This window comes from Trichomycterus rosablanca, chromosome 7 (genome assembly GCF_030014385.1).
Source record: "Trichomycterus rosablanca isolate fTriRos1 chromosome 7, fTriRos1.hap1, whole genome shotgun sequence".
Lineage (NCBI taxonomy): Eukaryota > Metazoa > Chordata > Actinopteri > Siluriformes > Trichomycteridae > Trichomycterus > Trichomycterus rosablanca.
The window spans coordinates 10,606,683-10,862,438 of NC_085994.1; the positions used below are offsets into that span (position 1 = coordinate 10,606,683).

The 255,756-nt window shown below is 38.1% G+C and overlaps 9 protein-coding genes and 1 non-coding gene across 11 annotated transcripts; 5 read left to right on the forward strand and 5 right to left on the reverse strand.

Annotated features, from left to right (window-relative positions):
* The first annotated feature begins 63,632 nt into the window (after positions 1–63,632).
* On the forward strand, positions 63,633–109,734 carry LOC134317994 (zinc finger protein 335-like). The gene is made up of 43 exons (XM_062998739.1): positions 63,633–63,961; positions 64,688–64,836; positions 65,339–65,467; positions 66,200–66,373; positions 66,469–66,642; positions 66,795–66,968; positions 67,749–67,904; positions 68,037–68,253; positions 68,504–68,640; positions 68,728–68,875; positions 69,499–69,602; positions 69,741–69,845; positions 77,241–77,437; positions 77,967–78,225; positions 78,778–78,855; positions 81,096–81,773; positions 82,841–82,978; positions 83,215–83,379; positions 83,750–84,008; positions 85,264–85,441; positions 86,422–86,534; positions 86,753–86,771; positions 86,917–87,033; positions 87,938–88,014; positions 88,102–88,262; positions 88,666–88,883; positions 89,963–90,062; positions 90,157–90,248; positions 92,006–92,283; positions 92,825–92,963; positions 94,333–94,539; positions 94,642–94,784; positions 95,905–96,044; positions 96,189–96,289; positions 96,535–96,621; positions 97,796–97,879; positions 97,975–98,040; positions 98,163–98,268; positions 100,044–100,164; positions 105,653–105,751; positions 106,972–107,081; positions 108,351–108,394; positions 109,405–109,734. The coding sequence occupies exons 1-43, from the start codon at positions 63,693–63,695 to the stop codon at positions 109,567–109,569; spliced, it is 6,675 nt and encodes a 2,224-aa protein (XP_062854809.1). The 5' UTR covers positions 63,633–63,692; the 3' UTR covers positions 109,570–109,734.
* Positions 109,735–110,200: 466 nt separating this feature from the next.
* On the reverse strand, positions 110,201–115,579 carry LOC134317644 (pepsin A-like). Its single transcript, XM_062998356.1, has 9 exons — positions 115,527–115,579; positions 115,133–115,277; positions 114,928–115,045; positions 113,386–113,504; positions 112,170–112,369; positions 111,975–112,088; positions 111,470–111,614; positions 111,224–111,322; positions 110,201–110,335 (listed from the first exon to the last, which is right to left on the reverse strand). The coding sequence occupies exons 1-9, from the start codon at positions 115,577–115,579 to the stop codon at positions 110,201–110,203; spliced, it is 1,128 nt and encodes a 375-aa protein (XP_062854426.1).
* Positions 115,580–120,610: 5,031 nt separating this feature from the next.
* On the forward strand, positions 120,611–127,570 carry LOC134317646 (G2/M phase-specific E3 ubiquitin-protein ligase-like). The gene is made up of 9 exons (XM_062998358.1): positions 120,611–120,800; positions 120,970–121,276; positions 121,360–121,445; positions 123,768–123,818; positions 124,656–124,965; positions 125,112–125,290; positions 126,413–126,568; positions 126,840–127,077; positions 127,151–127,570. The coding sequence occupies exons 1-9, from the start codon at positions 120,711–120,713 to the stop codon at positions 127,384–127,386; spliced, it is 1,653 nt and encodes a 550-aa protein (XP_062854428.1). The 5' UTR covers positions 120,611–120,710; the 3' UTR covers positions 127,387–127,570.
* On the reverse strand, positions 127,571–129,308 carry LOC134317645 (uncharacterized). The gene is made up of 3 exons (XM_062998357.1): positions 128,474–129,308; positions 128,039–128,257; positions 127,571–127,934 (listed from the first exon to the last, which is right to left on the reverse strand). Exons 1-3 carry the CDS (start codon positions 129,292–129,294, stop codon positions 127,727–127,729), a joined length of 1,248 nt encoding a protein of 415 aa, XP_062854427.1. The 5' UTR covers positions 129,295–129,308; the 3' UTR covers positions 127,571–127,726.
* A 1,697-nt stretch (positions 129,309–131,005) lies between these two features.
* Positions 131,006–133,981, reverse strand: prok1 (prokineticin 1). Its single transcript, XM_062998359.1, has 3 exons — positions 133,910–133,981; positions 132,503–132,628; positions 131,006–131,132 (listed from the first exon to the last, which is right to left on the reverse strand). Exons 1-3 carry the CDS (start codon positions 133,979–133,981, stop codon positions 131,013–131,015), a joined length of 318 nt encoding a protein of 105 aa, XP_062854429.1. The 3' UTR covers positions 131,006–131,012.
* An 8,540-nt stretch (positions 133,982–142,521) lies between these two features.
* On the forward strand, positions 142,522–146,579 carry lamtor5 (late endosomal/lysosomal adaptor, MAPK and MTOR activator 5). The gene is made up of 4 exons (XM_062998360.1): positions 142,522–142,657; positions 142,753–142,814; positions 145,199–145,316; positions 146,255–146,579. The coding sequence occupies exons 1-4, from the start codon at positions 142,623–142,625 to the stop codon at positions 146,313–146,315; spliced, it is 276 nt and encodes a 91-aa protein (XP_062854430.1). The 5' UTR covers positions 142,522–142,622; the 3' UTR covers positions 146,316–146,579.
* Positions 146,580–158,488: 11,909 nt separating this feature from the next.
* On the forward strand, positions 158,489–189,955 carry slc16a4 (solute carrier family 16 member 4). Of its 2 annotated transcripts, none has more exons than XM_062998970.1 (10): positions 158,489–158,681; positions 159,079–159,209; positions 167,493–167,628; positions 167,784–167,916; positions 168,241–168,384; positions 169,107–169,268; positions 170,385–170,921; positions 177,267–177,478; positions 181,140–181,233; positions 186,220–189,955. In XM_062998970.1, the coding sequence occupies exons 2-10, from the start codon at positions 159,187–159,189 to the stop codon at positions 186,423–186,425; spliced, it is 1,647 nt and encodes a 548-aa protein (XP_062855040.1). In that variant the 5' UTR covers positions 158,489–158,681; positions 159,079–159,186; the 3' UTR covers positions 186,426–189,955. The 2 variants fall into 2 exon arrangements, with proteins under 2 accessions (XP_062855040.1, XP_062855041.1); XM_062998971.1 differs by lacking the exon at positions 186,220–189,955 and adding an exon at positions 185,020–185,188.
* Positions 189,956–199,988: 10,033 nt separating this feature from the next.
* rbm15 (RNA binding motif protein 15) lies at positions 199,989–205,427 on the reverse strand. The gene has a single exon (XM_062998972.1). The coding sequence runs from the start codon at positions 205,287–205,289 to the stop codon at positions 202,737–202,739; it is 2,553 nt and encodes an 850-aa protein (XP_062855042.1). The 5' UTR covers positions 205,290–205,427; the 3' UTR covers positions 199,989–202,736.
* A 3,205-nt stretch (positions 205,428–208,632) lies between these two features.
* On the forward strand, positions 208,633–208,796 carry LOC134318633 (U1 spliceosomal RNA). The gene has a single exon (XR_010013414.1). It is a non-coding gene; the product is annotated as a U1 spliceosomal RNA (small nuclear RNA).
* Positions 208,797–209,255: 459 nt separating this feature from the next.
* Positions 209,256–223,414, reverse strand: alx3 (ALX homeobox 3). Its single transcript, XM_062998361.1, has 4 exons — positions 223,099–223,414; positions 211,438–211,715; positions 211,190–211,315; positions 209,256–209,840 (listed from the first exon to the last, which is right to left on the reverse strand). The coding sequence occupies exons 1-4, from the start codon at positions 223,412–223,414 to the stop codon at positions 209,487–209,489; spliced, it is 1,074 nt and encodes a 357-aa protein (XP_062854431.1). The 3' UTR covers positions 209,256–209,486.
* Positions 223,415–255,756: the final 32,342 nt, after the last annotated feature.

A 255,756-nucleotide genomic window follows, 5' to 3' on the forward strand; every position in this document is an offset into this window, starting at 1 on the left:
TGCTCTAGAACACAGCAGCTTTGCTAAGTTCTGTTTCCTCTTATAAAGGTGTTCACACTTCTTGATTTGATTAGTCACCCCGGTTGCTAATTACCCTCAATAATTGTATAAGGTGGAGGGCTGAACACATTTTTCCCACCTGGTTTCTGAACACTGGTTTAATGAACTAGCTGCCATCTTGCTCCCGTTGCCGTGCCCCACCCTTTTCTTTTCACCTGCCAGGTGGGGTCTTATGGATACAGTATTGTGTACAGGCAGCCATGAACTACCACCTCCGATCAAACAACACTTACAGCAGAGGTCAGAGTGATGAGAATTACTTTATCCTGCTCAGGGTCACAGCAGACCCGGTTGCACCCAGAAACACTGGGCAAAAGGCAGGAACACCCTGGACAGGGTGCAAGTCAATCACAGGGCTTCAGCCACTCTTACATAGCCTATCATCAGCCCCGGTTCTGGACTGCGTTGCTTAGGGAGCCAGTGAGCCCGAAGCTGCTGAATAGATGCTGATGCTCCGCTCTTGAAGCATAAGCCCCTCCTCTTTTCCAGGAGCTGCCGACACTCAGCATTTGATTTGCTGTCCTCCGTGGAATCTCCTGACGGAACAGCAATCCATTGGGCGTTTTCCTGGACATAGATGAAGTTACCAAAACAACGCACGGGTGCATTAGTGAGTATTTATTAATTCACTGCTGATACCAGCCAGCGTAACAGATTTAATTTAATTTATAATTTTAAAAAATAGCCTTTGCTTGCGTTACGCTTGAGGGGGCAGTGAGAAAACCTGGGGGGGACTGCATGTAAGACTGCAGATTTGGTGCAAAATGTGCATCAGATTAGCACTCTTCTAGTGACTAGGTGGTGCAGCGGGATATTCCACTAGCACATAAGCGCCGAGATTCTGAACACCCCGGTTTGAATCTCAGCCCTGCTACCAGTTGGCTGGGTGCCCTCTAGCAGGCATAATTGGCAGTGCCTGCAGCAGACACTAATTGGCAGACACTAATTGGCCACCTACTAGGGTGGGATGACTATGTGGGTGGGGTCTTCAAAAGCTGTGCAAGGACCCTCATTAGCAGATAGAGGCCCATGCATTCTGCACAGGCGAAAAGAAGGCATTCGCTAATAGCCCTCCGACACATGAGCAGCAATGTACCCTCCTCAAACGCAATCATGGATCCCCAGCAGCGAAAGACAAATTGACTACGCTAGAAATGGGAGAAAAATGCATAAATAAATAGAAAAAAAAGATTAGCACTCTTGTGTCAGCATGTGATGATTTTCAGGATTGGTAAACAACACTGCAGGGCTGGAATTCCTTTCACTAAGCTTACCTTGTATTTTGCAACCGTAATTAAAAATGTCCCAAATCACAAATTCATTAAGGCAAAACACTCAACAAAACTTGCTGATTCACTCTTTAAAAGCTATCAGTAAATTAGCCAGTACTCTTTTTTTGCTGGTACCCTTGGTAATTAAGCAAGCACTGAATTCCGACTAGTGTCAGCAGTGATGTTTCTACTTAGAACCTCATTTGATTCATGGATCGATTGTGCATTTGCGTAATAGAACAGTTGGTAGTCGTCTTACTGTCTGAGCAGAAGAAGTTCTGATATTTGGTCAAACTTTTCCAGCATGCTTATTGAGATAGACTGTAGAGTTATAAAGCGCGGTTAAATCATGCTGCCAAACTCTCCATTATAAGAATTGCTCTTGTCTGAAAGGTTTGGTGGTAAGATTTCATGAAAAGGATCTGAAAGTGCAATGTAGTGATCAGTAGTGAAAAACACTTACGAGTATAAACTTGCTTTTCTCCAAATAAAAATCTTAATTAAGATTCAATAGCATAAATGTAATAAATCATTCCAAATAATCAGTGAAGACAAATATGTAAATAAAAGGTACATTTCATGCTTTAAGGTTGTTATTTTAACTTAGAATTTGTTTATCTAAAATTAATAATATTAAAATATGGACAGTGGTAGCTCAGCACTACGTTGTAACGAATGGGCTAACTTGACAAGAGTGGGCGGATACACACGCAGAGATGTTTTAACAAGATTTAATAATAACCACAAAAGGCAAGACGGGGTACACAAGACAAGACACAAACACATAACCTATGCTACATGCTCAACTAAAACATAAAACCTGACTAAACTATACTAGACCCTAAGCTAAACCGTACACGCTAACACAAAAGTGAACAAAACAAGAACTAGACAATATTCACTAAACAAAACTTTAGACTACAAACATAAACCAGAGCACCATCAAGACATGAACATCATAAACATTAAATCAAGAACAAGATAGGTCCTGAATAAGATACTCAAAATACCAATGCCCGTGAACCAGACAATGTTGTAACCAACCAAACAAGCCAAAATAGCCTCAACTGAATGATCCACAGCTGCTTCATTAAATGATCTGAGCATTACACCTACAACAAGGTGCAGCTGTGGATAATTAGCAATAGACCAATCATTATGAGGGGGCGTTGACTTGACACTGAATACAACCCACCTTCAACATTTGCTCCCAAAGACATGGGTGTGGCACCTACACACTAAACATGCTCTGGGAGCACAGAGGGGCTGAATTTGTGACATACTGTAAGTTCAAGTCCCACCAAAGCCAAATTGACACAGTTGGGACCCTATGCAGCCTTTAGCCCTCAATTGGTTAAACTGTATTCAATCATAATTGTAAGTCGATTACAAGGCATCTTCTAAATGCAGCAAATGTAAATGAATTTCTAGGACAAAAAATAAGTTTAGTTCAGGATTTTCAGTTCAGGAATTTTTTTTCAAGTGACCCACATTTTGTCCACGATTTTTTATGCTACCCAGGCAACACAATGCATCTTACTCTCTCTATACAAGATGTAACATAAAGTCTCCACAAAAGGGCGTTCGCATACACCCACTCTCTTAACCGCTTATCCAATAGGGTCGTGAGGGAGCCTATCCCAGCTTTTCAATGGGCACAAGGCACACAGTAACACCCTGGACAGGGTGCCAGTCCATTGCAGGACACACACACACACATTCACCTATTCAGTGTCTCCAATTAACCTGACTGCATGTTTTTGGATTATGAGAGGAAACCGGAGCCCCGGAGGAAACCCACACAGACATGGGGAGAACATGCAAACTCCACACAGAAAGGACCCAGACCGCCCGGCCTAGGGATCAAACCCAGGACCTTCTTGCTGTGAGGCAACAGTGCTATCCACTGAGCCACTGTGCCGCCCCATTCGCATACAAGTTTATCTAATTTTTATTATTTTCTCTGCATCCCATTTGTTTTCGGTTTGTGACCCACCTAAGAGTCATGACCCAGGGTTTGAAAAACGCTGTCAAAGTATTCAATGGTTTTCATCTGAGCACTAACAAAAATGCGAGTTAGGGATGCAAATTTTGGGTTATTGACCCAAACTGGCCCTTGGTGCTGAATAAGTAAATGTGATCTGTGGTTTGTGATGATTTTATTTCTGTCTTGCTGCCATTTTTAAACATCTGCAAATATCTACTGTGATCCCAGCATGACCATGATCCCACAGCAGTCACTCAGACTAAATGAATGAATGAATTAAACATAACCACAGATTTTTTACATTAGATATGCAGAGTCTTGATGGCTTAATATGTGAAAGATGTTTCTGTAAATTAATTGTATTTTATAATCTCATGCATCCATCACTGTGATGTAAAGGTGATTTATGGCTCTAAATCTCTGTGATGCAGAAACACATAAAGCCGCTCTGCATTTGATGTGCATTTTTATGAAATAATTCATCAGATCAGATTATTTCTTGTGTTGTATTTATATCTGTTCGTTCTCTCTGTAGCAAACGTAATAACCTGCTGCAGGCACTGCAGCAGTTTGTCATTTTCTAGTTACCATTTATTATAGGTGTCACATTGTGACTTGGCAGAGCTGTAATAGAGCTCAGGTTTTATTTTTATTACAAATGTGATTGCATGAGCTACAGACAGATAGCTTCTTCCTCACTGTGATAGTTTAACAAAGGACACTTCATCCACACTTAGAACCAAAAAATATTTGTGGGCTTGGCAGAATAGTCTTCTGAGGAAAGAGCTGCAGTGAGCACATACTGCAAATCACCAAACTGACGCTTGTATAATTGAATCCTAAATCCTAATTCAGTTTATTCTAATTTCTTACGTACAACCCCAAATCAGAAAAAGTTGGGACAGCATGGAAAATGTAAATAATAAAAAACACAGAGTTTCTTACATTTACTTTGACTTTTATTTGATTGCAGACAGGATGAACCTGAGATATTTCATGTTTTATCTGCTCAACTTCTTTTTTTGCTCATTTATTTATAAACATCCATTCCTGCATTTCAGGCCTGCAACACATTCCAAAAATGTTGGGACAGTAAAGCATTTAGCAATTTGTAATGTTGCCATTCCTTTTCACCACACTTAAAAGATGTTTTGGCACAGAGGATACCAAGTGATTTAGTGTTTCAGCTTTTATTTTGTCCCATTCTTCCTGCAAACACATCTTAAGATGTGCAACAGTACAGGGTCGTCGTTGCATTTCTCTATTGGGAACAGGTCAGGACTGCAGGCAGGTCAGTCCAGTACCTGTACCCTCTTCTTCTGCAGCCATGCCTTTGTAATGTGTGCAGCATGTGGTTTTGCATTGTCTTATTGAAAAATGCATGAACGTTCCTGGAAAAGTTGACGTCTTGAAGGCAGCATAAGTTTTCAATGTACTTTTCTGCATTAATGCTGCCATCACAGAAGTGTTAATGACCTTTGCCAAGGGCACTGACACAGCCCCATACCATAACAGATCCTGGCTTTTGGACTTGTTGCTGATAACAGTCTGGATGGTCCTTTTCATATTTCATCCAGAGCACACGGCGTCCATTTTTTCCAAAAAAGACCTGGATTGCTGGTTTATCTGACCACAGTACATGTAAAGAAGTCGACACCGCTTCTGGACATGGTTAGCATAAGGCTTCTTTTTTGCACAGTAAATTTTTAAGTGGCATTTGTGCATGTAACTCTGTATTGTAATGTTTGACAAAGGTTTGCCAAAGTAATCCCTCATCCATGTGGTTATATCAGCTATTGTTGAGTGGCGGTTCTTGATGCAGTGCCGTCTGAGGGATGTAAGATGACGAGCGTTTAGCTTAAGTTTGTGTCTTTGGCCTTTACGCACTGAAATTCCTCCTGATTTCTTGAATGGTTTAATGATATTATGCACTGTAGAGGGAGAAATATGCAAATCCCTTCCAATCTTTCTTTAAGGTACATTGTTTTTAAACATTTCAATAATTTTCTCACACATTTGTTGACAAACTGGAGATCCTCTGATCATCTTTGCTCATCAAATCCTGGATGCTGCTTTTGTACCAAACCATGATTACAATCACCTGTTGACATCACATCATTATTTAGTTATTTTACCTCATTACTAGCACTAAATTGCCTCCATCCGAACTTTTTTGGAATGTGTTGCAGACCTGAAATACAGGAATGGATGTTTATTAATAAATGAAATGAAGTTGACCAGATTAAACGTGAAATATCTCAGGTTCATCCTGTTTGCAATCAAATAAAAGTCAAAGTAAATGTAAGAAACTCTGTGTTTTTATTTTCTTTGCATTTTCCATACTGTCCCAACTTTTTCTGATTTGGGGTTGTAGTATATAAAGAATTGTCTGAATGAACCGGGCAAATGTGAAGTCTGCCCGCTTGGCAAAAATGATGTAAAATTGTAGAAAATAATGTAACATGGCAAAACAGTGAAAAATAGGGAAATACATTAGTCAATGGTTAACCGAAAAGCTAATAGCATCCATCCATTTAATATGCTGAGTTAGATACTCTATTTATTAGGAATTTTAAAAACAAATTGAATCACTTTTCTACATAGTCACTTTCCCATGCATTTTTCCCAGCGTCGTACCAGCTTTTCAATGCCATCAGCAAAAAATTTTTTTGGTTGAGTACGTAGCCACTGATGCACCACTGCTTTCTCATCATCATTACATAAAAATCTTCTTCCCCTTAAAGCTTCTTTGAGCGTCCAAAAAGGTGGAAATCAGATGGGGCTAAATCTGGACTATAAGCTCTCTCTCAGTCTCTCAGACATGAGCAATTACTACTACTCCTGCCCTCAGTGTTTCTAACCAGATCCCTATACTGTATATTAAATACAGTAGACCCTCGAGTTACGAACGGTTTACCATACAAACATTTTGGGTTACAAACGATCTTTTTCAACCTAACAAATGAACAAATTTCAGACTACGAACAGAAATTCGCGAAACACGTGTATATGTATACATACAGTGTATCACAAAAGTGAGTACACCCCTCACATTTCTGCAGATATTTAAGTATATCTTTTCATGGGACAACACTGACAAAATGACACTTTGACACAATGAAAAGTAGTCTGTGTGCAGCTTATATAACAGTGTAAATTTATTCTTCCCTCAAAATAACTCAATATACAGCCATTAATGTCTAAACCACCGGCAACAAAAGTGAGTACACCCCTTAGTGAAAGTTCCTGAAGTGTCAATATTTTGTGTGGCCACCATTATTTCCCAGAACTGCCTTAACTCTCCTGGGCATGGAGTTTACCAGAGCTTCACAGGTTGCCACTGGAATGCTTTTCCACTCCTCCATGACGACATCACGGAGCTGGCGGATATTCGAGACTTTGCGCTCCTTCACCTTCCGCTTGAGGATGCCCCAAAGATGTTCTATTGGGTTTAGGTCTGGAGACATGCTTGGCCAGTCCATCACCTTTACCCTCAGCCTCTTCAATAAAGCAGTGGTCGTCTTAGAGGTGTGTTTGGGGTCATTATCATGCTGGAACACTGCCCTGCGACCCAGTTTCCGGAGGGAGGGGATCATGCTCTGCTTCAGTATTTCACAGTACATATTGGAGTTCATGTGTCCCTCAATGAAATGTAACTCCCCAACACCTGCTGCACTCATGCAGCCCCAGACCATGGCATTCCCACCACCATGCTTGACTGTAGGCATGACACACTTATCTTTGTACTCCTCACCTGATTGCCGCCACACATGCTTGAGACCATCTGAACCAAACAAATTAATCTTGGTCTCATCAGACCATAGGACATGGTTCCAGTAATCCATGTCCTTTGTTGACATGTCTTCAGCAAACTGTTTGCGGGCTTTCTTGTGTAGAGACTTCAGAAGAGGCTTCCTTCTGGGGTGACAGCCATGCAGACCAATTTGATGTAGTGTGCGGCGTATGGTCTGAGCACTGACAGGCTGACCCCCTACCTTTTCAATCTCTGCAGCAATGCTGACAGCACTCCTGCGCCTATCTTTAAAAGACAGCAGTTGGATGTGACGCTGAGCACGTGCACTCAGCTTCTTTGGACGACCAACGCGAGGTCTGTTCTGAGTGGACCCTGCTCTTTTAAAACGCTGGATGATCTTGGCCACTGTGCTGCAGCTCAGTTTCAGGGTGTTGGCAATCTTCTTGTAGCCTTGGCCATCTTCATGTAGCGCAACAATTCGTCTTTTAAGATCCTCAGAGAGTTCTTTGCCATGAGGTGCCATGTTGGAACTTTCAGTGACCAGTATGAGAGAGTGTGAGAGCTGTACTACTAAATTGAACACAACTGCTCCCTATGCACACCTGAGACCTAGTAACACTAACAAATCACATGACATTTTGGATGGAAAATGACAAGCAGTGCTCAATTTGGACATTTAGGGGTGTAGTCTCTTAGGTGTGTACTCACTTTTGTTGCCGGTGGTTTAGACATTAATGGCTGTATTTTGAGTTATTTTGAGGGAAGAATAAATTTACACTGTTATATAAGCTGCACACAGACTACTTTTCATTGTGTCAAAGTGTCATTTTGTCAGTGTTGTCCCATGAAAAGATATACTTAAATATCTGCAGAAATGTGAGGGGTGTACTCACTTTTGTGATACACTGTATATACAGTGAGCGAACATTCGGACAGCGGATGGTGTTTTTCCGGTGTTTTCTTTCTATTTTGTAAAATTCAATATTAAAATGTCCCCAGAGAAGGTGCACATGTACTGTACTGAAATGTGATATGTGTTTATGTACAGTACAGTACAGTACTACTGTATATTGTTGTTTATTATTGTTTATTACAGGAATGTCTATTCTATAATTTAAAATTTAAGGGAAATATACCTGTATTTATAACAAAAAGACCATTTAAGACATTAGAAAGGTTAGGTAAGGGGGTGATTTGGGAGTGCACTATGCTTCTCACAGTGGCCTTCATCATGCCCCCTCATGGCCCTAGTGGCCTGACAGGTGGGCCGTTACAATGGGTTTACACTTAATGGGAATATGTGCACTGGAAGTATACTAAATAAATGAAACTACATACTGTTTCTATACTGAATGCCCTTGTATATAATACAACACTCTGGGCAATGCGTAGACATAAAAAAATAACTTGGTAGTAGAGTATCCAGAGTTACGCATGTCTAAGAATATTTCCTATTAAAATATCAGTTTAGGCACAGAAAATTTAAGTATAGTTAATACAACTCTATGCTTTGTCAAAACTTGTAAAGCTTGATGTGATTGTAGAGACTTAGTGATCCATGTGGAGGACAGCACGTAATAGTACTGCCTGTAAATCTTAGCCTATTTTTGCACAACGACCCTACCACACCGCTACCAGCCTGTCTTTCCAGTTATATCCCATCCTGTCTGTCAGACAGAGAAATTGGCACAGCACCAGACCTCTATGACCTCTGCATCCTTAAATACATGTGGACCCAGAAACAGCTGAGAGCAAAATGACACTGAAACTCAGGTTCAAGATCTGTGATTAATCTGTTTAGGGGGAAAATAATTCATAGCTGTGCAATATCAGACCAGGATGGAGGAAACAAACCTGCTTTCATGAATACAAATATTCTCCATGACCTGCCGTGAACAAGGTTAAGATTATGCATTTTCCCTCCGATCACAGACCGCAATCCTTAGTTACCTAATCAATATTCAGTGATGCATTCTGTCCAGGTATTCCTGGTCACAACATAAATTTATGTCACTGGTACTCAACAAGTACCTTATAAATATAAATATCCTTTAAATAGGTGCCCAGATGGTGCAGTGCGATATTCCGCTAGCACACCAGCGCCAAGATTCTGAAATCCTCAGTTTGAAACTCGTCGGCTGGGCGCCATCTAGCGGGCATAATTGGCAGTGCCTGCAGGGAGGAATGACCGGAATTTGTGGACGGGATCTTCAAACGCTGTGTAAGGACCCTGATTGGCGGATAGAGGCGCCTGTGCAGAGTGCATGGGTGGAAAAGGGTTCCGTTAAGGGCTGTGCGCGAGTCGGCGGAGGCATGAGCAGCAATATACCTTCCTCGACTGCAAAATATCGGGGATCCCCCAGCAGCAGAAGTCAAATTGACAACACTAAATTGGGAGAAAATGGGAGAAAAACGCATAATATATATATTTTGCAAGTTTACCCCCTTACAAAGACTTGAACAGTCTATAATTTTTATGGAAGGTTTATTTTAACAGAGAGAGACAGAATAGCAACAAAAAATCCAGAAAAAAAACATTAAATAAAAGTTATAAATTAATTTGTATTTAATTAAGGGAAATAAGTATTTGATCCCCTACCAACCAGCAAGAATTCTGACCCCCACAGACCGGTTATGTGCCCATGAGGCACACAAATTAGTCCTGTCCCTGTATAAAAGACTCCTGTCACAGAATCAGTTTCTTCCATTCAAATCTCTCGACCACCATGGGCAAGACCAAAGAGCTATCAAAGGACGTCAGGGACAAGATTGTAGACCTGCACAAGGCTGGAATGGGCTACAAGACCATCAGCAAGAAGCTTGGTGAGAAAGAGATCACTGTTGGTGCGATAATATAATATATATATAAATCCTTTAAATATAAATGTAAAAACAATTCAAACTCACAAAATATGGCCAAAAGTACATAGACAACCCCTTTTATTTTTTTATTTTAGACGTTTTATATAAAATCAATAATACGCCTTCAACTTTGAGGAAGGCTTCTTGCTGTTTCAGCAGGACTGGTTACCTGTGCATTAGCTTTGTGGAGATTCATATTCTTTTTTGTCTTGTTTGGAAAATATCTAAATATAACATTTAAATATTTTTATCTGGGTAAAACTAACATAAAAAAAAAAATCATGTTGTGAAAGTCACTTCTAAAGGGTTTGAGGTTAAATGGTTTTTCAAGGCTCTGTATCATCCATCAGTGTATTGTGTTGGAGATGGTTCAGGGGCAGTAGCGAGGACAAATGTCAAATAAACTAGACAGAGCTAACCGGCTTTCCCTAGTGAGCCTTTCCTGCCTGCTCAATCATTTGCTATTTGAAACAGCTCTCATGAATGCCTGACAAACCATGTGGTACTTAACGAGCTCAAACATCGTCTATTTGCTCTGTGTGTGTGTGTGTGTGTGTTAAAGCTGTGTCCTCTGACAAGTCCTCTTGAGGGCAGAAGTTGCTTAACATAGAACCTGTACCCATCGCTGTCACATGGCATTACAGATGTTCACACATCCACTGGAACTCATGCTGTTCTTTTTTCTCATAGTAGCTCTACTAATATTGATCTGAAAGACGCATATAACACAATTGCAACCTTTATTTAATCGATTTGGGCAGCATGGTGGCTCAGTGGGTATAATGATTTAAACAGCAATAGTGTAGTAGTATAATCAATACATGCATACAGGGTTTGGGTTATGGCGTCCATTGTGGGTTGCTTTTTAAGATGGATTTCTACATCAGGCAACACAGCCCTGTATGTCTGTCCATTCCAACTGTCCATTACCAAGGTGTTATGCCTAGTAGTAACATAGGACCATGTTGTCTTGCCATATTTACATTGTATAATCCAGGTGACATGGTCTGATCACTTCAACAAGACCTTGTGTTAGCTTTTTTTAGAATATATTTACTTTTCCAAACCAACTAGAGTCGAAACAGTGTGTCATCAGTCCTGAATGGAAAAGCCACTTCACTTTGTCACGTTCAATGTCCCGCGTAATCGGTTGACTAAGACAATGGACAAAACCAAACAAAAGTAAATAGAGCATGTACACACTGGAACAAAAACATTCTATAAATTGCTATTTCTGGTGAGTAAGCATTACAGTGGGGGTGATGGGAGCTGTCAGGATAATCATGGTCACATGATTCCTGTTGTCATGGACTCTCACACTTTTATCCTGCCGCTGCTTTTTTTCTGAGTAAATGATAATGTACAGCTTTATTTCATTTGTGCAATTGTGGTAATTGCCGAAATCGATGTTTTAGCCATTTCTGCTAGCATCTGCATTGTCTAATTTATAAATGAGACAATTATATAATCTGCATTACAGTAATACAGTAATTATTTAAAAATAAACTCTATGAACCCATAGATGAATGTAAATGTAATTATATTTGTGAAATTACAGCCCATCTGGAGAATTGGAGTCACATGTACACTCACATATATACAGTAGAGGCCATGTACCATTTCTACTCACTTTTCCACAAAAGCAAGAATAATTGGATCATTTGTGTCTTTATATGTATAAAGGATTAAAATCTTCCATGTTTCATATGTTTTTTAATTGACCCATAGTAGTGCACTGATAATGAGTTTGGAATTCTACATGGCAACAGAAATACATGGTGTAAACCTGGTAAAATTGCTCAAGGCAAATACCTAAACAAACTTCAAAAATATGACGTGTATTAATCGAGTTAAAATCAATTCAAAAACAATGAGAAATTTCCTTCCTTCTTTCCTGCCATCCTCCCTCCTTCCTTTCTTCCTACAACCTACCTGCCTTCCTTCTTTCCTGCCATCCTCCTTCCTTCCTTTCTTCCTTCATTTTCCTCCCTCCTTCCTTTCTTCCTACAACCTACCTGCCTTCCTTCTTTCCTGCCATCCTCCTTCCTTCCTTTCTTCCTTCATTTTCCTCCCTCCTTCCTTTCTTCCTACAACCTACCTGCCTTCCTTCTTTCCTGTCATCCTCCTTCCTTCCTTTCTTCCTTCATTTTCCTCCCTCCTTCCTTTCTTCCTACAACCTACCTGCCTTCCTTCTTTCCTGCCATCCTCCTTCCTTCCTTTCTTCCTTCATTTTCCTCCCTCCTTCCTTTCTTCCTACAACCTACCTGCCTTCCTTCTTTCCTGCCATCCTCCTTCCTTCCTTTCTTCCTTCATTTTCCTCCCTCCTTCCTTTCTTCCTTCCTTCCTTCCTTCCTACAACCTACCTGCCTTCCTTCTTTCCTGCCTTCCTCCCTCCCTCCTTCCTTTCTTCCTTCCTTCCTTCCTACAACCTACCTGCCTTCCTTCTTTCCTGCCTTCCTCCCTCCTTCCTTTCTTCCTTCATTTTCCTCCCTCCTTCCTTTCTTCCTTCCTTTCTTCCTACAACCTACCTGCCTTCCTTCTTTCCTGCCTTCCTCCCTCCTTCCTTTCTTCCTTCCTTCCTTCCTACAACCTACCTGCCTTCCTTCTTTCCTGCCTTCCTCCCTCCTTCCTTTCTTCCTTCATTTTCCTCCCTCCTTCCTTTCTTCCTTTCTTTCTTCCTACAACCTACCTGCCTTTCTTCTTTCCTGCCTTCCTCCCTCCTTCCTTTCTTCCTTCCTTTCTTCCTACAACCTACCTGCCTTCCTTCTTTCCTGCCATCCTCCCTCCCTCCTTCCTTCCTTCTTTCCTTCCTACAACCTACCTGCCTTCCTCCCTCCTTCCTTTCTTCCTTCATTTTCCTCCCTCCTTCCTTTCTTCCTTTATTTTCCTCCCTCCTTCCTTTCTTCCTACAACCTACCTGCCTTCCTTCTTTCCTGCCTTCATCCCTCCTTCCTTTCTTCCTACAACATACCTGCCTTCATTCTTTCCTGCCATCCTCCCTTCCTTCCTACAACCTACCTGCCTTCCTTCTTTCCTGCCATCCTCCCTCCTTCCTTTCTTCCTTCCTTTCTTCCTACAACCTACCTGCCTTCCTTCTTTCCTGCCATCCTCCCTCCTTCCTTCCTTCCTTCCTTCCTACAACCTACCTGCCTTCCTTCTTTCCTGCCTTCCTCCCTCTTTCCTTTCTTCTTTCATTTTCCTCCCTCCTTCCTTTCTTCCTTCCTTTCTTCCTACAACCTACCTGCCTTCCTTCTTTCCTGCCTTCCTCCCTCCTTCCTTTCTTCCTTTCTTTCTTCCTACAACCTACCTGCCTTCCTTCTTTCCTGCCATCCTCCCTCCCTCCTTCCTTCCTTCCTTTCTTCCTACAACCTACCTGCCTTCCTTCTTTCCTGCCTTCCTCCCTCCTTCCTTTCTTCCTTCATTTTCCTCCCTCCTTCCTTTCTTCCTTAATTTTCCTTCCTTTCTTTTTTCTTCCTTCTTTTCTTACTTTCTTCTTTCTTCCTTCCTTTCTTCTTTCTTCCTTCTTTTCTTACTTTTTCTTTCTTCCTTCTTTTCTTACTTTGCTCTTTCTTCCTTCTTTTGTTCTTCCTTCCTTGCTTCATTCCTCCTTCCTTTCCTTTAACTTTCTTCATTTCATCTTTCCTTCCTTCGTCCCTTCCTTTCTTTATTCCTTCTTTCCTACTTACCTACCTTCCCTCCTTTATTCCTTCTTTTTCCTTCCTTCCTTCTTTGCTTACCTAGCTTCCTTTATTTCTTCCTTCCCTCCTATTTACATACCTTCCTTTATTTCTTCCTTGCTTTCTTTTACCTACCTTCCTTTATACTTACATACCTTCCTTTATTTCTTCCTTCCCTCCTATTTACATACCTTCCTTTATTTATTCCTTCCATTCTACTTACCTACCTTCCTTCCTTTATTTCTTTCTTCCTTTCTACTTACCTACTTTCCTTCCTTCCTTCTTACTTACCTACCTTCCTTTCTTCATTCCTTCTTCCTTCCTTCTTTCATTCATGCATACTTTCTTCCCTTCCTCTTTTTTTTCTTTTCTTCCTTCTTTCTTACTTACCTACTTCCTTTTCTTCTTTTCCTTCCTTTTATTTGACTGACAAACAATAAAATTGCAGTACATTAACTGGCCGTTTTTTCCAAGGTGTTAAAATGTTTTGTGGTTTAACATTTCAGCTTGATTTATAAAACCAAAAAATAAATAAAAATTGAATAATTTACACATTTGAAAACAAAAAAACAAACAATTACCATTATAGCCCTTATAACCTTTTTTTTTAACAATTAAAAATTTACAATAAAAAAAATCAGTAATTTTGATAATGATGTGAAATCCTAATGCTGTTGCTGTCATTAATCAAACACTGCTCTGCAAATCTAATTTATGAGAGACCTATCTCTGGCTCCATTTACAGGCACTCTTACATTTAATTCTGCCACATTATTATGCAATGATGTTCCTGTTCTGTGGTTCAATTACCGCTCTCTACTATTAACCAGGGCATGTGAGCAGAGTGGAGTGGAAAGCGAAGGGAGCCGAATGTTACAGGAGTGTAGATTCTGAATGACTAAAGTGCACTCCAGAGCCTAGTCTGTGCTCCCATCATGAGTCATCTAAATGCACTGTCTGATCCAACATACATTAGTCATTGTGCTATTTGTTAAGTGAAGTTTACTAAATATTTCACAAAGTAGCTATTAAATTATTTGTAATATTAGAAACTCATAATGCTAACTGGACCCAACAGGAAACTCATCTTTAATAAATCTCACCTGCATTTCAAAATGTTAAATATAAATAATGGCTAATGAAGGGAGATGAGTATGAAAAAAAAAAAAACAGCACATTTTCCTCATAGAACATACTTTTAATGAGGTTCGTGCACTCCAGGTTTATTACGATTCCATCTGCTCAGCTCAGCTTGCGTCGTAAAATACGAACAAGAAACATCCTCCCTGCAAAATTTCTCCCTTCACAGTTTCAGCACCCCAACAACTTACCTGACAGCAGACTAGACTCGTCACTGCTACAGCAACAAAAGCAGGTGCGCCATTATCTGCAATACCTGATGGTCCAAGGTCAATTTCTAGAACATTACTGTGATGATTCCTGGCCTATGTACCGTACCATATACATGGCCCAAGAAAATAAAGACCCATTTTAACACAGTGCCACTCAAATGTTATTGCAACGAACTATGAAAAGGAGAAAAAAACAGAGGCAATACTTCTCTTATGGGTGGTGTTTATACAGACACCTATGAGACATTTACATTTTCAGCATTTAGCAGACGCTACTACACAATAGTTGACTTACACAATGAGCTGAACACGATGAGCAATTGAGGGTTAAGGGCCTTGCTCAGGGACCCAACAGTGACAACTTGGTGGTGCCGGGGCTTGAACCGGCAACCTTTTGTTTACTAGTCCAGTACCTTAACCACTGAGCTATTACTGCCCCATCCTCCTGAGTAATGGAAAGCACTGAGTAATGGACAGCTAAAGAAAAATTTGTTTCATTTTCCAAAGATGCCATAGCCATATATATCCAGAAGACCAAGAAAACCAATTTGTCTCAGTTCTCTGGGTGGCTTCTCTGGCACCCCTCTATTGTTTATGCGTATGGAGGAGGACATGCTCTAAGTGCAATCATCTGCCCTGTAATACCGCATCAGCACCAGTTTACAAGAGAACTGATATCTCTTATTCACAAAATTATCTGGACCCTTGGTAAAAGTCTTCCTTACAAGCTTTGGACATCTGGATTTGGGCAGTTTATCCCATTCTTCCTGGCAGATCCTCTCAGGATTGATACAATTGGATAGTGAGCATCTGTGAACTGCCATTTTCAAGTCTCACCACAAATGTTTGATGGGGTTAAATCCGGGTTTTGGCTGGGCAGTTAAGTGTATTCAAAGACTTGCACCTCAGCCAGTATAGTGTTGTTTTGGCTGTATGCTGCAGGTCATTGTTGTGTTGGTCTATTTTAAGATTGTGTACACTCAGGAGGAGGTTTTGCTCAAGGATGTTTATGTATTTTATTAATTTCATCTGTCTCGGCCCCTTAGGTGGTGCAGCGGTAAAACATGCTAGCACACCAGAGCTGACATTTCGAACTCATTGGTTCTAAACTCAGCTCTGCCATCCGGCTGGGCTGGGCGGCTACATGAAAAACTATTGGCTTGTTGTTCATACAAGGAGGGAAAAGCCGGATAGGGACCTCATAACTGATGCAATTCGACCTCTGCTGGCTGATTAATTGCGTCTGCACAGGGTTGACAGACAATGCGATCAGGCTGTGGCTCTCCATACACAAAGCTGATCAGCATATGAACTCGTCTCCTGCAGGTGAAAAGATGCAGTCGTCTACTGCACATGTGTCAATTCGCTCTCCTCAATCGGGGCAGGGGTCAGCACCAGTAGAGAGGAAGCATAACGCAATTGGGTAAAACTTGGACGCGCTAAAAATGGGGAGAAAAGGGGAGAAAATGCATTAAAAAATTCATCTGTCTCTCAATTCTTACAAGTCATCCTTTCTCTGAGAACCACTGACATAGCATGATGCTGCCACCATCATATATCAACATAGGGATGGAATTAGCATCTGTTTTCCACAGACATAGTGCTTGCTGTTCTTCCTGAAGAGTTTAATAGATCATAGAAAAACTTCAAGTAGACTCTCAGAAGCTTTTCACTTTTGCCACACTTATATAAAGACCTGATTTATGGAGTGCTGCAAAAATAGATACCCGTCCAACAGTTTTTTCTATCTCTGCACAGGACATATAGAGCTCTTTTAGTGTAGCCATTGGTTTCTTTTTTACTCTCACTACCAAGGCTTTTCTTGTCTGGATGTCAAATTTGGCCTTTAAAATTATAAAAGCCAGTTTAAAGTATTAGTTATTGTTTCATATCCTTGCCCTGTCTATGCCTGGCCACAATTTGATGACAAAGATGCACAGACAGTCCCTTAGACCTCATGGTTTGACAATGCAGGACAATGTTTGCCTTTATTGAACCAAATGTGTGTTTTTCTAAACATCCAAATGTCCAATCATTTCAAATTGCAGCAGGTAGACTCTTATAGAGTCGTAAATGCATCTCAAGGACAATAACAGCAAACAAAGTGCACCTGACCACAATTTGAGATGCCACAACAAAAGGGTCTGACTACTTACTTCTTAGCTAATTTATCAATTATATTTAATTAAATTCAAATCCACAACAAAATAAACTGTGCAAAGTGACGATGGATCAGAATACTAAATACTCCACTGTTTAAAGTTTGATTTAAAGCATTCTACATGCATTCTTCATACATTCTACAAAAAACAGGCATCTCCATAATCAATACTCAGTAAACATGCAAAGGTCAAAACCAGAAAATCAAAAAAACAACAAATTTAGAACAGGAAGAGAGAACATTGTGCAAAACTGCTACAGTGATGTGCAAACAGACAATAGGACATAATGGGTATACATTTACACACTAATTAAGGACAATAAACAAGGTGGCCTGTAAACAGCCAGTAAACAGGGTTTAGGAGCACATAGATACACAGTAAATACACCAATCAGCCATAACATTAAAACCACCTCCTTGTTTTTACACTCACTGTCCATTTTATTAGCTCCACTTACCATATAGAAGCTCTTTGTAGTTCTACTGTACAATTACTGACTGTAGTCCATCTGTTTCTCTGCATGCTTTGTTAGCACCCTTTCATGCTGTTCTGCAATGGTCAGGACCCCCACAGGACCACTACAGAGCATTTATTATTTGGGTGGTGGAGCACTGCAATGACACTGACATGGTGGTGGTGTGTTAGTGTGTGTTGTGCTGGTATGAGTGGATCAGAAACAGCAGCACTGATAGAGTTTTTAAACACCTCACTGTCACTGCTGGACTGAGAATAATTCACCAACCAAAATTATCCAGCCAACAGTGCCCCATGGGCAGCGTCCTGTGGGCAGCGTCCTGTGACCACTGATGAAGGTCTAGAAGATGACCAACTAAAACAGCAGCAATAGATGAGCGATCGTCTCTGACTTTCTACAAGGTGGACCAACTAGATAGGAGTGTCTAATAGAGTGGGCAGTGAGTGGACACGGTATTTAAAAACTCCAGCAGCGCTGCTGTGTCTGATCCACTCATACCAGCACAACACACACTAACACACCACCACTATGTCAGTGTCACTGCATTGCTGAGAATGATCCACCACCTAAATAATACCTACTCTGTGGTGGTCCTCTGGGGGTCCTGACCATTGAAGAACAGGGTGAAAGCAGGCCAAAAAGGTATGTAGAGAAACAGATGGACTACAGCCAGTAATTGTAGAACTACAAAGTGCTTCTATATGGTAAGTGGAGCTGATAAAATGGACAGTGAGTGTAGAAACAAGGAGGCGATTTTAATGTTATGGCTGATCAGTGTACAAGCCCCTGTATTGCCACCAAGATAATGGGAGATCTGGGATGATGCTGATGGAGGCAAAAGTCAGTGTGACACCAGATTATATTTGCAGAAATCATGCTGTGTAGTGTTGCATTAAAACACTGCAATGCCAGATCATTTGTGAATTAAGTGGTAAACATAAATAAAGCACTGTTAAAGGTTAAAGACTTAATTAATTGCTTGTCAGTTCTCATAAGCATTTTCTGAAGTAGATATATGTAGGCTTATTCGACCACATACCTCAATTAATTTGACTAAGCTAGGTACGGTGTACAGGATTGACCCCTGCAGCTCGGCTGCCTCAGAAAGGCTTTGTTACGCTTGAATGATGCCAGAGTACACACTACTCTCAGAGGAGCTGAGCAGTATTAAATTTAGCAAAACCCAGACGCTGATGTCACCTGAATGCCATGTGACTTGCACCATTGATTGTTTCACATTACCAAGGATGTTTTGTATGCTACTGTAAATGATATGCTGATATGCTGTTCAGGTTCATTCATGTGAATGGTCCATTAATTAATAATAATAATAATAATAATAATAATAATAATAATAACAGAGGAGAACACTATACAGAACACTCTGGGAACAGTAATGTTAATTAATTTGCAGTGATTCCCTTATAGAATTTGAAATTGGCTCCTTTTTTCTGATTCTATTAGCTTTTTATTATTTCCACTTTCTTGTTCATGCGTGAAACTATGTCTGAGCTTGCTACCTGCTAAATTGAAGCTCCTAGAATAGCCGTAAAGTGCTAATCCCTACTGGCTGGGTGCCGACCCACTCAAAACAACGTGCTGAGCTTCATAAAATGGTAATGAGTGTGCAGCTTTGTCTGTTGATGAGGAAAATGTATGAGTCGAGTACGTATGGATGTGTCTGAGAGGGTGGATGAGTAGTACACTGCAGGCATTCTAACAATGCAGCAGAACAAACATTTCTGCACTTGATTAAAGCTGCATAAAAACACTGAAGTCCCAAAACTTTAACATCATGAAAAGCATCAACATCAAAACCTCTACCTTCCACCCCATGACATACACCCAAACTGCAAGAGCTTTTACTATTGACAAGCAGTCAAGCCCTTACCCCAAAAAACCTGGGAAACAAACCTTAAGGACCTTGTTTTGTGCATAGTGATATTATACAGACCTGACCACAATGCTGGAACTAGGAGGCCCATCCACAACCATCAAAAACAGCCTTACACCTTCTACCAATCAACTTTCTCGCTGGCACTATGGTAGACAACTTTAGCATTTTGCTGCATCTTCAAACTCAAATTAATCTATAAACCTAGTACACTTTCGGCATTTAGCATACACTTTTATCCAAAGCGACTTACAGTACTGTGACAGTATACAGTCTGAGCAATCAAGGGTTAAGGGCCTTGCTCAAGGGTCCAACAGTGGCAACAGTGGAACCAGCGACCTGTTGATTACTAGTCCATGACCTTAACCGTTAAGTAGATCATGACAGATGATTTAGTACTCCAGAGGACACATAGTCAATGCTCCAGAGTCTTAATAATAAATGTTTGGCATTGTGCATGGTAGTCTTAGACAGAATCAGACTCAGGAGTAGGTTCTGCAACCATGGACAGATCATTTTTAAGCTCTTTACACCTCAGCACTTCACTATTACACCATAATTCTCACATTAATCTATAAACCTACTAGATCACGACACATGATTAGGTATTCCAGAGGACACATTGTCAATGCTCCGGAGTCTTAATAATAAATGCTTGGCATTGTGCATGGTAGTCTTAGGCTTGTGTCCAAGTGCTTAGCTATAGAAACCCAATTCAAGACACTCACTACAAACTTGTGCTGATGTTGCTTTCAGAGACAGAATCAGACTCAGGAGTAGGTTCTGCAACCACGGACAGATTCTTCTGTAATCCACACACATCAACACTTCACCAATACAGTATAATTCACTATATGCTAATAGAAATGATCACATTAATGTGTTGTTTGAATAAGTGCTTTGTTTCTAGTGGTTACAGTATGAGAATGCCAAGGGAAATATCTTCAGCTGTGGCTCTCTGGGAGGAGGGTGGGATAATAATATCCCAGGGACACTCAGTTGTGACAGAGACAGATCAGTCTCTGTCTAGGAAGCCACTGTTCCCTTCTGTAGGACTTTAAGGACAACCAAAGTCTTCCTAAAGAATTTTAATTATTGTGTAAATTTCTGGCATGCCATCTCTCACAAATAACAGTTGCAGAGAGTTGCTAATTAGCCATGATTGAGTTTGCATTGATTTAAAGAACAAGGTTATAGATTTTTGCCTCACACTCTGCTATTTTTAGGAATAGGAATATGTGTTGGACCACAGGGCGATGCTGCCTAAAAGCCTTTCAGTGCTACTTGAGCTGTTTAGATGTACTGCCTCTTATCTAACCCATTGATGGAGGCAAAAGTCAGTGTGACATCAGACCGGATCATATTCACATAATTCATGCTGGTATTGTAGACCTGTGTCACAAGAGTGAAGCTCAATAAGTCTTATTAGTGAACCTAAAAGCTTTTACCAGCCTTTCACCAGTCTTGTAAAATGCTTTATTAAAAATGAAATGCATTAGAAAACTGAAGGGGATTAACTGTTAAGTTACATGCACAGAAGCTACAAACCATTAAACTAAAACAGCTTTCGGGTGAATTTGTTTAAAATCAGGGTCAACGTTAATATCTGTGGCGCTAACTAATTCTATATGATTTCATTGTCTCGTTTCAATATTTCATAAAGATGCAATGCATACTTTTAAAAGTTCAACAAACAAACAAATGAACACATATCCTATAGGCACATTGTCTTTGTCACTATGTCACAGCCTGCTACTCCGGATGTCAACACTCCACTTCGGCCCGCTGACTCTAGGGAGCCTAGGGACTTCAACTCCCAGGAGTCAGCGGATGACCCTGTGGCACCTCCGTCCTATCATCTGCCTATTAGAGTCTTTACTTCACCAGCATATTGATCTTCCACACCTGTATTTAATTACTGTTTGTCTTTTGATACCATGTTTCTGTGTGATTACTCTATGTGAGGTATTGCCAGTGTTTTCCTGCATACTGAACTTTCATGCGTGATTCTGACTTGTGTATGACCAAGGTTAAACTCTCTCGACGATAATGATTCTCAGTTTTGCCCTTTAATTTTGTAAATTTAGTTGTCTTAGCGTCTTTAACTCTGCTTGGTTTGGATTACCTCGTGTATATGTATTTGCTGTGACCATTAAATTGTTTTGTTATTATCTGTGAGCATCTGATTCTTCAGGCATCTTTTGGTGACAGTCTATTACCATTACGCTGGGTAACCACCAACCCTCTTCAACACATATTTTCACAGTGGTTACTAGACAAAATGTTTTAGCCATGTTTTAGCCTTATAAAATACATATATTATTTAGTTGTATTATTATTCTTATAGATTCTCATTCTATAGCATGTTATGTACAGTAACAAACTACAGCCATGCATATAAAACCAACCTAAATCACCTAATAAGCAGTTTTCGACCAGCAACCTCCAACAACCATGCAAACCCAGCTTTGCAGAGAAGCAACGTTATTTACATCACTTCCTGTGCGATACTTGTTTTACCTGTCTCAATAAAAAAAAAAAAATTATAAAGAGGTTCCCTTTTTAAACACTAATGGAAATTGAGAAATAAGGAAAAAAAAACTAAGTGGTGTCTCACAGTGACCACCACGTCCCAAAGGGTTAAAATCAATGAGTGAATGTTTAGCTTGAAAATGATATTGTTAAATACACTATGTGCTGAGGTAAGGGATTTAAAAAAAACACCTATAAACTTTGTAGTTGTAATACAAACTTTAATCTCAAACAACACATCTTGCTAACTCAAATTATGGTCAACACCTTTTGGCCACATGCTTTATTTTCCAGTCGCTCCTTTTGATTATGGTGTTTTAGCCACACTATTGTTCTATCTTCGATAAGCATCGTGCGTATTGGGTTTATTTTTATTTCTCGCAGGTCCAGGTCACCTCAGTGGCTGGGCGTGACCTGCCCCCTTACAAATTCTAAATAGTGGTGTACTAAATCTAACAAGGCATATAAACTAGCAATGTCCACAATGAAAAATGTAGACTAATATATAGAATCATGTTATAAGGGTTGGTGCACAGAGCCAAGAAATCCTAAATGAATATCTGCTCCTCTTTTTGGTTGAAAGCTGGAAAGGACTTTTTTTTTTAGGAAAAATAATTTAAAGCATACAGCTACAGTGATATATTGAAGTATAACACTGAACATCTGCACAACTTCCCCAGCACAAACTAAAACAAATATGAAGAAAAATTTACCAACATGCTTTGCATTGTGCTTCATTAATTACAATATGCAAAATGACTGCTGGCTTTCAGACATGGAACTGAAAACTAAAGAAGGATAAACGTCTGTCACAAATCAAGCCTCTTTGTGCTCCTGGAGCCATGTTTACGTGCCACACCCCTCTCTTCAGGAGCACATGTTAGAGGTGGTTTGTTTTCACTGCCAAGTCAACGCCCCCTTATCATGATTGGTCCACTGCCAATTATCCATAGCTGCACCTTATTTTAGGGATAATGCTCAGAGAATTTAAGAAAGCAGTTGTGGATCAGTTATTGTGGGCTATTTTAACTTGGACTTTTCATGCTCGTTAGTCCATGCTCTTGTTAATGCTTAGTGTTAGTCTTGTTCTAGTCTTGTTCTAGTCTTGTTCAAGTCTTGTGTTAATCTAAGATCATGTTTAGCCTTAGCTTAGGGTCTAGTATAGTTTAGTCAGGTTTCTTGGGTGTTTAGATTAGTGTTAGCTGTTAGTGTAGCATACTGTATTTAGCTTTAACATTGTTCATGTGTTTAGATTAGTGTTAGCATTAGCATTTAGCTTAGGCAGTGTGTTTGTGTCTGGTCTTGTCTTGTATACCCTTGTCCTGTCTTTTGTGATTATTAAATATCTTAATCATTTCTGCGTGTGTGTCTGCCACTCTTGTCACGTCTCGGTCCATTCGTTACAATGACATTGTTGACATTTAGTGTTTGCTTTTTTTTAAATATACTTTTTTTTTCTGGTACAAAGATCATATATATATTTTTTTTTTATTATAAATTAAATAATTGACGAAATAATTACAAAAATCATATTTTTTATTTTAAATTATAAATTAAATAATTGACAAAATAATTAAAATTATTACAAAATAATTACAATAATTACAAAAATCATATTTTTTTATTTTTAACTATAAATTACATAATTGAATTTATACATTTCCCAGATTTTCATTATATTAAGACTGTAAATAGTCATTTCTATTATTATTGTTATTATTATAGAGTAAATATATTCCTATTTTAGCAGTATGGATTTCTGAGTGGAACTGTAGAGCATTGTAGGTTGACTATAGTATTAAAGATGCAGACGTCACCTTCACTCTTTTTGCCTAGTGGGCCATGAATTTCTGCTGAGTGCGACTCTGGTATGGCTTTCATCAGGATATAAATCTAACCCGGCTTTCTGCTGCAGCAAAGCAGAAGTGAACCCACTGCAGAAAAGATTAACTGCAAATGTGCATACACATTCCCAAGTAACCCCCCTCTCCCCTGAGTTTGGTTTCTTAATTAACATTTAATGCATGTTTGAGACCTGATGTAGATTGTAAAATGTAAGTAATACCCTCGGCATGAGACCCTTTCAAAACAATGTTTCTCATTCAGTAACCTGGACTTCATGATCACTAATTGTAAAAGCAATATTCAGCTATTTAGCTTAGTCAGGAGAAAAAGGAAGAGAAATGCTCTGGTGCTCCCCAAGATTGAGATTGAGAACCATCGCCTTCAGCATGTATTTTAATTAAATATAATATTAAAATGCTTTATATACACTGATCAGCCATACCATTAAAACCACCTCCTTGTTTCTACACTCACTGTCCATTTTATCAGCTCCACTTACCATATAGAAGCACTTTGTAGTTCTACAATTACTGACTGTAGTCCATCTGTTTCTCTACATACTTTTTTAGCCTGCTTTCACCCTGTTCTTCAATGGTCAAGACCCCCACAGTGAATTAATAATTTGAATAAATTCCACATAGTTTGAAAAGGCACAAATCTGGTTTTAGAAGAGCCCACATTTACACTGAATTATTAACACAAAAAACAAGCAATAACGTCTGAGACACTGTCTGTGATCAAACTGTGACAAGACAGACCAGAGCAAAGATCATTAGATCATTAAAACAATATTTAAGGTTTGAGCGTTATCAGGACCACAGTGGCCTTAATACTTATGAATACTTGGCACAAACTTTAGGATGCCTAAAGGAGGACTGGGTAAGGAGGACTTTGACAATTCTGAAAGTCATGTACAGAGATGAGGGAAAAATTGATTGAAACTAAACAAACGAAGGCTTTAAACGCAGATAAGCCAGCACTTGTAGTTAAGAGCTTTTATCTAGCAGTTGTGCTATTGGTAGCCTAATGGGTAGGGCTTTGAGCTATCAGCTGAAAGGTTGAAAGTTTGAATCCTAGCTCTGCCATGCAGCCGCTGTTGGGCCCTTGAGCAAGGCCCTTAACCCTCTCTGCTTCAGGTGTACTGTACAATGGCTGACCCTGCGCTCTAGCCCCAGCTTTCAAACAAGCTGAGATATGCAAAGAAAGAATTTCATTGTACTGTACACGTGTATATGTATATATGACAAATAAAGGAATTCTATTCTATCACACTGTCATGTAGTTGAAAAAACTCATGCAAAATCAGTGGAAATCAAATGTAATACCATGCAGCCCAACAGCCCATCAGCACAAGCTCCTGAGCTACTGTGTAAATCTCTCCTGTTTTTGCAGTGACAGCTCAAGCATGGTGGTATTGACTCTTCAGGCTCTGATTGGGCTCAATGTCTGCTTTTATATAGACATAAATCTCCACAGTCCTAACTAGAGTCTTTATTGCTGGAGTGCCTCTTTGTTGCTTACTAATGACTTGCTAGTGACCCGTAGCCACTTCTTCATATCATCTAACCAGCCTTGTTATAGTAGAATGAGGTAAGGTAATGTGGTATTGCTCCTCCCTACATTTGTATTGAAGTATTGCCCATATTCTGTGCAGAGCATCATATGGCCTAGCAATATTGTGGGTACTAAGTATTAAATCCCCAGTTTATACTAATGAGAAACTGCATAAACCTTATAGACCAATGATAATGGTTAGCATCAAGAAGTGTAGAGAAGAATAAAGCAGTCTTAGTACAAACAATAGTGACAACAGCAGATGCATCTCCAAATATCTGACACACCAGATGGCTCTGACGGTGGTAAGGAAGGCAAACACAATTACCAAAGCATGGGGATTTGAGGAGAAAATAAACATCATAACAATAATCAGCAATGCAAAACACTGTGATGTATAAAGGCTAAAAGAAGACTTTATTTTTGTGTATATGTAGAAATTATTTGCTTTGTTTATTGCTGGTGTATTTTAACTTACTTAGTGCTTGAATTATCACGTTTAGGAGCCACAAAGCCAGGCCTGTTCTACTAATGATAAAAGTCTTTTCATATAATCTGCTTTACCTAATTACTAATCCCATTTCATTAACAGAATATTTTATCCAGAATTAACAATTCAGTTTGTAACTGGCCCATCTGCTGTGGAGACTGGCGAATAAGCACGGATACAGAATTATGTCCCCCTGCCTTGCAATTTATGGCCAACAGAGGGGGCATGGAGGCACAGTTTATTGATGTGCTAGTTTCTCTTAACTGACACCTGCAACTCTCTGAGCATTAATCTGCTCCGGGTGGAAGTGCTTCTACAACTGTTTGCTGGCCCACAACCTGCTACTCTGTTAAAGGGGGTACATTTTAGATATTAGCTTAATAACAACTCCCCGAACAGTTGTTTTTACCTCCTATTAGGAAGAATCCAAGTATTGATTAGAAGGGTTTGATGCCCTATAATTCGAACTAAATTTTTCTGCCTGCTCAGATGCCAGCATTCTTTATTTTTTCTTGGGAACCCAGTCGGCATTGTGATACTTTTCAAGAGCCGTGACAGAACTGCCCTGAATGAGCACTTTTCACAGCAGGCCCTATATGTATGAACCCACACTGAGTACAGGTTGTGCCAGTAGGTGGGGTGAGGTGCTGCTCAGTTTTTAAAAAATATTTTTGTTTTTATTTTTTTGTTTATCCAATCACCCAATTGCATTATGCTTCCTCTTTACTGATGTTAATCTCCACCCTGGTTGAGGAGAGCCGAGACTGACAAACACCCCCTCCGACACGTGCAGAGGTCTTTTCGTCTTTTCACCTGCATGAGGCGAGTTCATATGCAGATCAGCTTTGTGTACAGAGAGCCACGCAATGATCAACGCATTATTCCTCGTCTCTGTGCAGACGCCATCAATCAGCCAGCAGAGGTCGCAATTGCATCAGTTATGAGGTCCTGTCCGTCTCCCACCCTGTATGAACAACAGCCAATCGTTGTTCATGTAGGCGCCCAGCCTGCCGGATAGCAGAGGGGTGCTGCTCGTTTATTGCCATTCCCAGCTTTCTCTGGGGTTTTCTTTTCTTTTTCTTCTTTTTCAGAGAACTGGGTTTTTGCCAGCGGTCTGTACAGCTTGCTACATTGTGATAGCCATTTTTTCTGGTTCTATCCTTTTATTTGTTACCTCATTTGCATAGTTTTGGCCACCATGTTTATTTTGTACTTTTATCTTTATTTGTGGTATTTTAGAAACAGTATTGTTCTACCTTGGTTAAGCAGCCGGCAAATTGGGCTCATTTTCAGTTCTTGCTGACGCGGAGCTACATCTGGTGCATCAGCGGCGAGGCGAAACCCGGCCCATTACACAGCTGTGGCTTTTAAATGTGAATCAGACAATTTACATATCCATTAAAGCACACCATAAGCCAGAAGTGCATTTGCTGTAAGCATAGAGACCCATCTTTACTTTTTTTTCTGGTCAATTCAGTGGAGTTTTTACCACCCTACTACCTCTTTATGAAAGTCCTGCTCATAAACTGTTTGTCCAAATTATTGATGTCCAATTTTGAAATCCAATCATATATCAGTGAAAAATGTCAGTGTGCTGAGACTTGGGGATTGGGGATCACAGGATCAGGTTGGGGATCACAGGATCTGATAGGACTGGATATCGTAGCACTAAACCTCTTTATAATGTATTTAATCTAACCCAATCTTTTTACCAAATGTTCTGTCTGGTGCTGGTTACTGTCTGCATCATGGCTCATGAAGATAGCAGGAATGTACAGTATATGTCTTGTTTCTTGATCACAAAATATGGGCTGATCCAGTTCTTAACCATGATACCATGTTCTTGGTGAGCTGTGTTTTAAGAAGACAAAACACCCTTTTTTTTAATGGCGCTTGATTATATAAAATGTGTCTTTGTTTGGAAGAGGAGGTGGTGCTTTCTGATAATGAATTCCTTTATTCATTTATTGTATGTTTTACTACAGATTTATTCCATTCAGGGTCACAGTGGGACCGAGTCATTGGGCAAGAAGTAGGAAACACACCGGACAGGTCGCCAGTCCATCACAGGGCAAACACACAAACACATAGGGCAGTTTTGTATCTACAATTAACCTGACTGCAGAGCTTTGGACTGTGGGAGGAAACCCACACAGACGTGGGGAGAACATACTAACTCCACACAGAAAGGACCCAGACTGCTTCACCTGGAAATCAAATCCAGGACCTTCTTGCTGTGAGGTGACAGTGCTATCCACTAAATCACAAAGCCACCATGCTACCCTCTGATAATCCTGCCAGAACGTCTAAAATGTTTTGGTATTTTCATCACTTTATGATCCAACACAGTCTTTAGTGCTTTATTTATTTACCTTTGCATGCACTCATTTATATATTATATATTTATATACATTTACAATTGTGGGGATTCATTTGATATACTAGCTAACTAACGACCCTCAAACTGTTGTTTTTACCTCCTTTTGGTATTAATTAGGAAGTATTAATTAGGAGGGTTAGACCCCCAACCCCCCTGTAATTTGAACTACAATTTTCTGCCTGCTCAGATGCCAGCATTCTTTATCTTTTCCTGGTAACCCAGCCGGCATTGCGGCGCTTTTCAAGAGCCATGACAGAACTGCCCTGAATGAGCACTTTTCATGACAGGCCCTATGTTTGGACCCACTCTGAGCACAGGTTGCACCAGTTGGTGGGGTGGGGTGCTGCTTGTGCTATTTTAGAAACAGTATTGTTCTACCACACCGAGTAGGCTGCCAGTCCATCACAGAGCAAACACACCTAGGGCAAATTTGTTTCTACAATTAACCTGACTGCAAAGCTTAGGACTATGGAAGGAAACCCACACAGATGTAGAGAGAACATACTACCTCCACACAGAAAGTACCCAGACCGCTTCACCTGGAAATGAAATCCATGACCCTCTTGCTGTGAGGTGACAGTGCTACCCACAAAATCACAAAGCCACCATGCTACCCTCTGATAATCCAGCCAGAACTGCTAAAATATTTTGGTATTTTTTATCACTTTATGCTCTCAACACTCTCTTTAGTGCTCTCTTTAGTGCTTTATTCATGAAGAAACCTTTGCATGCACTCCACATATTTCTACTTATTATTCCATGTGGTTGAAATGCGCTGGTGCTGTCTAATTACTAGGGAATAAATGTGACAGCAGTGCTACTAGCTGTGAAAGCTTTAATAACACCTATGTTCTAAATCCTGCTTCAATTATTCATTTCCATCTGTCTCCTTCAAAAGCTGTAAGTAAAGCACTGCTGCACGAGGACCTGTGATATTTCAGGATTACCAAAACACAGCAATCTACTCATTAATATTTAACATTAATTAATTCTGTCCACTCATGAACAAAGCCCATGTCAATCTACTGAATTCAAATAGAGGAGATGGTTTAGTGTTCTATCAAACCCGGATTGTAGTGGTACAGTCAGCATACCAAGAGTCTACACAGACATGATTGGCTATGTCTGGGGATGGGAAAGGGGAGGCTAAAGTCCTGCGACGGACTGGCGCCCTGTCCAGAGTATTCTCTCCTTAAGCTCAGTGGTTACTGGTGAAACTGGACCTACCACAACCATGACCAGGATAAATCAGATGATGAAAAACGCTTCACAGAAAGTTCCTCAAACCTGAATCACAAATATAATCACAGATTTAAATAAGAACTCATAATCAGCACAAATTAGCACACAAATGAAACCCATGAGTATTAAACTAATATGTGACCTATGGTTAATCTGGTATTTTAGTAATCATTAATTAAAAAAACTATGAATACATAACGTTATCTATTATTCACATTATTCTTCATTATGCTCCTTAATACTTATTCCTATGTTACAATCTGCTCATCATATTTAACATTTACATTTTACATTTTCAGCATTTAGCAGATGCCTTTATCCAAAGCGACTTACATTACAGTTACAGTATACAGTCTGAGCAATTGAGGGTTAAGGGCCTTGCTCAAGGCCCCAACAGCAGCAACCTGGCAGTGGTGGGGCTTGAACCAGCGACCCTCTGATCACTGGTCCAGTATTTTAACCACTAGGCTACAGCTGGCCTTAACAGGACGCAAGTTAAGAGAACTATGTACAACCTTATTAAACACAAGGATACAAAAAACAAGGCAGGCAAAGAACAAAGTGAACACTCAATAGTACACACTGTCAACACAAGAGGGAGCTACACCATCAACATGGATAACCAGGCTGAAGGCTAATGCTAGGCTAGGCTCAAACATGGAAACATTCAGAATCAAACCCTAAACTAGACTAAACAAGAAATATTAAATCCTGAGCTGAAGCTAAGCGCTAACATGAACATGAGGGCAAGGACCACCACAGAACAGGTATTATTTGGGTGGTGGGTCATTGTTGCTGATTGAGTTTTTAAACACCTAATTGTCACTGCTTGACTGAGAATAGTCCACCAACCAAAAATATCCAGCCAGCAGCGCCCCATGGGCAGCGTCCTGTGACCACTGATGAAGGTCTAGAAGATGACCAACTCAAACAGCAGCAATAGATGAGCGGCCGTCTCTGACTTTACATCTACAAGGTGGACCAACTAGGTAAGAGTGTCTAATAGAGTGGACAGTGAGTGGACTTGGTATTTAAAAACTCCAGCAGCGCTGCTGTGTCTGAGCCACTCATACCAGCACAACACACACTAACACACCACCGCCATGTCAGTGTCACTGCAGTGCTGAGAATGATCCACCACCTAAATAATACCTGCTCTGTGGTGGTCCTGGGAGAGTCCTGACCATTGAAGAACAGGTTGAAAGGGGGCTAACAAAGCATGCAGAGAAACAGATGGACTACAGTCAGTAATTGTAGAACTACAAAGTGCTTCTATATGGTAAGTGGAGCCGATAAAATGAACAGTGAGTGTAGAAACAAGGAGGTGGTTTTAATGTTATGGCTGATCGGTGTAGATCTCAAGGTCAGGCTAGAAGAAGGAACATGGATTCATACCAACTCCAAAACCCAAACTACACCTTACTTCAACCAAACAGCCCTCAAATTAAACAGGGGGAAACATTGGTAATTTTTACACATGATAATAACATAACAAGGAACAGGTGACCATCATGAAGGGTGTGGTAGGGGCGGTTTAATGGAGGCAGGGAGCATGTGCTCTAGAAGCCAGGCGAGGACTACAATGTATATGCAACACATAGCAAGCAGACCTGCTAATAACAACATGTGCCCATCTTTCTCTAAAATACATGTGACATCACAGCAATAAAATTACTACAAATAAATATTGTATGAAGAGTGTTACCTCTGCGCACCAAGGACCAAATTTTACCAGATTTCTAAGATCTGGATGTATTTATAATGTTTGATGCGGGTTGTTGAGTACAGAGGAGGATTTATAATGTTTTTGTGCAGTTTCTGGTAAACAGTCAAACAAAGCATTTGTCGGAAAGAGGTCTAACACCTTCGGGATGAAGCAGAACTTCAAGATCTGACAACGTAAAAGATTAATTTCTGTGGAACCAAACACAAATTGAACGTTCAATAGCTGATGAAATCAGAAGAACATTTCAATATGGAGGTTTAAAATGTTTCCCAGTGCTGCATACTGTGAGGCTCGTCCACTCACTGGACATCACACTGTTAAAATGTTGCCCCTTCATATTGACAATTTAATCCTTCCATCTCCAAGCTTCTCCCCACAGCGTTCTAGTTTGCCGTGATTTCATAATGTAATTCTGATCCTGCTTTTCCTTCCTGAAAATGGTGATTCAGGTAATTTCAGATGAATACATTATGGGTGAGAAGGCAGCAGATGAAACATGTACACTGAAATGCTTCTCCTGCTGATTATGTGCATAAGTGTATGGTCTGGAATGGGTGAAGATGGTTGTTGGAGTAATGTTTATTATTAAATTATTGCCAGAATTGAAGCAAATGTGTATTTTGTGTTGGAATTGCATGTCTAGTCTACAGTCTTTATATAAGAGAAGCAATATCACAAGCTTAGCACAACAGATGGGACAGGTCAGTGTATTTAAAATAACAATATTACAGCTAATTATTTATTTAAAAACAATGATGCATCATAAAATCCCAAAGAGGCCAAGGTGTAGGTGGCAAAATTGAAGGTGCATTAGTAATAAAATATACAGTATATATAAAAAAAATGCTTCTTGGAGGCACTTGGGTGATGGACTAACCCAGGGGTGTCAAACTCATTTTCACAGAGGGCCACCATAATACAGAAGTGGCCCTCTGTAAAAATGAGTTTTATAGGGCCATTGAAAGGGCTGATTGTAATGTATCCTGCTGTGATTGCAGTCTGCCTGTTAAATCTTGGACAATTTGTTGTTTTTCTTGGAGGCTAAATTCTGTGTTTGGTGTCAAAATGCCAAATTTATACTTCTTGAAGCACAAACTTGTATTCACTTTCCCATCTTTCATTAAATTACTTCCCTTCTGCTTCAATTTTCTCTTCTTGTACCTTTTTTTAGATTATTTGTAAATATTTCCCAACATCATCTAGTGGTGGGATGCGATCACTTTGCAGGTCACAAAAATCGGCATGCATTGTGAGAGATGCTGTTTATGTAGGATTTTACAGTGTATTTTAAGATAATTGTTCTGCCCTCACCAAGTTTTCCCCCTTTTTCAGCTAGACAGACAGACAGACAGCTCCCTCCAAAATACAGTTACGTTGGTTTTATTTGCTTCCCAACTGTACACTGTGTGCATCAGAATGGAGTAAAACTACAAAATACAAACAAAAAACAATTTTAATACAACTTAATACAGTACACACACATAGCTGTAGTTAAGTGTTACATCTAGTACAATATGAAATTTAACCAAACGTACAATAGCGCTAACAAGTTAGCATTTTCTGTAAAAATACTAATTTCTATAGTAACGGTAATAACTATATTTAATAACAGAACTACGGTAAATTCGTAACTGAAACGCTCTAACACACTCGCTAAACATTTACAAACAACTGAGAATATAAATGTCTACTACTTACAGATGATGATTCTGTATTGGATTGCAAGAGAATTAACTTCTATTTACTATTGTTTACACTACTAACTACGCTACCCCGCGTTCTTTTGCTGCTAAAACGTAAAAGTGACATGGCTTCTTAGCTAAGTCAAAGTTAGTTGCCATTACTACGATGTCAATGGTTGATGCTTAAAGGCGCAGGTGTCCCATTAAATTATAAGTACGTCTCTGTAACTACTTGAACCACCACAACAATCATACATCTTTTAAGCTCTCGCGGGCATTGTGGGCTGGATCTGGCCCGCGGGCCTTGAGTTTGACACCCCTGGACTAACCCACCACACACAATGAAGTGCCAGAAAAACGTGGAGGAAAAACAGGGGACTGTAGCGGTTGGTGGTGGCTCCTTAATGGAGATCTACAAACGTCGCTGACAGGTAAACACTATGTATATCTCCTTTCTGACGAGTTACATCCGTTCATGTCCTGCATTCATTTTGATGAGTTTTGCCTCTTGCTACGACACAATGTGTCTCCAAATACATCTAGAGATGCCAAATTATTAGATGAACACTCATCTGAGTTTGGGGTTTTGCCATTTCCACCAAAGTCATTAGATCTCAACGTTACACATCTGGGATGCCATGCAACACGCTGTGTAACACAGAAATCCTGCACCTCGGAATACAACAGAATTGTGGATCGTTCTGCAGGGAGTATGGTGTTCATTGCCTACAAAGTATTTCTGCAAGCCGGCATGCCCCATATTTCTGCAGTCCTACGCTCCCGTGGGGGAACTACCAAGTATTAGACTGGTATACCAGTTTTCTGAATGTACCCAAGGAGCAGTAAGTAATTTATACACTCATTGATTAGTGAAGGTGGCAATAACTGCCTTCTTTTACTTCATTATTTTGCAGTATGGACTGTCCTGGTCATTTGGGTAAAGCAGCTAATAACAAACGAACACTCTAGGGAATAGCCTTTCTGCAGCTGACCACCTTTGACTGTTTACATTTTTCAGGTTTAGTAATTCTAGAATTTGTAAATCATTACCTTTGTTTTATTATATTTTATTCTTTTTTTTTTTTTTTTACAGTTTTTTAAAGGCATGCGATTTGTTAATCAAGTCAAACATCTTTTCCACTTGTGGCTTTAGTACATATACAGACATACAGGGTGTGTTCGAAAACCTAGTGAGCTCTCTACATAGACAACATTTTACGTCATCCTATGCGTGCTCCCGAGAAATAGGCTGTTCGAAATCTTAGATGCCTTAATATTAGATTAGATTCAACTTTATTGTCATTATACATGTACAAGTACAAGGCAACAAAATGCAGTTTAGCATCTAACCAGAAGTGCAATAAGCACTACTAAGGTATCTTAAAATTTAACGGTATTTTGACCCAAGAACAAGTGAGCATCCGATGCTTCCTTAGCGATGGAGGCAATCCCAGCATTCAGTGCGGCACAGAAAAATACAAAATATGGTGGACGGTGTGGAGAAACAAACAGAGTCATTTTCAAATGCAAATAAATTATTATTGATTAATTTGTATAAAGATGCACAAGTGTTTTTATTTGCAAATTCGGGCTTGCTAGCGAATGTAACCGTTTTCGGTACACAGAGGGAGATGTTAGTTGACATGCTAGCGCATTGTGCCACCCCATCCCATTGGTTTGAATGGCATGAGGCTAACTGTGTTAGCTTAGTTAGCGAAAACTGATGGAATCGCTGTTTAAGTAGTGCATTCGAATAACTTGCCTTATAAGTCAATGACTTAATAGAATCCTCTCTACTCAGCTGCCTATGTAGGCAGTAAGACAGCAAGGCAGCTCACTAGGTTTTTGAACACACCCATACTGTACATTATATTGTGTTTAACTCAATATTTGTATATAGCTGAGCTCTTGTATATCTGTTCCTTTGTGATGTGTAGACGTCTTTGTTCCATATCCTATGTTCAATGTGCTGTAACAAAACAATTTTTCTTAGAGTTAATAGTTCTATCTATCTATCTATCTATCTATCTATCTATCCATCCATCCATCCATCCATCCATCCATCCATCCATCCATCCATCCATCCATCCAACCATCCATCCATCCATCCATCCATCTGATGAATGTTATCTTTAAATCCATAACTGCAACTCTATACATCAGACGAAAGCAAGAAAGATTAACAACTCTATTATCTGCATCTTTATTCACGCCAATAAATCATGAAGATAACTTCAGCCTGTATGTATTCATGATGAAGTAGGAACTTCAGCCTGTATGTATTCATGATGAAGTAGGGGAGGATGGTCGGAGTGACTCCCCGGGGAGCAATTTTAACACTGTTTGCTCGGTGGAGGTGGCTTTAACTACCTTTTTCCTATTTCATAATATTTAAAGTATTGACTGTCCTGGTCACTTGAGTGAAAAAGCTCTGCTAATTACAAACAACACACTTAGGAATAACCGTTCTGCTTTAAATCACTTAATTACTAACTGATGAGCTTCGTTCTGTTTAGAAACAGAAGCATCTTTTTTTAAATGCTAGTTCCCACTAATTTTAAATCAGATTTTACTATACACGTTTTCTAAAATATAGCATTTAATTAATAGCATAGCATAGACCTAGCATGTGATTAATGAAGTTTCTTGCTAATTCACGCCAAAAAAAAAAGCTCAAAGTGATCCCAGAAGATTTAAGGTTCTTTACCGCCACACTGTGGTGAATGAAGGAAATGCGGCACTGCTGATATAAAGCACCAACACCAAATACATTTTCCCTCACTCACTTTCTAAGCCGCTTATCCTAATCAGGATTGTGGGGGTGCTGGAGCCTGTCCCAGCTCTCAATGGGTGCAAGGCACACAGAAACACCCTGGACAGAGCGCCAGTCCATCTTAGGGCAGACACACAAACACATTCACACCTTAACACACACACACACACACACACATACATCCTCCCACACACACACCTATGGTAAGTGGAGCTGATAAAATGGACAGTGAGTGTAGAAACAAGGGGGTGGTTTTAATGTTATGGCTGATCGGTGTACACAGTAAGCCCAGTGCACAGAAATGGAGTGTGAAAATGTACCAACAATGCCCTGCAACTCTAAGCTTTCTTTTTTCATTAATAATAGAGAAGCAGCTATTCGAAACATGTTTGGGGTCACTGGACATAAATAAGGCAAGAGTGCACAGCTTCACATCAGGGAAATGTGAAACATGCCTCATGACCAGTGTTTAAAAAATGATCTATTAATAATAATAATAATAATAATAGTCTTTTTATCCTTTTTAATGTCTGTAGAACATTAAAGAAGAGCTGTGAATATTCTAATACTTCTACATCCTTCTGTCATTGTAGCGTGTGGCTGCATTTAGTGATGTAACAGGATATAGCAGGGGGAAGGGGTGGGGAGGGTTTATCTTTACTGGTAGGATAGGATTTATTTTATTTTTAGATTAACAATAAAATTGATTAAGACAAACCAGAGCTGGGATCTCGAATACATCGTATCGAATCTCAGCTCTGCCTGCCGGCTAAGGATGAGCGGCCACATGAACAACGATTGGCCTGTTGTTCAGACATGTGCGGGAATAAGCCAGATGGGGTCTCTCTCTCATGACTGGTGCAATTATGACCTCTGCTGGCTGATTGATGGCGCCTGCACAGAGATGAGAAAAGAGTGCTCATTGCCAGTTGTGCAACTCAGATTGAGATATCTGACATGGTAGAAATCTCGATCCGGTTGTCGAGCGCTCGCCGAGCCAGTCGGATCGAGTTGTTGAGTAGTTCACACATAGCGATTGAGAGCTGAGTTTCAATCGCTGAGCAAACAGCGAGTTGCTCCCGAGCCGGCAAATCTAGTGCCGACCAGTCGCCGAGCGAAAATCTGGGCAAAAGTCGTGTAGTGTGAACTAGGCATTAGGTCTCCTTAATCAGAGCAGGGATCGGCATTGGTGGAGAGGATGCATGATGCAATCGGGCAATTGGACGCGCTAAATAGGGGGAGAAAAAAGGGAGAAAATGCATAAAGGAAAAAAAAATTGATCAAGACAAAGCTGGGACATATTCTGTATTTTAACAATCTAGGAGGTGATAATGTTATTTATCAAAAGTATGTGGACACCTTTTCAAAAATCACTTATTTGCTTTTAACTTTGTGGCATTAGTTTAAGAAAGGCTATTTCCGGTTCCAGCATGATCATCTGGTTTCTTTGGGATGAGCTGAATACTGATCGTGAGCCTGATCTTGAGCCTGAAATTAATGAAAAATGGAGAACCGTACCGGTCGGCTGGGCACTACCGGTTGGCTGGGCGCCATCTAGCGGGCATCATTGGCAGTGCCTGCAGCAGACAAAATTGGCCACCAAGTCTGCTGGGTGGGAAAAGGCAGGACTAAGTGGGTGGGGTCTTCATACACTGTGCAAAGACCGTGGTTAGCAGACCGAGCCGTTTGTGCAGTAGTGGAGGATCCTCATGTGCGAATCCACCAAAGCATAAGAAGGGGTTGAAGGACTGTGTACGCGATAGAAGGGGCGTGGAGCAGGCAATAATACCCTCCTCAAATGCAGTCGGGATCCCCAGCAGCAGAAGATTAATTGACTATGCTAAATCAAGAGAAAAAGGGAGAAAATGCATAAATAAAAAAAATTAAAAACTGAGTCATGAAACCCCAAAAAATGATCTGCAGATCTGTGATCAAATTGTATACACCAATACATTGTTAGCTATTCATTTACAAACCCAATAAAAACAAGAATCTGTTCTTTTGAACCATTATTTAACTGACAGAAATATTAAAACACATTTCCAAAGTTTTTACTGACTAATTTGTCAGTTTAATAATAATAATAATAATAATAAATTTTATTTATAGGCGCCTTTCAGGACTCTCAAGGTCACCGTACATAAAAGAATAAACATACAAACAGCATAAAACAGCAATAAAACAGGGAAAGAATTTTAAAAATATATATAGTCAAGAGAACAAGCTAAAGACTGTATGCTGTCCTAAACAAGTAAGTTTTGAGGCGTGATTTAAAAATGTCTAGAGAGTCAATATTACGAATGTCTGGTGGGAGGGAGTTCCAGAGACGGGGAGCCGAACGGCTAAAAGCTCTAGACCCCATGGTAGTCAGACGGGCTGGAGGGACAATAAGACTAATGGATAAGGAAGATCTAAGGGTCCGGCTGGGTCTATTTATATGAAGGAGCTTGGTGAGATATGGAGGAGCAAGATGATGGATAGCCTTAAAAGTGAGCAGTATAAGTTTATAGTCAATGCGAAATTTAACAGGGAGCCAGTGGAGCTGTTGAAGAACGGGGGTGATGTGATGAATGGATGGGGTTCTAGAAATGACACGGGCAGCAGCATTCTGAACTAGTTGTAGCTTATGGAGGGACTTGAGGGGGAGACCAAACAGAAGAGAATTGCAATAGTCCAAACGGGATGTGACCAGGGAGTGGACCAGAATGGCAGTATTGTCAGGAGTGAGGGAAGGACGGAGACGGTTAATATGACGAATATAAAAGTATGCAGACCGAGTGATGTTATTTATGTGAGTTTGGAAAGACAAAGTGCTATCAAGGACGACACCCAGACTCTTTACCTGAAGGGAGGGGGAAACAAGAGTGTTGTCAATGGAAATTGAGAAACTGTCTACTTTAGCAAGGACAGATTTAGAACCAATGAGAAGAACCTCTGTTTTATCACTATTGAGTTTGAGAAAATTAGAGGAAAACCAAGACTTGACTTCCTGTAAGCAATTGCAGAGGGAGGAGGGAGGGAGGGTAGAAGTAGGTTTGCTAGAAAGGTAGAGCTGGGTGTCGTCTGCATAACAATGAAACTGGATATTATACTTATGGAAAATATGACCTAAAGGAAGAAGGTAAATGATGAAAAGAATAGGACCTAGAACCGAACCTTGAGGAACACCAGTAGTGAGGGGAGATGGTTGGGATGTAAATGTCTTTAATTGAATAAACTGAGTGCGATCAGAGAGATATGAGGTGAACCAGTCCAGAGGTATGTTGGAAAAACCAATGGCTGATAGTCTATGGAGGAGAATAGAATGGGAGATGGTATCAAATGCTGCACTCAGATCAAGGAGAATGAGTATGGATAAAAAACCTGAGTCTGCTGCAGTCAAAAGGTCATTTGTTATTTTGAGGAGAGCTGTTTCTGTACTATGATAGGGACGAAAACCAGATTGAAACTGCTCATAAAGGTGATTATTGGAGAGGTGAGAATGTACCTGAGAAGCAACTGTCTTTTCAAGGATTTTTGAAAGAAAAGGCAGATTAGAGATGGGACGAAGGTTATTGAAGTTGTTAGGATCTAGACCGGGTTTCTTTAAAATAGGGGTGACTGAGGCAGACTTTAATGACAAAGGGACAGATCCAGAGGTGAGGGAGGAGTGAATAATGGCAGTTATCAGAGGCAATATAGCAGGTAAACTTGCTTTGACCAGGGGTGTTGGGAAAGGATCAAGTTGAGAAGTGGAAGATTTTGATTTCTGGATGAGATTAGATATATCAGAGATAGTGGGAAGGTGAAAAGTAGTAAATGGATGAATAAGAGGGACCGACACTGGGGAAAATACGGTACAAGAAGTAACAGGAAGCAATTGCTGGTGTATCAGATCTATTTTAGTATTGAAAAATGACATTAACAAATTGCAATGATCGACAGAATAGAAGTGTGAAGGTAAAGAGTCAGGTGGGCGAAGAGTGGAAGTGACCAGAGAAAACAGGGCCCGTGTGTTTCCATCACCAGCTCTAATTAATTGGGAATAGTACTGGGATTTTGCTGTGTGAAGATTATCTTTATATAGAAGAAGATGGTTATGATATAGCTCCTTGTGTATTATAAGGCCAGTTTTCCTAAAGAGACGTTCCAGCTGGCGTCCTGTAGTTTTAAGCTGACGTAGATGGGGTAAAAACCAAGGAGCTGAATGGGTGAAAGAAACAGTCCGGGTTTTTAATGGAGCAAGTGAGTCCAGTAGAGAATGAAGTCCAGTGTTATAGTGACAAACCAAATCATCAGTAGTGGCTGAAAGACTAAGGTTAGGAAAACTGTCAATACCTGATAAAAGAGAAGTTAGATTAATATTTTTAATATTACGATATGTAATGTCACGTAGTGGTCTACTTTTAGATAGAATCATATTGATATTGAATGAAATTAACAAGTGATCAGAGACAGGGAGATCAGTGGCAGTACAGTTGCGGGGAGTTACACCAGAACAGCAGACTAAATCCAAGGTATGTCCTTTAGAGTGTGTTGGAAAGTTGATATGTTGTTGAAATCCAAAACTGTCCAAGCAAGATATAAAATCCTTAGTAGTAATGTGATTAACACTGTCCATATGTATGTTAAAATCACCAAGCACAATGATGTTAGGAAAATGTAAACAGAGCAATGTGAGAAATGCTGAAAAGTCATTTATAAAATCCTTATTGGGCTTGGGAGAACGATAAATAGTAGCCAGAACAGTAGGTTTTGGTCCATACAACTGTATGGCTGCTACTTCAAATGTATGGTAGACAGGTAGAGTGAGAGTGGAGGCTTTCAACTGCTCACGGTAAAGTATCGCGAGACCTCCTCCACGACCAGTGACACGCGGCTGACAGATGTAAACAAACCCAGTCGGCGTTAGCTCGTTCAGCTGGGCGAAGTCACCGGATTGTTGCCACGTCTCTGTAAGACAAAGAAAGTCAAACTTACGGTCGAGGAGGATGTCCCGGAGAAGAAGGCTTTTACCCGTGAGAGACCGAGTGTTGAAAAGCCCGACATTAACTACACAACGGTCCGAGGATGCAATGATGTTAGCCGACCTGGCTACTCTGACTAAGACAGCACAGTCCACTTTCCTGCCAGAATTTCTCCGAGAGCGACGAGTTTTAGACCAGATGGTGTTTATGGTAGTCGAGTCATCAATGTGGAAATTCCGTCGGGACCCACGATGGATGTATCTGCGCTGAAAAGGCCGAGCAATGTCCGGGTGAATGTGGAGTACCGGTGGCATATAGGGCAGGTGGAACCGCAGCTTAAGAAGTTCAGCAGCCGAGTACTGGTGTAAGGTTGCCGATGGTTGAAAAACTATGGACAATACAGCCCAAACAAGGACAAACCTTACAACTGAGTCATTATTCCACATGGTGACAAAATAGAGTTAGGAAGCAGCAGGTAGCGTCTGAGAGCAGAGTGATTCACATACAGGTAAGCCAGTTAAAACACACTGAATACACAGAGTTAATTCGTTCTGGTAGAGGACTGGGTTGGAGTCCAAGATCTCAGAAATCACAAGCTCATAACGAACAAAAATCATAAATAATAATAAAAAATAAAATAAATAAATAACCGGGGAGCAGCGGCAGCTACACGCGCCAGCGTACACTCGAACCGGAAGTGTGTGGGGTGTGTGCGGAAGTTTGCGGAAGTGTGCGGAAGTTTGATGCCTGCAACACCTTATTTGGGAACTAAGAATCCAAAATGTTGCAGTTTTGCTTGATACGAGACTGCTTAGGTCATGGATGCCACTGTCTGATTCTCCTCTTCATGATACACCATACATTTTCAAAATGAGATCAGCAAGTCAAGACCACACTGTGGGTGTGTTCGAAAAGCTAGTGTGCTGTCTACATAGGCAGCATTTTACGTCATCCTGTGTGCGCTCCCGAGAAGGAGGCTGTTCGAAATCCTAGATGCCTTAAAATACACACTTCTGAGGCATCTTATTATTTCAATGTTATTTTGGCTCAAGAACGAGTGAGCATCGAACGCTGCCTTAGTGATCAAGACAATCCCAGCATTCATGGCTGACGGGGCGGAGAAACGAATGTTATTTTCAAACGTAAATAAAATATTACTGATTTTTAACTTGTATAAACTTGTACTGAGTGTTTTTATTTGCAAGTTCGGGCTTGTCAGGAAATTTAACCGTTATCGGTACATGAAGGGAGATGTTATTGACGTTAGCGTGCTATGCTACCTCAGTTTATTGGTTTTAATGGCGAGATGCTAAATGCTTAACGCGAAATGCTAAACCCGATGGAATCGCTATCTAAGTAGTGCGTTCGAATAACCTGCCTTTTAAGTCACTAACTTATTAGAATCCTCTCTACTAAGTCAGCTGCCTATGTAGACAGTAAGACAGCAAGGCAGCTCCCTAGGTTTTCGAACACACCCACTGTCTGTGAAGCTGCAATGTTAAAGCATGTGCAGAATGAGGTCTGGCATTGTTTTGCTGATGGCAGCATGTGTTTTTCTAAAATCCCAGTATATGCCTTTTGCATCAGTAGTACCTTTACTCAAATGCAAGTCACCAATTTCATGGGCACTGATGCACCCCAAACCATGACAGATATTGGCTTTTGTACCTTTCACTGATAACAGTCTTGATGGTTCTTTTCATCTTTGGCACAGAGAACTTGAATGCTGTTTTTCCTTAAAATAAGCTGAAATATGGACTGACAACAACACAGTTCCTTGGGTCACACACTGTTGTTTGGTTAATTTGAGATGAGATTCTGGTCCCACGTTGCTATGTAGCCGTCAAATTACAAGCTGAACCTTTGTGCTGTCCACCAAAAAAGCCGAAATTCAAACAGTTGGGGCTCGCCACTCCATTTCTTACACGAGTTGGTGAGGACCCTAATCTAGATAGTGGATTCGTCTGTATAGTTAGCTTGCAAGAAATGTTTAGGCAAAAGCCTACTATTAAGCAATCAGTTCATCTGCATGCAAGACTTTTCACAGACAGCTCATTGGTCCAATACCCATGTATTTGATTTAATTTTTTATTTGCTAATTAATATTACTTTATAGATCTGTGTACTGCTATAACCTAGACAGAACCAAAACAGATAACACATTTATATTTTTGATTCAATTTACTTCATTCTAACCTTAACTTTAATTCAAGTGAAGGAAACAACTGACTGTATGCATAAAAACAATTATGCACGCTAACCACTAAATAAGTGGTTGTTACTCTCCTCCAGCAGTGTGCCCTGTAAAAGATAAACTTCAGAAAATAAACAATTAAACACTACATCTGTTCCTCATTTTCCAGTATCCAGAAATAGCAGAACTACATGGAGCTTCACATTTATTAGACTGCTGTTGTCTTCCTAGTGTTGCTCACATATACAGGTTGGCTGTCATTTCTTTATTTTATATTTCATTGTCTCATACCATTGTTCATGGTTTGTATCATGTACATTATATTACTTTAAGTTACACATGTATAACATGGCTGCTGTCATGATATATTAGTTTATGTTTTGGGACTTGAACTGGCAATAGTTGTACAACCCCAAATCAGGAAAAGTTGGGACAGCATGGAAAATGCAAAAAATAAAACATTTACGTCGACTTTTATTTATTTCAGGCCTGCAACACATTCCAAAAAAAGTTGGGACAGTGAAGCATTTACCACTTTGTAATGTTGACGTTTCTTTTCACCACACTTAAAAGACGTTTTGGCACAGGGGATACCAAGTGATTTAGTGTTTCAGCTTTTATTTTGTCTCATTCTTCCTGCAAACACGTCTTAAGATGTGCAACAGTACAGGGGCGTCGTTGTCACATTTTTCCTTTCAAAATTCTCCACACATTCTCTATTGAGGACAGGTCAGGACTGCAGGCAGGTCAGTCCAGTACCCGTACCCTCTTCTCAAATCAAATCAAATCAAATCAATTCAAATCACTTTATTGTCACGTCACATTAACACAGGTGTAAAAGGTGAGTGAAAATCTTAGGTGCATAGTCCCTCACAGTTGCAATACACATTAAATACAAAAGATATACACATTAACTTACATAAAACTTATATAAAACGTACATAAATCTAGCACCATTTGTTCAATATACTGTATACAGGTATTGATTAAAGACTCTTTATGTACAGATGTACAAAAGTGATGAAATGTGAATGAATATAAATATATAAAGTTCGAGTGAGTAAAGTGCAGAGTGCACTAGTGAATATAGTTCGAGCGAGTAAAGTGCAAAGTGCAAAATGGGTTGTATGGGGTGTGTATGGTGGGGGGTTCCTGTGGAGATCACTGCATTGATTATGAGGGGTATGCCTGTCCATTGCTGTTCAGCAGTCTGATGGCTCGGGGGAAGAAGCTGTCTCGAAACCGGCTTCTTCCGCAGCCATGCCTTTGTAATGTGTGCAGCACGTGGTTTTGCATTGTCTTGTTGAAAAATGCATGGATGTCCTTGAAAAAGATGACATCTTGAAGGCAGCACATGTTGCTCTAAGATCTCAATGTACTTTTCTGCATTAATGCTGCCATCACAGAAGTGTAAATGACCTTTGTCAAGTGCACTGACACAACCCCATACCATGACAGACCCAGGCTTTTGGACTTGTTGCTGATAACAGTCTGGATGGTCCTTTTCGTCTTTTGTACAGAGCACACAGCGTCCATTTCTTCCAAAAAAAGACCTGAAATGCTGATTCATCTGACCACAATACACGTTTTCACTGTGTGATGGTCCATCCTAGATGCCTCTGAGCTCTTAAATGCACAATTACTTTTATAGCACATTAATATTATGTTCTATTATTAACAGAAATTGTTTAGTTCTCATTCATTTATTGTCTGTTTTATCACTTTTTTATCCTACTCAGGGTTGCGGTGGGTACAAATGACCAGGCGAAAGGTAGGAAACACTCCATTAATGGATGGCTCCAATTAACCTGACTGTATGTCTTTGGACTATGGGAGGAAACCCAGACAGACACAGGAAGAACATACAAACTCCACACAGAAAAACATGGACTGCTCCACCTGGGAATTAAACAAAGGACCTTCTTTCTGTAAGGCGACAGTGCTACCCACCAAGCAACTATATTCATTTTCTACAATTAACAAAACAAAAATCTCTGCATAAGACTGTATACCATCTCTGAGTTAAGGTAAGATGGCACTTAGGTGGCACTAAACCTGCCTGCTGATTCGAGTTTTGCTTTACTGTAATTGCTTACATCAGTAATGTCATTGTTTAAAATGACAAACTATTTTTTTAAAATAGATGACGATGACGGTGACGATGCCTTTCCCCATTAGCACAAACCAGCTGCACTCACTGTGCCCTGTGGTTATGTGTGTAGGTTTGGGTTTACGTTTATTGCGAAATAGCTGTTCAGTGTATAAACAGTAAATTAGCACATTATTATTATTATTATTATTATATTATATATTATTATATTATTTATTATTAACAGAAATTGTTCAGTCCTCATTCATTTATTGTCTGTTTTATCACCTCTTTTTCCTACTTTGGGTCGTGATGGGTACAAATGACCAGGCGAAAGGTAGGAAACACTCCATTAATGGATGGCTCCAATTAACCTGACTGTATGTCTTTGGACTATGGGAGGAAACCCAGACAGACACAGGAAGAACATACAAACTCCACACAGAAAAACATGGACTGCTCCACCTGGGAATTAAACAAAGGACCTTCTTTCTGTAAGGCGACAGTGCTACCCACCAAGCAACTATATTCATTTTCTACAATTAACAAAACAAAAATCTCTGCATAAGACTGTATACCATCTCTGAGTTAAGGTAAGATGGCACTTAGGTGGCACTAAACCTGCCTGCTGATTCGAGTTTTGCTTTACTGTAATTGCTTACATCAGTAATGTCATTGTTTAAAATGACAAACTATTTTTTTAAAATAGATGACGATGACGGTGACGATGCCTTTCCCCATTAGCACAAACCAGCTGCACTCACTGTGCCCTGTGGTTATGTGTGTAGGTTTGGGTTTACGTTTATTGCGAAATAGCTGTTCAGTGTATAAACAGTAAATTAGCACATTATTATTATTATTATTATTATATTATATATTATTATATTATTTATTATTAACAGAAATTGTTCAGTCCTCATTCATTTATTGTCTGTTTTATCACCTCTTTTTCCTACTTTGGGTCGTGATGGGTACAAATGACCGAGCGAAAAGCAGAAAACACCACGGACAGGTCACCAGTCCATCACAGGATGGCTTCAATTAACCTGACTGCATGTCTTTGGACTGTTGGAGAAAACCGGAGCTCCTGGAGGAAACCCACGTGGACATGGGGAGAACATGCAAACTCCACACTAAAGGACCCAGACCGCTCCACCTGGGAATCAAACCCAGGACCTTCTTGCTCTGAGGCGACAGTGCTACATTTCTGCATAAGACTGTATACCGTCCCTGGGTAAGGGAACTAGGTGACACTAAACCTGCCTGCTGACTCGAGTTTTTTTTTAAATCCTGAACCACGGTGACGATGCCTTTCCCCGTTAGCACAAACCAGCTTCCGCGGGCCGTCCTGTTTAGTTCCTGGCATACAGTACACAAGCTGCACTCACTGTGCCCTGTGGTTATGTGTGTAGGTTTGGGTTTACGTTTATTGCGAAATAGCTGTTCAGTGTATAAACAGTAAATTAGCACATTATTATTATTATTATTATTATTATATTATATATTATTATATTATTTATTATTAACAGAAATTGTTCAGTCCTCATTCATTTATTGTCTGTTTTATCACCTCTTTTTCCTACTTTGGGTCGTGATGGGTACAAATGACCGAGCGAAAAGCAGAAAACACCACAGACAGGTCACCAGTCCATCACAGGATGGCTTCAATTAACCTGACTGCATGTCTTTGGACTGTGGGAGGAAAACCAGAGTGCCTGGAAGAAAACCCACGCGGACATGGGGAGAACATGCAAACTCCACACTAAAGGACCCAGACCACTCCACCTGGGAATCAAACCCAGGACCTTCTTGCTCTGAGGCAACAGTGCTACATTTCTGCATAAGACTGTATACCGTCCCTGGGTAAAGGATCTAGGTGACACTAAACCTGCCTGCTGACTTGAGTTTTGCTTTACTGTAATTGCTTACATCAGTAATGTCATTGTTTAAAATGACAAACTACTTAAAAAAAAATCCTGAACCATTGTGACGATGCCTTTCCCCGCAGCTTCCGCGGGCCGTCCTGTTTGGTTCCTGGCATACAGTACACAAGCTGCACTCACACTGTGCCCTGTGGTTATGTGTGTAGGTTTGGGTTTACGTTTATTGGCGAAATAGAAGTTCAGTGTAAAAATAGTAAAAAGAACAAAAAATAGTAAGAGGTAGAGGACGTCTGTATAAGGACTACATCTGTTTGCAATTTTTGGGTTGCTGCATTTCAGTTAAACGTCTTGTTTACATGGAAGTGACAGCGAATCTGGGTGCTACTACCATATGCCAAGAAGTGGTTTACACCAGTGCCCTCTTACACACACACACACACACACACACACCACCACCACCACCACCAAAAAAAAGCAAAAACAACACACGCATACACACACTGTGCTTATTGCTCACCTCATCATGTCTTGACTTGTCTATGTGGCTGACTGAGCTGAATTCCTGTCCTGACTCACATATGTCTGGATCCAACAGGAATTTCCCCATTTCCCCATTTCCCCATTTCCTATTGTTCCAGATTGGCTTCCCAAAAGGGGTTTGTGCATTTGAATTTTTGAGGCTATCCGATGTAAACAGTGGCCAGTGGCATGGGGTCAGTGAGATTGTTAGTGTGTGAGTACTAGTCTTTATTCGATCTGCATTAAAATTCTATTTCAAAAATAAGCAGTGCATCCGTTGGCACAATCCAATTTAAAAAAAGAAATCATTTTTAAGACATACTACATCAAGGATGGGAATTTATGGTCCTGGGGGGCCATGAAAAAAGAGTGTGATTAAACTACTCTTACCGGAAACAGTAATGAGATCCTCTGAGTCTGGAATTACCAGAAGAAACTGGACTGGATGATTTTGCTGTCATCTCTTTGAAAGGTGTAATAAGTGAGGTATGGAAAATGCCTCCGGTGAGTCTAGGGGTATTAACGATTTACTGACGTAGGTATGGTGTGTCAAATGTCATAGACCGTAAATTTCAAAACAACCTGGATTGCAACATATGCTGGTCTGGGTGGGAAAATCATGCCTAGAAGTTGTTACGTTTACAAGGAAAGCAGTAATAACCCAATAAATGTGGTCTGATCATAATACTAGATAATACAATCTGTATTATAAGAAACATATTTTGCATGTTCTTACATTAAATACAAATCATATACACTGATCACATGATAACATTAAAACCACCTCCTTGTTTCTACACTAACTGTCCATTTTATCAGCTCCACTTACCATATAGAAGCACTTTGTAGTTATACAATTACTGACAGTAGTCCATCTGTTTCTGTTTCTGTTCTTCAGGACTCTCCCAGGACCACCACAGAGCAGGTATTATTTAGGTGGTGGATGATTCTCAGCACTGCAGTGACACTGACATGGTGGTGGTGTGTTAGTGTGTGTCGTGCTGGTATGAGTGGATCAGACACAGCAGCGCTGCTGGAGTTTTTAAATACCGTGTCCACTCACTGTCCACTCTATTAGCCACTCCTACCTAGTTGGTCCACCTTGTAGACATAAAGTCAGTGACGATCACTCATCTATTGCCGCTGTTTGAGTTGGTCATCTTCTAGACCTTCATCAGTCTGTTGGCTGGAGACGCTGTTGGCTGGATATTTTTGGTTGGTGTACTATTCTCAGTCCAGCAGTGACAGTAAGGTATTTAAAAACTCCATCAGCGCTGGACAACACACCACCACCATGTCAGTGTCACTGCAGTGCTGAGAATGATCCACCACCTAAATAATACCTGCTCTGTGGTGGTCCTGGGAGAGTCCTGACCATTAAAGAACAGCATGAAAGGAGGCTAACAAAGCATGCAGACAAACAGATGGACTACAGTCAGTAATTGTAGAACTACAAAGTGCTTCTATATTGTAAGTGAGGCCGATAAAATGGACAGTGAGTGTAGAAACAAGAAGGTGGTTTTAACGTTATGGATGATCAGTGTATATAATCACCATAACAATTTGAGTTAAAAAAAGACATTTAAATTACATTGTCTAATTTACCCCCACTTTATTCCATTACGGGTCACGGTGGGCACACTGGGCAAAAGGTTGGAAAGTTCACTGGGTGAAAAGTAGAAAACAAGCTGGACAGGACACCAGTTCATTACAGGGCAAACAAACATTTACACACACACTCATACCTAGGGCAATTTTGTATCTCCAGTAAACCTGACTTGCATGTCTTTGGACTGTGGGAGGAAACCTAAGCACCCAGTGGAAATCCACACAGTGTTCGTAAATGTAAAAAAAACAAATCAAAGCATTGGACATGTGCCAACGTAAAGCACTGTGCCCAATCTGATTAATCTGATGGACTAGTATATAACCCATAGAATCATTTTACTTAGTTTGACAAGCTTATGTCGCTAAAGATTAAACTTTGAACAACATTCTGGATCATGTTTAGGCACCTTAGTGCCATGTTAAGGTACAAGGTTCCTTTTGCTTTTTTCAGCTAATATGATCAACTTTGTTCAATGGACCCACCTGCTGTAAAGCTTGGCAGGGAAGCATGGAATACAGTATCATGCCCACCTGCTATGCCATTAATGCCTAGCAGGGGGGAATGTAGGAGCGGATAATTCATTCTCTGCATCTCAGTTGGAGGATCCCACCTGCTGTATAGCTTAGCAGGGAAGCACGGATTACAGTATCATGCCCACCTGCCATGCCATTAATGCCTAGCAGGGGGGAATGTAGTAGCAGATAAATCAGAATATAAATCAGATTTAATTACGATTTAATCACTGTTTCCTCCCTTCTGTGTTGCTGGCTTCTCTGTTGGCTTCTTCTTCTCATGCCAACATGCCAACATGCTTTTCTTCTCTGAAACCGTGATGCCAGGTTCTGTGAGGTCAAGTCTGATTTTCTGCCAGCACTGATGTTGGCATGCTTTATTTTCTTTTCAGGCAACTCAGCCAGTGTTGTGGAGACTTATCAGGCCCTACGAACACTGGTCAAGGGCTGATTCAGATGATATAGTGGCTGCCACAATTCTTTAATACTCCTGCCACACTCCTTGGTTGTCACAGGCTGGTGGACCTACTACCTGGTCCAGTTCTGACAACCAGTTTTGTTCTGATTCCTATTCTATTACTATTTTGTCCACTTTCTCCTCTATTGGATGACGTTTTTTCTTTTGTTTATTTTTTTTACTTGTATTAGTTTCCATTATTTTGGCCATATTATACTTTTGTTCTCTTTTTGTTTGTGGCTCTAGTCACAGAATTGTTGTCTTGGTTATGCAACCTGCGAAAACTCACTTAAAATTACATAAAGAAACCTTGAGAGAAACCAGAATTGGCAGGGATGCATCCTCCTCAGTTGTCACAAGCTGATGGACCTACTACCTGGTCCAGTTCTGACAACTGTTTTTTTTCTGATTTCTATTCTATCCCTGTTTTATCCACTTTCTCCTTTTTCGGCTGAAGATGTGTTTTGTTTATTATTTATACTAGTATTAGTTTCTGTTATTTTGACCATACTATACTTCTCTATTCGGTTGTGGCTCTAGTCAGAATTGTTTTATCTTGGTTATACAACCTGCATACTGGGTTAATTTTTAAATTCTTGAATGTATGGGGCTTCACCTGACACTTCCGTGGCGAGGCGTGGCGAGGCGTGGCTCGATGTCTTACACTTTGTGCAACTAAATAAGGTTTTACCATTGGTACATCACTATATACAGCTAAAGAGCTTTATATAGCTTTTTATATATAGCCAAATTCCTCATACACCACCCACACATTATTCATGAGCTCAACAAGCTTAGTGAAAGTACCTCTGTGCCCTGAGCTATGTCCGTTTCTTTTTAAAGAAGCTTTAAGGTTGGGTTTTTAAACAAATTGTTAGTTTCTGCTGTTAAAAAGCAGCACCATTTCTAAAATGATGCTTCCACCACCATATTTTACACTGTGGATGGTGTTACCTGGCTGATGGTTAATTGGTACTTATTAGATTTACACCACATCCACTGCTTAGAGCACAGTTTTTCAAATAGAGAAAAATAGAGAAAAATAATAATAATGAAATAAACAAATTCTAACAGGAGTAGCACTGTCACCTCACAGCAAGCAGGTCCTGGGTTCAATTCCCAGGCAGGGCGGTCCGGGTCCTTTCTGTGTGGAGTTTGCTTGTTCTCCCCATGTCTGCTTGGGTTTCCTCGGGGAGCTCCGGTTTCCTCCCACAGTCCAAAAACATGCAGTCAGGTTAACTGGAGATACTGAATTGCCCTATAGGTGAATGTGTGTGTGTTTGTGTGCCCTGCAATGGACTGGTATGCGTCCAGGGTGTTACTGTGTGCCTTGCGCCCATTGAAAAGCTGGGATAGGCTCCACCACCCCCTGCGACCCTGATTGGATAAGCAGTTAAGAAAGTGAGTGAGTAAGTGAGTGAATTTTAACAGGCACAAACACGAAATGAACTTGTACACACACGCCCCCTTGTGGAGACTTTACATTACATTGTGTAAATCACAGTTGGACCAGATTGCCACTATTTTTATTAATGAAGTATATTTCATTTTGTGTTTTGTTTTGATGCATTGTTTGTGTGGCCTGGGTTGCGGTAAAAATCATGGACAAAATGTTGGCAGTTGTAGCCTAGCGGTTAAGGTATTGGAATACTGCCAGGTTACTGCTGTTGGGTCCTTTAGCAAGCTTAACCCTTAATTGCTCAGACTGTATACTGTCACACTACTGTAGGTCGCTTTGGATAAAGGCGTCTGCTAAATGCCGAAAATGTAAATGTGGGGCACTTGAAAAATCCATGGCTTAGAGTGAAGTTGGTGTCGGTGAAGTTGGTGTCCATGTAACCATTCTAATGTGCAGGTTTAGAGGGGTGACCTGACTTTGACAGTGCAGCTGTATTTTTGTATTTTCTTCATATTTTCTTTCCTCCCAGTGCCATAAATTGTTTCTGAGATGATGTTGTACTTTTGCTGCACCAATATATGAAGCTCAAAAAGTCTCATACATAAACCACATCCAAAAAAGTTCATCAAGAGCTGCCAGACATGAGCACTTCATGCTGTGCTATGTTTATATTATATTTAAAAAACTGCTTTGAGGAAACTGATTTGAGACACACACACACACACACACACACACACAGCGATATACAGATATACATATATTTAAAAAACTGCTTTGAAGAAACTGATTTGAGACACACACACACACAGTGATATACAGACTTGTACAGACAGTGACACTAAGAAAAGATTTAGCAGAACTGCATTCAGGCCTGACTATCACTCATCACACCACCATCAACACAAGTGCTTTGACTAATGTTTTCCAGATCAGATAAAGTGAATTATTTTGGTTTGTTATTTGGGTCAGTATCAGCTCCCTTCTGTTTCAGAACTGTTTACAGAAATATTTTTTACTTTAGTACAGCTAGAAGTATTCATCCCCCGAACATACATGCTTCTTACAGCTCTGGATTTGTATCAGTTTGACTTAGAATTATTCTTATATTTTTGCATACAACATAACAAAAACTATAAATATCATCAATTAAATTAATACAACATATTGATCCTGCTTGTTTAGAACTGGATTAAACCACATTTGCCAGCTACAGTACTACTACTACTATTACAGTACAACTTTTTAATTTGTTTTAATTTGATCCAGTCCTTGTTACACTACATTGGTTGATGAGCAGTGCTGTACAGCTGTTATGACTAAGGCCCTACCGAATTCACGGCAGTGAAAATCGCCTCACGGACCATGAAATTAGCCATTTCCCATGTAATATGCAATTTGCGGTAAAATAAAAGATGCTACTGTGATAAATATAGCCACATGGGCTTTAGAATCTTTTAGAAAAATCATTGTCACATAACACAGTCCACTGCTGCATCAGGAAATACAGCCTGAAACTGATACGCAAAGAGAAAGCTGTACATTAATTCAATGCAAAAAATCTGTTTTCTGAGCCAAAGCTCAAATGGACCAAAAGACATTGGAAATGTGAGCTGAAGACATAGATTTTTCTGTGCCAAACACAAAAAGGACCATTCATAGCAAATGGGGAAAAAGCCAAAATCAAACCAAACAATACATTATAACGGCAAAGTAATAGTTTTTTAACATTTTTTTTTTTAAATATTGCATTGTATCTAGTGTATTTTACAAAAAAAATACTCTACATGTAATGGTTTTAAATTATGTTAAGCATATAATTAAACTTTATGTCTTTAGGTAATTATGTCATCATTAGTCAGTGTCCATGATTGGAGGGCTTTTCTTTGAGATTTGAGGGAAATATACTTCACCGGAACTTTTTCTTATTATGTTTCTTCCTAATTAAAGGTAGCAGGTAAATATTTGTGGCATTTAGCAGACACTTTTTTATCCAAAGTGACTTACAATTATGACTGAACATAGTTGAGCAATTGAGGGTTCAGGGCCTTGCTCAGGGGTCCAATAGTGGCAACTTGGCAATGGCAGGGCTTGAACCGGCAACCTTCTGATTACTGGACTAGTACCCAACCACTGCCCAAATACCATTTTATGCAGCTTGCTGGCTCATAGTAAGTCATTGACGCTGAGTTATTATTATTATTATGTTTTACACTTGACGGTGGTTACATTCATCACAGGACAGGTAATTACTGGTTACACAAGATTCATCAGTTTAATATCAAAAACAGTCATGGACAAATTTGTATCTCCAATTCCAATTTCATATTCATTTACATCCATAGAGTATGGCACAGTGATACAGCTGGTAAAGTGGGTGCTGCAGAGCAACACAAGTCCTGGGCATCTGGGTTCTTTTCTCAACTTGTGTGTCCCTGTGTTCAGTAACACACTGTCTAGGGTGTATTTCTGCCCTTTACTTAGTGATTCTGGATGGTGCTGGACCCATTGTAATTCAAGAGACAAATGGTATGTAAAAAAAGGGTTAATTGTTAGGGATAAATGTTTCTTAACTATTTTTATTATTATTTTTCTAGCACGATTCAACTACTTGCCATGTTTGGTAGAGACAGGTTGTCTTCTAAAGTAAACATACACCGCCGGAAACTTGGTCATTGATGCTATTTTCTCAGGGAGAGAAAAATGCAGTAAGCTTCCAGTAAGTGTGTGTTAAATGGGTTTCTTGCTAAATCTTTGCACTTCATTGGAACCGAGCTGTACAATATTCAGCAGATTTTTACACCATGGTTACATACATGCATACTCATGCTGACTGTAGACATGATATAGCTGCTAAAATAAAGCTGTCACTGTGTCGTGTTTACTGTCAGTCAGAGCTAAGCATGGGGCAGGAAAAAAGCCTCCTTATTTATGTATTATTTATTTATTATTTATTATCTACGTGTGTAGAGCAAGTCTGCATTTACGTCATGCAAACACAGAAAATTACTCTTGTTCGATGGCTATGTTTAGTAGCAGTTTCAAAACCCACATGCCAGTGTAGATTATTCAAAAAAGGAAAGAAACAGACGGAAGGTGATCTAATAGTTATCCATTTCATATTTATAGATAAGCATGTGCCACCTAAAATAACAACACGCAAGCATTTGTGTTTTTATTAGGGCTGTCAAACGATTACAAATTGTAATCGCATTTTTAAAAAAAAATCTGTGTAAATGTTATAGAAAACAAGGATTTTTAAGTGAAATGTTACAATTAAAATGGTGAACACATTTTATGCTAAATGTACTTATGTTAAAAATTGCTGGGACAAGAGAAAACTGTAAGGGAGTTTTATTCACTCACATACTAGGCAGTAATACTATCCAGCAGAGACCCTTGACTTCGTATATATATGTCAGATTGTAGGTTAAAATTTCTCCATCAGCAAACATTGTAGATCAGCGGTGCTTTAGGTGGGATAAGGCGTAGTTATTGTAACAGACTTTTCTGTGGTTGTATCATGACAATGGTTTGATGGACGTTTCTACACGAAGTGAGTGTGTTTTGACCCTTTGGGGCTTCCATAGTTCATGGAATAGCATGCTTGGCTAACGCGATGACTCTAGCTGTCCGCTATTCGGTACCGTAACAGAAGAAGTTAATAAAGTGTTCAGCTCCCGACAATTTGTGAATATACCGTGTATTTATTTCTTTATTAAGCGAGTGCATCACTACGACGCTCAGTTACATTATGTTAACAAACCACAAATGAAACAAGACCTGTGTGTTTATAAATCCACAACATGATAAAATTTTCTACACATTGAAAAAATGCACTACTGTTGGAAAGAATGCAAAATGCAAATAAAAAAAGATTATTACCATTGTGTTACATTAAGTTTTTTTATTTCTCTCTTTTTCTCCGATTTTCCCCCCAATTTTCTCCCCAATCTAGTCATATCCAATTACCCTGACTGTGTTACGCTTCACCTCTACCGATACAACCCTCCACTGCTGACTGAGGAGCTTTGTAACTGACACATGCCCCCTCTGACACGTGTGCAGTACCGACTGCATCTTATCACCTGCACGAGGCAAGTTCATATGCGGATCAGCCTTGTGCACGGAGAGCCACACCCTGATCTTTTAATGATTGATTACCATCATGTTACATTAAGTTTTTTTTTTAACATCACTTTTTTGTTAAACTGTCTCTTGCCATTCCTCCACTGTGCTACAGTACATTCTTCAGTCTTTAATGAGATATTTGGCACTTTATATTGCAGCATTTTTTTTAGTAGGACAAAGGTCTGGGCCACAGACAAGTAACAATCTGGATGGTCCTATTTTTCTTTGGCCTGGAGACCACAGTGTTTTTAATTGCTATAAACAATCAAAAATGTGAAAGGTTTATTCATTAGACCACAGTATATGGAGCCTCTCTTTATACCCAAAATGTAAAAAAAAGTTTTGTACGTTTTTTTGCCAGTTTGATTTTTTGGCATTTTTGGCAAATAAAATAAATAATAATAATAAAAATATTATGTGGTCTGACACCATGCTATCTCTCTGCATCTCTGTAGCTATGCTCTCAGTTGGAAAAGCATTAGCCTTTGCAAAGCATTGGAAATGAATTTAACCACATTTAACAGCATTAATCAAACAATGATTTATCATTGGGTTATCAATTAACCAATTAATCATTGACATTTCTAATATACAGTTGGCACACACAACAATGAAATATTACAAAGACAGATCTTAAAATAGATTTTAATTTCTATATCAGTTTCACAATGTATTATTGGGGCACATTTGGTACAGTGAGTGGCAAATGATGATATGGGGTTCTGGAGATATTGTTTTTTTTCTTACCCATAGTTCCAGTCTGTGAGTTAATGAATGCATGAGCGAGTTATGCTGCACAATCCTGACCATTAAAGCAGTCAGTAAAATTATTGAGAAATATTATTATTTAAAAAATCTGGTAGACTCTAGATACCATAGATTCTTATATGTTATACTTTAATACACAATAATATGGGCTCTTGTTTTTCTATAAAAGCTTGTCTAGCCCTCTGAGAGTGATGATGATTGAGAATCTGGGTGGAACTTGGGTTGAGAGAGCAGGGCAGGGCAGACTTCTGCTTCTGCTGTGGTTGTTTTATTGCCAGTCTTTTCTCCCTGCACAGTTTAAAGCATAATATTTTTAATGTATGAACGTGAGGCTTTTAAAGAAGGCGAGTTACAGGATGCATGTGCGGTTTTCACCACCCTTCCTCTACAGGCTAAAAGTGTAAAGTAAACTGAAGTTAACATGGTCAAATCATGTGAATAAACCATATGACATCACAACTAGTGTCATCAGTGAACCAGCGCTGTACCATGTAATCAGATGGTTAGGCAACAACATACATGCACTTTGTTTCATTTAAAATGTGGTCAACCAGTAACCAAGTCTAGTCTAGTTTCCTCTGCATCCGTATGAGTTGTGTAACATTGCTGCTGCCAAGTGAGGGGGTGAATGTGTTTCAAAACAAGCTGCAGTACGTATACAGTGTTGTGGAAAGAGTATTCATCTCTCACACTCAAACTTCTCTTTTTGCAAATTCGTCACATTTAAATGTTTCAGATCTTCCAACAAATTTTAATATAAAAGTGAGTAAACACAAAATGCTCAAAAATCTTTTAAATGAAAATTCATCTAAAAAGTAATTGCCCCATAATCCTAATAAGTGGTTGTGCCACCCTTGGCAGTAACAACTGCAATTAAACATTTGTGATAAGTTGCGTTAAGTCTTTTTCAGTCAGGATTTAGACTTGGACACTCCAAAAACCTTAATTTTCCTTCTTTTCTCATCTATTTAAAGGGGAACTTGCTTGTGGATCATCGTCCCACTGCATAACCCAACTACACCTGAGCGTTAGGCCATGAACGTACAGATGAATATTCTACTTCAGGTTTTTCTGATGGAGAGCAGATTCCATCAATTATGACAAGACCATCACCATGTTGGACTGTTGGTATGATGCCAGGTGTTGGCTTTACACCAAATGTACCAGAATCCATGTATTTCAAGAAGTTGCACCTTTGACTTGTTAAGTCTACTAGATCATCATCATAGACCATCTAGATGCCTCTCACTTGATATCTTCTACTTTTGCTAATGTATCACATTTAAATGTTTCAGATCTTTTTTTCTCTTTCAATCAATTTAAATATAAAATAAGGACATGAGTAAACACAAAAGTTTATTTGGCAAATGTGAGGGTCTCCTGAGAGGCTTCACCATTATTCCAGCCAATAACCAAGTCTAGTCTAGATTTCTCTGCAACCATATGAGTTGTGAAATGTTGCTGCCAAATGAGGGGGTGAATGTGTTTCAAAACAAGCTGCAGTACGTATACAGTGCTGTGTAAAAAATATTAAGTGCCTCTCACCTCATATCTTCTCTTTTTTTGCTAATTTGTTACATTAAAAGGTTTAAATGTTTCTCCATTTGTTGCTAATAGCTCGGATTGTGGTTTGCTGGAGTCTCAGAGTCTTAGCACTGGCTTTGTAACACTTTAGAATATGGCACCATGTGCTGATTTTGGTGACCTTCTAGTCTGCTTCACATTGGCAGACAGGATCTATATAAGTGAGATTTTAAGATAACAGGTCTGTCAGTTATTATCCCTGGATGTGGCTGGTGAAATTAAACATAAAAGTCAATTGAATTTAGTTAACTGGTTGATTTTATAGCCATATAACCATAGCCATATAACTTTTTCACATTGATTATCTGAAATGTGTAACATATGAAAAATAGGAAAATATTTATCCACAGCACTGTATTTGATTTGTATTTGATTCAGATGATACTGGCTTGCCAAAGTGCCAAGTTTTTGGAGCACAGAAACAAAACCATAGTGGCATCCGGTTCAGCCTGTGAGCCATTTTCATTAAGCATTGACGCCAAGCTTAAGCAGAGGCAGATGTTGATGTTTTCTTTGAGATTTAGAAATGCCAGAATCAAAAATAGAACCAGACATATGGTTGTGTCTGCATGGTTATGAAGCTGTTTTCTTAATATAAGATGAAATAAGCTAAAATAAATCATTCATACATATTTATTTATTAATATATACATTATGGCACAGGACCTCACCTTTGGGGTTACAACTCATGGTTGCCCATGATGCAAACTGGGCCAAAGAATATGTTACAAATAACTGGTATGGAGTACTAGGCACATACATCTTTAAAATCTGAATATGAAGATATTTAGAGATGCGGTAGGTATAATGTAAAAATGTTTAAAGTCTAACCGCAAAACAATTATAAAAGTACAATAAAGCTACAGTTTTTAAATAGATAGTATGCAGCCTTTGTTTAAGCACATTTGTTTTCTGGCCAAGAAAAATGTAAACCAAAGTAAATGGTGCTTTAAAAATGACAAACAACTAGACACAAATAATATTATTAAATGTGTATTTTTATGTTTTTTGAATGTAGTTCTTGCTGTACAATAAAATTTTGTAAAATATACACCTCCTTACAGTCATGCACTAGAAAGCCACCTTAAAGTTCCTATAAGAAGCGTCCAGGTAGTGCAGCGGTATATTCCGCTAGCACACCAGCGCTGAGATTCTGAACTCCTCGGTTCGAAACTCGGCTCTGCCACCGGTCAGCTGGGTGCTATCTAGTGGGCATAATTTGCAGTGCCTGCAGCAGACACTGATAGGCTACTGTTTCTGCTTTGGCGGGATGACATGACTATGTGGGTGGGGTTTTCAAACGCTGTGTAAGGACCCTGATTAGCAGATAGAGAGGCGTCATGGGTGATAACGGGTTCCACTAAGGGCTGCACGCGGGTCAGAGGAGGCGTGAGCAGCAATATACCCACCTTGACTCAGGGATCCCCCAGCAGTGGAAGACAAACTGACTACGCTAAATTGGGAGAAAATGCATAAATAAAATAGAAATAAATAAATAAATAAAGTTCCTATAGGAACACTAAAGGACAATCGATTCCAAAATTCCAACGCTGAGAAAACAAAAGACTTTGGTACTTTACAGGTCTGTTAAATTTTTCTCGATGGCTGAGTGTTAGCTCAAAATCATAAAAATCCCACAGAAACATCCAAAGAACTGCAGCTGTATAGCTTTAACTAATTTCCCCAATACAAAAGAGACCAAACAAAATATCATGTGACTGAATTAATATGGGTCCTGTATAACTAATATTTTTAATAAAGCAATTAGTTATTTCTTAATATTGCTGTCCCAAAACATTATTTGGTTTGGATAGTTAGAACGGCTTCTCTTTTTTTATGCTTGAATCCAGATTGGTCTGGTACAGACTGGGTTAGTGATGAATGACTGAATAGCTGCTATGTTCATGAAACTGCAGTAATTAGCACCTAAAGATCCGGTTGATGCGATTAGATATGTACACACAAAGAAAATACCTCACTTGAGCAATTTATGTCATGTTAATGTTTGGATGTGGTTTGAAGAGCTTAGTCAACATCCTGTTTCGCAGCGCTGCTACAGCAGAAGTGCTATGTCACTTCATTCTTTTTGTACACATACTTTATGTGTACACCTACCACACTACGTCTTTCTCTGAATACAGTCGGCTTTCTTCCTCCACATAAACCACCAACCATATTTGGATGTTGATGGACAGCTAAAGTGTCGTACACACAGTACGACTGATAAAGCTGTAATACAGATAGATCTAATAACATGGTTTGATTTAAAGCTCTCAGTATTTTGTATAAGCTTTTACATAGCCAAGGGCCAAGAAACCTATGACTCAGTGCAGTAGGCTTTAAGCATTGTGGTTCAAATACATGCAAACAGCAGCTGTGGTAGATTTGTGGTAGATTTGTTCACCAAACACCGGCGGTAGATTTGTTTACCATTCAGGTCAAGGTCAGATAAATTTTGGCCAAACAATGAGCATTCCTGTATAAGCAAAACACTGTTTTCTATTTGCTGATTTGTCTATTTTTCTGTTGTGGTCCAGTAAAATGCTGAGGTTGTTTTTTTAGCCCTTTGGTTCAGGAAACAGATCTAAGGACAGAGTAGTAAACACAGAATCATTAATTACATGGAATTATGTGCATTATTCTTAGGAATAAACCAGAATTAGGCAGCATTAGGTCAAACTTTTCCACCCCTTAAGCCTCAAATGGCCACTGTGTCATCATACATCATATACAGTATATTTAATTGTACACTCAGGGATTCCTAAACCTCTTAAATGTGAAGGTCCACTCATTCATCATTAATATGCATAAAGCATGGACAGCACAGTAGTTAACGCACAGTTTAATTCTCCCCTCTGGCCACTGCCTGTGACAGGGCGGATCACACCTTACCACTGAAGAGCCAGGTGTAGCTCCACACCTGCAGGAATTGAAAATGAAGCCAATTTGCTGCAGGAACAACCAAGCTAGAACAATGCTATGGCTACAAAGCCACAATCTAAAAGGGTGAAGGAAAAATAGGAGCAGTGAAGCAGTCAGTGGGCAAAAAACTGAAACAAAGTAACACATAAAAGACACAAAAACATCCACAGCCCACAATGGAGAAAGTGGATAGAAAGGGCATAGTGCAGAAAATTGATTGTCACAATATGACAAGCTGATTAGAGCACTGGGACGACCCAGTTCTCTTAAAAGAAAAGAAACAAAACCCAGAACAAACCAGGGATGGCAATACACAAACTGTAACCAAGCCCACCAACTGCTGAAGTCTATGTGGGGTCCAGTCCAGAAAAGAGCTGTCATGCCACACCTGGGCCAGCTCACTCGTCCAGAGGACCAGACCGAACCCAGAGTGGACCAAACTAATCATCCCGATTTCAAGAGAGAGGCAGGTGGCAATCTGTGGGAAGAAACTGTGATAAATAGAAACACGTCCACCTGGAGCAAATTACCGCTCAACGAGACGCATGTGACTGTCAGTTAAGAGGAACTGACCCATCAATCATCTGTGCCTCCATGCCCCATGCTGCATGTCTTTGAACTGTGGAGGATTCTGAAGCACCCGGAGGAAACCCACACAGACACTGTGTGCTGTAAGCGCTACCCACTGCGCCACCGTGCCATCCCTACTTATGTCTATATTTAGTGTATATGGATAAAATGTTGTACTTGGATTAAATATTACAGCATATAAAATATATGTTCTAGATATACCATAAAATGGAATATTGCTGCTCAGGTGGCACAGCGGTAAAACACTCTAGCACACCAGAGCTGACATTTCAAACTCATACTGCACACGTGTCGGAGGGTGCGTGTGACAGTCTCGCTCATCTCAATCAGAAGTGGGGATCGCCATCAGTAGAGAGGAAGCTTAATGCAATTGGGTAATTGGATATGACTATATTGGGAGGAAAATTGCAAAAAAAAAGCAAAAAAATGAAATATTAAAGATCTTATTTCATTATATTAAAAATATATCAATTAATACATTTTCATGTATCACAAATATAAGTAGTAATTAATGATGTGGTATCTTTGAGTTAATTAAAAGTAAAACAAGCTATAAATGATTTTTCAGCAGCGGTGCTGGAAACATAACAAGGATGTGATAAATGATAAGTTCAGTAGTCCAGGGATGATGCACAGTACTGGATTTAACACCTTGTGTATGGCTGTTATTCCTAAGTATAAGGAAGTGGTTTTTAACTCAAGTTAAATATATGCATAATTCAGTACAACAGAGAAGAATTATGTGTGTCTGTGTGGGAGAGCATATACAATATGTTCGTCTAGTTAATGATGTCTTTATGTAATGAGCAGCCAATGATACAGAAGCTGCCTAAAAATGCATTATTGTTAAACTGGTTAAATCTTTGTCGTTACTATTTATTGAATTTATATGTTTCCCCACCCACTATCCTGGGTCTATCTACTGATGGTAACCGGAGACAAATACAGAACCAAGAACGTCATAACCATGTTGCTGTGCAACACCCACTCTATTAGCTAAGTTTTGTTTGTTTGTTTATTAGGATTTTAACATCATGTTTTACACTTGGTTACATTAATGAGATGAATGGTAGTTACTCATTACACAAGGTTCATCAGTTCATACAAGGTTATACTGAACAGAGTCATGGTCAATTTAGCATCTCCAATTCACCTCACTTGCATGTCTTTGGACAGTGGGAGGAAACCGGAGATTCCCGGAGAAAACCCACACAGACACGCGGAGAACATGCAAACTCCACACAAAAAGAACTGGGACCGCCTCACCTGGGGATCGAACCCAGGACCTTCTTGATGTGAGGCGACAGTGCTACCCACCGAGCCACTGTTAAACCCCTATTAGCTAAGTCACCCTGCCAACCTTGTTAAACGGTCAGATTCAATATATGTTCCCCATTTTTTACCATACAGTATATTGCCAAAAGTATGTGGACAACACTGGGACTCGCTGGCTTTGCTATTTCAGATACAATAATATCCAATAGGTGCATAAAATCAAAACATACAGCCATGCAATCATTTGCAATGTAGCAGTGTTAAAGTATGCCACTTTTCCACCAAGACAGGTCATTTTAGTTCCGCCCTGATAAAGCTGTCTGTGTAAGTGCCAGGTCCAAGATTTTAAATATTTGTTGCATTTATTTATGTATTTACAATGTATTGTAACTTCTCAGTGATACTCAATGAAGTAACTACTCAGTGATCAGATAAACTTTAGTTATAATGATTTCTTAATGCTTTATTTTTTCACCATGTACAAACTAAGCATCTTTTGTGGAATTCCCCTTGTAAGAGTAAAAACATAGTCCTGGTAGCATCAATGTGGGATGTGGGAGGGTTGAAGTCAGTGACATAAAGGGAATGAGGGTAAGTGAGTCATTGTCAGGGCTATAAATGCTGGGTGCAGAACTTCCACCCTAGACAAAGAGCAAGAACAGCCTGAAGAAGCAGACTGAAGACAAGAGTGCTGAAACTCCTCTGCTGAACTTTACCACAGACTTCAACAGACCATCGTCAGAAAGCTTTATTTACTTTATATTTTACAGATTAGGAGCTGATTGAAAAGCTTTTAGCATGAGACTTAGTGTCTTGGCGTTTATGGTTCTTGGGACCTGCACTTTAGGTGCATGGTGCTCTCCAATTAAATCCTTAAACACAAGACATAAAGTCTTTGTGACCTTCCCGGGGGATGTGATCAAAAACATGACAAATACAGAGCTGGCTGAGGTAAGTAGTGATTGCATTATTTCTTAATTTATTTATACAGATAGATGTTGAACACTGCATAGTTTGCCCTAACAAAATCAATGTTAAAACAGGATTATCGGTGTTGGCATATTGGCATGCTGTTCTCTATATGTCCAATTAACATGTATGTTTTCTCTCTTTTCTGTTTGGATTCAGAACTACCTTAAGCGCTTCGGTTACATGGAGATTCAGGACAAGAGTGGACGTCAGGCATCTATGTCAAGTTCCAAAACTCTGAAAAGACTGCAGAGCCAGCTGGGTCTGGAGGAGACTGGTATGCTGGATGAAGCCACCATCAGTGCCATGAAGCAGCCGCGCTGTGGTGTGCCAGACGTCCGTAACTACCAGACCTTTGCAGGAGACCTGAAGTGGGATCACCATGACATCACATACAGGTATATTGTTTTTATTTTCATGAGAGATTCTAGTTATGGTACTTCAGTACCTAAACACAGGAACTTTACAACAATACAAATAGGAAATTTAGATATATAGAATATGCCATATATACAACAACTATATGTGAAATGAGTTTCAGCACTGGTTTGTTCAATATTGGCTTTGTTGGATTGACAAATTTCGTGTTCACCAGACTCTGTTGGGTCACAGCTGCAGTCGGTTTTGTGTTTACTGGAATGGTCATTTTACTATCTACATTTACATTTTTTTTATTATTTACATTAAATTGGATCTGTAATAAACTTAATGTATAGAAAATGCAAGGATTTTCTTCAAAACATCCATCTTCACACTTTATCAAGATGCTGAAGATCAGCTAATATGCATTTACAAATTATTACTGATTAACCTGATTCTATTGAAGGTGTAAATATAGACATACTAAACACAACTGTACTCTTGAGATCAATAAATATGACATTAAAAAAAGCATAATTTACTTTTCTAAACAGCTATCATGAGTATACCACACTGACCGCAAAAAAAATGCATTTTTAATGGACCTGTCTCTACAGGGTGGGCGTGCCAATATGAAATGTCAAAGTGGTATAGAATAGATTTACCTGAAATGGGTTTACAATAAATAAATCCTACAATGTCAATCATTCTTTTAGTAGCCCAGTACTATTTTACACTCATACACATTATATTTTTCTCTGTAGGATCTTGAACTACTCACCAGACATGGAAGCCTCCCTCATCGATGACGCCTTTGCCAGAGCCTTCAAGGTGTGGAGTGACGTCACGCCTCTTACCTTCACCCGTCTCTACGATGGCACCGCTGACATCATGATCTCATTTGGCAAAAAAGGTGAATTAGGATTATTGTAAAATTCAAAGTTCTACCACCATTCAAAGAATCCATTTCTAGTGAGAGCATATTACACATTCAAGCATTATATGTGTACCATACAACAATCAGGATCAAAGATTTGAAAAAATTTAAACAAACAAGCTGCTAGCTTAGTTACAGGAATTGAATTTTTTTTTCCATTTTTTTTTTCATCAACTGCTGGTCTGGGTGGCCAGTGGCACCACTGAGATTCAAACCCAGATCTCAGTGGGGGTGGTAATGTGGTAATAGACTACTGCACCACCTGAGCAGCAAGGTGTTATATTAAAGCATGCAAGTTTTCCTGTTTGGATTAAAATCAGTGTTCCTAATCTGTACAGACAATCTGTAGCCGTGCTCTCAGTTGGAAATTTATTTTAAAATTATAATGTAAATATTTATTTTTTTCATTTGTACCTGTTTAAGAAAAAAATGGCATTAGAAATGAAATGTATGGTTAAATAGGGTGTGTTTGTTGCAGATCATGGAGATCCCTACCCATTTGATGGGAAAGATGGCCTGCTGGCTCATGCCTATCCTCCAGGTGAGGGGATGCAGGGGGATGCCCACTTTGACGATGATGAACACTGGACCCTTGGTGCTGGACCAGGTAAGAAAATATTAATGACAAAAAAACCAACATCGATATATTTGCAATCAGTGTTTGTGTTATAGTAGTTATGCTGGAGCTCCAGGGGCTAGTAGGTGGATTGGCTTTTCTATATTGTTTGTAGGCTTAAATGCGTGTGTCAGTGTGTGATGCCCTGAAATAGAGTGGCACACTGTACTTTTCCTATAATATTGGGACAGGCTTCAGACCAAGCACAGTCACGATCAGGATACTGTACTAAGATTAATACATTCGTTTATCAAAAATAGTGCAATGGCTCCCTCTAGTGTTTTGTTTATACAAATCCCAATTGCAGAAAAGTTGGGACGTTTAAAACAAGAATCTGTGATTTATTAGGTCTTTCACCATCTACTGTACACAATACTGTGAACAGTTTCTGGGAATTTTTAAATCTTAGTTCCATGTAGGGCAACGAGATCACTGAATAACGTACTTGATCTCCAAACTGGCAGTTTACTCCCACCTTACAAATAATTGCATTTAATTTAATGGTTTGATCTTAATTACTCCAAAATCTAAGTAAGTGATTGGCACCCTCTTCAGTGTATTGCTGCTTTGAACCCATGCTGTCTTGAATTATGGGTCCTCAATAGACTCTCTATGACTCTAATCAAGATAATGTGGTTGCTGAAAATGAATGAATGAATAAATATTTAAGTTGATAGTTTGTTCCCTGGTTTCAAGTAAACATGTCATCTCATTTTCTCTCAGTGGTCAAGACCCGTTATGGCAATGCAGATGGAGCCATGTGTCAATTTCCCTTCAGGTTTGAAGGGAAGTCGTATTCCACCTGCACCACTGAGGGACGTTCTGATGGCCTTCCATGGTGTTCCACCACTGCCAATTTTGACAAAGACAAGAAATATGGGTTCTGTCCAAGCGAGCGTAAGTCCTTTATCCTTCACCATCATGATAAACATTCTTTTATTTAAGTGTTCATGAAGTGGCAAGTAACTGAGCTTGTGTTTTTCTCTCCACAGTTCTGTACACATATGGAGGAAATGGTGACGATGCAGAATGTGTCTTCCCGTTCAAGTTTCAAGGAGAAACATACAACAGCTGCACCACTGAAGGACGTGATGATGGGTACCGCTGGTGTGCTACCACATCCGACTTTGACAAAGACAAAAAGTTTGGGTTCTGTCCTAACCGAGGTGAGTCAATAATGCTCCACTTCTTTTTATCACATAAGAGAACCTAGACATGATTCACTGTAGAGCTTAAATGACATTTATACATAGATGTATATCCTGCACCTTGATAAATGCATGATGTTAATATATACATGTATTCCTTATGTTTATAGATACTGCTGTGATTGGTGGAAATGCTGAGGGTGAGCCATGTCAGTTTCCTTTCACCTTCCTGGGAAAGACCTACACTTCTTGCACGAGCGAAGGCCGTGGCGATGGAAAACTGTGGTGTGCGACAACCAGCAGCTATGAAAAGGACAAAAAATGGGGATTTTGCCCAGATAAAGGTACTTTATTGATTGAACTTCATGATTTTATAAGCAAAGACATGTCCTGTTCTAATGAGAAACACTAGGCACAAGGTAGAAATACCCTGGACAGGGCATCAATTTATTGCAGAGCATCAGCCATCAACTCTTTCTGAGCAGTGGTGGGCTGGCATAATAGACAGATGCGCCACCCAAGAGCCAGGATGAATTATTTTAGGATAAATATATTGTAGAGCACTTAGTTTTTCTAAGGATTCTATTTTTTTTATTAATTGAATGGTTTATTAAATAGACCCCCCCCCTATTCACTGACTGTTTTACTACCACTTTTTACTATAATTTTTACTACTGTTACAGTGGGTTCGATTCAACCAACTGAGCCTCTGTGCTGCTCAATTTATTTTTAATTATTCTATAATCTAATTTTATATATGAATGCCAAGGTTCAACTGAATATTGCTGGCCAAAAATCTATATTTTATATACTGAACACAAGTTACTTACATTCATTTGCATGCTTAAATTGGTGTAAATTGCTTAAGGAAACTACCTTCACCATTCATTGTTTTTCATTTTTCTTCATATTTTATTATGATTTATCTATGTATATAAAATCACATTCAAATTCTGTGTTTAACATTCATTTTTTTGCTTTTCAAAGTATTTTAAACCAATAAATGTGTAATCTGCACTACATGGAATCAGTAAAACAGCATCATAGTATGTATCAGTAAAGTTACCACATGTATGCAATGCAATCTCTGGCTCTGTCTGACTCCATGTTTTTACTTGTTACAGGATACAGTCTGTTTCTGGTGGCAGCTCATGAGTTCGGACATGCTCTTGGTCTGGATCATTCCAACATTCAGGATGCCTTGATGTTCCCCATGTACAAATACGTAGCAGACTTCTCTCTGCATCAGGATGACATCGAGGGCATCCAGTATCTCTATGGTATGTAAACAGCCAGATGGAAGTATTACATATTAATGAAAATTGATTTTATGTTTGCTTATTCAGTAATAATATTAGCATATTATATATACAAAATAATATTAACATCATTACTATAATATGTATTTACAGGACCCAAAACAGGCCCAGACCCCACTCCCCCTAAGCCAAAAACCACTACATCATCTCCAGTTTCCAGTCCCACACCTAGTGAAGAAACTCCAGAGCCCACAACACCCACAACTTCAACCACAACTACACCTGTTGATCCCTCAGTAGATGCTTGCAAGGAGGAAAAATTTGACACGATCACTGAAATCCAGGGAGAGCTCCATTTTTTCAAAGATGGGTAAGAAAAAGTAGCCTACATGTTCTGCTCCAAGGGCTCCAAGTTTTTTTAACTAGTTGTTCTTAGTAAATCCAACAAGTATACCTAGACTGTCCACACTGTAATCATTTTATAGTAATTTTTCAGTAAGCAACGGAAAACGTTGCAATATTATAATAATAACCAGTTTGTCAATAGCTTGAGTAAACTTAAGGGTCACACAATTAAATTCTAAATGATTTCTAAGAATGTTTTCTTCATTTCTGTTTAGGTACTACTGGAAGGTATCCAGTGGTAAAGCAGGACGCACAGGCCCTTTTCTGATCTCCGAGAGATGGCCTGGCCTGCCAGCTAAGTTCAACACAGCTTTTGAGGACCCTCTCACAAACGCAGTGTACTTCTTCTCAGGTATGATTACATTTACATAATTTAGATTCACAAATTAATCCTCTACATTGATTTTTAGCTAATGCTCTTTATGTTTCTCTGCCTCAGACACCAAATTTTGGATTTTCACTGGAAAGCACGTACTGGGACCACGCAGCACTGAGAAACTCGGCTTGCCAGCCAATTTGAAGGTTGAGGGAGCGGTGCAGAGAGGAAAAGCCAAGGTGCTCCTGTTCAGTGGCGAGAACTACTGGAGGTGAGCACAGCTCCATCTGAGGGCTTTGTTATCAGGGTGTTATTTAAATCAATAACTACACATAAGTTTTGTTAGGCGGCCAGATACATTTAAAATTGCATTGAAATTTTAGTACTTTAAAGGTTTATTCTGTGAAATTCCACCAACAGAGCCACCATGCTGCCTAGTTTTTTTTTTATCATTCTATACTATAATCTAATATTATATATACGAATGCCAACTTTTAGCTGAATATTGCTGGGCAAAAGTCTATATTTTGTAAGCAGGAAATAATTACTTTAGTAATTTACCTGCTTAAATCATTGTAAATAGCTCAACAGAATGAGGAAATTACTGTACACTGTTTACTGTTGAGTCTGTTGTAAGCCAGGCCAAACATCACAAATGCTCTTTTAACTGAATGGGCACAATCCAAAATCTTATGGGAAGCCATACAAGGAAAAATATAGCTGCAAAGGTAGGCAGGGAGCAACTTCTAATCGAGGCAGTTTTGGAGCGGGATGGCCATATAGTGAAGATGAAATACCATATAGATATAGTATTCTATTAGTAAAATGTATTTAATGTAATTTATAATAGGTGAGTCTAATTTCTTCCACCTTTGGTTCTTAACCATTTTCCAGACTGGACCTGAAGACTCAGCAGATAGATAAAGGATACCCTCGCTACACTGATGTGTACTTCGGTGGGGTCCCAGCTGACGCCCATGATGTGTTCCTCTACAAGGGTAGGTCTCATTTTTGCCAATCAAGTCCAAATGTTCATATGCTTATTTTTTTTAATAGTAAAATTAAGCACAACACTTTAAAACAAACAGAATAACACGGTGCCTCTTTTCACACTTATTCCTTTTCTTTTATTTCAGGACACTACTACTTTTGCCGAGAAAGGTACTACTGGAGAATGAACAGCAAACGACAGGTTAACAGAGTTGGATATGTGCATGAACTTCTGAAGTGTCCCAACTACTGAATTCTATATTCTTTATAAATTATAATGAGAAAAGCACATATGGTTGTGCTGTAAATCCCACATATGTGTTTAAAAAAGAAAGCACAGTATCATTTTAAGTACAGAAACTAAGTATTATTACAGTATTATGGACAGACATATGTATTTATGTTTATGTATTAACAGGTCTTTGCCTGGAGCAAATGACAAACTTACTAATTTTAATGTTATTGGTTAATATATACTGTACAATATCTATTCTTTTATTTGTAATTTTTTGCTCTATAGACAGAATAGAGCAAGTGAATGTTGCCAAATTGATTAATTTATTTATAAAATCAGTAGTATTTTGTACTAAGAACAAATAAATTTTTATTTAAAGCTGAATTGCTCTGGTCCTTTATTTATGATTTACACTTGAGTAAAGATTGCATTTTATAGTTAAACTAGAAATGTTTACCATATAATGTATAACATAAGGCAAAAGACGGGAGTTGGAAAGAACAGATGTTTAAACAGTCAAAACAATTTAAAATGCAAAGGGTGGCATGAAAGCAATTTCTAAATATCTAATCAGTAAATGTAGCAAGTAACAACCACTAGCTGGTAGAATGGGTCCCACACAATAGTCTGAGTCCTGGGCTTAATCTTTACATGTGTTCACAATTTGCAAAACACTATTGACATGTATTCTTCATGTCTGTGTGGCTTTTCTGTAAATAATCCAAAAACATGCAGGTGGACTGGCTGCTTTAAATTGTGTCTAGGTATAAGTGTGTGTTCCAGGCAGTGGATCTGCTGTTCAGGTTCATTCCTGCACTTGATATTTACTATTAAAATTTATTTTAATGTCATGTTTTACACTCTGGTTACATTCATGAAAGGACAGGTAGTTACAGGTTTTACATAATTTATAAGTTTAATTTCAAACAACATGCCACCCCTTGCATTTGATACAATTAAATACAGAAACATTTTAGTTGTAATAATGCAGAAAATCAGTTAAATCTAACAAACTAAACTTAAGGGTGTACAAACTTGCACATTTGTAGTTTACACAAAAGTAAAAATATGCTACTCAAATCCCCACACTAAAGTCTAATTCCTAAACTTATTAACCCAAATAAAACACAAAGTGATACAACAATTGCGCTATGCATCCTATTTGAAAAAAAAAATTCCACAGCAAACACAGACATCCAGATCAAAGATCCAGATACACATGATCAAATGTCATCACTACTGAGAACAAAATATTCTCTGACAACTAGGAAGATAACTGAAGATATCAAAATTCCAAGAGAAACTGTGTTACATGTATCAAAATTACTTCAGTCATATGCAGAACCATTAATGGACCACTATACTATTAACTTTATCCAAATATTAGTTTGGAGCTCCGGTTTCCGGAGACACTGAATTGCCCTATAGGTAAATGGGTGTGTGACTATGTGTGTGTGTCTGCCCTGTGATGGACTTGTGCCCCATCCAGGGTGTTACTGTGTGCCTTGCGCCCATTGAAAAGTTGGGATAGGCTCCAGCCCCCCCCTAATTGGATAAGCGGTCAAGAAAGTGAGTGAGTGAGAGTGTTTCAATAGCTAACATAGCATAAAATAAAAGACACAATAAAATAAAACCCTCTATCTATAGTACTTTCTTAACCGCTTATCCAATTAGGGGGGTGCTGGAGCCTATCAAGCAATTCAGTGTCTCCGGAAACCGGAGCTCCCAGAGGAAACCCACGCAGACATGGGGAGAACACGCAAACTCCGTACAGAAAGAACCCGGACCGCCCCGCCTGGGAATCGAACCCAGGACCTTCTTGCTGTGAGGCGACAGTGCTACTATTGAAACCAGATTCCTTAAATGACTTGTAATTCATCTGGCTTTGTTTTTTTCCCCATTTCTATTTTTTATTGATGTTGAGCAAATACTGATTATTGTTGTATTAATGTTAAAGCATATTTTTGGTAATATGTTCATCAATCAAATGGTATAAAAACTACAGTAGAACTCATGGATATGTTTAATAGTGAAAGTAAGAGCATTTCCACACGCACAATGCGAAGGGAACTCAAGGGATTGGGACTAAACAGCTGTGTAGCCTTAAGAAAACCACTTGTCAGTGAGGCTAACCGGCACAAATGGCAGCAATGGAAGCAGGTCATGTGGTCTGATGAGTCCAGATTTACCCTGTTCCAGAGTGATGGGCGCATCAGGGTAAGAAGAGAGGCGGCTGAATTGATGCACACATCATGGCTAGTGCCTACCGTACAAGCCTGTGGGGGCATTGCTATGATCTGGGGTTGCTGCAGTCGGTCAGGTCTAGGTTCAGCAACATTATGTGCCCAAAGAATGAGGTCAGCTGACTACCTGAATATACTGAATGATCAGGTTATTCCATCAATGGATTTTTTCTTCCCTGATGGACAATGCCAGGACTAATCAGGCTCAAATTATGAAAGAGTGGTTCAGGGAGCATGAGACATCATTTTCACACATGGATTGGCCACCACAGAGTCCAGACCTGAACCCCATTGAGAATCTTTGGGATGTGCTAGAGAAGACTTTGTGCAGTGGTCCAAATCTCCCATCATCAATACAAGATCTTGGGGAAAAATTAATGCAACTCTGGACAGAAATAAATGTTGTGACATTCCAGAAGCTTGTGGAAACGATGTCACAGAGAATGCGTGCCGTAATCAAAGCTAAAGGCGGTCCAACCAAATATTAGAGTGTGTGACCTCTTTTTTGGCCAGGCAGTGTATATTAACCCTTGTATTGTGTTAGAAAGCTGCCCACATCTTTAGTGTTAGTGGGTCAAATTTGACCCGATTTAAATCAGCCTGAAAATACTCAACAACAATAGTTATCATCCAGTTTTGTTTCTCACCTCATAGCTAACTTAGTTTGTATTTAAATCCATGTAAACACTGTTTTCAATTTTATTTTTTTGGCTCCATAAACTTTTCATCTCACAATATACCACTCATTTTCAATAAAAAAAATAGTGAATTTCCTATAGTGAAGAAACAATGTAAGGATATTATCTGAGTCTAATAGACTAATATCAGAGCACACTGAGCAAAAATTGCTTTTTTTTCTTTTTATCTAAACATTATTATCTATAGTGACATCAGTGCTGCTACGGGTCAATTTTGACCCGTATAGATTTTTTCACTTTTTCATAAAACCAACTTTATTTTACTCAGAACAGCAGGTGTAAATTGAAAATTAAACTACAAATTGAACATTGAAAAACAATATTGTGTGTGAGTGTGTTGTTTACATGCTTGAATCACAGTATGTGATTGTTTTAGTGTGCTCCTTGCAGATGTGTTTCTTACATGTGTGGCAAGTGGTGCTAGTTTTTCTGTCCTTGTTGAAGGGGCAGGACTGGCACCTCTTTCTCTTGTTCCCCCTGGCATCGCTTGTCTGGTTCCTTGTGCAGGATGCTGGTGTGGGTGTAGCCTGAAGCTCTCTCACCAAATTGACAGAGGCTTGGGTTCGGGGCAGCCGCTGGCGCCTTTCAATGTGGGGATATACCAGAGTCCTCCCCAACTCCTCGAGAAAAAGCCTCCTTTTGAAGGTTTTTCTGATGTTCCATCCAGGATTTATTTCCGTCCACACCACAAATGCGTTGTATGCAGAAACATACGATATATTATAAAAGACTGCCATTGGCCACCTTTTTGTCTTTTGCTTGCATGTGTATGTGCCAGTGACCTAATCCAGGATCATATCTGGCTTTCTGTCCTCCCTACTGCTCACAGCAGCATCCTTGTGGAGAGTGGACATCACAATGACATTTCTGGGGGTTTTTTGGACAGTTTGACACAATTGTGGTTCTCTCTAAGAATGCAAACTTCGAGGAGAGAGGTGCCCTGTCCTTTGTTCCAAGAAGTGCAAGAGGAAGCTCAGGTTTGTTTTTCCTGACCATTCCCACCATGGTCAGCTTCTTCTTCAGCAGTTCTTGGTCATAGAAAGTGAAGAAATTATCGCATGTTATATTGTGCCCCTGAAGACCATTTGTCATGTCTAGGACCACTTGCTTGTGTGTCTGTGTGTGTGTGTGTGTATGTATGTGTGTGGTGGGGCAAATTGAGCCATATTTGATCCACAGAGCAACCCACACCTTTTATGTGATAGACGCAACAGCCAGTATTCTATGCCGGGTCATATTTGACCCATAACACCACAAATGTCACTTTTTTTATTAGAGACATTCAGAATGGACTAAAATTATGACAATTTATTTTGTTGTGTTAAAATAGCTGTTTCTGAGGATATCATGAAATCTTGTTCCAATACAAAAAAGCAAAGAGTACTTTTTACATACCTGAACTTAAAAACGGGTCAAATTTGACCCAAACACAACATAAGGGTTAAGTGTACTGTTATGTTTTCTGCATATTGTTTCTTTTAAAACAAAAAAATATTATAATAAAAAATAATAATATGGGATTTTTTGTGTTAACTTCTTTTCAGAACTTCTGTTCTGCTCAATGCTACAATTAATCTTAAAGAAATATAAATTATAAAAGGACTCATTTTGTTTCATTATATTGTATGTATTGTTAGCTATCAGCAAAGTTTGTAGCTACAATTTCTAAATGTATTAAGTCTGCTAATGGGCTGAAATCAAACGCATCATTTCTCGATGAGTCGAACCAACATTTAATTCATAGTTATAAGGAGTTAATTTGAAATAAAATGAAGTTGAAGCATGTACGCTGAGCACACTCTTGTGTGTGATAAACAGAATCCGGTCTGGATACTGGAACAGGAAGCGAGGAGAGACTGATGGCGCCCGACTAGAAAGCACTAGCACGGATCTCTTACTAATCTCTGTTTATTTCAGCCCACCGAGAACAAGGATCACACATCAGAAAGGCGATCCTGGTAGGCGACATGTTTCTGCTTTGTTTGGTCGCTTCGGTGTTGTTTTTTATTCAGGGGCGAGATCGGGACGGTCTTGGCTTGTAGGCCCTCGAGGTCCCTGAGCAGGTTTGCTTAGTGCCTGAGTGGAAAATAAAGCAGCGGAGCCGACATGGCGCAGCTACAGGCACAACACAGGACAGCTTACAGTGTTAAAATGAGCGTTCCTGTGGTCGTGCGAGGCTGTGACTGCACTAATTCTGTTTATGGTTTCGTGTAAACAAGTCATTTCCATCAAATTACTCAGAGGAGAGGCACACAATAAAGAAATACATGTGTTTGTGTGTGTTGACGTTAAAGCAAATATGGCTGTTTTGTCCTTTGTGTTGTGCTAGGCGAAATGTCTCTCCCACAAGCTAACGTTAGCGCTCATGTGAGATCATCTAAAACACCAAATACATCCCAAATACCATAATTTAAAACACCGAACTACATTTATATAGTGTAATATCAGTTCGGCATTTGATTTAGTTAACTAATAATGGCTACAAAAGTTCCCGGGTGTGTGTAACAATGTTAGTATAAATGAGCTGCTAACAGTACAGAGCTGTGTTCAAAATACATACTTGTGTACTACATAATTCCCCAGTATATACTTTATATTACACACTATTCCATGATTCAGTGGAACAGTATGCATTATTATAAAAAGTATTCATTTGCTCTACCACACAGTTCACTACAGCAAAATGTATAAATGTATAAATCAAAGACCGACCTGGAGTTGTACTGTGGATACTGTATTAACCCCTTGCACATAATTTTATTCAAGTATTTATTTGCTGTACTATACACTGCACAATAGTAAAATGTATACATTTATAAATAAAACACAGACCTGAAATTGTACTTGGATAGTGTAAAAAAATTTAAATGTTAATATATTGAAATATATAAAATAAAATATATTTCTTCCACCCAAATTACATTAAAATAGCATTTTTAACAATGAGGAAACTGAAAGCAAAACTGTTAAAACCATGCACCAAGGGGGTTCTTTAAAATTCTATTTAAAATGTTTATAGTAAGTATAAATAAGTAAGTAAATTACTTTGGAACTATTTTATTTTCTTTAAAAAAAAATTTTGTAATGCATTTTCTCCCCCTTTAGCACGTCCAGTTGCCCAATTGCATCACGCTTCCTCTCCGCCTATGCCGATCCCTGCTCTGACCGAGGAGATCGAAGCTAACCCTCCGACACGTGGGCAGCAAGCTGTATGCATCTTATCACCCACACATTGACGAGTGTTGAGCCACCTAGCGTTGTGTACAGAGAGACACACCCTAAGAGCACTCTTTCCTCATCTCTGTGTAGGCGCCTCTAATCAGCCAGTAGAGGTCGTAATTGCACCAGTCTGACAGAGAGAGACCCATATCCACCCATCTGAACAACAGGCCAATCGTTGTTCATGTGGCCTCTCAGCCTCAGCCGGCAAGGCAGAGCTGAGATTCGATACGATGTATTCGAGATCCCAGCTCTGGTTGCAGCATGTGTTTTTACCGCTGCTCCACCTGAGCGGAGGTTGAACTTTTTTATTTTAGAAATCTTTGTTACCAGAGGTCTCCTTCCACCCAGCAGTAATTGCAGTGGATTTCTCATACCTGTCTACAGCGATAAGCTAAAACATTTTTACCACTCACCAAATATGCTGCCAAAACATTGCAGGACATTATTACATCTTTCAAAGTTACTAGGTAAATATGTCTGTGCATACTGGTGCCAGCTCTTCCATGGGTAAACGATGCACTTGTGTCCGGCCATCCACAGCACCTTGGAGAAAACAGGATGTCAGACTAAATTTGGATTTATTGCTGTGATGTCCAGTTCCAATGCCTGTGTGAACACTGTGCTTTTAACATTGGCATCATTGAGTCTTGGCTGCCCAACAACCTTTCAGTAGTTTTTAGATATCCATTCCAGTCAGTTCCATTGGCTATTACAATCTGGCCTTTATCAAAGTCATGCAGGTCTTTATTGATATGTGCATAAAAGCTTTGCACATGTTTGGGCACTTTATCCCATTCTTCAAGGCTGTTGCTTTAAAGTTCTGTCAGTTTGTATGGTGTAGGACTATGAACTTTAGGTTTAAATCTGGACTTTAGCTGGGTCACTAGAGGTCATTCAAAGACTTGCCACAAATTATCTCTAGTTGTTTTGGCATTTGAAAGATAAACAGTCACTCTGTAGAAGGTTTTATTTAAAATGCTCCTTAATTGGGCTGCATTCATCTATTCCTGTCAACTATTTCTAACTAGTCTTCCTGTCCCATAAAGATTTCAATTTAATTATCTGATGATTTTTGTGATTTTGCTTTCTTACAAAAGTGTAATGTATGTAATTATTGAATTGTGTATTTTCACTTTGAAGTGGTGTACCTAATAAATGGCCATTAATTGTATATCCACATGCCTATATAAAATATATTTTTCTGTTGAATCTACACTTCTACAGAGTACAGTTTCTTACTGAGCTGAGCTGAGATGGATTCTGGAGAAATGGAGGTGGAGAGCAGCAGTGATGTGGGACAATCAGGGATGGAGGAGCCATCTGAGAGCGGCATGGCCATGGAGTCTTCAGAAGCCATGTCTGCAGACAGCAGTGATGCGGCCACTCTGCCAGGCCTTGCACCAGAGTCTGACTGCCATGTTGGACAGAGCTCTGAGGGCTTTGTGGTAAGAATTTTGCAAGCCCAATCACAAAAAAATGAAAGGACAAACACTATAAGCACTTAAACTACTCTACACTTTACATACACAATTACTAGACAGCAAAACCTAATGTGATAAAGTATTAATTTGATAACATGGTTTGCTATAATGGTAACTGTAGTCAATTCTTATTCATCTTATATATGTATATCTTTTTATATCTAGTCCTGTCCTCTTTAAAACATTTTTGTATACTACATTGAAACACTTTCATCTAGTAGTATGCAGTTTGGAACACAGCCTTTTCCAGTAACTGCTGTCTCTCTGCCTTTTTGGCTTAGTAATTGCAAACTGAGTTTGTATTAGCATCTTTTACCTATTTTTAGCCAAAATCCCTTCTATGTCCAGAACAATGCCTGGACATGCAAAATGAATTGTTTAGTAACCTTCGGCAGGTAACCAACTAATATACAAGCTTTTTAAAATTAGTTCAGTGACACATCCCAGTTAATAACACATGTTTCTCATGACCATGGACCTGTTATTTTTGTAGGTCTTCATTCCGGAAACAAGCTCCAGTACAGACGTGCGCCGTGTCCATCTGCCAGACTCCTCTTCTGTTGCCCAGTCCACTAGCGTATCCAGCGTGTCTACGGTCACCCAGTCAGTGCTGGTGTCGGAGTCAGCGCACTCCAGCGCTGTATCTGAGGGAGGAATGATGGTGTCTGACTCGACAGCCTCCACCTCTTCAGACCTGGGCTCAGCCATCGACAAGATAATCGAGTCCACCATTGGGCCTGATATAATGAATGGTACAGAACTTATCTTTTAAATTTTTAGGCTGTCTGAAATTGAAAAATAGTAATAATACTAAAATGGTTCAGATTGCACAACCATTGTTGTCTTCTACTGTTTAAATGACTCATCTACAATAGGACAGAGGAAAGAACTTTGATTTATTATTTGGCTACATTTTAAAGTTTGCTCTCAGTAGAAAGAAGGACAATTCCACTTTCAGGAATGTAGTTAATGAAAAGTAGTTATGAAAATATAATGGAAGGGAGGGGGACCCCCCCCTCCTTTTTCTTAATTATTTATAAAAACAAAAATATAAAGGGCAGTAAAGGAAGTCGGAAGGAGGTGGATGTGAGGATAGAAGGAGGAAAGAAGGTAATAATAAGAAAATATATAGGCAGTCAGTTACGAGTTGGGAGTTTTAGCCATGTCCTTTCTTCCAAACCTAAGTAATTCCATGACTATTTTACACAACAGTCTTTAACTGTAGTGAATAAAGAGTGATAATGAGGCTGTAAGGGAGGGGAGAGAAAATTTTTTCAATGATTTAATATTCACTCGTTCTTCAGGTTGTATTGCAGTTACAAGTGCTGAAGATAACAATGCAGAGGCGACACAGTATCTGATTCTGCAAGGGCCAGATGATGGTAAGCATGTCAGCATTGGATTTTTATATACATCTTGTCTCAACATAAACAGCGTTATATGCTAGAGGATCCTTCTTTTTGACCGAATACAATGCACGTAATTAAGGGTTAAGGGTCTTTTCAGGGCCCAACAGCAGCAACTTGCTGGTGATGGGGTTTGAACCAGCAACCTTCTGAGCAGTAGTCCAGCACCCTAACCATGGAGCTTCCACTTGCCCATGAACACAAATGTTAAATGAAAAAGTAAATATTAGCCAAACAGTCACATCACCCGTCATAATTGTGTGATCCAAGTGTTGAAATATTTAACAAAGGTAGTATCTTAAATGTATGTATGTAAATGTAAATGTATCTTAACCTTAGGCTGCATTTTCATGGATATTTTGGCATCCATGTAAAACACAATACATGATTCAGCTTGTAGCATTTATGTTTAAAATCCATAGTAATTAAAGTTTTTGTTGATAAATCCAACAAGAAGCCAATTTTTACTCTTAGGTTTATTGATAGAAGAATAATGTCAGCAGCATTTTCAGTCATCCACTAATCCTGAATAAAATACTGATAGCTTGGACATACAGTGAGGAAAATAAGTATTTGATCCCCCGCTGATTTTGTAAGTTTACCCCCTTACAAAGACTTGAACAGTCTATAATTTTTATGGAAGGTTTATTTTAACAGAGAGAGACAGAATATCAACAAAAAATCCAGAAAAAAACATTAAATAAAAGTTATAAATTAATTTGTATTTAATTAAGGGAAATAAGTATTTGATCCCCTACCAACCAGCAAGAATTCTGACCCCCACAGACCGGTTATGTGCTAATGAGGCACACAAATTAGTCCTGTCCCTGTATAAAAGACTCCTGTCACAGAATCAGTTTCTTCCGTTCAAATCTCTCGACCACCATGGGCAAGACCAAAGAGCTATCAAAGGACATCAGGGACAAGATCGTAGACCTGCACAAGGCTGAAATGGGCTACAAGACCATCAGCAAGAAGCTTGGTGAGAAAGAGACCACTGTTGGCGCGATAATTCGAAAATGGAAGAAATACAAGATCACAGTCAATCACCCTCACTCTGGAGCTACATGCAAGATCTCACCTTGTGGGGTAAGAATGATTCTGAGAAAGGTGAGGTCAGTCCAGAATTACACGGGAGGAGCTTGTCAATGATCTCAAGGGAGCTGGGAGCAGAGAAATGCTGGATATGACCCCAAGAACACCATCCCCACTGGGCATTTCTCTGCCTCCAAACACGGCGAGTGGAGTTGATGCCAAAGAGCTCAATTTTGGTCTCATCTGACCATATCACATTCTCCCAAGCTTTCTCGGAATCATTCAGGTGTTCATTGGCAAACTGCAGACGGGCCTGTACATGAGCCTTCTTGAGCAGAGGGACTTTGCGGGCACTGCAGGATCTCAATCCATTACGGCGAAGTGTGTTACTAATGTTTTTCTTGGTGACTGTGCTCCCAGCTCCCTTAAGATCATTGACGAGCTCCTCCCGTGTAATTCTGGACTGACCTCACCTTTCTCAGAATCATTCTTACCCCACAAGGTGAGATCTTGCATGGAGCTCCAGAGTGAGGGTGATTGACTATGATTCTTCCATTTTCGAATTATCGCACCAACAGTGATCTCTTTCTCACCAAGCTTCTTGCTGATGGTCTTGTAGCCCATTCCAGCCTTGTGCAGGTCTACAATCTTGTCCCTGACGTCCTTTGATAGCTCTTTGGTCTTGCCCATGGTGGTCGAGAGATTTGAATGGAAGAAACTGATTCTGTGACAGGAGTCTTTTATACAGGGACAGGACTAATTTGTGTGCCTCATGGGCACATAACCGGTCTGTGGGGGTCAGAATTCTTGCTGGTTGGTAGGGGATCAAATACTTATTTCCCTTAATTAAATACAAATTAATTTATAACCTTTATTTAAAGTATTTTTTCTGGATTTTTTGTTGATATTCTGTCTCTCTCTGTTAAAATAAACCTTCCATAAAAATTATAGACTGTTCAAGTCTTTGTAAGGGGGTAAACGTACAAAATCAGCAGGGGATCAAATACTTATTTTCCCCACTGTATAATCTAGTTGTCTGGAATACCCAGACTGCTAAAATGTTCATGCTTGGTTCCACTTCAGAAAAATGCATGTATTTTTCATCCAAACAGAGTGACACTAGATCTATTGTGTGGATCCACCCCTAGATCAACATCTATCATATTCCTATCTGTTCACAGGAGCTCCTATGGTGGCTCAGATGTCTTCCTCCGCCCTGTGCAGCCGCCTAGGCATTGACACCATTGCTGATGGGCCGACTTCTACCTGCTTGGACCAAGCTGACCTGTCAGACCAACCTGGACACTCGGGCTATGGCGAGCATGAGGAAGGCAGCAGCAGCAGTAGTAGCAGCAGCAGCAGCCATAGCCAGCCCATTCCTGATCAGACAGGTGATCTGGGTCAATCCCAGTTTGAGGACTATGGAATGGATGAATCAGACGAGTCTTTGAGAGGCTATGTGGCTGAGTGCAGTGGTGCAGTGGAATGCAGTGACGGCAGCGTGGACGATGGCATGGTGCGCCATTCTTTGGCAGACACAGCTGGCTCGCAGCTCCCAGATCAGATGGAGTGCAACGAAAGCCAAGCCGGACCATACATCAGCAGCAGTGGTACTTACTCCTCCCACACTGAACCTGAATCAGCGGGCAACGAGGATAATGGAGGAAAGGACGACGGAGCCGTGGCTGAGTCTGGAGTGGCTGCAGGGCCTGGGGACCGAGTACCAGACCTGACTGAATTTGAAGAGTTGATGGAGGTGGTCATAGTGCAACAGTTCAAGTGTAAGATGTGCCCGTATAAGAGTGTGTCCAAGGACACACTTATTAATCACATGAGAGAGCGGCATTTCAGACCTCTAGGTAAGGATAATTTTATTTATAAAATGTTAATTGCTAAGAATACTTATTTCTTATTAATATCCATGGATTATCATTTAATCCAATGAGATTAAAGACACAGAGTCCTTTGTATCCTAATACAGCAATTACAAGCAATTGAGACCTAGTAAAACTTCTTGGTAATTACTTGACCCCTAACTATAGACCAACACTATGGCCAAAGTTTCCAAAACAAATGGTATCAAAATTAAGTGACCTTTGGTGGCTCAGGTGGCGCAGTGTTAAAACACACTGGTACACCAGTGCAGACATTTCAAACTCATCGGTTCGAAACTCAGCTCTGCCACCCATCTGGGCTGGGCGGCTACATGAACAACGATTGGCTTGTTGTTCATACAGGGTGGGAAGCCGGATAGGGACCTTATAACTTATGCAATTCCGACCTCTGCTGGCTGATTGATGGCGCCTGCACAGAGTCGAGGAATAACGCGTTAGTCAGGGTGTGTCTCTACGTACACATAGCTGATCCACATATGAACTCGCCTTGTGCAGGTGAAAAGATGCAGTCGGCTACTGCACACGTGTCGGAGGGGGCGTGTGTCAGTCTCGCTCTCCTCAATCAGCAGTGGAGATCAGCATGAGTAGAGAGGAAGTGTAATGCAATTGGATACGACTAGATTGGGAGAAAAATTGAGGGACCTCTATGTGATCTTTTCAGCTATAACAGCAGCCACTCTTCTGAAGGCTTCTCTCAAGACTTTGAAGTATGTCTATGGACATATGTGGCTATTCAATCAAAAGAGAATTTGTATGGCTGGGCACTGGTGTTGGTCAAGAAAGTCATAATTGATGTTCTAGTTCATTCCAAAGCTGTTCAGTGGGGCTGAGGTCAGGAATCCAACCAAGCTGTTCTTCATGTCTTTATAGACTTTGCTTTGTGCACAGGGGCACAGTTTTTCTGGAACAGGAAAGTGCCTTCTATAAACTGTTGCTACAATGTTAGAATCATCGTGGAGGCATCGTGACAGCCACATACATGCATCTGCAGAATCTGAGTGTCTTTGCTGTCTGTGATGTTTGGTTTCTAGGTGACCCTACTAAAAAGCGCAGAGGAAGACCAAGAAAATCTGAAATGCAGGCTCGCCAGGCAGCGGAGCAAGAGAAAGAAGAGCAGCCAGAGGAGGAGGATGACATAATTGATGCAGGTGCCATCGATGATCCTAAAGGTAGGAGTTTTTGATCTTGTCATCTAACTTAAGCTTGTTTTTGACATTTGATGTGAATAATAATGTCTCATCTGCTGACGTTATGCATCTGTCTGATTGGTTAATTACATAAATGAGCAGGTTTTCTGGTCTAATTTAATAGAATTATTAGGCAAATATGCAATAACAGAGACAAGCATTAGGGAAATGGTTGCCTTTTTGTATTCCAACAATATGTTGTGTTTTTTTTTTTTTAGTGGACAGTGACTATAACCCAGCAGACGAACACCTGAGGGTCACATCACCTTCACATCAGCTAGCTCCTCGTTCCTGCCCATCCTCTTCTACCTCTGGTTTACGGAAACGACCTCGGAGGGTTATCCGGCCACCTCGCAAGTTTATTTTTACTCAAAGTTCCCCAGGTCAGTTACTCTTACAAAATGAGAAGTCAGAACATCCCACATTTAATGTTTATAAGCTGCAATACATTAAAAGCTGTTTGCACCACTCAAGACCTTTAAAAATAATAATAAATACATGCAATGTTTATAGCCCATTTTTTATAGCCCCATAGTAAACACTGACTGACAGGGCAGTGTGACTGGGTTAGATTAACTGCTGTAGGCTGAATGAGCAGCTTCAACATGTAATATATTAAAAACAAATAATTTTCTTATTGACTGCCCAAGATGGAGTGTGATAACACGTCAATCATCATAACGTGAAGGGTCTTTAAAAAGCTTTTTGTGTTTTGGTAAAAATTAAACCATACTTATGTCCTCTTTGGAGCAGAAACTGCAAAAGTGACTGAAGCAGGCAGTGAAACAGACTCACAGGCTCCTGAAGAGGCCACTTCCTCTGGGCTAGATAATGAAACCACTCCATTATCTAATGGCTGTGATGTGGAACAAGGTGTCAGCCAGTCAGATTCAGAGAACAAGGACCCCTCATCAAACATGGATCCAGATGATGAGGAATTTATTCCAAGAAAAAGAGGGCGACCATCCAAGCGCTTAATACGCAAAAAATATAAAAAGTACATCAACCGAAAGTAAGTTTTTTACTGATAATGTATTTGTTTGTTTGTTTATTAGGATTTTAACGTCATGTTTTACACTTTGGTTACATTCATGACAGAAATGGTAGTTACTCATTACACAAGGTTCATCAGGTCACAAGGTTATATAGAACACAGTCATGGACAATTTAGTGTCTCCAATTCACCTCACTTGCATGTCTTTGGACTGTGGGAGGAAACCAGAGCACCCAAAGGAAACCCACATGGACACAGGGAGAACATGCAAACTCCACACAGAAAGGACCCGGACCGCCCCACCTGGGGATCGAACCCAGGACCTCCTTTGATAATGTATTTAGCCTTATGCTTGATTTTTCAGTAATTCCATGTGCACCTTAAGATGAGCAAGATATATTTAGAGAGGAAAGTGTGTAATTAAATGACCTGCTCAGTCCCCCAACTTTAAATTAATTAAACGTTTTGGAGGAGTTAGATTTAAAGGTTCTAGAGAGAAATCCAACAGATATTTAAACCTCTGCAGAGATACAAACCCAAGCTAAAAAACATGAAAACAGTAGAAAATCCTATATGATCTGTGTTTAATCAAAAAAGTCAAAATATTAACTCTGTTTAATATGTTTTAACTAATCAGCTGTATTGTTTTTGGATATACATGCTCGTTCTAAATTGATGGCTGCAACGGAGGAAAATAACTGTTGTAATTGTAAACGTGAATTTTGTTTACTGTTCATGCTTGGTGTGATACTTTAGCTGTTCAACAATCTGGGTTCTCCATTGTCATATACAGTATATAGGAATGTAACAATGCACCACAAGACAGTTAAAAATTGGTGCACATGTGCCACGATTTGAATTGGTTATTCATTTAAGATGAATCGATATTCACTTTTAACAGCAGAGGGCACTGGCACTATATATACAGTATATACTGTATATTTTTTTAACACAAAAAGTGAAACCAACATTGTTTCACATAGTTTGCACCTACCTCAGAAATAAAAGGGCATTAATTATTTAGATAAATAAAAGATAAGCACAAATACAGTATTTGTATTTAGTAGAGTGTATCATTACATCCCTAGTCATATATATTGCACTTTATAATGCTCCACATATTTACAACTGGAGACAGGACTGGACCGCAGGCCGGCCAGTCTAGCACTTGCGGTTTCTTACTACAATGCCAAAGAATCTCTGATGCTCACTTGCAAAAAAGAGACAAATAAATATTTAATAATGTGTCATTCATAAACATTTTGTTTTAAAGCAAATACCTCAAATCCTTCAAGCCTCTGCTAAGACCTCATAATTGCTGGATTTGTGGATCACGCTTTCTATCACAAGAAGATCTCCAGTTCCATGTGGATTCACATGAGGGCAACGATCCAGAACATTTCAAGTGCCTGCAATGCAGTTATCGCTGCAAACGCTGGTCTTCCCTCAAGGTAAAGCAGTTAAAATGTTTTATCTCTTTTTTCATTGGATAAGATCTTGTATTTTCCATATTAGCTGCCGTCTTGAGTGAAAACCATTGTCAGTAAAAAATGTGAACACACATTACTGGTATATGTTAAATCAATCTCAGCTCTAGTGGGCTAGCACATTTTACTATTGTGCCAAAAATACATGTAATGTTTATAGACCCTTTTTATTTAAATGTAATGCTGTATGACACAAACACACAAAACAAGAGATTTGATCCAGCAACCTTGTGTTCACTTGTCCACAACTAGGCCTTAACCAAAAAAGCCACTACTGCCATAGTGTTGTACCTATACCATCTATTTAGTTTTAGTTTAGGGTTTAGGCAAACCAATTGTTGCCAAGTGTAGGAAACTTAAGTATTTAATAAATTATACGTTTCCAAATTTCGGGCTGTATGACTGTGCCTTTGTGCCAATAGGGGTCTATAAAGACATGGTTTGAAGAGTATAGTATAGATGAACTCCTTCGACCTGCAAGGAGCTCTGACCTCACCTGCATTAAAAACCTTTATTGGAACATCTTCAATCCCTTATTTGGGATTCATTGGAACATTTAGTAGGCCCTTTCTTTGAGCTAGGCCTTTTCAGGGAACATCAGTGTCTGACCTTACACATGCTCTTTTGCCTTAATGGGCATAAATTCCCACAGTGACATAAGTAGTAGTTGTACTAGTAGTAGTAGCTCTAGCTCAAAGTCAAATATATACATACCTTTGGACATATTTCCAGCCCAAGCCTGATGGTTATGGCTGATCATTTTACTGAAGTTACTCTGGACTTGTTTGTAAATCTATTTGAAAAACAAGGAGACAGTATGTAACTGATTTGAAACTTTCTGTAATGGTGCCAATCGCACATTGTGAAAAAATACAATCTAAAATGTATCCTAAAGGTTGTTGTCCTTTACTAAGCCTAATTTCTGCTCATTTTATGTGTTACAGGAGCATATGTTTAACCACCAGGGTAACAAACCATTTAAGTGTGAAGTCTGTGACTATTCAAGTGTCTACAAGAAGGATGTGATCCGACATTCTGCTGTTCACAACAAAGAGAGGTACAATAAAAAAGTAATTTAGTCCAATTCCATAATATACAATTATAAAAGTTAGAAGTTTACATGCACTTGTAAGGATCATGTATGTCATTCTATTTTTATTTCACTATTATTTGACCCCAACTATTGATGCTGCTTAAAAGCAGGGCAGTGATGTATGAAGTACAACTGTCATCTGAGTTTTCCTGCTATTAAAGTGTTTTTTTTTCTGATTTTAGGAGGAGGAAGACGGAAGTGGTAAGATTCACTCATTTCTGTAATAAATTTAAAATAAGACATCCTGTGCTAGTTTCCTTTAGTTAAACAGTAGTACTGGTGCATCAGTTTTATTTGTCAGAAGTCTCCATTAACTATCCTATAACAGCAGTCTTGTGCTTTACAGACCCCAAAGGTTTCTGAGTTCCCATGTCCGATCTGCCACCGAGTTTACCCCATGCAGAAACGCCTCACCCAGCACATGAAGACACACAGCTCAGAGAAACCACACATGTGTGATAAGGTATGAACATGAGTAGTTTTTGTAGTCCGTTTAAAGAATTCCCAGTCCTTCAGTCTGGCTAAATGTGAGCACATGTATCAGGGAAATAAAATAACCCTAGAAGCAGTGGTGCCACGCCATGTGCTGAAGATTAGTTTTAGCTTTGTCATGGAGTACATGAGCTTTTAATTTACACATGGGCTTTGCCAGGCAGGTAATTTAAAGGTAATTTTTGAATATCAGAAAGCTTTTTACTCTTGATATACTCGTATCCAATTACCCAGTGTCAATATGCTTTGCTGATGCTGACCTCTATTCCTGGCCAAAGAGGTCCATGACATATTAAATGCTCCCTTGGACACATGTGCCATAGCCGACCTCTTCTGTCCTCCTCGGCCAACCCCCAAAGAGACATGGCCAATCTTATTTGTATGTAGACAGCCAACTGGTCTATAGAACCATTTGGGATTCTAACCCTGAATCCCAGCAGTAGGGATCACATGGTCACCCATGTATAAACATAATTGAGAATCTGAATCAAGGGTACACTAATGTGAAACTGCAGTCAAAAAAGAACAGGAGGGCAATATAGATCTGTCTGTTTGCCCTGTCTGTCTTCCAACTAACCAACCAACCACCCACCCCAAAAGCAAACTGCATTCTTGTCATATGAACACCACTGCAACAGTGCAGTTTTAATGAAGAAGCAAACTACATGTGGAACTGTGTTCCCAGATCTCTATAAATTGTTCAGAGACTGCAAGTACAAATGATAAAGCCATAATATTTTCATGTCTTGTGTTTTCAGTGTAAAAAATGGGCTTAATAGAAACCAGAGTTTTAGCCTTTATCACATTTAACCGTATAATATTAGGTATTCTAAACTTGTGTGTCTGTGTAAAACCTACATTTTCTGACCTGGCAGTGTGGGAAGTCCTTCAAGAAGCGCTACACTTTCAAAATGCATCTCCTTACTCACATCCAAAACTGTGGAAACAGCCTGTAAGTTGCTATTTTCAAGTAAAATTCTCTTTCCATGCCGTTTAAACTAAAGCAGCTTGAAGTGCAACACTCTGTGTTTTTGTTTAGGTTTAAGTGCGAGTTCTGTGACCTCACATGCAGCGATAAGAAGCAACTACTAAACCACCAACTCACCCACACTAATGACAAACCTTTCAGATGTGATTACTGCAAGTATTCCACCAGCAAAGAGGATTTTCTACTGTCCCACATTGCTATCAAACACACGGGTGAGTAAAAATCTGTGCAATTTTCAGGTCATGTGCCTTGGAATGATGCAGGACATCTTTCTCTCATCCTTTCTATAATAAGTAAATGTGAAGTACAATATTTATAGCAATAAAAACACACCAGCTGAAAACTCCTACAGTAGGTACCCTACTGTTGCTCCTTTTACTCTGAATGAACTCACGTGATGCTCATCATCATGGTAACGTTGACTCTAAGTGGTACTCTACACATGTGCATCATTTTGGACATTCAGATTAATTGTAGCGTGCAAGAGATCTTCATCAGATTCTTGAGTAGAGTGTCTTAATCTATAATGAATTCAATTGGACTGCTTGTAAACATATTCAGTGTAAATTTGTGATTCCGAAAATCTTTACAGTGATGTTTTTGGGTGTTCTGCAGGTGAAAAACCTTTTTCTTGTGAAATGTGCCACTTCATGACCAGGCACAGGAAGAACATTCGGCAGCACATGCAGTGCCGTCACCCGGAAGCCTTCGAGCTGTGGTGTGACACTCACCCAGAGGAGCCGATAAAGAAGCGCAGAAAGCCTTTCTTCACCCTGCAGCAGATCGAGGAACTCAAACAACATCATGAGAACCAGATACTGCAGGGCACCATTGTAAGTCCTAAAAACAAACTTTAACCAAGTAGTTACAATAGGGTTTAAAAGTATGAATCTGCCATTCTTTATGTTAAGCTTTATGCAAATGAAGCAAATTGTACAAATTCAGTCATTTATTTTATTACTCGAGTCATCTTGGTCAGGGTCATAAAGACTGGGCACCACCTGGAAACAGAAACCAAACAAAGTGCCAGTTTATCACAGGGCGATAAACACTCAAACATTTACTCACTCACTTACTCACGCCTAGTTTTTGGGAGGTAGGTAGAACCTTGACTGAAGGAGCAGTTTTGAAAAAGCTCATATTTGCCTAATGTCGCTAAAATATAATTATGATTTTCATAAAATAAATCTGTGGGGGTCTGTGTGTGCAAAAAGGGGTTAGGGTTAGGACCACTGGCCTTTAAAACGTTTGGGAACCAATGGTGTATATAACTGTAAGTAACTGAGTGTGTGAATAAGTAAGTGAGTTGTAGAGTGACTGGATGAGTAAGAGACCGTCTGACTGGGTGAGTGACTGAGTAAGCATCTGACTAGGTGAGGAATTGAGTGTCTGACTGGGTGAGTGACTGAGTGAGTGGCTAACTGAATGGGTGAGGGACTGAGTGGCTGACTGACTAGGTGATTGAGTGAGTGTCTGACTAACTGAGTGAGTGTCTGACTAACTGAGTGAGTGTCTGACTGGGTGATTGAGTGAATGTCTGAGTGAGTGTCTGACTGGGTGAGTGAGTGGCTGACTGACTAGGTGAGTGACTGGGTGAGTGACTAACTGAGTGAGTGTCTGACTGACTGGGTGTGTGACTGAGTGAGTGAGTGATTGGGTGAGTGACTGAATGGGTGAGTGACTGAATGGGTGAGTGACTGACTGGGTGAGTGACTGGGTGTGTGACTGAGTGAGTGAGTGACTGGGTGAGTGACTGAGTGAGTGACTGAGTGGGTGAGTGATTGGGTGAGTGACTGACTGGGTGAGTGAGTGTCTGGGTGACTGACTGAGTGAGTGTGTAAATGAGTGAGTGAATAATATATCTGCTAAAGTATAATTTATAACAGTATTACTCCTTGATTTCATCTCTCAGGTTTCGGTGGATCCTTTAACCCTTCAAAACTTGGAACCCATTGTCAATGCTTCTGTGTCCCATGATGCACTGGAAAACTCCACCATCATTTATAAGCAAGGTTTGCAGAGTACTTGGACTAATGTTATAAACATGCATAGACATCACACTAATATTGTTCTATAACAAGTGTATATTTTTTCCTCATTGTCTAGTAGGCCAGTCAGCTGACCTGTCTGCCCATAATGCACTTGATCTGCTCCTGAACATGAGCAATGCTCGAGAGTTGGTGGAAAATTCACTCCAGGTATTGCAGACTACACGTCTCCTAGTTATCGTATCACATAATACTATTAGTTTGTTTTTAAATAAAAGTTGTAATTGATACATGGGTACAATTACAATTTATTTTAGGGGTGTAACGATACATCGTTTTGACGATGCATCGCGATGCAAAAATGTAGCGATGTGCATCGTGGACATCTTCGCGATTGTACGATTGCACGTGCGTTCTGTAATTTATTAGTGATGGGTCGGTCGCGAACAATCCGGCTCTAAGAGTCGGCTCTTAAAGTGAACGACAGGATCCGGCTCCTCATTGGGAGCCGATTCGTGTTTTTTCAGTTTTTTTTTTTTCTGTTAAAGCCGCACGTGATTGGTCAAGATGCGTGGTGGCGTTTGTGTGTTTACACTGAGCAGGAGGGGAGGGGTTACACACACACACACAGTGAGCACACAAACAGGAGGGAGAGAGAGAGAGAGCACTTGATGAAGTTTTACATAGCGCTTTACGTAGCCAGACATTACACGCTGGAAAGGTGAGGAAAATGAGTGACAGGAAACAGTAAAGTTCAGACCCACTTAGCTGGTGGGAGACCAAGTGTTCAGTCTACCCACATCTTATACATGTCACTGTGTATTGTAGCAACATCTGTCCCCTCAGAGAGAATCTTTTCTAAAACAGGGCAGATCATAACAGAAAGGAGAAACAGGATCAACCCCTCAAAGATGAGCTTCTTGGTTTTTCTGAATGCCAATCTTCACTAAATACTTACAAATACTGTCACCTGGATGCTGCTTTTTGTTTTGCACATTTTCATTTATAATTTGTTGAGTGATGCTTTGTTGATGTTGTTCTGTTCCACTGTAGATGCAAATTTACAAATAATATACACAATCAGACCTTTTTGTCTAATTGAGATGGGTCTTTTTTGTATTTTATAATTTATTGTTGTGGCACTCTGTTCCATGTTGAGTATATAAATAAAGCCATTTAAATAATTAACATTTAATACAATGTTAAATTAAATTTGGTAATAAATTAGTTTAAGCAACAAAAAAAATCTGTTTAAAGACTCAGCTCAGCTCAATGAGCTTGTTTGATTACTTTGATTTCAATTTAAGATGGCGATAAGTAACTTAAATTTGGTAAACCTGTTAGTAGGTTACAGTAAAGTACTCTGTTCTTGGTAATTACCTTTAATTGCAGGGGACTGAAGTTTTTTTTGCTTAAAAATGTACAAAAAAATGTGCATTGTTTTGCACTGTTTACACTTCAGAAAAAATCGTGAGAAAATCGAATCGTGAACTCAGAATCGTGAATCGAATCGAATCGTGAGCAGAGTGTATCGTTACACCCCTAACTGATTTCACTAACTGCGTAATCTTGGTCAGGTCACACACCCTTGCCGCAGGGCAGGAACAGTCTTGTATGGGGCAACAATACATTGCAGGGTGAAACATAGTACTTAAATATGTAGCCAAATCCCTTTCTGCATATTTGGGAGGTAGAAAGCAAAACCCACAGACATGGGATGAAAACCCATAGACATGAGAAGAACTGTCACACATACAGCAAATTAACTCTGGAACTTTAAATCTGATTGGTCCAAATTGAGGAAAAAATTACTTTTAGTGCAGCAGATATGTCACCACATGTGCAAAATTAGTAAAACAAAAAGTACAGAATACTTGTGACCTGGCTTGGCATTATAAGAACACTTCAACCAGTCTGCAGTAGGGCTTTTAAATACATTTGGTGTATCATGTCTGACATGTGCTCAGGTAACTGTTCTGAAATCAGACGAGAAAACGCTAGACGGCTCATGGGCTGCAGTAGAAACGGAGGGTCAGGACTTGTCCTCACAACCACAGAAGATTGTGACCTTTCACGTGTCAGAGAACGGGGAGACTCTCGTGCAGGAGGCGTTGGCCCAGGTGGAGGCAGCAGAGGGAGACCAGGAGTTCACACAGATTGCTATCAGCACTTATGATGCTGCTGAAGAGTTTAGTGTGGTGGAACAGACTGCAGAGGAGATTCACAGTACTGCCACTGCTTATAGGTACAAATGCACTTTATACACTCATACCAATACAACACACACTACCATGACATTGCCATGTTAGTGTCATTGCAGTGCTGAATGGTCCATCACCCAGACTTCCGTCTGTCAATGGTGGTCCTAAGAAGATCTATTTTGATTGGTGGGTAGCACTGTCGCCTCACAGCAAGAAGGTCCTGGGTTTGATTCCCACCAAGTTTGTGACACAGCCTTCTACATTTTCGGTAGTTATTATGACACCCATTTTGATTGGTGAACATGATAAAGGGTGGCATCGTGGCTTGGTGGGTAGCACTGCCAGCAAGAAGGTCCTGGGTTCGATTCCCAGGTGGAGCAGACTGGGTCCTTTCTGTGTGGAATTTGCATGTTCTCCCGTGTCTGTGTGGGTTTCCTCCGGGGGCTCTGGTTTCCTCTCAGTCCTAAGACATGCAAGTGAGGTGAATTGGAGATACAAAATTGTCCAACACTGTGTTTAAGATTAAGTTAATGATAAGTAATGAATCATACATAAATCTTGGTTTGTGTGTGTGTTTGTTTGCAGTGTAGAGGAAAGCTCATCTGATCCTCAAGCTGTGGAGGTCAATGGTGAACCTATGTCTGTGTCCACCCCACTAAAAGAAAACAAAGACAAGTTCTACCTCAGCTCCAGTTTGGCTGATGGGATGATACAGCAGGTGGAGGTAACAGCCACTCATTGGGCTAGGCTGGGATTAAATTAAAGCATATAAAGTTTATGATATTGTAGCATAAGCTTTGCAGCAGGGTTGCATCACACCATCTCATGGCTGATTATTATTATTATCTTTTGTAACCACATGCCCGTGTGCTTTTTTATATCATTAGGACCTTGCAGTCTTTTTTGATAAGAGTTTTGATAAATTCGTACTTAATGTTTTCTGTGATCACATGATTACCTGTGATGAACTTGCGTCTCTGTTCCAAATGGCACCTATACAAACTTTCACAAGTTTCCCTCAGAAGCTTATGTTTTTTTCTGAAATGACATACACACAGCAACTAAAATGACATTATAGAACTTTCTACATCACCAAATAAATACTTTAAGTTTGTGACACAGCCTACATTTTTGGTAGTTATAATGACAGACTACAGCTACAGTAATTTCTCTGCGCTTTGGTAAATAAGGGCTAGTTTGATTGCTCACATTAGCGCAAATGGAAAATTTAGGAAGCTCTGTACAGATTTCAGAAAATGGATTTGTGTAGATTTTTAAACTTGGATTGATTTCGCCGCTCAGGTGGCGCAGCGGTGAAATATGCTAGCACACCAGAGCTGGTATTTCGAATACATCGTTTCGAATCTCGGCTCTGCCATCCGTCTGGGCTGGGAGGCCACATGAACAACGATTGGCTGTTAGAACTTTATTTTTTTCTCCCAGCCTTGGCCAATAGACCACCGTTCCATGCACTTTGTATTCACAGGCAGTCATTTGTACAGATTATGTCAGGAGCTAAACGTGCTTAGAAATGGCTTTATGTGACATTCATGATCTATTAAATAATCTAGGATCTGCTTTCTAAGAGCTCGAGTCTAGATCTCCTTAGATTTTACTACTGTAATGCTTTTGGCTTACCACTATTTATATGGACACAGAGAAGTCACCAGCTGTAGTTAAGCATTTTTACTAACAAGAAGTTAGATCATGCCACAAAGATTAATAATGTTATCTGACTTTTATCACCATCAAATTAATAGTCGAAGTTTGGCACTCTGGATTTAAATCTTGGCAGTGTGATCAATCAATCGGGGATCTGCAAGGGCATGTGTCTGGTAGAGGGTGGCCGAAACAGCCTAGCCATTAATTGGTGCCACTTGTCAGTTTTTGACCCAGCAAATGTTGTAATTTTTATTTATTTTTTATTTATTATGTTACGTCCCAATAATTCAGTAAGAGGAAAAATACAGAACTGACTAAAATGACGTCTCTTGTTAGTGTATGTATATTTTTGACCGTATATGTAGTAAGCTGACATTACAGTTTAATTTATAAAGGTACAACATTTTTTTTTTTTTTAAATGTTTGTATAGCTGAGCAGTGAGATCCCAGGCTCTCCCTCTCAGAGTTCATCCACCCAGCAACAGCACCTCAACCTTAAACGCTTCTGCTGCCGCATCTGCATGGCGACGTTCAGCGGGCGCTCTGATATGGAGAACCACAAGAGGGCACATCTGGACCCCAACATGTTTAAATGCCCGGACTGTGACTTCACGTCTAACTCCTGGCCAGATGTAAAGGTAGAAGTTGAAGCTTGGTGTTTCTTGATGTAAAGTAGATTCAGTCCTGTATGTACGTTTATATACCATACATAATGCTGTTATGTTGTTTATTCATTCTAGGCTCACATGACCAAGCACGCTGACCTGCGGCCGCACAAATGCTCCCACTGCAGCTTTGCTTCCAAAAACAAGAAAGACCTGCGACGGCATTTGATGACGCACACCAACGAGAAGCCTTTCTCGTGTGAAGTGTGTGGACAGAGGTGAGAATCGGAGCTCTAGGTGGATGCAGGCTGTACTAAAATCAAAGTTCATCAACATGCATATTCTGTATGCTTGATGAATCCATATCAGGGCATTGGAGTGTGAACCTATCAGATAGGTGTTTGTGAGGTCAGGCACTGATCTTAGACAGAAAGACCTGGCTTGCAATAAATGGCTCTGTTTGAAAACCTAGTGAGCTGCCTTGCTGCCTACTGCCTACCTAGGCAGCTGTCTAAGTAGAAAGGATTGTAATAAGACATTGAACAGGTTTTTCATACACACTACTTAGACAGCGATTACAGAGCTTACGTCACTGCAGTTTCGCTTACTAAGGTAACACAGTTAGCCTCAGGCCATTTAAACCAATGGGCTAAGGTGGCACAACCCACTAACATGCCTCCTGCTGTGTACTGAAGACTGGTACTGTCAAGCCCAAATTTGCAAACAAATAAGACTTGTGCACCTTTACACAAATTAAAAATCAACCAGAATTTATTTACATTTGAAAAGAACTTTATACATGCTTTGCATTCTTCCGCCATATTTGTCTTTCTATTAGAAAAGTTGTGCTGCACTGAATGCTGGGATTGCCTTCATTGCTAGGAAGCATCTGATGTAACCTCAATATAAAGTCAGATTATTGCTTAGAATTAAGGCACCTTAGTAGGCAGCATTTTAAGGCATCTAAGAATTCGGACAGCCCTTATGTTTCAATTAACTCCACTCATGTGTAGTAGGGTTTGGGTCCGGGCTCTTTGTAGACCTTTGGTTCCTCCAGACATATGGACCTCTCATTCTGCACAGGGGCACAGTCATTTTTGAAACAGGATAAGGATATTCTCATACTGTGGCTACAAATGTGAACACATATAATTGATTTTATACACTTGTTAGCAACAGGTAAGGCTGAACTCAACACCTGAACTCAATAATTAGATGGCTGTCCACATACTTTTGGCTATATAGTTTTTGCATGTTAATACTTATAGTTGACACATAATACACCTACTGATATCTGTGCCCATGTTACATTGCACCTACTGACCAGGATGAAAGTGGTAATAAAACATAAAAATGAAATGAAAATGAGTAGACATCATGTGTGTTTATTTTGCTCAGGTTTAACCGGAATGGCCATCTGAAGTTCCATATGGAGAGGCTGCACACACAGGACCCTCCTCCTCGCAAGCCTCGCTCTAGCAGCTCCCATCAGACCATCATCGTGAACAGTGATGAAGAGGCATTGGCTACAATGCAGAGTAAGTACTGCAACTCCTCCTCCTCTGATTTGTCCTGTTTATAACAGTATTGATGCATGATGATGGTTGATCGAATTTGAGAAAAATGTCCCACCTTTTTTGGACTCTTTTTTTGGACTCACCATCTTTGTCTGTGTGTGGCAGCCATGCAGGAAGGTCAGACTGTAATTAGTCCAGAGCATCTGCAGCAGGCTTTGGGTCAGGAGCACATCATAGTGACCCAGGAGCCATCTCTCTCTGACCAGGTACATTCATATTAACATTTTCAGCATTTAACAGACACTTTTATCAAAAAAACAATTTACTTTTTAATTATGAGGGTCAAATGCTTTGCTCAGTGGCCTCACAGTGGTGGCTTTGGGACTTGAACAATCAGAACAACCTTCTGATTACTTGTTCAGTACCTTAACCTCGACCTAGCTCTGCCGTACATTCATACAGTCAGAAAGGGTAAAATGAGTCTAATAGTCTTTACCAATTTGATTGTCAGGAGGAGGCCACGTACATACAGCAAATCACTACAGTTGATGGAGAGACAGTGCAGCATTTGATGACAGCGGATAACCAGGTGACAGAGGTACGGCTCTATCATTGTAAAAATCTTATAGCATGTTATACGTTTTTAAAATAGCATTTTTTATTTGGATGGATGGATGGATAGACGATATTGGTGAAGGGGTAGGTTGGTGGGATTAGTGGAGGTATGGGTGGGTGGGATTGGTAAAGGGATGGGTGAGTGGGTCAGTGGGAGGGAGTTATGGATGGATGGATGGATGGATGGGTCACTGGGAGGGTTTGAGTGGATGGGAGGGTTGGAGTAGGTGAGTGGGTGAATGGATGGGTGGGTCATTGGAAGGGTTTGAGTGGATGGATGGATGGATGGACTCACTGGGTGGATTGGTGGAAGGATGTGTGAGTGGGTTGGTGGGAGGGTTTCAGTGGGTCAGTCAGTGGGTGAGTTGATGGATGGATGGATGAATAGATGGATGGATTGTTCATTAAGAGGATTTGGTTGGGTGGGTGGATGGATGGGTGGGTCATTGGAAGGGTTTGAGTGGATGGATGGATGGATGGACTCACTGGGTGCATGGGTGGATGGATGTGTGAGTGGGTCAGTGGGTGGGTGTCAGTGGGTTGATGGATGGATGAATGGATGGATGGATTGTTCATTAAGTGTGTTTAAGTGGGTGGATGGATGGATAGTATAGGTGAAGGGATGGGTGAGTGGTTAGGTAGAATGAATGGATGCATTGATGGATGGTATTGGTGAATGGATGGGTGAGTGGGTAGGTAGGATGGATGGGTGAATGGATGGATGGACTCACTGGTTGCATTGGTGGATGGATGTGTGAGTGGGTCAGTGGGTGGGTGTCAGTGGGTTGATGGATGGATGAAAAGATAATTGGATGGATTGTTCATTAAGTGGGTTTAAGTGGGTTTAAGTGGGTGGGTGGATGGATGGATGGTATTGGTGAAAGGGTGGGTGAGTGGGTAGGTGGGATGGATGGATGGATGGTATTGGTGAAAGGGTGGGTGAGTGGGTAGGTGGGATGGATGGATGGATGGATGGATGGATGGATGGTATTGGTGAAAGGGTGGGTGAGTGGGTAGGTGGGATGGATGGATGGATGGATGGATGGATGGATGGATGGATGGATAGGTGGATGGATGGATAGATAGGTGGATGGATGTGGCGTCTTTGCCTGTTGTTTGTATATCAGACCCCTTATTTTCTTGCTTCTGTCTTGTAGGTCCAATACATTATTTCACAAGATGGCGTCCCGCACTTGATCCCACAGGAATACGTACTGGTATCCGATGGCAACCACATACAGGTCAGTATGCCAGTATGACTTATTTGGTGTTTGAGTGAAAGAGAACGAAGTGTTTATAGAACAAACCTTTTTAAAAAGTCTCTTCTGTTTCACAGATGGAGGAGGGTCAGATTGCTCAGATCCAGTATGAACATGATGGAACGTTTTTACAGGAACAGCAGGTAGGAAAACGGTTACTCACTAGCACAGTGGAACTTTTGTTCTATACTGTGCAGCAAACAAGTTCACTTTTAACGTGCTGTAATTAACGTGATGTTCTGTCTATGTGTGTGTGTGTCTACAGATTGCTCTGACTCACGATGGACAAATCCAGTACTTCCCCATCGGCACCGAGCAGCAGATAGTGAGCCATGAGGATCTTGATGCTGCCGCCCACTCTGGTGTCACTGGTATGACATTGCTCACTTGTGTTCACTGTTCATGTTAAGATCTTTGTTTGTAGTCATGAGGGGTAAATTATTAAGGGCAATAAAGCTTGGGTCGAGGAAGTGGGTGGAGCAGAAAAATTGTAGTGTTCATCCATCCACCCACTCAAACCCACTTAATGAACAATCCATCCATCTATCCATTCATCCATCCATCAACCCACTGACACATTGATATATACTGTAAAATTATACTCACAAAATCTTATTGGCATAAAATTGTATTAATAACCAAATATTAACAGTAGAAAGATAAAAGGAATTGTGATAGGATAACAATATATTTTATATATAGTGTGTGTCCCTATACTTTGGGCAGTTTTTTCAAAATAAGTAAAGTAAAAATAAAATGAAGCATTAGAGAGGTCAGGCTCTGATTTTGCAGGCCTGGTCAGCAATCGACATTTCAAATTTATCCCAAAGGTCTTCAGTGGCGTGTGGTCAGCGCCGTATTACACTGGGCTTACTTCCCACTAAACTAATCAAGTTATGTCTTTATGGACCTTGCTTTGTATCCAGGGGCACAATAATGCCCAACATTTCTTAATCATATAGGTAAACACTATATTTTCTATATTTTCTATATAGTATGTGTCCCTATACTTTTGGCAGTTTTTAATGGCAGGAATTTGTGGCAATTTTTCAAAACAAATAAATAAAGTAAAAATAAAATGAAGCATTAGTGAGGTCAGGCCCTGATTTTGCAGGCCTGGTCAGCAATCGACATTTCAAATTTATCCCAAAGGCCTTCAGTGGTGTGTGGTCAGCACCGTATCAATCACACTGGGTTTCCTCCCCACTAATCAAGTTATGTCTTTATAGACCTTGCTTTGTGTCCAGGGGAACAATAATGCCCGAAATTTCTTAATCAAATATTTTATTAAACTGATTTTATACATCTGTTAGCAACGGGTGCGGCTGACACCTTAATTCTATAACTAAAAGAGGGGTGTCCAATTCAGAAGTCATGTAGTAGTCATGTAAAGACTGATACAAATATATAAGTATTCTACCACTTTTTAAAATGTACATCACATATATATATATACAGTATATATATACTTTTAAATTATACACGAGTTTATATAGAGAATTATATATAAATTATATATTTTATTAGCATAAAAATGTATTTAAAAACAAATATTACAGTAGAAAGAAAAATTTAATGTGATTAACACACTCACTTTCTTAACCGCTTTTTCAATTAGGGTCACGGGGGGGGGGGGGTGCTGGAGCCTATCCCAGACTTTCAATGGGCGCAAGGCACACAGTAACACCCTGGACGGGGCGCCAGTTAATCCCAGGGCAGACACACATACACACACACAAGCACACACACTCATTCACCTATAGGGCAATTCAGTGTGTCCAATTAACCTGACTACATATTTTTTGGACTGTGGGAGGAAACCAGAGTACCCGGAGGAAACCCACACAGACACGGGTTTATAATGGCAGGAATTTGTGCACAATAATACCCAAAATGTCTTAATCGGATATTTTATTTAACAGATTTTTATACATCTGTTAGTAAAAGGTGCGGATGACATACTTTAATTCTGTATGTCAAAAGGGGTGTCCACATTTTTTTGCCACATATTCTAGGTCTTTACCGACATAAAAAAGCAGCCAGGTCTTGAATGAGCAGAATTACATATTATCTCTAATAGCCAAAAGCAACAGATATGACTATGTATGAAAGCTATGTATATAAATGTTGGGTTGTTTATATCCAGCTGTTGCTGATGCTGCCATGGTACAAGCCCAGACGGTCTACACCACTGAGGCCACACCCGAACAGCTGGAGCAGATGCGGCAGCAAGGCATCGAGTACGATGTCATCACTTTTACTGAGGAGTAGAGAGCACGTCCTCGCATGTTGTCACCCAGAAACAGAGAGGTGAAGTGACCGCTGCAACAGCTTCATCTTGTCTGTCCTGTAGAGATTGTTAAAAACATGGAAACATCCCCTCACTGGAACTGCTCATTATGGAAGAAGCCACGTGCAGTGGAGATTTCTTTATGTAAATAGTGTACAGTACAGTTTTAGAATCATGCTAAGTAATTATTTAATATAAGTGGACTTGCTCTGCCTCTGCTGCAGGTCGAGCTCATTTAAAATCCCACATTTAATTCCATTCAAACAGGGAATGATCGTGCATAATAACTGGAGGTACTGGGCACTGTTTCTTTTTGGGAGACTGGAATTGCAGTTAACAGAACAAAAGTGATGGTCTTGTTTTGTTATATGGTCTTTAAAATCATATTACGTTCTCTGGATTATTAGAAACTTCCTTTCTTATTATGTATGTTGCTTTTTGTGTATATAACAGAAGGTTTTTGCTTTGATGTTAATAAAGCTAATACCAGCTAGATCTCAGCTGCTTTCTGAAGAACTGTAAACTTGTTCATTCATTTATTTACTGTCTGTTTTACTACCACTGTATCCGATTCATGGTCGCAGTGGGTCCAATTCACTCAGGAAAAGGTTGGAAACACACAGGACAGGTTGCCAGTCCATCACAGGGCAAACACACTCATACACACACTCTTACACACACACACACCTTTTTTTTGCATTTGTCCCAATTTTCCTCCCAATCTAGTCATATCTAATTACCTGAATGCATTATGCTTCCTCTCTACTGATGCTGATCTCCGCCCTGGTTGAGGAGATTGAGAATGACACACGCCCCCTCTGACCCGTGTGCAGTAGCCGACTTCATCTTTTCACCTGCACGAGGCGAGTTCACATGCAGATCAGCTTTGTGTACGGACAGCCACACCCTGATCAATGCATTATCCCTCGACTCTGTGCAGGCTCCATCAATCAGCCAGCAGAGGTCATAATTACATTAGTTATGAGATTCCCTCCAGCACAGGAGAACAGCCATTGTTCGTGTAGGCGCCCAGCCTGTCGGATGGCAGAGCTGAGTTTTGAACTGACTAGTTCGATGGTTGTGTTTGAGAGACTTAGAGAGAGCTTATAGTCCGGATTTAGCGCCATCTGATTTCCACCTTTTTGGACGTTCAAAGAAGCTTTAAGGGGAAGAAGATTTTCATGTGATGACTTTCATGTGATTATGTGAAAGCAGCGGTGTATCAGTGGCTATGTGCTCAAACAAAAACATTTTTTGCTGGCTTTAAAAAGTTGGTATGATGCTGGGAAAAATGCATCGGAAGGTGACTGTAGAAAGGTAACGTAATTTGGTTTTGAAATTCTTGATAATTAGTTACAAAAAAAGTGCAGAAACTTTTTGAAGAACCCTCGTAATTTACAGTTAGAATTGGCTCAAAGAGCTGTTAAACTCCTTGAAATTCAATTATTTTAGCAAAATAATCAACAGGGTGTTTGGGTGTTGTTCTTCTTCTTGTCTAATATTTTACATGAGTATCTAAAGCTGTTTAATGAGACAAAGTTGCATTGTAATTCATGATGTTTTTTCAATCATAATATCAACTGTATTGATTATGTGAATTTATAACAGAAATGAATTAGAGCACCATCACAAGTGTCTGATCTGCTGCCTTACTCAGCACTTGTGTCTGTTGTGTCCCTACATCAGTGCTTGATTTCAAAATGCTATTTTGACTGAATAGACACAAATACATAGCCTTTCCAGATGGCTTCTTATAATTAGCTCTTATATTTACATCAAGCTCTTGATCAGATGTCCACATACTTTTGGCCATACTTTTAAATTTGGACAGTGTGATGGCACAGCAGGTATTATGGGTGCCGCACAACTTCAGGGTCCTGGAAACAGAGCTTTGGTTTTTACTCTCAGTTTGTATGTTTGTGGTGCCCTGCACTGGTTATATTCCCTGCATTTTTGCCTATAGCTGTTTGCTTTTATTGTGTAAGTGTTACTTTAACTCTCAGTTTTCAAATCTACTGAGAGTCCCATGGCATCCTCGGATGTCCCACATACATCGTTTTACCTCGGTGGGCTCAGATCATCTGCGATAAGTCCCTGGGTTTACACTGAAAGAGCTGAACCCTGTTGTTCCACCAATGACTTTCTGTTCTGTAATAAAAGATCTCAGCTCTGGCCTTTTAATGCAGATTTGAGCGAATCTGCATTAAAGAGAGGAAATAATAAGCAGAGCGGATTCTATAAAGAAGAGGAAGAAGAGACGTGATTTGTTTTTTTTAGTGTAGTTTTAGACTCACCAGTCAGCTGTTAAGGGTTTGTTCCTCATATTAATACCATAGGGGAAAAAATTGTCTGTTTGTTAACCTGTGGTAAAAAGGCAACACAATGAAGCTTTTCTTCTTTTTAATTTTTATTTTCAAGACTGGTGAGTTTCATTTCAGGTTTTTTAAAACCTTTCTTTTATTATTTTATAGCCATATCTCATACTTTTATATTATTTGTTTTAGGTATTAATGCAACTAACGGACAGCTAGTTACTGAGGAAGTGTTTCTGCGATTTACGTTTGATCCATACTACAACAGTTTTGAGAAGTCCTGTTGTAAAGTCACTCCGTCCGGCTGCATTATGTTTGTGAACAGTAATGGATATGTTCATAGTGCTTACAGTAGAAGAATAGAAACCTGGACATACTCTGGAGTGTTTGATGTAAAAATATGGAATGCTGATGAATCAGATTCTGGGAAGTACAGATGTGCAGTCCACACAAGACAAAGATTGATTTTTAAGGACATTTATGTTCCAGTTGGTAAGATTCATTTTATATTGAAAAGTGAATTGTGTGAGTAGTAACTGCCTTCTGTCTGATTGTTTCTGTCATATATATTTTGAACTGAATGTTTAAATTAAGAGATGAAGTTATCCAACACCTATATCACTTTTGTAAAATGGAACTGCCTCCTTGGTTACTCATTCAATATTCATTCAGCTAACTGAACCCAGCAAGGCTTGATTTTAGAATAGATTAGAGTTCAGCTCAATACGTCTAGTGAGATTCTAACTGTAGAATTAAAATCTCACTCATTTACACACAATATGTTTTCTTATATGGGTGGCTCGGTGGGTAGCACTGTTGCCTTACAGCACGAATGTCCTAGGTTTGAATTCCACGTGGAGTGGTCCGGGTCCTTTCTGTGCAGTTTACATGTTCTCCCTGTGTCTGTGTGGATTTGCTCCGGGAGTGCCGGTTTTCCCCCACAGTCCAAAAACATTAAATCAGGTTTATTGGAGATACAAAATTGTGTGTGTGTGTGTGTGTGCCCTGTGTTGGACTTGCAACCTGTCCAGGGTGTTTTGTACCCACCGGTGGGAAAACAGACAATGAAAGAATGAATGAATGTTTTCTTGTATGAAGAAAACATGGCTTATGTACTGACTATATGGCCAAAAGTAAATCGACAGCCTGTCCTAATTACCGAGTTCAGGTGTTCCGGCCACACCCATTGCTAACAGGTTTTAGAAAAATGATTATATTAAATACATTATGTACTTTCAACTTTGGGAAAGGCACTTTCTTGTTTAAGCCTGACACTGCCCTTGTGTACAAAGCAAGATTCATACAAAAATGGTTTGAGCAGTTTGGTGTAAAGAAATTCCAGAGAGTCCTGACCTCAACCAAAATCCTTCTTCTAACATTTAAAGCTCTTCATGGTCTTGCTCCTTCTTATCTCAGTGAGCTGCTTTGTTTGTACAGTCCCTCCCTGTCATCTGTGTGTGGCAGATCATTCAGTGCTGCTGCCCCTCAATTCTGGAATTCTCTTCCACTATCACTTTGTGACTGTTCCTCTCTTTCTTCTTTCAAAACCCAACTAAAAACTTTTCTGTTCACCTCACATTACTCTCCTTAGAGGTTTTTTTTTTTCCCCTCCAAGTATGTAAAGCGTCCTTGGGATTGTGAAAGGCACTATATAAATGTAACATAATTATTATTATTATTATTATTATTATTATTATTATAACCACTCTGAACCCTTTCAGATTAGTTGGAATGCTATTGGCGAGATAGGCCAAGTTGTTAAACATCAGTGCCTGACCTCACAAATGCTCTTTTGATTGGATGAGCACAAATTTAAAATTTAAAATCCTGTGGAAAGTCTTTCCAGGGTAGTGGAGACAACTTCATACACCATGGGTTAGTCCACAGGAGACTTTTGTTAATGTTCATGATAGAATTATTCTAAAAAGACCTAAAAGAGGTGTTTTTGATCATTCCGCAAACTTTGCCCTGTCTCAAGTGTTTTTGAATTTTTAACAAGTGTATATTTACACAAATCCATAGTAAAATTTGAAATATCTCTACTCTCTTGTCTCTTGTCCTGTAAAACAGTTCTGCTAGCACACCAGCACCGAGTTTCTGAACTCCTCGGTTCGAAACTCGGTGTTGTCACCAGTTGACTGGGTGACATCTAGGCTGGGCATAATTGGCAGTGCCTGCAGCAGATACTAATTGGCCACCGTATCTGCAGCGTGGGGGCCGGACTATGGGTGTGTTCGAAAAGCTAGTGCGCTCTCTACATAGGCAGCATTTTACGTCATCCTGTGCGCGCTCCCGAGAAGGAGGCTGTTCGAAATCCTAGATACCTTGAAATCCTCACTTCTGAGGTATCTTCATATTTCAATGTTATTTTGGCTCAAGAACGAGTGAGCATCGGAAGCGTCCTTAGTGATCAAGGCTCTCACAGAACAAACATGGCTGACGGGGTGGAGAAACGAATAGAGTTTTTTTTAAACGTAAATAAAATATTACTGATTTTTAACTTGTATAAACTTGTACCGAGTGTTTTTATTTGCAAGTTTGAGCTTGTCAGGAAATTTAACAGTTATCGGGACATGAAGGGAAATTCTATATTGACGTTAGCGTTAGTGCTGTGCCACCTCAGTTCATTGTTTTTAATGGCAAGATGCTAAATGCTAGACGCAAAACCCAAAACGCGATGGAAGCGCTATCTAAGTAGTGCGTTCGAATAACCTGACTTATTAGTCATTGACTAATTAGAATCCTCTCTACTGAGGCAGCTGCCTATGTAGACAGCAAGGCAGCTCCCTAGGTTTTCGAACACACCCTATGTGTGGGTGGGTGGGTCTTCATACGCTGTGTAAGGACCCTGATTGGCAGAAGAGACGCCTGTGCATAATGCAGGGGCGAGAAGAGAAGCGCTGTGCATGTGTTGGAAGAGGCATGTACAGCGACGTGCTCTCCTCGGGTGCAATCTGGTATCTCTCAGTAGCGGAAGACATTGAGTGCGCTAAATCGGGAGGAATATGGGGAGAAAATGCATAAAAAGAAAGAAATAGGGGTTATATTTATTAGACATCTCACAATATAGTGCATTTAAGTTAGTAATTAATACTAAATGTTTGCTTTGCCATATAAAAATTTATGTGATGTTTTGGACATAGTTGGCGACAGATGGACTAGACTAAACTCAGTAGTGGTGCTTCCAAAATCCACAGTTTCATCCATTACTGCAGAGCACCATGTCTTTAAAAACCACCAAGAGGAAACCAGGTGAGCTCACACCGATATAACCAATCTACAGATAATGACAAAATATTAGAAATGCCAAGATCAAACCATTTAGTGATACTGGAGTCCTGTAGATTGTGTCATGATCACCTTTAAAAAGACCACTCCTGTTAAAGCTTTCATTATATTAATCAGAAGTGTGCAATGACTTGCAGTGATATTTTTAAGTGGATTAGAGGGTCATGCCCAGTGATGGCATAGTTACCTTTAAAAAGTAACTTAGTTACTTTATTGATTACTTGATTTTAAAAGTAACTAAGTTAGATTACAAGTTACTTTATTAGTTACATTCAGCAGCTGCCGTAATGCAACTGGAGCTGCGTAGGCGATTGAAGCGGAATAAGGAACAAGAAAGACGCGGAAAACTAAGTCCTCTGTTCACAAGTGTAAGTAAGATAAATAAAATAAAAATTTTAGAGACAAATAAATAACAAAAAGACGATAAATATCTAAAATTTTGGCGAGTGGGGTTTGTAATGAGTCTGTAACTACAGGTATAGTGATCACGTCCCCACGTGTAGTACGTGGCGGTGTTGTGTGCATACTGCACACTTCTGTACTGAAAGTATGTACTTCTTTACCGGCCGAGTAGTGGATACTTCCTCCAATCTAGTGCATACTCTGCGATTCCGGACGCAGCTCGTGACTTAATTGTCACATAGGCCAGACGTCACTCTCCGAGACGCAAAAATAGTAACGCACAGTAACTTGGATAAGTAACTTTAATCTGATTACTGGATTGGAAATAGTAACGCGTTAGATAACTTGTTACTGAAAAATGTGATCAGATTAGACATCAGTGGTCATGCCAGCAAAATCAACTTCCCAGCATAACAAAGCCATTAACACCCTAGCTAAAATGGTCAATTATTAAGGCTTGTACTGTTCTCTTGGTGTATGGCCACCATTTATTTTAGTCACTGATCCAACTAAAACACTAGGCAGTTTTTGTGACTTAATCTTTGGCTGTCTTTGACCCAATAACAAACTTCTTCTTAAAATCACTTAGACTTTTTCTCAATTTCACCTAAAATCCCGGTGCAACTGAGCATGCTGTGCATTTATTCACATTTATTACTTACTTTGTTAAATGTCTGTATACAACATATTAGCTAAAAAAGAATCAATTTGTTTTCTATTTCAATAGCCTTAATCACTGTATAATATAATATATAATTCCCCCCTGTTTTCTGAATAATCAGTAATAGTTGGAACCTGAGTGTCATACTGGGTGCCGTGTTTGGTGCTGTTGTGATCATTCTTACAGTCTTAATAACACTGGCCGTGGTCTACCACAAAAAGAAAGCAAAAGGTAAAATGTCAAAATTTCTAAATAAAATGCATAATTTATTATTTTAAATGAAATCTATGCCATTAATGAGACATTAATCATGATATTATGACATGATGTGTACTTTTTCATTTTAAAGTAACTTGATACAAAGAATATATATTTCAGTAGTCATATACTTACAGTAGTCATATTGATTCTAAACTCAGGAGTTTGCAAAATAACTGCAAAACTTTATACATTCTGATTTTAACATATAATTAAAAGTACAAATTGATTTTTGTTATTTATTCATTTACATTATATGTTTAAAATAAAAGTACATGTAGTATTTAAAAGTGCATTTAACACACCAGAGCTGGGATTTCGAATACATCGTATCCAATCTCAGCTCTCCCATCCGGCTGGGCTGGATGCCTACATGAACAACGATTGGCTGTTGTTCACAGGGTGGGATGAGCCGGACCAGGATTTCTCATAACTGTTGCAATTGCTGCCTTTGCTGGCTGATTGATGGCGCCTGCACAGAGTTGGGGAATAATGCTGATCAGGGTGTGGCTTTGCGTGCACAAGGCTGATCCAATATGAACTCGCCTCGTGCAGGTGAAAAGAGGCAGTCAGCTACTGCACATGTGTCGGAGGGGGCGTGTGACAGTTGCAAATCTCCTTAGTCAGCAGTGGAGGGTTGTATCGGCAGAGATGAAGCATAACGCAGTCAGGGTAATTGGATACGACTAGATTAGGGGAGAAAATTGGAGGAGAAAATTGGGGGAAAAAGAAAAAAGTGCATTTCAATAAAAACTAAATGATATCTGTTGTGCTGTGACAATAGCTGTTCATCATCCAAGGATGTTTAATTGACCACAGAATTATAGAATTAAAAATATGCAACAAATATATTGAATATATTATTTCATACATGTTATAATCAGTAGTAAATACACTATATGTTCAAAAGTATGTGGACACCAGACCATTATATCCCTGCACCTAATTACCAATTTGCGACTATAACAGCTGCCACATCTCTGATAAGGTGTTGGAGTCATTATAGTTAAATGACCATTTTACATATCTATATATCTTGCAATAATATAGCTAAAACATCTAAACTGAATAGTTTGTGGTGTCCACATACATTTGGTCACAGAGTGAATATTATTTCAAACAAAAAAAATACATACTACATTAATTGTATTACCATTTTTATTTACTAGTTACCCATTCTTTATATTCTTTTCTATTTTTTATTGATCCATATCATTTAAAATCTCTATGAAATGATTTCAGATCAAAGTGGAAGAAGCATCAGCAGCTCACCCAGTGTCACACAAGTAAGATATTCTGACTCATGCTCAGATCAAAAGTCACAGTCCTATTTTTAACTTGCCTTGCTCTATGATTTGTCACCATTTGATCATGGTGACACAGACAGTGCCCTGGATTCCATGACTAGTTTTTTCCTGACTGTGCATTGTAAATTACAGGCCTTTAAAGACCCTGGTGTAAGCTGTTTTAAAATATGGCCAATCAATACAAAGTGCAACAAGTGGACTTTCATTCACTCTTATACACTTTCTACAAATTTATTAGGTGTTCAGGTGGTGCAGCAGTCTATCACGATAGCCCACCACCACTAAGATACAGGTCAGAATCTTAGGGGTGCTATCTGCCAGCCGGGCGTCTACACAGACATGATTGGCCTAAGCCCTGTGTAATAAGTCCACCTGCCATTGTGATTGGCAGAGTGGCTCAGAAATGAAATATGGCCGGCAGAGGGGGCATGGAGGTGCATGTGACTGACGTGTCACTACCTCTTAACTCACACTCACCCCTGCCTTGAGTCTTTCATTTTTTATTTTGTTTCTGTTATTTTGGTCACTGTTTTTATTTTTCTATTACCTTTTTTGTTTGTGTTGTTCTATCTTGGTTAAGCATGCTGCTTAAATTGAGTTGATTTTTCATTCCTGTTGGTGCGTGGCTTCACCTGGCTCCACATTGGTGAGGCATGATCCTCCCTGTCCAGGGTATTCCTGCCTTGTGCCCAGTGTTTCTGGTGGAACCTGACCCCCTCACCAGGATAATACTTTTAATGAAAATGAAACAAATCATTCAGTAATTTACTTTTTTTGTGGAATTTAGCCATCGAGGGCTTGGCAGGGACTTACCTTGGGCCACTCATGTGGCGCAGCGGTAAAACACGCTAGCACACCAGAGCTGGGATTTCAAATGGATCATATCGAATGTCAGCTCTGCCATCTGCCAAAACATGTTTAATTATTCTTATTCTTTGTACTATTATTATTATTATTATATTCTGACCTCAGTCTTTTTGCATTTGCAGCAGCCCCCGCAAGAGCTCATCTACACCACAGTCCATTTCAAGCCCAATGAAAAAGAATCACAGTTATACGCCAACCTGAAGATCTGCAGCCCAAAACCCAATTCAGCTAGTACAATGAAGACAAACGAGGGTGTGGAGTACTCTACTATAGGTGCAAATTTATGATCATCAATTTTTCTTTCTCCTAATATCATGCAGAATGTGGAAAGGCTGTAAAATCCCCTGTGATGGACTGAAGATTTGTCCAGTATGTATTCTGTCTTAAACCCAGTGTTTTGCGTGGTGACCCCAGTCAGGGTGAATCTGTTACTTGGGATGAATAAAGGAATGAATTGGCTTCACTCTGTAATGCTGCTACATACCTACAGAATACCAACAGCTTTTTAGGAGCCAGGTATAATGTGTATCACTCACTCACTTACTTTCTTAACCTCTTAATAGGCTGTGCTAGAGCCTATCCCAGAATTGGACGAGGCACCAGTCCATCGCAGGGCAGACACACACACACACCCATTCAACTATTGGGCAATTTAGTGTCTCCAATTAACCTGACTGCATGTTTTTGGACTGTGGGAGAAAACTGCAGCTCCCAGAGGAAGCCCACAGACAGTAAAATGACGTAAAAATACAACACACACACACACAAATACTTGCTTCTTTGTTTATTCATTGTTACATATCTTAAATTTTGGTGAAATACATGAAAAAATTAAATCGTATCTGAAGAAGTATATCATATGAATTATGAAATGCAGTTAATAAGGACAATAGGTAAATCATAGTTTGCAATCTGCTCTTAAGCGACCTGAGCCAGACCAACGCTGTTGTTCTCCCTGTTAAAAATGGTGTAGTAGTTTCTGATGAAAACATCACCCAGAATCCAGAGTGAGTCACTGCTCCCACTGAAACCAGTCTGACAGCTGGAGGATTCCTGCAACAAGAAAAGTGGATTCAGTATTTGTTAACATCTTTATTTTCTCATGCAAAATATGTTATTTATAACAAATAAAACATTGTTTTTTTATTGTTTATTGTTAAAGTAATACTCTAGGATGTGCCAACTATCTCACTGTGGAAATGTTGAACACTTGTGTAACCTGACAGATCTTATAAATCACATGTATACAACTCAAGGCCTACCAGGTCATTTTATGTGGCCCATGAGAGCCTAAAAGGTGTATGATTGTCCTAAAATATATTGTAAAATCATACTTAAACTGCATCTCCCACAATGAATGTCGACTTTGTGACACGTGAAGTGACCGCATCCCACCACGAGATAGTGGTGTATCTACAGTGTCTAACTAAGGTGGGTTTCAATCAACTGATGTTCAGGAATATCTACAAATAATCCCAAAATATCCAAGAAGAGAAAATTGAAGCAGAAGGACGAGAATTTAATGAACGATTGTAAAGCGAATACAAGACAGTGGTACATCTTTTGTGTTATGAGGCCGTGTCTGTGGTAAAGGAGTACAATATAGATATAGAAATACAATATAAACACAGAACTAAGAAAAACAGCAAATTGTTCAAGAATTAAAAGGCAGACTCCAATTGCAGCAGGGGATATTACAAACGGCCCTTTGAGGGTCACCATAAGGCTGATGTGGCCCTCTGTGAAAATTAGTTTAACACCCCTGTTGTAAATAAATAATGTTAATAAATTAAACATTCCAGACTAGAACACAATTGCACAAAGGCACCATTTTTATTTATTGTTTATTACAATTACTTTAGTTAGCTTTAACAAACCAAATTTTCTATTCAGCTTTAAATACATTTATATTAAAGCTTATGAAAAACAAGTTTAACTGACCTGACTGATGTAGGATGAAGCAGGGATGGTGAAGCTGTAGCCATTAAGGGTGAAGGTAATTGCGGGAAGACTTTGGACAGAGCTACAGCTCACAGTAGACTGCAAGGTAAGAATGAACAAGTTTCATTTTATAGGTCAGTTATCACTATTACTCTTTTTTTTTTACTATAACTTATACTTAAATTTGTCATCCATGAATGCAGTAGGACTTATAAAGCATCAGTAAACATGTACGTTTAAACTCACATCTCCATACTGGTCAGTGGTGGCGCCCAACCAGGAGTTAATGTTGCTGATGTCTGAGGTTGGACCAACAATAAGGGAAGTGCCGGTATCAACGATAGCCTGACACCCTCCAGAGCAGGCAACAGTCTGCCCATTTATGGTAACACTGCAAAATAAAAAGGACACATTATAATGGATAAAATTAACATCTGCGTGCGTCTAAAAAAGGTAGGACCTGGGTTCCTACAGCAAACATCTGCTAACATGTGGACTGAATAATTGATGTGGACATTTGTGTGCGTTAAAACACATGCAAACTTAATAAGAGTAGCAATAAATGTGCAAGTGTTTTTTCTAACTAAATAACATGTCCTGCACATTTGGTGTTAACTGTAATAAATAGCCATTTGGGGGAAGGAGGGTTCTAATTAATGGTTAATTAAAGCTGATAACAACAACCATAATAATTGAGATATACTGTTAAATCTGTTAAATCTTTAGTCTAGCATCTAGTTTTATAGCATACCTGTCCATGGTGACTTGGTAGTAGGTCTCAGATGAAAGAGGGATCCAGTAGATGTTGCCAGTGTAGTAGGAGCTGTCGAGCTCACCAAACATCACCACGCTACCCTGCTGACCACTAAAGAATACAAAATATGTTTGGAAAAAGTGGATCGAATGATATACTCTAGTGTCTCTCTATAGTAGAGAGAAGTCATACTTAGGGCTCAGGTAGACTGAGAAGATGTCCTGGGAGACCAGGTTCTGGCTCATCATGTTGTCAAAGACAGGGGTGGCCCCATCAGAAGAAATGGATGAGTAAGCCAGACCCAGGATGCCATCTGATTGCATGTAGGCCATGAAGGGAGCTTCAGTCTCACTCAGTCCAAAGACCTGATTTTGCACTGTGATTCCACCAACCTACAGGACAAAAGCTTAAAATGAACTCACTGTTCACTGCTGATATGATTTACAATATATAAGTTTATATTCACTAGTACCAAATTTCCATTTTGCATTAATGTTTTACAATTTCTATTTCATGTGTTATGGCAGGATACAGAAAGTGAATACTTTATTTAAATTTACATTTGATATTTGCAAATACAATCACAATTGGAAATTCAAGCTTTAAGCAAAACAAGGGTTTATAACTTTTTGGTAGCGCTAGATTCCGCTTTGTATTCAGTAATTGAACAAAGAAAAGGAATTATTTGGTTAAAGTAGCAGGATAATTTGTGCCATTTCCTAATTATTCAACCCCTATATAATATTGCTAATCTTAAAACCTACTGCTAGTTTGTAGGACCTAAAGTTTGGTTACAACATGATTAAACCATTCAGAACTTAATAACTACCCTTAGTTTGCTTCAGCTGTGTTAAAGTAACAGGATATTTTGTTTATACTGCTATGTCTTCATTATTCAACCCCTATATAATTGCTAATCCTAAAACCTTAAAACACACACACATCTAAGAGCAATTTTAGTATCTCCAATTATCCTGACTGCATATTTTGGACTGTGTAAGGAGCTCCCTGAAGAAACCCAAGCAGACACAGGGAGAACATGCAAACTCCACACAGAAAAGACCCAGACCGCTCCACCTATAAATCGAACCCAGAACCTTTTTGCTGTAAGGCAACAGTGCTACCCACTGAGCCACCGTGCCACTTTTAAGTGTAAATTGATGCATGAAAATTAATTTTAAACCAAATCCACAAAGTATGCAGAAAGTCAAGGGGTTTAAATACTTTCTGAATTCATTACATTTATAGTTCACCCAATTGTTAAAATTCCTACAAAAAAGCTAATGCAAATGGTAAATATTTAAATATAGCTTTCCCTTTTGTTGGGAAACTGATACAAAGTTACAAAACTAAGAAAACCTTCTTTACCTATGAACAATTTAAAAATGAACTTTTGTATATTTTATACCTGCACTGTGTCATAACCCAGGATTCCAGTCATGCTGCCAGTACCATAGCTAATAGAGAGAGCCTGGTTGTTGGTCTGGAAGGTGCTGGACTGTGATGGGTTGAATTGATTGTGGTTCTCTGAAGGAAAGAAATATCTGTTAGTGCAGAAAGTGCTGAATGTGCTGGATGTCCAGACATTGAAATGAACTGAACCCCTCTGGCTGAGAGATGAAACATCTCCCTCATCTTAATAATGCTGCTCAGCAGGAACAGATATTTAGGAGGGCGGATAATTAAGTAAAAGAAAAAGACAGCCATCTCATAATTATTTATAATAATACATACAGAAATGAACTTTTTCTTCACAAACTTGCTTTTAATTCTTTAACCAATTAGTTCTTTTACTTTTACACTTTTAGTTTTAAAAAATAATTGCATATTTTTTTTGCACTTAATCATATGTTTAATAAAAGCTTTACAGATAGTCTAAGTATGTTAGGAAAGAGTATTTACACTTTTTCAAAGGTATAAAGACACTTCAGGAAGAACATTAACTAATTGTACTAGGTCTTGATCCAGTAAATTGCTGTTTATAGGATGCCTTCACACACCCACTTTGGTACCATTAATGACAGGACAGGTAATTACTGGTCAAACAATTTTGTGTTCCCAATTCACCTCACATGTCTTTGGACTCTTAAAGGAAATCGGAGCTCCCGGAGGAAACCCATGCAGACACAGGGGGAGCATGCAAACTCCCCACAGAAAGGTCCTGGGCTGCTCCACTGGGAATCAAACCCAGCACCTTCTTGCTGTGAGGTGACAGTGCTACCCACCAAACCCCCGTGCCACCCATAAAGATCCAGGTTTGTTTGTTTTACACTTTGGTTACATTTATGACAGAAATGGTAGTTACTCGTTAAACAAGATTCATAAGTTCACAAGTTTTAACGTCAAACACAGTCATGGACAATTCAGTGTCTCCAATTCACCTCACTTGCATGTCTTTGGACTGTGGGAGGAAATCTGAGCTCCCAGAGGAAACCCACGCAGACACGGGGAGAACATGCAAACTCCACACAAAAAGGACCCGGACCGCTCTACCTGGGCATCGAACCCAGGACTAAAGATCCAGGTAAAAGTGCATTTGTAAATGTGGATTATTATGGTTTAACAGTCAAACTACAAAAAGTGTATTTTAGTAAACTATAAAGAAGGAATTAAATTAAATGAAAAACTAAAATTTACAAATAAAAAAAACAAAAACCCTTGAACAAAGTGAAATAATATCAAAATTAGAGCTGAATTTATTAATGAGTTTTAATTTTTTTGCAACATACACGTGTCACAATGTGTAGTGGGTATTCGTACATTTTCCTATAAAACTCAACTACATTAAAATACCACATTAAAATACTGTATATTGTGTGTTTGTGCTAAAAAATCTAACATAAAAAATATTATAAATTATAATATTTAATATCTATTATTATACATCCACTATATATATTAATACATCTGCTTTAATATTTAATTTAAATATTTGATTTTAAATACTTACGACAAGCCTGGCTTGAGCAGGAGGTGGAAGGTACCCACAGGTTGGAGGAGCCAGAATCAAAAACGACTTGGAAGGATTGAGGTGGAGTGCCAATGCTGATCACACCATAGTAGGACAACTGAGAGTGACAAAACAAGACTTGTTGCACAGACTGATTTTATAGAAATACACAATAATTAATTCTTATATAGAATGTTTAACATACATCAGCATCATTGGTCATGGACTCAACACCGTTCTGTGCAGCAAACTTGCCAGTGGGGTTGTAGGGGAATTTCAGCCTGTATTCCTCCCACAGTCCTTTCTCTCGCAGAGCCTGTCGGGCACTCTTACCCTTGATCAAAGGCACCCTGCCAAGTTTTATAAGTTTTAAACATCAGTACAAATGATTTCATTATAAACATAAACAAGAGAAAAGCAACTTTAAGGGTGATGACACAAGAAATAAGTGTGCCAGCCAGATTGTCTAATCATCTCTAGTATGTTTATGGCATATATAAAGCACTGCATTTTTATTTTTGGCATTGTATAAAGCTGTAAATAAGAATAAATAAGGATTGTATTTGCTATAGTGTAATAATATAAAATAAAGCACTTACTTGATGCACTCTGCAAGTGCCACTAAGGCACACAAGGCCAGAATCAGCTTCATGGTTCTTTCTGAGACGTTTGCACTTTGCTCAGTCACTGAATACCCAGAGACTCCAGGCCTTATATACAGCTGAACCACAATCTCAAAATGTATTTTTCTTATCTGCCTGATGTTAACACAGATTAAGTCAAGGAAACTCAAATATCACTAACCTTTTATCTTCATGACCTACAACATTCAATACTTACCTACTTGAAACATCAAAACATGATGTGTTTATCAAGGTTGTGGTCTCAATTTTTTAAGAATTATGTTGATGTTTGATAAGTCTGAATGGAATCTAACGTCAACAGGGCACTTAAAGTTTAATCAAATACAGGTAGGTACAAGTGTTCCCAAACATAATATATTACTTTAATAAGATGCATGTAAATACAACTTTAGCTTTCATATATACATGTCAGCTTTGCCTTAAACCTAAAATGTAAACTTAGTATTCTCTGCAGCTTTTAAAGAATGTATACATTAATGCACAATAAATAAATTAGCAAAAATATAGTTCTTCTATATATAGAGTTCTTCTAAAATCTATACCCAAGTCAAAGTAATAATAGAAACTAATTATGTCTTAATAACAGAACTAATTCTGTCTTAACACAAAATTATACTTTTCTTGATGAACTAAAGTCAGATTTGTAGAGATCCATGGTGTTGGACAGGGTAACAAAGTCATTTTTTAAAAACCTGGGTGATCATAAATCCTGTCTACAAATAGAGGAAATTTAGAACTAGTGCTAATTAGATGAGTTAGAACTAATTTAAATGAGTTATATCTGCAGAATGAAGAATAAAAACATATACAGTGTATTTAATAAGTATTTAGACTTCTTGAATTTTGCACACTTTATTTGAGTAGGTGTTCTGTAGATATCACACAGTATTTCTTTAGCGACTTCTTTGTGCAGCCTTGATAATGCACTATATGCCGCTGATTTTGCTCTCAAGCATTTCTCATCTGTGTTTTTGCTCTATTTTGGCAGTTGCATATAGAGTATTTATTTCTGACAGACAGCTGGGATTTATAGACACTTTTTGTGTAGTGTGCATACCTTATGAGTGTAGTGAATATTGGGCTGTAATCTGTGTATGACATAAGCTTAAACTTAATTGGCAAGATTGTGGAGCCAAATACAGAGCAGTAAGTGTTGATGTGATGTGCTTTGTTCCAATATCCTTTTTTTTTTTTTTTTTTTTTTTACAATTTGTTGTTGTTACCATGCTTTAATTATACAAAAATGGCTACATTTATTTATTTATTAGGATTTTAACATCATGTTTTACACACTTTGGTCATTCATGACAGGAACGGTAGTTATTGGTTACACAAGGTTCATCAGTTCACAAGTTCAATGTCAAACAGTCTTGGACAATTTTGTATCTCTAATTCACCTCACTTGCATGTTTTTGGACTGTGGGTAGAAACCGGAGCTCCCGGAGGAAACCCACGCAGACACAGAGAGAACATGCAAACTCCACACAGAAAGGACCCCAACCGCCTCACCTGAGGATTGAACCCAGGACCAGAACCGCCCCAAAAATGGCTACAAAAGAAAATATGACTAAATCCTTGTCTTAACTGTAAACAAAAAGCAAGAAATTTTTTTAAAATATCAGAGTAGCAATTTATCAACTAATAAATAATAAAATGATAGCTGTTATCTGACCCATCAGATGACAGTGCACAAGAAACCATAATTCTACTGTGTTAAATATAACCATATGGTTTTGGGAGTAGTTCAGAAAACAACTGTTACTTAATACAGCTCACCACTGCACCAAGAAATGCATTCTGAAATTGTATTACGCAAAGAGAAAGCTACATCAATTTTATGCAAAAAAGGTCTGAGCTCATCTGAGATGGACCAAAAAAAGTGGAAATGTGAGCTGTGAGTGAGATGAGTCCACATTTCAGCTTGTTTCCAGGAAAAATAGACATTAAGTTCTCTGTGCCAACTGTTATCAGCAAAAGTAACGCTGCGCCACAAAAGCCAAAATATGTCATGATGTAGGGGTGTATCAGTACCCATGGCATGGGTGACTTACATATGTATGAAGGTACCACTGACACAGAGGCATATGTTTGAACTTTAGAGAGACACATCAAGGTGACATTTATTTAACAAAACAATGCCAGGCCTTATTCTGCACATTACACCAGCCTGGCTTTATAGACTTTTAGAAGTGCATGTGTTAGACTAGCCTGCCTGCAGTCCAGATCTGTATTCTACTGAAAATGCACAGCACATCATAATCAAGCAACAGTGACCACAGTGACCATTTGTTTAGCATTTTATCTGTGCCAGTTTATTGTAATATTTATTCTTTTTGAAAATTCTGAAAGAATTTGTAAGAAAAAGTATGTTTTGGAGATTTAGAACAGTTGTAGAAATGCTTACAATCCTAACCTACAGTCTCAACCCTGATGCATGACTGTGTTAGTAAGTGTAACTGTAAACATGTACTGTACATTAAACATGATGTTCAGTTCAGTTCTGCTTCTGTTTTGTTTAAGTACTGTTTTATATTTTTATAGTTTTATATTTATATTTGTATACAGTACTTTTATTGTTTGCTGTTTTTTAAAGGGGGGGTTGTATTCCAATTTCGTTGTGCAAGTGTACAAGTACAATGTGCAATGACAATAAAGGATTCGTATTCGTATTCGTATGTTGAAGGACATTCGGCACTTTGCCTTTAAGTGTGGGAGTAAATGTTTGTTAATTAGGTGTGTTCACAGTATTATTAAAAGAGGCGATTAATTCCACCTCACAAATATTTGTATTAATATATCGTTATTTTTTTTATTGTATATAACTGTTAATATTGCAGGTAAGCCAACTCAAGCTATGTCAGTTGATAAGGGTCTGTATATAAATAAATTATATGCTTTCAATTTTGTGGCAACAGTTTGAGAAAGGCTATTCCTCCTCTAGCATGATAGTGTTTCTATGCATAAATCAAGATCCATAATGACATAGTTTGACTTTCATGGCCTGTATTCACTGTAATCTCTGTACTAACTTCAACTTACCTGACCCCACTAACCACATTTGGGATGAAGTGTAATATTAATTGTGAGCCAGGTTGAATCCTCTAACTTTAGTGTCTGACTTTACAAAACTGAATGCCTATAAATTCTCACAGACTTAAATCTTGTAAAAAGCCTTCTATTAAAAGGCTGTTGTATCTGCATGGGTATAGTAACCCTGGAGAGGAAACCAATCTACCTCAGGACAGAATTCCCTAAGACATCCCCTACTCACACCTATGGCTAATTTTGACAGCAAAACTTCATACTGTGGAAAATAAAAAAATATATATGATACACTTAGTCAGTTTAGGGATGTACCATATATAACAAATATAGCATAATATTTATTAGCACATGCATGTAGAATAACAGTTAAAATGGTAAAAAAAAAAATACCTTGTAAGTGGTTCAAATTAAATTTAAATAAATGTATATACAAAGTACATTGATTGATTTGCCACATGCAGAATGCTTTCAATCTTAACTTGCCTATTTAAGCAGTTATATTTGGTTCAAGATAAACCATTCTTTATCCATTTAAGTCATGGAGGCCCTAAAGCATCAAAACATCCCCACACCACCAAACCATTATGGTACAACTGACTATTGATATGATTTTCATTTTATGGAATAATACTATATGTTTATGCCAAAATTAATGAGACCCCTGTCCTCAAGAAAGTTAACATTTTCATGAGTTTACAGAACAAGGTATTTGTGGCAAATTTGATGTGAGCATTTATACAGTATGTACAACATTTGTACATCTGTTGATTAGTAGTGTGTTTGTTTTTACCATGCAACAGTTGTATTAATAACAATTTTGTATTCTATACCTATAGTCACTAGATGTTCACTTAGATTCTATTGTGACTTTCTGGATGAAGCGTCAGCATGCTTTTGGAGGAACTTTAATAGCCTGGCCACTTCTAACAACATTTGCCAAATTTGTTAATATTGTGATATTTGACAGATATTGTGATATTGGCTTTTACTGTGATTCACTGGAGTTACAGGGCCTAAAACATGGCTGTGTAACCCTTTACAGACTTTACTGCTACTCTTCGAAGGCTTCTCACAAAACTTTAAAAAAATGTCAGTGAGAATTTGTGCCCATTCAGTCAAAAGAGCAGTTGTATGGCTGGGCACTGATTGGTCAAGAAAACCTCAACTGATGTTACAGTTCATTCCAAAGCTCTTCAATGTTGTTGAGGTCAGGACTCTGTGCAGGACACTGGAGCTTCTTTAAAGTGAGTTTTTCTGAGTATGTCTTTATAGAGTTTGGTTTGTGCACCGGGCAAAGTGCCTTCCCTAAACTACGGTGGCCGAGAAGTGCAAAACAAATTAACATTTTAGAAAACAAAATTACAACAGTAAAAACAAAATTACAAAGGTAAAAAAAAAATACATTTTAGAAAACACAATTACAAAGGTAAAAACAAAATTACCAGTGCCGAAACAAATTTACAAAAGTTGAAACACTTTTACCAATGCCGAAACAAATTTACAAGAGCTGAAAAACTTTTACCAATGCCGAAACAAATTTACAAACGGCAGCTCTGACGGAAAAGGTAGGAACAATATACAGGAAGTGCTTGTTGTTTACCTGCTGTCAATCAAACTGTTTGGCGGGGATAAAGTGAACAGAGTTGTGTCGGCAGTTGTGACGGTGAATGATCAGCGATGTTTTGTCCATTTTGTGGCAATCATTTTAGCCAATTAGTCCGCTTTTGTTTTTCTTGCGGTAAATCGTTAGAATTTTTAGAAGAGCAGTCAAAAGAAGAACGGGCTACTTCTAAAACATCTGGAAATGTTAAAGAAAGTAAGTGTAATGTAAACGCTAGCTAGCGTTAGGTATCTTTGGCAGAGATTTTTTTTATTATTAAAGTATAATGCACCCAGTTAATTATTTGATTACCACCGGGAAAGGGCTGCTAACTCTCTTCTGATGTGTGGGGTGTTGGGGTGTTTAACTTTTGCGAGAGAGTTGGCAACCCTGCCACAACGTATGCTGGGACTGCTAACTTTAATGTCATATTGTGTGGATGATCAGTTTTATCTATTCCAGCTAAACAACCTTGCCAGTCGTACAAACAGTTTATGGATTACAAAAACAACAAATCAAAAGAAAGACAGTCCTTTAGCTGTGGGCCAAAGAGACGACTTAAACATGAAAGACGACAAGTTCAGGTAAGGTTCCACAATATATGTTTTGTTATATATAAACGACTATTGTCAGCAAGAAAATAGGTTTACAGTTAGTTCATGTTTTAATCAGTAGACCAGTTTGGTGTGCTATGCAACAATCATATAAATTAGGATTTACAGTAATCGTATTCTTTGTCTTAAATTTTTCTAGATAAACATAGGATTGATGGTGCCACATGGGTGTGATTTGAAACCTGCAAGAGGCAAAACACTTCCATTATTTACAGACCCAGAAATAACAGCCCCTGATTTACTGAAACTTGCTGTCCATAAAATGAGAGTCTTTAACAAGGACATGGATGAAGGACCATACGTCCTTTTGTTTCCAGATTGCTCTGAAGTGGTCCATGTGCCTGGAACAGAAAGGCCATTCATGTTGGCTGACTATAGAAAAGAAATAGGAAAGACATATTGCAGAATCAGTTTTTTCCTATGCCAAGACAAACATTTTAGAGGAGGTTTGTGAATCTGAAGATTTTAAAATATATATTTAAAACTGTTGTGACACATAATGTAGTGCTTTTGTTTCTTTTAACTGCAGTGGATGCTAGATCAGAATCAGACTCTGATTCTGAAATTGTCATCACAACTAGGAGCAGAACTGAATTCAATCAGGCTGACACCGTGGTGAGTTAACATGAAACATAATTTAGGGAAGATGTACATGGGAGAATTGAGTATATGCATAATGCTGGCCAGTATTTTGGTTCAACAGTGTGCGTGTACGTGCATGTGCGTGAGTGTGCATGTGTGTGAAAAACGCACCACCAGTTCACTTCCTTGTATCTACACCCTTTGTTCATTTTATCAGCTCCACTGAGCATATAGAAGCACTTTGTAGTTCTAAAATCACAGTTTGTAGTCCATCTTTTTCTCTGCATACTTTGTTACCCTGCTTTTCAAAATTGAGGACCACCACAGAGCAGGTATTATTTAGGTGTTGGATCATTCTCAGCACTGCAATGACACTGACGTGGTGGTGTGATAGTGTGTGTTGTGCTGGTATGAGTGGATCTTGCTGCTGGACTGAGAATAGTGCACCAACCAAGAAATACCTGCTCTGTGGGAGTCCTGACCATTAAAGGTCAGCATGAAAGGGGACTAACAAAGCAAGCAGAGAAACAGATGGACTACACACTGTAATTATAGAACTACAAAGTGCTCCTATATGGTAAACAGAGCTGATAAAATGGACAGTGAGTGTAGAAACAAGGAGGTGGTTTTAATTGTATATACAGTGTATCACAAAAGTGAGTACACCCCTCACATTTCTGCAGATATTTAAGTATATCTTTTCATGGGACAACACTGACAAAATGACACTTTGACACAATGAAAAGTAGTCTGTGTGCAGCTTATATAACAGTGTAAATTTATTCTTCCCTCAAAATAACTCAATATACAGCCATTAATGTCTAAACCACCGGCAACAAAAGTGAGTACACCCCTAAGAGACTACACCCCTAAATGTCCAAATTGAGCACTGCTTGTCATTTTCCCTCCAAAATGTCATGTGATTTGTTAGTGTTACTAGGTCTCAGGTGTGCATAGGGAGCAGGTGTGTTCAATTTAGTAGTACAGCTCTCACACTCTCTCATACTGGTCACTGAAAGTTCCAACATGGCACCTCATGGCAAAGAACTCTCTGAGGATCTTAAAAGACGAATTGTTGCACTACATGAAGATGGCCAAGGCTACAAGAAGATTGCCAACACCCTGAAACTGAGCTGCAGCACAGTGGCTAAGATCATCCAGCATTTTAAAAGAGCAGGGTCCACTCAGAACAGACCTCGCGTTGGTCGTCCAAAGAAGCTGAGTGCACGTGCTCAGCGTCACATCCAACTGCTGTTTTTGAAAGATAGGCGCAGGAGTGCTGTCAGCATTGCTGCAGAGATTGAAAAGGTGAGGGGTCAGCCTGTCAGTGCTCAGACCATACGCCGCACACTACATCAAATTGGTCTGCATGGCTGTCACCCCAGAAGGAAGCCTCTTCTGAAGTCTCTACACAAGAAAGCCCGCAAACAGTTTGCTGAAGACATGTCAACAAAGGACATGGATTACTGGAACCATGTCCTATGGTCTGATGAGACCAAGATTAATTTGTTTGGTTCAGATGGTCTCAAGCATGTGTGGCGGCAATCAGGTGAGGAGTACAAAGATAAGTGTGTCATGCCTACAGTCAAGCATGGTGGTGGGAATGCCATGGTCTGGGGCTGCATGAGTGCGGCAGGTGTTGGGGAGTTACATTTCATTGAGGGACACATGAACTCCATTATGTACTGTGAAATACTAAGCAGAGCATGATCCCCTCCCTCCGGAAACTGGGTCGCAGGGCAGTGTTCCAGCATGATAATGACCCCAAACACACCTCTAAGACGACCACTGCTTTATTGAAGAGGCTGAGGGTAAAGGTGATGGACTGGCCAAGCATGTCTCCAGACCTAAACCCAATAGAACATCTTTGGGGCATCCTCAAGTGGAAGGTGGAGGAGCGCAAAGTCTCGAATATCCGCCAGCTCCGTGATGTCGTCATGGAGGAGTGGAAAAGCATTCCAGTGGCAACCTGTGAAGCTCTGGTAAACTCCATGCCCAGGAGAGTTAAGGCACTTCTGTGAAATAATGGTGGCCACACAAAATATTGACACTTCAGGAACTTTCACTAAGGGGTGTACTCACTTTTGTTGCCGGTGGTTTAGACATTAATGGCTGTATATTGAGTTATTTTGAGGGAAGAATAAATTTACACTGTTATATAAGCTGCACACAGACTACTTTTCATTGTGTCAAAGTGTCATTTTGTCAGTGTTGTCCCATGAAAAGTTATACTTAAATATCTGCAGAAATGTGAGGGGTGTACTCACTTTTGTGATACACTGTATGTATATCTCATAAGGGAAGAATAATACAGGCTATATAAGTTTGTTGAAAATTGTATGTTTTTACCCTCAGGTTTTTAAACCCCAGAACCAAAGTACTCCCAAAAACAAACCCGAAGATGAAGTGTAAGTACTAACGTAATTTTTTTTTTTTGACTAAATTAAGTATGAAATAGTACAAGAATAATGTGAAACATAACAAAACTATCCAGATTATTATGGCTTTCCCTGTTGCACTAAGTAAGCAATTTTAACATGTTTTTAGAGATGCAATGGGACATTCTTCCTCTACAATATCTGCTGGACAGGTATTGAAGCAGATGTTACCTCCATTTTTTTGCTTTCAGTTTTGTTGTGTTAGACATTTAGGTTCTTTAATGTCCTTCCCTATTTTTTAGATTCTAATATCAGATTCTGAGGATAATCTGGATCCACCTGGATCCAATCAGGCCAAGTCTCTTTGCTACAGGTAAGCAAAAAAAAGACTCGCTTAATAGAAACTTTGATTATATAAATTTAGACTAGATAGAAAAGAAACTGATAAATTGTTTCTAAAAACATCTGTAGAATGGTTATCCTACAGAAAGCCCTTCAGGGATCTACATAAGTTGTAAATCACTTAAAAAGCATGTTTTAGTGTAAAATGGATATAGTACCTTTTTAACACAGGAATGATAATTTCCCTACAGTAAATACACAGACCTTTATGCACCATGTGTTGAGGATGAGGAGGATGAAGAGCCTGTTCCTGTTAATGTTCAGAATATACCAGACTTGACCATGTAAGCTGGCAGTTATTGATGGTGGCAATTTAGTTTTTCTCTTTACATTTACTGATAAAAGATTAAATTACTTATATAATAATATGTGAAATCAGCCTTTTACTGCACATCAGCTTTGTCAAACAGTGTGTACTGTCTGGAATTTCCTATGTAAGTCACTCTTGTGTAATTATAGGGAGGAGGTAAACATTACACTACCTGAAATCATCACAAATCTGTCACATCCTATTGATCATGGAAGAGTCAGCCGGTTCAACATCTCAAGGTCAAATGTTTGGGATGGAGCAATCCGAGGTTTCAAGCGTGCAACCTATTCAGAAACCTGTGACATGCTGGTCAGATTTACTGATGATGCTGGTGTTTTTGAAGATGGAATTGATGCAGGTGGTCCTAGACGAGAGTTTCTAACTCTATTAATGAAACATCTAAAAGATCGGCCAATTTTTGATGGACCAGCAGGACAACGTTTCTTGGTCTACAATGCAAACGGTATTTATAGTGTTAGACTTGTGACTTCCACTTATGTTACATCATTTATATGATTTGTTAATTGAACTGTTCCATAGATATCAAGCAACAATTTGCTGAGTTTCAGCTTATCTGAATATAGAAATAAGAATAATTTTCATTCACAGCTGTCAGGGAGGATGAGTACTACTTGGCAGGGAAGATGATTGCAGTGTCAGTTGTGCATGGAGGTCCAGGTCCCCATTTCCTGTCAGAAGATCTTGTACATTACCTAGCAGGCCAGCCTTCATTCAAAGCAACAGTTGATTTAATAATTGAAGAAGAAATAGGGAAAGCTTTGCGAGAGGTAAGAAAAGTGTAAGGCTATTGTAGGGCAGGGTTTATCGATTTGTTTCTTAAAAGTTTACTTCCATGCTCACATACACAGAGGAATGGCTACATTTATTATTCTGTGATAGTACAGGAAGTAGGATTAAGCTATGTATGTAATGTAATGAGAAGGTGAGCATATACAGTATATACATTTATTGACTGAGCTTATACACCGATCAGCCATAACATTAAAACCACCTCCTTGTTTATATACTCTTTGATTATTTGTCAGCTCCACTTACCATATAGGATCATTTTGTAGTTGTTTAAAAACTGACTATAGTCCATCTGTTGTCCAATCTGCATACTTTGTTAGCCCCCTTTTACTGTGTTTTTCAATGGTCAGGACTCTACAGAGCAGGTATTATTTAGGTGTTGGATGATTCTCAGCACTGCAGTGACACTGAAATGGTGGTGGTGTGTTAGTGTGTGTTGTGCTGGTATGAGTGGATCAGACACAGCAGCGCTGCTGGAGTTTTTGAATACTGTGTCCACTCACTGTCCACTCTATTAGACGTTCCTACCTAGTTGGTCCACCTTGTAGATCTAAAGTCAGAGATAGCTCATCTGCTGCCTATTGTGTTGGTCATCTTCTAGACCTTCATCAGTGGTCACAGGATGCTGCCCATGGAGTGCTGTTGGCTGGATATTTTTTGTTTGTGGACTATTCTCAGTCCAGCAGTGACACTAAAGCGTTTAAAATCTCCAGCAGCGCTGCTAACTGCATAACACCAGTTACAAAGGTGTTAAGGTATGCCAAGAAACATATTGCCTACACACATTTTAAAAAAATGTTCCTCAAGGGTTTTTAATGAATGCAGTGGTTATGTTTATAATGCTGCATGTGCATGTAGTAAGTAGTTTTTCATATTATTGAAGTGTTGTATATGCATGCAAATAATTCAGTATTGAACTCATGCCTTTATGTAGAGCCATTGTCTTTACCAAAAAACCTTTTGTGATATACAGCCTGAAACCAAAGAACTCCTAAGTGCACCTACATGGTTTGTTGAGCTGATGAAATAAGACAATGATACAAGAATATTGTTTTAATGAAATGGTTGATTACTTGTTGTGCCCCATTTTTGTTTTTTAGATTGAGAATGCTGCTTCTGTGGAGGCTCTGCAAGACTGTACTCTGAGGCATAGCACAATGTTACAGACAGCTGGCTGTCTGAGACATGTGGCAGCTCTTGAAGAAAAGAAAACAGTTGTGTCAGACTATCTCCGATGGTATATTATTGACCGCAACGTGTGTAATCGACAGGTAACAGCATATCTTAGTCTTACAATTTTTGGTTGGTTACCTTCCATTTAAAAAAACAAATATAGTGCCAGTCTGCAATTCAGCTGTTAAATGGCACTGTAAGTACTGATGTCAGTTAAGTATAGCATCAATAATGTACTAGATATAACACTTTTTAAAAAATGTTTCTGGTGATTGTTTTAATGGATATTCATTTTAAATAATGTTTATCATATTGTTTATACACATACTGTATGTAATTGGCACTATACAGCAGTGTAACTGTGTTGTACTCTTTAGATTTAAGGAAGGTCTTTCAGCCCTTCAGTTTTTAACTGCACTGCAGCAGTACCCTACATTGCTGGCCCCTGTCCTGTGCTACTCAGAAAAGAAACTTACTGCTCTTGAACTTGAGAGACTTTTCAAACATGACCTCAGTCCATCAGGAAGCAACAGAAGGCTCAGAGAAGGACAAACCCTGGGTTACTGGGCAGACTATCTCCTTGATTGTGAAGGTGTGCAAAAGATTGCATAATAAATTTTAATTTTTACTACTTGGATGTGCATGATAATTATATTCCTTTACAGAAGGCCAGGCTGCTCTGTGTGTGGAAGATGTTTTAATGTTTGCAACTGGACTAACTTCACTTCCCCCCTCTGGATTGGAACCACTGCCAAAAATCGAGTTTCTGGATGATTCACCATTCCCAATGGCAAATACATGTTCAAACACATTAAAATTACCACTCCTAGATTCTTACAATGTGTTTAAATCACGTATGGATTTTGGAATTCAGAATTCCCCAGGATTTGGCTGTTTTTAAAATGTGTGATCAGTTTGTAGATATGAGCTGGGGAAAAGCATGTTTTGGTTAGGTCTATATGCACGTGTGAACATGTTCTTGTTCATGTTAGGTTACATTTGGACAGATTTATTAAAGTCCTGATATCTCAAAGAGGTAATAGGAAAAGAAATACAGATAAAGAGTTAATGTTTATTTTCCATTTTGAGAGTTTAATAAATATTTTGTACTATGCATTGCTGTTACTCAATTTATTTCAAACTTTTTCAACATTTTCTTACTGTGATAATTGAGGTCAGATGTCATGGACAGCAAAAGTTAATTTAAAAATTAACTCAGTTAATTTATGTAATTAAAACAATCATAGCTGAGCAATTTCTTTTAGCCATAAGTATAGTTCTGATGCGGACTCCCAGTTAATTGGCTTCTGTAGTTGACTGCACTCCACAACAAGATCCAAGTACTCCTGGATGTTTTGGTCACCACATGAATTGACTGACTGTCTTGATTCAGGGAAAACATCCAGTTCTGTTTCTTCAATTCTAAATCCACAGTCTCTGGAGCCAAACCTAGAATGAGGAATGGATCTTATTAGTAGAGTTTATTTACATATGAGCTACAAATAAAACAATAACAGATACAGGGAAATAGCAGTCCATCACCAATCAATTACCTGTGTGGTAAATAGTACAGTTCATTGGGCACTCCTCCAGGACATGATGCGGTTCTAGAAGTGCGAATCCTGTGACTGTTCCACAGTGTCACACATTCATCCAGGTCCTTCTGTATGACATCACTGAAGCAAAATCTCAGCAAGCATTGGTGTTCATGACTTCCATTGAAGTATCCTGCATCTCGGAGGTCTGCAAATAACTCCATCCAGAACTGAGACCTATAGAAATTAACATTAACGGTCTACAGTGAGGTTAAATATACTGTACAACAAATGTATTAACCGGTGTGTTTTCACGCACTTAACTATTGAATTTAGGTTCTTTATAGTGAGGTTCATGTCAGTTAATCTAGAAGATTATAACTGATACAACAAAGCGGCAAAAACCTATAGTCTTAACAGTAGTTATGAAAACGGAAACTCATAGGTACATACCTTCCCTTTCTGAATATGGACCACCATGACTCGATGCGTTGATTATTGGTGGATGAACCATACATATGGCTAGACGCTCCCGAGTAGTAATCAGTGTGCTGGTGCCGTAGGGTACACTGAACTGCAGCCATAATGCCGTTCTCCGTACCGCAATCGGTCCTCAATCTCATGGGGACAGCACCAAGGTTTCGCACACAAGTGATGAAATTGTGAGCAATAACTGAGGGGTTGTTATTTGTTGGTCCACATACAAGCCACAGTACTTTCCGCGAAAATCCGTCTATACATCCCGAAAGGGCCAAACCGAATGGCTTGAGTTTGTCGTAACCGTCAGCGTGCCACATGTAATTCGGCCCCATTGAGTGGTAGGTTCTTCTAATAAACCTTCTGCGTGCTCTCATCTCACATCCTCGAGGATTAAGCTCCTGTAGTAACACCATAACATCATCCCTCTTTACTCGTAGATTGTACTTTTGCGTGAGTACTTGCCACATTGTTCGATAGCCAAAGAGCTGTCCAGGTCCACGAAGCTCCAACCCTATAGCATTCCTGACAGCGTGTGTAGAAGAATAGCCCTTTCTACGGTACAGTCCAGCCTGTTTAAGTTTAGTTTTAAGAGATCGCAAACTAATGTTAACACCATGTAAGGAGGACATCATGTCAACGATAACATCGTAGGAGTGGCCTTTATTGAAATACCCTATACACAAATTTATTACGTCTTCTTTTGACTGCTCTTCTAAAAATTCTAACGATTTACCGCAAGAAAAACAAAAGCGGACTAATTGGCTAAAATGATTGCCACAAAATGGACAAAACATCGCTGATCATTCACCGTCATAACTGCCGACACAACTCTGTTCACTTTATCCCCGCCAAACAGTTTGATTGACAGCAGGTAAACAACAAGCACTTCCTGTATATTGTTCCTACCTTTTCCGTCAGAGCTGCCGTTTGTAAATTTGTTTCGGCATTGGTAAAAGTTTTTCAGCTCTTGTAAATTTGTTTCGGCATTGGTAAAAGTTTTTCAGCTCTTGTAAATTTGTTTCGGCATTGGTAAAAGTGTTTCAACTTTTGTAAATTTGTTTCGGCACTGGTAATTTTGTTTTTACCTTTGTAATTGTGTTTTCTAAAATGTATTTTTTTTTTACCTTTGTAATTTTGTTTTTACTGTTGTAATTTTGTTTTCTAAAATGTTAATTTGTTTTGCACTTCTCGGCCACCGTACTAAACTGTTGCTGAAAAATTTAAATAAGTAAGTTTTTAATTGTATTTATATAGGATACTGTAAATAAAACAAAGCTAAAATAAAGTTAAAACTAAAATAGTAAAAAAAAAAAACAATAAGAGTGCAGAATGTGTTTAGTTTTTTATGTACGTGTACAAGGATAATATTAGCATTTGTAAGCAGTTCTTTTTTAATGCATTTTTTCCACCTTTTTTCCTCCCGATTTAGCGCACTCAATTTCGTCTTCCGCTGCTGAGATACCAGATTGCATCCGAGGAGAGCACGTAGCTGTACACGCCTCTTCTGACACATGCACAGCCCTCCTCTTCCTGCCCATGCATTCTGCACAGGCCCCAATCAGGGTCCTTACACAGCGTATGAAGAACCACCCACCCACACATAGTCCGGCCCCCACCCTGCAGATACTGTGGCCAGTTAGTATCTGCTGCAGGAACTGCCAATTATGCCCGCTAGATGGCACCCAGCCGACTGGTGGCAACACAGAGTTTCGTAAACTCTGTAATGTTCATTAGTGCTTTGTGGAAAAACTATTTGTTGGTACAACACACTTAAAAAGAGCAAACGATCCACACAGTTGTTTGACATAAGGAGTGTATTTCTAATAGCAACACAGTTCAAAGCATTTCAAAACCAAAAACAACATCCTATAAGGATATAAAGCAAAACATTTATTTAAAAAAATAATATGTTACAAATGGGGGCAGCACATTGGCACTGTGGGTAGCGCTGTCGCCTCACAGCAGGAAGGGCCTGTGTGGCCAGGGTACTTTCTGTGTGGAGTTTGCATGTTCGCCATGTGTCCATGGGGGTTTCCTCTTGGTGCTTCTGTTTCCTCCCACAGTCCAAAGTCATGCAGTGAGGTTAATTGGAGATACTTAAATTGCCCTGTGAGTGTGTATGATGGACTGGCAAGCTGTCTGGGTATTTCCTGCCTTTTGCCCAATTAATCAGACCCATTGCTACTCTGTCCAGGATAAAGCAGTTGTAAAACAGAAAATAAATACATAAATATTGTAAATGTATTTTAAGTTTTATCTGCAAATTTGATCTGCCTTGTACTAAATCAGAGTGTGTTTCAGTGTGTGTCCTTTGCAGCAGTTCTTTGTGTGCCAGTGTAAACTAAGCATGACTTTGTATGTCTGTACCAGATAGTGAGGTGCCAAAGTTTTCACTAGTATTTTTCCATCTTAGTAAAGAAACAATAATTTAGTTAAATGTAAAGTGCATACATGTGAAAACACTAGTCTCTTTTAAGCACACAGGCTTTTATTTGTGATGTCATTTATGCATTTAAAAGTCTATGTTTTTGTAATCTTTGGTACAGCGGTATCTAGTGTCAGTAAACCTGGTGCAGACGAGGTCAAGAGCACAGGGGCAGGTGTGATGTTGTCTCTTTCCAGGAAATGGTACCTGTACAGACACGTACAAAAAAAAAATCATGTTATCTTCATGTTATCTCATGTAGTCTAGACTACTGGTTAATTCAAAATAAAAATTAATATAATTTTATTATTTATTATTATTATTATTATTATTAGAAATAGTAATAGAACTTAAATAACAAATAAATATGAAATCTGTGTGGCATGGTGGTGCAGCAGGTAGAGTCCTGGTAATCTGGGTTTAAAACACTGTGCACAATGCAGAAATACAACCTGGGCAGTACTTCCCAGCATTTGTTTTTAATATGTTGTTCTTGTACTTTTTTTTTTACTTTTTTACCATGTGTTTATTAGACTTAAGTGATAATAGGCATATTTTTCCTTTGGGCTGCTTCCGTATTTAGGGGTCACCAAAATGAATCTCGTCCACACAGTTTTTATGTCGGATGCCCTTCAGGGTGCTTGGAAATGGCATTAAGAGAAACTGACAAGTGCGCCTTTCAATAGCTAGGCAATTTCGGCCACCCCTTCCATGTCCATGTAGCCGTCCGACTGTACAATATCAATGATCTTAGCAGTGGTGGACGCCCAAGCACCTGGTTAAAAGGCAGAATGAAAGTCAATTATTCCAGAAAGTGTCTTAAAAGTGACTTTTTAAAATAAGCTTTAATAAATGATTATGTAGGGTGCCATACAGCAACATGGGTCTCTAGGAACTGGGTTTAATTCTTTTATCCTGCCAGTCTATGAACAGCTTGCCATTTACATTCTGTGTGCACATGGGTGTTTTAAAGGTATGATGGTTTTCTATCACCCCCTGAAATTATGCAGAAGGTGGAATGGCTGCTTTAAATTGTCCAATGTTTCCGTGTGGAGCTGAAAACAAATGACCCTAAATTACCTATTAAAATTATAAATAAAAAGTTTTTACTGTCAGTTGTTATGAAGGAATGAATTTTATTATGTTATGTAGCTCTATTAAGATTACTCTCGACTAAAGGGTTTCCATTAATTTTTTCATTGTTATAAAATTCAGGAATGTCTAGGACCCCTAGTACTTAGTACTTAGTACTAAAATCATGTTTAAAAATCTTTTATATTATAATCATGAATATTATAAAATATTTTATATTATAATCAATTCTTTAAATGTATCACACAGTTTTTAAACAGCATACAGTATATCATCATATCCACCTTAACATGGGCCATGAGTCTCCAGATTTACAAAGCTTTCTTGAATTTTCACCCTGACCCCAACACATTCGCACCCCTCCCCCCACACACACCACCACCACCACTAGATGGAGAAATGTCAGGTCATTTATTGATTCCCCTTGTCCTCCAGTGTCTAAATAGTTAAAGAATGTGTTGCAGTAGATGTGGACGTGAATGTACCTTGTGGCTGAATGGATGACACTCGTCTCCCTCCAATCCCTGTGGTGTGCACATCCTTAGGCCTCTCAGCCATAAACTGACCGCACAGCACATCCCCACCCCACACTGGATGTCCCTGTCACAAGCCTGCAACACACACACACACGAAATATATAAAGCATGTGTTCTGATTCACACGTACACCACGTACACATATGCTTTACCATAGCGCTTATGCTTCGTAGTGTTTATAATAATGTACATGCATAGCTGTCATTAAAAATGTTTAGTATTGTCATGGAATTCTTAACTACAAATGAATGCAGGTTCATATTAGAAAAATATACCTATAAACATTATGGAATCAAAAGAAAATTGAGATAATACTGAAATAATGGATTTTTCCACCCACACTGCCTTAAATTTCAAGAAGTAGCATGAAATAGAACCCATACTTATAAAATAATGAACAGGCCGGGTATCTTGTCAAACAATTTAAGTGAAAATTTGATTTGATTAATTGATTGTTCAATTGATACTTTATAGAACCCAAAGGAATATTGCGTAGTCACAGCAGACAGTAAAATAACATTAAATAATCAGACCATTTGCAAAGACTGAGTATTAAAAATACAACAAAGTGGATGTTTGACATCTAAACGTATTTTAGTGCTGTGATTTTCAGCCTTTTTATCAGAATCCTTGAACACAGCAAATTCTAAACAGCACATTAACAAAAGTTCCTTGTCTTCTGTTTTAATTCAAGGTGCTCCAATTTATTTTTGATCTGACCCTGATTTCAGAGCTCTGTTTATCAGCTAATACCAATACTGACTGAATACAATCATATTACAATCATATTAACCTAGCTGCCTCTCATCACTCAATTCATTTCATGTTATGTTCACATACCCAAACAGTTTTGTGTCAGTTAACATTATTGTCACACATAATTTCATCCTGTAACAGGATTTTACACCAGAAATGGCCCAGAAACAATACATGGTATGTTATATTTTGTTATTCTGAAATATTCCATGTGAATCAGTTCAGTTGCTCTTTATAAAACTACAGTTCATAAAACTTATTGCGCAGAAAAGGTGTCAGGTTGCTCTTGAACTGTATATACTGTTTCTTCTAAACAGTAAAATCAAACTTGTTCTGTTGTTTTTAGATTTTACAGCTGTTTAGTTGCTCTTTAACAGTGCATTAACACATTTTTATTTCTGTATAACTGTATACATTCTGTATTTATTCTGTTTGTTTGAAATTATTTTGCTTTTTTTTAACATTACCAAAATTACTTGTACATTTTAAAAATTTCAGTTGCTCTTGAAAAGTACATCAATAACCTGTTTTGTCGAACAGTAAAGAAAACCCTGTTGTTTTAAAACTGTAGATGCAAAAAAGTTGTTTAGTTGGTCTTACCCCAGTAATGACAGCACATCTGCACCCACACAGAGATACCAGGAGCACAGAGAAAAAGATGACCCAGCTCATCGCAGCAGTTCTCAATTCTATTTTCAATCTAATTCTAATTCACTTTGCTTTTAAACAAGGTTTTACTTCTTAGTCTTATTTGTCGATGAGGGTCCTGCTCTTTGTACTTTACTTGTCTTTGTCTGGCCCCTTCTTCTCCCTGGTACCCTAGATCATAAGGGCAACATATAGGCTTACTTCTAAAATGAGAATAAATGCTTTCTCTCTCTTTATCATCTCCCCTCACCATGTACACCCCCTTCCCTGCCTTCGTAGGATCCTCGTCATCCTGCTGTATGTGACGTTGGACAGGTTGATGAAGCGATGCCATTCTGCTTACAAGTGAGCTTTCTATAAATGATACTTGTTACAATGCTTGTGAGTTTCTTTGGGGGGGAAGGGGGTTCTTTTTAGCAAAATCCACTCTTTCATACTCAAAAAATAATGTATTTGAAGAATATTATATTGCCCATGAACTAAAATGATATTAAACAGTATTTATTTAATTATCTTAGATGTAATTCACTTTTTAACATTTATTTTCTTTACTTTGTAATTCACTGTAAATTCATACTACTTTGTTTAGCCAGTTTCAGCAGCACACTGATAGGTAATGGAACATGGTAATAAAACCAAGGTAGCTAATTTTACCATGAAGCCTGGTAGTTGTTTTGAAAACTTTGTGGCAGTATTTGTGTAAAATTAGCTACCTTGGTTTAGGCAGACTTAATGTCCAACATTGGCACTTCTGTTTTATTAGAATGTAGGAGTATAAAATTCTCGTCTCATCTGTGTCTCATTTATGTTTTTATTACCTAGCGGTTAAGCTACTGGACTAGTAAGTAGAAGGTCGCTGGTTCAAATCACACCACTGCCAGGTTGGCACTGTTGGGTCCTTGAGCAAGGCCCTTTACCCTGAATTGCTTAGACTGTATACTCTAAGTTGCTTTGGATAAAAGCGTCTGCTAAATGACAAAAATGTAAATGAAAAACCAAAAAACTAGAGTAAAGTAACTTGGAGTAGCAAGTAATGCTGGTTACATAACATTTTAGTTGTAAAATTAACAAAACCTAAGGCATAAATAATCATTTATTTATTTATTAGGATTTTAACATCATGTTTACACTTGGTTACATTCGTGACAGAAACGGTAGTTACTTGTTTCACAAGGTTCATCAGTTCACAAGTTTAATGTTAAACACAGTCATGGACAATTTAGTATCTCTAAGTCACCTCACTTGCATGTCTCGCAGACCAGGGAGAACATGCAAACTCCACACAGAAAGAACCCGAACTGCCCCACGTGGTGATCAAACCCAGGACCTTCTTGCTGTGAGGCGACAGTGCTACCCACTCAGCCACTGTGCGTGTGTGTATGTTCTGCATCGACTAACTGATTAAGTCCTGATTAAGAGCTACACAATTTAACTCTTAACTTTAGCATTGTATGATCTTCTAACAGCCCATTTTAAACATTTTGCCAGCCTGTTAAAAAACAAGAATTGTTTGTTGGTAAGTGTTTTCTAGATTTAGATTCTAATAAAATGTCCCAGAAGTTAAAACATACTCATTTAGCCTGACATATTAAGTATGTAAGTATTACGTATTTCTTACTGTACTTATTATTTATGATTATAGTGACTTTCATAGATGTTTAATAATTGTTTATTGTTCTGAAGCCTATCACTGCTTTTCAATGGGCACAAGGGACACCGTAACCCCCTTTACGGGGTGCCAGTCCATCGCAGGGCAGACACACATACACACACACACTCATACACAAATCCATTCACCTATAGTGCAATTCAGTGTCTCCAATTAACCTAACTGCATGTTTTTGGACTGTGGGAGGAAACCGGAGCTCCCGGAGGAAACCCACGCAGAGACGGGGAGAACATGCAAACTCCGCACAGAAAGGACCCGGACCGCCCCACCTGGGGATCGAATCCAGGACCTTCTTGCTGTGAGGTGACAGTGCTACTCACCAAGCTACCATGCCACCCTATTACTATTATGGCTTAAAAATAAGAAAAAAACAGAATCCTTGTAATGTTTGGCTTTTAATAGATTAAGACAGATGTTAATAGGAAATAGGAAAACCAGAAATAGCAATTACGTTTTACTCCCAGGTGCAGCAACCAAAAAGGCAAATTTACCATCTTGTGCTTGTAGAAAAAGAACTCTGTATGTTATTACAAACTATTCTTAGATTCAGGTTTAAGTTTAAAAATATCTACAATAATCATATATGTTTTTTGAAGATGAGTCATCAAGCAGAGCTGGCAAGTAACTTTAATTTCGATTGCTTGTGACCTGATGATCCTGCAAGTATTCAGCTCGCAGGTAAATCACAACAAATTACTCACTTGTCACTGCTGATAAGAAATATCAGCCTGCAGTCACACAGTGAAGTGATTAATACTGTCATTCAGTGACATTCTCAATTCACACATCTGAGAATGCCAGTCAGGTTATGATGGTTAAATGTATCTGACATTGCAACCACTTACATCTGGACTCTTCCTTAACCACTTTTTCACTGACTCATATGCTTGCTGTACAGGATGTAGTGCCAAATATGCTTCATGCTCAAAAGTATGTGGACACTGTTTAGCTATTTCAGGCACATCTAGCACAGGACAATTCATCCTCTATTGGGACGTCAGCAGTGTAATGGGTCTTAATGCAGCGTTCATAGACTTGGACAAAGGTCCCATCTTATGTCAGTTCATTCCAGTTATTCTTTGCTTAAGTGGCCCTAATATTTGGGTTGAACACAAACTGCGTCTGGTAGCAACATCAGCACAGAAATATTAACTAGCAGCTGAAAGGATTTGGTTTTTATAGCCAAGCAGCAACACACAAGCAAGATCACCATGCTCAATGGTAAAGTGGCTGGAGTGGTGTACACCACACTACATTTGGAACTGCATTTTATGGAGCAGTGAATCATGGTTCACTGTTTGGCAGCTTGAGTTTTTTTTTAAATTATATTTTATGCATTTTTCTCTTATTTTTTCCCAAATTTTAGCGTAGTCAATTTGTCTTCCGCTGCTGGGGATCCCCAATTTTTTGCAGTTGAGGAAGGTATATTGCTGCTTACGCCTCCTCTGACCCGTGCGCAGCCCTTAACGGAACCGTTTTCCACCCATGCATTCTGCACAGGCGCCTTCATCCGCCAGTCAGGGTCCTTACACAGTGTTTGAAGACCCCACCCACATAGTCCGGACATCCCTCCCTGCAGGCACTGCCAATTATGCCCGCTGGATGGTGCCCAGCCGACCGGTGGCAACGCTGAGTTTCGAACAGAGGAGTTCAGAATCTTGGCACTGGTGTGCTAGCGAAATATCCCGCTGCGCCACCTGTGCGCCCCATGTTTGACTAATACACAAATACTTAAACTCTAAAGTTTGTGAAAAGACACTTTATGGTCTGGATTGGCTGGTTGGTGCACCAGTTGTCTTCTATCTGTTGCAAATTTAATATCTGCTCTTTTTTACCCTTGTACCTGTTTTCTTGCCTCTACTGTATATTAGAGGCATTACAGTGAACACAGAAACCAGTAGCAGCTAAAACAAGCTGCACAGCTTTGTTTGTAGTGTTCTTTTGAAGTTACTGTTTAGTTAATTACCAATCCCTTGGCAAACTCTTTAGGAAAAGAAAGAGCGTACTTGATCTAAATGGTTTATACTGTTTGTTTTTGTGTTTTGTTACAAATACCTCAATGTTTAAGCAAACAATGGCATTTATAAAGCATGTGTGCTTCTAACTTTGTTAAAACAGTGTGGGCTTGCACTTGGTTTGGAGGAATTCATTTGTTCTACTACTTAGGCTAGAGTATAGTAGTTAAATAGAAGTAAATCCATCGAGTTATATTCCAAGGTCTAGAGAAATTTTAAAGAAAATAGAGTTTGAAAACCAGAGGCCATTATACACACAGTGGGTGCCTCCTGTTCGGCACAGTGAAGAGCATTTAATGTGATAGCTTTATACATACAAAGATACAATCATGACCTTTGATTTTTTAAACTACAGAACCATCACAGTTAAATGCATTATAATGCCTGCATGAGTCATCTCAACTACTGCCCCAACAGTTAGTTCCATTTTAAAAGTTTCAGAAAAGGATATGCGATGAAGAATGTTACTATTCATAGTGGCAGCCTTTCATATATCTACCTGGCATTTTGAATTGCGTCTGAATCAATTAGGCCTTTCCAATGCGTAGACGATAGGTGATCTGCTTGACTTAAAAATGCCTGGTGTGTTATTTAGATACTGGTTTAAAGGCAGCAGGAGCGTAAAAAGTGCCATAGGTTAGTCAGTGTGACATCTCTGAGATGCAGTGGGGAAAATTTATGGCTCTGATCCATTGGACACATAATTACTTGGCACCATTTTGCCCTGTCAGCAGAGCGGTCTGGCTACTGTCCTGCAGAATATAGCAGAAATCATCATGCGGGGAGGTTCCGTCCCGACTCAAGAGGCCTTTAGCTGTAAAATAAAACTAATGAAGGGCTTCAATGTGACAACAGATTTAATGGGCACTTGCAAACATTTAAAAGTGACAGTGACTATCTTTAAGCCATTGTATTAATTACAATCAAGTGTAAGTATATGTAAGTACAGTTTAAGTACATAATATGGAAAATGTAAAAAAACACAGACAGGAAAATATGCTTATTCATTTTAACATGTATTTAATTTAAACAGTACAAAAACTACATATTTAATGTTCCAACTATTGAACTTTATTGTAATTTAATTTTTGTAAGTTGCAAAAGAGTAGAATACATCAAAACTATTTGCCCCTCCTACAGTTACTGGGAAATAAGGACACCAACTGTTGTAACTGCAACATTTTTATCATTCTTGCTTGATATTACACTTCAGCTGCTAAAAAATAGGAACATTCCTGAAAAATATGCTGTCTAGATGGAAACACGTTGCTCCAAATTGCATTTTTACCCTTAAGCATTAACATTACTTTCACAGAAGTTCATACCATGACTTTTTGATTGATTTCTGTTACATGTGCAATTGGAAGAATCTACCCCCCAAGAAATAAGGATTTATAACTGTAATCCTTTCTGCAGAGCTAGATTCAGAAGCTTCAACAGTTGTACAATACAACAAATGAACAAACTTATCAACCCATGCCACTTACTATTAAAATTCATTTATTTATTGTCAGTTTTACCACCGCTTTATTCTACTCAGGGTCACGGTGGATGCAATTCACAGGGCAAAAGGTAGAAAACACCCCAGATGGGTCACTAGTCCATCACAGGGCAAACACACAGCGCAAACACACACATAATGGGCTGCACTGTGGCAGTAAAACTGGCATCCTTTTTAATGGCTTGAATTCAACATTACTTGAACAGATGTGCAAGTTCATACCATGACCCCCAAGTTCATACCATGACTGTTTGACTGATTTCTGTTACATGAAAATGCAATCAGAAGAATCCCCCCCCCAGGAAAATAAAGATTTATAACTGTAATCCTTTCTGCAGAGCTAGATTTAGCTATGAATTAAGTCTTTGTCAGTTTAATGATACACTTACCATTAAAATTAATTTATTTATTGTCTGTTTTACCACCGCTTATTTCTACTCAGGGTCACGGTGGATGCAATTCACAGGGTAAAAGGTAGGAAACACACCAGATGGGTCACTAGTCCATCACAGGGCAAATACACACACATTCACAGGAAAATGTTAGTAGTTCCAATAAACCTAGTGCATGTTTTTGGACTGTGGGAGGTAAACGGAACTCCCAGAGAAAACCCCCACAGACACAGGGAGAACATGCAAACTCCAAACAGAAAGGACCCAGATTGCTCCACCTGGAAATCAGACCCAGGACCTTCTTTCTATGAGGAAACACCCACTAAGCCACAGTGCTACTATCATTAATATTTGGTTCATTCAAGTCATACAAGTGTAATGTAACAAATAATACTGTGTCCATTTACTAGTCACAAGCAACATAATCAGATAAATAATCCACTACTTTTGCTGTCAAGCAGTGATCTGCATGCATAAACTGGGTTAGAATGATGTACAGACCAAAAATAAGATTAGTTCACAGCTGTCATCTTTTCAACACAGGGAATACAGGGAACTGTTTGATAAGGAGCTCCTGCAGGATGCCCAAAAGGAAAGCCATTCTTGTCTCTTTCATTGAGTGGTGCCATGTCCTTGTCAGAATCGATTCATAAAAAGCAAACACAAAAGAGTTTAACAGTGGCCTTGTCACTGTGAGAGGAAAAAGTAGATTTCAGATTAGAGCATGTACCCTTTAAAAAGTGTTAAGAAGGACTGTTACCTTCAGAATGCGATGGTCGGTGTCATCTGATATCCACGTCAACACTCACCACTCCAGTTCCCCGGAGATCCTGCTAACAATAGATTCTAAATGTGAGCCCAGCTTTCATAAGCTGTCATGCCAAGTGGTTTTTATGTGCTTTTGTTCAGGCAAGAAGAAAGATTAACATTGTGTTGAAAAGTTATTCAATAAAAAAGTGATTAATCTTCAGTAGTTGTTTATCCTGATTAGGGCAGAGGTGAATTCAAATCCTGTTTAGAAAGGCTGGGCACAAGGCCGAAATACATTAATTCACTCCCTAACACCTTTGCTTTACTTCTCCTAGAGTAGTCAACCCCCACTGGCATGTTTTAGGAAACATGCATGCAATTTAAGGGTTGGTGAGGATGAGACGAAACAGTATTGTCAGTGAACTCTCAGTGTTGCCCCAAGCCCAGGTAAAAATAGAATGGTTGCATCAGGAAGGGCATCTGGTGTAAAACTGTTACAAGTCTGGTATAAAGACCAAATCAGCTGTGGCCATCCCTAAATATGGAAACAGCTGAAAGAAAGGAACAAATAAAAAAGGGATTGCATTGAAGTGTTGTATTACCAAACTACATGTATATGTCAACCAGCCTCTCACCCTGCCCATTTACACAGCCAGTGGGTAAGGGCCTGGCAGGTTGGGACATAACCATTTTTATGGTATGTGTGCATCACATGACAAAAAAGGAGTTCAAGAAACTGAATTCAACATCTGCAATGAGCAGTTGTACATATTTAACATTTAACTTTAGGGATTAAAGTACAACTGATCAACATGTAACAGTGTCAGACGTAAAAAGAGAAAAGTGAGTTATCAATTAATATTTTACTGAAAATCCTGTCATATTAATAAAGTCATGCACTATAATCATAATGATATTTTGTATTCAGAAAGATAATGGGCTGCATTGTGGCAGTAAAATTGGCATCTCTTTGCAATGTCTTTTGCAATGACCGGTGACTATTGTAACTATTGTACAACAATTAAATAGTATAAACAGGCATGGAGAGACGGATTGGGGTTTCTTACAATGCTGATGTGTAAAAGTGCCCAGTTGGGGCATTAAACCTTGCTGCATGTACAGTATTGAACAGTATTGAACTAGGTGGCGTTACTCTATTAATACTTTATTCTTATTATCTGTCTGTCTATCCATCTATTGGTCTGGCTGGGTGGCTGTCTACCTATCTATCTACCTACCTACCTACCTATCTATCTGTCTGTCTGTCTGTCTGTCTGTCTGTCTATCCATCTATTGGTCTGTCTGTCTGTCTATCTGTCTGTCTGTCTGTCTATCCATCTATTGGTCTGGCTGGCTGTCTGTCTATCTATCTATCTATCTATCTATCTATCTATCTATCTATCTATCTGTCGTCTGTCTGCATGTCTATCTATCTGCCTGTCTGTCTATCTGTCTGTCTATCTATCGATCTATTGATCTATTGATCGATAGCATATATAGGTCTAGCATGTTTAATGCACTTTACTGCCCTCTGAGTTTCTGAACTGGATTGTGTCAACTGCATATTGATGAATGCTAACAATGCTAACATTTTTATTTTATTTATTTATTCATTGATTTATTTATTGGGGGGGGGGGGGGGGGGGGGGGTTAGTAGGGTCAGCCAGCACAAATCTCTAAAATTCGAACCATGATTTTACTGTACAAACAGAGCATTTTATTCTTTACAGTTTTTCTCAGTCGATTTGGTTCATTTCTCAGATCAGAATTAAAATTCTCAAAACTGTTCATTCAATCTCCACATCTCCTTGTCACTTGTGCACATCATAATAGCATTTCTCATTGTGTTTCAAACAGTTGTCTGTCTTACAGTGTACACTGTTGCACTGACAACATGACTAAGTATTTTGACTGCCTTGTTCATAGGCAATGACACACAGACTAGACATTCTGATGGCACTGACAAGTTGATTGACATAAATATTTGCTTTTGAGGCAAAAACAAAGAATTCTGAGCAAGCTACGTGCTCTTGCAGGTATTTCATTGAGTTTTGCTGTTTGCACTAAATGTTTTGAGAAATGCACTTGTTGTGATGCCAATGTAAATGATGATGTGAGAAATGTACCAAATCGAAAAACTGTAAATCTGGAGTAGACTCGTCAGTATAGACAGGCGGTACTCACACTCCAGTCCAGCAGGTGGCGTAAACCGCCTCATGTAGAAAAAAAAAAAAAATCATGTGATTTTAGCGCAAACTTCCCATAAGCTAATCGTGGTTAGCTTGTTTATGCTACATTTACTGTTTTTATATTTATTTCACCTGGTTTATCAGTAATTATGGAAGCCACCCTGGAGCAGCACCTCGACGACACGTAAGATCGTTTTGGTCAGATGTATGTAATCAGTTAGTAGTGTTGTGGTTTGTTTTGAGGATAACTGATGTGTTTATTTATTATTGTTTCTTTAGGATGAAAAATCCAGCTATAGTTGGTGTTTTGTGTACAGATGCACAAGGACATAATCTCGGCTGTAAGTATTTCAGTGGTCACGACATTAAAGACTTTTGGTGATTGTAACAACGTTGTTTTGTAACGTTGTAAAAAAAAAACTTATTTTTTAATTATTAATTTGACATGCAATGTTCTACTAGTTCGCAGTCAAGTTAAGTTCAAAAGTTACCCTAACAAGTATATTTTCATACATTTAACCTAATATGTGGGACTACTACCACCTTTAATCATCATACCTATTTTTTTTAAATGTATTTTTTTTTATTTAGCCTTATTAAAAGGCTGTAAAGCATACACAGTGTGATAGTTATTTTGTCAGACCCATTTATCCATTAATCAAAAGTGACCTTCACTTTATTATTTGTGATGATGGTTCATTTTCAGCACTGCAGTGACATGGTAGTGTTCATTGTACTGAAATGAATGTATGAGGTGTAGCAGTGTTGTTGGGATTTACTGGACTTACTGGATTCTTTAATAAGAACACATACTCTGTACATTTAGAGGTTAAAGTTGTCTTTTTTTGTTTTGGTTGGAGCAATATTCTCCTTCAGTAACTGAATCTGAGGTGCACCTGTTACACCGGTACAACACGTCATTATCTTTTTAGTATCATTGTCATGCTGAGAACGGTTCACCATCCAAACATAATAAATGGGCTACTGTCAGTAATTATGTACTCTTACAGTATATGTATGAGGTAGGTGTAGCTAATAAAATGGCCAGTAAATATACAGTGGGGTCAAGAAGTATTTAGTCAGCCACTGATTGTGCAAGTTGTCCTACTTAGAAAGATGAGAGAGGTCTGTAATTTTCATCATAGGTACACTTCAACTATGAGAGACAAAATGAGGAAAAAAATCCAGGAAATCACACTGTAGGATTTTTTAAAAAATTTATTTGTAAATTATGGTGGAAAATAAGTATTTGGTCAATAACAAAAGTTCAACTCAATACTTTGTAACATAACCTTTGTTGGCAATGACAGAGGTCAAACGTTTCCTGTAAGTCTTCACCAGGTTTGCACACACTGTAGCTGGTATTTTGGCCCATTCCTCCATGCAGATCTCCTCTAGAGCAGTGATGTTTTGGGGCTGTCGCTGGGCAACACGGACTCCACAAATTTTCTATGGGGTTGAGGTCTGGAGACTGGCTAGGCCACTCCAGGACCTTGAAATGCTTTTTACGGAGCCACTCCTTCCTTGCCCGAGCGGTGTGTTTGGGATCGTTGTCATGCTGGAAGACCCAGCCACGTTCCATCTTCAATGCTCTCACTGATGGAAGGAGGTTTTGGCTTAAAATCTCACGATACATGGCCCCGTTCATTCTTCCTTTAACACGGATCAGTCGTCCTGTCCCCTTTGCAGAAAAACAGCCCCAAAGCATGATGTTTCCACCCCCATGCTTCACAGTAGGTATGGTGTTCTTGGGATGCAACTCAGCATTCTTCTTCCTCCAAAAACGACGAGTTGAGTTTTTACCAAAAAGTTCCATTTTGGTTTCATCTGACCACATGATATTCTCCCAATCCTCTTCTGGATCATCCATATGCTCTCTGGCAAACTTCAGACGGGCCTGGACATGTTCTGGCTTAAGCAGGGGGACACGCCTGGCACTGCAGGATTTGAGTCCCTCTCGGCGTAGTGTGTTACTGATGGTAGCCTTTGTACTTTGGTCCCAGCTCTCTGCAGGTCATTCATCAGGTCCCTCCGTGTAGTTCTGGGATTTTTGCTCACCGTTCTCATAATCATTTTGACCCCAAGGGATGAGATCTTTACCCCAAGGAAGATTATCAATGGTCTTGTATGTCTTCCATTTTCTTACAATTGCTCCCACAGTTGATTTATTCACACCAACCTGCTCTTCCCAGCCTGGTGCAGGTCTACAATTTTCTTCCTGGTGTCCTTTGACAGCTCTTTGGTCTTGGCCATGGTTGAGTTTGGAGTCTGACTGTTTGAAGCTGTGGACAGGTGTCTTTTATACAGATAACGAGGTCAAACAGGTGGAGGACAGAAGAGCTTCTTAAAGAAGAAGTTACAGGTCTGTGAGAGCCAGAAATCTTGCTTGTTTGTTATTGACCAAATACTTATTTTCCACCATAATTTACAAATAAATTCTTTAAAAATCCTACAATGTGATTTCCTAGATTTTTTTTTCACATTTGTCTCATGTGTCATAGTTGAAGTGTAGCTATGATGAAAATTACAGACCTCTCTCATCTTTCTAAGTAGGAGAACTTGCAGTGGCTGACTAAATACTTTTTGGCCCCACTGTATGCTCAAGACAATGCTAGGTAAGTTTATGTACAGATTGTAAAGTATTGTAGATGTCTACTTAATGTAGTTTAGACAGTAGATTTGGATAATTACTGGTGTTAAAAACCTGTGTGCTTTATTGCTGTAGGTCGTGGATCTTTGTCTGATGAGCATGGTGGAGTCGTGTCTGTTCTGGCCAAACAAGCTGCTTCTCTAACTAAAGACCCTACAGACTTGCCAACTGTATGCCTTGAATGTGACTCCGGGTAAGATGCTTCATATACAAATGCAATCAAAATTAGTCAATCCTCAGTGCAAATTAGGTTTATTAGCCAAATGTATTTTTAGATGTTAATAAACCAATCAAACAAGAACAGTTAAAATAGCTCAACACAACTAATTTAACAAGTGGTTACTTCAACTTCCAAATCCATTATTTAACAGATGGGACTAATTGTTTTAGTTTTACAAATGGCATCACTTCAATACAAGACTTCAGGGTCCAGAGTCAATGATGTCTGATTTTCCTCTTCACAATTTTCCATACGAGACCAGTCTGGACTGCAGACAGTGCCTATGAAGCCACACAGTTGTGGCTTGTTCACAATGAGGCCTGACATGGAAAAAAAGATGGAATTCCTGGGGAAATACGGTGCCTTAATGGCAGCAAATGTCTAAAATCCCAATACTTTGTGTCAGTGGTACCATACTAAATTATAGTAGAAGGACCTAACTTACTTACTTTACTTATATTTAACCATATGGTAGTTTTTTTTTGCTAAGGGAGATGGGGCATTCAGTGGGCATTTAAATTCATCACAGGCTTGAGGTCAGTCCATGTTTTCACCGAAGAGCTCCTGTTGCAGACTATTATGAATTTATGGGCTAAATGTGAAAAATTCAAACATAGATGGCTTTTTTTAGAAGACAGATACTGTTCATGTATAAAAAAAATGTATGCTTAATGTTATGTATCCATTAGCAGTTGGTGGGGCTGAATGTGCTGAATCCACAAATTAGAATGCAATGTTCACATAGTTCGATCTGTATAACCTGTGTACCGAATGAAAGCTGCTTATTTAACCTACAAAAATATTCAGTCCAGATGTATAATTATTGGCTCAGACTGATACGAGCTCATAATATTGCTTGCTGAACTGACCCTACAAACGTAACACACAATCCTGTTTGTCTGGTCTTGCAGAAATGTGCTGGTGAAAACACATGGAACCATCACAGTAGCTGTGCACAAGATGGTGTCATGAACCTGGGTTTGGATCTGTGTTTCGTACTTGCCAGGTCTTAAAGCTGTTAATGGTGAACTGTAACTTTGTACATCACAACCCATTACATTTGGTTTGCAGGAGGTCCATATGCTTCAATATTGACTAAATGTTATATTTTCATTTGCTTTTAATATTATTTGAAGAAGGTCACTGAATTGCACATGTGAATACTAACATTTGTTATTATTGTAAAATTAAACATCTAATGTTTGTTTAAATCAATAAATTTGGTTAATTAGTGAATACATTTGTTAGTTACTGAAGTATTAGAGGTGGTTTGAAATTTTCAGTGTTTGTGTATGTTATCTTGCAACTATTGAGTATTTTTATGATGATATAGCCTACTGAGGGTGGCATGTTGGCACAGCAGCAGGATGGCTGTCTAACAGCTCCAGTTTGTGGAGCTCCAGTTCGTGTCACAAGTTTGGCATGAGCGTCACAAGTTTGGCCTGAGCTCCAGTTCGTGTCACAATTTTGGCATGTTCTCAGCAATTCTAATTTCATCCCACCTTCCAACCCAAAGAAGATGCCAGTAGTTGGTCTGTCTACTCTAAAATGTGTTTCTCCTGGTGTCAGAGTTACAAAATACAAACAGGTTGGTCAGCCAAAAATTCATTTCTCAGCTCATCAGAAAATGGTGTTTATACTAAATACCAACACCAATAAACTTTCAGCATGTATATTTAGCCTGGTGTTATTTATAATGTTTGGTTCAGTGCTTTTATCAGTATCCTCAGACCATGGCAGAAATGGTCAGACGCTAAAATATTTTCTGGGTGCAATGACACTGTTTGGTCACATGGTGGCAGCAGTTGTACGTAACTGAAGCTGTCTAGGGTCACTCTTTACCTTACGCTCGGACACAGAGGAGTTTTGCATGATCTCCCCTTGACCGTATTGGTTTGTGGCTGCATAGAATTTAGTGTTTCTGAGTGGCCCTGGACCCACGTGATCAGGATAAAGCCGTTAGTACGTTAGAACAAATTAATGATAAATTATTGTCCTGAATACAGACAGTAAAAGAAAAATAAAGTAAATTAGTTCTGAAATAGCATGTATATCAGTTTCATTGATGTGGTAAATTTGTGCTACCATAATAGATTTAGTTTAGTAATGCGTTTGGCCTTTCTTACAGAAAAAAAAATATATGCTTTGCTCTACTTTCAGGTCAAAAACAACATGAGGTTCATTCAAAAAGTGTTTAATAATGTTACTTCAATAAACTGGAACCAATAAATATTTGAAGGGTGGCATGGTGGCACATTTAGTAAAGTGGGTGCTATATAGGACCTAGTTTTCATAGGACCTAAAGTTTTCATTCACCTGTCGAGAATTTTTCATTAGGTGGACTGGCTGCTCTAAATTGCCCCTAGGTGTTTGTTTGTTTATTTATTTTTGTTTGTTTATTATTTTAACGTCATGTTTTACACTTTGGTTACATTCATGACAGGAACGGTAGTTATTCATTACACAAGATTCATCAGTTCACAAGGTTATATGTCTTTGGACTGTGGGAGGAAACCGGAGCTCCCGGAGTAAACCCACGCAGACACGGGGAGAACATGCAAACTCCACACAGAAAGGACCCGGACCGCCCCACCTGTAACGTTATGCAATTAACTGGCGCCCTGTTATAGTGTTGGTCCTGGGATGAAGCAGATAGTAAAAAAGATTAAATATCCAAACTAAATTATCATTTTCACACCTGTTTAGTGAAATTAGACTGATTAACAAAGTTTGAAAATTTGTGTTATTGCTTGGAATGGGCCAGCAGCAATGACTTAAGGGCAAATGTGTAGGGAGATCCCCCCCATGGGCCAGGCGTGCTGGCTGAAAGATTGCAACAACATTTCAGTCCGGGCCAGTAGGCCGTAAGATAGGAAAAGGTTTACAGCCCTTATCATAACAGGCAAGCTCACACACCACTAAGACTGGTTGGATAAAGAACAAAGAACACGAGTGCTATGATCAGTTACTGGCATCTGGCTATGGATGGCTTACAGCAGTAGTACTCAAACTGATGATGTTCAGACAACAATGTAAACACTGCCACAAAATTAGAAATGAGAAAAATCAAGCATTAGTTTGTCAAATTGCAAAAGAATGTGGTAAGATCTAGGTGGTCAAACTTTGTGTATGGTGCTGTGTGGTGCAGTCACCTAAGCCCAACAAATAAAGTGTGGTTTGTTGTAAGAGATTTAGTGTAGAGATTTTACCCTGTTCTGTGCCCCCCTTAAGAACACGAGATCCTTCCTTAAGGGAACTTGCTGACCCTCATATGGTGAGATCATGTAGGGTGCACTTACTCAGGCGCTGACCTGCTGCAGGGGGCTTCAGGTCTGTTATGCGTTGGGATTCCAGTCACGTGACTTCGATCACATGTTTCAGCGCGATGAAGATCGTGCTCGAGACTCACCGCCGTCTCATGAGTCAAAACTTTAAAAGTGACACAACAAACCCAAGAAAAAACACTATAAAGTCTGTATAAACAGTCATGGTCGGCTCTGATATTGGTGGGGTTTATGATTTTGGGACCGAACCTGTGCGGGAGGAGTTTTGCGCACCGCAAAGTGTGTCTGTAGATTTGTTTAAAGGAGAAGTGGCAGCAGCTGCACCTGCATCCCTCAGCAGCGAGTGTTCAACACTGTCTGCCGTTCCCACTGCTGTATCCTCTCAGGTAATGACATGCTTCACTGCTTTTCCTTCGTGTTTTGTGTTACTGACGAACGTTTTATTTATTCACCGCACTAAAGTAGCTTGTTGTTGTTAAATTAAAAGAGGGTGAAGTGTAAAAGTTTTGGAAGAAAATTTTGGAACATTCAGTCGCCTGTCCTGTTAGTGCCGGTATGAGGTGGGAAATAAAATTCCTGACTGAAAAGTTTTCACTCAGTCTTTGTGGACTGTGTTTAATTATTGTAGCTGTTCTTTATCTGACAAAACTTTCATTCAACATGCTTTATAGGTAAAACTAAATTGTTTTTGTCAAACCATAAATTTGAGTTCATTTACAGGTTAATTAGACAAGAGACCGTTGTTGCTTGTTTTTTTTAATGACTAAAGACAAACTGGCCCTTCGTGGTCAATCAAAGTCATTACTGAGAAGCTGGGAGGCCATACAACAAAGTTAATGACATTTTAAGACTTTCTACATCAAATTAATAATCTAAGTCTAAGTATGTATATTTTTTATTTCATCAGTTGCAAAAATAATAAAAATCTAAAGACTGCTATAAGATACAACTCCCTTAAATGTGTATGTAAAATTTGACTTCAACTATAAGTAATAAAATGAAGAATTTAGTGAAAAACCAAAAACAGTAATAAATTATGTTATGATTATCACAAATTATTATAATTTCATCATGTAAAATTTGTCGTTAACTGTAAATAATAAAAGGAAACATTTAGTGAGAAAACAGTTATAAATTATGCAGTCTTTTTTTATTAGTTTTGCAACTGATGAAATAAAAAATATACATAATTTATTACTGTTTCAGGTTTCTCACTTTCATTTTCATGTGTGTATATACAGGGGTTGGACAAAATAACTGAAACTGGTTTTAGACCACAATAATTTATTAGTATGGTGTAGGGCCTCCTTTTGCGGCCAATACAGCGTCAATTCGTCTTGGAAATGACATATACAAGTCCTGCACAGTGGTCAGAGGGATTTTAAGCCATTCTTCTTGCAGGATAGTGGCCAGGTCACTACGTGATGCTGGTGGAGGAAAACGTTTCCTGACTCGCTTCTCCAAAACACCCCAAAGTGGCTCAATAATATTTAGATCTGGTGACTGTGCAGGCCATGGGAGATGTTCAACTTCACTTTCATGTTCATCAAACCAATCTTTCACCAGTCTTGCTGTGTGTATTGGTGCATTGTCATCCTGATACACGGCACCGCCATTGGATGCACATGGTCCTCCAGAATGGTTCGGTATTCCTTGGCAGTGACGCGCCCATCTAGCACAAGTATTGGGCCAAGGGAATGCCATGATATGGCAGCCCAAACTATCACTGATCCACCCCCATGCTTCACTCTGGGCATGCAACAGTCTGGGTGGTACGCTTCTTTGGGGCTTCTCCACACCGTAACTCTCCCGGATGTGGGGAAAACAGTAAAGGTGGACTCATCAGAGAACAATACATGTTTCACATTGTCCACAGCCCAAGATTTGCGCTCCTTGCACCATTGAAACCGACGTTTGGCATTGGCACGAGTGACCAAAGGTTTGGCTATAGCAGCCCGGCCGTGTATATTGACCCTGTGGAAACAGGAGAGTTGAGGTGCATATATATACATATATATATATATATACAGTGTATCACAAAAGTGAGTACACCCCTCACATTTCTGCAAATATTTTATTATATCTTTTCATGGGACAACACTATAGAAATAAAACTTGGATATAAGTTAGAGTAGTCAGTGTACAACTTGTATAGCAGTGTAGATTTACTGTCTTCTGAAAATGACTCAACACACAGCCATTAATGTCTAAATGGCTGGCAACATAAGTGAGTACACCCCACAGTGAACATGTCCAAATTGTGCCCAAAGTGTCAATATTTTGTGTGACCACCATTATTATCCAGCACTGCCTTAACCCTCCTGGGCATGGAATTCACCAGTGCTGCACAGGTTGCTACTGGAATCCTCTTCCACTCCTCCATGATGACATCACGGAGCTGGTGGATGTTAGACACCTTGAACTCCTCCACCTTCCACTTGAGGATGTGCCACAGGTGCTCAATTGGGTTTAGTCCATCACCTTTACCTTCAGCTTCCTCAGCAAGGCAGTTGTCATCTTGGAGGTTGTGTTTGGGGTCGTTATCCTGTTGGAAAACTGCCATGAGTTTTCGAAGGGAGGGGATCATGCTCTGTTTCAGAATGTCACAGTACATGTTGGAATTCATGTTTCCCTCAATGAACTGCAGCTCCCCAGTGCCAGCAACACTCATGCAGCCCAATACCATGATGCTACCACCACCATGCTTGACTGTAGGCAAGATACAGTTGTCTTGGTACTTCTCACCAGGGCACCGCCACACATGCTGGACACCATCTGAGCCAAACAAGTTTATCTTGGTCTCGTCAGACCACAGGGCATTCCAGTAATCCATGTTCTTGGACTGCTTGTCTTCAGCAAACTGTTTGCGGGCTTTCTTGTGCGTCAGCTTCCTTCTGGGATGACGACCATGCAGACCGAGTTGATGCAGTGTGCGGCGTATGGTCTGAGCACTGACAGGCTGACCTCCCACGTCTTCAACCTCTGCAGCAATGCTGGCAGCACTCATGTGTCTATTTTTTAAAGCCAACCTCTGGATATGACGCCGAACACATGGACTCAATTTCTTTGGTCGATCCTGGCGAAGCCTGTTCCGAGTGGAACCTGTCCTGGAAAACCGTTGTATGACCTTGGCCACCATGCTGTAGCTCAGTTTCAGGGTGTTAGCAATCTTCTTATAGCCCAGGCCATCTTTGTGGAGAGCAACAATTCTATTTCTCACATCTTCAGAGAGTTCTTTGCCATGAGGTGCCATGTTGAATATCCAGTGGCCAGTATGAGAGAATTGTACCCAAAACACCAAATTTAACAGCCCTGCTCCCCATTTACACCTGGGACCTTGACACATGACACCAGGGAGGGACAACGACACATTTGGGCACAATTTGGACATGTTCACTGTGGGGTGTACTCACTTATGTTGCCAGCTATTTAGACATTAATGGCTGTGTGTTGAGTTCTTTTCAGAAGACAGTAAATCTACACTGCTATACAAGCTGTACACTGACTACTCTAAGTTATATCCAAGTTTCATGTCTATAGTGTTGTCCCATGAAAAGATATAATGAAATATTTGCAGAAATGTGAGGGGTGTACTCACTTTTGTGATACACTGTATATATATACACACACACACACATACAGTGTATCACAAAAGTGAGTACACCCCTCACATTTCTGCAGATATTTAAGTATATCTTTTCATGGGACAACACTGACAAAATGACACTTTGACACAATGAAAAGTAGTCTGTGTGCAGCTTATATAACAGTGTAAATTTATTCTTCCCTCAAAATAACTCAATATACAGCCATTAATGTCTAAACCACCGGCAACAAAAGTGAGTACACCCCTAAGTGAAAGTTCCTGAAGTGTCAATATTTTGTGTGGCCACCATTATTTCCCAGAACTGCCTTAACTCTCCTGGGCATGGAGTTTACCAGAGCTTCACAGGTTGCCACTGGAATGCTTTTCCACTCCTCCATGACGACATCACGGAGCTTGCGGATATTCAAGACTTTGCGCTCCTCCACCTTCCGCTTGAGGATGCCCCAAAGATGTTCTATTGGGTTTAGGTCTGGAGACATGCTTGGCCAGTCCATCACCTTTACCCTCAGCCTCTTCAATAAAGCAGTGGTCGTCTTAGAGGTGTGTTTGGGGTCATTATCATGCTGGAACACTGCCCTGCGACCCAGTTTCCGGAGGGAGGGGATCATGCTCTGCTTCAGTATTTCACAGTACATATTGGAGTTCATGTGGACTCATGCAGCCCCAGACCATGGCATTCCCACCACCATGCTTGACTGTAGGCATGACACACTTATCTTTGTACTCCTCACCTGATTGCCGCCACACATGCTTGAGACCATCTGAACCAAACAAATTAATCTTGGTCTCATCAGACCATAGGACATGGTTCCAGTAATCCATGTCCTTTGTTGACATGTCTTCAGCAAACTGTTTGCGGGCTTTCTTGTGTAGAGACTTCAGAAGAGGCTTCCTTCTGGGGTGACAGCCATGCAGACCAATTTGATGTAGTGTGCGGCGTATGGTCTGAGCACTGACAGGCTGACCCCCCACCTTTTCAATCTCTGCAGCAATGCTGACAGCACTCCTGCGCCTATCTTTCAAAGACAGCAGTTGGATGTGACGCTGAGCACGTGCACTCAGCTTCTTTGGACGACCAACGCGAGGTCTGTTCTGAGTGGACCCTGCTCTTTTAAAACGCTGGATGATCTTGGCCACTGTGCTGCAGCTCAGTTTCAGGGTGTTGGCAATCTTCTTGTAGCCTTGGCCATCTTCATGTAGCACAACAATTCGTCTTTTAAGATCCTCAGAGAGTTCTTTGCCATGAGGTGCCATGTTGGAACTTTCAGTGACCAGTATGAGAGAGTGTGAGAGCTGTACTACTAAATTGAACACACCTGCTCCCTATGCACACCTGAGACCTAGTAACACTAACGAGTCACATGACATTTTGGAGGGAAAATGACAAGCAGTGCTCAATTTGGACATTTAGGGGTGTAGTCTCTTAGGGGTGTACTCACTTTTGTTGCCGGTGGTTTAGACATTAATGGCTGTATATTGAGTTATTTTGAGGGAAGAATAAATTTACACTGTTATATAATCTGCACACAGACTACTTTTCATTGCGTCAAAGTGTCATTTTGTCAGTGTTGTCCCATGAAAAGATATACTTAATTATCTGCAGAAATGTGAGGGGTGTACTCACTTTTGTGATACACTGTATATACACATGAAAATGAAAGTGAGAAACCTGAAACAGTAATAAATTATGTATATTTTTTATGTCATCAGTTGCAAAACTAATAAAAAAGACTGCTATAAGATACAACTCCCCTACATGTGTATGTCAAATTTGACTCTATAAGTAATAAAATAAAGATTTAGTGAGAAATCATAAATAAATGTAATAAATGATTAATTCTTTTAAGAGTTCAATTTGTTGTTTTGATTGATTCCAATGTTTGTTTGTTTGTGTACACACTTTGGTTACATTCATGACAGAAATTGTAGTTACTGGTTGCACAATGTTCATCAGGTCACAAGGTTATATTGAACACAGTCATGGACAATTTAGTATCTCCAATTCACCTCACCTGCATGTCTTTGGACTTGGGGAAGGAAACCCACACAGACACGGGGAGAACATGCAAACTCCACACAGAAAGGACCTGGACCACCCCACCTGGGGATCGAACCCAGGACCTTATTGCTGTGAGGTGACAGTGCTACCTACTGAGCCACCGTGCCACCCGATCAATTCCAATGAACCTATATAACCATGGACAAAGAGCGTGTTTGAAGATGTTACACTTCCATGCCTTTTTAAACACTGATTTTTTAGGATGTATCGGAGTAATATAAACCACTTTTACTTTTGTACTTTTACTATTTTACAACCCAAGATGAATTTATTGGTCGGAAAACTAAAAAACACATTTTGTTTTTGTAATGGAAGCATTTAAATATATTACAAATAATGTATTATATTCAATGTTTTTTGTAAAAATACAGTGAATTGGCAATGCTCAAGAAGGATCACAGTATAACATCGTCAGGTAAAATTCAGGGATATCAATCTGTCCTGTTAGGAAGCATACGTGACTGTGATTAAATTTTACCTGCTTATGTGGGAAAAAAACTGACAGGTGCAGTGAAGGGGCAACAGCAAGAGATACACAGGGCGATACATGAGAAGAGCTGGACAAGGCCGTAGAAGGGCATCAACTCAGCAGCAGGACCAGCATCTACACCTTTGACCAGGGAGGAACAGGAGGCGCACTGCTAGAGCCTTACAAAATAACCTCCAGTGGCTACTGGTTTGCAAGCTTCTAACCAAACTGTCGGGGGGTAGGATGGCATAAGGGCTTGATGTCATCTAGTGGGACCTGTGCTTACAGCCCACCACCATGCAGCTCAATTGACCTTTACCAGAGAACACCAGAATTGGCAGGTCTGCCAGTGGCACCCTGTTCTTTTCACAGATGAGAGCATGTTCAAACTGAGCACGAGTGACAGAGTAATAGAGTCTGGTTTGATATCTGATGTCTGACCATGACCATGATGTCTGATGGTCGAGGGAAAGTGGAGCATATCTATGAGGGGTTGCACAAACCTCCATGTGATAGCCGATGATACACTGACTGCTGCCAGAGCTGTTGTGCGACCTTAAGCTCGTGCAGTGGTTCCTGGGTTCCTCTTGGCGTAGTCAATGTCTGGCCTTATGTGGACAGTGTGTGTAGGCAGTGTCTACTGACTGACGTTCACGTTCCTCAGACCTGAATCTAACTATTCACACTGTATGGACTAAAGTATTTGGACATCCTTTCTAATTGTTGAATTCATGTGTTTCAGCTACAACAATTACCAACAGGTGTAATAAATCAATTATATAAAGAAAATTATATACCTTCAACTAGAGATGCATGAGTACCGATACTGGTATCGGGTATTGGCCCGATACCGCGCTCATTAACTTGTACTCGTACTCGCAAACGAGGCTCCGATACTAAACATCCGATACCGTGTGCCTAGTGCATGTTGCTGCGTTATGCCTGGTTCACACTACAGGATTCTTGCCCTGATTTTCGCTCGGCGACTGGTCGGCGCTAGATTTGCCGGCTCAGGAGCAACTCGGCGATCAAAACTCGGCTCTCGATCGCTAAGTGTGAACTATCCAACAACTCGATCCGACCGGCTCGCCGAGCGCTCGTCTAGCATGTCAGATATCTGATCTCAGATGTGCGACTGGCAGTGAGTGACATGTCGAACAGCCAATGAGAACGCAGGATACGGTGTGAGGGGAAACGCTGGACAGGAGTGTAAACCGGTGGGACGGGGATAATATAGTTTATATCAGAATACACCGGCACACACACGTTTTACAGTATTTCTGACCTGATCGTTCTCTACAAAACATAACAACAAAACACCAACATTGCAAAAATATTTATTAACCTCCAGCTCACTACAGAACAATCCATGCTATTCGTGTTGCCAAATCCACTCAGATTCATTTATTTTTTCTCCTTGATTTCATCACGTCAGCGCACAAACACTTTCATCTCTCGCTACTTGCTCCCTACCTTCAACAAGATTCATTAAATTGCACCTAGTTTCCTTATAAAAATTTTACATTGGTTTAAAAATCATCGTCAAACTAAAGGAGCTTTTCAGGTTTGAGGAGAAAAAGTAACAAAGCCATTATAAACATTTAAAAAATCTCAGTCAATCAGTCAATATTTCAACAGCTCACTTTTACAGTTTATAGTAGGTGTTGCAGAGCAACATGGGTCCTGGAAACCTGTTTTTTTTCTATTCTCATTAAAGGCCTGTGAAAGATTCTGCATGTTCTAGCTGTGTACACTCATTTTATATGACCTTAAGCTGATTACCACATCCATAAGCCAAGAATGGCAATAATTTTGGAATACTGATGGTACATGTACCTTGTACAGTCGACATGAAGTCTATGTACATGATTAAATGAAGGCATCGTGGTGTGGTACCTTTTTTGGCAAGCCCACAAGAGGATATCATCTGGTTTTCTGTCAACCAGTTTATTTGGTTAATGCCCAAGCCACAGGCACCCAATGACAGAATGTGAATAGAAAATCATCCACTTCCATGTGTACTTTTAAAATGGTTCAAGAACAAGATGGTGGAATCTAAGATTTCTGAAAGACAAAAGGATATTTTATATTATATTATTATAATATATTATATTTTATATATTTAGTTAGAAGTAGAGTGTCTCACTATTTACACTATTTAAATATTTGAAAGATTTCAACAAATGTTTCGGCCAACCTACAGTATATTTATCTTGACCTTTTATTTTGATCATTTAAATGGTAGAAATATTATGACTTTTATTAAATATTTCATTTAACATTATAACTTTTACCCTTACGTTTTAAATAAAGTTAAATAAATAAAGAGTTGTTATTCTATTTGCAGACAGTTTATATGTTTATGTTATGGCTATTGCATTTATTTGGTTATCATCAATGGCAACTCGTAATTCTCAAATGGCAATTTGGTTATTCTTTATTTGAACATGTTATTTATATTTGCACTTCTGTTTCTTTGAGCTCTAAAACATTAATAATAATACCAATTATTATTCTACTCTTAGGCATCTGATAATTACTCTGATCTTTATCATCTAAAATGTCTGAACTGTAAATTAAGCTACAGATTCAAGATCTACGTACAATAAATAAACAAATAGCTTACTAAGTACAGAATAAGCTACTATTATTTGTAGTAAAACAGCATGCTTTTAGGTGAGCTTTTGTGTATCATTAAAGAGAATAAATGTTTTGGGTGCTGCTGAATGAATGCTGGTATGGTATCAAACAGAGTATGGCTTTATTGACTGCCTGTCATTAAATTCTCTCTGTCAGGTTGCCTAAATGTGGGATGCAGGGCAATAACAGGTCCTGAATTGAAACTGAATTGTCACAGTTATTTCACTAATCTCATTTTTTCTATAATTGTGTCACTTACATAATTACCTACTTATTCCACATATTTATAAGTATAGTGGATTTGTAAAGTATTCTGACTTTTAGACATTTTACACATTTTGTGTAAAGAATTTGATCAAAGAGTTTCGATCAACTTTTCATCAATTTTGGAGTGATGTTTAACTCTTGGCAACGTCATTGTTGTGCCTTATTTTATTTACTTGTTGATGATCTTGTCACTGTGTTCCATGGTGTATATGTAAGGGCTTTGAAATTTTTTGGACCCTTTGTGGACCATGGCTTTTGCTCTAAAATGCAACTAAGTAAATATCAGAAAAATCGTATAGGAGAACTGAACTTATGTATGAGGTTTATCAGTCACTAAAACTGATGGCAGGTTTCACTGACTATAATTTAACATTTAACGTGATTGGTTAATTCTAAATGTAGCCACATTTCTAATTATAAGAGGGTGTACTTTTTTTTTTTTTTTTTTTTCTCTTGAGATATCAAACTGCACAAGTCACATTAAGTATAAATATAATTCTGAAATTATTCTAATTTTTTAAAATCTCAAAACCTGCTATTTGTACAGGGGTGTGTAGATTATTCACTGTACTTTAAAATGGCCCAAACACAAGTCAGAGTTCTTGTACACTGCTCTTCACCTCCACACACAGGCCAGCAGTGCAGTGAGCTGATAAGACAAATCACTTCTTCTGATACTGTAATACAGCCTCCTGCTCCACCTCCCTCCCTCCCCTTGTCCCTCAGGGAAAGCCATGGTTCACTGCAGTATGGCCATACAGTCTGCATTTCACTGCAGCACAGAGATGAGAGCTCCATTACCTGCACCTTCTGGAGAGTTGCAAGCTACAGCAATCTGGTTTTAACTTGCAGCGCACTAGCTATTATCTTTTAAAAATGTACATAGTAGATTTATAAAATTAATAGAAATTGGGTTACTAATTTAAAAATCCAATACTATAAAATAATTGACAAAAGGCAAATGTTTGGTAATTCTAGCAGAGTCTGCTCCAACTGGATGGCATAGAACTAGGTAAGCCAAGCTTTTGTTTTTCTTCTTCGGGTTCTCTCCCAAGGACAAGACACAAGTTTCACTGTGTTTATCACAGACTTCTGAACCAGCCATTGTTGTACATTCTTGTCTGGAAATAGTTTCTCTTCTAGAAAAGATTACAACAGCTTTAAAAGTGCTAAAAAACAAGACAGAAAGTGCACCTGCAATAATCTGTTCAAAATTTGTGCTTGTTTGTGGACATTTTTGGAGTTGTTATTAAAATGCACACAGTCTGAAAGTTTATTTTACACTGAAATTGTTTGGCATAGAACTGACTGAAAAATAGCCAAAGGTGGTGTCAATCCTACACATGTAAAACTAACATTTCCATTTGTATTTTTAATAAAGGTGTCAATTTTGTGTCACTTGTTTTTAGGTTTAACAGGTACACAAGACTAAGGCCTTCCAGGTAGATCAGCAGGATGTCTTTAAGAAACTAGGATCTACAAAGTGTCCTTATTACCCTCCTGTCAAATCATCAAATATGTTACCCAAAGAGCATAATAGGTAAGGTTGTAAATATTACTGTACCAGCACATATGGGTGGGGTTTGCATTTCATAATAAAAAATTTTTTATTTCTTTCATGTGTGCATTTTATAGTAAATTATGCAACCTTAGACTAAAGGCATTGATGTAATGAATGACCTGTACTTGTTGGATAGCTGGGTTTGGAAATATTGATTGTGTCTGATGTAATGTGTTCAAAGTGTTGACCTGAGAGCACACTGTGATAGATCAGAGTCTCTTTGTAGTTTGTTAGCAGGATTGTTCTGATACTGAAATAAGGGCAAATTAGGAAATATTTGCCTCAGGATTTTACATTGGCAACTTTTTAAGTCTGTGGAGGGAAGTGAGTGAGTTGCATGTAGCTAAATGGATTAACTTTATTTTACTAAAATAGTTTTTAATAGTTCTATAAATCACTTCTATAATGATTCAAATTGCATAGGCCATAGTTTAGGGCAGGGGTGTCAAACTCATTTTCACCGAGGGCCACATCAGCATTATGGTGGCCCTCAAAGGGCCGATTGTAACGTATCCTGCTGTGATTGCAGTCACATTGCTGTTTTTCTTGGAGGCTGAATTCTGCATTTATATTGTCCTCCTTTACCACAGACACGGCCTCATAACACAAGAGACGCACCGGTTTCTCTTCCTGAAGCACTTGTTTTCACTTTCATTAAATTTCCTCCTCATGCTTAATTTTCTTACTTATCTTTTTGTACATTTTAGGATCATGTGTAAATACTGTATGTGTAACATCATCTACTGGCGGGATGTGTCACTTTGTAGGTCACAAAATCAGCATGTATTTTGAAAGATGCAGTTTATTTAGGATTTTACAGTGTATTTTTAAGACAATCATTCTGCCCTCACTAACAGTTTATCCCCCTTTCTCAGCTAGACAGACAGACAGACAGACAGCTCCCTTCAGAATACAGTCGGTTTATTTGCTCCCCAGCTGTGTGCATCAAAATTAAGTAAAAATACAAACAATAAAAACAATAAAGAACTTAATACAGTAAAAGCACACAGCTGTAGTCAAGTGTTACATCTGGTACAATATGAGATTTAACCAAATGTAAAATAACGAGTTAAAATTGTGTGTAAAGATACTAATTGCTATAGTAACGTAACAACAGTATTTAATTACGGTAAATTTGTAACTAAAACGCTGTGATATACTCACTAAACATTTACTAACAACTGAGAATATAAACGCCACTACTTACAGACAATGCTTGGGTATTATATTGCAATATAATTCTTTGTATTTATTTATTATTGTTTACATTACTGACTACGCTACCCCGCGTTCTTTTGCCGTAACAGTCACATGGCTTCTTAGCGAAGGTTAAAGTTAGTTGCCATGACTACGATGTCGCGTTGTCTCTTAAAGGCGCAGGAGCGCATTAAATTATAAGCGCGTCTCTGTAATATGGCATGCATTTGGGGCCAAAACGACTCGAACCATCACAAAGTCGTTTAAGCTCTCGCGGGCCGGATCAAATGACGCGGCGGGCCAGATCTGGCCCGCGGGCCGTGAGTTTGACGCCCCTGGTTTAGGGTCACATGAATCAGTACTGCTTGATATACCAAATACCTTACAACAACTGTATGTTGTTTTAGCTTGTGACTGACATCACTCTTTGAGCTCCACTACTTTATAGCAAGCACACTGAATATTAAAATTATTAAAAGTTGTTGGGATCCCTGCAAAGTTTATAATTATGTTTATAATGGTATATTTTAATATACTTGGTGCTGTTTAATAAATTAATTGTTCATCCCCTTAGACCAGTGCAATCTCAATTAAATGCAATTGGATTGATTCAATAAATGCAGTTAAATTTATTTAATAAATGTGTGATAAATGACAGGGATTCAATTTAAGACTCTGGTATTAAAACTCAATGTAAAATTATGATTGGTCGTATCCTTTCAATAAAGAAAAACAATTTCTGCACCACCTAAGCTAAGCTTGGTCAAACAGGTTTTTGTTAAAGAAATACAGATTGCATAACAGGGGTTTGGCAAAATGACATTATCTTAATGGAGCATAAATAAAATATGCAAGCAAAACCAGAGAAAATTGTTTGTTAAATACAAATTAGTCAAACTTTTCTCCACAAATTTGCATTGCTGTTTAATTGCTGAAGTTCAGAAGAGGTGGTGCTTTAACTATAACTTTAAACTGTACCGGGTAGCGTCAGTCTAGAGACAGGATTTGATGATGGAATTGCATTAATTATTTGTGTATTTACTAAATGATAATTGTGTGCACAGGGCTTGGGTGGCACAGCAGTCTATTACGCTGGCCCACCACTGCTGACACCTGGGTTTGAATCCCAGCGGTGTTATCAGCTGAGTGACCATCTACACACTGACGTAATTGGATACATCTGAGGATTGGGTTTGGGCGACGCCCTGCAATAAATTGCTATTTGTGTACGTTTACATTTACAGCAGCAACTTACAATTGTGTTTCAAACATTCTAAGCAATTAAAGATTAAGGGCCTTGCTTAAGGGCCCAACAGTGGTAAAATGTGGGGCTGAGCAGATGTGGGGCTTAAGTCAGTGACCTTCTGATTATTACTTCAGTACCATAAAGCTGCCACTGCCCACATGGCAGGGTATTCCTGCATTTCTAAGTGGAGCCAGAACGCAACCATGACCAGGGTTGATAAAAGTGGTTGATAAAAATTAAATAAAAAGAAATTAATAATTGAAAATGAAGGAATGTACTATTTGGGTGTCAGGAAAGCTTAATAACAACATATTAGAACATGATGGCCAGCAATCGCATTTATAAAGCAGACATAATGCTATATTGTTATAAATATACCTTTTTCAGCTTAAATCTACCCATGTACTCTTTGCAATTTAAGGTGATGGGTAAAGTTTCTGACTTGACCATGTTTTTATTGTATTTACACATCACTTTGTTATTTGGGACACACCCTTTTGTTTTACATTGGCAGTTATTGCTATTTGCTAACTATTACACTGCTACTAACTAATAAACTTGTAGTGTTTACAGAATGAATGGAATTTGTATATGAGTATCTGTTTATGTTATTATATCTTTACCCCTGTCATTAAGCCAAATGTTCAGAAAATATCTTGATAACTGCAGTTAAATGTAGGTCATGTTAACCAAACTGTCACACCAGCAGAGACGTGACAAAAGTCCTAGCAGGGGGCTAGTTTTAATTAAATTCTACTAGCTTATTTATTTATGGAAAGCGTGTTATTCTGTAATAATTTAAAGCTCAGAGGTGACTGGCTAAAGCTCCGGAGAGCACGCATTGCTATTTAAGCTGGAGCTTCATGCATCACTAAACCTGCTTTTAAGTGTTAAAATTTGACTTTTGTTCTATGTTAATAAATTTGACCCAAGTGGCAATCCAAATAGAATGTCTTTAAAGAACTAAATGTCTGTAAAGTCAGGTGTACTTTTAACTGTAAATTACATGTGGGTGTTGCAATGTAGTTTAAGGAGAGCTGTAGCTCACAGCAGTGACTTTCCTATTCTTTACACATACAAACACACACACACACACACTTCAGGGCATGCAGCTAAAAGCACATGTGCAAAAAATTGCTTAAAACACAGGAGCAGTTCATTGTTCTCTAATCCATTAAGCAGATTTGTTGTTGGCCTCTTAGCATGTCAGATACTGCATAACAGCAGCTTTCCAATTGAGGTTACTGGATCAATCAGTATTGGCAGTGGTCAAATCCAGTGTCTGGGGGCCAGTGATAGCTCAGTGGTTAAGGTACTGGACTAGTAAACAGAAGGTTGCCGGTTCAAGCCCCGCCACCACCAAGTTGCCACTGTTGGGTCCCTGAGCAAGGTTCTTAACCCTCAATTGCTCATTGTGTTCCACTCAGTGTGTAAGTCGCTTTGGATGAAAGCGTCTGCTAAATGCTGAAAATGTAAATGGCTGTGGCTGTATCCAGCTATTACTATGATCATATGAATATGAATCACACAGTCATGCTAAAATACTTGTGTGATCAACTTTCCACTCACTAAATAAATAATTAGCTAACTTGACAGTTTGTGATAGTGTTTTAGGACAGGCACTACAACATATTACTGATTTTCCAGCCTCCTTTCAACTGTTTTGCATGTCCCTTACAATGTTGTCATTATAATTTAGAAATACATCAGAGGACAATATTAATATTCCCAACAGTTATGATTTCCTTTAACTAAACTGATGTGGATTTAGTTTGTGTTTTTGCCACTTTGTAAATGCCAAAAATAAGGTACTAAATCAGCAAACACCAAAGGTAAATCTACCCTATTTTAGGTAAACTAAAAAAAAAAACTGAAAACGAAAATAGAAATGTTTTCCTTCAAAAAGTTACAAAATGACAAGAGAAATGTTATATTGTCTATGAGAGCCATTATCTTGTGAAATGTAAACAAAGCAGCACAAGAGAGTCTGGGAAATGTAGTCAGTGAAACATGATGATGGCGGTAATACAACAGTGAAGTATGTGACCTCCAGTGTTATTAAACTAAACATTCATTTAGAGATGGTAATCACAATTTCTTTAGTGTTGTTTCATTAAAGAAAACCTTTTTAATAGCAAAACTAAATAATAACTATAAAATAATAAAATGTAATATTTTGTCATCAAAATGTATAATGAAGTGTAATTTTACTTTAAAGAAAAAAGACAAAAGCTATTTGGACAGACATGTACATGTATTTGTTCTATCTTGGTTATTATAAAGCTATGCTGTTTTACGAGTGCAGGTCACACCTTCAGCTGTAGTGATTGAAGAGAGATTAAGAGACGGTAATAGGAGGGAGGGGCATTCTTGACAACACTGGGCTGGAATTCAGGATGGGTCCCTATTTGTGCTATTCAGCCAAATTTTCCGCCCTTATTTATTTATTTATTTATTTATTTATTAAGAGCTGTGGAGAGAATGGGGAGGACGTGGGTGTGACGATTAATGGTACCATTTTCAGATGTAGTTGCATGAATGGCATTGAATAAAAAAACTACTCTGTATATGGATTAAAAGTCTCAGGTTTAAATCAGTTTAACCCCTACAATTAGCTCACTATATAATGAAACATCATCAAATTTGGCCATCGTGTAGTTAAATCCCTATTGCTATGCTAATTGTGCAGCATACAAGTCTAACCTGCAAGATTAGCTATTTACTTTCAGTTTATGGTATGTTACATTTTTAACATGATGTATCCTCCACAAAATGTCATTATTTGCAGTGCTTTGTAAGCCTAACATACTGGGTAAACCTTGCTGTTTAATTTAGGTATGTTTACCCTGGATTTACATTTTAAACATGTTCTGCAGGTCACAAAAACAAGAGTAAACAATTAGGAACAATAATGTTTGGCTATTTGTAATAACTCAAATGTAATGTAATTGTAGGGCATTAAAACAACAACTCTGAGAAAGTGTAGAGAAAATTGGATCAATGACGTCATTGTGTTTTTATCAAGTAGGAATATAATTTATCTAATTTTTTTACACAGCCATCACATTTATTAATCATGCACTTTTATATTTAAAGTCAACACACTGATTCTTTAAAGTTAAGCTTTTATTGTAGCTATAATGTTTTGTAGTATTTTGTGTTCTTTTTAGTGTATTACCAAACCCTAGTAGTTTATTTAGTAGTTTTACTGTTAGCTTCTACATTGACCTTGTCTGCCACACATCACACTACAAAAAGTCATAAAAGTGGAAAAAGATTGCTTAACTTTTTCCACTTGCAGTTACTGAGTAAGTTTCTGTACCTATGATCAGGTTTTATAATTACTAGGGATGTCCCGATCACGTTTTTTTGTTCCCGATCCCGATCTTTAATTTTGATCCCGATCCGATACCGATTCTCAAACCGATACTTGTATTTCTAGATATTGTCTAGATAAGAACTAGATAACACTGTTTACACAGTGCACACTTCAAGTACATTACAGTTATTCAAATTAATCCAATGTATATGTTCAACAACTGAATAGCTCTGCAGTGCTGTAGGAAAAAAATTGCCTGCATCCAAGCTATTGCTTAATGTTATTTTACAAAATAAAAGTAAACAAACCTAGTGCAGCATTGTAGTAAAAATGAAGTGAGATAATTACAGTTTCACTTTGAACTTTATATTCAAAGAACATAAATCTGTTTAATGCAGTGATACACCAAAAATTAACAAAAATCTCCACTCACAAGTGGTGTAGCAGCTTAACTTGAATATAAAAAAACAAATAAGTTACTTAACAGCATTACAGTAAAACCTGAATACCAAAATAAAATGGAAAGTCACTCTTTTGTTATGAAGGAAAGTCAGTTCTTAAAGTGCTTGTATTGTGACAATGGTTTGATGGACGGGTCTACGCAAAGTGAGTGTGTTTTGACCCTTTGGGGCTTCCATAGTGCATGGAATAGCGTGCTCGGCTCTGGCTGTCCGCTATTCGGAACAGAAGAAGTTAATAAAGTGTTTTGCTCCCGACAATTTGTGAATATACCATGTATTTATTTCTTTATTAAGCGAGTGCATCACTACGACGCTCGGTTACATAACTAAGCCAATCAGAGAGCTTGATACTGAGATGTCGTTCAGTCTTGTAACACGTAAACTCGTAAAAGCTGTATGTTATGGTCCTGAAGTTTTCATACTCGGATTAAAAGTTATTGTTTTGTAAACCGGAGTGATCCTCGACTCACACACCATATAAACAGTAAAATTCTACAGTAATGAACGCAGCTCTGCTCCTACCGCCTCGTGAAACGCTCGCATTGCAGACATTACACGTCGCTGTTGGACTCGTTTCACTTTCCAATTTAAAGTATTTCCACACAGCGGACATGCTGACGTAAAACAAAAGATCGGGTTATGATCGGCATTAGTAAAGCCGATTTCCGATCAGTTAAAAATGACTTGATTGGCCCCGATCCCGATATGTGAGATCGGATCGGGACAGCCCTAATAATTACCTAAATCAACTTCCAAATAAATGCATTTTACTAAGAAAAGTGTCATGTCAGTCTAACTAAGATAGGTAAATACACTGCATGTGACCTGGTAGTATAGTAACCACAGTACACATTGCTTCCATTACAGACATCACCACAAAATGCTACACAAAAACTTATCATAAGTCATAATAGTATTTTAATAGAATAGAGTAAATATGGTGAAATATGACTAAAACAATACTAAAACTACATAAAAAGTCAAAAACTAAATAAACTGCTGAAACTAAATCTGTTTCCCAAAACTACCAAAAACATTTCTGTTTCTACACTATTCAAAATTAAGTCAATAATTAAAGCACACACATGTGTGGAGATTACACAGCATCAAGGGAAACATAAATGTTAAGAGAAGACTTTACTCTCAATAGCCAGGTAACTAAATTTTGAGAGTAGACAAAATCCTCAAACATACGTCTCAAATAACATAGGACTGTTTTTTATTTTAAAAAGTAGGTTAAAGTTAATGCCTTTCCTGTCTAATCTTTTTAAATGTACCCTAATAAAATTTTGAAAGATTTCAAAATTGTGAGTTAATCAGAGGAATTGTAGATGAGTTTTTTCAGGACAGTGGGCCCAAGTTTAACCACAACATTACAAAAAGTAAATTCTTTTATGCTATAGATTACAACAAATCATATTTGTGGTGTCTAAAAATTTTCATCATGCTTGTAAATGTTTTAAACACATGCTATTTATCAATATATTTGTCTGAAATTAAAATATTCAGATATTTAATAGTATATTTAATACAAACAAGTGGTTAAATACTTTTCTCAGCGCTGTGTAGCTGCTCGATGTCTTGTATTACAGGCTTCTGGTATGTAAGCAGTGAGTAAAATACCTCCAGTAGGTATTTAAATCCCACCATGAGGTCTAGTACTAAACTCATGCTTAATATTGGGACAATCCTCTTGGCAAAATATTGTAACCCAGCTTTTGACAATTGTATTCATATTGCAGATCTCCAGGTCCGGAGCTAATTAATGAGCTGTTAATTTCAAGTAGCTGACCACTCTTTATTTTTTATGATAATAATGACATTCATTAATTCATTGTCTGTTTTACTACTGCCTTATCCTGGTCTGGGTCATGGTCAGTTTGATTTAATGGGCGAAAGGCACTTTGGTCCATATAATGTGACTGTGCATTACCATTGGCAGAAAAAAAGAAACATTTGATATATGATTATCTGAGTTTGTACTGATCTCTCATGCTCGTTACTGGTTCGATACTAAATGAGTATTACTGTGTTTTCAGTGAGGGCAAAGCAGTCAAATCCACCAAGAATGAGCCGAAGGTCGAAGCTGCCAAAATAGAAGAGAAGCCTATGGGTAGTTATGTTGACCCACCAGATGGAGGATGGGGCTGGATGGTAGTTCTGCACTGCTTTCTGGTACTTACAGCAAGATATTACTCATTGTGTGGTGTCCACGTACATATGGCCCTACTGCATGCCTTCAGCAGACTCATGTGCTAAGTAAACTTTCAGGATTTTAAATATTAAGAATCGTTGTTCTGTAGCTTTGTTCTTTTTTTCCTGGTGACCAGGTCAACATGCTGGTGATGGGGACTTTGAAGACTTTTGGCATCTTCTTTGTGGTGCTGCAGGATGACTTCGGTGGCTCATCCGAGAGCATCAGCTGGATCGGCTCCATCATGTCCAGCATCAGGCTCTCAGGAGGTAGACCTGCTGTCCTCTATCACAACCACCCCTTATTCGAGGCCAAACAGTTCCGCCTATTTCTGTAGCACTCGATGCATCCAGGAACTCAGACGAATATGAGTGTGACATAGCCTTACACGAAGTACAAGGTACAGTTCCTTGTCTAGATGTTGGAACTGTAAAGTCGCACACCTAAAATGGCTTAGCAACTATAAATAAGATGCTAGCAACCTGGATCTGTAGCTTGCATGTGTTCTTCAGTTCTTTGCACTGGTTCTTGGTTTTAATATTACGCAGGATTGTAACAAACCTTACAAGAGTCCCATTGTTCCTGACCCTCAGGTCCTCTGGCCTCTGTAGCCTGTGCTAAGCTGGGGAACAGAGTGACCTCCATTGGGGGAGCAATTCTGGTTACTGCAGGCTTTCTCATCAGCATCTTTGCTACCAGCATCATGTACCTGTACATCAGCATGGGGCTGGTGGTGGGTAAGTGTTACATCTTTACATGATGTGCCATGGACAATGTCTCTTACAATATAGGTTCTGGATGATGCTAAGAGGATGACGAAGAACACCTTTACTTGTTATATATACATACATTGTATGGAAGCTGGGGTCAGAACACAGGGTCAGTCATTGTTTGGCACCCGTGGAGCAGTGTTAAGAGCCTTGCCAGTGTTAAGGGCACAACAGTGGCTGCTTAGCAGATATATTATGTATACAGGTCTATACATATTATATGTACATCATGTATTTAATGTAAAGAGGCAGCCTTATTTAACAGTGATAAAAAGGTGGACAATGTCTCTAAATACCTCTAAGGTGCCCCTAAAATGATAGTGGTACTGCAGCCTATTTAAGTATCTTGTCTGCAGCTTGTCTTTTAAGTATGAATTTAGGAATAGGCTAGGTTTTCACTGAAGGTGTTTTAGCTTCACTCACTTCTAACAGGTGTGTAAAATTAATAATATAAAATCAAACATTTGCTTCAAACCTTGTGGCAACAGTTTAACTATATTTAGTTTTAGAATAGAATGGCCAGCAAGCTGATGGTTCAACATCCACATACTTTGTTATAAAGTGTATTTATTATAACTTGTAGATTTTATAAATGTGAAATAAATACATTAAATAAGAATGTGTCAGATATTACAGCCTTATAATTTATCATAAGATAAAATATATTTATGTTCTCTTTTTTTGATCAGGTCTTGGCTTTGCACTCCTGTACCAAGCCTCCTCTGTTGTAACTGCCACCTATTTCCGAAAGAGGTTAGCAACGGCATACTCCATTGGCCGCTCTGGCATGGGTTTGACCTTCGCTCTAGCCCCCTTTACCCAGCTGCTCCTGGATCTGTATGCATGGCAAGGTAAATATCCGATGACTCCATTCATTGGCAGACTTTTTTTTGGTTTTACATTTCTATTACATAAAAATTTTGCAAAGATCTATAGATATCTAGCAGAAATCTGTACATATCATTGATTCATTTATTGATTTATTTAAAACTTGAAATTACGTGTTGATGCCTGATTAGAAAAATCAATAACTTCCTGTGGGGAAGTTACAGTCTTCAGATTTATCACCATTCTTGTTTAAATGGTTATTTCTCTGGGGTAAATTAACCTAAATAAAACTATACTAAAAGTATAGGAAATAATATAACCACCAGTTAAAGTTATTTATTCTATAAAAATTAAAGAAAAGAAGAAATTAACTTTTGCCAACATAATACACCGTCTTCTTATGTAATAAAAGAAATTAGAAGATTCAAGCAAGGATTCTGAGAGAAATTTTGAATATATTCTTTAGGCTCCTAGGTCCTCATTTGTGGACACTCCTCTTTAACTTACTCACAGGTTTAAATGAGGCTCATGGCCAAACCTAAATTCTTTGGTCATGTAGCCCATTTTGAACAATTCTGGGTAAATCCCTGCTTAAAGCATATGCCATAACATATAGATTTAGTTCTGTTGGTTCTTGATGTCTTGGATCCTACCAGGGCTACTGGAGAAGAAAATCCCCATCGTCACACATTGTTCTGTACCTACTTATCAGTACAGATTAGGTTATTTTGTGTAACTGCTGTGCATGGAAGAAAAATTACAAGCAGGTTCATTACATGTGTGTAGATATTTTATAGCCATTGCCTGATTAATAAACATCAATACTTTTTTGCCACATTTGATTTGTACGTTCTTTAATATTATTCATGTTGATGAATGACATAATTATATGTACTTTTTGATTCTTTTGCTAGGACAATTTAACTTCACGTAAAGGTTTATTTGTAATTTTTTTGTATAGTATTTAGCATTTTTCTTGACTTTTCTAGCCATCGTATCATTTTGAATTTGACTATGTAAAATGTGAAAGGCATAATGTTGATGAGCTTTAAGATAAGCTTTAATTCCGATTCTATGTTTACATTTCAGAATCAGCACAAAAAGCATACTATTGAACTGATGTGCTTGTCCTTGTACAGGAGCTCTGTTGATTTTGGGTGGTCTGATGTTGAACTTGGTGGCCTCTGGAATGCTGCTACGACCCATCTATGTATGGCCTCCTGCCTGCCCTAAGCCTTCCTCACCCAGCAAAGATCTGCCTCTTCAGACAGAAAAGGAACCTTTTGAAAACAGTCGAAATGTCGCTGCATCCATGTCTAATGGCATTTCTAAGGATACACTCATCATCGAGAACTCATCCACTGAGCAGAAAAGCCTTAAGGATGTGGAACTAACAAACTTGGTTAAAAATGGTGTGAATGATTTGGACAATTGCCAAGTACAGGTTTATCTGGAAAGAAGTAACAAATCAGCTATGGATTTGAAATTGCTAGAAAAGACCAGCATATGTAAAGTTTTGGACTACTCTCTTTTAAAGAATCCTTTCTTTTGCATCTATACCTGGTCCCTCGTCTTTAGTCAGCTTGCCTACTTTATCCCCTACTTTCACCTGTCAGCGCGAGCCAGGACTTTGGACATTGATGCCATGGATGCATCATTCATTATATCTGTGGCAGGTAAGTGTTTTGTAGAGATAAATATTCCTTAAAGTATCTTAAGGCAGTCTGTAATCAAACTTTATAGATTTAATGGCAAGATTTACAAAGAATTCAAAGAATCAGCAATTCTGAAAAAGAGTCAGATGTGTAATTATAAGCTGTGTCCCAAACCACTGTTCTTCCAAATAGTATGGCAAATTCACAATTAACCATATTTGATGTATTATTTAATACATAATAAGGTGCAGTTTGGGATGCAGTTATACAATCACATAAATGCACTACACAGCATGCAAACATCGGATCTGATTTAATAAAGCCTGCAAAACCAGTACGACTAAGTTAGAGTCATGCCTGAAAAAGGCATGGCTAAATCACTTAATCACAGTGGTGAATTCTACAGTGGGGCCAAAAAGTATTTAGTCAGCCACTGATTGTGCAAGTTCTCCTACTTAGAAAGATGAGAGAGGTCTGTAATTTTCATCATAGGTACACTTCAACTATGAGAGACAAAATGAGAAAAAAAAATCCAGGAAATCACATTATAGGATTTTTTAAAGAATTTATTTGTAAATTATGGTGGAAAATAAGTATTTGGTCAATAACAAAAATTTAATTCAATACTTTGTAACATAACCTTTGTTGGCAATGACAGAGGTCAAACGTTTCCTGTAAGTCTTCACCAGGTTTGCACACACTGTAGCTGGTATTTTGGCCCATTCCTCCATGCAGATCTCCTCTAGAGCAGTGATGTTTTGGGGCTGTCGCTGGGCAACACGGACTTTCAACTCCCTCCACATGGCTAGGCCACTCCAGGACCTTTTTACGGAGCCACTCCTTCGTTGCCCGAGCGGTGTGTTTGCGATCATTGTCATGCTGGAAGACCCAGCCATGTTCCATCTTCAATGCTCTCACTGATGGAAGGAGGTTTTGGCTTAAAATCTCACGATACAAGACCCCGTTCATTCTTCCCTTAACACGGATCAGTCGTCCTGTCCCCTTTGCAGAAAAACAGCCCCAAAGCATGATGTTTCCACCCCCATGCTTCACAGTAGGTATGGTGTTCTTGGGATGCAACACAGCATTCTTCTTCCTCCAAACACGACGAGTTGGGTTTTTACCAAAAAATTCCATTTTGGTTTCATCTGACCACATGATATTCTTCCAATCCTCTTCTGGATCATCCATATGCTCTCTGGCAAACTTCAGACGGGCCTGGACATGTATTGGCTTAAGCAGGGGGACACGCCTGGCACTGCAGGATTTGAGTCCCTCTCGGCGTAGTGTGTTACTGATGGTAGCCTTTGTTACTTTGGTCCCAGCTCTCTGCAGGTCATTCATCAGGTCCCTCCGTGTAGTTCTGGGATTTTTGCTCACCGTTCTCATTATCATTTTGACCCCACAGGATGAGATCTTGCGTGGGGCCCCAGATCGAGGGAGATTATCAATGGTCTTGTATGTTTTCCATTTTCTTACAATTGCTCCCACAGTTGATTTATTCACACCAACCTGCTTGCCTATTGTAGATTCACTCTTCCCAGCCTGGTGCAGGTCTACAATTTTCTTCCTGGTGTCCTTCGACAGCTCTTTGGTCTTGGCCATGGTTGAGTTTGGAGTCTGACTGTTTGAGGCTGTGGACAGGTGTCTTTTATACAGATAACGTTGTCAAACAGGTGCCATTAATACACGTAACGTGTGGAGGACAGAAGAGCTTCTTAAAGAAGAAGTTACAGGTCTGTTAGAGCCAGAAATCTTGCTTGTTTGTTATTGACCAAATACTTATTTTCCACCATAATTTACAAATAAATTCTTTAAAAAATCCTACAATGTGATTTCCTGGATTTTTTCTAATTTTGTCTCTCATAGTTGAAGTGTACCTATGATGAAAATTACAGACCTCTCTCATCTTTCTAAGTAGGAGAACCTGCACAATCAGTGGCTGACTAAATACTTTTTGGCCCCACTGTAACTAGCTAAAATCTTCCTAGCTGTGGCTGACCATGCCCATTTTACAAAGCAACGCAAATAGCATTTCTAGTGTGACCAAGTAGAATTTGAACAATTACGAATAGAATTTGAGTTTTAGACACAGCATTTTGACATAAATTATGCTCATTTTACAAGTATTTATTACAAACTTTGAAAGATGTTTTACACAGCTGTTTATTCCCTGTAATATCAGACTTCACATGTCTTGGAGAAACCAGAGGTTAGCACTCACCCTTTCAAATTTGATAGCTATGTGTTATATAGGTGACATAACTATAGTGGGTAAGAATTGGCAGCAACTACATATAGAAGTAAAGAAGATGTGCAATTTCTATACTGAAAATGTAATATCAGGAAAAGAAAACAAGAACCCTAAAATATGTTTGCACTCTTTTATGAACTCAGCAACAGTAAACAAACCAGCAAGTAATTGGAGGGGCCAAGTTTGATTTTTGGACCTGCATTTGCTTTTGAGATCCAGTAATTGACAGAGCACTGCAGAAGGATCAAAGATCTACTCAAACTACTCTGCTTTGCAAAATGTAAATGAAGCTTTAATAGCAGATGCAAAAAGCCCTGTTCACTTCTACACATCAATTATTTGTAGGCTACTAAGTAGCTGCAGGATTAAGTTATGTATGATCTTACATAAAAGATGAACGCAGAGCTGTTGAGTTTCGAAATACCCCAGTAATGACAATTCGGTGGGAAGTTTAGCAAAAATCTTTCTCATGTAAAATACAGGGTTAATTAGGGTTGACTCCAAGCCAGGTGATGTGTCTTACATTAACACATGCTGGTTTACATCAGTTATCTTGTGTGGGACAGAGAACACTGATTTCAGTACTTGTGCTAACAGATTAAAACCCTTACACTACACTTACACTACACTAGTAAGCAGCAATATGGCATTTTATTTGAGGAGCATCTCCAAGGCTGAGTGCTGAGGCTGGCATCACTCATACTGTTCCTGAATGGCATTAATAACACATCTGTGTTACTACTGCAGTTTGCATGCATCAGTCACTCACACATGCTGCAGAATAATGCAACAAATTATGTATTTTTCCTACTTTTGTTTTCACTGTATTTTATGTAAAATCATGTGCAGTGTAAAGGCTTTAACTTGTCGAATACGGAGGCTGAAACGAAAAGCAAGAAATTTCACTCGTGCCATTTAAAGATAACAAATGTGAAGCGGGCAAATTGTAATTTCTATTACTTTAATTTTTTTTAAAACATTAAAATAAAAAAGAAGCTGAGCAATTGTCAGCTGAAGCACTATACTATGGGCATCACAGAAAGTAAAATATTTTGCTTGCTTAAGCAGAGTAAAATCCAGTAAGGAGGTGAGTAGCAATTAAAGCTGTTTGGCCATCATGCAACAATCCTGTCTCACCCATCAATGTCAGCCAGTTGTGTGAGCAGGAAGCACCCTCCACAAGCCTGCTGATCTACCCAGTGACCATGCATGGGCTGAATTTTTTTTATTATAATTTTATTTTTGAAGATGTGATTGGCTGTATGTGTCTCAGAGGAGACCTTGTTGGATTAGTAGGATTGTGTAATATGGGAGCGTAAGATTGTTGGATAAAAATATGTCCATATACAATTTATTTCAGAACACAGTTAAGTAAATTTAGCATTCTATTACATTTAACCACACTTTTTGAAAAAAAAGTCTTTACCTTTTACAATATTCTGCTGTTCGATTATGTTGTCTACCAAGACATATGTATATGGCAAGGTTTAAATCTGACAGGATTAGTGCAGAGAGTACAAGCTTCATGGCTTGTTTACTTCATAAATGCAAGTCGAAAATGCAAGGTCATGAAAAATTCTGATTGCACTGCACAGCACTGGTAAAGTTTAACCAAATACTACTGGATTAAGAAAACATTGACTTTGTAGTATGTTTAAAAGTAACAGCATTTGTGTGTCATTCTTATTAAAAGTAATTAGTGGCCACCTCATATTCAAGGTCAGCTATTGGACGTTTAGTTAAAAACTGTCCGCAAACTTGATTCAGAATTCATTTTAAATGGGACGACCAGGGGAGTGAGTGTGTCTCGGGCCACTAATAGCATCTCCTCGTGGTGGGCCACTCAGTGTCACAGAGCTGGGGGAGTCGCTAAGCAACTGCAGGGCTTCCCAATTCCATTGTGCCTTTAAAGTGGCTGACATTGTGCTGGGGAGCACTGAGGCATAATAGCAGGAGATGAGAAGAGCCAAAAACGCTTGTACTGTTAATGAGTGGACTGGGAAATTGGACATGCATTTGGATCCAACACACCCCAGCATGAGTTCTTTGTTTCTTTTTGATGTGGTTGGGACACTGCATTCCCTTTTTTGTGGTTGTCCAGGGAACTTGACAAAAGAACAAACACCTGTGCAGTTAAAGCTGTATTACTGAACTTAGTCACACATGTACACTGAAAGTCTGTGCTCAATAGAAAGATAGTAAAACTCTTAAACTTTGGTGCTTCACTTTTGAAGTGTAATAGTTTATCGCATGGTAAAGACAGATGTGAGTCTGACTAGACCTGCTGCGCCTTAAACAAACAAGCATGTCACAAAATGTCTCAGTGCTCAAGTAGAGTCACACCAGGATAGGACAGACAAACATTGTCCAGCTGTCTCACTTTATGTCTGATCAGTGAAAAGAACCTGAACATGTTCAACCCCAAATAAGAAAAAGTTGGGACAGCGGGGAAAATGAACATTTAACGTTTTGTCTGGTCAGCTTTATTTCATTGTTAATATACATCCATTCCTGCATTTCAAGCCTGCATCACATTCCAAAAAAGTTGGGACAGTAAGGCATTTACCATTTTGTAATGTTGCCATTCCTTTTCACAACACTTGAAAGACGTTTTGGCACCGAGGATACCAAGCAATTAAGTGTTTCAGGTGTTATTTTGTCTCATTCTTCCCGCAAACATCTCTTAAGGTGTGCAACAGTATGAGTTGTCGCATTTTTTTTTTTATTTCTAGGGTACAGGTCAGGACTACAAGCAGGCCAGTCCAGTACTCGTACCCTCTTCTTCAGCAGCCATGCCTGAAGGTTTTGCATTGTCTTGTTGAAAAATGCATGGACGTCTTTGGAAAGAATTCACACCATATGACTAGCCCTAAATTGCCCCGTCCCAACTTTTTTCGAATGTGTTGCAGGCCAGAAGGACAGGAATAGATGTATATTAACAAATGAAATGAAGTTTACATGACAATATTTATTATATTAATATATAATATTAACCCAACAAACAGCTAAATACCATGTACCTGTGTGCAGTTAATCTTGTAGCTGGAATATTAAAGTGTGTTTATGATTGATACAATTGATCCATATATGTTTTAAATAATTGTGGCTGAAAGGCCTTTTATGAAAAAAAAATCAATAGTCCACTGCAGCAAAGTCTGCTGAACTGCAAAGCATTCTAGTTACACTGTACATGCAACGACCCTTGGCACAAAGTCCAAAAAGCAAGGAGTATGAAAAAATCCTTTTATCTTATTTACTTATTTATCCTTTTTACAGATGAGCCCTGTACAGCCACCAATAAACAAATCAAGACTAATGCAGACTAAAGCATTCATATAGTGGCAAAATAAATAAATTAATACATCAATGTGATTTCTTTAGAATTACCTGGATTTCTACATTTTATATAAAATGTGGTCAGAAAATGTACTTATTAAATGACAATAGATTTGCTTCTTATATATTTATTAAACACAATAATAGTAAAAGTAATTTAAACTCTGTTCCTATTGCTGCTGGTCAAACAATAAAAAGGAATTTAGATCTGATATTTCTTGCTATAATATGGGCAAAATATAGTTCACATACTTTTGACACACTATCATTAACTTCTGTTGTGACAGTGGTAGCTTAGTGGGTAGAGTTTTGGGCTATCAATCAAAAGGTTGAGAGTTTGAATCCCAGCTCTGCAATGCAGCCACTGTTGAGCCCTTGAGCAAGGCTTTTAACCCTTCCAGCTTCAGGGATGCCATACAATAACTGACCCTGCGCTCTGACCCCAGCTTCAAAATGAGCTGGGATACGTGGAAAAATTGTGTTGTACTGTACACCTGTATATGTATATATGACAAATAAAGGCATTGTATTCTGTTAATATATTATATATATTTGGGTTTTTTTTAACTCTTGTGTGTAATTAGCACTGATTTACAAACAGGAAGGTCACTGATCACTGACATAATTGATTGATGCCTCTAGCTACATGGCTAGCTCAGTATGGTTGACGTGAGGAACAGCAGCACAGCACTCTTCATGCTGCTGCTTTTTAATGGCCCTCTGTACAGATAGACTGACAGTGAGAGTTGAACTATGGCTTCTTCTTCTTCTTACAGGTATCACAGAAACCATGGCTCAGCTTGCCTCTGGCTGGGTGACAGACAGAAACCTGGTGCATAAATATCACTACCACAAGACCTATCTGATCCTGTGTGGTATTGTCAACCTGCTTTCTCCTCTCGCCACCACCTACATCCAACTCATGATCTATGCTGTGTTCTTTGCAGTCTTCTGTGGAGGGTACATGGCACTGCTGCTGCCTGTCCTGGTGAGCACCGAACTAACATTGTACTTACTTACATGTTTTTTCGTAACAAAACTGCTAGCATATACCAGCAGTTGGGTTGAATCCAGTAATTAAAAGCAAGATCTAGGAGAAACATTGCAGTTCCACCCAGGCCTTCAAACAGTGAACCAGATTTTCCTCCTGCATTGTTATACGAGTATTTCAAGCCCATTGACGAGTGTTTTCTGAACAAGTAAACACAAGTTGTGTGTGTGTGCTCGACAATGTTGTGTTTATTTTTTTTAAAGCACAGGTCATTTTATAGACACACATAGTCAGAACAGACCTGTTCATACTCATAATCCAGCAAACATCCAAAGGTCGAAACAGAAAATGCTACAAACAAAAAATTACAATAACACAAGTAGAAACAATGATCAGGAAATTAACAAACGTGTATTATTGCTTCTGGGGGAATCACAATGGTACGATGGATAGATTACAACAGTGTCAGTAAACGAATGATTTGGGGGGTTCTGTAGAATTGTGATGTACATGGGTCACTGTTTTTGGTGATTTAGTCACTATTTAAGTGCAGTGAAAGTTGTCTTCCTATTTTTGGAGTTTAGTCATTTGTCGTATATCAGACTCAGAGGTGTGTCTTGTGTCTGCTCCTGTTTGTGATTTTGACAAGCTATCAAGGTACAATGAAGACTTAAGGCTTACAATAGTAACACCTTATTTGGAGGTGATGTTGGCCTTTTGACCCCATCTCAAAAGGACCTTTAGTGTGTATTTGACCTTTTCACAACTGTGTGTGGTGGCTGGGCCGGAAATCAGTACTTCTAAGTCCATGGCCAGGATTCTATCCTGAAACAGTGTAGAACACATCCAGATGAGGGAAGAGAACCTGCCCCAATAATGGTGTTTAAGTAGTTTTAATCTTTGTTTTCATTTGATGATTGTTTTTTTTTTTTTTATCTTTGTATTTGATTTTAAATGTTTTATTTCTTATAACAATTTCTAAGGATATAACGATACACTCTACCCACAATGTGATACAATTCACGATACTGGGTTCACAAAATGATTTTTTTCCCAATTTTTTATATTTAAATTTAAATTTTACATTTTAAACAAAATGAAATTGAAGACAAATTGAGACAGTTTCATTTTATTATTTCTCTTAAAAAAAATAAAATACTGTATTTGTGCTTATCTTTTATATATCTAAATAATGAATGCCATTTTATTTCTGAGGTAGGTGCAAACTATGCCAAATAATGCTTATTGTGTAAAAAAAAAATTTTAATTAAATTTTAAATCAAATCCAACATTATATAAATAAATGAATAATACAATTAAAGAAAGTATCCTTACATAAATACATTTGACTGTAAAATCCCCTACCTGGCAACTAGGTGACATGCTGTCAACCAGGCAAGGTAACTAGCGCCATTGCCCTCTGCTGTTTAAAGTGAATATCAATTCATCTTAATAGAATAACCGAATCGAATCATGGCACATGTGCACAGATTTTTAACTGTCTTCTGGTGCATCGTTACATCCGTAACAATTTCCCATGAAGAAATGTATTGTTATGTCTCCAGCTTTTATCCTAATTAATTCACTGTATCAGAATAAATAGCACACGGGGGGAGTGGTCTAGGTCCTAAAAGTGCATTTTTTTACATTTTTGCCATGCTTATAATTTATATATTAACTAAAGATTTTTTTGTTTAGACCACCAAAAGCTCAGTGTTTTGGCAATTTGGTCCTGTCCCATTTTTCTTATACAGGAGTGTTTATCCTCTGACTGCTGAAAGTCATATGGTTAAAGCAAACGTTGGGCACTTTTGATTGCACACCTTTAATAGCAACTAAATACCCACTTTTTTAATGAAAGCAGTAAAAGCAAAATAATGTAGAAGAAAAAACTATTTTATCTTGTGATCATTCAGAGGTATTTTAGGATAGTTTATACTGTAAAGTGCATCAACAAAATAAATACAATTGTTTAAAAGGATTAGCCATTACAGAAGATTAGCAGGAGCTTTATAATGAATGACTTTAAGTAACGGTTTATAGTTTAGAATGTCACTGGTAGTGTTTTTGTGAACTGGTAAAAATGGTAATTTGAGAGAGCAATCAACTTTGCTCCAGAACTCAGATGCAGCCAAGTATTTTTACAACCAGTTTAAACTGGGTGACATGTTGTAAGACAACCTGGGCTGTCCAAGAAGGGTGTGCACATTTTATCTGTCTAAATGAACAGTATGTTTACCAATAGCAGGGAACATTATGAACTTGAAATTGTTGCAATTTTCCATGTTTAAAACTCAGGCACTTTTGCACTTAAGCATCAAAAAACAAAGAGTCTGGGTTATTAAAAAAAGTAAAAGTACTTTAAAAAGTAATTATAAATTCAGATTTTCTTGTGTATTATGTGAGCATGGCACTGATGTAGTTATTTAGTTAACTTTTTTACTGTGGTCGAGTGTTCTTCTCTTTTGGACACTGGTAGAATGTCTAATTTGTTGGACACATTGCAGACAAACACTTCAAATCGACCTACAACATTCAAAGCTCTGTCCTTAAACAACACTAAATCCTTAAGCAGCTGTCACACCACAAACATTTCATATGACTTTTCTGTGGTTTTTTTAGGGACTGGCAGGGAACCATTTTGGTTTAGTTAGCAGTTTGGTCATGATTTTGGCTGCTTTCCTGCTTAATAAACGCAGGACCAAAACAAGACTATATACATATAAATAAAGTTTTATACTGTGGCTTAAAAACTATTAGCCTTTAAACTTTTTAATAAATGATTTTTGTTATACTGCACATATACAGTTTTTTTAGCTTTTAATTTATAAAAGTGTTGGAGTCAAATCAGATGAAAAAGGCCAAAGCATTTTAACATGCTATAACATGCTCTTTAGAGTTCAACTATAATGAGCTTTATGTTTATTTATGATTACATTATATGTATATTTACACCAAAGGTTTGCTTTTTAAAAGGTAGCATTTTACTCTCTAAAGAGAAACCGGTCTGGAAAGTTTGTTCTGAAATTGAGCCTGTTTGCAATTTTTGTGAAAAAGATGATGTGCAACTAATGCCCCAAACTTCACTAAACAGATCTTTAAAAATGTAAAGACTTAGAAATACTGTAGGCTTACTGTTTGATTGAATTATCTTAGAAGTGTTGGAATGTACTGGTGTATTTTTGTGTTTACACATAAAGAACCTTGTGTAATGAGTAACTACCGTTCCTGTCATGAATGTAACCAAAGTGTAAAACATGACGTTAAAATCCTAATAAACAAACAAACACATAAAGAGACAGGACACTGCCTATCTCCAGTGCAAATCCTTATGTTTATATTTTTTTAAAACAAGGCTACAAATTGTTTTAGCAAATATTTTCTCTGACCAAATAAGTTGCTGTATTTTCTTTTAACACCTGTTTGGAAATGCATTTTAAAGCTACAGTGCATAATGCTTAAACAGTTACAAAGTTAATGCAAAAGATACTATTTATCTTTTACCACATGTAACATGTTCTTCATAGTTCTCACAGATATTTGGCTATACTGTATTTATACACCATGACTGCTTTCACAAAATGTGAATGAGCCGAAAGTATCATGACTATTTTACGTTTATATAACTAATCAGTGATTTCCTGGTGTATTCTTTCAGGTTGACTTGGTTGGGGCTGAAAATGTGAACAACTCCATGGGGTTTTCTATGTTCTTTGTGGGGCTTGGATGTCTAACAGGTCCTCCTTTGGCAGGTAGGCTGTTTTTCTTGCTGTATCTAATAATAATAATAATAATAATAATAAAACAACAATAATAATCATCATCATTATACAAATCATAATGATCTATTCTATGAACATGTTCGGTTCCACGTGCCATCAGATCATTGTAAGAGTTTAAAAGCAGAATTTATTAGATTTGGTGCTCTAATGTGACAGCATGTGGATGTTTTTATCTTTAAGGTGGAAAAGATTCCAGGAACACATATCTGCCTTAGACACTGTTGGGAATATCATATCGCTCCATATCTTTATTTAGCAGCATGTTAGCCTGCATGGTTGAAGGATATACACTTTTACCATTGATACACAATTTTAATAACCCCAGTGTAAGTAAGTATAGTGTAGAGTGTATCAGCATAGCATATTTTTAAACTTAAATAAACGAATGTACTTTTTATTAGCATCATACACAATTAAATAGAAAGATTCAGAACTGTTGCTGCTTTTTTAAGAGTGGGTATTATGCAAATATCACAGCAAGAGCACAACATGAAACACTAAATGAGGTAGAAATGAAAACAACAAAAAAGCAGAATCAACAAAAGATATCTCTCAAACTCACGTCTTCTGTTAATTTGTCTACTAGAAAATAAAAACACTGAACAAAAATTTTGTCAAAACAGCCCTTAAAAACACGACTGCACGTTAAGTTAGTAAAACCACTTAATGCTTCACTACGCTTCCACTATGTTCTATGGTGAGATAAAAGTAGAACATTTTCTAGACATACATAAAGCTGTGTGCATACATTTATAAGGGTAATGTATGTCATGCCAGTTTTTGTTAGAAAAGGTTGAAGGACTGTGCTGCAGTGGTGAACCACCAGGGCCTGAAAATACTCTAAAAATCTGACAGTCAACATTTAAATAAATACAAATCTAAGCAAATAGTTTTTACCTGTTCATACCTGCTTATTTAACTTGTGCTGGAAGGTGAAGGTTTGGATTAATGTAGTTTATTTGTCGCTCTCTGGTGTGGGTAAAAAAGTCAGGCCAACAATACTATCTCAGCAGGTTTGGCAGTAGTTTTTCTAATAGAGATCATTTTTAAATGTCAGTGAAATTGACCAATCACATCTTTCATATAATTGTGTGGGCGTTGTTATCTCTAATTTTATGATAAATTCCACTTTCCTGTGCGGACACGGATGTAATATAGAATTTTTTGATATTGATGGTTCTACTTGTGTAACAAGTTGGGGGGCGTAAAAGGGCCGAGGTTTTTGGGACAGTGGTGGCCTAGTGGGTAGAGCTTTGGGCTATCAACTAAAAGGTTGATAGTTCGAATCCCAGCTTTGCCATGCTGCCATTATTGGGCCCTTGAGCAAGGCTCTTAACCCTGTTTGCTCCAGGGGTGCTGTACAATGGCTGACCCTGTGCTCCGACCCCAGCTTCCAAACAAGCTGGGATATGCAAAGAAAGAATTTTGTTATACTGTACATCTGTATATGTAGATATGACAAATAAAGGTGTTCTATTCTATTCTATTCTTTAAGAGTATGGCTCACGACTGCTGTGCTGTATGTAGGCCTTTTGTTGTATGTCACTGACTTGACAATATTTTTAAAAATCCCACAATAAACCTATAAAAAAAATCATTCCATTGCAGTAAAAGAACTATTCCAGGAAATATTCATTTCCAAGACCGTCGTGATGTACATGATCTTTCCAAACATTTCCCACTTTTGACTTTTACTGGATCTCATATCCAAGTGTTTTAATTGTACTTTCATGTCCACATGAAAAATGAGGGCGCTAGAATAGAAGCACAGTGTTAGAAGTATGGACAAGCTGTCTGCTGACATTCTTGGAAATGGTATAGCCACCCTCACCCTTACACAGGGGCCCTCTATTAGGAAGGGGGCTGTGCAGCCCCATCTATTTGTAAGGGTATGTTTCATGACTGATTGAAGGCTGTGTTTGCTTTTAATGGAAGTAAGCTAGGCTGTGTGAATATTTTTACCAGCACAAACGATATAGCACAGGGCAAATAGCTTATGTTTACATGTTTGAAGCACACTATTTTACTGTATACAACATGAAGCAATTTTTTTGTTGAAAGAACGCTATTAGAAGCAACCTTTCTGTTACTTAGCATGCATTATTTAAAAGAAGGCTGTGATTTTTTCTTCTTCTTCTGGTTAAAGGCTAAACAGACTGTAGGTCAACATATCTGACCACATTCTTCTTTCTGCAGGTTGTATGTTCTTGAACTTAGCTCCACATAGCCACGCTAACCCAAACCATCTTGTCAGGAACTACCGTAACTTGAGCCCCAGCTGGAGAAGCAAAATGTGATTAGTTAACCCCTGTATGATCCTTTCCATATACAACTCTCTGTCTGCTGTTTTTACTAACCCCGCTGGTCACAGCTACAGACCACTACAGTGCATACTGACCTCTGTTTTACTTTGCCCTGAAAAGTATTCAGCCCCAAACCCTTTTAAATAAGGAAATTACCTGAAGTCAGTAACAGTATGACGATGTTTACAAAATGGAAATACCTGCAGTTTTTATTTGTATTCATTAGACATTTTTTCATTTATGATCAATGTAAAACAGTGGATCAGTGGCTTTGATTATAATTGTGACATCCAGCTGCTTCATTTAATATACGGTATATATACAGTGGGGCCAAAAAGTATTTAGTCACCCACTGATTGTGCAAGTTCTCCTACTTAGAAAGATGAGAGAGGTCTGTAATTTTCATCATAGGTACACTTCAACTATGAGAGACAAAATGAGGAAAAAAAATCCAGGAAATCACATTGTAGGATTTTTTAAGAATTTATTTGTAAATTATGGTGGAAAATAAGTATTTGGTCAATAACAAAAGTTCAACTCAATACTTTGTAACATAACCTTTGTTGGCAATGACAGAGGTCAAACGTTTCCTGTAAGTCTTCACCAGGTTTGCACACACTGTAGCTGGTATTTTGGCCCATTCCTCCATGCAGATCTCCTCTAGAGCAGTGATGTTTTGGGGCTGTCGCTGGGCAACACGGACTCCACAAATTTTCTATGGGATTGAGGTCTGGAGACTGGCTAGGCCACTCCAGGACCTTGAAATGTTTTTTACGGAGCCACTCCTTCCTTGCCCGAGCGGTGTGTTTGGGATCATTGTCATGCTGGAAGACCCAGCCACGTTCCATCTTCAATGCTCTCACTGATGGAAGGAGGTTTTGGCTTAAAATCTCACGATACATGGCCCCGTTCATTCTTCCCTTAACACGGATCAGTCGTCCTGTCCCCTTTGCAGAAAAACAGCCCCAAAGCATGATGTTTCCACCCCCATGCTTCACAGTAGGTATGGTGTTCTTGGGTTTTTCTTCTTCCTCCAAACACGACGAGTTGAGTTTTTACCAAAAAGTTCCATTTTGGTTTCATCTGACCACATGATATTCTCCCAATCCTCTTCTGGATCATCCACATGCTCTCTGGCAAACATCAGACGGGCCTGGACATGTACTGGCTTAAGCAGGGGGACACGCCTGGCACTGCAGGATTTGAGTCCCTCTCGGCGTAGTGTGTTACTGATGGTGGCTTTTGTTACTTTGGTCCCAGCTCTCTGCAGGTCATTCATCAGGTCCCTCCGTGTAGTTCTGGGATTTTTGCTCACCGTTCTCATGATCATTTTGACCCCACGGGATGAGATCTTGACCCCAAGGGAGATTATCAATGGTCTTGTATGTCTTCCATTTTCTTACAATTGTTCCCACAGTTGATTTATTCACACCAACCTGCTTGCCTATTGTAGATTCACTCTTCCCAGCCTGGTGCAGGTCTACAATTTTCTTCCTGGTGTCCTTCGACAGCTCTTTGGTCTTGGCCATGGTTGAGTTTGGAGTCTGACTGTTTGAGGCTGTGGACAGGTGTCTTTTATACAGATAACGAGGTCTAACAGGTGCCATTAATACAGGTAACGAGTGGAGGACAGAAGAGCTTCTTAAAGAAGAAGTTACAGGTCTGTGAGAACCAAAAATCTTGCTTGTTTGTTATTGACCAAATACTTATTTTCCACCATAATTTACGAATAAATTCTTTAAAAATCCTACAATGTGATTTCCTGGATTTTTTTTCTCATTTTGTCTCTCATAGTTGAAGTGTACCTATGATGAAAATTACAGACCTCTCTCATCTTTCTAAGTAGGAGAACCTGCACAATCAGTGGCTGACTAAATACTTTTTGACCCCACTGTATATATGTCCACACTGACCAAAATATGGTCTAACATAGGGTGACCATACTTTTGTCTTCTGTTTCCCAGACATGTCCTTTTTCTCGGACCTAAAAATGCATCTGGCTAGTATTTTTAAATCACCAAAAATGTCCGGGATTTGGCTTTTGCAATCTGCGTGCGCTGTTCTTTGTGTGTTTTTGCACTGATTTCACCTTTCTCGCACTTCTCTTAAAATGCCCAAGTGCGAATAAAAATTCACAGATGAATGACATAAAAAAAAATCTACGTTTTTGTTTCTGTTAGGATCCTTGGGAAGTAGAATGTATGACTTGCAAAGCTGACACGTGTCAGTGTTAAATAAAGGTGCCTGTTCAGTAAAACACAAAACTGCAGCTGAAGGAGAAAGAGTTCGTTAGGTAAAGATCAGATGACACAGAAGATGTTATAACTGCTGCAGGGCCACCCCCCGAATGAAACTTTCAACCCAGTGCAGGTGTCCGTCTGGCCCATGCTGCCATCCTGCCAAGTGTCCTCTTTTTTGAAAAACAAAATATGGTCACCCTATCTAACAAAAATCTAAATATTTACACAAATATATTTCTGTTGATGATAATGTGACCATTTGTGCATAATTTATGTTAGTTATTGTAATGTAAAAGCTACAGTTTAAACCTGTCAGGGGAGTCTATGGAGTTTAATGTGAATAAATATTCTATGATCTAAAGTGCCTCTGTGTATCAGGAATAATAAAAGTTTAACTTGTCCCGTGTCCTCAGGTTTTTTGTACGACTACACTCAAACCTACGACTGCTCTTTTTACCTGGCTGGTGTGTGTTACCTGCTCTCATCAGTCTCTCTCTTCCTGGAACCTCTGGCTCAGCGCTGGCAGACCAGAAAGGAGCAGCAGGAGCTGCATAATAAAGAGCTGGTGAAGAGCAATGGCTGCTTCTACTCGGCACCTCAGAGAAATGGTGTGGTGTAAATTAAGGAACGATTAAACATGTTTCATTTTTCCGGAGTGGATTAGTGGACCTGACCCTAGCATTGGGGTGGACCAGAGTAGCGTGGACTTCTGAGGGGAGAACAATCATTAAAATGGTACAGAGAGTATGACCAACATGCTTAATGCTTGACAAAACCATGCTGGATGCTGGAGTTCTTTCCAGAAAACATGAATATAGATTTATTTTGTAATTTCCAGTAACAAAAATGAACTTTAAGCTACTGAAAGTTGTAAAGTTTCCATGCAGGATATTCGTCTCATCAGGCAGATTGTCACTTTTTAGATGACCATTATTTCTCCACTTCATGTTTTCAGAAAAGTTGGGACATTTCATAAAGTGCAATAAAAACACAAATCTGTGATTTGTTCATTCTCTTATACCTTTGTTTAACTGACAAATGTATAAAGAAATTAATTGTAATGTTTGGCTGACCAACTTGATTGTATTTTATAAATACAAACACATTTTAAATTTGATGGGAGAGGTTTTTAGAATAACTACTTTGTGCCAAACTTTGGGAGAAAATTGACAAGCAGTTAAAAAAATTACCATGCATGATATTGTATAAATGTAATCTGGAGAAATGTAAGTTTGTGTAGGGCAAAACCGGAAACCACTGTTAAATATGCATGACCGTCTAACATTGCAGACAGCATTGCATTGAAAAGCATCATGCAACTGTAATCAATGTAATCACATAAGCTCAAGAGATCTTCGGTAAACCACCTTCACTTAACAGTTTGATACTGTATCAAGAAATGCAACCTGAAACTCATATTACACAAATACATCGTCTATGCAAAAAAAAAAAAACATTGTATTCTCCATGCCATAGGCAAAAGGGACCATTTAGACTGTTATCAGCAAAAGGTGAAAAATCCATTATTATCTGTCATGTTATCATCCAAATTATCTGTCATGGTATGTAGTGCATCAATGTAGGCATCAAATTCTAAATTTGTTTATATTTACAAAATTTGATTAAGCTGGTTAGTGAAAACCTTGGAAATCACAGATTCCAGTTTTTATTGCATTTAACAAAAAATATGAATGGGGTTTATACTGCATGTGTCGTATAGCAGGTTATTAGGTACATCTACTTTGTACTTACACTTATAGGTCATGTAGCATCAGGTGCACTTACCATATGGGTGCACTTTGTACTTGCTTTAGTTCAAGCAAGTAGTACAAGCCTCACAGCTCCAGGATCCTGGGACCAGTCTTGGACTCTTGACTCTGATTACTGCCCGAGTGCTGTTTAGCATATTCTTTCTGTAAGTACATCCACCAAGCACTTTATTGAGATTTTTTAAAGCTATACCAACCATACGAATACATTTTTGGGTATACAGTTGCTTACTGTAGCTTATCTGTTGCTCTGTGTACTTTATCACTCCACTGTGCTTCTTTTAACAATCAAAAGGGACCCCAGTAGAAAGCCTACTGACCAGATATTATTTGGGTGGTGGACCATTTTCAGCCCTGCAGTGACACAAACATCACATGTAGCTGGTCAGTTTACTGGCATGTTTTGTGGTATCTCAATATTATTCTTACATCTGGCCACAAATGGTACTTCAGAAGGACTTCAGAAGCATATTTCATGAAAAGGCATTAGGATCTTTTGAAAGGAAAAAAGTAAAGTGTCAATAATTGTTGGTGAAGCCCTGCGATGGATTGTGCCCAGTGTTTACAGTGAAACCAGACGTGCTGTGACCCTGACGAGAATAAAGCGGTTGATGAAAATGGCCCAAAATGGCCAAACACTGCTGTATGAACCCACAACCTTCTAGTTGGTAACCCACAGCTCCACCCATTAGGCTAACACTGTCCTTTGAAAGGTGAAAAGCTGTTAGGACTAGGGAGGAGGAGAAAAGCCATGCGATGGATTGGCACCCTGTCCAGGGTATCCCTGCCTTATGACCCGGACAAGAATAAAGTGACTGATGAAAATGAAAATGATCCATGGTGTAGCTGCACACTTAATAACTAAAAAGCCTTTTGGTTCATTTACTTGTTTAATATAGTGATTGATTTTAAATAGTGTGAATTTTTCAGTTCAAAGTCCTTGAGGGGGCTGGTAATAATAATTTGTGTTCACATATTAAAATGACTAGGTTCAAGTCAATATGGGCTTTTCAACAAATCTATAAAGTGCTTCCTTTAATATCTCATTTGTATGTATCATCAGTCAGAGCATCTCTTCTTACATCTCATCTTACAAAGACATGCACTGCACCAGACGGTGAAGCTCTATGCAATGTGTCTTCTGCTTAGAGTAAAAGGCTTTGCTCAAAAATACAGTTTCTCTCAGTCAAATGTCTACACAGACTTGTAACAGGCACAAAAAATGTGCTCAAAAGTATGTGAAAACGCCTTTTAATGTTTGGGTTTGGGAGTTTTAAAACACACATTGCCAACAATATACAATCACATGAATATAGGCTTTTAACTTTGTCAGTTTCCTGTTTCACCATTACTGCACCCCTGTGCAAAGAATGAAGTCCATAAAGACAAACCCATTTAAATCAGCCTTGGTCTGACAAGTTTTGTGTTTATGAGCTTTGTGTTTATCAGGGCCAGTGATAGCTCAGTGGTTAAGGTACTAGACTAGTAAACAGAAGGTTGCCGGTTCAAGCCCCGCCACCACCAAGTTGCCACTGTTGGGTCCCTGAGCAAGGCCCTTAACCCTCAGTTGCTCATTGTGTAAGTCGCTTTGGATAAAAGCGTCTGCTAAATGCTGAAAATGTAAATGTAAATGAGCTCCAGTAGCCTGCAAAGAGCCTACGGTGACATTTTGTGTCTGTGTGTTAACTTTTGCCTTTGAAAAAAAACATTGTTCAATGCATTTTGTAATAGGTACAGTCAAACCCACCCTATTTATATATGGTTAAAGAGATGTTACCAGGTTCAGTCAGTCATAATTATCTACAAGTACTTGATACTTTTGAAATCCATAATGGATTCATGAAAGTTTTTATAAACAAACCCCCCACCACCACCACCATTCAATTCATGTTTTTTTTGTGTTTACTTATAGAAAAAAATGCGAAACTCATTGACCTCTTGAGACTGCCACATGTTTGTACAAGTGTATGTAAACTTTTGACTTGAACTGAACATGCTCGACTGACCTAAATTCCAAGACTAATGCTAATTGTCATAATCTCTTTTTTAAATGTTTTTAAATATTCTGTTGGTAAATGTACTTGGGTCACTGTTTCTCTGGTTCTTATATGTAGATTAATTTTCAGCAGTTGCTGCCAAACACTGACGTAGCTGCTTTATAGCTGCTAGGAGTGAAAATCCTTTAAGGGGTCTAGAAGATTAAGAGCATTGTACTTGCTGATTGTTGAAACTACAGTGTCTAGCCTATATTTGAGTCTTATTGCAAACTGAAATTTGTATGGAACTTGTACTGTTTATCACCAATATTGCCTTGTATGTGTGCTGTACTGTTCTGTGATATAAGCCAAAGATGCAAAACTAAATATTTTTTTGCATTTTACCATCAGGCTTGTACTGATTTTTTTCTTTCTCATTCTCATTCTTGCAACTAAGAACTTGCACTAAATGGAAATTATAAAACGGATAGTTCTGGTCCTAAAATCTGATTGGCTGAGCCGCGTTCGAAGCCGTTGTAAAATCCCCGATAAACGCACACCTAGGACCACCTCACATCATTCCATATTAATACGCCACTGAATCGAAAAAGTTAATGTTATTTTCGCCCTCATGTTGCCTAGCAACACTGTGAATCGAACTATTTTGCGTCGCGGAAGAATGCTTTATTGTAAGTTTATACACGATAAATACATTTATGAATTAAACATTGTTGTATTTATTATATTTTTTGTTGACCGCCGTTTTATAAAAGCAATAAGCCACTCGAGACCGTGCAGTACTGTTATGATTTTAGCACGGGGAAAGAAGTTTTACAAAATATACAAAAACGTCATCCCCGTGCTAAAATCACAGTAATGCACGGCCTCTCGTGGCTTATTGCTTTAGCACGCGTCGTTGGAATGGAACGTTGGGAGAGAGAGACCTCTAGTGGTAAAGATACAGAACTGACACTGAAAGAACATCAGAACATCACTGCAGCCTTACTTACAGACCAGTGACCATATTCATAAAGATTCCCACTGCGTTTCTCAAGAAATCCTCTTAAAATTAAGAGTAAGATCCTAGTAGACAAAACTTCATTCATAAAGCATCTTAACCCTTAAAAAGGGCGGGATGGAACGCATTTATTTAGAATATATGCATATAAACGTGTACAGTACTATGTACTGTACTTCTTTACTTGCATATCATAACCTCTTTGGAAAGTAGAAAGGAGGACTTGTAAGAGGTGCTTTTGGGGTCATAACGGGGTCAGCCATTGTACAGCGCCCCTGAAAGTTTCAAGTTTCAAAGTTTTTTGTCACATTCAGGTGATACATGGTATAACTTGCAGTGAAATGCTTTTATACAACTGCCCGGTCACATTAATACCGAATACAAAGGGGAAAAGAACACGTAAAGTACAAAATAGAAAAAACTTTGCAAAAATATAGAAAAATGTATGAGATAAAAAGTAGATATAATTATTTTAAAAGGTGCAATGTAAGCCTTTAGTGAATACAGTGTGCGTAAAGCTGAAAGGGTTATTGCCATCACAGCTTTTAGATATTTAGCAAATGGGAAAATGCAACACTGCAGCAGGGATGACCTGGGTCTGTTCGTTCCATCAGCAGAGTGATCACGCAAACAATTACAGCACAGAATCTTAATTCGTGTCGCAGTTCATTTTATTTCCACTGGACATTCACACCTTGCAGCAATCACAGTAATTGAAAAGAGCCAAACCATTTTTCTCCAGGTAATATCAAATAGATTAAGTACAAAATGATCAGCATGGTGAATAAACTGTAAATAAAGTGACGCAAATAAATGTGTGTATGATTTGGGTAAATAGGCTTATTTATAACACGTACATCGTTAGAGCACGTTTGTTCTTTTTTTCCTTTATTGGACAATAATGGGCAGCTGTAGCCTATAGCGGTTAAGGTACTGGACTAGTAATCAAAAAAATCGCTGGTTCAAGCCCCACCACTGTTAGATTGTCACTGTTGGGCCCTTGAGCAAGGCCCTTAACCTTCAGTTGTTTAGACAGTACACTGTCACAGTACTGTAAGTCGTTTGGATAAAAGCATCTGCTAAATGCTGTAAATGTAAATATAATGGCAGTGTTCAAAAGAATGCGTCAAACCATACAGCCGCGCCTGTTTTAGCTTTTATCTTAAGTTTTAAGTTTTTAAGCCATGTTAGGAGCTATTTAAAATCATTCTTAGAAGCTTTATGAACACAACTCCACAATTTCTGTATTTTAGGCCCAATTCACTATACATCAATGCATGTGTGCTTCCAGCAAAAGCAGCCTTTGTCAACCAATGTAACAACAAAGAGTTTAAGAACCACTGCTATACACAGGGTGTCCCATACCTCCTCATTCTCAATAAAAAGGAGGGATTATTCCAAAAATACTACATTTGATTTTTGAAGTTATCTAATGAATTTACTTTAAATTAATTTAAGAAAACTCTAATGAATTTATAGCCTTAATGCTAGACAAACTCTTCTAATGCAGCTATGGTTAGCAAGCTATCAGGGTGTTAGCTGAATGGTATTGTGGTAAATCTAAATTATGACTAAAAATCTAAATAGACTAGCATGCTAAAAGGGCTGTAATAAAATAAATTGTGAATGTCACTAATTTAATTTTGATGAATTATAAAAGTGCAAGTTGTTTAAAGACAATATTTTAACCTTTAAGGATAAAATGAAATTGGTTGGTTATGTTTAGCACAGACACTGTTTGTTTGTTTATTAGGATTTTAATGTCATGTTTACACTTTTAGTTACATTCATGACAGGAACAGTAGTCACTAATTAAACAAGATTCATCACTTCTCAAGGTTATATCAAACACAGTCATGGACAATTCACCTCACTTGCATGTCTTTGGACTGTGGGAGGAAACCAGAGCTCCCGGGGGAAACCCACGCAGACACGGGGAGAACATGCAAACTCCACACAGAAAGGCCCCACCTGGGGATTGAACCCAGGTCCTTCTTGCTGTGAGGCGACAGTGCTACACAGACACATGAGGGCTGTATTTTATGCCAAAAACTTAAAATAAGGAATTTTATAGCTAAGATAAAAGTTATTATCAAAAAGGTCAACAAAAAAACAGATTTTGTGAAAGTTATATTTATACCATACACTGATAAATAAATGACACAAACGAGTATTATAAACATTTTATTAAGATTTCAGATATTTGCAGACAGTAAGTTTTGAACAGTAACAGTCTGAACATTTACAAGCATGTTTAATTAAAAAATAAATCAGTAATATTAACATCAATACATTCTATTTATAAATTCTAACATGAATTAGTATAAAATAAATGTAAAACTACTTACAGTTTTGTAGTAACGGAAGCAGATGGTTCTTCTTTTGACACAGGTGGCTTTAAATGAATTAATGTCCACAATCCACTATCACAACTCACAATCCAGTGAAGTGTAAAACAATGAAATTTGCTTTCGACTCGTTGGGTGTGCAGACCATTATCACCCAGTATTTTACATGGTGAATCCTCTCAGTAATAGCTGCACCAACTTATTTAATAATCTTTACTGTGTCCAGGGGAGGTATTTTCATTCAATACAAATCTAATATCTGATTATTTTAAGTCGTAAGATAGCCAAGTGGCACCTTTACTGCTTTGGTCAAATAAAAAAAATTACTAAAAGACTCTGACATTCTAACATTAACCTAAACCACTATTCTATTGTGGAAAGATGTTGGAGTAAAGGATCTTACCTACAGTACCTCAGGGTCACCTGAAGATAAACTGTTCACAACTTCATATCTGCAACTTCAAAAACTGAAAAACAATGTGAAGTAAAAACACCAGTGAGTAAAACATCCAAAAAATTGGCATGATAGAAATGAAAAATATTATTTCCACTTACCTCAAATGTAATCAGTCATGACATGTTCGGTATTTAACACTTGCTTTCTCTATAAGCATAAAGGGTGATGTAGCCAACACAGAATACTAATAATACATACACACACCAGCCACTTTTTTTAATGGTCCGTCTACTACACGTTGATTGGTTATTTTATAATCTGCATGTACCATATAAATTCACTTTGTGTGTATGAAATCACTCAGAAATCACACAGCTCTGTTAACCATATCAACCACTTCAACCTATTAATCAAAAGAAAGTAACCCCCTCTGACCAGATATTATTTAGAAAGGGGACCATTTTTAATGCTGAAATAACACAAACATGGTAATAACATTGTTATGTTAAACTGGTTTAAGTGTTTTGGGTGCAGGCTTTTTTACACACTGTCATTGTCAATGCTGGGAGTGAAAATAGTGGTTAAACCAAAACCATAAAGCCAAAAGAGTTCTGTGATCAAAAAATGTCCAATAATAAAAAGCTACTATAGAATGAACTGTACACCAATAAAGCATAATAGACACCTAAACAGTTTACAGTATTTACAGTATTTAAAAGCCCCAGTTTTACCACAGTACTTGATACACTAATATTAAATCACTGCACTGCCATGAATGGTCCACCAGCCAAATAATATTTGGTCAGTGCAGGCCATAAGGAGGCCCCTTGTTTATGTATAGACAGGGTGACAAGTGTGCAGAGCAATAAATAGACCACAGTCAGTAACTATATACCCACAAAGTGCATCTATATGGTATATGTATGGCTATATGTAGCTCATAAAATGGCCAATAAATGTCAGTACAAGATAGGTTTACCTAATAAAATGGCTAATAAGTGTAGATGTCCAGTCTTGCCTCAGACCAGACCACAGTTGAATGGTAATGTGAGCTAAACTGGAATTCTTAAATGCTGATTTAAATGAGCATTTACAGTACATTATACAGGCAAGCTGTAGCCTAGTGGTTAAGGCACAGGACTAGTAATCCGAAGGTTGCTGGTTCAAGCCCTACCACTGCTAGGTTGCTGCTGTTGGGCCCTTGAGCAAGGCCCTTAAACTTCAGTTGCTCAGACTGTATACTGTAACTGTAATGTAATTCGCTTTGGATAAAGGCATCTGCTAATGCCGAAAATGTAAAATTTAGAAAACTGTTTCTTAATATTTGTCAGATCAACAAAATTTAAGACTTAGCAGATTATGGTAAAGATCACAATTAAGTTTCTCAACTATCGGATGTGCTCTGCAATGAACTAGGGTCCTGTTAGGGTTGTTACTACTTTGCACTTAGTGATTCATGGAAAAGTGATTCTGACAGGATAAAGCAATGGTAAAACATGAAAATTATCAAGTGAAAACCTTTTTAAACATGGAAAACACAATAACACAACTATTTAAACATAAAATTATAAACATGCGATGCAGATTTCTTACACAATAAATTTCTGGATTTCTTAGCAGTAATCAAAACTAATCAGGAAGGAGGTATTCTACTTGACGGCGCAATTTCGATTATCAGGAATACATAGAGCAGGTTTTTAATAAGAACTGCCTATGACTTGTGAGTCTTGTAACCTGCAACCCCAGTTTAAAACAAAAGAATAATAATCAACGGAATTAAATAAGATGATCATTTGTGAATTAGCTGTTTTTAACTGTCTCTAGGTGTATATAAGTTGGGGTGGGTGAGTGAGGGGTGACTGGCGATGCCTCGCACCTAGTGTTTTAGGGAAGGCCCTAAATTCAACATATTTCTGATTAGTGCTTAGCAGTTACTGTAATTAAATGAACCTAATCAGCAGACAAATCTTACTTTCATAGTGTTAATACATTTAGATAAATGTATTTTTCGACATTACTCTGACATTACAATACCTTTTGGTAAAATCTGGCACTCTCTGGGCATATATTGTTTAATATATATTTGGTCAGGGTCACATCGAATCTGGTTTCACTAGGAACACTGGGTGCAGGGCAGGAATAACCTACACTTAACAAATCACTGTGTTTTACAAACCAGCACCAACTTTTTCAGAAATTAGCTTTGAGTTTAGAGATTGTATTATTATTTCACTTATTACACAATTTGGATCCCAACAGTGGCAAATGACAAGTGGCAATTGGTGGGGCTTGAACCAGCAACCTTCAGTAGTCCTGTACCTTATCCGCTGAGCTACCACTGTCCTAACTTTTTATTTTTAATAAGTAGTTTTACTAGTTTTTCAGCTTTTTGCAAAGAGAGATAGAACATGACTGCTATAAATATTTAGAGTTAACACTGATGTTTGTAGTTCTCAGTAACCTGTTCACTGCACAGTTTAGACGATTTTTTTCTAAATATTAATTTCTTACTCGGCATTTGGTTTCCTAAAAATGCTCCAGCAGTGCCACAATATACTTTCTATACACACCATGTCAGGACTGGTGTTATATGAGCAGAGGTATCTTTGGGTGTGTCCAGTAAAGTAGATTCCAGGAACAGGTTTTAAGAAATACTGGTTAATCATGAGATCATGATTCAAGTGTGAGCAGATCTAATTTTGGTGAATAATACTACATACATACTACACTAAAATACTATTAAAACCAATTATATTTATGAATGTGACACCAACATTACAGGAGCTGCAATCATAACTGTGTAACTGATCACTAAATGCACGTTTTTTTACACCTGTAGTACAAAAATAAGTTTATATTTACCTAAACCACTAGATTAAAATGAGCTGATTCTTAAACAGTTTATGTGCATTTTAATAATTTAAGTACATTATAAACTAAATATAGTATTCTAACATGTTTTTATTAAAGGACAAGCTAATAATAGTCTGTTGGCAGATCAAAGAAATGCATGTCAACTAGCTTTTGTTGCCAACATCCTTTAAAAGATAAATTTGCCAAATGTAAAAAAATTTGATTGTTTTACTGATCAGCCAAAACTAAAATTCTGCACTAATATTTGCAAATTGATTACCTTTGATAAAGATTTTGTGATTGTCATGTGATTTTTATGTAATGAGTCTATGAGGGTTTTAATCTTTATAAATAATTTATTAAGGAGTTTGTAATTTTTATATATTTAACTATTTTAAATAAACAGTCAGTTGGTCCTCATAAATTTATAACTGCTAACAACACAGGCTGATATCCAACACAAATACCAACCTTACCAACGTAATAGGAAATTAAAACTCTGTGCTACACTGTGCTACGTGTAATGACTTACCTTTTAAAAGTGTTTTTTCCCACAATCTTCCAAGTTTAACCACTGCTGAAACATGATTTTGTAAGTACACAAGTGTCCAGTGTTTAAAGTAAAAGAGTTAGTTTAATCTACCAGTTTAGTCACATATTGTTAAATCCTAGGGATGTCCTGACCCAATCCAGCAGACTACTGTTAGGGTAAATTAAGGTACATTAATGACTCCTAGCATTTACACTAAACTCTTCCTGATCCTATTGCACTTTTCATTCTGGTGATGTAGTACACATTTACAGCAGTGAAAAATGTCATACATGATGGCTATGGCAAAGGTTTTGTGTTGGGCAGTAACATTGATTAAAAAAAAAAACTAAAAAGACTTTATATAAATTTCTTTTATATTTATATATTTATATTTTTGGCATTCAGCAGACGCCTTTATCCAAAGTGACTTACAGTAGTGTAACACCATACAGTCTAAGCAACTGAGGGTTAAGGGCCTTGCTCAAGGGCTGCACAGCAGTAACCTGGCAGAGGTGGGGCTTGAACCATTGACCTTCTGATTACTGGTCCAGTACCTTAACCACTAGGCTACAACTGCCCTACTAGGTTTTTACTACTTTAGCTGAATAGTAAAAAACATTTTACATAGTACTGGAATTAAAGTTAAATATTTGCTATTGTCTATGTAAACAGTATTAATATATATTTTGTATTAAGTCACTATTCTGGCATAAGTTCATGTTTACCAGATCAAAGGGCTAAAAGTATTAAGCACTGTGCATTAACGCAAGAGTTGGGAGTCAAATCCTTTTCATCGAAGACAGCATATAGCTTAGTTAATTTAGGTGTTATCTTCATAAACTGACAATTGTATTATGCAGATATTAAACAAACCAAATAAATTAATATAGTAAAATAGAAACAGTTATCAGTTTATGGACAACAGACAGTTTTGCAATATAACACTGCACTAAAATTATGTTGCTAATTAAATAACTTAAATTTCTATAATAAAAAAAACAGATAAATATCACTGTTGTACTTATAAAGCCTTATTTAAGGTCTGTGGTATAATTTGTCTATTTAAACTCCTTTCAACTGCCCTGTTTTGCCCTTTGCTGCATCCATAAATCTCCTCTTTGGCTTTACTCTCCTCTTTCTCCCTATGTACCGTAAGCCCCACCTGTACATGCCCAAACCAAACTTAATCTCTCCTCCCTAACTGTCCCTCTAAAAAAACTCATCCCTAATCTTGTCCATCCTCATCACTACCAGTGAGCAGCATCTTTATCTCAGCCACCTCCAGCTCCCTCTCCTGTCTTTAAGTCAGTACCACTACTTTCAAGCCATGACGTATATAGCGATATTTGAAGTATATATTTTTTAATATAACAAGTTATTTATGTAGCAGTTTACTGCTACTAATTTGTCTGGATGTACTAATTCATTCACTGCTAATGCTAATCAAATTATTATATTATTCATATACTAGCATCTTTCATTATTATCTTTCAACTTCTCTTAGATAGGTTGTAGTTTTAATAAAAAATCTAGCTTTGGAGCAGCTAAGTTATAATTTAATGTTAGTTTAGTTTATGTATAATTTAGCTAGCTAGAAGTACAATAAATCTTCTAACGGCCATCTGCATTATTTAATTAAATTTTGTATTTATTTTTTTTTCCAAAATAACCAAAACCCAGATGCTTACAACATACTAATTGGATAATGCATCTAATGCCAACATTGTTATTGGTAAAAATTACACTAAAGCAGCAAGTGCTGGACAATTCAAATTAATCCTTAAAAATGGTTTGATGCTGGATGTATTTGCAATACTTTTATCAGTCCAGATCAAATTAAAAGTTTACTTTCAACTATACAGACATTTTTCTTTGCCCATGTTGTTTATTAATTTCACTGTGCTTTTAGAATGACTATATATTATTACTATCTAAATAATGAAATAATGTATGTGCAGGTGAATGTATAATTTAAAAAAATGTATCTATTAGTTCCTAACTGCAAACATTTAATGTTAAATAAGAAGCAAAAAGTGGTCTCAAGACATCCCTAGTTAAAGTCCTTATCTTGAACAAGCATAATGTGAATAATTTTAGTCATAAATAAATAAATAAGCTATGTCCAGTAGTTACCCAATCTTCGACAGTTCAGTGATGCAGGCCTAATTTGCAAAACAGTCACTGCAAGGAAAAAACTAAAACAACAGTCAAATCCTACCAAGTCACCGTTATTCTATCTTTATACTTACCTGCTTTGAAAACAGGCCCTGATATAAAGTACACTACCCCCACTCACCGCCACCTGGCTGGTACTCACTTCCGGATGACCTGAGGAAGAGCTGATGGAGGTGAGTGCATGTTACTATGGAGGGAAACAAGAGGTCTGTTCTTTCTCTCCAGCTGAAGCTCCATGCAAGCAAACTCATCCATCTGTTACTTGTGCAGGTGAAGAAAACTGGCAGTCTAGTTGGCAAAACTTGTATTTCTGGGTCGCTCCATTAAAGGATGGTCAATTCAACACTGAACAGGAGTGTGTTTAAAACTTCTGTGACAAAAGTAAACGCAGGAAGACGAAACTCCGGCTTTCCCTTCGAGGTCTGTGCCGGCCTTATAACTTTTAAGGGAGCTTATAACTTGTTATAATCACGCTCCTTTTTCTGATCACGAAATTCCTCTTCCTGATATTTCAATGCAGTGATCAAACAAATTCAAATGTGCAAAACCAAATGATGGAATAAACAAATGCCTGCTCCACCGAAATAGAAAGCATTCAAATTTGACATTAACACACAGGGACTTGTGCTGGCAATGCAAAGCAGTTGAGTTACTGCAGACCTGACTGCATCCAGCCGAATCATGTAGGGAAGAACCTCTGAGCTTCCGGAAACCAGTGGCAGTGCTGGAACAAAGATTTCATAATTGAAGCTCTCCTGTTACTCTGTTCAGCAGTGCAGCAGAAGCCTGTTATTTTCAGGCTAGACCGATTCAAAAGCCTTTTCCTTTTTTCTTTTACTTCCCTTGGTATAAAGGGCAAACTCGAACAGCAGTACGCATAAACAGCCGTTAATTTGTAAAGCCGGGCAACTCCGGACTGAAAAAAAAAAAACTGATCAACAAACATGGCACCATGGGCGCACACGCTCCTGACTCTTGTCATCACTGATCCTGGGGTGGCACACACAGTTGGGAATTTCTCTTTCCTCAGCAGACAAATCAGCAACAATTCCATTGAAAACACAACCGCAAAGCAGCAGCAAATGGTCTTCGATTCATTTCCAACGAATGAACATTTCTCCTTCAAATGAAACAATTTATTGACAGCAAGACAAAATTTCTGTGTATATGTAGACAGCCACTTTTGAGCTTTGCAAGGAGTGTATGACCGATTCCTTTTTTTTCCTCTCCTTTAAGAAATCAGGTAAACACATCACAAAGCAAGGTGGTCATATTTCCGTTTAAATATGGGAAGTGTAAGCACAAAAACAATTACACAAATGTGAAGCTGCTCTCAGCGAGAATACACAATCACTAAACGGAAAGCTCTTGCTCTTTTGCATCCAAAGGGCTCTGTGGGAAGTCCTCTGCTGCAAAGGTCCTTATTTCATCCTGCGACATTGATACTGAAAGTACAGCATCTCCAATTATCCATACATAGAGAACAGTTTTTTGTTTCATTTACAAACCAGTCAGCCTTAAAATGCAATCTAGATTGATGATAAAACTGATAAAGTAATAACACAGAAGACATTCGGTAATACAGAACTCAGACAATGCAAAAACGTAACATTATAGAAAGCCAAACACATTCTGATCTAGGGGCTTAAATTTATGCAATCAGCTAGCATTCTGAAACTGTATGAACACACTGATGATCACTGAGAAAACCTCAACATAACTCATCATTTAACATGAAACATGTTTAATTGCAGGGCTGCACATGTAAGAATAAACTATTACTGTAGAGAATTTGTATACAGTTACCACATGGTCTTAAATGTCATCAATGCAGTCCCTGACAACTTAGTTATTGCAAAGAACCACAGCTGTTTATTTAATACACCTCTAAATGCGCTGTAGAAATGGACAAATCAAATTTTACTAGTCCACCCATTAGGCAAAGCGATTCTCTAATCTGCTTGCTCAGTTTTTAGCTTTTGGTTGGTCAGAAAAATAAACAAGACTTTTTTTTTTTTAATCAGCATAATTTTATTTAAATGCTAGTCAGCCAATTACGTAAATTAATATTATTTTAAAACGGTTATTAAGAGATATGATGGGCAAGTGACTTCTCCCTCACCTGGGGCAAAGTTACAGTTACTGAAGGCAACAATACAACCCACACAGATTCCCAGTGCCAATGTACCACCAAGTCAGCTGTGCTACTCTGCCACCCTGAGTCACTTGCTTACTGGACTAATAGAATATGCCAGGTTGGAGAGGAAATCTGCTTGCCCTGGGCAGCCAGGCTAGTGATTTGTCCATCTCTGTTTTAAAAGGTAATGAATATGAATCTGTTACCAAGTATCGGTACCTCGGATAATACAGGCTCAAACCTATTGATTGGTATCAGATTAGCTTTAACATATTTTCCAAACCAAAAAACTCCTAGTATTCATTTTCTGTAAACTTAATATGTAGACTATAATTATACATTTTCATTACAGACATAACATTCTACAGTATTTTACTCTTATTATTTTTATGTTTAGCATCAGTTATGAGAATTTCTGTATCAGATCAGTATTTCTATTGACCAATACCCGGAGCACCAATATCAAAATTGACTGGGAATTTGAAAACAATAATAACAATAATAAAATATAATTAATAATTGACTGATTGTGCAACCCTACTTAACATAAACCATAGGTCAATAAAGTTGACACAGAACAATTATATGATCATGAATGCATTTCTACATTTATCAAATCAGAATTAACTGTTTTACTCGTATTTTTGTACCTGCTCGACAACTGAACAATTCGTTTAATGTGGCATGTAACAAAATTCTGACAACTGAAAAAGCCACATGCATGACATACTGCCATCATACTGAAAAAAAAAAAAAAAAAAAACATACTGTTTTTTATTTTTATATTTTGTCCTCTGGGGTAAGATTACTTAAAAAATAGAACCATAATAAAATCACTGAAATCAGTAGAAACTAGTGGCTTCTTTAACACAAATTATCAGGTAGAAAAGAAAAAAGCAACCTGGAAAATGTCTCCATGTAACCACACTTGGCTCGACCTTGTCAAACAAAATGTCAAAGGACCTCTAATTATACGTTGTGTAATGATCAAATGGCTTCTGTTAGACATAAAAGACCAAAATAATCAGATTAATGTTGATTTTGTGTATAATTAAATATTAAAGGAATTTTGAGGCCACATTAACTGCTTGCCCAGTAGCACACAGATCAACACAATACTACAGCTGTTTATACAACGTTAATTTATAATTCCTCCAGTTTCAAAACAGGACAATAGTCAACATGCAGTTCTAAATTAGTTCTGGATTGTATTAGGTGAACTACTGAACACCACACCTAGTTTACACGTCTATGTTATTTCTGATAACTGATTGTTTCAAGCCTTAAACCACAATGACTTAACTTTCTTTAAATAAAAAAATATATCCTACACAAATCAACATAATCTGTGTTATACATATCTATATATGGGCAACTGCTTAAATCAAATGGCTAAGCAAAATAATTAGGATCCCAAACAGTACAATGTATCATGTGAATATTTAGTTTTTTTTACTGTATTATCTGTCTTCCACAGTTTTATACAGTTGTACAATGATAATTTGGTTTGAACACACAGTTTGCAATGGTAAGTAAATTTTTGTAATATGAATACCAATTCTGCTATATGTAATGTATTATTCATGCATTGTATTTGGCAGAACAGATGACATTCTCTATTTATAACCAATTAAACTAGAACTGCTGCACCAGGTTTAACAGAGCATGCAAATGAGACATTTCTTTTTAAAAAATGCTTTTTTTTGTGTGGGGGATTTCTGATTTTTAGGATGCTCCACGAACAATGATCATAACCAGGAAGTCCTCTTCTGTTTTGGCAAGAGCTTTCGCAGAGGAATCTAAGAACTGCTGAGAGAACTCGCAGGGTGGAAACGCATGCAGCACCCCCGCGTTGTCTTTATCGCGAGTGCCGCCGACAGGTAAGCTGATAACCCCGGCTGCCTGCTTTTGCTTCAGGTATGACACCAGGTTGCGGAGAGGACGCTGAGTCGAAGCTGCAGGATCCGATGATGAAGCGTCGTCCGAGCTGCCAGGAACTGCGAGGAGAATGGCGTACCCGCCTGGGCCTGCGACTTTGATGCGCCGTGACACCTCGTCCATCTTGGGCTGGTCGAGCCGAAGCCGCTGTGTGATGCGGAGCTGCGTCACCTTTCCCCCAGTGCTGCCATCAATCAGGAGGCTGCTGGCCACGCCGAGGTCTCCATCTAGGATGTGCATGATTGCAGGGAAGTTGCTGTTTTTCAGAAGTAGCATTCCATTCCAGGCCATGCTTAACTTTCCACCAGCATCTTGTTTGGACGAATGGCTGTTTTTGGAGCTCCCTTCAGGTCGCTCTCTCTTTGTGGGCCCTTTGCCTGCTTCTGCCGCTTTGCGTTTTCTCTCTGATGGGCTGGTGCCTATGCTGGACTCGGACAGACTGCTGTTGCTCTTTAGGCGTTTATCTCCAGGAGCCCTGTCCAGACTGCTGCGCCGCTCTCTAGCTGGTGAAGGTCGATCTGCTCTTGTAGGTCGCTCTGAGTCACTGTAGCGGCCTTCACGGCTGCTGCCTCCAGGACTGCCCTCAGTGGACAGGGCTCTCCGGCGTCGGGCTGCCCATTCACTGCTGCTGTCGGGTGAGCATTCTAGATGGCGGCCATCCTCCATAAGTCGCCGTTTACGTGCTGCATCTCTGCTTGGCAACTCCCGCTCTAGGGACCAGGGCTCTCTGGGTCGCCGATCGCGTTCCAAGTGCTCCAAAGGTTCGAACGCAGGGGTCCTTACACGTTCACGTAAAGCAGGGGCCGGCCAGTCCGCACTAGCATAGAGCTCCCTTTCTCTAAAATGGAGTGGCGGAGGAGTCCTTTCTCTGACACGAATTGTTTCAGGGGTGGCACGATGAACAAAGGGCTCGGCCACAACTTCGTAATGTGGCATGGGAAGCGGCTGCAGGAACTGCTGTTGGTAACGGTGCTCAGTGTCTGCAAAATCCACTCTGAGTCGTCTGTCCGGTCCTCCAAGAGGAAACCCACGCATGTGCGTGCAAGCTGCCTGAGCTGCGTCCAAGCTCTCGTACTGAATATAAGCCCAGGTGTCGCCTTTTCTGTAGTCTATAGTCCTAATAGTGCCAAAGCGGTCGAATTCTCTTGCTAATGCAGCCATGGGAACCCAAGGTCCAAGACCTCCCACCCACAGTCGTGTTGTTGGGGTGGCTTTCCCGTAACCGATTTTAATAGCATTTCGGCCAACCACTTTTCCAGACATGCTGATCTTTGCTCTGTGAGCCATATCCAAGTTCTCGAACTTAAGAAAGCCATATGTACTGTTTTGGCCCCGCGTGGGTCTTTTAATATCCACTTCGGTGATAGCCCCAAAGCGGTCAAATGCCCTCCTCAGGTCATTTTCTGTTACTGTAATGTCCAAGTTACCCAAAAACAATGTTCTGTTTGCTCTTTGGTCATCCTCTGGGGAAATAAAATCCTCCTCTCGAAAAGCAGCTCGTTGCAGTTCATAAGCAGGCCTTGCACGGGCTTCATAAAAGGCAAACTCCCGTTCTCTTTCCAGTTCTCTGGGTAATGGAGGTGGTGGGGGTGGAGGAAGTCGACCAAGAGCTAGCTGCTGGAGCCTGTAGTCTCTATAACCCAGTCCGGTAGGGGACAGCGGCCTCTGGGTGTGCAAATGTCTATGGCCAGCCACAGCAGGAAAATGGTCCTTGTCTATAGGGGATCGACTTCTCCTCCTGTTCATATACACCGCCTCGATTTTTAAAGGGCGATCATAGAGTACCAGGCGACCTCGGGCGTGTTTCGCAGCCCTGGCATCGTCAGGCCTCCTAAAGTTCACGAAAGCAATCCGTTCGTCATTGACGCGACTAATTTTCACACTCACGTCGCCGAATTTCTTGAACTCGTGGAACAAACCGTCCTCGATCTCCTCATCGCTGAGCTGGGAACCCAGTTCGCTGATTTTCAGGGTTTTGTACTCACTCTCGGGCGCGCTGAGCTGCTGGTTGCGCTGCTCCGAGCGTGAGTTGCCCCTGGCCGCTTCCAGAGACAGACTCGAGTTGTGGTTCTTGCCGCTAGCACTAGCTACAGGGCTAGTATAATTGTGACTGTTCGTGCGATTGGAAGCGTGTCCGTCAAAGTCCCGGCCGTCCCGTTTGTCTCCTAATAAACTCCTTCTAGCCGAGCCATCGCTTTTGGACGAACTGGTGCCATTGTTGCTTCCGCCTGAAATCGCCACAACCCCCATTTTCTTGCTGCTCGGGTGGTTTCCTCGGTCTCTCACATCGTCCACAGCTCTAGAACGCTTTTTCAGCGGCGAACGCTCTTTTCCTTTCATCTCGTATGCTCACCGCGACGTCTAACTTACACTTACAAAACAACTATGCAACTAAAACTAGCACTTTACACGGAAAATAAACTGTATTTTTTTGCTCAGTATCAGAGCAGCAAAACAACCGCATACGCCATTTTGTCTCGACGCTGGTGTTCATCCTCCTAGGAAGTTGATTGGTCGAAAAAATCTGACAGCGCTTAATACTATTGGCTGTCGCGCACGTCAATCAAGAGCTATCGACCGACGCCCAGCCGACTCGTCCCCACCAGAGCCGTAGATAGAGAGAGTTGCGACACTCCTTGATCTCGCCGCTACGCGGTCACGTGGTTCATGTAACCCTCCAATAGTTCCAAACAAACCCCCCGCTGTCATGTTCTCATATGGGACAGGCAGCAGTAAATGAAATATTAAACAGTAAATAATAAACATTTGTACAATTTCTGGGTATCTTCACCTGCCTTTACATTTACTGCATCTGCTTTAATGTCAATTTGGTATATGAAGTGGAAGATTGATGTTTATAATGACTTAATAGGTCGTTCTTGTTAACACACAGTACATTATATTAGCATACATTACATCATGCGATATCATTAAGTAGTAGAGACAATATACAGTACAGAGATTAAAGTTTTTTATGTTTTGTTTTTTACATAAACTAATCTCCCTTCACTTTCCTGAGGATTCCTGAGGAAAGTAAAAGTAGCATGATTTATTATGGCTCTGATGTTTTATTATCATTTCTGTAACAAGACTCTTGATTAATCAACTTTTAATTAATCAATTTTAGGTGAAAAGACTCTAGTGTCAGTAATTAAGCTTAACTGACTAAGCTAAATTCAGTTATACCTATTAATTAAGATAAACATGTAACATTTAGTGCTGAGCAAATGCTAAACAATAACAGTATTAAGTATATTAATGACATTAAATTCATTATTTTTTTAAAACAAAGCAACAAACAGCTAAAAATGTTTGATAAGTAGTAAAAATGAATGGGGCTCTATGGGATGTTTGGAACTATACAGAGCTCCACAACCCGGAAGCTGCACAGAAAATATGTCCCGCCCCCTTTCCAACGGTTCCCTATGGGAGTGTCGCCACTCTGTTCTCTCTACCGCTCTGGTCCCCACATTTAGCACACGCGCCCTCGTGACTCAACTTTAAAAGAAAAATGTTTTAATTACATTATTTATTTATATATAAAACTTAATAATTAAGTTGCAAAATAAGTTGACTTGTAATTATAAGGTTTTACTTCAGCTGAAAAAAGGGCGTAGTGTTTTTATCCAGTAAGGATGACCTTCGCAAAAGCAATGCAATACTGTTATGACCAACAGATGTCGCTACATAAAAATAATTTGAAATAACATTAAAAGTTAATTTTATTATAAAAATCAGAGGAAAAAATAGTAAATTGGCTAGAAATATTATTTTGGTTGAATTTTTGGTAACATTCCATAAATTTATTAGCTTAATTATTATTATTATTATTATACAGGGGCAGGTGTAATCTAGCGGTTAAGGTACTGGATTAGTAATCGAAAGGTCGCTGGTTCAAGCCCAACCACTGCCAGGTTGTCACTGTTGGGCAAGACCCTCTTGAGCAAGACCCTTTACCCTCAATTGCTTATACAATATACTGTCACAGTTCTGTAAGTCGCTTTGGATAAAAGTGTCTGTCAAAAGCCGTAAATATATTGTACCTCTTAATAATAAAATCTAAATATTATCTGAAAATTTATTTAATCATTTCTGTAGTAATTTTACAATGAGTTCTGAAGAAGCACTCGAAGATGACTGTCATGAAAGTATGCTATAAAGCTGCCATAAAGTATGCTTTTTGCAAGCATCTGGTTACCCAGAGCAGTTTTATTTCTACCCTGCTCATTTGTATACTGAGTACACTTGCAATGTATTTTCTTAACAGTTAAACAGTTTACCCCAATAGTTACAGAAGGCACTGCTGTCTTATAAGGCCAGGCTGGAATGTGACGCTTTGGGTGTGGATTGTGTTTTTGACAGCCTTGCTTTCTCTCCTCTATGGAAAACACATGTCTGGTCCCTCAAAAGCATGACCTGGTATGCTAGACTGGCACTTAATGTAATCCAGTGCTGCTATCATGACTAACATATGATGGAAAAGAGCAGTAACAACATTGCCCCAGAGCAGTCTTTTTTTAATGCTAACTTAAAATTTCATCACCATGAAACATTATGTCCTAGGCATTGTCAGCGATTCCACAGAAGAGAAAGGGGAGGTGGGGTTTCAAGGACCCTAAATAAGGGACAAATATTGTTTATAGGCAGAGAGACCAAAGAACACTGACTGTGTAAAACAATGTATTATGGTATTGTCCTGCATTTACCAAATCCAGATGAAGTTGTGCTATGCAGCACCAATAATCAAATTGAAATTTGCTTAGTTACCCTTAGTCTAGCTTGGATGATGCTTAAATGTACAGTACTAGCCGAAAGTGTGCACACACCCAGTCATACTTATGCTGGTTTATCTTTTTAAACAGCATTTTTGCTTTTAAAATAACAGTAAAGAAATACCAATAATAAAAAAAATTATTCAAAAACACCACCCAAAACCCAGAATGCTTTAGAAAGTGAATTACAAATCCAGTTCATTTATTGTATGTAGGTCAAAATATATTTTACTTGCATTGTATGTACATTAAATGGAGATTTAGCGATGTACACAAAAATAGGTGGACACTTTAGTAGGAGGTTGTTAAACATTCCATTCCAAAACCCTGGCATTAATGTGGGTTTTTCTCCCCAACTTTACAGAATCCAGGACCGTCAGACCAAACACCCCTGTTGAGCAAGCCAAGGGCGGCAGTGCCAAGAAAAAAACTCTCTTGAAATTACAGGAAGAAACCTAGAGAGGAACCAGACAGGTCACCAGACTGATATTGGATGAAAAGGTTTGGTTTGCAGTTCTCAAAAGTGAGATTGAGGGTTCTGTGCAGGCCACTGAAGTTTCTGCACTGTCGTGCTGGAACAGGAACGGGCATTGCAATACTTGGAAACATTTATTAATTATTAAATATCTTTCAAGCACATTAGCTACAGCATGGCTAAAATACCTGAACCTAAAATGCAGCATAATACTGTTCCCGCATTTTTGGAGGTTGCAAAGAGCCTTTGGTAGATCCTCCTTTTAAACACAATCATGATACCCTCACCTTTGCCATTGTCATTGTTACATTTATTTATTGTAAAAAGAAGACTTATCTAGTAATTCCGAAGGTGATAAAAATGTAGTCTGGGTGGAGTGGAGATGACTAACTCTTTATCTGAGCATCTCTTTATAGTCGACAAGTTTTATTATATCATACTTACCTGGCAGGGGCGAGACCTTAATGAAGTAGGTGGTTCACACAAGGCGAGGCTTAGCCATTGCACTACAGTTGTGCTGACCCCTGCGAATTCCCCAAATGTGAGAATCTCGACTGCATAATTTCTGATAGTGGGGGACTGTGTACGCGCTCTCCCCTGATTGCTGTGGTCTCAACTTTCCCCATGGGGATAAATAAAGGAATGTTATCTAATCACAAATGATATTTACATTATAAGAGGATGAGGTTACCAAAAACATTTGACATAGATGTGTGCTAACTTTTGGAAAAGTCTTAAAAGCTTATTAGTGTGAGCAAAATGACTTTATCCATTATTGTAATTAGGATCTGATAACATTTTACGAGTAAATAATACAAATATATATATATTTCTATTATTGGAAGCAGAAAAATAACCTTTGTTTAACAAAAAAAAAAACAAGATTATAAAACACAAAAGTTATTTATTGACTGTCATTCTACTGTAAAAAATCAGAATACATTGAAAACACAAGATTAACTGTTTAAATAAAATGGAATTCTGGTTTTAGACATTACAATGTTTATAAAAACAATTATACCTCAAATCAAGGTTATCTGAAAGAAACAACTGGTTCACATTTTAGAAGGAAGAACAGTAACCATTGACGTACTGAAACATATTGTAAAACAGCATATACAAGAACATTGCATTCATTACTTCAATTATTATTAAAAAACCTTCAAATCTACAAAAATTAGTAGGCTAAAAATATTTCTCCTTCCTGACAAATGAAGGTTCTGTTGAAAAAGTCTACATATTCTTTACAAATATTCTGATATGTGTTGGCTCAGCTCTAGTTCATGCCGGTCACGTTGGCCAGGACAAGAGGCTGCTAGGATCTTTGGTTTTCATACGCAGTGCCACCAGGCCTGAAGGCTTGTAGTCAGACTCAGGGCCAGGCTCAAAGGAATGTGGCCCCAGACCTCCCTGGAAGCTGTGCAAAGAGTAGAGGCCATTGATACTTGGGTGGTGAGAGTGATGGTGATGAGGTGGGTGATTAGAGGATGTGGACATTCCCATAAGCCCATGGGCATGATGGTGTGAATGAGGGTGCGGGTAAGCAGTCATGCAGGATGAGGGCATACTGTCTGTGCCCAGGACGCAAGCCCCACCGGCACCCCCTCCACCACCTGATCCCGCGGACCACAGGTTACCCTGCATCTGTGAGGTAAGAGAAACATCGAATGTCAAAAATACGTAAATAGTATTAAGCTGATTGGAAATAAAGCTGTTTGTCAAAGAGCTGGAGTTCTTAGGAAGATTTGTATGTGACTTACAGTTATGAATACAAAATGATTATATGCATAGTTGTATAAATAATATTGTAAGGGACTGTATATATACCGTAATGCACTGTGAGGGCCAAAAGTCAGAGACCACTAGTGAACATCCTTCTATTTTGCATTTTTACAAACTATAAATTATATAATTAGCATAACAAAGTACATTTTACAAAACGTCAGATTCATGTAGACCTATCCTTTCCCCTCACAGCAAGAAGGTCCTGGGTTTGATTCCCAGGTGGAGCAGTCTAGGAGTTTGCAAGTTTTTCCCATGTCTGTGTGGGTGTTCGACTGTGACAGTATTTGATACTGTTTGATACTAAACAGACAATTATACAAAATTTTTTACATTTTTCAAATTTTTTAATTTAACTTTTTACCCAAATAGTTTCAAATATTATATGATTTGTAATAAAACAACATTGTATAGTCTTTTTTTTTACTTTTGGCCACCACTTTATGGTATGGAAATCTTAAGATTTTAATTATTTGCTGTAACTTAAAGTTTGAAACACATGTTTTCTTTTATTGTGTGGATTCTAAAAAAATAAAAATGTAGTACAATAATTTAACTCTGTGGCATGGCCTCCTAATTTCTTAATAGTGAACATAACTGACAGTTACTAGTGGGTTATTTTGTCCATAGAGCTATTTTGAGTGTATCCATTAAAACCCTGTAATCTCACTGTTCAAATAGCCTGGTGCAATCAAAAAATCCTGAAAAGTGGTCTGCAATAAATTTGAACTTGCTTTAATGTGCAAGCTTTAATGTGCAAAGCTGGAAACATACATCAAGGATGTGTGTCAACACAAACAAAGATGCAATGCCAATGAAGTCCAAGCTTTAATGCAGTTATTCATGCCAATCATGTGATCTGATATACTGTAAAAGACGACATAAAGCTACTTAAGTGTCCCATGCAGCTACATTTAAAATGCAGTTCGTGTTTGTGTTGCATGTTGACATACCCTGAAAATGAGTGCATTTTAAATTCTAAATGACTGACTAAAAACCAAGCCTGGCTGAGTGCAAGTAATATACATATTGAATAGCTTAAATAAATAAAATTATCTCTTACAAAATTTGTTATTACTCAAGGCCCATTTTTGTCTAATTCCTAAAAATCATGTGGACATATTGGAATATATTAGAAGAGGGACAATTACTTTTTCCACACCACTGTTAATAATGCGTATAGAAAATAGATGGACCATTGAAGTGGATACCTGGTAGGTATTGGACCGTGGAAGCAATGAGATGTCATATGTAGCAGCAAAATGGTTTCGAACATCCTGCATTTTTCCGTAGCGTTCCCGCTTCCTCCATTTAGCCCTTCTGTTTTGGAACCACACCTGTCAGAATTGTATTATATAAGATTACATAGACCAAACTGGACATTTTTCATGTTAACAGTAAAAAAAAAAGTAAATCAGAAAGATTAATAAACATAATAAACATAAGGCTAATGAAATACCTGCACTCGTGCTTCAGTGAGCTCAGTTCTGAGAGCCAGCTGCTCACGTGCATAGACATCTGGATAATGTGTTTTCTGGAAAACCTTCTCTAGTTCCTCCAGCTGAAAGGTGCTGAACGTGGTGCGGTTCCTGCGTTTTTTATTCTTGCCTGATAGGTTGATTGAGTCTGCAATGGACTCTCCTTCTGTTAGTCCATTTGAAGGCTCTTTCAGTTTGCCACAGCATTCAGAGTCAAGGACAGGATAAACCAAAGGTTTAGGCAAAGGTTTCTCTCCAACTGAAAACCAAATAAAAAACCAGTTTATTAAATTAGACTGGGGAAGACTTGGTTCTTGACAAGGGTTTAATAAATTAGGATAGGGATGTAAAAAGCTTATATCAAGCCATTGAAGCATTAGTTTAGGACATTTCATAAATCATAGCACATATGATTTACTGAGGAAGAACATATTTACTAATGCAGGAAAAAAAGTTGTTAAAACATGATTAGTTAGCTAGTGATTTATTGCATTGCAGCCACAAGCCTAAACTTATTGTCTAGTTTATTTGGAACACCTGTACAACATGCTTATTCATTTAATTATCCAGTCAGTCCGTTGTGTGGCACCAGAACAATGGAAAAATAATACAGACATGAGTCAAGAATCTAACAAAATGTGATCTGAGTGACTTTGACACTGGCGTGGTTGTTGTTGCCAGACAGACTGGTTTGAGAAGTCAGTAATTGTTGATATCCTGGGATTGTTTTACTTACAGAAGTCTCTTGTGAAAAATACAGTGAGTAGTAGTTTTACTGCCTTGTTGATAAAATAGCTCAGAAGAGAATGGCCAAACTGTGGTGAGCTGAAAAGCATGCTTAGAATGCATAATACCTCAGACTTTAAGGCAGGCATACTTCAACAGGTTCTACTTCTGTTACCCAAGTTTTGAGACTGAAGTGGGAACAGGTTCACTCTAACTGATGAGTTAAAGATTGAAAACACAGCCTTGGCCAATAAATCTTGATTTCTGTAGCAACATGCTGAGACCCTCAGAGACTGCAGCATTTCTGTTGATTGCAGTGGTGTGCTAGTGTATTAGGCTGCTGCAGAAGAGAATGTTTTATTGGCAGAAATTGGGCACTCGGGTAACCGTTTGGGACAATTTAAATTTCACAGCACAGTATTTTTGCTGACCATGTGCCTTTATGGCCATAAATATATGTATAGATAGATAGATAACGGTCTATTATGCTAGCCCACCACCGCTGAGGTCCAGGTTCAAATCTCAGCTGCGCTATCAGTCAACCTTGGCTGAGGGGTTTGAAGGCCACAACCAATGCAAGAATATGTGCTTTGTTGTTGATATTGTAAAGTGTTTAAGGATTTTGTTTAATGATGAAACAAAGATACCAGAAAATCACTAACAAAAGTAAAAAAAAATTAACACCACTCAAAGCAGTTCTGAACTTTAGAGGATAAAAAGCCACTTTAATAACTGGCTTAATGTCATCAACATTACAAACAAAAGTAGCTTTGACTCTACATGCTAGCATCACAATAATTTAAAAAAAATTATATTATTATTATATTATTATATTATTTAAGTACAAAAATGATGGGACATTTTGTAAAATGTAATAAAACAAGAACATGTGATTTGTTAACTCTCTTGAATCTTTATTTAACTGACAGAAGAACAAAGAAATTAATTTTTTGGCTGACCAACCTGATTGTATTTTAAAAATATTAACACATTTTAATTTGCTCAGTGTTTGCAAGCACTTTGTACAAAATGTTAATTGGTTTAGAAAGAACAATTTGTAATTCAAGATTGCAAATAACTTAGGTCTCTATTCCCACACCTTCCTTACATTCTATTGTAAAAAGTCTCCACAAATCACTGTTAAATGTGTGTGATCTTTGGAGCCCTCTGACGACATTGCATGAGAAACTGTCATGCTAGTGTGGTAAAAATAGCCACATGGGCTGAAGAGTATGGGAAAACTATTGTCACTTAACGAAGTTTGCTGAAACTGTATTACACAAAGAGAAAGTATTGCATTGGTTTCATGCCGAAACGTTGCCAGTTTTTCTGGATTTAAGACAATCTCAGATGGACTGAAAAAAGTAAAAACATGTTACACCATGATTCCATGCCAAAGACTAAAAGATCATCCAACCTGTATTAGCAAAAAGTCAACATTTATCATGGTATGGGTTGCATCAGTGCCCACAATGTGCGTGGCTTGCATATGTGTGAACAACATCTTTACCTAAAGGATCATGGATGGTTATTTAAGCAAGACGACACCAGGCCTCATTCTGCACACGCTACAACAGTGTGGCTTCATAGACACAGAGTGTGTGTGCTGGACTGGCCTGCCTGCAGTCCAGATCCGTCTCCAATGACAATGTGTTGATCATTAATAAAAGGAGAATCACACAATACCAACCACAGACTGTTGAGTAACTGAAGTCTTGTACTAAGCAAAAATGGGTGAAAATTCCAATTGCAAAGCTGCAACAATTAGTGTCTTCAGTTTCCAAACCAGTTAAAAAGTGTAGTTTATTGGAAATGTGATGTGACACAGTGGTAAACATGCCTGTCAGTTACATAAAATGTTTAAAAGAATTAATAAATCACAGATTCTTGTTTTACTTGCATTTTACAAAATGTCCCAACTTTTTTGGAAATGGGATTTGTAATAGTTTTGTTATGTTTCTGTTGTTAACAAGGACACACATTATGTATTTGAAGCACCAATTAATTTGACCAATCCTTTTTTTCATTTCAAAAGTTTAAAACGTCCCTCTTTTTGGACACTGGTGGACACTTCTTGAAATATTATAAACTACCAGCTTATAAGCACCAAATTTATGTTAGTTTATATAAACTATTTGCCGCTTTCATTTATATGCAGCAACACATTTGGTGTTAGACTTGGCTTACATTCCTACATTCTTCCATAAAAGCTAACTTAGCTAAATTACCTAGCTAGTTAATGCTAGTCTAGATAAAAATAGTGGAAAATAGAAAGGCAGTGGCCCATACCTCAGCAAGTCTTATATTCTTCTACTATAGTAGACCCTGGGCTGAATAAGGCAAATGTACTTATGTAAGGCAAAAATAAAAAAAAAACCATGCCAGGCCGTATCTGGCATCTTATTTGCCATTTTCTTGTTTGGGTTTTCCAGTTCCACCTTAAATGGTCCAGTAGTTACAATAGTTACCATATGAGGTGGAACAAGAAAATTAGAACCATAAGCTGTCCAATAGTGAGTCAGCTTCAGTCTCGACAGAACTATTGCATTGTTTGTTGTAACTCACCGATATAACACAAATTCACATCCTAATTAGCCTAGGTTAAACAGCTGGTAAACCAACAACTACTATCAACTAAAATATTGTCATATCTGTGAGTGCTATAAGTAGTCTGTTGGAATAATTGTGGCACCCAGTGTCATGTTGTTATGTGAGTCAGTGTTAAATGTATGTGAGTAAGTACAGTAAGTGGCTGAATGAGTAAGTAAATAAGAGAATGAGGAAGTGGCAGCCAGTATTAGGGTACAATGGATTATTTTAATCTGATTGTGACTCCTGGCAGCTAAATACTGTTAACAGATAACAGTTACAGTTTTGTCATCAAATTGCACTTGCTGACTTCATATTAGTTTAGTAACTAAAGGATTTCTTTTATTCTAGGTAAACCACCTACTAATTATGAGCAATGCGTTCACAATGTACCTTGAGCTTTGTGTCTATAAACCAGGTTCCCTATATTTTTTTAGTTTCCACCTGTGCTGCCATGATGATGTGGACATAAATTGACATAGGTTTTAAGAGTATTTACTCTTAGCAAGAAAATGTTAAAAATCCCATTATATTTTTGGAAAAGTAATTATTAGTTCGTAATGGGTTCATACCCCATCTCTGGTGGCAGGGTTGGATAGAATAAAAAATATTAATGATTAAATATTTAATCTATATTTAGTATATGTTTGGAAAACACATTTCTTTGTCTCATTGTTATCGGTGGTTCTAAGGCGATCCAAAAACTTGATCAGGAACCAGTAAAAGTAAATAATCTAAAATATACAAAAACATGTAACCTCCAGTCTGTGAAAGAAAAGTATCAACCCACAAAATTAGCACTTTAAAAGCAGCTCAGTCTTGTGGGGAAAAAACATCTGGCCACCCTAATTTTTAAACCATTGTGTTTATTTATCTATTTATTGTATCTATTTATTTCAGAAGGCTAGACTAATCAAATGTTCTGTTGTTTTCCCACAGATTAACTTAGGCTCTGTTATTAGACTCTAGCCACTTCCTTTTCAGAGAGTATTACTAATTGTAATTTAAAACCAACAGATAACGTGCAATAATTGTTTATACTGGAATTATGCTAAATCCAGTATCCAGTTCGACAGTGTAAGGCCTGAAGAGAATTTTAAAAATGATTTTTTGGTAAACATGACAGGCTATTACTTACATACTATTTTTTTTATTTATAAAGTGTTTCTGGCCTTGCCTCTGCACCTCAACCTTTTAATAACATATAAAAATGGGGCATTTCATAAAAGAAATTTGTGAATCTGAAATTTTGTTAACTCTCTTGAAACCACTTCATTTCTTGACGCAGTGGCAAACTGTAAAGTGACAATAGTTTCAGAAGCGCTCCTAAACACAGGCTATATTTATTACAGAGGCATAATGATTTCTTATGTAATGATGCCCAGGGCTCCAAGGTCAGGCATTTTATAGTGGTTCCCAGTCTTGCCCAATATGGACTGGGTTGACTGAGAATTCTTTTTAAAATCTAATAATCTTTTCAAAATATAGTCCATCATAAACAGTGAAAGACTCCAATACACTATTTAAGTATCTGGACACCTGACAATGAGTTTGTTGGACATACCATTTGAAAAACAAGTGGTATTAAAATAGAGTGACCTCTGTGTAATGTTTTTAGCTATAAAACTGCCATTTTTCTGAGAAGACTTTGAAGTATTTCTGTGGGAATTTGTGCCCATTCAGTCAAAAGACCATTTATATGGCTGGGCACTGATGTTGGGCAAAGGGTCATAATTTCTTTTATATAATTGTATTATTGCATCTTTTAGCATTGGTTGTGGCTGAATCACATGAATTTGAAACTTAGGGGTGTCCCAATACTTTGGTCAATGTGGCGTAATTTGCTACTACCATCACCTCACAACCACCCCTACTACTATACTACAACTCATTTCGCTGCTGCTGGGTCTGCTTCTATTACTACTGCTTTGACTAAAAATACTTCTACTTCTTCTTCTTCTACTACTACTACCACTACCGCTACTACTAAACCTACTACTACTACCACCACCACCACTACTATTAAACCTAACAAGTACTACTACTTAAACTACCACTACTACTACCACCAACTAATACCTTACAACTTTCACTACTTAAACTACTACCACTACCACCACTTCTACTAAAACTACTACTGCTACTACTACTACTACTATACTACTACTGCTATACGAATAATATTATCACTTTGAACTACTAATAATACTACCACTACCACCACAGCTACTACCTTGACTACTCCCACACTTCTGTTGCTACTACCTGCCACTAACACTACTACTACTACTACCATTACTACTACTACAACGAATACTACTGAAATAATACAATAAAAAATAAAAATAATAATAAAATAAACGCAAATCATGTTAAAGTTATAAAGTAATAATAAAAACTAAAAATAAATTTAAAAATACGTTTTTAACAGCTGGTTAAACCTGATAATTTATTAAAGGCTATTATCTAAAATTACTCAGGTAAAAAATTCTGAAACGCTGTAACTTCACCGAGGCTGAAATACAGTTTACAATACACCAAGTGCTTCGAATCTTTCTAAAAATACACATTTAGCTGTTGTAATTATCAAAAACTAGCAAATTTTTACAATCAGCAAATCGTTCTGCATTATTTACTTAGTACAATCTCTGACTAGTAAAATTAAATCCCATGTTGATTCATGATATTTTAAATTAAAGTCGAATTATTAAGTGTCAACACACATTAGACTGCCTAGACTGAACTATTTATCATGTCTCACAGGCATACCAAACTTTATGTGGCACTAAAAACTAATGAGAGTTTACCATCTTAAAACGTTTAACTCTTATCATTAAAATATTACTTAGAGAGTTGTTAATTCATCACTAAGAATGGGATGTAAATGTGCCAAATCAGACCAGAATGATCCGGAAAAAAAAAAAAAAGGAAAACATAAAAATAATAGTGTGTATTTGATTTAACAATGCTTGTCGCAACGGTAAAAAGGATACAGATTCCATCAATAAAGAATCATATGCCAAAACATTAGGACCACCAGCCTAATGTGCTGTCAAAACAGCTCTGACCCGCCGAGGAATCCTGGTATCTACCAGCAGGACCTTTAACTTCTGTAGGTTGCGAGGTGGATCATCCTACATGGTGCCATCTCTTCCTCTTACGATGCACAACATACTGAGAAAACAGTCGACTTTATTCCATTGCTTATGTTCCAATGTGTAGTTCGGCTGATTGGTAATATTTGGTGCTTTTGACAGTGGACAGGAGTTTTCATAGGCCTACCCAAAAAAAGGGTTCGATATCCACCTCATCACAGGTATTAAAATAATCTGCAACAGTAGCTCTGTCCGTACCGGACTTCAGCGTTTGTCCTTTGTCATTAAAAACTTAATTTCCTAACTACTAAACCTTACTTTTAAAACGTTTTAACACTATGGATTTGTTTCTAACTTGTTTTAAATAGCAGCTAAAAAAGCTAAACGTTTATCCACAATAAAATGTTTTCATGAAATTCATAAAACAAAGTCAAAAGAACAAGTATTTAAATGTTATTGTTTGTTTGTTAAGTTCCTCTGTATGACCCATCAAACAACCCCCCTCTTTCCTTATTTTCTAAAAGTCAGCATGCCACAGCTTATTTTAAAAACAAATGTCTCCACTGTGTATTTTTACAACGAATTTTAAATAAGTATAATGATTTCTTATGTAATGATGCCCAGGGCTCCAAGGTCAGGCATTTTATAGTGGTTCCCAGTCTTGCCCAATATGGACTGGGTTGACTGAGAATTCTTTTTAAAATCTAATAATCTTTTCAAAATATAGTCCATCATAAACAGTGAAAGACTCCAATACACTATTTAAGTATCTGGACACCTGACAATGAGTTTGTTGGACATACCATTTGAAAAACAAGTGGTATTAAAATAGAGTGACCTCTGTGTAATGTTTTTAGCTATAAAACTGCCATTTTTCTGAGAAGACTTTGAAGTATTTCTGTGGGAATTTGTGCCCATTCAGTCAAAAGACCATTTATATGGCTGGGCACTGATGTTGGGCAAAGGGTCATAATTTCTTTTATATAATTGTATTATTGCATCTTTTAGCATTGGTTGTGGCTGAATCACATGAATTTGAAACTTAGGGGTGTCCCAATACTTTGGTCAATGTGGCGTAATTTGCTACTACCATCACCTCACAACCACCCCTACTACTATACTACAACTCATTTCGCTGCTGCTGGGTCTGCTTCTATTACTACTGCTTTGACTAAAAATACTTCTACTTCTTCTTCTTCTACTACTACTACCACTACCGCTACTACTAAACCTACTACTACTACCACCACCACCACTACTATTAAACCTAACAAGTACTACTACTTAAACTACCACTACTACTACCACCAACTAATACCTTACAACTTTCACTACTTAAACTACTACCACTACCACCACTTCTACTAAAACTACTACTGCTACTACTACTACTACTATACTACTACTGCTATACGAATAATATTATCACTTTGAACTACTAATAATACTACCACTACCACCACAGCTACTACCTTGACTACTCCCACACTTCTGTTGCTACTACCTGCCACTAACACTACTACTACTACTACCATTACTACTACTACAACGAATACTACTGAAATAATACAATAAAAAATAAAAATAATAATAAAATAAACGCAAATCATGTTAAAGTTATAAAGTAATAATAAAAACTAAAAATAAATTTAAAAATACGTTTTTAACAGCTGGTTAAACCTGATAATTTATTAAAGGCTATTATCTAAAATTACTCAGGTAAAAAATTCTGAAACGCTGTAACTTCACCGAGGCTGAAATACAGTTTACAATACACCAAGTGCTTCGAATCTTTCTAAAAATACACATTTAGCTGTTGTAATTATCAAAAACTAGCAAATTTTTACAATCAGCAAATCGTTCTGCATTATTTACTTAGTACAATCTCTGACTAGTAAAATTAAATCCCATGTTGATTCATGATATTTTAAATTAAAGTCGAATTATTAAGTGTCAACACACATTAGACTGCCTAGACTGAACTATTTATCATGTCTCACAGGCATACCAAACTTTATGTGGCACTAAAAACTAATGAGAGTTTACCATCTTAAAACGTTTAACTCTTATCATTAAAATATTACTTAGAGAGTTGTTAATTCATCACTAAGAATGGGATGTAAATGTGCCAAATCAGACCAGAATGATCCGGAAAAAAAAAAAAAAGGAAAACATAAAAATAATAGTGTGTATTTGATTTAACAATGCTTGTCGCAACGGTAAAAAGGATACAGATTCCATCAATAAAGAATCATATGCCAAAACATTAGGACCACCAGCCTAATGTGCTGTCAAAACAGCTCTGACCCGCCGAGGAATCCTGGTATCTACCAGCAGGACCTTTAACTTCTGTAGGTTGCGAGGTGGATCATCCTACATGGTGCCATCTCTTCCTCTTACGATGCACAACATACTGAGAAAACAGTCGACTTTATTCCATTGCTTATGTTCCAATGTGTAGTTCGGCTGATTGGTAATATTTGGTGCTTTTGACAGTGGACAGGAGTTTTCATAGGCCTACCCAAAAAAAGGGTTCGATATCCACCTCATCACAGGTATTAAAATAATCTGCAACAGTAGCTCTGTCCGTACCGGACTTCAGCGTTTGTCCTTTGTCATTAAAAACTTAATTTCCTAACTACTAAACCTTACTTTTAAAACGTTTTAACACTATGGATTTGTTTCTAACTTGTTTTAAATAGCAGCTAAAAAAGCTAAACGTTTATCCACAATAAAATGTTTTCATGAAATTCATAAAACAAAGTCAAAAGAACAAGTATTTAAATGTTATTGTTTGTTTGTTAAGTTCCTCTGTATGACCCATCAAACAACCCCCCTCTTTCCTTATTTTCTAAAAGTCAGCATGCCACAGCTTATTTTAAAAACAAATGTCTCCACTGTGTATTTTTACAACGAATTTTAAATAAGTATAATAAGCTTATATTATTAATAGGTCTTCTGAACATTTTCTTGTTTTTATAAACCACAGTGACAGAAAATAACATCTGTTTTTAATATTCCCCTTTATTTAAATGTTTTTGTCTTTTAGAGCAAGTAAAAATTATCATAAAGCCGTCACAGGTTTCCTAAACTTCTAATGTGTCAAGTGCAATGTAACTTCTAAATCATCTTAATTAAGTTTTAGTATCCAAGTTTCCCCAAATTACCCAAGCAAGCCTGTGTAATTTATGGTTACTTACGCATTTCACCTTAAAACTTAAGACTTTGCACAGGTAAAAGATTTTTAAGATTATTTTATTTTGGAATTTTCGAAACGAATTCAGTTTTAACAACATACAATTACATTTAGCCTTATCTTTGCGATTCTGTTTTCGCAAATATTACGAATGACCACATTCGTAAATGTCTAAATACCTGGAATTGTATATCATAGGTAAATTATAATCGTTTCCCAACACGGATACACAAAAAAACCTAAATATACGTATTTCAGTAAAATTTATTATTGAATTAACTTCATTTTAAATTAATAATTTACTATCAGATGTTTGCTTGCTAGTGTGAGGTGTTTGACAGCTCAACACAGAAGGTTCGATATGCACCTCATTACAAGTAATACAATTATCTGCAGTTTCGACCCAGTAGCTCTTCAGCCCTTCATGCCCTTTATCAAGAAGTCTTGGCCATCCAACAGATGGAGCAGATTACTAGTTATTTCCTGGCGAATAATAATAATAATCTTACTTTCCTTACTACTAAAACTTCACACAAAAAAATTTCAAAACTTTTAAAACTTCACAAGACCGATACTCAGAATAACTCCATCAAAATTATTTAAATTATTTAAATGTACAATAAAAGTTTTTGTTGGGTGTCGCGTTTACGCTTGACACATTTTGTTTAATATTTGTAAAGGTTAATCTTTTAAAGAAATTTACATTAGTTTAAAAAATATAAATTACACACTTTACAGGCAATGTAATGATATTTATTTTATAACATTTAAAGTGACTTGAGTTTGTAATGTAATACATTTTCCCTAACACTTTTGGAAAAGCTGGATTTATTTACTAAATTTAAGACTGCACCACAAATTACACTTTCAGTATTAATAAAGCAATACTGTCTTTGTTTTTTTTTTAAGTACACAAAAATAAGTATTTTTTCTGTCCTGCTGACGTAGGAATGTGGGTTTTGTTTTTATTTTATTACTGGATTAGTCATAATGTTCTCCCATTATTAAATACATCATGATTTTATTATATAAAATAATATAAGCCATTTTATTAATTTACCATTCCTTAGTTTGCCTGTTTATATGTTTTAATAATTTTACCACTTAGCATTTTTTGTCTTTTTTTTGCCCAAACATAAATGTAATTTTGGTGCACTGATAATGTGCTCGTTGTAGAATGATGTGATACATATATTTGTTTAAAAAGATTTTAAGTAAAACAAACAATTTCAATATCAGACTAATGTCCGGAAAATGTGACTAAAATACCAAGAATAATAATGTATCATGCCACAATATCCCTTATTTTACACAATATAATGTACAAACTGTGCATTAATTCGCTGGTTTTCAGAGGATATAACCCCTATTTTTTTATTTAAAATAAGAGAATAGAGTTCTTAATTGTGAATAGAAAACTGTAAAACCTCTGAATCCATACTTGAAATGAATTCCAGGTATTTATTATTTAAGGGGTTTAGTAAAATCAAACAATTAAAGTAAAGATAACAGCTCCTAGGTTCAGATAAAAGCCTGGTGAATTCGGACCAAGAAGTTTTTCAGAAAGTGAAAAATATGGGTCAGGTTCTTTGGTTTGTTTTTTTTTGTATTTTGGCATAGCCTATTGAAAAACTATTTTCTTTACTTTTATTATTATTATTATTAAAAAGAAAAAGAAAAACAAGAACAAGGCTATATACGGCAGCCTGCGGGGCCCGTAAAGATAAAAAGTGCCGCACAGCATCAGGGTCCTGGGTACACTGGTTCAAACCTAACTCCGGCCAATGTCTGTGGAGTTTTGCATGTGGATTCCATACCAGGTGCTCCAGTTACCTCATACCTACCAAAAACACTCGTGACTCTGGATCAAGGTTTTTTTGACGATCAGTAAATGCATTTATTATTATTATTAACAAAAACAAATGTGTTTCGTTGCTGTAAATAATGATGATAATGAGGACGCTGACCGAGGATGAAGTCTAACTGCGCTGTAACCCTAGAGATTTTTTACATCTAAGTGCTTTATGTTGACTTACCGTTGGAGCTGCTGTCGTAAAACGAGCCTTTCCCTCTGCTGGATAAAGTCTTGTGGTCGGGTGTGGTTGTTTCCAGGTACTTGCTGTGTTTTCCGGGGGAGGAAGCTGTGTTCAGAACGTGGGGAAAGTCCGTGTAACGCGCGGTGTAGAAATCAGTGCGCACCGAGTGCCGCTGCGCAGCCTGAGCATGCGGGGATTTCTGCAGCTCATCACAGTGGAAGTAAGAACCGGAACCATGATCCAAACCCGGAGACTGATCCGGACTCGTCCTGCTGCTCGGGGCAGAGCCAAACGACATACAACCCTCCGTCTCCATCCCGTCGTACTGAGCGCACACCACCGCTGCTTCTCACCAGGAAAATGGCTGTGAGATTTTGAGAGAAAGTAAATTCCTCTCCCCCTTCCAACATCCCCATATTCAAGTGGGTGGGATTTCAGAGATCAGAAACGAAGAGCCGTGAAACGAGAATTGGCGGAGAGAGAAAGGAGCGGTCTGATTCAATCCAGCAGGAATTTGATCGCTTTAAGGTTCCTGTCTGTTCAATGAACTTTCTGTCGACTAAGAGAAGAACATTTTTAACAAGACGTTTGAAAAGTTGACCCATCACGAGCGTGGATCAGTAATGGATGAGTGAAAATAAGAACTTACCAGAGAGATCCATGTCCTTTTGTTTGAAATATGTTGCCTAGTGTGCATGATACATCTCTGGATTGTCATAAGCATATCAAAATGCCACGAACAGTAGAACAAAATGAATTATATGGTCTGCAAACTTTAAACACACAATAAGTCTACCCTAAACAAGTCTGGCTTAAAGTATTTCATAATTATAATATAATATTATATTTTATATATAATAATAATATGTATATTATATTGCATACGTGGGACAAAATACAATTAAAATGTCTTAGAAAAAATAAATAAAATAAACTAGAATTAAGCCAGGATAAAGCGGTGTTAAAACGATGAATGAATTTAAGAATGAATCATATCAATAATGTACTCTTCTTTTTTTAATTTCATACATACAATGTATTGTTATACTTTATCTTGATGCATTAATACATGCTAATTGCTTTTTACTTAACATGTCTCAAAATGTAACGATTAACAGAATTTTTATTTTTAGTTCTCGCATGTTTAATCAAAACGTTTTTGTTGTTTTTAGAGTATTATATATTTTAGTGCACATAACATATTTAAAAACACAAAATATCAAATATATATTTTTTGCACATGGCACAATAAATTGTTTATTTTAGCAAGATTTTTTCCTAAAACAATAATGCACATTACATTTACGTTTAACGGACATATTTTCTATCCTTTGAAATAAAAAGTGACAGTTGGCATTATGTCACACTTCTGTGGTGAGTTGTTTAGTGCCAAGTGCCCATAACATTATATGGAACAAATTGTAAACCTTAACCTTGGTGAAATAAATCTTAACACCATGTGTTAAATAAACGATTACTCTTTTAGCCTAAAAGGTCATGTAAATCAGTTGTGTGTAGGGTAAGACTGTTTTCCATTCCTCATGCATGCAGTTTGATTTGTAGAATTTTGGCCTAAAAGACTTTTCTTTAAGAAGTTTTATTCATTGATACATTATTACATTTAGCAATTTACACAATCTGTCTCAATAAACACATTTAACAAATTTAAACAAATGTAAACAAATTAAAACCAAACTAATTCAAAGCGTGTACATTTATAGTTACAGTATTTAGCAGACGCTTTTATTTAAAGCGACTTTGTGAGGAATTAGGAGTTAAGGGTTTTGCTCAAGGGCGTAACAGTGGGAACCTGGCGGTGGTGCTTGTGCTTGCGCTATCACTGCCCGAACAAATTCTAACATTTTACGCAGAAAAAAAAGCTACATGCAAAAGAATATTATTTATTTATTTATTTATTTATTTATTTATTTATGCTGTAAGATAAAGCCTGTATAGGGCACCCACCATTTGCAAGAATATGCAGAACTGGTTAATTCTAAGACCTTTCCTTAATTTAAAACTGCTTATACTGATGTGTCGGCTGATGTTGTCAGAGGATGGTATATACCTGTGCCCGACTCGTGAACAAAAGCGTAAACGACCAGTCTATTTACAGCAGTGAGAACCTGCCTGAATGTTATATGTCCTTATGTTTCGCGTGTGCGTGTGTGTGTCGACAAAAAAAAAAGTTTTAGCTGAAGTCGATGTAGGAACCTCTGTAAACAGCTCAGGGGAATTTTCAACCTTTATAAGATAAGATTCCTTTATTGACCCCCATGGGGGAAATTCGAGTGTTACAGCAGCTCCAGTACAGTGTACAGTAAATAGAGTAAATAAAATAGAGTAGAATAAAATAAAAAATAAGGAAATTATAGAAAAAATGAGCTACAGTATGCTATGCAATTACTATTATACAACAGTATGGTAATTACAACAATATAATAAGAACACTATATATTCTATATGTAAATATATACATATGTGTGTATAATGAAATGTAGAGTCCAGTGCTGGGGGAAAAAAGGCATTTAAGGCATTTTATAAAAATACTCTTTCTAAACAACATTGCAATCAATAAAGAATGTTTACAGCAATAACGCAAATAACTAACCTATTTAGAAAATGTTTTCAGGCTGTTAAATAGTTCACATTACTCGTGTCACAATGATAACATATTTTTGTAAATATATTATGCACTATTTATTCCCAGATGAGTTGATAACCTTTTTAAAAGGGCTACAGATTTTAGGGTTGCGCCCCAGCGCCCGTAATGGAGTAAATGCCCTTAGATTGTACACCATGGTGCACTAATTTGACCTACTATTAAATCATGTTGTATGTGGTTTGGGACAGAGCCAAAATAAAACACGTTGTCATCCACGCGCTCTTGCCGGACCATTTGGAATAGCCAGTCTACCATTCTGTCGGGTGAATCCTAACACATGTCAAAAAATAATCTAACATTGAATACAAATATCGTCATTCATTTAAAAAAATTATAAAGCATATAAATAAATTATATATAAATACATGTATGGTTATTCTTACACAAACTCCTTCTTCCAACATTCACATATACAGTACTTAAAATGCCCCTCCCCCCAAATAATAAATAAACATATTTCACATACTAGCTTACTAGACTGATGTTAGAATCCGTCATGTTCCCATTATTGATATCTGGCAGGATTTTTTTAGGATGACAGAGAAATGCCCCCCCCCCCCCCCCCCCCCCCCCCCATGTGTATTTCACATGTGAATAATTACAGTTTAGAAGTGAACTCTATGTGAACAGTCACAAGTAAAATTTCATGAGACTTTTCAGCGTGTTGTTACTTTTATCAGCATGCATACAAAAGAGAAGATATTTGGACCTAAAATCAATCAAAAGTGACGAAACAAACAGTTCAAATTAGGTCTATAAAGCCATTAATTGTACACTGACCCAGAAAAAACGTCGGTAAGATAGCTGTAATGAGCTCCGTGCTGAGCAGTAATGAAAACGATGTGACTGCTGTTAACCCGCCGCCGCTCCACAGACCCAACACCAGCAGTGGCTCTACCGATACTATAAAACACACTACAGCCTGTACCATTAAATCTCCCTAAAGACCATTTTTAAAGTAAAAAATTAGACTAAGCTAATTAAAAAAAAAAAAAAAAAATCTTAATTTTTATTTTAAAATTTTTATTTGATTAAAATTGACTTTTATTTGATTAACCAATTCCCTACTTAAAAAAAAAACATTGTGATTAATTGTGATGTAATAAATAAGGAAAAAATAAGAAGTTGATTAGTGGTAAAACAGTTAAAGTAAAAAGATTTTGAACTATTTATTGTTTTAAAATATACTATTCCCTAATAACACAAAAGTAAGCAATGACAGATAATCGATGGTGAATTTGGTGATTAACGGACAATGTATTATTCACAATTAAAGCTGTAATGTAGCTACACACTTAGGGTGTGGTGGGAAATATAATAATCACTTTGTTTTAAATGCAACAGTGAAAGCATTTTGAAAAATTATCATCATTTGCCAGTTATGGAGAAAGATACAGAGGTCCATTTTTTTATTCTACTCAAGTGTATTATTATGTAAACCAATTTTTTTACTCGAAAGCATCAGAATACATATTAATATCAATTTTTAATAATTATATTTACAATACTTTAATTATTTTTTAATAAAACTAGCGTATTTTAGAGTTTATTAGTACTTATTTAGAGTATATAAAAGTAGAATTATTTACATACAGTTCTATGCATGTTATTCCAATTAGACTTTTAGACTTTTTAGACTGTCTAATTAGTTTATATTAATTAATTTATTTATCTTTAATCAGAGTCTGTTGGATCTCAGACAGTTATTAATGCGAGATTCAATTACCGTGAATAAACGAAAAGAAAATAATAGTAAAACAATATAATAATAGAAACATAATACAACAATAACTTGGTAAATGTATGAATGAAAACTCTCACAATGTGTGTGTGTGTGTGTGTGTGTTTTCACCCACTGTACACTGTGCTGTAATTTTGTCTCTAATGTAAACTGCATTGGTTTGAGTTCGCTTTGGAACGCTACTGAATCCAGTCGGTATGAAGTTGGTCTATTTTTCATTAAAATCTGGTTTAAACGAAGCCAATTGGTTTTTCTCTTTGATCTAGACGTTATTAGGAAACAGAAGCATCAGTACGAATTGTCAGCCGCCCTGACAAGTTAATACACTGCGCCCTCTTCCTCACCGATAGTGTTTGTCCCCAAGGGCTCACTTTTTTTCCCAGGCTCTCACTGCGATCATTTTCTGACAACCAAGCTAACAATATTTGCATCACTGTCTGTAAACATAATCATATTTCATTTATTTTTCCATGTTTTGTCATGTCCATTGGTAATATCCACCTGTCTCTGTATTTGTGTTGTATTTTAAATCTCAAAGCCCCTGGACTAGCATCAGTTCATCAGTATCAGCATTTCTTATGAAGCCAAATTTAACAAGGTGGACATACAATATAAAAAACAAACCTGTTGACTAAGTACTTCAGTGTGATATGATTATTAAGAATTATGACTACAGCAGACATTACAACATTAGCCTGCATAATATAATAAATAATAAACGTTTTGTTATTTATGATGGATGATAAATGATTTATTTATTTAAAAACTCTTTTCGGTAACATACTTTTAGTACATATTTTCACTTTAATTGTTCACACAATGTCTTATAAAGGTTTTTTTTTTAATCTTCAGTGTATTTTAAGTAAGACTCAAGTAAGTAGACTGGCTAGGCCATGCAAGCACCTTTACCATCTTAAGTTGCTAAAATGTCCAGGTTTAGTTTCTTATTTTTGATTTTGGGATCATACGAGATTATTCTTATTCTTATATTTTTGTCATCTGTGTAGAACTGATTTGTTTTTAGTTTGCCCTGAAACTATTTTTGAGTTACTGCTGCTTTCTTAGTCTTAAGAGGCATTGTAAGACCTGGCATATTTTGCCTGCTCAGGAACAGTTTGTGCTTCTATGAACCTCAAAAGTAAAAAAAAAGTCAAAGTTGCTTTATTGTCAAAACTGCAATATGTACAGAACATACAGAGGATTGAAATTGCGTTACTCCCTGACCCATGGTGCAACATTAAACATTAATTAAACAATAAACCTAGAATAAAAGAAGAATATAAAAATAGAATAAGAATAAACACACTAAAGCGCAAATAAACCTTCCACTTTATTTAAGTTTGCGATGGTTTAGTAGACTTTTTTTATTTTGTTGTTTATTAATTTTGAGCAAAACTCTTAATTGCTTCACTATATGGAAAAAAAGTACTGGGACACCCCTTTTAATTATTATTATGCTTCCAACTTTGTAGCAACAGTTTAGGGAAGGCCCTTTCCTACTCCAGCATGACTGAGCCCCTTGTGAACAAAGCAAAGTCCATAAAAACATATAGAAAAGGTTGGTTTAAAGAAGCTTCAATGGCCTGCTCCTGACCTGTCCTCAGCCCCACTGATCTTAGCTTTGGAATAAAATGCAACGTCAGTTGAAACTTTTTTAACCAACATCAGTGTCCAGCTGACAAATGTTATTTTGACTGAATGAACACAAATTCCCACAGACATACTTTAAAGCCTTGTGTGAAGCCTCCTCGGAAGATTGGCTGTTGTTATAGCAAAAAAGATTACATAGAGGTCACTCTATTTTAATACCATTTGATTTTGCAATAGGATTTGATTTTGCAATTGCAATCACTTGAAGGTTAATGGCCTTGCTCAGGGGCCCAACAGTGGCCCAACAGTGGCAACCTGGTGGTGGTGAGGCTTAAACCAGCAACCTTCGAATCACTAGCCCAGTGCCTTAACCACTGGCCACCACTGCCCCGCTCTCCCCTACTGTCTTTAAATATATACAAAGAACAATGTACGTACTTGTATGTACAAAGTCAAAAGGCACTGTGTGTAAATTTGAAAGGGATGTATTTACTAAAAGTATATTAAATAACAAAAAGTGGTTAAATACTTTATCCCTTAACTGTAAAATAAAACACAGTTTTACAGTAGCCAAAAGAAACACTGCACAGCAATTTGTGAATTAAAAGTGGTGTGTAAATACAAGCAAATCTTACAGCTAAAAGGAGTGAACTGACTTGATTATATGTGCATGCAGTAAACATCTAAGGTGGGGGATACCTGTCTTTGAACTTCAATTATTTCTTATTATTCTTTAATACTTCATTTTTACAGAATAAAACATAATAAACAAAGCATAATTGTTTACAGTGATGCTGCAATATGGCAAAAGATTTGATAGGCCATCTGGAAGTTTCTTAATTGTGTTAAAAAGCTCAAGTTATTCATAACAGAGCAAAAATGGAAAATTTGAAGAAAACAATAATACACTCTGTATTTGCTCAGCAGCATCCAATATTTTAACTCAGTGTAAATAAGTGACTCATATTACATACAAGTGCATTTCCCTTATAGCCTGAGGTGATGGGGTGTGCGTGAAATCAACCCCAGTGAAGAAAATTCACTCCAGAGGACAGGACATGTAGACATGGTACTGAAAACCTTTGGTCTGGCCTTAGGAACAGTCCTTCTCGCTGACAGGTTTGGCTCGGAAACAGTTGTGTGCAAAGTCATGTCCCTGGCACTGGGGTCAGGAGGACTGATTCACCACCATTCATCTTCAGTCTTCATTAGTGTACTGAGATTAGAATACAAGCGTAGTACCTATGCGCAAACTTTTTCCAGTAAAGCAACAAGAATGAGCCAAAAAAGTAGTCAGAAACATCTCTGTACAATTGCAACAGTGCCACAAAAAATCATTCTAACATTCGAATATTGCTTAAGACACCTTTACATGATTCACGTCAAACACTTTAATTTTAGCTTTGACTCAGGCAAAAGCTTGTGAGTAATTCAGCTTTGAATTTTCAATAAGTGATCAGACGGCTGACCCTCTCCCTCCTGCTCAACCTGGTTTCATGGCTGCTCTTGTTTCCTGAACCTGAGGCTGCTGAACCTGTCCCTGGCATGACCCTATGCAGGAAATCAGTCCAGTCTGTGGTCCATAGTCCCAATCCCTCCCAATGTTTCCCTCTCTGTTGACCAGCCAGACCAAAACTATGATTCCTGCTTGGGTCTGTGTCGAAAAAGGTAAGCCCTTTAAGCTCAACTCTCAAGTTGCTATCCCCAGGATAACCCTTCTTACATCCTCTCACTCTTCTTTCCTTTTTCTGTATCCTGTGGTCTGTTAGTCCTTATATCCATTAAAGACCAATTTAAGCCAAAACACACCTGAGGCTTGATATTGCAGCGTGATATATAAGATTTATGACTACAGCGCCGGTCAGTTAAAAAATCATTGAGACATTTATGATGTAATTGATCATCATTTATCACCAGGTTGTGCAGAAATAAAAAATGTATTTATAGATAAGCACTAAATTCAGTATATTAATATATTTAGTAATTTATTTACCCCTTCATTTATTTTCAACCTTAAAATGCATAAACATATCTAAATCCTTCACAAAAGGACAACAAATGAAGTAAAGCATAATCGAATGTTATGGAAATCCCCCAGCTCCAAAAAAATGGAAAAAAAATCATTCTGAAATCTTGAACGTAATATACTAGTAATGTTTAATACAAAACCCAAAACATTAATGAACATGAACATGTTCTATGTCATGAACTATGTCACTTTTTACATAAGAATCATTATAATGTATACCTAACTATTCTTTATTATTATTACTGTTATTATTATAATACATACCCATTTTTATTCGTATGCTTATTGTTATTATTGCTATTATGTATATAGTACTATGTATATAGATATAATTCCATATATGTAAATAGCTATAGTTATAACTTTATATTCATATTAATCATAGATATATGTTACTGATATTCTCTGTTTTCTTTGCACAATGCTACTATTTGCACTTCTGGTAGATGCTAACTACATTTCGTTGCCTTGTACCTACCTACCTACCTACCTACCTACCTACGTCTATTTTCATAGGCAAAATTCAGTTATGGTAGATTATAATACCCACTTGAACAGTCAGAATAATTTCTTGTATGATATGTACTGCAAACCAACATTATATAATATTGCAGATTACTTCATTATTGCTTTACTATATGTTTATATAAACAGTCTTTTAAATTGGTACTGTTAACTGCTTAACAATTTTTTTGTTTAACTTCTCCCCCCTCCCACACACACACACACACACACACACACACACACACACTTTGTAATGGGGAGTTTCCTCTGTGATAAGTGTAGATAATAATTTTACATATCATTCAAAAGCTTTTATTCTCAGTGTATCGTTAATTTGGTTCTATCTGCAAATCATTTCATTTGTTCTAATTTTATTTTTTTAATTACAAGATAACAAAACATGCATGTTTAAAATATGAATAAACTTTAATATGCATTTAAGAGTCTGCACAAGGTGACACTTCTAATCTAATATAATAAACTCAAGTATATTTAAATTGAGTTGCTACCACCCCCTATATGGCTTTTCCAGAAAGAAATTGTCCACATTTAATTATGAGTGAATTTAATTTAATTGGTGAAAAAAGGCCTGCCTGACAATTAAATATCCAATTCATTCCATAGGTGTTCTAAGAAGTTCAGGCTGGTCTCTGTAGACCACTGAATTTTGCCTGTTGCCACATTAAAACCATATTAATTATAACAATTATAATAATAGTATAAAGCGTATTAAATTTTATACACCTGTTAGCAGTGGGTGTGAATAAAACATCTAATCTAAATAATGATAAAGGGTGTCTATAAACATTTGACCACAGAGCTCACATGCTAATGGCCATATCTACATGTATGCATATTGTGGGCAGGGGGCTCTGTAAATAAGGTAGTCAGCTACTGATTAAGTCAAGTTTTAGTTTTTAAAGTTGCTTTTCATAAAAAGTGTAAGTCAAATTGCTAAATGAAAAAGTATGTGAAACTAAAACTGTGACTAACCTAGCAAGCAGTAGAATGTATAGAGCAACAGTTTTTAATACTGTTTTTTTAAAAAGTGGCTTGGTCTGAACACAACAGCTTTCTTATTTTAAGTACAAATAGTAATGTGTATACTTGTATGTCATCACTATTCACTCCTGTGCATCACAGTGATTCCCTGTATGTAGACGTTTATTAAATTATAGTGCTAATAAGACTATGGAAAACAAATGATGTCTGTAATTTATAAAGATGTTTAATAGACTATGGACTTATTGCTCAAACGATTTTAACCAGTCATTCGGCATTGTTTGGTTAAACAATGAAAGCACTGTGAGATTTTGGCCGACTGATTCTCACTCACTCTGAACATATGTGAAGGTCTTTGTTCTATCAATACTTCCAAAAACAGATCTAACCTGAGGTTTGCATTAAAATGTGTAGGAGGAAAGGGAAGGGCAGTAATTTAATTACATGCCCTGAATGTAGAGAGTTGATCCCATGTGAAAAGGGGATGGTTCTTCCTCTAAAGGCTTTTCTCCATTTCTCTCTGGCTGTCCAGCTTACTGACCAGCTGAGGGTTTGACTGACATTCAGACACCCCTGGGTCAAAACAGGACAGAAGCAGTCTGGGAAGTGGTTTTATTCTGAGTTTGTGTCTGAGAATCTTGGGAGGAGGAGAGGAATTTCTATGATTTCATGTCCAGGCACAAAAAGTCTCAATAATGCTAACACAATATAGTACAATGTGTAAGTAATCTTCAAAGATTAAAAATGATACATAGATTTTAGGTCTAAAAAAATCACTGTCTAATTACTTTGGTGTATCATCCATCTATCCATCCAGTCAGTCAGGTGACTTACTGACCATTCATCCATCCATCAAACCATCCATTAATTTAGCCAATCAGCTATTCAGTTACCTTGATGGCCAACTGTTCATCCATCCATTTTTACATTCACTTTTCCACATTTAAATGTGCTGGCCACCATACCTCCCTTTATGTATGCTTTCATCCATCCATTCATCCGTCCATCCATTCATCCATCCATTAATTTAGCCAACCATCTGCATGTATCATCCATCTATCCATCCAGTCAGTCAGGTGACTTACTAACCATTTATCCATCCATCAATCCATCCATTATTTTAGCAAACCACCCATTCAGCCAGCTACATGGCCAACAGTTCATCCATTCATCCATTCATCCATCCAATTTATCTAACCATCCAACCATTTATCCAGTCAGCCCCTTTTCTATTTCTTACTTACCTATCTATATTCCTTAGTTATCCAGCAATCCATCACACCCCTCTATGCATCCAACAGCCATTCATGCCCATCATTCGTTATTTTGTATCTTTATCATTCATCTTATATGCATCTTTTTTTTTACTTTAATCAGTGACAGACTCTTACCTTCTCTAAATCTGCAGGAATCCATAAACAGGCGCCTTAGCCAAACTATCCGGGTATCAGTTAACCTGCTGTGGATGCACGCCATTGCTAAAAATAAATAATCCCTTAACGTGTTTATAGTGGATAGAGAATGAGTGGCAAAGCATCCCCGTGACCTCTGGCCCTAATTGAATTAAAAGTGGTCGCACTATGACCATGAAGAAGTTTCTGAAGCTTGAATGCTAAGACCATGGGATTTTCATTAGCTGCAGCCTCAGGCCGGGAACCTCTCCTCAGATACAGCTAACCACCAGAGTTGGCTCAGGTTCCCAGTTTACATCTTTGCCCATTTTGACTTTCCACTTTAAGAAGCCAGCCAGTTTCCAAACACTAATACCAAGAGCAGTCTAGTGCTTGATGAACTGCAGACATCACAGTTCTGCAGCTCGTACCAAGATATAGTCATGTAGTCATAAATGCTACAATAAAACAGGGGAAGAAATGAGTAGATTCAGTTGCTAAAAAGATGTTTTTTAAATAATACCTTTTACATTCTCGGAATTGTAAGTATACAGGGATACAGAGATTTGTGCATGTATTTATTGTGGTATGGGCAAAATTGTTCTCCTACACTAGGAAAATCAGCCTTTATTTCTTAAAATGTACTTAAATAGCACATGAATTCATGTCTTGAAATATATTTTATATATTGTTTTTTATTTATTAAGTTTAATTAAGTTTTATTTTTTAAATGTATTATTTAATATGTATTAACTTTTTAAGTAAAATTTGAATTAAGTTTGTCTAGTTTGAATTAAGGACCCATTTTCACATTAAGGGATGTTGTATGATTTCAGAGTATTTCAAGTATTTTTTTAATATACCATAACACACACAGTGCAATGCCACATCACTTGGTACCTGCAGATATGATTGCAATACAGTTCATTGCTTATTTATAACTGTGTAACTGTTGTTCTTGCTGTTTTTAGGTTGTCCAGCAACCGTTTTTGACTGACTTGGATGGTGGCTTTACTCCCAAAACCCAAGTGCCTATTTAAAGTAAAAAATAAATAGATAACCAAATTGTTTTGACATATACAAGCCCTATAAATTGGAAAAGATCAGCACACATGCGGTGGCATTGAATAATTGGTGTTGGGACAGGGATTTGTGCTATAAATGTCTGATTTTATGTTATATTTTACACATGCTTTCAAATATTATTTTCTATTAGATGCACAAATATCTCTGCACATCCACGAAAGTTCAAAATGCAAACTACCAAAGCGACACAGCACAACAGTTTGAGTAAAAAGTTAAATACGTAATTTTTAACATTTCTTATTTGAAACTACTGAAAGCAAGTACACCCATTTGTGAAATTTGCTGTGTCAGTTCCTTTGTAGAAAAGGTCAGATTTTCTTAAACCTTAAACCTACACGTTTTAATAAGTAGGAACATGTACCTTTAATCTATTTATCAGAAGCGTGTCCAAGTTGTTTAAATAAATTAGCTGTTTTCGAAGTTAGAAGTATTCAGAGCATGTGCAGATGATGACACAGTGGCAAATTAGGTGGCCTCACAGCTCCAGGATTTGTGTGCTGCCTTGTGTGCTTTTTTTGAGTTCTTCCAAAAACATGCCAGTAGGCCTATCTGGACTGTACAGTGAGGAAAATAAGTATTTGATTCCCTGCTGATTTTGTAAGTTTACCCCCTTACAAAGACGTGAACAGTCTATAATTTTTATGGAAGGTTTATTTTAACAGAGAGAGACAGAATATCAACAAAAAATCCAGAAAAAAAACACTAAATAAAAGTTATAAATTAATTTGTATTTAATTAAGGGAAATAAGTATTTGATCCCCTACCAACCAGCAAGAATTCTGACCCCCACAGACCGGTTATGTGCCCATGAGGCACACAAATTAGTCCTGTCCCTGTATAAAAGACTCCTGTCACAGAATCAGTTTCTTCCGTTCAAATCTCTCGACCACCATGGGCAAGACCAAAGAGCTATCAAAGGACGTCAGGGACAAGATTGTAGACCTGCACAAGGCTGGAATGGGCTACAAGACCATCAGCAAGAAGCTTGGTGAGAACTAGACCACTGTTGGCACGATCATTCGAAAATGGAAGAAATACAAGATCACAGTCAATCACCCTCACTCTGGAGCTCCATGCAAGATCTTACCTCGTGGCGTAAGAATGATTCTGATAAAGGTGAGGTCAGTCCAGAATTACACGGGAGGAGCTTGTCAATGATCTCAAGGGAGCTGGGAGCAGAGAAATGCTGGATATGACCCCAAGAATACCATCCCCACTGGGCATTTCTCTGCCTCCAAACACGGCGAGTGGAGTTGATGCCAAAGAGCTCAATTTTGGTCTCATCTGACCATATCACATTCTCCCAAGCTTTCTCTGAATCATTCAGGTGTTCATTGGCAAACTTCAGACGGGCCTGTACATGAGCCTTCTTGAGCAAAGGGACTTCGCGGGCACTGCAGGATCTCAATGAAGTGTGTTACTAATGGTTTTCTTGGTGACTGTGCTCCCAGCTCCCTTGAGATCATTGACAAGCTCCTCCCGTGTAATTCTGGGCTGACCTCACCTTTCTCAGAATCATTCTTACCCCACCAGGTGAGATCTTGCATGGAGCTCCAGAGTGAGGGCGATTGACTGTGATCTTGTATTTCTTCCATTTTCGAATGATCGCACCAACAGTGGTCTCTTTCTCACCAAGCTTCTTGCTGATGGTCTTGTAGCCCATTCCAGCCTTGTGCAGGTCTACAATCTTGTCCCTGATGTCCTTTGATAGCTCTTTGGTCTTGCCCATGGTGGTCGAGAGATTTGAATGGAAGAAACTGATTCTGTGACAGGAGTCTTTTATACAGGGACAGGACTAATTTGTGTGCCTTTTGTGCACATAACCGGTCTGTGGGGGTCAGAATTCTTGCTGGTTGGTAGGGGATCAAATACTTATTTCCCTTAACTAAATACAAATTAATTTATAACTTTTATTTAATGTTTTTTTCTGGATTTTTTGTTGATATTCTGTCTCTCTCTGTTAAAATAAACCTTCCATAAAAATTATAGACTGTTCAAGTCTTTGTAAGGGGGTAAACTTACGAAATCAGCAGGGGATCAAATACTTATTTTCCCCACTGTATATGCTTAAGTGACTGTGTGTGAGTGTGAAAAAGCTTTTAAATAGCTGTGCTTACTCACCGTCTTGGCAAATAATTAAGCTCCTTAAAGATCTTGTTGTTGTGTGTAACACTCTCATGCCTAGAGTACAGGAATGTGCCACTAAGTGGCTGCATAACGAAACAACAAGCAGCTATGAACAGGGTTGAAAAAAATGCAATCAGAACTATAACACAGTTTTATGTGATTTCTCTACATCTAGCAGATTTGGCAGAAGCAAGCTAATGTAAAATGACATGCATCAGCCCAATCATTTTAGCATGGCCTCCTTTCACTAAATAGGACAGGTCATCTCTTACAGAAAAAAATTCTCAGCTGTCACTTGTGCATGCAGAAACTAATAGAAACTCCACTATTCCATGTGGCATTATTTAAATATTTTAATGTTTTATAGTATATATTGTATGTTCTGCAAAATCAATCATTGGATTTCAGGTCATAATGTACTAGAGCTTTAAAGTATGATAGTCTACAAGCATCTGAGAGCTTTCCTAATAAACACTGTGTGTCAGCTACATCATCTGCAGAAATTAAATGTAGCTTATTGTTTTGTTCTTTCAATTTTTCCTACTATATGTGTACTGTTCTATTCAAGTGTGTGACTACATGTTCTATCAGCAATTTTCTCACTGTATGGCACTTATTATGCTACAGTGGTTTTGGAAAACTAGGTACAGACCAGTATTTGGTACTGCAGAAATAACAACAACAGCCATGCATACCGCAACAAATAGACCATTTAAATCCAAATGCAACAGTGGGAAAAAGCTACAAACTCTTTTAAACTGAAATTTGTTTTTCTTTTTTTTTCTGAATATATAGTAGGGACTGTTTGTCTTAGTCTTAGCACATCAAGACTATTTTGAAATTAGAATTTTGTAATAAGCTATAGCAAGCAGCTAGTATTGGTGTAAATAAGTATGCTGTAATTTTTTTATTTCTGAAATTTCATAGACATATACTAAGTGGCACATTGCAGTTTTTATCTAAACGTTTTAAAACTGCTATGTAGCTTCACCCCACAACTAAATAAAAAGTTAACTGGAGTAATGGTATAGGAGTGCAACAGTGCCCACAGCATGAGTGACTTGCATATGTGTAAAGGTAACAGTTACATAGAGGCATATATTGGAATTTTAGAGAGACATATGCTGCCATCAATGCAACATCTTTGTAGATACAGAGTGCATGTGCTTGACCAGTTTGCCTGCAGTCCAGATCTATCTCCTATTAAAATGTATGGCACATCATGAAGAGGAGAACAATGTTTACTGAGGCCTATGTTCTGTGCATGACCTAAGCATAATAGTGTACTAGCAGTTGGCTAAAAATACAAGACTGGACAAGACTTTTTTTCCACATTTTTAACAATTATTTTCATTTTTTTTACCCACTACATGGTTTATACAAAGCTTGTATCAGAAGAAGGTGGTTTCTCCACAGATAGAACCTTGGGATTTAGGGTGGATTTAACAACAAAATTCAATAGACATCCACCTAAGACCTGATCTGCACTGGCATCAAATGGAGTTACTGCAAGGCCCTTTTAATGCCAGGCTGTGGAATCAGATTCCAACAGGATGCAAGGCAGCTGTATAAGCCAAACTGCACAGGAGCAGTGCAGGTCATCCTTAGTGGCCCTGCAGCCCATCCTCATCCTGAAAGCCTAAGGGTAGAGCTGCTTAATCTGACCCTTCACACAGCCACCCAGACATTGGCCATAATACAACCTTTCATAAGTGTGTAGTGTGAAAAGACCAAATGCAGTCTATGGACTGCAGTCCATCTTATTTTACAAAAGCCCAGACCTCAGTGTTTTTTCTCATTTACAATATTTTCATATGTTCATTTTTGTGGGCCTTTAGTTTTTTATGTTACTGTTTTAGTTTTTACATATTTTAGATTGGTTTTATTATTTTCATATATGGACATGTTAGAAATTCAATTCCAAAATTATTGGCCACTTGACATGAATAAAAAAGACTAGGGTTAATTGGCATAAACCTCAAGACATAAAAACCTTAATTAATTAATTTAATTTAATTAATTATAAGAACAGGCTTTTGACTAAACTACATCCCATTAATTGAAAATACCACACCACTATGTACTGTATATTTTACTGTTTTAAGTTTAGGGTGTGTTGGATTATTTTGGAATTGTGAAATGGGCTTATATGCAAAGAGGGAATAAAAATTAGGGGACGAATATGCCCAATCCCCATATATCAGCAAGAGGAAGATGAATTTTTTATTGGCATACACAGATGGGACAGCTTGGAGAACATTTTAGAGACACCACTGGGAGCATTTGCCACGAAGCTTAATTGATCTTGCAGAAAGCACGACAATAATAACCAGTTAATATATTTCAGTTACTTTCATTTATATGTTTTTCTGAATTGGTTTTAAGCACAACAGTGTGCTGCCTCTAAAGATATTTTAGTCTCATATTACTGAAAAAAATCTGAAAAAAATGTATAAGTGAAATTAAATTAAACATGGCTGTCAGCAGGGCTAATGCTAAGTTCACACTACACAATTTTAACACTGACTTTCTGCTCACTGACCGGTTTTGGAGATCATCAAGAGAAGTTCCAGTTTGGAGGCATAACAAGGTTCGATCTGGGCTCAAAAATCAGCTCTCGATCGCTATGTGTGAGTTGTTTAAAGATGTGATCTGAGAGGCTCACATATTGCCCAGAGAGTCTCAAAAAATATCTAGCACGCAAAATATCTGGACCTGTCGATGTTTTCATGACAAAACGTAGTTTGGAGACCAGACAGACTCGCCTGTGATTTCTCCTGGTGAAAGATCATGCAATGTGTCACCCCCTATCGCTGATTAGTCATGTGGTGAGCAAACCACAATGACTTAAACACTCCCAATTACAAGAGATCAAGTTGTGTAGTGTGAACAGTACAGTGATCTGATAACTTTGAAAGTTGTGTGGTGCATCTGTGACTTAAGTGTCTAGTCTGGTCGAACCCAGTTTGGTTAAATTTGGGTAATTTTTTTTTTTTTTTTACACAGGTCAGTCGATGTGAAATGTATTCTGTGTTTAAATTTTGTTTAGGGGTAATTAAGAAAAAAAACAGGTAGAGGGTTACTACTTTTTGTACAGCACTACAGTTTTGAGGAAATTGCTAGTTTTCATTTTTTTGGTTTGTTGATTTTGCTATATTATATTATAGTTCTAGTTAGTTATTGTAAAAACCCTACCAGACTGCAGAAAGACAGTAATAAATACATTTCAGGTATCAGCTTTTTACTAAAGTCCAAAAATGTGTCATTTAAAAAAAAAAGAAACAGCAACAGGCTACTCATGGACAATGCTTTGCTTAAAAATCCATACATAGCTCATCTGGAGAAAAAATTTAAATGGTTATGAAAGGGACAGCTAGATCAGAGAACTTGCCTAAGTAATGTTCTTTCCACACTATCTGAATTTAGCTATCTCGTCTCTTTAAAACATGCTAACTGACCAAGTTTCATACTAGTTGCACCAAAATGTAAACTGTTTAGAAATACTCAGCACTTAAAAAAATCAGAAACAGATGCTGATCAAAAAGCAGAGTCTCTAATGCTCCGCTGCTGGAACATTTTCTATACACACAAAAAACAAAGTACAGAATCCTATTATATAATTTTGTCAATTAATCAGTTAATACCCACACATTTACACATAAGCTGCAGCAAGCAAAGTATGATCAACTTAATCTGTCCTCTAATATGGCAGCAACGATAAGGCCTTACATTGCAGCCTAGGATCGCTCTGGAGATCTGCAGGCCTGGAACACTTTGGAAAATCTAATTTATGGAAACTCTGCTTCAGCAGGATTTGCACTTCCGAGATGAGGATAATGTTACACTAAATAGAACCTGGGCTATAGATTTAGTCCTCCACAGTAAAAAAAGGCATGGGATAGCCTATGTATTACTCTTAGGTGACATGGTAATAGTGCTGGCCTGATCAGATGGTTGATAAATCCAGTGCAAAAAATTAAACAACTTTTCATCACAGTTTAGTTTTAATTCTGGTTTTAAGAAAATATTTTCCCAATTAAAGTCAAATCTTTCAGTGTCTGTACACATCACACATACATCATCTTTCACCAAACACAAGTACAAAGTATTTAGAAGAAAATAAAGAAAAAAACTATTTTGTATTGCTTTGCTTTTCCATCCACACTTAACTGTTTTTAATCCAGCTGAAAACCATGAAAACACATGTTTCTAAATCCTTCTCTAAAGTAAGTACACTTGCAAACACATTTTATATGTATGAGCGAAAAACAGTTTATCCCCAATTACATTGTATACACAGTGTTTAATCTCAGTAAACTGGCTAATACACACATAACCTACATCCACAAGTTCAGTCTGCCTTGACAAAGTCCAATATTTATGAACCGTGAAGCTAATAAGCTGTGAAAAACTGAAACTCCAATAAAACTTTTAGCAATGTAAATTATACAGTATAGTCAGTGGTGTCTCTAGCACATAAATCTCAATGAATCCACACACAAACACACCTCATCAATGAAGTCACAAACACACACATTAATGTAAAGCAGTTATCAGTCAAGTGGAAACTACAACATAAGTGACCTCACCAATAATGGCAATTAATCTCTCACAGAACTGGAAAATTATATGGTATATTGATAAGGTTGTCAAGCAGTATATCATTGCAGGTTGCAAATGTTATAACACATCCAAAGCAACATTTCAGAACAGGGAAATCCAATGCTTTCAGTGCCATAACCTACAGCCAAAATAACAGGCCTTGTAATAATGCAAAACACAAGAACTCACCAGTGATTTTCATTGCTTAAAAAGAAAGGACGTGCAACAATCTTTCATCTGGGCAAACATGCTGTCTATGCCCACTAATCTATAAATGAATACATTTTTTACAGTTGAATTTTACTTGTATTAAATAGATGTCCTTCTATTAGGAGTTGCATGCTAACAGGACTTTGATGACTATGGCTAACTACAGTATATAGCAATGCTGATACCATAAAGAATGTTTACTAAACGTCTTGATGTAGGCCTATGTAAATCTAGTTTTACTGGCTACTCTAAGCATAGAGCCAGAGTGATTGTGCCCCACAGTTCATTATTGAAATCATGTTGAACATATTCATAAGTGTTTTTAACTGTACACTTGTTTAGACCAAATGATAAGGGGCCGACCCTACGTGAACACTTTTGAGACGATCCCTAACTTGCGACACAAACAGCGAATATAAAAATTTCAATACTTCAATCTAACCTTACGATTGTTGTTTATTAAACTAAGACTGCTAAGAAAAATATAGACCTACATAACATGCGCAGATCATTTGTAATAAAGGTGTAACAATATTAGTGGTTAAGAACACAAAATATATGCAGTATATGTAACATTTATTGATAATGTCGTAAACCGCTTCATAGTGACACATCTGGTGGAGCCTGGCCCCACTGGCCCTTAATGTAAAGATGTGTCCGCATATAGTGTATGGAAAGCTATATATTGTTTCTTAAGTAGTGCACGGATGCAGTGGTTTAGAAATTATTTTTGCTATGCGATGCTCGGGCAGCCCAGCAGCCGAGTTCAAGTCTCGGTGGTTCCACTGAAACACAGTTGGCCATGTTTGATGGCAAGGAGGCTTTTCAGCTGTATAAAAACCTACAACCATAAAACTGTTATTTTATCAAACCTCTTATTGTATGAAAGCAAAAATATCAGTGCAGGCAATCAGATCCACGGCAGAATTTCACCCAACAAAGACCTTAAACTCATATTTTGAATCCAGATTTAAAGGAATGCACCCAAACACAAGTAGGGAGGTTGTTATACCTAGAGAAGCACTTACTGTGACCCCTTCATGGCCAGCCACCCCCCAGACAGCATGCCTCAGGCTTCAGTCTCCAAATGCTGTATCAGGCCTGCAGGGTGGACACCCCATGCCCTTCCCTCCTTGCTAGCTCCCTTCAAACTTTCTCTCCCCAGTGCTTTCAAAAGCTCCCTGTGTCACCAGAATGATTAAAACAAACACGACTCGTATTTTGCTATCTAATCCAATTGTACTCTTTTTCTTCTAGCTGGCCCTGAAGCACAGGGTATTGGTGTCTGGACCCTGTATAGGCCCCCCTCCGAGAACAGGCTTCAATTTCAAACACTCTAGGACATCACATATGGTGGGTAAAGCGTAAATAAAAGCTTGCCACAGATCTTTAAAAACATTCAAGTAAAAGTTAAATATTTGTGTCTAGTAACATGTGTTTGTTAACTTAGATCAGTGATTAGGATCCAAATCAGTGATGGTAACACAAAATGTGTGTATTCACACATTCCATAACCTGGCATCCTCCATGCATGTTCATATGTTAGTATATCTGTGTGGTGGTGGTGTGTGTTAGGAGTTTGATATAAGGATGAAAGGCAAGGGTCTCTGAGGGGTGACCCCTGGATTTAGAGAGTGGTAGGTCTGAGTGGGGGTAGAGCCTGGTTTTAGCCTATGTTTATTGTTTTATTAATAAGGGCATGTTGAGCTTGTGTAGTCAAGACTCTTACTGACCTTTCGAAGGAATCCTTTAAGTAACAGAGCTATAAATACAATGCATTAATTAAAATTTACAAAACATATAACAAATATTGTTGCAGTTACAGTTTGATCTTAATTTAAGTCATAATAATAGATTTTGCTCAAGCTAATAATACACTGTGATGGACTGGTGACCTGTCTGGAGTGTTTCCTCCCTTTCGCTCAATGAATCAGACCCACCGTGACCCCTGACCAGGATAAAGAAGAGGCACTTTCTATTGCACTTTCAAGGCAATAGAAAGGACAGAACCCCTCATTTTAATAAGTGGCTGACCCTTATGTATTATTAGTAATGTTTTCTGTAAATAGACATTCAGACAATTCCTTCTTTTCCATCGGGTTAAGGCAGAGGTTCTTAATCTAAGGCCTGTGGGTCATTTGCCACCTACAATACATGGTGCAGCCTGCACTTCTATACTATTTGCCATTTATTTGTATATACAAGTGTTCTTCAAAAAGTTTCTGCACTTTTTTAACTCTATTTATTCAGAATTTCAAAAACAAATGACATCACCATTCTACATAGTCACCTTCCGAGGCATTTTTTCCAGTGTCGTACCAACTTTTTAATGCCATCAGCAAAAAGTGTTTTTGGTTGAGCGCGTAGCCACTGATGCACCGCTGTTTTCACATCATCACATGAACATCTTCTTCCCCTTAAAGCTTCTTTGAGTGGTCCAAAAAGGTGGAAATCAGATAGCAATAATCTAGACTATAAGCTCTCTTTAAGTCTCTCAGACACGACCAATTACTACTCCTCCCTCCCTCACAATTTCCAATAAAAATATAAAAGTGAAGATCCCTCGTATTAACAGGAGCTTTTGGCCACTGTTCTGACCCATTAGGACTGAGCTGATAAAGTGTTTGATAACCACTGGGTAAGGGTCTGGATTCAACACACATACTTTATTCATTTTGAAGCATTCTCTCAATAATGTCATTATGTGGTGTGGGCCATTGTGAGTAATTGTTTTAGCATCCAATTTCTTCTTAATTTTAGGTGAAGTTCTACTCAGACATCATTCTGTAAAATGTCTTGATACATCTCAATAAATTTAAACACAGTACTCTACTAATAATTACAAGCTTCAGGCCCTGCGCGGGCCCAATCCATGATGCTTCCTCCACCAAAAGTAGTCAGTAAGAATGAAGTATTATTGTTGGTATGTCAACTGTAAAGATCTATTTATAAAATTATATCTCAGGAGCATCATGATAAATCTGCCAGTATAGCAGGTCTGACTAAATTTTTTTATTTTTTTATTTATTTATAGTTAGTTAGTATTTATGAGTAATAAATTCTCATGAACTGATTTCAAGGGAACAGTCACGTTGACAGTCTGAATTGTTACACTGTTTAATACTGACACAATAATAATAACAACGATAACTGGTCCAGTGTCCTGGATTTTTTCTTATTAATGTTCCCTTTACATGTTTTAGAATTCACTATAAATACTGTATTTGTTATCTGGGAAATATTTAACAAATAGTAAAGACGCAATTAGCAAGCAGCTAATTAGCCTGTTTCATTAGACTGTCGAGACTCTACCTGCATGTTGCAACCAGGTTGCTCAGGTTGCTATAAGCCAACAAGCTTTAACTAGTTATACATACTTATAACATTAGTATTGGGTACAAATAAGTGAGATTTTAGTATTCAAGTATAATGTTAATAATTTGTCATTATGTCCTTTTATCAATAAAAGTAAAATGTTAAATATTGCAATATTTTGTATTGGTAACATTAGCATTCATCTAACAGGCCGTGTTAAAAAGCTACAATTGCTAGCTCTTTTTCATCCAAAAATAATGTTCCTGCTAGATGTGATCAGTTTAAAATCCAACCAAAATGTCGCACCTACTTGATTCTGTTTTCTTTCCCCCGAAAACACGTCTAGGTAGATTCTTTAAATAGGGAAAAACCTTGATATGATTTTTTTATCCCAAAGCCCAGTATATGTACTTTTGGTTGTTCGGTACACCCTGTAATACAAACGTTTATTGTGTGTTTATAGATTTGGTTCCATAGTCTCAGTGTTATTAGTTCCCTCTAGTGGACAGTGTGTTTCAGTCTCATTATTCAGTATAATGGTCATTCTATAATTTGGGGTACATTTCACATCACCAAAAAAGTACAAAAACAATGTTCTCTCTCAATAAAACAATCAGTGGTTCAAGTTAATATATTCTTTAGTATAACATATCCACTATTTGCAAAGCTTAAACATTAATTTTTTTTATTTTAATTTTAAAGGGACAGTAGATGTAGACTACTAGGTAACTTAGTTGACAGGTAACATAGTTGACAATTTCCCTATTTTGACCCATAACTTCAGTGGTAGACCTTGCCTGGCTGACCACATGTCATTTCTTGAACAGAATAATGTCTAATTTGAACATACGTTTGAATTAAAATTATAAAAAAAATTTTAACCATAACAATGTATGTAACATAGTTGACGGTCAATTAATATACTCATTGACAATGTTCTATTATAGATAAAATATTTTAAAAAATAAGAGGACATTCACCACAGTTTGTTCAATATACCCTCCACAGAGAAAAATGATATCATGTAATGCTGGTCACATAGTTTTAGAACAAACCATTTTTGAGTTGCTGAGTGGAGTTCTGTTAGTAACATAGTTGACAGAACTTTTGCGGACATTAATAAATAAAGATATTTAAATTATTTAAAAGAAAAACTCAATTTAAAAAATATTATTTTTCTTTGGTATTTAAACTTTTAAAATAAATTAAAAAATAGATGTTGTTGCCCTTAATGATTTTATTCATTATTTTAAAACCAAGGTACCCTCAACTTAAAAAACAGACACAGCAAAAACTGTTCATTTAGGAACATCATGACAAATTTCAAGTTAAATGAAGCATAGGATGCACATCATATTTTTGTGATATTACAACATGTTTTCCATTAATAGGTAAAATATGACATTTTTAAAGAAAATAGTTAGAATAAATATAATTATTATCATTGGACATGGAATGTACCCCAAATTATAGAATGACCCATAACAGAGTTACTTTTGCTCTTAGTCAGGAATAAGTGATGTTAATTATTGAGCAGTTCATGTTAGAGAGAGAGAGAGAAAAACACTACACTTTTTTGGAAAGGTGTTATCTTGTCCCAGCACGACTGCCTCTGTGCACAAAGCAAAGCACAAAGGCATAAAGATATGTGGTTTATTCTGGAGGAAATGCAGCGACCTACACAAAACCGTGACCTTAACCCTATTGAATACCTTTAGGATGATTTGGAAAGTCATTTGTGAGCCAGGATCTCTTATCTAACCACAGGACCTGACTTCACAAATGCTTTTAGAAATGCACAAACTCCCACAGATACACTCCAAAACAATGTAGAGAGTCCTCCCAGAGACGACATGGCTCTAAAATAGGAAACAAAACTGGTGTTAATTGTATTATGCCTTAACTGTTTAAATGCCTAAAAATGGGCCCAAATATGTTTTTTTTTTGCAACTGTAAGTATGTGTAGATCATTTGTGAGACTGTATTACTTCATTCACCTAGATTTGCATGAACCTTTATTTAGCAGGACATAGAAATATGTCGACACACTGTTTCCTATTTTTAATACAGCGCAGCTTATACTGTCTGTAAAGTCTAGATTTATAAACATATCAATTTTGACATGGCATACTACTAAATAAATATAGCACATTTTATATTTTTTTAAATTACTAAAGCAGTCTTTACTTTTTGACACAAAAAGTTCAGTGAGCAGTTCTTGTAAACTGAATGTTCCACCACTTATACTCACCTAAGTTGTTTTATGATTTTTTAAATTGTTTCCATCAACCAGGTTTTAAGGCCTGCAAAATATTCAACATACGTCTACATTCAGCAGTATGTCACATATAGCCTATAATTTACCACCACTTTAAAACTGCTGCACTGGAACAGGCCGAAACCCAAGAGTGAACAAGGTACAACTTCAAAAAGCAAGACGAGCACACGGTAGAAAATATATGCCCATAATTATTCTTCATAATGACCTGGCTGTTCGAAGTAAAGTAGCTGCCCAGGAGTTTAAGATGACTAGAACAGTATATCAGCTGTAGAATGTAGACTACTGGCGGTGAGGCAGGGGTCATATATAACAATAATGGTGCAGTATTGTCTGTTTTCACTAATAAAGCAGCAGGTCACTTTTAATGTGAAAAAGATGCACTATTTTTTAAAGCACACAGAAACAGGTCTTTTTAAACTATAAAGAATAGGCATAAAATAAATGCTTTTAATGCCCAAATAAATTAATAAAAATGTTAAAAATATGCTTGAAAATATTTTAACAATACAATTTTTACAACTGTAGAGGAGTACTTAATAGGAAATAACAATGAGTGAAAATAACATTGCTAAGTTATATAATAGCTAGCTAGTGTTATATTAAGGTATTCTTAGAAAAATGAATCTTTATTAATATACAAATACTCATTTCAAATATATTTACTCAGATATCCTAGTCCATTTCTCTGTTTAATATACCACTGTCACATATGTGGTAAATAGTGAATTGTTTAATAAACAAAAAAGGTAAAAAAAACCAAAAAACAAAGTATCATTAAAATAAAGCACATGTGCAAACAACTAAAGAGCCTTCCTGAAAATATGCCTAGGTCCAAATTTAATATCACAGAAATTAAGCCAGAAGGTCTGCACTTAACTCATAGTACTGATAGTAGAAATCATATAATATAAATTATACAACAGTTAGTTCCGACCTTACAATCTGATTGGTTGAGAAGCGTTCTAACTGTGCTGATATTCGTGATAACAGCACGGCCTTTTCACACCACAACTGTATTACTCCGCTGACGCGTTGCCAGTAACAACAAGCTTCATGCACACAAACGCGCATGCAGGCGACACAGACCTTATTCCCGATCGCGTTTTAAATCCGTTATCTGATATATAATCTAGCGCACTGTGTAGGGAACATAAATCCGCGATCTGATACACAATCTAGTGCACTATGTAGGGAACATAAATCCGCGATCTGATACACAATCTAGTGCACTATGTAGGGAACATAAATCCGCGATCTGATACACAATCTAGTGCACTATGTAGGGAACATAAATCCGCGATCTGATACACAATCTAGTGCACTATGTAGGGAACATAAATCCGCAATCTGATACACAATCTAGTGCACTATGTAGGGAACATAAATCCGCGATCTGATACACAATCTAGTGCACTATGTAGGGAACATAAATCCGCGATCTGATATACAATCTAGTGCACTGTGTAGGGAACATAAATCAATTGTCTAATATATTGTCTAGTGCACTATGTAGTGAACATGAATGCGTTATCCGATACACAATCTAGTGCACTTTGTAGGGAACATTAATGTGTTTGTAACGCGCACAACTTAATAGCCCAGTTAGCAGCTCCTAAAAGTTCAGTTCTCACCCATATCCTTTGGTGTGTGCAAGATGTTTTTTATTTCTTTTTTTTCTCTTCGGAGGTTCTTGCCTTCTTCTTCTTGTTCTTACCTCCCTGAAATGAGTTTTTGCAACTTGGGATGTCTGCTTTGTAGTGTTAAACTTTATATTCGTTGTGGAACTACTTTTTGGCAGAAGGTATTGTCAATATTAAAGCATATTTATTATGAAATTCAGGGCTTCTTTGATTTATTTTTTTTCTTTATTTTGTAAAAACTGTTGTATAAAAGCAATAGAACACTTGAGGTCGTGTGTTATCGCGAATAAGATCACGGCTGTGATTCGGTCGCAGGCACGAGCCGAAGGCGAGTGCCGTAGATCATCACAGCCGTGATGTTATTCGCGATAACACACTCCCTCTCGTGTTCTATTGCTTAAATAACAGAGAGAATTAAAAAGATGTATTGGCTTTAGAATCAAATTCGAAATAAAAGTGTCAACATATTTGATAGTCTTAAAATCCTTGGTCCGAGACTAACTGTGGGATGCTGAGACTAAAGACAACAGTAGTTGATGTCTTTATTTGATAGCAGGAATTAAAATCAATAGCACAATGAAGCGAAAAGGCAGAGCGCAGAGGAGGGCCGATAAGTCACCCAGCAGTGTCATGACACAGTCATTTATCACAACTTGGGAGAGGGAACAAGAAATGTGTTTATGTGTGTGTTTGTATGTGTGTGTTTTGTTTTTAAAGCAAGAAAGTATGATCACCCAAGGGCCACATATTTCAACAATGAAAGCCATTGATGAAACATAGCATTTAGCATCTAGAAAGCCAAAAAAGATAAGGTATTGGATACGGTAACACACATCTGAAAATATCATAGCAAAACAAAAGAATCCTAATAATATTTAGATTAATTAAATTTTGTCATTACTCAGTCCTGGTTGGGGTCCCTGTGGATACAATCTGTAAATTGACAGTAGCAATTTCCCCCCCAAGGGACATGTCACTGAAATTAAAAGTCCAGTACAAAAATGTACTCATTTATGTGAACCAAAATTACACCCTACCTAATTGTTGAGTTCAGCTGTTCAGGTAACAGCAGTAAAAAAAATAATTTAACTTTGTAGCAACAGTTTTGGAAAGGCCCACTTCTGTCTGACATGACTGTGCTCATGTGCACAAACCAAGGCCCATAAAGACATGATTTAAGTTTAATGTGAAAGAACTATAAAGGCCTTCACAGAGTCATAACGTCATGGCTATTAAACACTATTAAAATGAACTGGAACAAATATTAATGCCCATGTTTTTGGAATGAAATGAACAACAAGCTCGTAATCAGATGTCCACATTTTTGGTCACAATGTATGAAGTATACTAACATGGTTTATTATCAGTTAGATAGCTGGTCTGCTAAGAAGGATAGCAGGATAATATTACACAACTGCATATTTGCATATATTAATATAAATATGTATACTGTAGATGTCAAGACTTTAAACTACAAAAAGATGAACCTAGGTTATTAATGTCTTCATTGTTTTGCTTGTTTAACCAGAAATAAGGGGCAAGGTGCTGGTAAATTGCATTGTGCTCCATGAAACCAGCATTGGCATAATGTACATTTCTCTTGTAAATGTAAACCTTTCTCTTCTACTGTGTCTCATAAAGTGTCCAGTAAGTGGACACAGTATTTAAAAATTTTAAAGCACTAAGACACGCACTGCCACAACATTTTAACCAGAAAGACACACACTGCCACAAAATCTAACACATTACCATTCCTGCTGTGCCAGTTATTATCTGGTCAGTGGTTGTCCTTTGGTGGTCTGTTTCTATTAGTGAATGTGTAGAGGGGGACAGATGGGCTACATTCAGCAAATCATCTCTCACCATCATAATAATATGTGCTGTAGAAATTATTTAATCCTCTCAAACCTCTCGAATAGCTGGTATGGGAGTGTGTTACATAACAGAGACAGATAGTGAGGTCAGTTTGAAGATAAGTAACAAAAAGATGGCACTGTATTTTCTGTGCAAATAAAACCTTAATAAAGCAGACCTACAAAAGGAAATAAAATGAAATAACAACAAAAATACCACAGTAGGTTTTTAATTTTACTATGAAATATCAAGATACAAGAACAAAATGTTAAACATTTTTTTACTTTTTGGCTTATTTTTAATGGTTAATAGTATGGTTAATAGTGTTGCTACTATTAATCAGAGTAATGGTTACGTGTACTTGTTCAGTCCAACTTGAAAGGCCAAATCAAACAGCTGGATCAGAGGTGCTGAGGAAATCTTCTACACATCTCTCTACTTTCACTCACTCTTCACTTCACTCACGGTAAAAAAAATCTCTGTATTGAAAACTGCCACAAGAGGGCATTAAACAACCTACTAAACTGTGACATTTCACCTCAAGACTAATTTCAACCCAAATATCTCTAAACTGGAATCTGAAAGGATAGTATATTCTAATATTTATTTGATAGATGTGGCTGATATTTTACTTGTATAGTACTTATATAGTAAAGTATAGTACTATGCTGTTAACTGAATTGTTTTATACTATCCCTTATTACAAAATAAGCTTATCATGAAAATCCCCTCTGGTATCACCCACAGAAAGAAAACAGATCCTGTTTTTAGCCTAGTACCTCTTAAGGTTTCTTAATTACGCTGCATCAGGGAAAATTTCCTTTCTGCAACTAGCCCTGGATGTAACCCTATATAAAGCTGCTTCCTGACAACATCTATTGTTAGAAGCTATACAGACTAATCTGATTTTTATTTATTTGTTTTTTGTCAGCTTGCATAGTTCATATAGCCATAACTGAAGTACAGACAGACAAGGTGACATGCAAGTTATGAAGACACCAGCATATAGTTTTTACGGCCAAACCCCACACTGCAGATCAGCATCGTTCTTGCTGAGAGCAAAGGACCTTTGGTGGTTCTGGTAACCTTATATAGCTGTTGTGTGAGCTTCGATTGAGAACATAGACATACCCAGAATAGCTCATTGATTGGCTGTTTTTAGAACATCTCATTGCGTCAGTTCTCAGAAGAGTCAACGCTTGCAGTGTCATACTAATCAGTTGTACTTCATGCCTAGGCCACGCAAGTGCACAATATTCCAAAAAGCATCTTGTAATACTGGTCTCAGACCCCACTGTATATTTAAGCTGTTGCCATTGCAGTCATTAGATTTCAGCCCAGCTAAGCACTGGGAGACTTTAGACTGTCTACACCCTTTACTGACTGTAGGCAGTTTTCCACCTTACTTAGTTTATAATACACCTAAAACACAAGTCCACGTTTATTGTAAAGCTCCATTCTACTGGTTTCCTTCAAAAAGCACATAGAACCAGTTGTAAATAAAGTGTTTAAGCGTCTTGCAGTCTCTATTACGTCTATTATGAGTTTACCCTCTAGCTTGCAAGGATACGTGACTCATAATAAAGAAAAAAAAATCAATTACCATTCTCTCTTATGCTTCTTATTCTCTCTTATGCCAGCCTATAAAAAGATGAACCTAGGTTATTAATGTCTTCATTGTTTTGCTTGTTTAACCAGAAATTAGGAGCAAGATGCTGGTAAATTGCTTTGTGCTTCATGAAACATGAAACCAGCATTGACACAACGTACATTTCTCTTGTAAATGTAAACCTTTCTCTTTTACTGTGTCTCAAAGTGTCCAGTAAGTGGACACAGTATTTAACATTTTAAAGCAGAAAGATACACACTGCCACAAAATTTCAACCAGAAAGACACACCCTGCCACAAAATCTAACACATAAGCATCCCCTGCTGTGCCAGTTATTATCTGGTCAGTGGTTGTCCTTTGGTGGTCTGTTTCTATTGGTGAATGTGTAGAGGGGGACAGATGGGCTACAGTCAGCAAATAGTCTCTCACCATCATAATAATATGTGCTGTAGAAATTATTTAATCCTCTCAAATCTCTCACATAGCTGGAATGGGAGTGTGTTACATAACAGAGACAGATAGTGAGGTTTGAAGATAAGTAACAAAAAGATGGCACTGTATTTTCTGTGCAAATAAAGCCTTAATAAAGCAGACCTAGACCTACAAAAGGAAATAAAACGAAATAACAAGCCACAGTAGGTGTTTTTTTATTTTACTATGAAGTATCAAGAAACATTACACACTAGGGGTAGTCATATATTGTGTACGTTTAAGGTATTTAGGGTTCTGAAATTTGTTTTATGGCTTTTAAAACTATAAAAAATATATTTATTTATTTATTTCTACTAAAAATATACAAGGCCCAGCATTCTAACTCACAGAGACCCAGGTTTGGTTGGGCACTCAACAAGCAGGATTGATCTTGTATGAGACAGGAAGGCCAAATTGGACAGGAGAAATAACTTTGTTGGTGCTATCACCTTCTAGCTGCAACAGCAGCCCCTACTTACTGATTAAGATGCTGGCGTGAGTGTTGAAGGATGAATATAAAAGGCATGGTACGATCCTCTAAATCTACTATGGCTGTGTGTAAAAATACGATGCTGTAGCAGGTGACTTTACACTTGTGGGAGGATTTGCTAGCCAGTGGGCAGTAAGGGACAGTGCATACAGAAGCGGTCACCAGAGTGCACAAGGAAACTGGATATATTGAAAACTGTAACAATGCAAAAGGGTCATAGTGATAAAACTGCATGATATTGTGCTTTTTTAAATAAATTTTTCACAGCAAGAGACACTTTGAGCTAAACCACATTTACTTTTTTGGCATTAAGCAAACACTTTTATCCAAAGCAGCTTACACTTATTTCTGAATACAATGCAAGCAATTGAGGGTTAAGGGTCTTGCTCAGGGGCCAAACAGTGGCAACCTAGCAGTGTTCGTGCTTAAACCAGCAACTTTCTGATGTAGTACCTTAACCACAGAACTACTATTGCCCTAATGTGATGTTAGCATGTAAACCAGAATAGAAACTACTTAAAATTACGTTTGTAAATAACACTAGACTATCCTACTACACAAGTTTGTCGCCTTTTCTCACCTTTAGACTATACCACCACACAGTTCTCTAAGCTGCTACACCCTCATTTATAAAACTCCTAGATTTACTTACTACCATCAACAGCCCAGCATTTATCATGCAAAGGTCAATGCAGAGCGGTAGAGAGAACAGAGTGGCGACACTCTCATAGGGAACCGTTGGAAAGGGGGCGGGACATTTTTTCTGCGCAGCTTCCGGGTTGTGGAGCTCTGTATAGTTCCAAACAACCCATAGAGCCCCATTCATTTCCACTACTTATCCAGCATTTTTAGCTGTATGTTGCTTTGTTTTAAAACAATTATGAATTTAATGTCATTAATATACTTAATACTGTTATTGTTTAGCATTTGCTCAGCACTAAATGTTACATGTTTATCTTAATTAATAGGTATAACTGAATTTAGCTTATTCAGTTTAGCTTAATTAATGACACACGAGTCTTTTCACCTAAAATGAGTTGATTAATCAAGAGTCTTGTTACAGAAATGATAATAAAATATTAGAACCACAATAAATCATTATACTTTTACTTTCATACTTCAGTACATTTGAAGGTAAATTTAGTTTAGTACTTTAGTGGAGGTAAAGAGTATTTTTACTTTTACTACTACTTTTACTGGAGTAATATGTTACCTTGGATATCTCTACTTTAACTCAACTGCATGGTTTGTGTACCTTGTCCACCACTTACATTAGACAAAATGAACTAGTGCATATTCATAATGAATTCATTAATGTATTACATGTAGGAATCAATTATTAATCACTCATGAAATAAGAGATGAATGAATGCTTTTTCATGTACCTTAAAGGTACGGTAGTGTGTTTATCAATCTGTTCCTTCAGTGCAGGTAAACCTTATGAATCCAGCCACATGGTTTAGTGACATGAGTGTTTAGCCAAAATGATTATTATTATGAATCCTCAGGAAAGTGAAGGGAGATTAGTTTATGTAAAAAACAAAACATAAAAAAACTTTAATCTCTGTACTGTATATTGTCTCTACTACTTAATGATATCGCATTATGTAATGTATGCTAATATAATGTACTGTGTGTTAACAAGAACGACCTATTAACAAGTCATTATAAACATCAAGCTTCCACTTTATATACCAAATTGACATTAAAGCAGATGCAGTAAATGTAAACGCAGTTGAAAATACCCAGAAATTGTACAAATGTTTATTATTTGCCGTTTAATATTTCATTTACTGCTGCCTGTCCCATATGAGAACATGACAGCGCCGGGTTTGTTTGGAACTATCGGAGGGTTACATGAACCACGTGACCGCGTGGCGGCGAGATCAAGGAGTGTCGCAACTCTCTCTATCTACGGCTCTGGGTCAATGGTAAGAGATCTCTGACAGGATGCTAGAATTGGATTGGTCTTTTATACGTTACTGTTCGGAAAAAATGATTAGTCTGTAGGTCTGATGGCTCTGCATGGTATTCTGTTATGCTTAATGCAA

What these genes read in the sequence shown, in the direction of transcription:
- LOC134317644 (XM_062998356.1), bottom strand. Translation starts at nt 115,579, where the DNA reads ATGAAGCTGATTCTGGCCTTGTGTGCCTTAGTGGCACTTGCAGAGTGC. An exon ending in CTGCTCAAGCCAGGCTTGTC is followed by an intron (nt 113,505 to 114,927) that starts GTAAGTATTTAA and finishes TCTTTCCTTCAG; the next exon opens with AGAACCACAATCAATTCAAC. An exon ending in TGGGTTATGACACAGTGCAG is followed by an intron (nt 112,370 to 113,385) that starts GTATAAAATATA and finishes TTTGTCCTGTAG; the next exon opens with GTTGGTGGAATCACAGTGCA.
- LOC134317645 (XM_062998357.1), bottom strand. Translation starts at nt 129,294, where the DNA reads ATGTTTTGTCCATTTTGTGGCAATCATTTTAGCCAATTAGTCCGCTTT. An exon ending in TCCATATTCAGAAAGGGAAG is followed by an intron (nt 128,258 to 128,473) that starts GTATGTACCTAT and finishes TAATTTCTATAG; the next exon opens with GTCTCAGTTCTGGATGGAGT. An exon ending in CTGTACTATTTACCACACAG is followed by an intron (nt 127,935 to 128,038) that starts GTAATTGATTGG and finishes TCCTCATTCTAG; the next exon opens with GTTTGGCTCCAGAGACTGTG.
- LOC134317646 (XM_062998358.1), top strand. Translation starts at nt 120,711, where the DNA reads ATGGATTACAAAAACAACAAATCAAAAGAAAGACAGTCCTTTAGCTGT. An exon ending in AAAACAAACCCGAAGATGAA is followed by an intron (nt 123,819 to 124,655) that starts GTGTAAGTACTA and finishes AATTATAGGGAG; the next exon opens with GAGGTAAACATTACACTACC. An exon ending in CTTGGTCTACAATGCAAACG is followed by an intron (nt 124,966 to 125,111) that starts GTATTTATAGTG and finishes TTTCATTCACAG; the next exon opens with CTGTCAGGGAGGATGAGTAC.
- alx3 (XM_062998361.1), bottom strand. Translation starts at nt 223,414, where the DNA reads ATGGAGACGGAGGGTTGTATGTCGTTTGGCTCTGCCCCGAGCAGCAGG. An exon ending in TTACGACAGCAGCTCCAACG is followed by an intron (nt 211,716 to 223,098) that starts GTAAGTCAACAT and finishes TTTGGTTTTCAG; the next exon opens with TTGGAGAGAAACCTTTGCCT. An exon ending in CACGGTCCAATACCTACCAG is followed by an intron (nt 209,841 to 211,189) that starts GTATCCACTTCA and finishes CTTACCTCACAG; the next exon opens with ATGCAGGGTAACCTGTGGTC.
- LOC134317994 (XM_062998739.1), top strand. Translation starts at nt 63,693, where the DNA reads ATGTTTTCTCTCTTTTCTGTTTGGATTCAGAACTACCTTAAGCGCTTC. An exon ending in CACCATCATTTATAAGCAAG is followed by an intron (nt 90,063 to 90,156) that starts GTTTGCAGAGTA and finishes CTCATTGTCTAG; the next exon opens with TAGGCCAGTCAGCTGACCTG. An exon ending in AACCACCAAGAGGAAACCAG is followed by an intron (nt 105,752 to 106,971) that starts GTGAGCTCACAC and finishes CTGAATAATCAG; the next exon opens with TAATAGTTGGAACCTGAGTG.
- lamtor5 (XM_062998360.1), top strand. Translation starts at nt 142,623, where the DNA reads ATGGAAGCCACCCTGGAGCAGCACCTCGACGACAC. An exon ending in ACAAGGACATAATCTCGGCT is followed by an intron (nt 142,815 to 145,198) that starts GTAAGTATTTCA and finishes TTATTGCTGTAG; the next exon opens with GTCGTGGATCTTTGTCTGAT. An exon ending in TGCCTTGAATGTGACTCCGG is followed by an intron (nt 145,317 to 146,254) that starts GTAAGATGCTTC and finishes CTGGTCTTGCAG; the next exon opens with AAATGTGCTGGTGAAAACAC.
- rbm15 (XM_062998972.1), bottom strand. Translation starts at nt 205,289, where the DNA reads ATGAAAGGAAAAGAGCGTTCGCCGCTGAAAAAGCGTTCTAGAGCTGTG.
- prok1 (XM_062998359.1), bottom strand. Translation starts at nt 133,981, where the DNA reads ATGAGCTGGGTCATCTTTTTCTCTGTGCTCCTGGTATCTCTGTGTGGG. An exon ending in GATGTGCTGTCATTACTGGG is followed by an intron (nt 132,629 to 133,909) that starts GTAAGACCAACT and finishes TGTGTGTTGCAG; the next exon opens with GCTTGTGACAGGGACATCCA. An exon ending in GTCATCCATTCAGCCACAAG is followed by an intron (nt 131,133 to 132,502) that starts GTACATTCACGT and finishes GTGTCTGTACAG; the next exon opens with GTACCATTTCCTGGAAAGAG.
- slc16a4 (XM_062998970.1), top strand. Translation starts at nt 159,187, where the DNA reads ATGTTACCCAAAGAGCATAATAG. An exon ending in CACTGCTGCTGCCTGTCCTG is followed by an intron (nt 177,479 to 181,139) that starts GTGAGCACCGAA and finishes GTATTCTTTCAG; the next exon opens with GTTGACTTGGTTGGGGCTGA. An exon ending in AACAGGTCCTCCTTTGGCAG is followed by an intron (nt 181,234 to 186,219) that starts GTAGGCTGTTTT and finishes CCGTGTCCTCAG; the next exon opens with GTTTTTTGTACGACTACACT.